At 41.8% G+C, this 288,358-nt stretch overlaps 2 protein-coding genes across 3 annotated transcripts; both read left to right on the forward strand.

Annotated features, from left to right (window-relative positions):
- The first annotated feature begins 7,077 nt into the window (after positions 1–7,077).
- On the forward strand, positions 7,078–164,542 carry LOC114570170 (RNA binding protein fox-1 homolog 3). 2 transcript variants are annotated; one of them, XM_028600426.1, is made up of 13 exons: positions 7,078–7,299; positions 48,622–48,731; positions 131,177–131,428; positions 140,136–140,279; positions 144,627–144,680; positions 147,550–147,642; positions 148,409–148,469; positions 148,854–148,907; positions 153,701–153,833; positions 155,015–155,054; positions 157,467–157,525; positions 160,566–160,644; positions 162,644–164,542. In XM_028600426.1, exons 1-13 carry the CDS (start codon positions 7,266–7,268, stop codon positions 162,686–162,688), a joined length of 1,158 nt encoding a protein of 385 aa, XP_028456227.1. In that variant the 5' UTR covers positions 7,078–7,265; the 3' UTR covers positions 162,689–164,542. The 2 variants fall into 2 exon arrangements, with proteins under 2 accessions (XP_028456227.1, XP_028456226.1); XM_028600425.1 differs by lacking the exon at positions 147,550–147,642 and having other exon boundaries at positions 7,081–7,299; positions 131,177–131,479.
- Positions 164,543–226,277: 61,735 nt separating this feature from the next.
- grin2ca (glutamate receptor, ionotropic, N-methyl D-aspartate 2Ca) lies at positions 226,278–278,169 on the forward strand. The gene is made up of 12 exons (XM_028600424.1): positions 226,278–226,706; positions 240,459–241,060; positions 245,063–245,177; positions 254,297–254,508; positions 263,821–263,989; positions 265,431–265,584; positions 266,127–266,252; positions 269,107–269,336; positions 273,381–273,541; positions 273,659–273,846; positions 274,958–275,190; positions 276,169–278,169. Exons 1-12 carry the CDS (start codon positions 226,278–226,280, stop codon positions 277,777–277,779), a joined length of 4,230 nt encoding a protein of 1,409 aa, XP_028456225.1. The 3' UTR covers positions 277,780–278,169.
- The last annotated feature ends 10,189 nt before the right edge of the window (positions 278,170–288,358 follow it).

Below are 288,358 nucleotides of genomic sequence, written 5' to 3' on the forward strand. Positions count from 1 at the left end.
TGATTGATATTAATCAAATTGTCTTTGACTGACACAGCGGCCAAGAGGCACGGGTTTTTTTTTTTTTTTTTTTTTTACCCCAAAGGCAATTTTCTAAAAGGGGCCTGGGTTGAAGTCTTGCAGCATTTTTGCCAACTGCTCCTGCCAGGGCAACTGACCCCTGGATAGCACATGTAATGGATGAGTACATATGCCTTGTGCTGTCTTCCTCTCTCTGAGCAGAGGAGACATGAACTAATTAATTACGGGGGATGTTGGCCAGGCTGGACGCTGACACGATCGTTGTGGCTGTGTGGTTATTGACTACTCCGCAGAGGAAAGTTGCTCATTTAGCACTGTGTTGCGAGCCTGGGAGGTCACTGATCATTGTGGAAGGAGCATATGCTCCGTGTTTGTCTGTCTCTGGGCTTGTGTTTGCTCCTGTCACATGCAATGTGTGCAGGGGAGCATGTGTGTTTGCCTTCTCAGATGTGTGCGTGGCATTAATTGCGGGATGTAACTAGTGAACATATTTGCACCTTTTTTTTTTATTTTATTAATTCGATACATGACATGTTGAAGTAAATTGACGCCAGTTAAATCAAGCAGCTTTTATTTCTTCAAGCTCGAGAGTGGTTGTGGACATTCCAAGTACATGGCAAGTAGAGTAGATTAGAGGGTTATGCCCTTGAACATCTCTGGTTCTCTGTATTATTCTGAAAATATAGATTACAGACTCGGGGTCAGGGAGAGCGCCACAGGAGACTATAGAAAACCACTGCAATCATCTCAGCCAGTCTCCAGCCCTGATTCACAGATGCTTTTGAAATTCTAATGCGCGCCAAGATGGATGTGGAAAAGTACTCTGCAGCTTAAAAACAGATAAATTATGATGGCCATCCTTTTACAAAACAGATTGCCTTAATGGCAGGGACTAACCGTGTAACCGCTTATGGTGTTTCAGCTTTAAATGGCGCACCTCAGGGACCTGTCTTGGTGTTGCAGATCAACCTTGTTCTTTAGGGGAGGAGATGCTTTTCTAATTGCTTTGACTTTTGCCTTTTGCCTTTTGGATCTTAGGTGTGCATACCAAGGGGCCAATGAGAGGCTGACGAGGGAGGGTCTTCTGGGAGATGAGTCTGGCAAGTGTTATTGTCAATGGGAGAGGTTAAGGTGGTGTCTGTGAGTGTGCTACTGTTTTATTTATGAGGGTTAACACAAGGCTGAGAGCATACAAGCTTTACTTTTTTCTGACAGGCAGGGTTGGGTATTGATGCCCAGCTCTGAATTGGAACTGGTTCCAATTTTAAACAAATTGGTAAGTAAGTTTTTTAATTCAACTTATTGATCCCTAAAAGAGATCGCTGGACCTTCTGCTCTTTCATCCACATCTTCACTATGCATGCACTTTGATGCATGCATAGTGTTTTCAATATATAGCAGACTGGGGCTGGAGCTCAAAAGAGTGGCTAAGCAAAGTTATCTATTGAAATCAAATCATGGCACGAAAATAATTTCATTTAGGAGAAGAAGTTGGTCTAACACGATCGTGTCTCTAGTCATTGTCGGAACGATCCAGCACATCTAGCTCAAGTCAAAACAAACGGAAGGCATCAAAGTTGTACAAATCTTTGTTTTCTTTTTCTTATAAAGGAATAAAAAACCTTTGACATCAGTTTTAGGGGCAGCTGTGGCTCAGTGGTAGAGCGGTTGCCTGCCAATCGGAAGGTTGGTGGTTCGATCCTTGGCCCTGCAGTCCCATGTCGAAGTGTCCTTGGCAAGACACTGAACCCGAAGTTGCGCATCGGAGTGTAAATGTGTGTGACTGATTATCTGATGAGCAGGTGGCACCTTGTACGGCAGCCTCGGCCACAGTGTATGAATGTGTGTGAATGGTGAATGGTTCCTGTACAATGTTAAAGTGCTTTGAGTAGTCGTTGAGACTAGAAAAGCGGTATATAAGAACAGTCCATTTTAACTTTTTTTTATGACAGCCTACATGTAAATCTCTCCGCATATTTAGTTAACTTTTACTCAAATGATATGCCAAGAATGAGAAAACAAGGATTCAAAGAGAACTAGATCAATAGAATCCAAATCCCGAGAAATCTACAAGCTACCAAAATAATTCATTATCATCATTTGCTGTCTTTCTTATTTTAAAGATCTTTAACGGTCATTTCTGTTATTTGAGACCCACACCACAATGGCTCTTTGCCTCTCAACAGAAATAAGAAAAACCTTAAGGAGGAAGCAGCTACAATACACGGCTCAATTAAAAAAAAAAAACTGTTAATAAATTAAACCTTTAGCATCTTTTCTCTCTCTGCTGTCATAAATCCAATAAAACTAAGGTCCTGTGGGTCTCCTCATAATAGATGAAGACAAAACTCCCCCCGGGACTAATTAGACTATCAGGAAATTACTATCTGTTGGATTGTGTACCATTAGAGAAAAGAAAGAAATCATATTGAGGATATTTCTTAACAAACACTTGTCAGGAAAACATGATCTAGGTGATTCATACGAGATTTTGTCCTCGTGGGTATGATCTTTATTTCTTTCCATTGCCCCAGGTCCAGTTACAGCAATTTGCCGGCTGCACAGGGTGTTTGCAGCGAACATCAGTGTCCATGCAATAACCCCGGCAGGATCAGAATCTAACAGCTGATGGTGAGGGAGTGACAGCGTCCTTTTTTCCCCATCTCCAGCTGATGGAGGTGACAGTGATGTTGCACAGATAATGTGACAGGAGTGAATTGGCAGGTGTACCTTGTTGCAGTTGTTTGGCGGTGGGGGTGACGGGGGCGAGCTGAAGTTGTGGGTGGTGTGATGATCCTCTGCCTGGCCACAGGGAGATGGTGAATCATACATTTTTAATGGCTTTCTGAGGGGTGCTTACGCGGCTCCTCGTTACTGCCCGTCCGACCTGTCATGGCACCGGGCCCACCAAGCCCGAGCAACAGGCCCTCCTTTTTAGGCACCTCAATAATTTAGTGCATGTGTTTACAGAACGTTGACAAAGTCAAGTGCACTAGCCCACTGTATACATCCCAGAATGAATAATACATGTGGCCCATTCGGGGAATGTGCCCGGCGTTATGGAAGTTCAGATCCACCACACATAAGCAGAGTAAAATGTCCTGACATTTCAAATATCCACACTGTGCTGAAATGTGCTGAATGCACAGAACTGCTCAGACTCCCCGTGAAGAGGGAGAGTTGGTTAGGAGCTGCTGGTGGTGGTGGTGGTGGTGGTGGTGGTTGGGGGTGCAGTTGGTGATGGTGGGAGGGGCGAGGATTGTACTCCAGAAATAGAGTTCCTCTCTCAGAACAATGGCCTGAATTAAACCCTGCATGGCCACAGGCTCTTTGACGTTACTTGCTTGATGCCTGCGAGCTTTTATCTGTTGTTTGAGATGCTTAGGAGAATTACAGACAGTGAGAACATGTGGGTGTTAACGTTAAGCCAGAATTATATTTTCTTCTCCTCTTTAAGACGGGGAGTCCAAACTATGATCTCAGGAGGATGGGGGGGTAGGATCTCTGGGGAACGAAGCATTGCTTGTTTTTACTCCACACTCCCATCAAATGAAGTGTTGAAATCTCATCAGGAGTGAAACGATGACTAATCAATTTTTTACAGTCCCCCCGGTGTAACAGCCTAGGACAAGGAAAAGCCTCTAATTTTTGATTGTACTTAACAAATGCATAAGTCTGTTGGAAATGGCACAAACAAAATCCCTGTTATGAATGACGCTTGTGAAAGTAATCCAGCGGCGGGAACCAGTAAACAGTGTCCTCAGTGTTGCTTTTTGTTTTTTTTTTAATCCTTTTGCTCCTAAAAATAACAATCAACACGGAGGAATTACAACTTTGCGAGCCAGCCACTGCACCATTTTACAGTGGACAGAGATGTAAAACACCTCCCTCCAGTCACTCCCAATCAGTGTGATTTTTATGCACGCCATGACACGTGTGCAATGCGGTGGATCATATTTCAAATAGAGTTATTTGCGAGCAAGATATTATGCAGTATTGTGTTAGACCTGTGTACACATACGCAAACACAAACAGACATTGCTTGCATTTTGTTTTCCCCAGGCGGCATCAGTGTTTCTGAAATGAAGCAGACAGCAAACATTTCCTGTTTGTTACATTCTAGGTATTACGCCCGTCTCGACTGGAGCAGACGCCTGAACCGCTGTTGGAGGCTTAAGAAATACACACTGCCACAAATGCTATCAGTACTCCAAGCCTAATGAATGACTCGCATAATTCTTTCAAGTAAAGTTTTGTAATCAGTGGGGGGGGTGCCCCAAAGCGTCACGCTTTTTCAATCGCATATGTGTATATCTGATTTGTATTTGAGTATCACCTTAGATGGAGCAGAGCAGGTAAGACAACTCTGTTATTTTCTGTCTTTCTTGCTTGCAAGGCTGCGATACCAGCCAATCAACTAGTGCCTGGGGCCCCAGACCCCGCCAAGGGCCTCAAAGGCCCCAAATTCATTGTTTATCAGTTGGTTTAAGGTAATTTGATCAATTGAAAACCTGTGCATGTCCACAAGAGAGCTATTGTATCAAAATTCAAGGCATATTGCTTTCCTAAAGTGGGAAAAGCCTACATTATTGAAATCTTTATTAACACAGCTACATTATTGAAAACAAGAATACCACTTGACTGCAAAGCGGTCTTCCTCGGAAACAAACAATTGCACAAAGGGCAGCTGGGTCCTACACAAGGGAAAATGTGAGAAATTGTATTATGTGGCCTGACCCCCGTCACACCTGATGCAACTCAATGACTAAGTAACATTATTGGTACCAGTGGTGGAAGAAGTATTCAGATCCTTTTACTTAAGTAAAAGTACTAATACCTGTTACTCTGTTAAGTAAAAGTCCTGCATTGAAAATGTTACTTAAAGCTACATTGTGTAAGAATTTCTCCCATATAGCGGTGAAATTGTATATGACAACCAACTGAATATTACTTTCTAGCCCCTCCCATTCCGAGCGCGTTGTAACTCCTACGGTGGCCGTATTATTCCAAGAAGTACAACTTTGTCTGTGAGTGTTCCTTCCAGTGTAATAACAGTTTTACGTTATTTTGGTACCATTTCATTGCTAACACATCAGGTTCCCAAACATATGCAAGCTAATGTTAGTAAAGTATCAGTGCTATCGTTATTCTGTATATTGTACAAGATTAATAGTGTAAGGCAATGTTTACAGCGTAGGAGAGAAGCAACGGAGGTTTGTGTTTTTAATATATTTTTCTGAGCAGTATGAACAATCATGTCAATGAAACCGAAATTAGCTCTTAGTATCTCCATCGTTTACACCATAGACTGCTAATAATAAACAGTCTATGGTTTACACGCAGCTGTTCTAGCTGTAGCCTAGTCTGTGTTACAACTCCTTTACGTGAGTTGTCTGCCAGGGAAATCACGACACGTACGATTACGTTTATGTTACAGGGTAGACAATCCTTTTTCATCATTGACGCAAGGAAAAGTTTCCTAGACGTCATTCTAGCGTTATGCACAACCATGCTTTAGTTAGCCAAGCAACTATAAAACTTTGAATTTACACAAAAAAGGAAGAATTACCGGTCGAGAAGAAAGCAGGCAACTTGGGCATCCCTTTTAAAATCCTTGCTCCTTATGAGCGCTTTCCATCTTGGAAAAGCCACTTCAATAGTAACTTTGGTCTTTCCCTGTCGCTTTGTCATTTACATTCTCTTTTTAACTTCCTTGGCGACTCTGTTACGAGAATAGGTGTGATCCTCCATCTTCAACAGGCTTTCAAATCTGCCGGCAGTGAGTCGTGAGTAATCTTCTTCCCCCTCCCTGGCATTCGTCACCGTGCCACTGAGTGTAAAAGTGCAAAAGGCAGAGGTATGTCCCTCTTTGGCTAATGTATTTTAAAGATCAAAAGTACTCAATGCAAGAAAATCCTCACATTTTAGAAACTGGAAACACGTTCTTTATGTCGATCAACTAAGTGTTTAATGGTTTAATCATTTCAGCTGGACGTGTAGGCATTTATATTCTTGGGCAGTTTCATTTATAAAAAACATTGTATTTTATAAACTACATGTGTTTTGGGTGCAAAAATCTTAATGTGTAAAGTAACAAGTAACTAAAGCTGTCAGATGAATGTAGTGGAGTAAAAGGTACAATATTTCTCTCTGAAATGTAGCGGAGTAGAAGTAGGAAGTGGCATGTAAAGACAAGACTGAAGTAAAGTACAAGTACTTCAAATTTGTAATTAAGTACAGTACAGTACAGTGAGTAAATGTACTTAGTTACATTCCACCACTGATTGGTGCATGCATACAAATACAATGTAAAAATAGGAGCAACATAGCAATGGAGAGGAGGTTGTCACCTGAAAACCTCTTTTCTGTCCCCTCCTTTGCTCTTTGTTTAGTTTGTCACCTTTTCTACCTGTCAAAAGCAGTCATGGACTTACCCACAAGGCAATCTGTGCATATAAAAATAAGATACACTCAAACTAACAAGTTAAAGGAAGAGGTTTTCAGCTATAATACAAATCCCTCCACACTTGTTTTTTTGCTTTTGTATTTGCATGTAAGAGGCGAGGAAAATAATGACATTATAATAAACCAAACAAATAAAAACACAGAGGCAGAAACCAGAGGTGGACGAAGTGCTCAGATCTCCTGCATTCAAAATCTTACTTAAATAAAAGTACAAAAGTATTACCTTCAAAACATACATAAAGTACCAAAAGTAAAAGTGCTCATTATGCAAAATGGCCCATTTCAGAAAACAAAATATATCACAGGATTATAATTATGCCTACTGATGCATTAATATTGCATTACTATTAGTATCACTAATGTTGCAGCTGGTAAAGATGGGGTTAATTCCAGGTAGCTTAATCCTTAATACTAGATCATGATTTAACAGTTGATTTATATTTTGTAGTAATAATCTGAATCTGCCAAGTAACTAGTAACTAATGTTGTCAAATGTCAAATAGCGGTGTCACGGTTCTCCAAATTTACGATTCGATTTGACTCTCAAGGTTACAATTCGAGTACTTTTTTTTTCTTTTTCTTCCAGCTCTGACGCTCACAATAACAAGGGACACCTGAATGCACCGTGAGGTCCAGTCCGAGCCCGCACGTTTTACCTTAGTTGTTAGTTCGCATAACTCACGGGGAATGCAAAATGTTGTCACACCGGTGACTTCAGGGAAGCAGGAGGATTTTCACGTTCTGCGGTTTCTCCTGTTAACTCCGACTCGGCAGTGGCCATGGTGTCTGGAAAAGTGCAGCTGAAGGCTACCGGTAAGCTAATGTTAGCCTGTTTCATTAGCTGCATGCTACCGCCGGTAGCTATGCTGTGAGTGTAGTTTCCTTCTTCTTCGGACACGCGCAAGTAGGCTAGGAGAATTGCCGATATTGCTTTTGATTGCGATAATTGACATTAAAAGCTCATTTCGTTCGATTTTTGATTTAAAATCGTAATTGTGACACACCTATTGTCAAAGATATGCAGTCGAGCGAAAAGTACATTGGCTTCTAGGGCTGCAACTAACGATTATTTTCATAGTTGATTATTTTCTTGATTATTCGGTTAGTTGTTTGGTCTATAAAATGTCAAAAAAAAAAAAAAAAAGATCAGTGTTTCCCAAAAGCCCAAGATGTCTTGTTTTGTCCACAACTCAAAGATATTCAGTGTACTGTCACAGAGGAGAGAAGAAACTAGAACATATTCACATTTAAGAAGCTGGAATCAAAGAATTTTTACTTTTGTCTTAAAAAAATACTCAAACCGACTAATCGATTATCTAAATAGTTGGCGATTCATTTAAGAGTTGACAGCTAATCGATTAATCTTTGCAGCTCTATTGTCTTATAGTCAAGTGGAAGTATAAAGTTGCATAAAACGTACAAGTACTTTGGTACAGTACTAGTAAATGTACTTAGTTACATTCCACCACATGGTAGAAACCAGGACATCAGCAGTTGGAAAAAAAACATCACGATTGCGGACAGGAATTCACCAAATTACTACAAACTTGGGGTTTAATTATAGGCTCGCTCATTTTTGCCCCAGGAACCCAAATTCTATAATAAGGTTCTGGGATTTCTCAAAACTTCAACAGCATCCACAAAAGTTTCTTCCGCGTTAATTAAGGGACTAACCTATGCAGCACTGGACAGAAGAGTAGGATTAAGTCCTGCATTTGGTATGGAGCCCCATCATCTTTTGGGACTTTGGGGGTTCCGTAATTTAGAAGGAGCGGCATGTAATGTCAATAAAATGTCAACATTCATATCCTTCAGCAAAACAGATCACAGTGGATTGACCTGCCGGGACACTGGCTGTAGGGTAATACAGGGCTGGTTGTTGGGAGTATTTGCAGAGGTGGAAATATACATACACACACACATGTAAGCTCTGCGTTCACCTGGGGGGACATGTTGACGGGAGCTGACTCCTGATTGAGGGGCTGTCCCTCTCTCCCTTTGCAGATTTATGACTGAGAGGATTTGTGTCCAGTCCAACTTATCTTGCTGATAGACAGCCTTGTAGATTTCCTCAGAGTGGATTTATGTTCCATAGGCGCCAGCGTTGTTGCTGCTCTGCACCTCGCATATCCCCGTTTTACACTTTATTTGAACTTTACATTTCCACACGGCTGTGTCGTCATTGCTCTGAGTGGCTCTCAACCTCCAGCCATTTACTGGAAATGTAATTATTTATGCTCCAGCGTGGAGAAAAGATTTTATAAGCAGCCTCACATTTTTATCTAATTTTCCCCCTCGTCTCTGTTGATGGCCGATAATGGTGTTGGATTTCTAGCGCTTGCCATATATGGAATATTATTTTACTACATTATTTTAAAGTCAGTGTGATTTATGGGGCCCAGACTCAAGACGTGATGATCGTAATTAATCTGAACCGTCGTGAGAGGAAAAGGCCAACCGCTGGTCTGTACACGGCATATGGCTGTGCGATCTTATTCTCCCTGCACCACGTCTCACTTCTTTCACCTGAATCAGCACGTTTGGCTTCTTTGTGCAAAGGGTGCTCCGCCAGAATCCAGTCATCGAGGCATCACTCATTAACCCACATGTCTGTTTGCCCATACGGTTCAAAAGGTGTTATCCCAAAAACATATAGGCTACTCCATTCGTTCTACCCACAGCAGGAAAATAATGCACTTTTTGGATTCAATTTAAAAAAAAAAAAAAAAAAAAAAAACACATCTTGTATCACTCCTTATTGTAGACATTGTTTGGCGGGAAACAGACAGGGTCCTATTTGTAGCTTGCATGCCCCAGATGGAGGGACTGGCTCATGTGTTGACCTCCTCATACCGAGCACATTTGCAGAAATAAAACTCATCTGAGCGTCAGACTGGCAGACAAAGGAGACCCTAGTAGCTGGAGAGCTGGAAAGACAGAGAAAATTCTGAGTAATATTGATCTTAGTTAATTAGATTCCTATCTAGTCTCTCGGGACTGGTGTTCCGGCAACACATTTTAGAGTGAAGAAAGTGGCTGAGAGATATACCAGTATATGAACTCAGTTAATTTAATTTCAAAGCCCCGAGTACAAAATGTGATTTGATTATTGGGAATATTTTTCATGTCTAATTACAATTTCTCTTTTCTCCCCTAAAGTTTATCTAAACTTTTTTTTTATGTCTCAGTGAATCCTAATGAATCTCAGTCCTTGTTTAGAACTAATGACCAAGTGTTTATCTCCCCACCCCAGCCCACCACCACCAAATTCCTCCCCATGCAGTTCAGTAATTTAATATGTAGTGCAGAAAAATGGATTGGAAATTGAACACCGATATTGTTAGTTTCTCCACTCATTGAAACTAAATTAATTTGCACATTGAATCCCTAATTAGAAAGTATTTTATTTCACTTTTACCTCGAGTTGACGCTTGTGCAATAAAATATGATAGTATAAAGGTAGGTCCAATTATCATTTGATTATCATTCGATGCATCTAGTAAAACCTTAGCAGCTTCCTTTGAAATGCAACATAAGAAGCATGATGTATGATTTTAACCGTCCTTGTCTTCAGTTTTGTCAGTAGATTGCAGTGTTGTGGTTTCGCTGTGTTTTCGCCCTGTGCTATTTCTTCTCTTGACACTGTGTGTGTGTGTGTGTGTGTGTGTGTGTGTGTGTGTGTGTGTGTGTGTGTGTGTGTGTGTGTGTGTGTGTGTGTGTGTGTGTGTGATGACAAGGGGGAGGCGTCATGTTGGGAAGCGGCGGCCTGACGTCCCCGGGCCACACACCAGGTCACCGGCTTTAATGGCTGATCTGTTTGTCATAATAGCTTTTAAAAGGTCACGTGTTGATTAAAATGACTGATGGTTAAAAGCACCCGTTTGGTCACACACACACACACACACACACACACACACACACACACACACACACACACGCATATCCGCAGGTCATGTCCAAAAGTCTATAGTACCATTTGTTATGGATGTACGCAAAGACGGCCGCAGATAGATGAATTAGTGGAGTAGGTCAGGCAAATATATGAAAAGCTCCACACTCTGTTGAATTATCGTCACATTCTGCTTGTGTCACTCGGTACAGCGAGCGTGCATGTGAGGGATTTCTTAGTAATATGGTCCAAACCCGAGATACAGTACAAGCAGAAGAAGAGAGACGTGTAGCATTAGCACTCGCTGAAAAGGATTATCCATGTATTCTCCTCACACTTGTCACCATTTATCTCTTACATGTTATTTTCGCGCTGCTCTGGCCCTCTCCTACCAGATTCTGGCTTTGCTGCAAGGCAATTGCTCCCTTGCATTGCTGGGGAATTCATTGCACTGCTCTGCTAGAGATCCAAATGTATTACTATGAGGCTGCTGTGAGTGGCTGGCTGTATGGGGACGTACCTGTGTCTCACTTAAACCCACCACCCCCAGCCCCTCTTTTCCTGAGCAGCTCCCCGCCCCCAGGCATCTCGTTGTATGGGGGCTATAATTGTTGCTGTAAATTCTGCCGCTCCCGTACGCCCCTGTCTTAACCGCCCATTACACATGGTTCACTACGGCCCTTGTTGATTGCGGCTGTCAAGAAGGGCAGATTTATGCACTCTGGCTTGGAGATGGAGGGATGGAAGGGAGGAGTGAGAGAAGGGTGATTAGAGGGAGGCGGGTTTATCAGGTGAGCCCGCGCTTGACCCCTCCTCCAGCCCCGGTTTATCCTCGCTGGCGTAGGTGGAGATGAGTGAGGCTGATCAGCCAAAGCAGTCCGGCATAGCAGGACTTGGTCCAAGCCTGCGAGATGGAGGGAGAAACAAGTGCTCTAAAGTGGGCTGGTGATGAGATCTAGGCCTGATCCGTTGAGCTTTTGTTGTGCTGTTCACACACACACACACACGCACACACACATGCACATGCACACACACACACACACACACACTCTCTCAGCCCTCGGCCAGCCTCTCAGACACTGTCCTTTCTCAGAAAACACCACTTGTGTAACAAAGGCTGCTAATCTGTTGAGTACAGCAGCGAGCCCAGTGTGGGGGGAAACTTCCTCAGCCCATCACAGTCCGCTGTGGTCACACTCTAATCCACTGAGCCATCACAGCACTAAAATAAACCATTATGGGCTGATAGGTCCTCGCTCAGCTCTGCTCTGTGCCACTATGTTGTTATAAATCAATAGAAAGCTAATCAAACACAACAACGGATTTATTGTAAAAGTATAAGTGAAAATTATCAAATAGTTGTTGGTTAAAATGAGCATAAAAAATGAAAATTACACACAGTTGATACTCTAGTAAACATTATTTCATGCTGTGTGTCATTGTTATGCAACAAAAGATGCTGATCATCTTTACTTGTGTTCTATTTTACCCTGTCCTGTTGTGTCTTGATGTATCTCCCCACTCTACTTTGTCCCACTAGTGTCTTTTAAACGGATCCGTCCACAGCTGCTGTTTGTTAGATAGTGATAGATAGTGCTTGTTGCCCAGTTGGCAGCATTACTGTAATGCAGCTAAACGTGCACAAGTCTCTAAGTGGTCCCTAAGTTGTCCTGCGGGATGATGGGATGCCATAGCAGCAGCAGTAATGGAATTACAGGAAAGACCCTGCCCTGGTCGCACTGGTGAAAGGTAACAAATGGAGGATGAGATGGAGTGAGGGGGAGAGGCAGAGCCAGAGCTAACAGACCAATCTACACTATGGCACTTATGGAATTACCCAGTTCACCTTCTTTAGACCAAGGAATCAATGGCACTCATTAATAATTCACAGTCTTAGGAGGGAACCATAACTGTCATAAATGGTAATTTTGTTTGATCATTACAATCCTTTTCATTGGGATAAACAGACAACATTATTCATCAGCAGCACATAAGTATAAATATTCATGACACACACACACATTATGTATACAGCATAGCAAGCGACCTGCAGACGAAGAAAAAAAAGAAATTGATGCGATTTCCCCTGCATGATGAAATAATTTACAGAATTGATTAAGATCAAGGCTAATATTTACGAGGCATATATGCACCCGAGCCCTGCTCTGTCATGTGCTAGATGGATGATAAGCGTCACGGCAACATCAGAGGAAGTCGCAGGGAATTCTGAGGCGCTGTCCGCGAACACCGTTCCCTTGCGTGCATCGCCACAATATGTCACCGTCATTTCATTAGCCTCCGAGAGGATCAAGTCTGAACCACTTTGAATTTTTATTTATAGGTCCATTGCTTCCTTCGTATCATCGAAAACACAATCACAGTTACTGCTGCAATCCATATCTCTCTGTTGTGTCTAAAATAAGGGCTATGATATTAGATTGCGACGACGGGCGGCTTTGCTTATGAGCCCGAATAAACAGATGGGCTATTACAGATACAGAGACTGAAGCAAATTGAGGTCATCGAGCAGGTCTTGTGAATAGTGCGTTCAAGACGTCGGGTGTCGGTGTAAAGCAGGGAGGAAAGAGTTTTGTTTAAGAGGTGTCTTTGGCGCAAATGTATTCAGCGCATATGGAAGAGGACGGGCCTCTGGGCACAGACAGCCGTCAATGGGCAGGGATAATTTGATGAATGCGTTCCCCACTCTCCCACCACTCCCCACCACCCCACCACCCCACCCCTCTATAACCAGATTTCTTGTTCTCTGGCTTCATTTTTGTCTCTCCGATGAAGTGAGAGTGGTGGAATTTGCTACATTTTGTATTCATGCTGGCTCGTCTCGTCTGTGTGACCGCAGGGCCGTGTGACTTCGTAAAAAAAAAAAAAAAAAAAAAAAACGCACAAAAACGGAATCTCTGTGATCAGCCTCCCTCCAGCGCTGTTTCTCCTCTTTGAGCTTGCGTTGCTCAACATGGGTGTTAAGGAAAGGAAGGAGGGGGAGTATGTGTAATGTATGTGCATGCGTGTGGCTGTGTCTAAAATGTAAATGATGAGCTGTCATTACAGTCCGTGCATCACGCAGACAAAGCAGGTTTTGTCTTTCAGCTGTTTCTATCTTCAGCCAAAGGATCTGATCTTAGCTTTGTTTTCCTTTTTTCCTCACAAGTGTGTCAGTGCGTGTACAGGATGTGTGGGAGCAGCCGCTGAATGCATGCTAGTCACCACCGGGGAGCGATTTAAGAGCCTTTTATAGAGATAGATCCGTCCGGTTTACTGGGCTGAAGCTGGCTACCAAGAATTGTGACAGACATGTGCCTGCTAGACCTCATACATAAACCACTGGGGTGTTTGTATGCGGTCGTGTATGTATGTGTGTGTTGTCGGAGATAGCAATAGCTGTTGTATCTCCGCTCACGTGCCTTGCCTTCAATTGCCCAATCAGTCAGTGGAACCCTTCAGACAGTCTCCTCTTAATAAGGAAGCTTCCAGCCCAATTCCCACAGATAGCCTAAGTAAATCAAACTGGTGAGGAGGAGAGGAGAGCCTCTTCAATCAGGCTCTAGAGAATGGAGCCTGGGCAACTCTGGCACTCCAGACAATAAGAGAGAGGGAGGGAGAGAGAGAGGAGGACATACAGTGATATTCCGGTATGGTGATGACTATGCTCAGAGTGAGGTATACTATTCATCTGGCCTCAGCCATCTTCTCAGAGCTGCATCTCTGCACCCTCAGGTCCTTTACACTCTGCATCCGTAAAATATTTCCCATTGTAATTCATGTTATGCCGCGACAGCCTGGATTTTTGGTACAGGCTCGCAAGTGCCCCACACACACACACACACACACACACACACACACACCCCCCATCCGCAACCTCCTCCTCCTTCATCCACCCCGCTTGCAGCGTTATGATACAGTCGTCATGGCGAGCTGAGCGAGCCATAATACCATGTTTTGTATTCAACCCCGATAGCAGCCATTTCAGCAAAGCCACAAACCAGGGGCCCCAGCTTGCACGTTGGTCAGGGTTCAGGTTGGACCATTCGGAGCAGTCCCACGTCGGCAATTTGGGGCAAGAGCGCTCCAGGCCACATGCGCCTTGTCCGTCCATCACAGGTCGAAAGGGAACGGGAGGAAAAGAGGGAGCCGGGCGAAGGGGAGGAGGGGGACAGGCTGAAGTTGAAAGGCGAGGCCCTGGCATCTGCATCAGGCCAGGCCAGCAGATGTGGCGATCCTGGTCTATTTGAGCTAAAGTGATGATTAAGGGATCATGGCCCTTAAATAGACAATCCTGTTTACCCAGTTTAGGGCTGCAATCAATCCGCCACTCGCCAGATTAATTGAGACGCTTCTGATTGATTTTCTTTTTTTTCCTTTTTTCTTCTTCACCCTCCTCATCCTCCTCCTCCTTTTACTCCTGTTCGGCCTTCCCATCAATGACTTCTCAAACTGCCAGGCCATAATTCATGAGAGGGGGCTGCAGGGAGTGGAGTGAGGACTGGGCTTAGTGCATAGGTAAGTGCATGTAAAAAAATGTATGACATCACGTCACTGCCTGCCTACGGTGCTGTACATGTGTGCCTTAACAGTGACGTTGACTTGAGTGATGTGATCTTTTGGTTGACACACTCGTGGAAATACATTGAGCTATTTCTTTGACCTCAGTGCCCATTTCACTGTAACCTTCCTATTTTTATTTCTTTATTCTGGCCCGTATGCACTTCCTTTTACCTCATTACTTAAATGTGTGATGGTATAGGAAATGTCATAAGATATGTTAGGGTGAGGACATCTCTCTACCGTCCCACCTGTAACGATCCTCATTAGTGACCGAGGAGGCATCAGTTAATTAGGCCAAAGGGATGAACTTTGCACACACAGATCCGTGGCACCAGCTGATAACCGCATCAAGATGTGAGAGCCTCTTTCCTCTGGAAAAGAGGTGAGAGGCGAAAGGCTTTCTTTCTCGGCACTCACTGTTTGTTTTTGTTTTTTTCCTATATGAGAAAAAAAAAACACTTGAATGGTCACGTGTGCTCTTATATGTTTGACGTATGCCTACGCACATTTAATTGACTGTGAATAAACTGTCTGTATATTTATTTATTTATTTGTGTTGATCGGAGAATGATGGGAAGCAAGGTGATCACGATTGAACTCTTCAGCAGCAGGTCTCCTTCATGTGAGACAGTGTGTGTCAGCCATCACTACCATCTGTCAGCACAGAGAATCTTTAAAGACTCTCCTCTGCACTTTGCCTTCAGGGCAAACTCATTTCTCATGTTGCTACCCTTCCACCATCACTCCACCACCCCACCCCACCCCACACACACACACACACACACACACACACCCCAACCCCAGCTTCCAATAAGCAAAAGAAAAACAAAAGCTGGAAAACAAGGCAATGAGGGTATCAGTTTTGGCAGTGCCTTCTGAGCGCTCACTCTCACAGAGGCAGATTTGTCAGGCTTTGCGAGGCTGCTCCTTGACAGCTTAAGCACAGCCGCTACCTCACTGTGAATTTTCTGTAACGTTGTGTGTAAAGTAGCCATAGATCATCTCCGAATCCCTTTTTCTCTGGGTCAGCGTGATGAAGCAACACGGATGATTGCATGAGCGTGTTATGTTAATCACGGCGGTAATGCAGTTTGCCTGTTGGTGATACTTTATTGAATGTGACAGCGAACATCAACAGGGACAAGATGACATGTAGTTAGCCATACGCATAGTGTTTTAAAAAACAAAATGAGCGTCCTTGGATCGATCCCTCTTTGCTTGTCACCAGGATAATAAAAAGAATTGGCCATGTACAACCACAGTTTGGTTTGTGGTACGTAAGCTAATAAAAGAAACCTATTTTTACAGTCACAGTTTGGACTTGCGTTGCGGTGAGTAAACCGCTCAAAGCATGTGCATGCGTGCCACATGATGGTGCACGCTACGTACATGTATAAAAAGCATTTTAAATATGGATCTCTCAGATGAGACCTGCAGGTGTGCAAGCAAGGTGCTTTGTGGAAGCACGGCACTTCCTCCTTCTGTCTTGTGCTCTAATTTGATTACAGACTGATTAAACCCTCCCTAATGCAGTCAGAGCTACGGCATGCTAATGTAATAAAATCACTTACAGCTAAAACAGGTTAGCTTAATTGGCAGGAGGCACGATGCTGGGATTTGCATTAAATTATTTATTTGCTTAGCAGACGCCCTTATGCAGGGCAACTCTCAATTCCATTATACACATTAGCCATTTGCGCAGCCAATTTAGCTTGAGCACCTCGTTCAAGGATAGAACAACAAGTGTCGAACCCCCCCGTCCCCCCTCCGCTGCCACTACTCCAACCATCCACAAACCACACCACCTACCACCCTCCATTTTGTGTGGTTGAAGATCATCAAGAGAACAGGAAGTGGTTCCTGGATTGGAGGCCACAATTGACACATTGTCAAAGTATTTTGTTGTTGTTGTTGTTGTCCTCCAGCAATCCAGCATGTTCACTCAGTGTCTGGAGTTAAACATAAACAGTACACGCCAACATTAGTGCACTGTCCCGGTCAGTCCACTGAAAGTCAAAACGTAATTGAGCTGCTCCATTAGCACTGGGATCAAACAGATGGTGCCCCCGTTCTTTTATTCGCCCATTTATGTGGGCATGTCATTCTTCCAAGTGTAAAAAAAAAAAAAAAAATAGATGGAATGAGGTGATGGAATGTTTGCATACGTGTGTGTGTGTGGTGGGGGATGGGGGTGCTCAGGGATAACTGTGGGTGCCTGCACACTCCCACCTGTTAACTAATCTTTCAGCTTGGTCTGGCAGCACGATCATCTCTTCCAACAGCCTAATGGCTAACCTAGTTATCAGACTAACTGTACACAACACAACAATTGGCATCTACACTTAAACGAATGAATTGGGTATGACACCTACCATAGATTAGGTTACACCAAATTTGAAACTTAAATTCTTTACGGAGCAGATTCATTTTGAGTTACTACACATTTTAAATTACCACCGTAACCACATAATATCTTCACCGTGTCCAAAAAAACTATCGTTTTTTTTTTTTTTTTTATATCTGTAAGTCATATGTGCTATTGAAAGTATAAACAAAACACATCTTTCTTCCTTTTTTTTTATCATATGACAAAAACCACCCAGTGACGTATCACACTTAGTAACTGTGTTGATGAGAATCCATTTCTGATGAAGCAACACTTGCCAAGGTTTATATTTGGCTTTGCGCATTCAATTTGCTTTACATTTAATACAGTGTCTTTCACCCAGTAACGGAACTGGCTGCCTGCCACAGAGGCTTTTGATTGGAATTGAATGCACAGTCATTTTCTCTAATATAAATCAATACTCCCCAAACCTGCCACCACACATTTTAGATGCTCACTATTGCTCAATTGCAGTTCGGAGCACTAGTGAAACGGTCAAATGCTTGACACATTTTTTTGCAGCGAGATTAGTCTGTTTTTGAAATCTTGGAAAACAAATCACTTAGGAACCACTCAGACTTAATCATATTACCTTTGCTAAGTAAGAAGTTTCAGATCCCTTCTTCCTCCCAAACTTCTGAAATGTCTCCCCCCCCCCCCCCCCCCCCCCCGGTTTGTGTCGACTATTGTTCAGTGTCATTACACGTTTCCTTTAATTCCCTGCGTTTACACTCCTGTTTGAAATGCGATGTGGGTCAACTGGCTGTATTGGTTTTTAAAAAAGGCGTGCATTACAAAGTGAAACAGTTGACCAAATGATTAGACACTAGATCCCCAGCTGCGCTGCATGCGTTTCTCTCCATTCTTTCCTTCTGTTTTCTTTGTTGTTTTTTTTTTCCCCCTACAACAGCAGTATTGTTTGCATTAAGGGCCTGGCTGGAGTAAATGGAGCTGTTTTCAATTAGTTTTCAAAGTGCTTATCCCATTAAAGGTAATGACTTATTGATTTAACGACAGTGGCGCTTTTGGTGTGAAACACGGTGCTATTATGACTCTCTCCTCTGTTGTTTGAAAGGGGCCAGCGATACCGAGCGTCGGGTGAACGCCTTCAGTCTCAGCCTTCCCGTGACCATGGCGCTTGTTGTTTTTGCAGCGGTCCCCGGGTCATTATTGAGTGGCATAAGTAACTCTGTGCTCGCGGGGCGGAGCAGGTGATTTTTATTATTTTTTTTCCTCCTCCTGGCCTTTTGCCAGCGGTGTCAGCTGGGATCCAAGAGCCATCACAGAGGTGGGAGAGCCTGATGTCATTGTCAATGTTCCTGTGCGTCCCGCAAACCGCAGTGCAGAGGAGGCGATGGTAAGGCCCCGTGCAAGCTAATGTGCCCGCTGCCTCCCCGTGGGTTCCACTTTGCCATGCAGCCATATGGCCGCGCTCCTCCCCTCAGTAATCCCTCACTGGTGTCAGCATCCAACCCAGGAGGGCCACACTTTTGTGTTCTCTCCTTCTCACTCTCCCACTCTGTCTTTCCCTTTCTCTTTTCCCTCAGATTATTTTGTTGTTGTTCCACACAGGTTTTTTTTTTATTTTTTGTTCTTCCTTCTTTGGCATTCTGTGTATCTCCCTCTTGAACTCCTTTTGTTTTACGTCTCATTCTGTCAGCATGCTAAAGGTTGAAAAGTTGTTTTTCAACCTTGACAGAAGTTTCATAGCCCAAACAGCTCATTGGTACAGTAATATGCATCCCGCTGGGATAATTGGCTTTCACTTATAACTCATCATTGCTAAACGCTAATGTACTGTGTGTCCTCGGTATCGTCAAAAAACCTGGCGTCAGTTAAAGGCTGACATTATATCTTGAATTGCTATTATGACTCCTTTAAATATTCTCTGCTATCCTTCTATACTTACACAGACTCGGTCATCCACATTCTGATTTCTTATCGCTAATTGAGCTCAACAGCAGTCGTATCGCTGCTGTGAGGGATAACCAGGAGCAATCTGAGTTAGCTTCCTTGTTCCACTGATTTCTTTTCTGCTGGAGTATGGATATGTACTGGACCAGGAGCAAGATGCGCAGTTGCTGACAGTCGCTGTTTCAAGTAATGAGACAAGTGATAAGTCAGCCTGCGACCTTGTCTTATTCCCTTTTGCTTTCTCTCTCCCATTTCAATCTGAGATATGCACACCTGCTGGGCCGAGCACAGTTATATCTTCATCCTCCACTGTAGTAAGTTCTGCTTTAACAACCGAAATAAACAATAACAGCTGGACTTGAGTGCTAAAACAATTACTGCAGATGATTCATTAGCACATTAATTAAAATCATTGCTATTTAATTAATGAATTAATCACAAATCATCCCAGGTTTACTACACTACATGGCCAAAAGAATGCGCTCACCCAAACACCCCAGCCATATGGTATATGCCATTGTTGAACATGTCATCCCCGAATCGTGGGCATTAATCTCTTGCTATTACAGCCACCACTCGTATGGTTTCAGGCTTTCCACCAGGTGTTTGAACCTGGCTGCAGGGATTTGCTCCCATTCAGCCACAAGAGCATTAGGCAAGGCAGCATTATATACAGTATGTAGCACATTTTAGCAACAAGGCAATTCAAAGTGCATCAGTGAGGTCCAACACTGATGTTTGGTGATAAGGTCTCGGAACCCATTGGCTATTATCTGACGAACATTTAGTCTTTTTTTTTATTATTATTTTTTTAATCTGCATTCATATGCATATGTCTGTTCATATAGATTAGCCAAAATGTTGTCTAGACCTGGATCTGGTTGCTAATTGTACTGTAAACAATGACCAGTGCACTGAAGACAAAGTCTTGGCCCAGATATCTGCTGGCTACACTGGAACACACGGAATATTATCCATTGCCATTGTCGTCTTCAGACCAATAGCCGATGGGTTCTGAGATTGTTCCATACGAAAGTGAGGAAAACCAGTTCTTGGACCTGGGTTTGTGCACAGGGGTATTATCATGTTAAAACGCGAAATGGTCCTTCCCAAACTGTTGCCACAAAGGTAAAGTAACGCCAGAATATGTATTGTGTTGTATGCTCTAGCATTAAGATTTCCATTGAAACCACTGCTTTAGACTACAAGTAGAAAATGGGATGTGTTCAAGGATGTCCTTGTACTTTTGGCCATATACTGTAGTGTATATATAAAACTATCATAAAACTAAAGCCTGTGCTGTAAAATGGGAAATAGTGCAGCAGGCCTTTGTTAGACCAATGCTGACATCTAACATTCGAAACAACTTTGAACAACCTTTAGACTTCGTTGAGACATTGGTCTGGTACATTGATGAATAACAAAAAAAAAGCTTGTTTTGTAGAATTATTTGGGCGAACATAGCAGCTGTAGGATACAGCTCCAACTTCCCACCCCTGTAAATAGAAGCAAAACCAACAGCACACCCAACATACATTTAAACTTCGTGAATAAAAGAAGTAAAAAGATGCCACAGCAAACGCCGAGTTTGATTGCGACTCTGTGTGCTCCTCAGTGTAAAGAACCACAGCAATGACTTCTTATTACCAAAGATGGGGACAAAATCAATAAAAGAATGAACCTGCAGAGTACCACATTAAACAAAGATACCCCTGATGAGGCAGTCTACATGTAATGGGAAGTTTTTCACCAAAAGAAAAGAACCTTGGCTTCTTCCTTTTATCTGATTGTCGTTTTTAACTGCCTCTTGTGGCTTTTTGAGTCGGCAGGACACGCTGTGAAAACCCTGCAGCTTGTCGAGCCCATACACCGTTATTGAACAGCTTGTCTCACTGCTCACTGTCAGCGAGCAACTTGATTTCTGTTTCCCTAAGGAATGAAAATGAAATAATTTTTGCGCTCAGTAGGATGTGTGATTGACACAGCCTACGGTATATACAGGCTTCCTGTTTTTTTAATGCTTTATAATGTCCATAAGACGTCTTTATTTTTCATTTACTGTTATTATTTTTATGTTATTACTATTTGTTTTTATCTCCTTTTGATTATTTTATTATTGTTAAAAATGAAAGTGTTATATTTAGCTTTACCTTTGCCCTCGCTCTGCGCTTTACATGAGTAACAGCATGGTGGTGATGGTATGTTATATTACAACCTATTTTTTTATATAGTTAGCATCTGTGATGATTAGGGCTGGGTATTGAATTCAATAATTTTATAGGCACCGACTGAATTGCCTAATAATAATAATATTGAGTTTCGAAAAAAAGCCTTGTCATTCAATACCCAATTTCAATACCTAAAAAGAAGTAAATCTCATCAGAGTCAGTGAGCTAATAAGCTTGCAGCATGCTTCTACCGAGATCTAATAATGCTATTTTGGTTTGGCTGTGGTTTGATTGGCTGTGGAACGTTACACGTCGTAGAGACACACAGGAAAAACTCTACATTATGCACAGAGATGGTGGTCACGTAGTAGCTGAAAAATAAATTAAAACATTTGTGCCGTAATGTGTACTGTTATTCCTTTTTGTTTTATAAAATTAGTCTCAAAAAAAGTACCAAAGTCACGATATTGGTAGCGGTACCGGTATGGACATTTTTTTTTAACGATACCCAGCCCTAGTGATGATACAAATAATTGTAGTGTGTCACGGCTAGATAACACATCCAGTTTTGTCTTATTGTTCAAGGTAGCTCTTTTACCTGCAGTCAGTGATAACGGGGGGGGGGATTGAAGAGATTCTGACAACAGCCCCAGCTGACAGCGCTCAGCCTGTGTGAGATTATATGAACAGCGTGCTTTCCACTGCAGAGTGTGCATACACAGTAGGCCCAAGCAGTTTTTGTGAAAGGAGACATCTCATTTGTTTCCAGCGCATCACGTTCTTTTGTAGAGAACCTGGTCGGAGCAAGAGTCAGTCGGGCCAGAGGCTAACAGACGAGCGAGAACACTCTTGCGCTGTATGAGCATGAAAGCTCGGCCCTGTGTTTGGCGCGCTGCATTCAGATCGCCCCAAGCAGTGAGAGGTTGGTGCAACATGTACACCACCTAGCTCTCGAAACAACAGAAAAAGTAGTGTGCAATATAGTAGAAGCCTATAAGGCTATCTGAGAGTAGAGGCAAGAGGTTATGGTCCTCCTCCGGATAATTCCAATAAATAGACCAGAGCTGGGTTTCAATCCGAGGTTTTTATGCAAATTTAAAAACCGAATCAGTCAGAAAAGCTCACTCAAAGTGGCACACTCACTTGATTCATTTTTTTTAAACAAAGTTTCGCAATATAACAATAGTTAGTTGTGAAAATACATTTATCTAACATATAATGGTGGTGTTATAGTAAGTGAGTAACTTATAGACAATGATGGAATACATGTGGCAAAGAGTCAAAGGCAAGAGTCCGTCAGAAAATAGAAAAATGTCATTTAAAAAGAAAAGTCAATTTTAATGTCCAAATTGCTGTATCCATATAAAAAACAAATGACTTGTTTCTTGGCCCATTGCTTAAACAAAATCATTAAAATCATTTTTTGTGATTATCTGCTAACTATGAACTGGTCCGCAAATATAACCCTAATTAAATCTATCTCACTCTAACTCTAACCCTGTGTCGGCTTTACAGTTCTCTTTGCCCATGCCTCTTCATCCAGAATCTCACCCAAACTCTGTGCTATTGTCCTCCATTTTTGGCCTTTTCTGCGACAACGTTGATCTTGTCAACAATTGGCGTTCTTGCAGGATTTGCGTGGCCATTTACTGCCAGTTGTTTAGTGTGTTGTTTGGTGCAATTACTCAGTCATAAGGTTTATGCTCCTTCCTGACTCTCAAAGACTAAAATATCTGTGCAAGTTGGTGGTAACGATATTTATGTGTGGTTTGCAGTATTTTTAGGTTTCAGGTAATCTTCAAGTCACTCAAGATTTCCACTGGATGCATAACGGCTGCGGACCGGCTCCGCTGCGTGTCTGCTGCGTGCTCCGCCGTCCGTCAATACCCACCAGGTCCGGATTTGTTGCGGCACGGCTGCGGCCGTGACTGACAGCTGTAGTCATGAGGACCCACAAGTTCGCGAATTCACGTAGAATAGAACCACAAAACCAACAACAGTTTGTGTCCATCCAGAGGAGTAGAGGGGAAAAAACTCTGTGCTGTGTTTTCAAGGTGTAGTGCAGGGAAATATGATTGGCCGTGAACACGGTGTATTTTATTTTGAAAATGAACCGGATGTTTTATTTTGCTTCTGTGCTCGACTTCCTGTCCCGCACTATCTGCCTTGTGCTGAATTGCTGCGGAGCTCTCCGGCGTCCGGCAAAAATAGAAGCTCTGCGTATCTGCTCCGGAGGGCTGCGGACCGCCGGAGCTGTGCCGGAGTCGGAACGCAGCCGTTAAGCATCCAGTGGAAATCCGCGGTCAGGCTTCTCCAGAAAAAAGCTCCAGAAAAAGCATAAACATGTAGTTTAATTTGGATTTTTAAAATGGGGCTTTGAGGTGTAAGTCCTACTGTTTTTTCCTCCTTTAGAATTGTCTTGCCTGCTGGAAAGAAAGGTATTGATGATGACTGATGATGCTTAGTCCGTGCTACCAGCTTCCTTATTGAGAAGATGTCACCCTCAGCTGCAGAACAACGGGGAAGTAACTAACTCAATCACCGAACTGATACACTACGCATGACCTTTATTTTTAATTCTATTAGAGGACAATCTTTAAAAAAAATGAATGGATAGATCAAGTTGCCTTCGAGAGTCCAAATTAGTCTTACCTTTGCTGAATTTAATGAAGGTGGTCAAATGCAAATGTGGGACTGTGTTAGAGTGAGGCTGTTGTCTGTCTGGAGTGGTGCGATGATGGATAGGGCTGCCAGCCGACTGGGGTTTCACTAATACTGGAGCCTCCGTAGAAAGAAGGAGGTGTGTGTGTGTGCGTGTGCGTCTGTGCACGCGCCTGCACCTGCATGTTCAAGTTGAATGTGTGTGTTTGAGCACAGGTATTTCAGTAGGACTGTGTAGTATAAACCTGGCTGTATTCACAAGTGCAAAACAGAGCACCATCTTCTCCAGCATCGTTGAGTGACTCTTCACTGTTTAATATCAGCCTAGTTGTATTTTTTTTTAAGAATATATTTTGGGCATTTTTAGGCCTTTTAATTGACAATTGACAGCTAAAGACTGAGTGAAAGAGAAGGGGGGAGAGAGGAGGGAATGACATGCAGCAAAGGGGAGCAAACCTTGGTGCTTATCAACAATATATTGGTCTGGGGTTGATATTCACAGGGTATAGTTGAGTATTTGTGTTCCTTGCTGATGGTGTTATCCTGGACTTAGGACACTTCAGCTTCTTTACCAATACTGGTATAAAGTAATGGAAAAAGGAGGGACACTTGGAAGTTTCCAGGTAAAAGGTAAGATCATTAAATTGGCACATTGTTTCAAAAGCCTCACTAGCAGCCCCTAGAAGCATGTTCTAGCAATACTATGTTTCAAAAGGCAGTCTTAATTGAAGTATATGTATGTTAAAATCATTTACAGCAGGACTACAGTGTTCAACCACACATCATGGGTAGGGCTGGGCGATATATCGATATTAAAAATATATCGATATATTTTTAAATGAGATATGGAATTAGACCATATCGCATATATCGATATAGTTCAAATGTGATCCTTGCTCCCATAGATATATACACAGATGTCGCCTTGAGGTTCTAAACATACGTCAAAACCGCCGCCATCTTGGAACAGGGGTGCGAAGCATTCAGATCAACGCTAAAGATGCCGGACTTTTGTACTGCTTAATTATGTTCGATAGAGGAAATGAAAAGAACAAACAGCAATGAATAACATTTAACAGGTGACAATGTGTTTTATGATTATGTATGCCGCCTTCGACCAGCAACCTGAGCTCCGGCGGCAGCGGGAGGCGGAGAGCTCCGTGGCCGGCCGCAGCGTCTCTTCCCCCGGGAAAAACACAGCTTTGCCTCGCTGCTGCGCCGGGTCCCCGCTGATCCAAATCGGACCAGCCAAAGACAGAGTGGTGATCGGTAGGATCTTACACGTAGTCCAGGACGACCTGTATGTCGATATCGGCGGAAAGTTCCACTAAGTTTGCCGGCGGCAGGCGGACGGAGAGAAGCTACAGCGGGGCAGCAGAGACCGTCTGCAGCTGCAGGATCTGGAGCTCAGTGCCCGTTAAAATTACATGTAACGCATAAATACATACAGAAATAAATAGTGGAGGAATGAGCCTGGACATTTCAGTCTGTTTTAAACTTCACCTTGAAGCAGAAACTCTTAGTTCAGAAGGGTGAAGTTTCCGTTTGAACTCAGATCTGTGAACCGATCATAATAAATATTCTTTGTATTAACACATTAATTAGTTTCTTTGTTTTGTAGTCGATAGTTCATCTTTTAGTTTACTTAAGTGGAAGCAGTATCAAGTGGAAGAATGGGACTATAAACCTAGGCTTACAGGCATGAGGCATTACATTTTGAACAAAGTAGATTATATTAATATCAAAAGCTTAATTGACCTTTGGAACAAATCACAAATATGGAGCTTTGATTTCAAAAAGGTACTCCTGTTATACAGTATTTAGGTTTACATTTTATTGTTATTTGAACAGCTGAGCATTTAATCATGAACCAGGTGAAGAAACCGGTTTATTATTTATTTGATTTTGCAACTGTCTCTATGAAACTACTTGTGACATGTCATATTTGATTTTGGCTTTGACTGAACATTTGCTCTCACTTTGCGGAAAAAAATATCGGGATATATATCGTATATCGATATTCAGCCAAAATATATCGGGATATGACTTTTGGTCCATATCGCCCAGCCCTAATCATGGGTCAAAACTGACAAAAACAGTTCAGTCTTTGTAGGAGCATGAATCTGTTCAATGATTTCCATGGGAGCATTTTTGCCTTGAAACTTAAAGTTTGACTTGAGGTTGATGCAAGAGGAATGCGTAGAACATCACCATAATGGAAAGCGCGCATCCTCTCGGGAGCATACGGTAACCGTCCCGCGACTACCAATATCTAAAGACAAAAGTGGCTCGGGACCAAAGTGTTGGCCGAATGAGTGACCTAGATCACTATCTTCAGGCCCCACAGATATCGGGTGGACCGTATTGCTTACCACCGCATCTAAAAGCAGCAGTACTGGCAGCCGCCTTATATTTCTCCGGTGATGTTGTCTCATGCACTCATAGTCGTAAAAGTTTCATTTTACTGGCTGAAAATTGCTTAACAGTGTAAGTATGCAGCGTCCCTGCTCGAGATGGCCAATCTGGGCAGCTGCTACATTGAGAGTCATTGTGTTATGACTCTGCAAACAGCTGTAAAGTGTGTGTGTGTGTGTGTGTGTGTGTGTGTGTGTGTGTGCGTGTGCGAGAGAGAGAGATTGAAAGCCACGCAGCACACCTGCTCTGCTTGGACCATCAGTGTCTCTGGACCTCATATGCCATTCAGGCGAGCTCCTGTGCAGAACAGGAGCATATGGTCTAAAAAATAAAAAAAAAATGAGCGTTCTTCCTTCCTTTGTGCCGCCGCTTTACAGAAGGCCCATATACCCCCAGCGCTCCCAGGAAAACTGTTCCTTCTTTTTCTCACCCACAGCACTTTGCCCCTGTCTGTCTCAGTCGCCTCACCAGTGATGGCATTGGCGGTGTTCATCATCATGTAGACACCCTGGGAGGCCAACTGAGCGGGATGAACCATCTTCACTCAGCTAAAATAACTGTATGACTTGGATCTATAATTTATTTCAAACGCGGCTTTTGGCATTGATATTTTTTTTCTGTAAGATAATTCTGAAAATGAAGAAGGAGCAAATATACTGTGGCTGATTTAGAAAACATCTTACTCGCATTCATATTCCAAGCATTTCTCTTCGTTTCAGTAGGAGTGCTGGATGTTTAAGACGAGGCAGTGGATGGATTATTTCTGCATATGAGATTTTGGGATTGTTGCACTTCTGTGTTGCTATGCACTATTGATGTGTTTTCTCATCGATGCAGAGATTTGGGTTGAGGGAGCGCCCCCACTTTGGAGGAACACCTGTTTCAGCCTGCCCTCCAGATGGTTAGCAAATCTAAATGCATTTTATATGATGTCACACTAATTTGAATATAGCATGGCATGCACATCAAAACCTATGCCTTAGGTGGTGACGGTGGCACCCATATGCCATCATGCATGGAAGATGTTTACAGTAGTGTTTTATTGTAATGATTTTCTTGCAGAGCCTATGTTACTGAGAGGGAAGAAAGTAACGTATACAAGAGGATTACATTTGTCACAATGTTCTTCATCACTTCAGACATGCTTGGATTTCTATCACGCTTTTTTTTATCTATTATTATTTAGTCCCCATAACTAGTTATATAGAACAGACAGCAATACCTCCCCCTGGATATGACCAGCACACACAGAAATGAACTGCTGACAGCACCACATTTGGGCTGACCGGAATGCTTCTAAGCTTTGATCATTGCCATGGTAATCAACGTCCAATTCCAGTATTTTATATTTTGTTTTTTATTATTATTATTATTATTATTATTATTATTATACATGCATTATCTCAAATCCAGAATAGCTCATGAATAAGGAATAGTAATCCCACATTTTTCTTTTATGGATCAACAATAATTAAAATTCGTTATTAGACGGAGCGCCGTGGGCGTCTACATGTTGCTATATGTCTCGCTTTGCCAGACCCTCCTCCACAGCGTGCTGAAGGAGGGTCTGGCTACTCCACATAGCATTTGGGGATTGGAGGAAAACATGCTCTGGTTTATTGACATTTCTTTTAACCAATCACAATTGTCTTGGGTGGTGCTAAGCACCGGATAAAAGCTGCAGCTCCGCTGCAAAATAGGCTCGGTAGGAACTTGTTTTGGTGGAACGTGTACGTTTACAGTAAAAGTTGTTTTAGTCATGCAACAGAAAACTCAGATTGAACAGATAGTCTAGCTAGCTGTCTGGATTTACCCTGCTGAGGAGCACATAGTCCTCATAAATCCACCAGAGTTTAAAATGCCAACACAAAGGAAGCCCAAGGCAACGGATATCCGGCCTAAATTAGTGAAATCCAGCGGATATTCCGGCTGTAACAGAGTAATCCCGGAAGTGGAACGTCAAGGATATAGACTAGTATGTGTAGGCCTAAGAGTGGCACTGTCCTGGGTGCTGAAATCAATAGACAGCCAAACGGATAAACATGTCATGGTCTTCGTCACTTCATCCTGGCGCCCAGCCTAAGCTATCATCCAACGTTACAAGCACCAAAAACTTAAAGTTTGACCAGGTGAAGGCAAGCAACTCGGCTGCAACTATGTGATGTCGAAAAAGTCAAGCGTCTGGAATAGTACTGTATAAACATTTTCAAAAGTTGAAAGGCAAAACTATGTAGACCCATTGGATGACCGCATCCTGTTTCTCTAGTCCCCCGCCGAAGCTTTGGTTTGATTACCAAGCCGAAAAAGGATATTCGGAAAAGCCCTGCACAATAATAATAATAATAATAATGTTATGATTCTCCTTGCTTTTATGCAACTACCATTTCGTAGGTTTTTCACAAATACAGATACAATTTTGTTGGAAATACTATAATACGGAAAGATGACTGGGTTCACCTTCTTTTACATAATTATGATCCACTTCAAACCCCATCCAGTGTCATACTCTGAAAAGGCTGGAACATGCTATCCAATCAGTCAGCCAGACAACATTAAAGGAAGCACATAAACATGCATACTTCCGTAAAGGCTGAAGCTTTGATCACTGCACCTCCTTCATCTACAGCCTTGCGTGACATCCCCATCCCCTGTGTGATATGTTACTGAGAACCCGCTGCCCTGGCTTCATAGGTTCACATGTATATTTAACGTCCTCTCTGGTGCATTAGAGAGTAGTACAACTGAGCTGCCAAGATCTTGTCAGTTCATGAATGTGCAAGAAAAACATTTGTGCATTAGCTTGGGAATAGTTACATGTATAAATATGTATGTTCACATGGTTATGTCCCCCCGCATTTTCTTATCAAAATTTTAAAATTTTAAGATGTGTAACATATTCGATAGAGCATATTTTTTTAGATCGGTCTCTTCCTTCTTCTGTGTGTGTTTAGTTGAATATATGTCTCTTCCTTTTTTGGCCTCTGCATATGTGTGTGTAGCCCCAGCCCCTGTGATCCATCCTCCTCTGCACCGGGGTTAAAGCCGCACACTCAGGGCACAGGGGCTGCAGGAGGGAAAGCGTGGGTGGGCGGCTCATTAGATAGCACTCCCCGCAGAGTGTGAAGGAGAAAAACACCCATTAGCAAAACAAACGACGTGCCCATCGCTCACACAAACACGCAGATTGTTTACCGAGAGCCAGGCGGCCCAGCCCGTCGGCAACCTGTGCCTGCTGGGGGCTTCCTGTCAAAGTGCTTCCGGGGTCACGCATGAGGGTAAGGGAGGAAAAGGGTTATCTGGGATATATACAGTACCTGTGGTGGCAGGAGGGAAAAGACAAATTAATACTTTTGTAGAGGTACAAATTCTAGTGTTTTAAAAAAAGGACAATATCAAATAGATGGAAGCAAAACAACAACTCTGTGATGCATTAGCGTAGCAATTAGCTATTAAAGCATTTATTAACTTACTTAAATGTGTCATATTCTGCTCATTTTCAGGTTCATACTTGTATTCACCCTCTGTGACTGTAGCGGCACTTTTTACCTATATCTAGTATAGTTGTGACACCGCAACCATATGTAAGTCCTGACGGCTCGTTTAAAGGCACAGTTTCTGGATACGGGCTGTGTGCATTTCTCTGTGGATTGAGCGTTTTGATACTTTCACAGTATTGCACCTCTGCTTTATAACAAAAAAGACATGGAAATCATGGAAAATAAGCTACTATCTTGTACAAGTTTCTCACATTGATCGCCATAGATGACAGTCTGAGGAAAGTTTTTAAATTCCGAGGCCCTCCGTAACATTTAGGTTGACGATGACAAAATAGGTAATTTGTCACTGCCTTCCAACATGACACATTTGAGCACTTTCTGATCCAACGCCTCTATCAGCATGACAACATCATTTATAAGTGCCATCCAAAATTGTTGCAAATGACTATTAAGAAAGGTGATTCATATCATCGTTTCCTCGTCTGCCACCTCAATGGTTAGGTTTAAGCAAATAAAACTACTTTTGTTAGGGTTAGGGAATTACTGTGGTCATGGTTGAAAGAAACTAACATTGTCAGCTAGGGTTAGGGTTAAAGTTTAGTTTAGTAGACGGAATCTGAGCAGTATTCTTTTTACATGACAATACGGAGAGTCAGGTTGAATCTCAAAAAAAAACTCCAGAATTACCACGTATTTTTGCATTCGTAATTTTACATCTTGTTGTATTAATGTCTCTTCATATGCATGCCTGGCTATATGACTGGCCAACAAATGTAATTTACAGTAAAATGTAATTCATGAAGGCATATAACATGTTAAACAAATATCCCGCTCACCTTTCCCTTTTCCAAGCGTGAGGCTAGATTCTAGAATGTAGTCACCCAATGAGACTGGTTATATCTCGTTACATATAAGGTGAGTCAAGCCCAAGTGTTGACTCCTGCCAGTGTTGACTTTCTGTTACTAAATTCTAGCATCTACCACGGTGGCTATCCGGTAACGTAAAAACCCAAAAACTCTCGAGAGCCGGTGTTAGGTTGAGACTGTCCTCACCCCGAGAAGCGCCCCCATAAGTCGTTTTGTTTGAGCATTAATTTTAATTAATCATTTTTTGTTTAGAGTGGTGCTGCCCTCTATTGGCCTTAGCAATTATGACAGGAGCAAATCAGTAAGTAAGGTGATGAAATATTAAAGCGCCAAATTCCACGTGAGGAGATAGATTGGGGGGGATAAGGGTCAAGCAAACACAGAACTTTCACCCTGGAGACTGGGGTTCGTGTTCATTTGAAAATAAAAGTAAACGGCAAACATGCAACATGGCGCGCTCCGTGGAAGAGGACCTGCTCCCTATGTAGACATGAAGGGCTCATTCTAAGCTAATGAAAGTAGTTTCCTTAGTTTAAGGTTTTTATACACTAATAAAACCCTAGTTATGAATAGTATATTCCATTTCTGCAAAGAAACCCCCCTAATCCTTTTAGTTTAAGGGCCTAATTATTTAATTCAGGAAATGTCCATCACAAAACCCAAGGTGACAACTTAAATGTCTTTTTTTTTTTTTTTTTTTTTTTTTTTTTCCTGACCAATAGTCCAAAACTCAATACCAAAGTCACAATAATATAAAACAAAAAAAAAGCAGAAAATGATTGACATTTTTATTCGATAAATTACTTAACCAATTGTTCCAGTGCTCAACATAAGTAGACACTCCATCACAGTTAGGACAGTAATATAAAATATTTAAGTTGTGTCCTGGTAAATGTGTGTGTCATTTGTGCAGTGAAGCACATCGCTGTGTGTGAGCAGCAGGCTGGGATGTAGACTCTTGGGTAATTAGCGTATCTAAGGCAGGTTCATCTCTCTGATCTCTGACCTAAGGAATTGTCTTCTAACAGTACACCTCCACCAAATTCCCCCCCACCCTTTCCCCCTCCTGCCCCGGCGTCAGTGCTGACATCTCCTCATGAATCTCTGCCAAAGGAAAAAAAATACAAAAAACAGCATTTGATCCACGGGTAGTAGCACCAGAGCTAATTTGCTATTATGCGTGATCTTCCACTCATTTGTTTGGCTGACTGACTACACAGTGTGTGTTACGGTCTGCTGGCTCTGTCTGCGGAGTCCTCCTGCCGTCAGGTGAATGATGAAAATAATTTTCATCAGATGAAAATCAGGCCGAGCATCACGCCTCACGTTTTCTTTTTCTTTTTTTTATTGTGAAGCCAGGAGTTTTCCTGGAGTCTGGCTGGGTTTCACATGCAGCTTCATTTCGCTCTGTTTCCCTCGAGGAACCTTCTTCAGATCTTAAGTGAAATCACCCAACCTGATCCCCACCCTCGCTGTGGTCTCTATCGCGGGTCCCGCAGATGACTAGTTTGCGAGAAGTGGTAGGAGGTTTCTCTCTCCCTCGCTTGTCCCCCTGTCTCGCTACAGCCGGATAATTAGCTGCCGACTGTCAGATAATTAGCCAGGCTGCATCTAATTTTGGTCACAACCTCGGACAATAATGGTCAAATGAAATCAACGGCGTACAGAAATGTGTGGGATTAGCTAAGCAGCATGTGCTCAATTGGCTCATTCCAAAAGTCTGTCTCGATTAATGAGTTAGTAGCTTTATTGTAAATGGCTATAGTCACGTCATCAGAGTGGTCACATTTATATCTAATTTATGAATATCTGAATCTGAGCTGTATTTTAGTGCGTTTTCCCCCTGTTTAAACAAGGCTACCTCCCAATCTAAAACAGCCTTGTTATTGTAACATGTTTCAAACTGTGTCACCTACTGATACCGGCTGAGGTGTTGAGTGAAAGAAATGGATAATAATGAGAGCCATTGTCTGTAGATTTCTTTTCTTTTCAACCAAACACACCAATGTACAGGTGTTCTGAAAATATTGCAGAATAGATTCCTGAGCTGAGCATTTTGTCAAGAAAATGATCTTCACCAAGACGTTTGCGGTGCCTGGGATTGCCATTAAGTTGAATAGCAAGCGTAATAGGCAGGTGTGACTGAGGAAATACCCCACCTTCAAACCACCACTGACACATCCCAGTGCCAGCCTGGGATTTGGGTTAATGCAGAGTTATAAAGACATTCAGTAGAAATGGAGGATTGGAGGCGTATATCATCATGATGCACCTCGGAGTGATGACAGCCGTACTGTATGTGATAGTAAATCCTTGATACTTATGCATCATTTCCTATTTCTTACTCACTGACGACTGAGGGGAAGTATCGGCAGTCATACTACAATTTCTGCTGGGGCATCAGTCTCTCTGAGAGCTAAAACACTAGCACTCTAGTGTTTAGTGGCGGATATGGCTGCCTGCAAAGCTACGGAAAGCCCATTGCCAGTACCACTCATTCATGCAAACAGGGTTATCCTGTGCAATGAGAGGAGATTACCGACATTTCAGGGGCACTCACTTCTGGTTTAACCTGCAGAAGATCATTTGGCTGCATTTTTGACTTGTTTAAAATCTGACTGTTTCAGTTTCTTGTCTCGAATAGCGAGAAATGTTTGCTGACCAAAACCATGGAATAAGATCCAAATTTTAATAAATCATAATCATCCTGCAAGGCCCATAAGGGAGTGATGTTTGCATGTCATGTACGATGTTTCCTTTGGATGTTTGTTTGGCTAACCTGGATGGTACTGGACCAGGCGTCTCATCCAAATTCCTGTCATCTTGCTGGCACCCCAAAGGGTGTCATTTGGCAGACATTTTTCCCTTTGGGCTTCCCCAGATTTCACCATTTCTTCTAGCTTGTGAGTTTGGGGAACTGGTGGATGTTGTGCACGTGTCTGTGCACATGCATGCGTGTGTGCAGTTACCGGAGTGTGTTGTGTATGTGTTTCCCTTCCAAAGTCCCCCTATGCACTTTGTTCCTTCAAATCTTTTCCCATGGAACTTTATGTGACATTAGTATTCCAACAACATCACAGGGGTCATGCGATCTACGCCCCGCTCCTTCCCAGCAGTGCATCTCATCGTCCCCTTTCTCCCCCTTGCTCTCCCCTTCCCTCCCCTTCCTCCATTTTGGAGGCTGCAGCATTGCATTAACTAGAAGCACAGGGAACAAATAAAAATAGATGGGCAAAGTTGTGAGATGTGAGCCCTGAGGGACACACTGTACGGATATACATTTTCTGTTCGCATTTGGAGCGGCCCCCCTCGTCAAAGAATATTATCCCCCCCACCCCCTCACCTCACCCCTCCCATCTTTGGATCATGGCAGTAATTCAATTGGGGATAGACAAGAGCAGGATTTCCGTGATGCTTTTTTTCCCCTTTCCCTATAAACGGGTTGTCTGCCTGTCAGCATTGATAATGCTAGCTGGTGCACACTGCGGCTAACTCTTCGCAACCCGTGCTGCCATTCTCCATACTGCTCCTATATTGAGGAGCTTCTCCATGATTTACTCTGTGTGTCTGCCCATCTGGCTTTATTCTCATTGGCTCCCCCCTCCAGAGTACGCGGCTGCCTGTCTCTCATTCTCTCCCGCTGATCTGTTTTTCAGTTTGACGATCTAAGCATTGTCCATCTGATACGTCTGTGTGTCCACGGCTATCTTTCCATCTGTGGAGATGGAAATGAAATGTGATCTGACAGGAGGGTTGGATTTACAGTATGCCACGTTTCAGTCACTCAGTCAACCCCTGATCTCAGCTCTTGGTTTGAGTATCTGAGCTGATCCATTCTCCGACATATGTGATCAGCAAGGCCGGCTTAAGTTGTGGTCAGAAATAAGCCGATCCACAGAAGCCGGTAGCCCGAAGCTGTTCACATCATCAGTGAGCTAACAAGGACCCACAGAGGTAACTGATGTACAGGCTGACAGGTGTGATCGACCAAAAACCTCAACGCAGAGTGTGGTCGGTTTCCTCTGAGAGCTTCATCTTTGAGTTTTTATTCTGACAGTTTCTTGACAGTGTTGACTTCAGAACTGTATCTACCACTCAGACGTGCTGTTATCTATTCACATAATGTTCAACATCATGTTAATGGGTGTCGGGAGAATGTGACAAGGTGTGGCAAACATCACAGCTGCACTTAAACAAGCTTAAACAAGCACAGCATTACAGTGACATAAAAGCTCAAAGTGATTTGAGCTTTCATGTCATTATAAGTATGAGCAGAGGTCATTGAAAATCCCAATCTCCATCTGAGAGGTGAAAGTTAACACAGGACAAGTCATCCCTATTAGCAGAGAGTTTAGCGACCACCAGTTGTTACATGAACCAACTAATACATATTTTCAATCACCTGGGAGAAATTTTGTATATATTCCCATTGAAATTAGAATGAAGCATATTGAGTCCTGTTTGAAATCCAGCTTTATGGATGTTAATAATGTTAAAGAAGCAGTTTGAATCTGTTGTTGGCTCTGCAAGATTTTCCCACCTTTCACTAAGGGTGTGAAATATTACTTTGGAAATTATGTTATCTGTATTTAGACAATAAGGACTTAAGAACTCTTAACTCTAACTCTTAAAATTCCTAAAAACAGAAGAAGTAGCAGCTGTGCTATACCCCCATAATAACAGGCCTCTTGTGTCTGCTCAGGCAATGTAATTAATCACTTTCATTTGTATTTCATTTATTTTCAATGATGCTTATTTTATAAAAATCAAGGACTGACATAACTGACATTGTCTACGGGTTCTAACACCCAGCACTTAATGGTTGTCTTTGCAGTTCTACATGAATGGCAACTACGTAGAACTACATAAAGGTGTTAGCGAAATGTTAGCTGGAAGGTTGGACACAATGCTTGTTCCATTTCCATTATTCAAACACATGTCCTAATCCAAACCTTGTGTTCCAATCAGTAGATATGTTTTCATCAGATAGTGATTGGCTAGTAATATCAGGGATGTGAGAAAATCTAAATCTAGTCTTAATCGTCAGAGATCTGGATGTTTTATCTGATAGAGTTACAGAGTGGGAGCAGGGATCCAAAACAAAACCGTTAAACGAAGAACAAGATGGAGAGAGCGAGAGTAATAGGCTGCATCAGAGTGGTGAGGAAGCTAATGCCTCTTGAGACTGTTTGTAAGTGAGGGAGGCCTTTGGATGGCGAGCTGACTTCAGAATGTGCATTACTCAGCCACATAAATCTGGGAGCCCCCGCCTCGTCTGCCTGCTTTGGTTTGGCTTTAATTACCTGAGCTATCCTGCACTCACCACCAGCACTTCTCTAATGGGGCTGCCTCGCTCGGGCATCACTCACACTCAGTCCGGCCAGCTGGCAGGATGGCCTGGGGGGGGGGAGCCTGGTCCTCCCATTATAACTGCAAGTCTGTGCCCTAACACACCTGTAGTCTGAGAAGATGTGTGTGCGCTTGTGTGTGTGTGTGGCTGTCCATCTTCTCAGCTGTCACACAAACTAACTTGTGCAAGAGAGAAACCGAACATTAAGATTCCTCATACAAACAGTATTATTATCAACTGGTGTTTCTATTTGTGCTCATGCTGACCAAAACTCGCCACTCATTTGGCCTTCCATTACACCATATAAGTATCGGGTTAGTTATGTGTCCTTGGGGGGTTTTGCTGTCAGTCCGTGACATGTCACGGCAGCTTCACCACTTGTCAAGTATGTGTGCTTTCATTCTCCCTGTGTACAGCTGCCTAACAATGTGCCAAGAGCTTTCAGCACCGACTTAAAATGCATCGGAGCTTTTTGTTCCCCCGTGTGAGAAGACAGAGAAGACACGGTATAAGCCGCTCTCGTCCCAGCCCGCCGTTGAATGACTCACAGTGACCTTGGAGATTATTGCTATACTAGACAGAAAAAATGCTATATGTTTGTCAAGAGCTGTCTGTCGTCAATGAGCTTTTGTGTTGGCTATCGATCGGCTCCTTGGCAGGACACAGGGGTTGATGGATGCACAACAAACAGACTCTGCATTGCCAGCAAGCCGCCCAGCCAGCGGCCCCCCCTCATGATGGGATGTCAAGTCTGGGAGGCTGCGGCTCGCCCCTTATGCTTGCGCTTCCTCCCTCGGGTGAGAATTTACCCCGGTTTTGGCCCCGCCCTCAGCCTCTGATGCAGAATTGAGCCGAGTCCCTAAATGGTGATTCATTAGTAAACATGAAGTGGATTATTGTAGTTTAGCCCTGCTACCCATGTGTCTATAACCGGCCCTGATTGCTTTGTAAATGTTGCGAGTAGCTAGCAAGAGCTGTGCCACTGTATCTGCTGCATGCACATATAAAGATAACAACACAATTCCCCTATCAGTTGACCTGGTTTCTCTTCAGTTAGCAAGCTCCAGCCTCCAGGGTGCAATTGAGAGTGCCTTGGTCCGATACTGGATACAGCACAAATGCCAGGCGCGATGCAACAATCATCATCCCCTGTGATTTGGGCGATTTTTCAGGAAGTGAGCTACCATTGCTACATTATTCAGCCTCTGTCTCTCAGACAAGAGAGAATGGCATTAAAGTTAATTTCAGCACGGCTCCAGCTGGTGCTGTTGGATGCACAAAGTAGCGGCATTATTATGTATTTTTTTTGTAAGAAGAGAAGCAGCAAAAGGCATTCTGTTGGAAAATCAGCCAAACGCTGTTGTGAAGTATTTGTTTTCCTCTCTTGACTGGGTTTAACCCTGCCTGGCTGTTAAGCGTGGATACGCTAGGAGGTCACACTGATCAATCTGCTTTGATATTTTATAGACCCCCAGCTTCCACCAGTATGAGCTGCTGCTGTTGCCCAGTGTTCTTTTTGACCTGTGGTCACCAGAGATCTAAAACAAATAAACGTCATCAACCGCTACACACACACACACACACACACACACACACACACACACACACACCTCCACCCGAACAAATCAGTGAACAGCAATTGACCTCCAGAGTTTAACACCTTACAAAACAGAGAACTTCACAGAATATAAGCTGTGAAATTTTTACCGCCTGTAACCATCTTTCTTTGTAGTTTTACTGTCACATTATCCCGAACATCTGGGCTATGAGTGTGTGGCACTAAAGCCTGCGTAATTCAACAACACCGGCAAAAAAAAAATAAAAATAAGTCAGCCATACTGTGCGTTTCACAGGTGCTGGACTGGATCCAGATTGCTAACAATTTTTCAGAGTTTGCAGACTCAATAACACTTAGGATACAGGAAAACAACTGCGCCGGACATGGAGGGGAGGTCTGGCAGATTACAGGAGATTTGTCGGCCCCTGGGAGTTCTCACTCTGATGTTGACAAAGCAGGGCTGGTGTAGGTTAGTGGAAAGCAGAGAGAAAGCTTTTGAAAGAGAAACCGTTCATGTATACAGGCTTGCGCATGATACATTTTGAACTTTATTTGTCCCTTTTCAACACCCTCTCCTCTGTTGCACCAAGGACAGAACATCAATGAATAATTAATCAGTCAAATCCAAAAATCTATGAAATAAAATCATTTGTTGCCCTATAGTGTGCTTGACAGAGAGATTGTTTATAAGGGTAGTAAAGCAGGACTCGAGTGTTGGTAACAATCAATAGTCTGATGGAATCCCGAGGCCCTCGCTTCTTGCCAACGCACATCCAGACTGAGACATCAAAACAGCTTTTGGTTTCTATCCTCTCGCTTGTTTCTCCAGAACACTTCCAGCCAGATGGGCAGTTCACACACATTTCATTGGTCGTTTGGTATTTGCATTATTTATCTCTGCATTAAAAAGGCCCTTCTCTCCACATCTTGAGGTTGTCATTAGCTGCAGTATGTTGCGGTGATGCCGAGAACAATTAGGATAATAATGCCGTGACCGATCGTAATGGTGATGATAATGAAGAGATAATGATAAGAAGGGATGGAAATGACTGTAGCAAATACGGTTGCTGTTTTTAGTATGATTCCACAACTGCAACAACACACTTTTCTTACACCAATAATGATACTGTAATAATTATTATTATAATAATGATGAGGAGTCCAGAATCACCCCTTCCCCTGTCATCCTCCTTCACCCCCGCTGCTTCTCATCACAAAGGTGACTGAAGGGGTCACAGCACTACTTCCAGACATTTTACCAGTTACCCCATCCCCTGACACCCCTACCAAGTCCCTGTAGCCTGGGTCAGTGAATGGTGAATAGTGCTTGCCATGACTTATTAATCTCTCCACTGTAAGTGAATGGGGCTGTGCACTAATGAGTAATTAAAGAGAGCGAGGAGTGTCTAATGAAGGGAAGCAAAGAAGAGAGACGGATACAGAACTGGGATAACTATTTATTTATGGACCAATCTTTGTGCATGAGGTATTGTTGAAGAAGGACAGTGACAAACAAACTCTTGACACAACGGCCTTATCCACATATACAAGGGTATTTTTGAAAACAGGGTTTTAAAAAATACTTAAATTCATTTTCAAAAAAATCCTGTCCACACAAACACTGTTTAAAAAAAATTCTCTGTCCAAATGAAAACACAAAAGCAAAATTGAAGCACTGTCAAGAACAGGACCAACAGGTTGCGATGCACCCCTAACCCTAAAGCCACGTTGGCCAATCAGAAACCTCTAAAACGAATTACCAATAGGGTAGTCTGTATGCGTACCGTTCCACTTCCGGGATTGCTCCGGTGCCGCCGGAAATTCTGCCAGATTCGGCTGGATGCCCATTACCTTCCGCTTTCTTTGTGTTGGAATTAAACTCTATGAGGACTAGGGTTGGGCACCGAGAACCGATTCCTAATCGGAATCGTTTCAAAAATTATGATTCCAATCGTTTCTTTATTGGAATCGTTTTGGAATCGTTTGGAGGATTTGGTTTCAAATCTCATCATCACTTCCCAATTTAACATGCGCAAGTTTTGGTTTCCGTAGCGGCCAGGTGCTTGTTGTGTTGCAGCCATGGAGCACAGTAAGCGGTGCTCTAGTCTGGCTTTATTTTACGTTGAAAAAACTGTAAAACTGCAAACCACCATTGAATCAAAATAAAACTTTCCTCTTATTTGTGAAATAAACACGTAACCCGTTTCAACTCCACCACTCAAAGAATCGGAATCGAGAATCGATAAGAACCGGAATCGAAAGGAAGAATCGGAATTGGAATCAGAATCATTAAAATCCAAACGATGCCCAAACCTAATGAGGACTATGGTTAAATGCTCCTCAGATCTCTGCAGGGTAAATCCAGACAGCTAGCTAGACTATCTAGCGCCGCCCATGATGATTGTGATTGGTTTAAAGAAATGCCAATAAACCAGAGCACGTTTTCTCCCATCCCGGAAGGCTGTGTGGACTAGCCAGACCCTCCCCTGCAGCGCTGTGGAGGAAGGTCTGGCAAAGCGAGACTACCAATAGGGCTACTTGGCTGCAATGGCACATCAATTGTGATGCTTCTGTTCCTCAATATAGTGGAAGATTAACTGTACATTTATGTATAAACATATAAAAAATCCCGTTAGTGGTTACCACCAGCACTATTTTGGCCGCCATTGTGGGAAATGTCGCCTCATTTCTGACGCCTCACAAAGATAACACTCTGAAGTTACAACTGCATACGAATGACTAGAGAAAGGTCTGAAAATGATCCTAACTCTGTGTAGCAGAAATGTGTAGTGTTAAACTCTCTCTTCCTTGGAACTAAGACACCTGTAGCAAACCATGAAAAACAGTCTTACACCTAAAGCGCATTAGGTGGACAGGGGTGTCCACATACTTTTGGCCATAGTGTACATTATGCAATAAAAGAACAACTGTTTGCCGCTGCAGAGATGCCGCTGTGTGTCTGTGGCTGTGCTGTGCGTTGATCTTTATTAGCTCCCTTCCCCCTCCGTTCCCCCCCCTCCATTTTGTTACAGCAGAGAAATGTACATTATTTTCACTTTATATTCAACAAATGATCTATTAAAGAAGGGTTGTGTTATGAGAACAGGAAGACAACTGAAAATCCCCCAAGGGAAGTATTGCTTTTTACTGTATGTAGGTGTGTGCACACATTCTGTAGATAGAAATGGGCCCTAATCGGCCCTGCGGCTCTGCAAAAAGAAAAAGAAAAAATAGAAACGTGGCTAATTTACATAGCTTTGAGGAAAATGGGGTCTGTGTTTAGTCAGCTCAGATGGCAGAAGCAGAAATAACTGAAACTGTGTCCAAGAATATATATATTTGTATAATATATTTGTATATTTGTATATCCGGATGAGTTAGTCATAGGTAGTCCCATCCAGACTTTAATGCCACGTTCATGTCATGACGGAGTTATCGTGATTACGAGTTTCTGACCTGTAAAGAGTGTTAACGTCAGTACCTGAAATGGGCCAGTACTCACCAGTACAGAGTGCTGGCACTTCTGATTTATGTCCACACAAGCACCCATTGTTCTAATTGTTATTAACAGTATTATTAATAGGCTGATATTAACACCAAAATAGGCTGTATATCAGGATTTATTGGAAAAAGCCAAAGTGCTTCAATGTAAAGTTGGACATTCAGCACCACCGTATAGCCCAAATGGAATGATCCTTTGTTTTATAACCACATTTTCACACACAGCAACTATTCGACTGTGAGATTGGTAGTCGAATCAGGCTCCTTAGATTGAATCGTTGAATAGTGGACTATTCGTGGTCACCCCTATAGGAAATACTTATGAATATAAATATCCAAAAGACATGCAATGATCACGTCATGCAACTGCTGAATTAGGGTACTGGCACCATCATCCAACTTGGGAATAGATCCAACTTGGCAATTAATAATGTGCATGCGCCTAAAACCAATAAACATGACGCCTCACGGACAACTGATTGCAGTTTTTCTGCCAGATATTACGGTCACGATTCGATTTGCGTTTTAAAAAAACAACAAAAAACTTTAGCTTAAGTTCAATATTCAATGTGTAACAGAAGAAGAAAAAAAACGTGTCATGGAACATGTAATCTGAGACACCATCAAAACTGCTCTATATTCTTATGCGTGGATGAGAACATATAATTTGCCAGCATAAGTGTTTTTCTTTTAAAGCTTTAGTGCGTAACCTTTTGATATTATTGAACGTCCGTTACATAAAGAAGAAAAAGAGAGGAAAATCCACGGAAAGTAGGACATTTCTGTAAACACTGTGATATGTAACATTATTCCAGTATTTATCTTATGAAAAAACAGTAAATATAATAACCAAAAGAGGAATGGAAAATGTTAAACCAAATGTTAGACCAAACATTCAGCTAAATATTGCACATTCGATTAGTCACGGTCTTCGCGATTAGCTAATCGCATTCTTTGAAATTGCGTTTTTGATTTGAAAACGATTAATCGTTCAGCCCTAATGCATATGGATTAAACAAACGAGATATGTTGATTGGTGAGCCTCAGAGGTGCTGGCATGCAGGTGTTATTACCTAGGTACAGAGCAAGGCTAGCTGTTTCCCCTTACTACCAGTCAACATGTTAAGCTAAACGTCAGGCTTCATACAGTTATTAGACATGACAGTTGCATCAAGCTTCTCATCTAACTCTGCCCAAATGCAAATGAGATGATTTCCCAAAAATGTTGAATTTTTCCATTTGTCTGGAATCAACATGTTGCATCAATTAGTGTCACATTCTGCATTGAATATGGGATCAGACTGTTTTATATCCATCATTTCAGAGGTGAATAACACTGACTCGACCACACTGATTTCTCATAAAAGGCCAATATATGAGTCAGTCATAACACATGTGACATCCTCGGTCTTCCTCATCTCTCCTGACCTGCTGTCTTCTGTCTCTGTGTTTCTTACAGCTCAGTGGACTTTGATTTAAGATCTCTGCAGCAGTTTATGATGTATATATCCTAAATGGACATTTTAATAGGCTTTTACTTTTTTTCCATTGTATTGTGCAACGTAAGCAGTAATCATAAATTATAATAATTATAATTTGTTGCTGCCGGCTAAAAAAACCTTGCGCGGTATCTCTGAAATGTCAAGTTTTCACAGAGAAAAAAAAGCCTTGTTTGAAGGTTGACCACTACTGCATGTGCGAGGATTTGAAAGGATATTTATTATTAATAAATTAAATGGTGGTTTGTAGCTTTTCCTCAGCCGATACAGACGCATGCATACCTTAAAGCAGGGGTCTTCAACGTTTTTTAAGCCAAGGACCCCTAGCTGATGAGAGACAAAGCAGGGACCCCCTACTACATATATTGCATAAAGTTGAGTTGCATATTAAACTGGGCCTACAATAACGTGTAGGGCAGCCTAAAGCCTTTACACATACCTTTTTTATGGTGCATACAATACCTTAAAATAAAAATTGTTGCCATGTTCATATATTTATACATTATGTTTTAACATAAAAATGTGGCACATTGAATCCTTAAGCTTAATTGTATGCCTTATGGCTACCTTACCTACAGGTCAGTAAGCCCATCATCAATGTTGTGTACATTTAAAAAAAAAAAAAGATGTATCTTTACTAATAATATGTTAGATTCACGTAAATGTTTATTTTCAGACATTTTTTTTTTTTTTTAAACCATTGATCAGCAATTTGGTGGCCGCCCTGCAGCATTTCTGAGGACCCCCTAGGGGTCCCGGACCCCCTGTTGAAGATCTCTGCCTTAAAGTAACGACATCAAGTTTGGCAAATAACGGCAGGTTTATCCACTAGATATTTCTTTCCTCTTGTTGGCAAGGTCCCAAAGATTCCAAAGATACCAAATATGTCAGGCTGCATTTCAAGGAAACCTGTATAATGATGCACAACACATCTGGAACATTTCCATTTGATGGAATGACGCAGACATAAAGAACATGGTGTCTTGGGCTTGAATATTTCACTCAGTGTAAACATCATGACGCTCCAATTACGAGCTGAAAGTGGATGATACAGAATACTGTATATACAGTATGTTGCTGTCAGACAGTCACAGTGTGGATTAAGATCATTCCTCCCGCCTTAAAGCTGCTTTTTGGAGAGAGGAAAATATTGGATGTTAGGGAGTTAATATCATCTGCTGGTGGTTTGAAAAATAACTGGTCAGATTGACCCAATGTGTGCGTTGATATACTGTTTATTTCCTACTCACAAAATATAATAAGCCCATCTGCATGTGAGCTTGTTCCCATTTGTCTTCTGCCTGTGTATTTTTTATTTTTTTTATCCTTCACTCTCTTTGCTCTGGAAACTGCCATCAGGCTCAGAGGCAATTTACGGTACCTTTGAACACGTCCTTAACAGTACCATCATGCGTCCATCAGTGCCACAGCGTACACGATTTTATTACTCAATTTGATTCCATACAAGGTTCATTCCCCACATTTTTTTATGCATCGTGGGCTTAGCTCAGGCAGAAAATAATCTGGACAGCGTGGGGCTCTGTATTACGGTTCAAACAGGATAAAGCACTGACAAATTTTGGACCGGAGGGCTAGTGAGCGGGGAGGACAGGAAGAAAGAGAGATTAAGAGCTACACCATTGTTTACCTCCTCCTCTAAGGTGCAGGATACTCTGTCGTTTATAAATGTTGGTAGCTGTTATTGGTTACCTCGCAGGCTTTGGGGGAAAGAGGAAAGGAAAATGAAGAAAAAAAAAAAACTTTGGGAAAGACCCAGGAGGGGGGTTCGATACAACTTTAATAATGCGTAGCAGGAGCTAAATGAGCCATTCTGCGGTACTTTAAGACGTCTTCCCTCCACCCATCTCCCCTCACGGTCTCAGGGCCTGAATTATTAAAAGTGTTGTTTTCCCTTATTGCATTGCAGCAATGTGCCTCGTTGCTAGAAATGAGCTGCGCATTCTGGAGTTTGAATGCTTAAAGCGACCCACCTCCAGCGGCAGAGCCAAGGGAGGAGGCCTTAGACCAGGCAGCTGGACGGACGGACACACACACACACACACACACACACACACACACACACACACAAATAAATATGTATCTAAATCACCTATATTGGCAACCCTATTCTCAAGTGGTTTTCTTCCATTTCTTTTCTCAGATATCATGCAGGTTGTGATCAGGATCTATAGTCTGGCTGCAACAAACGATTATTTCCATCATCAATTAACTGTTAAGTCTATAAGTTTGTAAGTATGTGTATATAATATAAGTGCCAATCATGTCATATTAACAGTCTAACCGCGGCCCCCAAAACAAAAACAAACCCTTTCACTATCATATAAGAGAAAAAAAATGCTGCATATCATCAAAATTAGCTGGATCTAGACAATTTAGCATGTATTTATGAAAAGTTACTTTAATGATTAATCAATTAATTGAATAATAATTGTATTACTGCATATTTTGATTTTGAATCAATATCTTTTCACTTAATTGCGTCTCCGACATGTGGGTCATAGTTTGTTCTGACAAACAAGTCCAAGATGCAAAAAAAAGGATCAGCATAGGAATAAAAAGTAAAAGTTGTAAATGCAAAGCAGGCTGCAGGCTGCATTCCTCTAGCGCTGCTTGCAAACCACACACACACACACACACACACACACACACACACACACACACACACACACACACACACACACACACACACACACACACACACACACTTTAATCACACAATTAATAATTAATCAGAGGCTGGGCTCAATGCTGTCGAGTCTGCAGATGAGAGAACACCCAACTGGTGAGAAGGGCCCTAAAAACGCAGGATTAACAACCCCCCAAAAAAACATTATTAACAGTTCATCGTGAACCAATAAGCAACATGCCATCAGTTTAGGTTAGATTTTATGAAATGGAAGAAAACTACAGATGCTCCACTGGGCAAACATGCAGAGTTGAATTAAAAAAAATGTTTATAGACAAAAATATTAATAAATAAATAAAAAGCCGCTGGCTTTACAGCTCTGCCGAGTTTATGAGGGGGGAAATTAAGATGTCTCTTCTATGTGACATTTTCTACATGCATATGTGGAGAATTTGATTATATGCTCTGTTCGCTGCATGTAAACACCATCAATAATACCATAACAAACTGGTTGTAGAGGAATAGGTCAGGGATGTGTGTGTGTACCACGTTTTCTCACAGTAAAAACAGCTGCTGCATTGATTTCTATGTTACACTGCTCTGGAAGGGATCACAACAAACCCCAATGATCATTTTGTTCAATTTATTTATTCCCACCGATGTATTAAACATGCTCAATACTGTTAGCGGAGAGATCAGAAGGCATCGGTTTATGTCCTTTTTTTTTTTTTTTTTATTAGTCCTGCATGCTCTGTGCGTTCCCAGTGTTGCAGCAGAGTGTTTACCCAGCTGTAATTACAACATGCACAATGACCTCATTCTGCTGTGTCAGGAGCGGTAATGGATAGCCCTTGATCTTAAACTGCAAAGAAAAATGGTATGCACTTATTTTCAATATGCTGACTCCATTCCCGGCATTTTTTAGACAAGGCCGTGACGGCGGATCAGAATTTGATATAAGCACTGGTGCTCCTATTCGTCTGACAAGGTCTCTCTGCCTTAATATGCATTCAATAATGTGAAATGATATTAGCTGTAGGAGCTCATTGACTGTGCACTCGGGGTCTCGCTGTGTCTCTCTGTCTCTGTCTGTATCATGCTCTTCATCTGTTCCTCTTACACACACACACACACACACACACACACACACACACACACAGAGACACAGACACAGACACACACAGATACAGACAGAAGAAATGGAGAAAAAGGGGGAGGCTTGAACCTCGGATAGCAGCAGAGCAATCACACCGAAGAAATGCCCCCCACGCCTGGCCCATTAATAACAGTAATACGCACACCGCGCCCAAGCCAGCGCTGCCGAAAGCACCACTGACACTTTAATGGGCATTTTTTACTTTTGTGTTTAAATAATGCATGTGCTGCTTGTCAGCACTGCTTCACTCCACCTCTGGTGTGCCTTTGCGGCGTTCCTTTGTGCAGAAATTACAACAGGGACCTGTGTTTTCTGTGCTGCCTGCTCCATAAGCTGCATTCATCACATACATGGGGACATCAGTGTGCAGTACATCACACTCTTGGGGACGTGTGTGTGTGTGTGTGTGTGTGTGTGTGTGTGCGTGTGTGTGTGTGCATGTGTGTTTCTGTTTGTGAAGGCCCCTCATTGCAACTGAGCTAATTAAAAGTGTCTTTGAGAGGGTGAACCATGTGCCGAGGCTCAGTGGCCGTGGACACGACTCATTATAGAAAGGCTGCAGCTATACATTTTACTGCAGGCTTGTATGCCAGGGTTATTGTGTGTCTGTCGAGCATATACTGTTAGATTATTGTTTTAACATTTTGATTTTAACTAGGAAAGCCTCACAGAGAGCCAAAGTTAATCTGGAACTTCCGAATTCTGTTTCCGTAAAAAATTTAAATTACTATGAATCTGGCCTTGGAATATAAACTGTAAATGTCTATTATGTCACTATCTATCAATCAAATGAGCTAACATATTGGTGACTGAGCCGATGGCCCACTGATAGAAGTCCTTGCATTTGCAGTATTATGAACTGGGTTTTTGTAGCGACGTTCTCGGGGAAAAATCACAAGCAGTGCATAGTTAGTGACGCGTTTTCCATCACCCAGCAGTGGTTGGTCCGGCAGAGAGGGTAGGCGGAGCTAATGTAACCGACTCACTCTCCAACTGCAGACTGACGTCACACCAGCGACACTGTTTGAATCTAAGATCGAAAAAAAACACACCTGCAATGAATGCAGAAAAAAATCATTTGAATTTCCGATAGTATCTTGTTTTATTTTGTCTGTTTTTCACCGCAGATCGATCAAACGGGTGTTTGTGTAGGATATTAATTGTAAGAATGGCTTTGTGAATTCTTCATATCATCAATGAGAGGCAATCTGAGACATGAGGCAGGTACACAAATCATTTTTACACTTTCGCTAATAGTGCAAGATAGGGCTTTTTGCTGCATGTGGTATAAATCAATCTAATAATGTATGCGGGTGGGACCCAAAACACACACTGAGGTACCGGGCGGGGGCAGAACACATGCGCTGCGGGAGCGGGCGGTAATGGTCAGAAATCCACCGTGAGCGGGCAGGAGCGGGATTAAGAAATCAGTCCCGCGCAGGGCTCTAGTCTATGGCTCTCAAGAGTGCCCCCTTCTAGTTTTGGGCATGTCATTTAGGGGCTTGTGCAAAATCAAAAGTTCTTTTTTAAGAGGTAATTCAAAAGAGTAATTTGATTCAATTCAAATAACTTTATTTGTCCTAGAGGGGAAATTAAGAGCCACGAACACCAGCACACAAAGGACAGTTCACAGACAAGATACAAATACAAACAGATGAAATATGAATAAATAAATGATGTTTTTAATGTGACAATAAACATTATTCTTTTTACAGGTTTTATAGATTTTGCTCTCCAACGCCATCCTCATGTTGTACCTCATTTAAATATTGTCCTACCGTGTTGGTAAATCAGCTGGCTAAGTTGTGTGCAACTTTATTGATTGTAGGCAAGTTACATATCAGTATTTGACATTACATGTAAGGTCAATAAACCTCTGAAATCAATATTTATAACAATCAATGATACCTGCTCTATTACTTCTCTTCCTGTGCAAACATTTCCATTGATTGAATTTGGCTTCCCCCTCAGACCTAAGTATCTTGCTGCTGGAGCGCATGCAGTTGCCCCTGGCTGCTTCCTGTCCATTCCAATGACGCCTGCCTGTGTTTCTTTGTGTCTCCGTAGGAAACACGTTGTGTAAGTCAGGAAGCATTGCTGTCTTCGGGAACGTGGTATACAGCGGACTGCTGAACGATCACCTCTGGCATTTGGGAGTGCCCCTCTTTACAAGACTGGTAAGAGCAGCAGCCCCCCTGTGTGCACACTTACCTCTGTTTTTTTCACAAGAGTTTCATCCGCTTAAACCCAAACAGGCTTCAGGTGCAGAATTCCCCAACGTCTCTAATGGGCTGCTTTTTATGCCCGCTCTGTTGACATGTGTTGGTGGAAGTTATATTCAGCGTACAGGATGTGACAGTGCTCTGCTGGGCATGTAAGGCTAGGGAACCACATCTTAGCATTTTATTTCATATCAGACCTTTTCTGGCTTGAGCTTCAGGAAGGAAAGTCCCATGTGTGGCCCTACAAACAAAGGTGAAGCCATGTATGGATTAATTTCTTCCCACTTGACGCAACTTGACAACTAAATAATTCATGACATTTAGCTTTATGGCGACGACTTTAAAAGATGAGAAGGTTGTAATTAAGAGCTGGAGCAGTTGAAGCTTGTGTAAAGGATTAATGATGAATGTCTATCCCTAATTGTCAAAGGGAAATTGAATGTTTGTTTTACTGGGGCTGGAATGTGAGCTGCGACATAGAAGAGATTCTCGTGAACAGCATAAACCCTGAGGATCACAGAGCGATTTTCCCAGAGCAAAAAAATGAATTCAGCACAGCACTTTTTTTTCTTCTTGTTAATTACCCTCTTTCTAAGCGGGTTGCAAGTTTTCATCAATGTTTATTATTGATTAAATCTGTCGTTGTAGCTGTCATTTATGAGTCGGGAATTACTGTTGATTGGTGCACAAGGGTTGCATATAATTGGGTTACATTAAATAGATAATTCAGCTGATCTCATAAATGTCTAATGTCAAGGCTTGTTTGATTATCAATTAATGTCAAACGGAGAGGCAAGAGGCTGTTAGGATTCCAGTTGGGTTTACTTGTGTTGCAAGTGGCAAAGCTAGTGAATCTTATTCTTTTCTTCACAACACACAGCCAGTGTGTACAGTGAGATATATTTATATATATACACTATTCATCCAAAGTAAAACTCAAGCATGCATGCAATGAAAGTAAACAAGTCTTTGAAAGATGCAACAAATGATAAAGGGATCAAACACGACACCTGACAGAGACTTGGCGTTTAATTAAACAGAAAGTGTTGCTTTCTGTGTTATTAGTCATAAATAGTATGTGGGAGGAAAATAATTAAACGGATATTTTCATAGTTCAGTCTCGTCAAAGCACCTTTCTTAAAGCATAGAATTGAATATAATAGGATGTCTACCATATAAATAGTTCCTCCAACAAACTCTCCTTAAAGAAGCAGTGCACTGATTTTACACACCAGTGTTAGTTTACTTGCCATGTGTAGTACTGCTCGGTAGATGAAAAACGTTGTAAATGTGCTATGTGGCATCTATAAACGCTTTGTCAATCCCTAATGATGTCATAGTGATGTCATCAGGGTTATTGTGGCATGGGATTGGAAACAGAAAGCCTGTGTTAGAAGTGGGAGGTGCAGAGTTTAAAATGTGCTGGCATTTACTACGCAGGAAAGACACTCCTACTGTAGGTTGCATTATGGGAAATGTAGGATGCAGTGTTTTTCGAGGCTTGACCATGCTAGGGACTAAGAGTTGAGATATTTTGGCCTCTGCTGCTTTGATTTCAACTAGATTATTTTTCTCTGTCTCATGCAAGTTCAGTACTAAATTACTGATTTGCGCCTTTAATCCTTTTTTTTTGTTTTTGTTTTTTTTACATGGATGGTGCAATTTGCATCAAAATCGCATCCTTTTGTCATACATTTTTCAAAACCGGAACACAAAGAAGTCATACTCTAACTGCTGGAATCAGTTCAACTTTTTCCATATATGAGTATATCACCAACATTCACCACAAAAAGACATAAATTAATATAAAGAAAAAAATCATCCCCCAGGTGATTGTCTCTAAATCCATGGTTTAGATTGCAACAGGGACAATTTGATTTGACAGAAAAAGGAATTAAATGAATGAATCAAACATATACATGGACATGCAAAGACTGAAATAAATATAAGAAAGTACAATGAAACAAAAAATAATTACCATGTGACACAAACAAGATGTTATGCATAAAATGTAAGCAGGATTAAAACACTGAATGTTAATATGCCCTATCTTCTTTTCAAACTAGACATAATGTTCCCATTGATGCCAACATGTAAACAAATGTAAGGGGTTAATAATGAATGTGTGCATGAACACGCCGACCACACACGTGGCTCACGTTGTGAAGAGCGCCAGCGACCGCTGTCACCGCATTAACATCCTCTGTGTCCCTTCTTGGACCGCGGAGTAACAGCCGCGCTCACAGGCTGCAGGAGCGCTTGTTGAAGGGAAAAGGTGCGACTTCCTGCTGGGACAGAAAGGTGTGGCCTCGTGTAGCACTCGGCGTGCCTGCTGCCAACACACCAAGCCCGCCCGGCGGTGGTATCAGCATGACACGCAGCAAGCCTTCACATCCCCAACACACAGCCCCTAATTACTGCACAGCCCTGCCAGTTTGCAGCCCAGGGCCAGTACTGCCTGCTCAGTGCCAAGGTGTAAACACTGCATTATTAACACTACATACAGTCTGTGCACACGACTATGTTTAATATACTCGACGTATGTCTACACGGAGGCGTTACTTTAGCAGGATTCTTTACGTGGAGTCATACAATAGATTTATTGTTTCCCAGACAGTGCGCTCTAGAATCACCAGATGGGCAATTTGCTGCGTGTAGTGTAATGTATGCTTACAAATGATGTTTAATGATGTCTTCCAGGGCTGAATATGCAGGCTCAGTGTTGGAATGTTGGGGTTAAAGAAATTCCTCAAACCATGTATTCTTCTTTTTATATTATCTATGATTTATCGGCTGTCAGGATGTCTTGATGACATAAGACAATTTATCCTTTGTCATTGATGCCCACACATGAGCTAAATTCTCATTTTATTTTACAAAATGAAAAAAATAAAGTGCAGTTGGGGGCTGGAGCATATCCCAGCATGCATTGGGTTAGAAGCCGGGTACTCCCCAGACAAGTTGCCAATCTGACAAAGGGCCGACAAACTGTTTTTATTCCCACAGAGCCAGCAAGATAAAATATTATGTTGCATTGGTAAATATCAGGTCAATCTGGCAACTTTCTAGCCAGAAGAGTGCATAGACAAAAAATCTTTAGCATGCATTTTGCAGCATGAGAGTACCCGAAAAATAGAGAATTTAAGTATTACAAACAATACACATAACAGTATTAACACTAACACACAAATGAAGAAGTTTAACAATCAACCAAACTGCAGCTGTGAGTCGCACCAAAGTCCACAGGAAGCCAGGATCAGTATCAGTATCCTCAGGCTAACAAGCACTGAGTGCACTGCCTGAAACTGGTACATGGACCAGTGTGTACTGGCTTTGATATCGCCAGCGGTCGAGTATACAGATTGGCAGTAATCTGAGCAGCAAGCAAATAGGAAGCTTTACAGCTATGACGAGCCCCAAAGGGAAAAATTGTAAGCCACACTGCTTTTTTTTTTTTTTTTTTTCTCTCACCAAAATTAGGGCATAATGTATATACAGTTTTATTTAAACAGGAAGCCGCTAAAAATAGTAGATGGACTCCTTTACTCCCCCTCTTTTTCTCGGTGCAGACTAATTTGAAACGATGTTTGGGCGCCACTTGTACGTGGACGGATGGAATTTTTAACACCTCCTAGCATCACGCCAGAAGAGGGGCGAAAGGTAGCATGTCCACCTGTGTGGCATGAATGCCGATTGCAATATTCCCCATTAAAGACAAAGGCCAGATGTTAGTGGGTGTTAGTGTTTGTTTTCTCCAGTGGGAAAGGGGCTATATAAAAGCTGAGTAGGCAGGAGAAGGGGAGAGTTTTAGCATGGTGATAGCCTCTTTGTTATCCTGTAGCCGTAAACTGTTCATAAAAATAAAAGTGCCTTGCCAAAACCGTTCTACGCTTTCTATATATATATATATATATATATATATATATATATATATATATATTTCTTTTTTTAATGAAGTTGACACACACTAATTCAGTCTGTGTGAGACTTTTTCACAGTGTTTGTTAAACTGCAGGTGTCAATTCAGTCAAACTGAGAAAAAATTTTAAATGTGAAAAACATTTGTGTGCAATCCAGAATCCAGTGTGAGCAAGGGTGCACATATTTAGAAGCTGCAAATAGTATTACTTCCTGTCACTGCAAATAGAAATGTGAAATGTAAAACTTCATCACCACAAAAACGGAAAGAAAAAGCTTACAGAGCCTTAAATCCTCCTGTTGTTTGAGTGCAGTACTGCATAACAGTCTGACTGTGCACAGCCCTACTTATACATATAGAAATGTCAATACCCACCTGTGGAGCTGATGAAGGCAGATAAAACGAGCATAGCTGAGGATCCTCGTCAGCGAGTAGTAAAACGGGTCACTCCATAAAGTGAAGTGTGTGATTAGAGAAAAGTGAGACTCAGGATGGAGTGCCATCTTTTCCTGTCTGCAGACAACCAACCGGGCCTCACACCAGCTGAGACCAGACAGCGTTGGGCCCAGTATTTGATGAATGAGGACGATAGGTCGAGATAGCCATAACTTTAGCCCACAACTCCGCTGAGATTTTGTGGGGTTGAGAGTGAGAACTCGTTGGAAGTGGGGCTCATTGTCTCCTCAGGAGTATTCCTGATGACAAGGCTCTGTGTGTAGTCTGACAGAAGATGCTCTGTAAGTAGCAGCACACTACAGAAGAGAGGTGAGATCATCATAAAATATTAAGAACAGATCTCGAGCCGGTGAGGGTCGGAAACAGACAGACATTTTAGGCAGAACGAGCTCTGTGTGGGGCCTTCACTTCCTCCTCTCTTTGAAAGCTCTGTCTTTTATAATGGATGGCAGAGTCTCCGGGGAGTGTCTAGACTATAGTGGGAAATCTAAATGGTCAGGAAAGCCACTCGCATCCTTGGTAAGCAGCTTGGAGCATGGGAGAAATGCAGCTCGGGAAGGAGGGAGACCGGAAACAGGGAAGACCAGGTCTTAACACGAATTCCATTTTTCATCTGTAATTGAAGGAGATTTCTAGAAAGGAGAAGTGGGGATTAGATGATGCTAAAATGCCCTCAGATTCTTATTTTCTACCTTATTCCATAATCCCTCCAACCCCAAGTGCCCTTAGCTTGAGACCATTATTCTTTCTGTCTAGATCCACTCCACCCCTGCCTGTCTGCCCCTTCCCCTCCGGTCTCTCACTCTCTTTCTTTTTTTTTTTTGGTGTTGCCTCCACCCTTCTTCTTTTCCTCCCTCTCTCCCCTCAGTTATTTATGAGCAGGACTTGAAATAGACTTCAGTATTTGATAAAAGCGTGATCCTTAATCCGGGTTGCCTGAGAAGTGCATTTCATTTTTATTTCCCATCAGAAATTGATGCAGGAGTGGGGCGGTTACCCACTCTGTGATTGCTAATGTAAATCCATTGGGTTCTGGTGGACATGTATAAAGATATGGAGGACTTGTATGTGCATGGTTATGCCACAAATAAGAGTGTGTGAGTGTGTGTGTGTGTGTGTGTGTATACACACGTACTCGCGAGTGCAAAGTAATGGAAAGGCTGGATTGTGATGTGACAAAGAGGGAAGGAAAGAGGAATTATGTGTAGCATGTCTTGATTTATCAAAAGCGAAGCTCACTTTTAGAATAAACCATTCTTCTAAAAACATCACAATATTTGCATGCATATGATTCTTTGACTGCCGTTTCATATTTCAGCATCCACTTGTGCTTTCCTGAAGGAGGTGGGAAAAATAAAATGGGTGATAAATTCAAGATGACAGTTAGGCCATATGAATGAGGCCCCTTGTGTATCAACTCGCTCAAAGCCAGCTGCAAATTTAACTCAGCCTCCTTATGTGGCAATTACTGATGGGTAACATAACCTGAAAATATCTGCTCCCTTCATTACGGCAATGTTCTCTATAGCTGGCAAATGTTCTTTAGGATCCTACAGCAAATTAGCTCATCCCCCAGGACGTCTTTTATTGGATGATCCAGCACTGGAGGATTCCGCAAAACCACTCGAGCTCTCCGCAGCCTGCCCCGGTTGCCACAGGGTTAATATTTAAAAGCGTGAGCTCCCAGTCGTGTATTGATGATATGTTTTGAAAATTGCTGAGGCAGGCTCATTGTTACAGTCAAGAAGATAGCCATGCCCCCCAACCCCACCCCCTCCCTCCTGTTTTCCCCTCCCCCTTTACAGCCGCCAGATGGAAAACACAGTAAAGCATGTAATGTAATATAGCTTGGCACACAAAGGTGGTTCACGCCAACTTCATCACACCAACTTCATCTGGCCTCTGATCTGCCACAAAACATATTTTGACCAAACACACTCCTGGTCACCAACCCATAAGTTTGGTTGCTTGCACTGGTTAAAAAATAAAAAAAATAGAAATAAAGAAAAGAAAATGCACCGACGCACACATAAAGACAGGGAAGCTCAGCAGCTGAAAGCAGAAAACAAGTCGAAAATAGGCTGTGCCTCCCGATTGCCTGTGGCATACTTTAAGGTTTTCTCTGAGATCCCCCAGTTTTCTTTCCTTCAGTATTGTCTTCTTTTCCTTCTTCTTCTCTTCAATGAACTAAAACTGCCACAACTTCAGTGCAACATCTCAGTCACAGACAGTGAAAAGAAGAAAGAGGAGCAATATGTTACTCCTCCTCTATCACCAGCATCATCATCACCCCCCCCCCCCCACCCGCATAGCTCTCCACTGTGACTCCCGGCTTCCTGGCTCCCCCCTTTCTTCCTCCTCCCGCCACCACCCCACCGCCCCCCTCCCCGGGACGCTGAATTTTACAGTACCGTCTGCATGATCCGGTTTGTTCGGCGCACTCCTCTATGCAGAGCAACACGGCTCCGGTGGAGGAACGCTGGAGGCAGCTGTCAAGTGCAGGCTGCTGCTGCTCTAGTTGAGCCTCGGCGCCGTACCGACTGATTTCACATTCACCAATAAGAGACGGCACAGGGGGGAGAGAGAGAGAGTGTGTGAGAGAGAGTGAGAGAGAGAGAGCAGAGAGACAGAGGAAGAGTCTCGAAGTGAGTGGTGTGGAGAGGCAAGTGGAGTGGAAGAGTGTCAAAAGAAAAAAGAGGTTACAACACCTCCCCAGCTCTCTTTCCTTTTCTCTCGTCTGCTTTCCCCCCCTCTTTCTTGTGCTGGAAGGAAGAAGAAGAGAAAGAAGGGGGCTTTTAAGAAATAAGTGAAGAACAAGCTGCTTGTAGAGAAAGAAGAGGAAGAAGAAGAAGGGAAGGGAAAAACCTCAAGTCAATCCCTACTGAACAGTTGGGAGGAAGGGCTGCCTCAGTGGAACAGGGACCAGTGTTAATAAAAAAAAAAAAAAAAAAAAAGCTCTGTCCAAACGCTCGGACTCCTCTTGACTCCCACAGTGGTTGGACTGGTCCCGGTGCTCGGCCCGCTCTATCCTCCGCCCGCCTGCCCACACCTGTCCCGCTTCTACCATGATGATGTACTTTTGGGTGAGTACCGGACCACAAAAGTGAGGATGTTGTTTGCGCTCACAGTGCTCCGGCATCGGAAAGAGAGTTGGTGTGTAGGATGTGTGTGGCATAAGTGTTTCAGCCCCTACAGTATATACTGTGTGTGTGGGGGGGGGGGGGGGGGGGTTATGCGTCCCACATGCATGAACAGAGCTGATGGTTTTTCACTTCCATGTGTTTTATTGATGCTGGATGCTGCAGCCAGATGCAATATAGGCCTGTGTGTACGCATCAGATTTATTCAGCCTTTAAATGAGAGAGGATGTTGGGGTGTGATTATTACCCACACTTAGTTGCTATTCAACTCTCGCTGACAGTCAAACTACCCAGCATGTAGCATGTCTGCCATTTGAAACTATATCTCGCTCATTTAACACTAGCGTCTTGGAACGAACTGCTCAGGGTCTTCTGGGGACACGTTGCGATATCGTCGTCTGTGCTGTGTTTCAACCGCGTTTTGTGTTGTTGTTGTTGTCGTCTTCGTCGCCAATACATTTAAGTCAGCCAGAATTGCTCCCATTTTTGCCTTTTTATAAATGAAGCAGCATTAAGCTCAGAATGAGGATGATTACAGATAGTTAACCAGAGCTGATGATTAATTCTGTTTGAGATCATGTGTGATTAGTCAGATTGGTTTTGTCTCCTCAGTGGTTTGTATTCTCGCCACAACAATACCCGCCCAGTGCTCGCTGCTTCAGCATTCACACTGCACACTACATTTATTTATTTACTAATGCACGTTACAGATCATTTTAATCCTCCACTTTTTTGCTAACTTTTATTTTCTACCTTCACAGAAATTCAAAATAAATAGAATTATGTTCCAATGCACCACATCTTTCCAGCTTTGCCACTGTAAACAGTTTCGGCTGCATCTTTGCAGACTGTGTGTAGCTATTGATCGTGAGTTCAGATTTCTGGAGAGAGAGCATCTTTTTTTTTTTGGGGGGTGCAGAAAAGTTATTTTACATGCAAGACTTAATTTTTATAAAATGACTTAATACTAGAACCACTTTTTTATACTTGTAAATGAGAGCACAACTTGAATAACAAAAGCATGTTCAGCATGCTATGAATGAAGCAGCACAGTGTTATTGATTCAGAGCTCAGATTTCTAGAGAGAGAGAGAGAGAGAGAGAGAGGAGGATGTTTTGGGGCCAAAGTTACTCTAAGTGGATAAACGAGCTCACATTTGAACCACGAGAAAAAGTGTTTTTTGTTTCCGAGTGGACATGACAGGAAGGTGAATGATTTCCAAATGATATCACAACTAAAAGAAAATAATACAGCGTGCAGTGTTGTTTTAGAGGGCCTCACTCCAACGCAGGCCTCCCTGATGCTCTTGTGATGCCTCCTGGGTATTGATGGTTATTGAGAGAGTCTTCATGGCCTGTTTGAAGCGGTGCTAAGAGGAAGCAGCCCACCCTTTTTTTTCTTTACTAATTCTCCCTGCACTCTGTCGGCAGCGATGACCACACACTGATAGATTTAGGCTGAATAGAGTGAAGCAGTGTTGCTGACTGTTTACAGCCCTGCAGGCTCATCGGTGTCACAGTGGGCCTCATACTCGTGTTGTATTGGGCTGTTTCTATCATCAGATCAGTGAAGGAGCTAATGCATCTACTGCACGCTTTCGTGTGTGTGTGTGTGTGTGTGTGTGTGTGTGTGTGTGTGTGTGTGTGTGTGTTCGTGTGTGTGTGTGTGTTCGTGTGTGTGTGTGTGTGTGTTTGTGAGTCGTTTCCATTAATGTTGGGCTAAATACAAGTCGGACATTTGTATCAGGATACATTTCTGAATGACCATTGAAGCCAAATGTCCAGTGTTGATGGGAATGTTTTGCTCTAAAAAGAAAAGGTAGTAAATACAGTATATATTTTTTTAACCAGGTTAGCTACAGATAGGATGTAAAAAAAAAAGACAAATGCATGGGAGTTATTGTTATTATTATTATTGTTATTATCCAGTTTTTAACCTCAATCTGAAAAGAAAAAATACATAGTGCTGATTTGATATGACGATCAATGGAATGTCAACAGACATTAATTTAGGTAAGGGATTAATTACCTGTCTAAATCATTTATAAAGCAAGAGTTTTTAACGTTTACTGTCCCCGGCTTCTGAAATGTGAGGAGTTGCAGATTGTTTTCTCAGTTTTATATCATTGAACATTTTATGTCTTTGTTTTTTAGACATAACAACCAATTTGAAGATTTTGCCTTGGGCTGGGAAATTGTGATGGGCCTTTTTCACAATACTCAGACATTCTGTTGCCTAAAAGATTGAAGAAATAATCAGGAAGTTAATGGTCACATTAACAGACCATGAAAAAGATTGTAAAATGCTGCCCTAAAATGTGACATCACACAGGTCAGGTTTGAATTCCGAGGATGAGATTTAGTTTTGGCAAACTTTGATATGAAATATAATGTATAGATAAATCCTCATTTATCAAGACAAAATGCCAAAAAATGTGCTGCCAAAGATTCGCTGCTTTTGTCTATTTTATATCACTGTAGATGTAACGTGTTTAGGTTTTGAACTGTCGGTGTGACCAGAGCTGTTTGTCCAAATCAGTTGTGTTGTCAAATGTTAACGCTGTCTGACAAAGCCAAAGCCAATTTTCCACAATGTGGACAATAAAGTTATTAACAAACTAAGAAAAAAAGCAATTTGAAAGCAACTCAGTGGGTTCTAGGAAATTGTGTTGGACCCTTTTCCCAATTTTTTGACATTTAGACAAAAACAATGTATTGATTAAACTAAAAATGAATCCGACAACAGATTAATAGACAGTGGAAATGAATGTCTGTTTGTGACATGTGTAATAACAGAAGTGTTGACATACGTTTTTGTCTGCTAAGCAAAGAAATAGCAAGTGAGAATGGGCAGGAGTAAGACAATTTAAAAAAATATTATAGTTCCAGTTTCACTGCAGGAAGTAGAGTAATAGAATAATGGCCGTCTTCTCACCTCCCTCTCAGACCAACATCTATTCAGGAGCAGAACTTTTGCTGGATGACATGAAAAGTGAAGCTGCTTGAGTATAGCATTGCAGGGCTCCACACTAACTTTTTGCCTTGGTTGCACTGGTGCGCCTAACTTTTTTATTTAGGTGCACCAGCACAAAATTTAGGTGCACCCAAATTTTTCCTCGCATCGCCATAACGCTGAATGGCAATACACAATATATAGCTCTGTATTTTTTTACAAAGTGGGCTAAATGTTCAGTTTTAAGTCAAAGCCACTTTTCACAAGCTCTTTTAATAAAACAGATTGTGATTAAAATAAAATGCAAAGACAGGGTTTCCTTTACCAGTTTGAAAATATACAGCTGCAACACATGTAAATGAAAGTTATCTAAAATAAATAGCCTAGGATAGCCTATATATAAAAAAGAAAAAAAAAAATATATATATATCTCTGAGAAAGCTCCTTCATAAGCTTTCAACAACAATAACAGAGAAAGAGGACGCCCGGATAGCTCAGTTGGTAAATATAGAGGTTTGACTCCGACCTGCGGCCCTTTCCTACATGTCATCCCCCCCCCCTTTCATGGCTTCAGCTTTCCTATCAAAATAAAGGCCGAAATCTTTAGAAAAAAAAAAAAAAGACCGAGGGAGTGCGATGGACTGAAACATATGCTACGCTACTCAGAGAGTGACGGCTGACTCATTAGCGGCGTTACACCAGTCTTGTGTGAAATGTCTGTATCGTCACTGCGCTGCATTTTTATGAACTATGATCCAGCAGGCTCCGTCTCAAACGCTATTACTCAACGAACTGAAGTTAGTTGCATTTAATAACTTCTAATGTGTTTTTCGCCGTGGCGGCCGCAGTAACAGAGAGTTACCAGCGGAAACACTGGTACCAATACAGGTTTCCCTCTCATACTTAACAATATACAGCTGTGTTAATAACAATTAAAACTGTAGACAAATGTCGGGAGTTTGGACCAGCGGCGCTGTGTCTCTCCATGTTGCAGGTGAGCCGGCCGGTGTGTGAGTGAATGGGGGCGGGGCTGCGCGGAGGAGAGATCCAAACACAGGCACGGCTTTCCAGAAGGAACGGGTCATGGAACGCAACATTAAACCATATCGATATAAACGACATCGCTTCGTTAGTGGAGAGGCAGCGGATGCGAGGACGTTAGGTGCACCGGTGCGACCTAGGAAAAATCTTAGTCGCACCCTTACAAATTTTGGTCGCATTTGGGACCAAATTGGTCGCACTCTCGTGGTCACCGATTCAACATGGCAGCTCGTTTCAAAACTTTCAATTCCAATTCACGAAAATAGTTATCGGAAATGTGTTTCTGAAAACATTTTAGACAAATAAATAAGCAAATATGCAATTGCTGAATCTGTCTTCATTTTAGACCGACAGTCAGTTAAGGAGTTTCGAGAGGTGTGCTGGACATCAACTCTATGCAAATGAGGAGTGGGCAATTCAACGCACCATCTCTCGAAACTCGTGTGACTAAACCAGAATGCATCGTGCGGGCGCTCACATAGACAATGAATGGGTAGCATGGCAGTGACGCTCACTGTGGACACGTACCGTTAGTCGGCCAGCGTTTAGCTGCGAGAGGAAGCTGCAGGTGGTGAGCATTACCTGCGGTCCCTCCGGAGGCCTGTCAGCCGTGCATCAGTCTGGGGAACTTGCGAGCTCACCTCATTAGAATATTTATTCACCAAGCAGATGTTCTTATCCAGGGCAATTACCTTTGGCTTACATTTCCCTGTTGCCCACTGATATAGATGAATGTGTATACAAAGACGTCCCAGGTTATGCATGGGGCCCCTGGGTGCCACCCACCCTTTTCTCCCATACAGTATGCATGGCAGGTAAGCCAGCAACCGTCTGCAGCACGCAACCCAAAACCCAACCCCAACCCCATGGTAATTGGAGGAAGTGGAGGCGACGTCTCCCGCGATGGCCACACAGTGAAGGAGAGAGGGCCTGTATATCATTCTCTCTACCCCGGCTGTTCCTTTGCATTAGAGGCAGAGAGAAAAAGGGAAGAGGCATGGAGTGGAGAAACCATGCATGCTTCTGTCCTCCCCTCAGTGTGATGAATAATTTAGCAGTGCAGGGCCCTTGCTGTCGAGTAGAGATGGTGGTAATGGGGAGACTGGATATATATGGCATGGCGAGGAGCAATGGTTTACGTTAGACTTCCCCAACCAACGCAGCGAAGTGTGCCGCAGGCTGCTCCCATGGTGTGTTTGGCCTGCATTAATGCTTTGTTTTTATCTGTAAAGGAGAAAAAAAATCAGACGTCCGCAAGCAGCAGTTTATAAATGTGGAAGGAGCCGTTTGAGGCTTTCGAGCTGTGGTCATTAGTAAAAGTGAATTCCCTTTTGGCAGACGTTCAATGAAAGCTGTTGCGATTTGGTCATATATGGTGCATTATATTGCAGATTGTATCAGTAGGTTAGATTTTCTTAGAAGATGAAGAATAGCCTGAAGCATCTTCCCATATTGCACACAGTGCATACATATAGAGCATGTGTTGTGGTTACAATGCACGCATATGGTCTCGTCACAAACCCACACAGAGGAGTTTGCAGCTTAACCGACAGAGGCTGTTGAAATTCATGGTGGACTGTGTATGGAGGCAGAGCTGATCAGCCATTCTGGGCGGGAGGGCAGCAAGTCCAGGCCGCCGGTTTCATATTGCAAGATGAAGTGCTTGCAATCGTTTGTTAATGTATTAATTGATCTGTGTCCTCAGACGGGCGAATCAGGAGTAGTGTCACGTAGACTCTTTAGTACTCCCCGAGACGCCTTCATTAGCTGCTGCTGGCCGGCTCTCCACCCCCATTACAGGGCCGCGTTGCCACACACTTTACCTGACTGCTGTAATAACTTTAGACATTTCTATCTCCCGGCAAGTCCTTCGACAGCCAGAACAGTTTGGGGGCTTAACATCAAATGTGAGGCGCTTCTTTAAAAGGCTTATACTGCAGGTGATTCACTGTTGGGTAGTCACGTGCCGTTGTTATGTTTATGCGAGTTGTTGCTCTCCTTTTCAGTAAGTTTCAGTAACGGCTGTTGCAATCAGTCATTAATTTCCAGCTTAATGTTTTATATTCTGGAAGGCACACATTCCTTTGTAGCAGAGCTGTTACATCAGCTCTGCTACAAAGCCAGGCTCAGGAAGCACTGGAGTCAGTACATCCAGGAAACGTGTTATCTGTTTAACCACTAATACCATTGAGATTCAAGCAAATTATAAATCGTAAATTCTGAACAGAGTAATTCTGACAACCTAGACAAATCAATCCCCAAAGAAAAATTAGGGTAGTAGAATTGTGTTTTCCCCCCTTTTTTTTTTTTTTTTTTTTTTAAACCCCTGCCCCACCCTTTCGTGCTCTGTGGGATCATTAGCAATCAGCAGCTTTAACAATAATTCTGTCAGCTTTTGGTCTCTTCCCCTTGGGGCTAATGGGTCTAGAGCCCAGCTAATTGTGATTAGACTCTGACAGCAGGTTTTACTTGCAGGATTTTCACACCGCAGTCCTCTTTGATATTAGCCGCACAGCTGATGAAGAGATTAGATACAGGAAGAGAGAGAGAGAATGGAGAGGGAGGAAAGGGGTGGTGGGGGGTGGTGTTCTTAAACTACAGAAAGACCCCTACACCGGGGAAATCACTGGCGAGTTTAGCAGAGGAAAATAGATCCGGACGCAGTAAAAGCCTTGCGCTCGCTTATTGCACCTGCTATCATTAGCGCTTTTGTACACATGGTCAGCCTCCCAGGGAAAAGTCATTATCCAGCTGTGCCGTTATTTTTCTGCTGTTTTCTCCTAGTGGAGTGTGACTTCAGGGCTATAGCCAGCGCACCATTTAATGCCTCCAACACAATAAAGGACTCTAGCCTTAATGATGTGGGATTGGATGGCCATGCCTCAGGTTGTCCAGGGGCTTGTGAGCTGCTACTACGAGCGGCCATTTTGCCTCGCTCCGTGTCAATTCAACTCCAGCCATTCCAGAGGAGGCAAAAATAAAAAATCTGATTTAATGATTAACGGCGGCGGCATTGTTAAAAGGGCTCTCTCTCTCTCTCTCTCTCTCTCTCTCTGAGGGAGTAAAGGAGTGCAGCTTGAACAGCAAAACAATGAGGAGCTGGTGGAGTAGTAGGATGGAAGGTTGCCAACACACGCCAACTTGCCAAAACACCAGAAGATATTGTCTGCTTTTCACTTGTGACTGAGTGAACAAACCCGGATGAGTGGAATCACACGTATTGTAGAGGGATGTGCGATTACGCAGAGTAATGTTTTGGACTTAAGCGAAGCAGACATTTTACATCTTGTGACTTCTGACTTGGAGAATTAAATATTGAAATGATGGCTTCTCCAACAACTGATGATCCAAAAACAAACCGGAGCAAAGGTTGAAAGATTTTGCCCAAAATTTCATGACATCTCAAACCTAAAAAATAGACAGACTTCATTTGAGCCTTGACACAAGGACAACAAGTAAGGATCACAGCATGTGTCATTTAAGCTCTGGAGGAGCAGGATTTAGACGCAGTGGCCTAAAAATGTCCCGTTTCCTCTCCTCTTTTGGTTCAAAACGTACTTCAAGAGAAATATCTGTTTAAGTGAGCTCTTCCACTGCCAAATGCCAATATGCAGTAATTATATTTTTTGCAGTCTGATTCATTTATTTCTTTAACTTTTTGCAGTCGGCCTGTTGCGCTGCCAGTAACTCCAGAAGTCTCTCATGGCAGTCCTTCATCCTCGTCAGCAGTGTTTCAGCAGAAGGCGTGTGCATCACTAACACGCCTGTGCCATTAGATATGCCCTGAAGTGTCAGCTCTCACATACGGAAAAGATTGGAGGAGAAACCCCTGTGAGAACAGCAGCAACATATCCACTGGCAACCTGCCACGCATGATAAGAAAACCACTTCTGCCCTCTCTCGCTTTCTCTCTCACAGCAACAAATGTAATTTGTGTGCTCTTCCACTATTTTATACTCAGTTATTCAAATAGAATCCTCAAGTCGCACTCTTTAAAATTCCGAAACAAAAATTGCCCGGCAGTAGGTGTTGTGCTTGTTATGAAATGTCTCTGACAAACTGTTTTTGAGATGTTACGCTTTATGGAGTAAGTTAAAATCATATAAAGGTAGAGGAAGAAAACCAAAAGAGAGCCTCGGTGCGTGTAACCAATGTCTACGTCTTGTAGTGCAAGTACAAATGAGTTTACACACCCTGGAATGTGCTTTTATGCTTTATAAATATGCTTTTCAGTTTTTTTTTAGCTTCAGTCTTTTTAACCTTTCACCAATGAGGGTGAATCCTTGCCAACAGGTGTATCAACTGGCTACCTCTGGTAAGAGAAGTGTCCTCAGAGTTCACTGACAATCTCGTTGGATCACTCCCTTCAATTTTATATACAAATTCTGTAACCGTATGTCCCTGTGCAGCTCATATCCCCATACAAACATCCACATTTACACATATTAGCATATATTAGTGAGCTGTATGCAGGGAAGTTAGTCTCAATATTAGTGACACACATGTTTCATGATACACAAATAAAACAAAACAGGGTTTATATATATATATATATATATATATATATATATATATATATATATATATATATATATATATATATATAGGTTGTAGCTCATTGAGAACACAGATGCCATGTCATCTGCTTTTATTTATTGTTTCGGTAATTTGCGGGGAGGGCATACATTCTGCAGTACAATTCAAAAAGTTACACACGGTGTGGGTTTGATTTGCTGATTCCAGTATTTTAAAAGTTGAACTCTTCATTTAAATGAGCCGTAGAGTTTAATGTGAGAATCCTCCAGGTGTAGTTAGGTGTGCAGCAACAGTCATCCAACCACGTACAGTCCCAGTCACATCCACCCTCCCACCTGCGGTTTTACATAAATGTGTTTATCTTTACGGTTGCAAAGGGTTCATTCAAAGCTTGTTATATACTCTTCTCAATCAATCCGTGGGAGTGTAAACCCTCCTCTCTCCGCCCCCCTCCCGTCACATAAAAAGGGGTTAAGAAACAGTGTGGCACACAGCCTGTAAAATTAATGGCAGGAGAGTGACATTAGTGTTATAGGTTATTGACCGATTTCATGGAATTTATGACCCTAATCGAGAGGCAGTGTCAAAGGGAATGAAGCAAATAAGAGTGGCGCTGACAGCAGGGCCGCACTGTGGCCACTGGACACCACAATTTGAGCCTACCCAGTAAATTGTGGCTGGGACTTTATAAGTCTCGGCGGAGGCTCTTTTTCACTACGGTAGCCCAGGTCCTGAGGCCATGCCCCGGGCCTACCTCTATCCTCCAGGTCAGACACAGCCAGGCAGCGGATGATGAGAAACGCTACTTCATCTCACCTTGTGTCAGGCATGGCCTCTCTCTCGGTGTCATTGTGTGTGTGTGTGTGTGTGTGTGTGTGTGTGTGTGTGTGTGTGTGTGTGTGTGTGTGTGTGTGTGTGTGTGTGTGTGTGTGTGTGTGTGTGTGTGTGTGTGTGTGTGTGTGTGTGTGTGTGTGTGTGTGTGTGTGTGTGTGTGTGTGTGTGTGTGTGTGTGTGTGTTTCATTTACGCATGCGTGCACGCTCCTGTCAGTGTGATGTTGAGGGTGTTTGTTGGGTGCGGTGGTGTGTTTTTTTTCTCATATAGTTTTCATGACCATTATATAACCTGCAGTATGCAGTTTGTAGCTACTGGTGTCTGTTTCCATGCCCGGTGTGAGCTGGACAAAGCTCCTGTTTAAGCTTCAACTAGAAACAGAAATATTCAGTTAAACATGTAGAAGACCGCTCACTTTGCCAAATGTCAGCACTTCTAAATAGCCCAACTTACCCTGATAATAATATTTGACATGCCTGGCTAAGCTATGCGGTGACTGTGCCATAAGCCTGTAAATAAAGGGAGTGAAAACCAAGCAAACGTGTTAATAGTGTTCAACAAATCTCAATGGATCTTGATCGGAAACCGTTCTCTTTCTTCTTTGGTTCAGGTGCATGGAGATAGTGCTAAATAGAGACATGGAATGAATATTTAAAACTCAGTTCACCCACAGACGCTTTCATTCATCTAAAAATAGAGGCCAACATTATCTTGTTGTCAACCACCTGGCTTGGACCTCCCAACAAGCGGCGACTCTGCGCTGTTTGTTTACCCGGGGTCCTTCAGGCTGCGCGAGGACGGTCAGCTGTGCCGGCAGTGCCTCCGCCGTTCTGCCCCAGCGCTCTGTGGCTTTGTGCGGCTGGCTTTTGTGCTGCGCTCTAACCTGCTTTAAAATCCCTTTAGTGTGGCTCTGACATGCTGTGCTATCACATCGTGGCCTCTGCAGAACGTATAGAGCCATTCAGACACTGCAGAGTGAAATGAGTTTTATCCAGCGGTTGACGATTGAATGTAATGGCACTCTCTCCGGGGAGCAGCGTTTTCTATCCACTGATGTTCACACTGATACGATGCAGCGCTTGCTCTGCACCGCCGAGGAACAGCGCGGTCTCAGCTCCTTTAAATTATGCATTTTCATGACTAGAATATGGGGAGAGAGTGTGCCACTTTTGGACGTTAACTTTAAACAAAAAGGATGCAATGTCTTGCGTGTTACATAATCCATGGGCATATGGATGCATTAGTGTTGCCTCTGTTGTTGCATCATTTTCTGAGGGAAAATATAAATAAAAGCATGGCAGCTGTTTTGCTTTGGTGTAAGCATTAAATAGAAAATGATGTTGCACGAGCATAAAAAATTATATGCTGATAGTTTTAGAGCTCACGCATGACATGTAAAGAGAATTAATATCTATATGAATGTCATCGTTTGTGGTTTGAGAGCTTCCGTGACAGCTTAATCCCGGGACACAGCAGAGACAAACAGAAAATAAACGTCTCTGTTGCGCTGATTGATGACGTGCCGACACTCCCGCCTGCGGTTTTTCTTTTTTACATAGCGATGAACATATATAAACAAGGACAACACTTTGTCCGCTTCTCATCATCAGCGACGGCATGGCATTTGACAGAGAGCGCAGTCGTATGGTTTTTAATTAAAAAGAAAAATTCAATAACCTTATCAAGACTTGCCATTTTAGTTTGAGACGTATCGATCGGCCCGTTCAGTTATGCAGATCCATCGCTTTCATCTTCTGGGCAATTTTGTGCGGCGGCCTCTGGTTACTGAAAAGATCTCATTTCAGAAAATCTATTTCATATATTATTCAGGTTTATGTTTAGTTTGGCTTACAATACAATATTCAAATATGTTGTCATGGCATGTACGTCTTAATATCAAAGGGGCGCCAGGTTAGAGGTTAAAACGGTGTCAGATCTGAGGCGGAGTGGAGCAGTATATACAAGAAGTGCGTGTTTCAAAGAAATATCCGAGTAGAAAACATTTGTGTGAAGGTGAGTGCTGTCACCAGAGATCCAGGACAAGATGGACAAACTCCCGCTGGTGAGAGAAGGGAAACTGTGCCACTGATGATCTGACGCAGCAGTAGGCTAATTGCCCACACACCTCTGTGTATCTCTTTTCTTTTTCTCTTTTTTTTTTTCTTCTTTCTTTCAATATGTCTGCTAATGGAATTAAAAACATGTAGCCAGGGGTCTTTGCAATTTAGAAAATAAGTCCATTAAGTTCATTAATTTAATAATGGCTAATATAAATGAATAAAAAGTATTGCTCAATTAGAGGGGAGCGTACGGTTGGCTGTTTCACATTCATTCGAAAATCACCTCAGTGTGCAATAGCTTAATGAGATTATAATGGAATTGATATCGCATAGGTAGTGAATTAAACCGCTACCAGAGAACCCATTAGGAATGAAATTCTAATCCTGAAACACTTGTCACAGCTAAAACAGGCTTCTACCTTTTGTTATTAGTCGTCAGTGGTGAGGAATCGGTCTCGGCAAGAATACAGTCTGATGATGATGATGATGATGAAATAAAGCGATTTGCCTGGATGTGTGCTAATACAGTAGGCTGTGAATGTCAGGCAGTCCCTCCGTATTTGTTTGCTATTGTATCATTGCTGTATTGGTGGCATCAGCCCACTGATCCCCATCAGCGGCCGCCTCCTCAGGTTTCATAGCCAGTGTTTCCAGACCAGCAAAGCTGCTGAGGCCTTCAGTTAAAATTACACAGACAGCACATTCATAGTAATCTAAAAAGGTCAGGATAAATTACACTGCTTATTTCAGTGAAAAAGGCAGGTAATGTGATCCGCTGTGAGTAGTTTTTCATGCTGGCCCCGGTACATTCTCTCTCTGGCTTATGGTGCAGATTTGACTCTTTGACTTTTACACGCTTGACACTTGATGTCAATTTACTGTCTCTTTTTAAAGACCGGGAGGGACTGGACAAGATGAACTTTTCCTTTTCATCAAGATATTACAATAATTTGCGGTGCTTTATATTCATAATGGCTTTTTTTTTACAGGAACACTTAAAATAATGTGTCGTTGGAGGATGTTGTTAAAATCAGAAATAGATTGGTTCATAATTTAACTTTTCATTTAATGTGGGGCGCAGTGATACACCTTGTAAATCCACGTTATCAGCAGTTTGTGCAGCTTCAGCACGGCAAGCATGTCAAAATGTATTATTAGTGTCAGTCTTAATGTACTATATATAATGTATAATGTGCTATATATAACTGATTCAATCACAGAATGAGATCTCTGCTGTTTGAAAAATGTGGAAACAAGAAATTAATCAGAAGAAAAAAGAAACTAGAAAAATTTACAGCACTTTTTAAAGGAGCTGGCATGCCCTTGGCTGACAAAATGAGCAATTTTTTTTTTCAGCCCGAGTCCTTTTTTTTATGTTAGAGATAAAGTACAATAAAAATGATTCAGATTGTTATTTCTTCCCAAAATGGAAATATTGGGTTTTCAGATGAAAAGAAAATACAAATCTTGTGGCTACACTTTAGATTATCCACATAACACGCTTTCATGAATTCACAATGAGCTGTATTCTGAATGGAAAATTTTTTAACAAGCAGAAAATACAACCGGAACAAGCCACAAAGTAAATCACACGCTGCCCAGAACATACAGGTGTTTTCTTACTCTGAGTTTGGCTGCGTAAGCCTGTGAAATCTCCTCACACAGAGCACTGTACTGCAACCTGAGTTTAGTTCCTCATCCTGTGCCATTTTGGCAAAAAAAAAAAGTCAAATGAGGATTTTTGAGTCGTGTGAAAGAAGAGAAGTAGGGAGATGACAGCGCTGAGCATCCTAAAAAAAGAATGAAAGGAATTAATCAGTAAGATATGCTTGTCTGCGATATGAATATGGGCTCTTGTGTGTGACGCTTTCTGGATGCGTGTTTGTGACTGAGAGAAACAAAGGCACTGCTTGACAAAATGAGACAAAAACTGAGAAAAGTCCCGGATATACATACTGTACTAAGTTCTGAGCTAAAGCTAGTACTCTATATACTCTGCCGCATGTGTGTGCATATGGGCGGATATGCGTGTGTGTGCTTAATTAATATTTAAGCCACCTTCAGCATACCCTGGAAAGGAAGTAAAGGGGATTGTGTTTTCATGGATCCTTTAATCCTCTGAATTAGCAGTTTAATAACAAGAAGCCATTTGTAGATTAGTAAGATCAAGCTTCCAAGACGTGCTTGTGTACAATCTACTTAAATGCTTTGATTTTTGATGTTGGGAAATTATACAGTGAGAGTGCTGCTGTGCATGTGTGTGCGTGTTTGTGGCTGTTATAGGTACTATTTTATTATTTCTTTTACCATATTTTGGATTACTGCTGAAACAAGCAATCGACGCACGGGATATTAATCAACAGAAATTCTGATAATTGCATAATTGTTTGTCATTTATTAAAGGTCCCATATCATTTCAGTTTCATACATGTTTGTATGCTTTAATGTTCAAAAAACACTTTTTTTTTCTCATACTGTCTGTCTGAAATGCTCCGTTTTAGCACCTGTCTCTTTAAGCTCCCTGAAAAAGCCCAGTCTGTTCTGATTGGCCAGCGTTTCCAGGTCTTCTGCATATGTACTCTTGGAGTCTCTACTCCGCCATTGCAGCCGGGGAATGACTGTAGCTGCAATTTAGCATCACTTTCTACCTATATTTATATTATAGTTGTGACATCACAGCCATCCAGAAGTCCTGACGGCTCTTTTAACACTAGAAGTGCCGGAATTCCATAACTACTAGAACTGCCGTGAGCGGTCATTTTGACCGCCAGATTCCAAACTCTATTCTCTCTCATGATAAATACCTAATTGCGATATTTTATTATGTATTGTGTTAGGATATCTTTAGAAAAACGTAATAACACCGAAATGTACATTTTAGCGAGTTTAATTATACATTTGAGTATTAATGTGTTTCAATAATTCATATCATGGCATAGTAAACCATAATTATTTCATACATTCATGGAAATTCATTAAACTTAACTCATAACTTAACTCATAACAGCCAAATAACAATTAAAAGTATCTTATTTGAACATTTAGCAATAACCTAACCTGGCACTGCCTCTGTTTTGGCGTCTGCTGCCAGTTGCTGCATGAACTTCCTCCGGACAATTTTACTGCTGGTGCACTTCTTGGAGAGGATGTGTGCAATGATTCCAGCCAGTTCGAAGATGTATAAAGTTATATTAACATGTAAACAGCCACCGGCCATCTACGTGTACCGCACCTTTCACAGAGCGAGCACCCTGTGTTTGCCTTCTGATTCAGAACTGAGTCCATCCACGCCGTAGTAGCCTATGTTACAGACTCTGGCTTTGCCTTCGGCCCATCGGTGATGCCCACGCTTGTTACTTGAGACCACTAGTTACGTTTCTCTGACAGAGACTATGGTAGTTACTAAGCAACCAAGATACATCTTCAACCGCGCAAAAGATTAAAAACAATACTGCGAAAATCCGAGCGGTCAATATGACCGTGTATGGCCGAAATAGGTAAAAGTGATTGTATTTTCTTTGCCTTTTGTGTAATGTATATAAAATTTTTATTCAGCAAAGTTATTACACATATAAATTTCAAAACGGTCAAAATGACTGTCATAGCCGTTCTAGTGTTAAAGGCACTGTTTCTGTTTGTGGGCTGTGCTGGAAATCGTTACAATTTGGGACTTTTAAGCAAAAACACCAACTAATCTCTGGTTCCAGCTTCATTAATGTGAGGATTTGCAGATTTTTCTCATATACACTAAAAACATGTATATTTTTTAAAATCTTTATAGTCTAAAACATTTTATTATGGAGTTTGACCAAAGTTTTCTTTACACCAAACAATCTTCTATTGTTCCATACCATTTGAGTTTGTAAAGTTTATATTGTTTCGTGCTGGGGTAGGTGTGTAGAGAAACCTCCCAGCATGCACCAGGACACCAGACACATGGACATTAGTCTTGTTTTTATTCTTTCTCTGCATTGTTACTGGGTTACAATGCAATACTGGGTTATTGTGTTTTTCCTTTTGTTCTGTATGTTGTCCCTTCTTCCACTATTGTACAATCTGTTGTTACAGGTGAATGCAGTGAGAATGTGAGTAATATTGTGTGCACAAATGGTGCTATTTTCTTTTTTTTTTTTGGGGGGCATTTTTATTTATGACAGGACGAACCCCGGGCCCGCTACGTCGAGGAGTAAACCTCTATATATGGGCGCCCACTCTACCAACTGAGCTATCTGGGCGCCCTCAAATGGTGATACTCTTAGAAACTAGTACAGAGTAGAATGGCTCATTTATGTAAATAGGTAGCCTGTTAAACAAAAGGGTTCCAGATTTTGATCCTGGCTCTTGTAATGGATTGTTGGAGTGATTTTTTTTCACTAACACCCCCGGATCAACAGCCGTCAATCAATTTCACGTCTTTGGACTTTTCACTTAACCGTAAATTAAAGGTTTTTTAACTTTGATTCATGTATATCAAGTATATTTTTATAGTTTTTTTGCCTGAAGATGAAAAGTATCCACCAAAATCTCAGTTTATACAAAAGCTTGAATACTCTAGTTTATTACTCCACTGCTACAGTATAGGTTGATATGTGCACATATACAGTATGTCTGTGTTTTTCATTGACTGGTGTGTGTGTGTGCGTGTGCGTGTGGCAAAGCATTGCGGTGTGGTGTTTTGCATCAACACAGCCCCTCTGATCCACACACACGCACCTAGATCCCATCTCCTCTATCGGCGTTCGGCGTCATCATTTGCCAGCGATGACAGCTGTTTAACCGCCGCAGATCAGCGTGTCACAGCAGCCGCCGTGTTTCTAATCATCCTCACGCAGAAAATCTCAGTTTTTGTTGGCGTTCACTGATAGCATCTGTGTTATCCCCGACTCTCCCACCCGGCCAATATCAGAGATTGATTGCTTTTGTCTCGTTATCGGGGTCGTTCAGGTGAGATTGACATGTGCTTGCAGGATAAGGAGGCTCTGAGGGGCGCTGAGACTGTGAGGGGGGGGGGAAGGGGTCTTTGGTACAGTACAGCGGCGTGCCGTTAAACATGCATGATGACCTGCATGAAATGTTGATGATGCATAATCAGTTGCATCACGGGGGCTGTAAATAGGTCAAAGTCTTTCAAATGTTGCCTAAAATCTACTCCTCTGTCTGTAAGCTGCAAGCTAAACCTCAGTCTCTACAGTAACTCCACTAAAGTGATGGCGAGGAGAAGAAATAAAGAGCTCAGGCGGGCGAATGTCTGTTGCAAACGGAATTCTCTGGGCCACTCTGCCTGGCGGTTGCCGGGCGGGGTGGCTTCATGCTCTGCACACTAGCCACACATCCTAAATAATTCACACTCTACTTGAGAATTCTCCAACAGACTCACTGCCGCCATTAGACAGTCTCTGGCTGGCAGTGTTTCTTTTTCTTTTCTTTTTCGGGGGAGGGGGGGAGGGGTTGTTTTTCAGATTCTGACTTTAGCATTACAACCTCAACCACCAAAAACTGGTGGAGGAGAAGAAGACGGCGTGTGGGGGAGAGAAATGAAAAACGAGTAATATCTTGGGTCGATGAGAGTTCATGGACAATCCAATATATAAAAGCGAGTTTACATGCATAACACTTCAACATTAAGATTTTTCACAGAGTTCAGCATATTTTCTAGAACTCTCCCTCTACCAGTTTTTTTTTTTTTTTTTCTTTAATCTGAGAGGCCTCTTTGACAATGTCTTCCTCATGCAAAATGCATGAGCGCTTGTGGATCGATACAGGCCCTTTAATCTCTCTACATAGACAGCTCCCGCGCTCAGGCGTTGAACCTACACCCATGGCTGCCACCGCTGCAGCCCAGATCAGAGGCCAGAGAGAGGGAGCCACGAGAGTCATCCACACGTGGTGCGTGAAAAAAAACAAAAAAAACAACTCTCAAATATCCTCTAAACAACGCTGTTATGTAGACTGCGTCTACATTAAAAACTGTGCTTGCAAAACCGGTGCCCACTAGAGTCGAGAGAAAAAGAATTCCCGAAGACCAAAAAAGGAAGTCATCTCTGGAAGTCTGTTTAGTCATAGAGGCCATTATCATTACTCATTCTTTCTTTTCTCCCCCAAAATAAAAATTCCAAACACGCGGCTGTTACTGCTACCATAAACACACACAGTGGTGGGGTTATATTCACCTCTTCCACCTAAGCAAAAGTAGAATTACCTCAGTGTAGAAGTACTCCATTGCGAGGAGAAGTTCTGCATTTAAGATTGTACTCAAGCAAAAGTACAGATTTGTTGCTGTGCGTAGATAAGGCCGGTGAAATTGTAGTATCTTTCTTCTTGTCAACAAATCCCATGAAATGCGCACTGTCCCCTTTAAATACATGAATGGACATATGGATAGATTGGGTGGTGTGAAAGGTAGAATATTTCTCTCAGAAATGAGTGTCGTAAAAGCATGACTACAACAAAATTGTACATGCAGTATGGACAGTACATGAGTAAATGTAGTTACTGTTTACGGCTAGTAAAACACATACTGCACAATAGAGAATACTGTATAAAACATGGAGCTGTATTTAGGTTAATCACAATGGACATTTGAGATTATGCTGATGAGCTTATTTAAAACCAGTTGTGTGCGATGTTGTGTTGTGTCAGAAGCTAACTTTTTTTAAATTTTTTTTTTTTAAAATTTCATATCATTTTGCTTACAAAAGAAGATTCCCTTGGCTTCCTTTTATCAACACTTTTGTTTACATAGGATGTGCCAAACACAGGATTTAGTGTCACATTTGTCTGAGTGTCTGGCATTTTCACTGAGCTCATACATCAGCGGCTCTTATTATCAGCCATTTTGGAGCTGTTACTCATTTTGCCAGTCATTTAGTTATTTTTGAAACGCTGTCTGCATGGAGCTTTGATCATATTTTGTACAAGCAGATTTAGGAAACAAAGAAGAAGCACTAAAGGTTTCTTTAGAACCTTGGTGTTTGTAAATATTAAATGAGGGTGGAAACATTATTACATTTAACAAAAGTTCTGTAGACGTTCTCCAAGGGAAACAAGGCCAAACAGAATAAGTCATTATCACCGTTTCTGAGCTGTTTTGAAATTGCGCTCGCGTAAACTGTTCACAAACTCTTTTGATTAAGCCGCAGTTTATCAGCCTGTTGCCTTCTGAAGCTTGCACACCTCAGACGGAGGAAGACATTTTGAAAGGAAAAAGTTAACTAATGAACAAGATTTTAAAGAAGAGCCCTTTGAGTCGAGACAGAGAGCGATCAGTTAAGTGGAGTATATTGGGGCCCACCTCTGGATAATGTGTTGCGTTTTGGAAATTATCCAATATGGCTGATGCATCAGCTCTGCCTCACCATTGTCTTCCACCCTCAACGACTCCCACCCTTTCCTCCTCCACCCCCCATAATGCAATGCAGCTTTTGTTCACTCATTCTCTTAACCGTTTCTTTGGCTGCGAGTTGTCACGGCGGGACAAATTAAGGAAGCGGTAATAGGGTTATGTCAAGTAGACGGAGGTGCTGGCTCTGTGTGGATGCCTCCCTCCCTCTGTCTCCATGAAAGGTTACTGCGCTTGCCGGGTTTTGTCTCCCCCGCTGTAATGAGAAAGGCAACAGACGAGCCTCTATCAGTCCTGCAACACCTACTGACGGATAGCATTTAGAGAGTGGAGAAAAAGAAGCATTAGGGAAAGAGCGAGTGAGTATCACAGGAAGTAATACAGCAACATGAGCATGACTGATCACAACGGACACGCATGACAACAAAAAACAGTCGCTCTCGCCAAGGGTGCTGTGCTTGAACATTTACCTATGTGACACCTTCACGTGTGTGTGTGTGTGTGTATGTACGTATGTATGTTTGTAATTTTCTTTCTCACAGATATGCAGCTGGCAGAGTTTGACACTTTTTGACATTTTCCACCGCAGCCATTGATATAATGCTCTGAACAGGGCAGCATTAAAGCCAGACATCTTTTGAAATATTGAGCAGGGATCGCAGCATTTGGGTTCAGTATAATATCACATTCATGACTCCCACTCAGAGATATTACGCTCACATTTCTTCCACCTCCTTTGGGCAGAATTTCTTAAACCCCTTTTTCCTGCCACCATCGTTTCGAGGCAGATGTCCGCGGATGTGTGAGAGAGAGAGAGAGAGAGTGTCCCCGTAGCTACGTTTTGATGGCGGTGGGATGGAAAGAATGCAGGAGGTGGCGGGGTTGTTGTGTGCTGCTTGGGATGTGGTCAGAGGGCAGGGTTGGATCTTAGGTAACAACAGCAGACGCTCCGGGCACTTCATGCTGCACAGGAAGATTTTATAGCCTGGCAGGTGGCTACACACACGCACAAAAAAAATGCATCTATAGCCAGAGACACAGCAAACACTCAAGGAAACACATTGGGACAGAGGTACACACCCACACAGACTTTATATTTAGAGCCTCTATTTAAGTAGCACTTCTCGAAACACAAGCGCTTACCAAACGGTAACAAAAAAAGACACTGGTGGGGAAAAACTATGCTTCATAAAACATTCAGCTTTATGAAAAGGCGCTTCAAAAGAGAGGCTCTGGTTTAGCCGCTGTGAGGACCACAGCCTCCAGGATCCAATGGAAAAGTTGGGCCACTGTTCGTCTTTAGCCTGGTCTTAAACTCAAAGGGGGTTAAAATGTTTGAGATGGAGCTGAGGGCAGGACCTTGATGAGCTCTTAAACTATCTATAAAGCAAACAACTGTCACTTCCTTTCAGGTAATTTGGAGACTTAACTTATTCTCACCAGCAAGTAGGTGGAAATGTGGCAAATGGTATCCTTCTGGTGACCGGAAGTAGTGTGATTTATGGGGAATGCGGTCTTAAGTTGGAGAAAGATGAACACCAACAGCTTGAATTTGAGGCTACCAATCGTCAACAATGATACCATTCATTTGTTTAAATTTTTACATTCAGGTATGACTGTATATACACCAAGAATTGTAGTATTCAAGGTGTTTTGGATGCTAAAAGCCGTACGGTCACAGACAAACACATATTCACACATTTCCTGACACCTTCGGGCCTGGCTGGGGTTTTTGAATCTGACGCACCATTCCGATATGACATATCATATGTGTGTGCTGGAGGGCCCGCTGTGGCCCTGTGCGTCTGGCAGTATTGATGTACCATTTCTCACTCGCAGCTACTAAATATGAGAGCATGGTACTGTAGCTGCAGTGTGAACCCCTGACCCCTCTGGGATGCACAGCAGCATTCACAGTTGTGGGAAATAGGTCTCTGCTTCCCCAACTGCCTGTTTAGAGTAATGGTCAAAGGTATGCCTGCTGGAAAGGAACATTACGGGGCATGACCAATCTACTCCCAAATGGAATACACTTTATGTCACCGCACCAATCAATGTAATTGACTTCACTTTGGGCTGCAGCCAAAATGGTTAAGGTTGCTTTTTTTATTTATTTAAGGGAATATCAATGAAATGTGAAATTCACAAGGAAGGTAGATTTTGAGAATGATTGCTTTGGATTGAATTGGATTGGGGGACATTTTGGCTAAGAAGAACACCTGATAAGTGTAATGTGCTCATCAAGCACATCCTGTCAGGTATCTTTACACTCAGTCCTCATGAGTCCAGAGCAATGCTGCTTTTCACCGCTACCATGTAGTATTTACTCTAGCTGTTGAATCAGAGACTGATTTAGGTCCTGGACAACAGGTGAATGCAATCAACAAAGGGGCAGAAGAGAAAAGCGGCAATACTCTGGACCCTGCCGGTTGGATTTGAGAACATTGGCGTGACTTATTTTAATCAGTAACTTAGCATGCTAACAGTAGTGCTTGGTCGTGTGCGTTTGCATTCTTGCACTTCTGGGTTATAAAATAAACAAAATGCTCCAAGTGAAGTTATGTGGCATGATTCAGAGTTTATGTTTGAATTTGAGTGTAGATTAAAAGGTTTGGATTTCAATTAAATCAGAGTAGCCTAACACAGTGGTTCTCAAAGTGGGGTCCGGGGACCCCCGGTTTTTCTTGAGGGGGCTTCAGGGCGTCCACAGCTGAAATGTAAATAATTTATTTTCAATATAACACACTGACAGAATGTGTGACTTTTTTGGCTAAGGGTTTCATACACTTTCTGTAATAACACATCTGAAAGTAAAAATCCTATCAGGTGTGGGACCCTGCGACAAAATCTTATCAAATGGGGGTCTGTGGTCTAATTTGTGTAAGTTTAGAGGTCCTTGGTGTAAAAAAGGTTTGAGAACACCTTGACTAACAGACACTAGTTGCAGCACCCCATGGTCAGCCCCGACACATCTGAAGAAATGTCCATCCAATACTTGGAAACTTGGGGAACATCAATAAAATCCTCTATGGTATATTTTATAGATTGAATTACCAGATAGCACTGTATGTTCTTTGGCTATTTCAGTCAATTTTATACCAGAGATATTGAAGAGAGAGCTAGCTCGGTATAAATGCCAAAGAAAAATATCTCACAATTGACAAATTTCCCTAATCTAAAGGTATGCTGTACATGGTTATATATAATTGAGTGGCCTAACTCTACTGCAATCAACTCAGGGCAGGGCACAAAGGATCAAGTCTTCAGAAAAGTCATGAGAACATGTCAGAGCTAAAGCCTTTCAAAGTCTTCAGTTGCGTACTCTGTGAGCGGCCAAGTATTCGTCTGTTTCTTAACAATGTCCCATTACCTACTCTTCCTGTGGAAACCCAGAAAAAAATATCCTATTAGTGCAGCGTTATATATTTTCATGTCATATTTGTGTACCTGTATTTAGTGCTGGTTATTGGTACTCAATAGCTTTAAGGTCTCGACCGAAGTTACCCAGTACGGAGTAGTATTGAAACTTCTCCAGTCGAACGATACCTGCATTCGATCCTTTTTGTACCCAGACCTAGAAAAAAAAAAAATATTTGCATGGTTTTGCTCGCAGCTCATCACCATTATTGTTGTGGTGAGGTCGAGCCAGGTGTATTTGACAGAGTTGGTAGTTCAGCATTCAGATGAAGTACTCTATTGGCATTACTTACTTACTTACTTACTGGTACTGTAATTTTTTTAAATGATAATCAGCCCTAACTGTATTGGTAGACTGCTGTTAGTGGTGTTAGTTTGAAGCACAGAAGCAAGAGTTCACTTGCATTATTTTTCCTGATAAAGGCTTTTTTGTGTTAACTAAGGATTTGGGAATATAGGATGACATAAGACAGATTGTAAAGCCCTAGAGATACATTTGTAATTTGAATTACCAACAGAGCTATATACATATATAAGTATAACTCTACAAACATGCCTTTGTGTCTCTCTCATATTCATTTTCCTGCCTGTTATTAAGCTCATTTGTAAGCAACCACTCCAACCCTGGTAGACAAAATGGGCGACTGCATATTAGCTGGCTGACATATTAGCCTCCCCATGTACTGTACATTCAGTAGTCGCACGCTTACATGCACCATGTGACATCGTCCCCCAAGAGCAACTCTTGCCGCCACTAAATTTTTCATCATTGATCTGATGTGATTTCCATGCTTGGCTGTCCCTCTGCCCTGTCAGCTCTCTCTCTATCACAGCCTCTCTTGGCCTAGAGGGCTAACAGGGCGTGAGCCGTCGCCCTCGTTGGTTGTCTCCCACCATGCCTAAACAAAACCCTTCCCTGTTTTCCACCCACCACCTAGGACTATCACGCACACACACCCTGGCCTCTGCACTTTGTAGCCACGAGCAAACCAGACCTTTGGATAAGAGGGTGGTAAAAACGCTCAATGTATTGACGTTGACTGTCCGCAGCCATAAAGCTCCATCACTCCCCTCCTTTCCTTTCTTCGTCAAAGCAGCAGGAGGACCTGTGTGTGTGTGTGTGTGTGTGTGTGTGTGTGTGTGTGTGTGTGTGTGTGTGTGTGTGTGTGTGTGTGTGTGTGTGTGTGTGTGTATGTGTGTTTTGCGTGTAGACACTGTGGCGTGGAGGGTTGATGTATGACGGTGTGGGAGGCAGAGTCAGTACTTCTTGGTTTCTGCTCTGCCTCCTCCGGTGGAAGCTTTCGAAATCTGGCCGGAGCTCCGTGAGCGATGGCCAGAGCCAACCTGCTGATCTTAGCACCCGGTGCATTAGTTTGCCATAAAGAAGCAGTGATTGTGAGACGCGGCAGGCGAAAACATATGAGGATGAATGACACCATATAAAAGCCAAGCTCTGTTTCAAAATCCATTAGAGAAGCAAGTGCCTCAGCACCAGACACAGCGAAATCCAGGGCCCTCACATCCTATCCCAGCGTCCACTGGAGGCATGGCTCACAGATCAGTCTTGCAGTACCTCCTTTAACTGTCCATTTCGTCAACATTTTTTAATCAATGCATTAGTACATGACAGCTTTGAGGGAAGAAAAAGCATACTTCACTCGGAGCCAGATATTGGCATCCAAAGATAGGTGGGAAATGAATGTGGCTCATTTGGTGCTGAGATGGAACAAGTGCTTTTCTTGTGTGTGTGCGTGCGTGCGTAGAGGCACACTTTCTTCTGTTTTTATGAGTGCAGGCATGTGTGATTGTGTGTGCTTCCATGAAAGCTCCACCTCTCCCTGTGGCACTGCCTCCTAATTACTCAGATCTACGCTCAAAGTGAAGAAATAATGAACGAGACTTTAATTATGCCTCCAGACAAAGGATCCCTGATGCCTCCACACACACACACACACACACACACACACACACACACACACACACACACACACACACACACACACACACACAACGTTGACACGCTGAGATGGGTGAGGGCAGGTTAAACAGTAACCCTTTCCTCTAGGTGCTGAGAGCTGTTCAGCCTTGAATACAGACCGAGCACGCAACCTGACATGATGCCGGAGAGCGCAGATAGCGGCTGGGAGGAGGGAAGTCTGTAAAATGGACTCCCTGATTAAAAAAAAAAAAAAAAAAAAAAAAAAAAAGATGGAACTACATAGGTTTGTTATCTCTAACAGATATGACACAACCTTTAATTAGTAAGGATCTCTGAAGCTCTGGGCCTGAGATATAATCAGCGGACCTTTAGCGAGAGCACAACCCTCCCCTCTCTGAGTACCCCCGGGGCCGGCTGATCGTGGCGTCCTCGTGCCCCCTCTTCTACAGCAGGGTTGGCTGGCACTCTGGAGATGCCAGATAATGAGGAAGGCCTGTCAGAGGGACACTTCAAAGGTGCCCCTCCAAAGGCCTCGCGCTTTTTCAACTAGATCCACCAGCACCAACACCACCGCTGTTTTCTTGTGCGTCTCCAGAGGTCTTGGCTGTGTGTCCAGTGGGGTAGGCTGTAGCTTCCCCACAGACTCTAAAATTTTTTCTACAACTCGACTGATAACATCAGTGGCTGACAGGACTAATTATACTCCACACTTTAACTAATATATATCGGGGAGTTCCATATTTACTTTCATACAAAGTTTGGGTCTGCGCATAATATTGCATGATCATCTCAAGGTACTTGGCTTTACTTGAGTATTTTCAATTTCTGCTACTTTCTACTTCTATTCCACTACATTTCGGAAGGAAATACTGTACTTTATCCACAGCATTTATCCGACAGCTCTGACAGTTACTAATTAATTGAAACCAGGGCGGTACTACAGGTGAGGACACCAAGGTTATGTTCTCAGAATCTTCTAGGGAATTTGGAGAGTTAAGTGACCCTGGGGTACTTTACATTATTATAATAATAAAAAGCGAACACACATTTCTATACTTTTGGGAAATAAATGAATTCAACAGAAAATGGTAGAGTCCACATTTTCCCACCAGAACCCTATTGCTGGCAACGTGAAGAAGGCTTTTGAAACAGGCTTTGGAAAGTAAAATGCACAGGATTTGTTTTAATTAAACCTTTTACAGATTACATTTAAAATAAATAAAAGGCCTGATAAATATGACAAAGTTCCACAATAAATGATCATAGAAAAACGGTAACATTCAGCTGATGATAAAGTGTTAATGATTGAGGCAAACTTTGAGAAACGTAAGTGACGTGAATCCAAGAGTACCCCAAAGGTCGGTCACTCTGCAGTTTCAGATTTTACAAAACAAAATATGATCATTTTATAAAATGTGGTATTTATATGGTATTAGTATTTTTAAAATGTGCTCCACCTCGGTCAGCTACAGCATTACAATCCTGATTATACTCTGCTCTACAGTACATCATTTGTATTTCACTTTTGACACAAAAACATGTTTTGAATGCCACGCGTTTTGCTTTAATGGGTTATTTTACACTGTGTCGTTGCTACTCTTACTAAAGTAAAAGATCTGGGTACTTCTTCCTCCACTGTCACAGTGATGGGAGTTAAGGGAAATAAACAGTCATCTTTTATGAAGATTAGTGCGAGTGGGCCGTATTGATCAGTGGTCATACGATAAACTGTGGTGAACAGGAATGCGCCGCCAATCGTTTGGGCCCCATTAGTCTCCGCTTGTATTGCGTTTGATAATTGCTGACTGAGCTCCCAGTGCGTGTGATGGCTTTTTACTGCTAGAACTAGTGCTTTCAACCTAGTTTTTTTCCTCTTTTTTTTTTTTTTTTTTTTTTTTTTTTTTTTAAGGAGCACATTAAAATAACACTGGCTCCAAAGACAAACCACTCTATATCTTCTGTCACGCCGATGCTGTGTCTCACATCCAAAGACGGATGTTGGGTGGATGCTTTTGAGGGGAGATTAAAACCGGATTTAAAATCTTGTAATACTTCAAATCAGCTGAAACTCAGAGTTGGGACTCAATACAAACGTGTACACACCTGCACAAATCCACACAAACATGCAGACTCGCTAAATCCTGGGAGGGTAAATCCTGTTCTATAACAGGCCAGCAGCGCAGGCTCAGAAGACAGACATGGCAGAGTTGACAGTGCCAGTGATGATGATGGTGATTGTGGTAATAATGATTGTGCTGATTATTGCGGGGCTGCCACAGCGATGTGGTGATTGCGCCGCGAGGAAGACAAAGGGCGGCAGTGACTAAAATGATGAGGATGATAATGATTAAGATCACTTCTTTTTTTTTCCTTTCCTTTTGGTGATCAACTCTGAGCCGTTCGCAGCCATTGTTGATCTTCCTTTAATTGGCAGAACAACCGCGTGGGGAGTTAACTGAGGATATCTCTACCGCGTTTGAGGGCTTTGATTTCACATGACAAAAAGAAAAGGCACCGTTGAGAACATTCCAGCAACTGCCTTTGAAGGGAGTGATATGGCAGTGCTCATTTGAATTATTAACTGGGTGAGACAGACAGACAGACAGACAGACAGACCGAAAAAAACAGAGCAAAAAGAGCGAGACAGAAAAATACATAAGAGAAGAGACAGGAGATGGATTCCCATCTTTAGCTGGCAATGCCAAACAGTTCAGCATAAACCACGTCACATATCCACGACGACTGATCTTTGCATCAAACAATCAGACCAATTATCCAGGAATGAGACTGTGTACTGGCAATAAGAGATACTGATCTTTTGGTAGTCAGTTTCTTTCAGTTAAGTTCGTGAAATACAAGTATGAATGTGTAATTACGGGTCAGTCGTCCCCCTGCCGCCTGCTTGGAATTCTGTTTAATCTGCAGAGGGAGCATCCCAGAGCGAGTTAATTCTCATCTTGGGTCGTGTTGTGTCTCCCACAGCAGGACCCTGTTATTACTCTCTCTCAGTGTGGCCAAATCACCAAACGTACAAGGTCACTTCAGGTAATGTACTTGCAAAAAGACAGGAAAATGTTTCAGTAACCCCTACAGTATGCGTATACGTCCCATCTACGTCATTTTCAGTGGAGGTAGGAGCTGTGGTAGCGCTTGGTAAGAGCAGTTTCTATTTTATTATTACATCGCTGGCAGATAGAAGATGGTTTGAGAGTAGTTACTTCTGTAAAACACTGGCAATACGGGTATCGTTTAAAACATTTCAGTACCAGTACCAATACCCTTAAACCCTTAACCCAATACCAGTAGAGTACTTCTTTTGATACTTTTTTTTTTTTTTTTTTTTATTCGATACCCCATGATGTGAATGGAAGCATTCAGTTGCGTAAAATGCCGCCACCACTCATCCCCAGCCAAAAGATTTTTACAGGAATACATTTTTAAAGTGTTCAACTTCACCACACAGCTGCTCACATGTCGAATTAATTCGAAGAACGCTTGCTGGGATTGGCTGTGAGCAAAACCATACAAATAGTATTTTAATTCTAGATCTGGGTACAAAAAGGATAGAATGCAGGTATTCTTTGACTGGAGAAGTTCCGATTTTTATATTTTTTAGAGAAGGGTGTTGGGTCGCAGAAGAGAAGACCTCAACGACACGTAGTGCAGACCTAAGCTTCTCACAAGCTGATTGGTTAAAAAAGCATGTAAACTTTATGCTCAGATACATAGTATGAAAAAAAGAAATCGTCCCCATTTGCTTACATCCAGCCTGCAGAAGCACATTCAAGCCTTAAGTTGATTTCCAACAACCTGTACAGCTGCGTTAATCTCATCCATGCTTGTCGCCTTTTTTCAGGCAATTTTTCTGTTGCCATTATCCTGGCTCTGGCTCAGGAAGATAACATCCCCCTTCTTAATCCCGCCTAAAGAGCTCTGATTGTCTTAGTTGTTTTTCCCAACCGGGGGAAACGGCCATCAACCAGCACAACACTAGACCTTTTTGAATCGCTGAAAAAACATAGGCCGCCCAAAAGATAGAAATCATCTTGTAAGGACCCAGTTGGATCTTTTGACTGCCACGTTCTCGATCACTCTCCATCCATGCCTACAATTCCTCCGGGCACTCCTTGGTGACATGTGATAGCGTCATGCTCGAGGATCTAAGAACTAAGGGCATTGTAGAGATTGCAAAGCACTTGGAGGCAAATGCGTGACTTTGGGCTTTATAAATATAAATTGTCTTGACTTGACCTGATTGTATTAAGAAAAATTGTAAGATCGAGTTAGCACACCTTGTCGTACCCTGGCGATGGCTCATGTTCCACCAATCTCTGCTGAGACATCAAGGTTTTGAAGCAAGGGTTGTGTTGGATAAGACTGAAGACAGATTTCTTGCATTTTTTTCTACATCTTTAAGGTAATGGAGTCTCCATACCCCAACTGGCGCCTATGATGTAACGAATCCATCTTGTGCATTCTCTTTGTCCGCTTCTTTTAAAGCGGTATCAAACAGAATGAATCAAAAAGATACATTAAAAGGAAGCCCTGAGTTGTTTTGCCCGCACTGTTTAGCCCGCGCTACGGTACATGCTCGGCTGGATGCATATTACCAGCTCAGTAGACGCATGGGCAGATGAAGAAGGATGTCACTATTGGTCCTAATAACAAGATCTTTTGTTTTAATGCCTTTTCCCCCGGATTAACAGATATGGCTGCTATACATGCTGTAAAGTATGTGTCCTTGAGAGGCGGGGGAGAAGAGAGAGGTGGTGCTGGCCACCAAGGGGGTGTGTGTGTGTTTATATATGTGTTTGCGGTGTGGGGGGGCCGCAATTAAAAGGCAGCATGCGGTGTCCCGTGAGGCGCTAATGCCCAGGATCAGCTGTTCTAATGTCATTCACATCCCCTCTGTTATTCTGCCAGCACCGTTTGATGTATGAATCCATTGGGGACTTCATCAGTAACCCCCCCCCATTGCTACCAACACCACCACTTTTATAACCCCACCCTAACCTACCCAACCCCCCCCCCCCCCCCCCCGTCGGCTCTACAATCCCTCCTCCTTGGCTTGCACAGAACCTCCCCTTCTCTGTCTGAATGCTTCTGTTGGCTTTTATCACGCTCAAAGTAAACAGAGTCGCGCCAGGGATAGTGAGAGAGAGAGGGGGGGAGAGAGACCCACAGACAGACAGAGAGAGAGAGAGAGAGAGAGAGAGAGAGAGAGTGCAATAGTGATAAAGGTTGAACATGCACATTGTCTGCGCACCGCTCGCCTCCCTGCTACATCTTCAATAGAGACACAAAAGCCAGCGAAAAGGGGAAATTTAAAAGGCAAGAGGAGGCAGGAGAAAGGAAGTGATCCGAAAAAGCAGAGTGAGTGTGAGCGAGCCAGAGCGAGAGAGAGCGAGCGAGAGAGAGAGAGAGAGAGAGGAAGAAAGAGTAGAGCGAAGAGGATCTCCCTGCTAAATGCGCAAAGCGTCCCGTCACCCCACGCTGAGCTCCATGGCCAACTCCGGCTGCCTGCTGCTCTCCGGCTCCGGGATGCTACCACACTCGCTCCAGTGTCCCCCTGCCTTCCTCTACCTGCACGAGGTAAGACTGACTGAACGAAAGCTCTTTTTGTCGCCCTCGCACTCTCCCCCTGTCTCTCTCTCTCTCTCTCTCTCTCTCCTCTCTCCCTCGCTCTCCATCCGTGCCTTTCATTCCACCGTGTGCTCCTCCGCGGCACGTGATAGCATCGCGCTCGCTTTGTGTTGTTGCCCTGAGTACTTTCACCCCGCTAACCCTTGACCCTCACCCTGCCTTTGTGGGGAAAAAAGGGAGACAGGAGGTGAAGGGGGGGGGGTCGGTCACCTCTTTAATTTTATCCTCTCGACCATCCTGTTCTTCATTTCCTCTTGTCTTCCTCTTCTCTCTCCCTCCCTCCCCTTTTTGAGTGAAATAAAGCAGTGAATTAGCGGTTAGTGTGACGCGGGGCCACGCAGTGTTTGTGTACATCAGTCGCTTCATGACTCAATGTTTTGTTGTGTTTGTTGTGCTCATTCTTCCCATCACTTCTCTGCTACGGAGATAAGGCTATTTAGCAGTTTTTAAAGTATAAGAAATTGCTTCTACTTCTTGACTTTTTCAATGCATAAAGATTTCAACTTTTTCTCTAGCTGTCTGCAGAATAACACAGAAACCACCTAATTGATCTACATTGTGTATCTGTGCGGCGCCTACATTTTTAATGTGTCACCTTATCTAAACCCTAGCTCTGATCAAAATAGCAGAAAACTGATTTCAGCTGATTTAAACATAAATAACCTGTTTCAGTTTCAACCCCTAAAATCTGGAAGCTAGAGCTGTGAGGCCTCCGGCATTTATTTAAATATAAAGAAAAATGCATTTTAGTTTTATGATGTGAAAACGTTATTTTTATTTTTCCTGTTTGTGTCATCTCTACTTATCACAGCTTTTGGCTTATCATTGTCAAAACATCCCTTTGGTTTAAAGGTTGTTTTACATGGTAAAATCACGCTGTTACAGATCAAAGACCATCCATAGATTTGCTTAAAATGCACACTACATGCTGACTTGTAAAATCACAATAAAACTTTTTTTTTTTTCTTTTTCAAAATTTCTCAATTTATGAAAAAGGCCACTTAGAGCACTTCAATCTCTCCCACACCCCTTCATTTTTCTAAAGGTGATCACCACCAAGTGACAACACTTTGAATAATTATACATCTCTGCAAATTAACATCTTCTTCTTTTTTGTCCTCCTCCTTTGGAAATTGATTCCATCACTGATTTGTAAAACCTGAAGACTGCAATTTTCTGAAGGGAGGTGAAAAAATCAACAACAAGGTGACTCTTAAGAGCCCGTGTGCCTGTCTATCTGCTGAATTATGCACACGTTTTAATTCAGCGAGTTGGGGACGGGAGTGCTGATAGTGATGGGATGGGGGGGAGGGGGGCGAGCGTCCAATTTACTTTTTACTACCGGCTGCATGTGTTGCAATAAACAGTGTGTGTTACTGCAGTGAAGGGGAAATAACGGTGAGGCTGCTCGCGATGGAAACATTCTCATTTTGAACCTTCCTCTTCCCCTTTCTCCCCCACCATCATGGTAATGGCCCTCACCCCCTCCCACCCATCTGTCCAAAGCGGGCACACCCTGCCAGCCAGCCGGGGATGAGGGGGTGAGCTATGTGGACAACCAGGTGCAACCAAAACACACACTAAAAAACTGTAATTCTCATACTAAAATAATTCTTAGTACATTATACTTTTTGGCTTGTTGTGGGTGAGAGTGATTTAAAAAGGAGGATAATCTGTCACCTCAGGTTGAAACAAACATGACAATTTTCAAATTAATAATTTAAATAGATTATTTTTAAGTACCTTCAACTTCATATTCATAATATTTTTAGAGACAACTATATTCCATATCTTAAATGTCAAGCTGTGAAAAGCTTCCTGGGCTCTTTTTCACAAGTAAAAATGTTAGCGAACTGAGTTTAGGTGTGTGTGTGTGTGTGTGTGATTGTGTGTGTGTGTGTGTGTGTGTGTGTGTGTGTGTGTGTGTGTGTGTGTGGCCTTAGTAGGTTCCTTTTAAAGTCCAAGACAGAGCTGAAATTGAAACTTCCTGTGTGCTATTTTCACAAAACATCCCTTTTTGTTTCAAATCCCTTTAATGTATCAGCAGCTTTTGTTCTTTTCTTCTTTTTTTTCCCTTTGCGGTAAATCCTCGCCCTGCAGCGCTGTGAGGGGAAACAACCCTCTGAATCACACTGTGGCCAGCGTCTCCCCCCCCCACCATCACTTTCCTCACACATCACGCATCCTTCCTCCTCCCCACCCCCACCGCCGCCACCCCCACCACTCTCCTGCTTCTTCCTCCCCTCGCCACAGTGCAGGGCTACAGCGCCGGCTTGCGTGAGATGACAGCCAGAGAACAGAAGGGGGAATAGATTGAGGTGATAGCCTCTGCCTCACAGTTTGTTTGCATTTCAAATAAGACACTGTATTAAGTTGGGTTGCGAACAGCTTTGCTTATTATGTGTGAACATGGCGCCGCATGATATCACAGGAAGACAGGAGTTTATTACATAAAAGATTAGTGGAACATACCTTGCCTTTATTTGTGTGCAGCAGTGTTTGGGTGTGTGTTCCCAGGCAGTTTGCTTTGATGCTCTTTGTAGTCTGCTGCGGCGCATATAAATCCCAGCTAAATGTTTGTTTTCATTAACACAAGGAGAGACTCCCTGCGGTGTGGTGGGAGAACTGTGGGCTTCTGATTACAAAAAAAAAAAAAAAAAAAAAAGTGGCGGTATCACACCACCGCTGAAGGGCCGTCCCTCTTCTCGACACGGGGAGAGTTTCTCTACCACATGGGGTGCCGGCTTCATCCTTCCGCAGGATGATGTCACTTTTCTCCTAGCGTCAATTTGTATTGTAGTGGCTCATTTCATGAGTTATGGCGCTGAATATTGAGGGAGTTATGAATTACAGTGTGGGGAGGCTTTTACGGGATGCAATGCTCACCGCTGTAGGCCCGTATTTAAGTATAAATATATTTATGGCACAAGCCGAAGCTGAAGGGGTAGCTCAGGTTTGCTCATGGTAGTTAGTAGCTGTCTTCAGAGCCATAAAAACATGGCATCTCATGGATTTTCTATTTACCAGGCACTGGGTGGGCATATGGCAATGCTCGTAAATGTAACTCTATTATCTAAGACGGTGCTGTTGGGTGGGAAGCAGGGTGTTACTTATGTCTAAAGAGGAAAACGCAGCAGTTGTTATCGTCTTCATGTCACATCTCTCTCTCTGTCTTTGCCTCTGACTTATCTCGAGATCTCCCTTTTTTCTAAAATTGCCTTCCTTTGATTTGTAATTGGATTTTCTATCATGGCATTCCGCTGCGCTGATGTCTATTGTTATTGTTGCATCTATTGATTTCTTTTTTGTGGCTTCTTTGGTCGGCCTGTTTTGAATTTCCCCCTTAACTGTACACGGCTTCGGTATCGTTCTAAATGGTTAGGTCACCGAGGAGATGCGATCCTTTCTGTGTCGGTGGATCCTGAAAGGAATTGCCCGGGCTCTCTGGTTTCAGCGGCCTCCTCCTCCTCCTCCTTCTTCTCCCCTTCCTACTCATGCTGATCTCTTTTCTACAACTATACTGGAAGCATTTCCCTCCCTCCCTCCTTATATATACACACACACACACATACATCTGGTTAAAGCTGAGGGATGCAGAGAGGAGAGGACTGGGAATACTCGTGACACACTTCCCCCTCGGTTCAGGCCTTGATCCTGCCTCCCAAAGCGCCGCTATTCACGGGGACTTTAGATATCGAAGGATTCAGGTTGGCGGTCTCGGGGGGACGGACTAATGCGAACCGCACAGAGACTGCTGCTTCCTGGGGGATAATTATTGTAGGCCAAGCTGTACTATTGACAGCTGTAAATGGAGATGGTGTCTGTGACTGGGGAGGTTTAATAGGTTTTTGTCCCTACATGGGCTCTCGTCAGGCCAGTGGCGGTGCATTGGAAATGAGTTTGAGAAATGAGCCGCAGCCTCGTTGGGCTTCAAATTGGACCGAGAGAGACCGCCACCCCCGCCATAACATCTTCCTCCTAACCTCTCAGGAAAAGGGTTAACAGACAATAGTTGGTTCTGTTTCATTATATATTAGACCCATACGCTGCCACCATCTATAAAGAATACAGCTGGTGATGTTCTATATTTTTCTTATTGCCATCCTATCCCATTGTCATCAAAAACTGAGAAGACCAAAACCAACAGTGAATGTATCTACTTACAAGTGTTGTGCCTGCATCACAGCCTTATCCATCTTCTTCCTCTGTGCCATAGAGCTCCATTGTTGTTAAAAAGACATCGATAAGCCAAACTTCATTACCATGAACACGCACACTGTAGTTTATTTTGACTCAATCCCACATACTCTGTCCTTCTTCCATAAATACTCACTAGAGCACCAAATGTGGATTTATCCGCAGCAGAAAATAGTCCCCAACAAATGCACTATTTCCTCCTGTTTTGAGTAACAGCAAATGTCATCAGCTGTTTTCTGGAAAATTAAAAAAAGTATTTGTGAGAAGATTTACATCTTCATAGGGAACCAATGGGCTTGGGGCTGAGTGCCACAGACACGTCAGACAGTATTGTTTTTTGGATAATTGTAAGAAGAAAACTATAGAAAACCACCGGCCTCGTACTTCATCTACTTTGATTCCAACCCAGATCTTAAGATTTAGGCATTTGTTACATCCGCTTTCACAAGCTATCTGATTTCCCTCTGTTGTGCTGTTATAGGTAAATGCCGTATTTGAAATATTTCTATTATATCACAGAGCAATGCCAGCTTGTTGTTTTTCAGTCAATTTAAGCAAGCACAATTCACTCAGATTCAACCAGGCACAAATCAACAAAAAAAAACAACAACGTAAAACCCAATTTCATGGCCTCTGGAATATACCTCTCAATATGTTCTATGTTTTGGTGTGAAATCATTCAGAGTCTTTCTCTCACTGCCGTTCAGCTGTTTTGTCCCTTAAACAGCTGATTCATAGCGGCATAACAAAGGCGGAGGGGCTGATTGAAATGTTTTCTCACTTCTTTCTGCCCCGGAGGAGAATTGTAAATCACAGCTCAGTCGTTTATTTTGAAATTTCATTTGGTGTGTGAGCGAGTGCTGCCTTGTTCTTTAGAGAGACTTCACATTCAGGCTGACTTGTGTGTTTTTTTTTTTTTTTTTCTTAAGGCTACCCACCGTCTTAGTCCACTAGACCTTTGTAAATGGAACAAAATTAAATTTGTTCCCTGTATAGAAGAATGGCACAAACAGTGCAATAGATTACTAACCAACAAAGGTTTTTCACCGGGGGTCTGGCTGTATTTTTAATGCGAGCGTACATATTTGAGCTTACATATGTATATTTATTTGTCTGCCTGTGAGGAATTCTTGTCATCTGTATGTGGATGCTTGAAAGGCTTTTGCACACATGGTGCCGTGCAGTGCATCGATAAAAGTCTATTTACATTTTGCCAATAATGCTAAATATCCTGCAGCCATTAATGTTGAGCGTTAGCAAGGAGTGCTCCTGTCTATATTTTGGACCTATAGTGTCAGTGAATTAGCATTCACGGTGGTGCTGCTGCTAATGCTAATACACTCCACTTGTGGAAAACAAAGCTGCAGTTGCAGATGTCCTCACCTCACAATAATTACCAACCTTTTTTTTTTGTAAGTAGCACATTTCTAATGAAGCTTTTAATTAACATCAGGGTCATCAAACATTTACTGCTGCTCATCACACAGAAAGGAAACCATATAACACCACAGGAGATTACCTGCTAATCTGTAGGGCTGGGAATCATCAGGACATTTTTGGTTAGTATGGGTGTTTTGATGCCTGCATTTCACTACTACTGCTACTTGTGTTTTTTTTTTCTAGTAAAGCCTCCTTTGGATTTAACAAAAGAATCCAACATTCTCAAACTATACATTTCTAAACTAAAAACATATAAGAACTTTTATGATTCAACTCCTGAACTTGCCAATTAAAGACTAAATAAACAAGATTACAAAACTTTGACACATTGTTGGTCAGTGCCACAAAGGTAGTAGGGCTGGATATCCAAAGCTGCAAAGGTTCAGATAAAGGCCGCTGGTTGCTGAGGGCGGTTGACACTCGCTGATGTCAAATCTGCATTGCAGTGGCCTCACTTCCCACACAGGCCGTTTAATACAGCAGGAATGTCCGCTTGGTTTTGAAATCTCTGCTACTCGGTTCGCTTGAGCGCTCCTTTAGGCCAAACAGAGACAGTGAGCGAGTAGAGGGACTGGCGAGAGGGGAAAAGACAAGACACACGACACAACACCTCCCTGTCTTTACAGTGCCGGAGCTCTCACTACATCACACACGCTTATACACACACACACACACACACACACACACACACACACACACACACACACACACACACACACACAGACACGCATACAGTTACAGGAGGATGAAGAAAGGGGGATAACCTCCCAGTAGAAACCGTTTGTAGCCTTTTTTTTCCCTTATAATCTGTCCTGAGGTTTTTCTATTTCTGCAAATGGCATGCTAAAATGCTTAAGCAGCCAGACCAGCTTGAGTCCAATTATTTCTTTACTGCAGTATCTTAGCCAGCTGTGATTAGTATGTTTATAATGTAGTGTCACTCTCATACTGTCCTTCAAGCATTCTCCTCTCGGCGGGATCCTCTCAAATGAGACGTATTACCCTGTGTGCTGAGTTAACAGAGTGGCCGTACAAGTGAAACCAAAAAAAAAAGAAGAAAAAAAAATAGGAGCTATCACAAGCCATTAAAAGCACTGCACCTTTTTATCACCAGCGGCTTAATGGCAGTGGTGAACAGCAAAGCATTATTACTGCTTCTCCTTGTGCTCCTGCAAGCCTGCCTCCACTGCCAGAAGTCACGCTGCTGCTGCTGCTGCTGCTGCTGCTGCTGCTGCTGCTGACAAATAGATCTCCAGGCAAACACTGAAATTTTGTTTTTCAAAAGGTCATTATCTGTCTTCATCGGAGCAGCAGGCCTGTTGCATGGAAACCAAGTTTGAGGGAATTATTTATCCTACCAAACAGCCCTGAGAAGTTCCTTTTGCCTCGATCTCATTTAATTTTTTTAAAGGATGCAACCGTACAGCGTGTTTGACTACTAAGAGGCACCCCGGGTCACCCGCTGAAGAAGATCAATATTTGAACTATTCTGTTGTGGGTCAGCGTGGGTCAGCATGTACAGGCGTATAAAATTAAATGGGGCTTGAAATTGATTTCAAGTTCTCCTTGAAAAAAGTCTACAGGTATTCTGAAATGAAACCAAGAGAAGTGCCGCAGAGAGGGGATGACCTCCACCCAGGCAGATTCATAATTGTTTTTGATTCTCCAAATTAAATGAGCCTTTTTATTATTATTATTATTTCTATATTGCAGAGCTGGGGGTCCGAAATTGCCAGTTATGCCACGTTCGTTTTTAGAGACCTAAAGCAATATAAAGTAATGGCCACGATTCCCAGCACATCTCCGCTGGCTACTCTCTTTAACACTATGAAACAAATGATTACGGGATGGACTTGAAAACAGAAAAATGGGGCCTTCCTTTTTAGTTAATCTCAGCTCTGTCTTGCATGGACAACAAGAGAGGGAAAAAAATTAGCAAAAGCTCAGACTTTGTTTCCTCGCGGGCAACCAAACAGGTATCGTACTGATTACTCTGCTTCTCTTTGGGTAATCTGTAAGAAAGGAGAGAAGCTCATGTAATTTGGCCCAAAATCAGAGCCCTCCTCCTCCTCCCCCTCCTCACTTATCCACTCCTCATATGGAGAGTCTAAATAGCGTTGCTTTTTTCTCGCAGCACTTTGTTAGTGCAGCACGCCTCTGTGTTTTTCCAAAATCATCTATCAAGGTGAGATCTGTGGGAAAGAGCAGCGCCTCGGGCTTCCTCTCCGTGTGCTTATGAGGTTTTATTAGGTCCCACAGGACCACTGCTTTGGTGTGTGTTAAAAACAAATGGAACTTACAAATTACAGATTACAGCCTCCGACGGCTCGCGCGTTGGCCTCTTGAGTGTCTGTTGCTGTGGTGTGTTTGTGCAGAGACAGATGCAAGTGTGGCCAGTTGGTGAAGGAATGGCTCTGTGTGCGTTTGAGAGAGGTGGAGTGTCACATGGATGTGTTTATGTCCGCCACTGCTGCAGCTGTTGGCTAAGTGGATGGGGGGGGGGCATCATTTCCCAGGTTCATGATATTCAGTCTTAAAGGGATACGCCACCGTTTGTTGAAATAGGGCTTATCACGATCTCCCCTAGCTGTAGATAGGTGGGGCAACGCATTTTTTGTGCATGCATTGTTTTGGTCCGGTGCGTAGTGAATGGAATCCTATGTTGCCGGTTAGCATGTTGTGAGTAAAAGTGAGCCAACAAAAGACAAAAAAAACAACCTAATTACTTGCACTGAGACAAAAAATGCATTGGCCCACTTATCTACAGCCAGGGTAGACCGTGATAAGCCCTATTTCAACAAACGGTGGCGTATCCCTTTAAATGTCCATTAACCCAAATTTGGCAAAATTAACGAATAAATAAATTCACTTAACCTGTAGTGTTATCTTGCCATCAACACTGTCTCCTAAAAAGTGTGTTTATATGCTATGTAATTGCAAGAGCAAATATCTTTTTGAAATAGATGTTTCCTGAATATGAGTTTTTTTTACCAACATTGTGAGGAAACATGTTTAATTAACATGAGGGATGGCTACCGAATTCAATACTTTTGAGGCACCGACCAAATTGCCTCCTTAGTAGCGAGTATGCCTCGTCATTCAATACCTAAGGAGTAAGTCTAATCAGCGTCAGTGAGCCAATAAGCATGCTTCTACCAAGATCTAATATTGCTTGTGATTGGCTGTCTAACGTTACACGTCGTAGAGGCAGGCAGGAAAACCATGACACACAGAGACAGGGGTTCATGTAGGAGGATTTGGGCCATAATATTGTAATTTCTTTTTCTTAAAATGGATTTTATAAAATTGGTATTGAGAAATGTATCACGCAGAAACTACATTTTTTTGAATGATACCCAGCCCTATTTAACATTGACAAAATGTGCATACGTCTGCATAACGTTCACTTGCAACACATTTAATGTGTATGAATATGAAACACATTGTTCCCGAAAAAGACATATTGCTACAGTAGGCGTTACTTTTTTTTTCAATAAGTTGAGCACCACAAATTCAATTCCATTCCCCGTCATTGTGGTGGAGGCAGAAAACTCTGCAAATCAAACCAGAACTAACTGCATGGTTAGATACTACTAGAAGACAATGAGTCCCTTTAAACGGTAACACACTGTCAAGGCTCAGCAGGGATGAGAATTTCCCATTGCCCACTCCTATTCATCCCCTTCCTTCTAATTTAATGACTCAGAATTGTAACTCCAACATTGTTATCATTCAGCAATAGGGAGTAATGAATAGCAATTAACGCTTTCAAAGGAGGGAGTAAAGCTTGAGAGAGACGTTGCTTTTCACCCAGAATTGTTGAAACAGCGCAGTAGTGGGAGATACTGTCATGCAGAAAAAGGGGCTAATTTATACGTCCAGCTGTTTGGGGTAAATAACTTGTTTTCTTCTTCCTGTCACACAGACTGCTATCAGCACAAACACAAGTAACCATTCTAATATCCAACACTTTCTGGCTTCCTCAATGAACTGTAATAAACTGTAATAAATTACTCTGCACATTTTGTCCAATGATTGCTCTTTGTGGTGCCGGGAGAGGAAGTGCTAATTAACTGGATATGAATGAAATTCTAGGACAGCGTGGTATCAACAGCAGGGAGACAAATGCGATTTAGTTCTGTCGCGAGTGAGTGGAAAATGTCTGTGTAAATAGGAGGTTGTTGCGGCGGAGCGTTTTTTTTTCTCTGTGTGCTTACATTTCATGGGTGAGAATCCAATCTCACAGGGCAGCATGTGCGGACTGCCCTCTCTGATACATTCCACCGTCCTCCACCTACTCTATGATAGCGCTCTAAAAGCTCCCCCAAATCTCTTCACACACACTCACATACACTCCCACTGACACAGGGAAACACAAACACATGTTTCAAAAGGTAAAAAGTCATTGTGGAGCTGAGGAGCTGCGCCAGCTGAGGTAAAAATGTAAGCAGCGTATTGCCTGGCAATTTGACTCATCTTCCATTTCACCAATTTCCCCCGATACTCGATTTCACGCAACATAAACAGAGCAAATTCTAATTGTCACACTTGTCCTCTCCTCTACTCTACTTTTGCATATTCTCTGGCCGCTTTTAACCGGATGTAGTGGGTACTTTAGTCAGGAAAAAGACCACAGCCTCCTCATCCAGACTCACTTATTTCACTTACTGTCCCTTTTTGCCTCTTCTCGCTTTTTCATCTGTGGCTGCAGTGGCCGGCTTTTATCTATGGGTTTGGGCAGTTTTGGAGAGAATTACGGTGACAGAGCCATGGAAATGATAGGTCGGCAGTGAAATGTCTCTACCTCATAAATTCTACATGGCTCAAGATAATTTACGAGGGAGGTTTGTGTGCGTAAGACAGACAGTGCTCCATGGTATCCATCCACTCCACAGCCTCCATTCACTTCAGACCCTGCAAGTGCGGTCGATTTATCGAAACTGAATTTATTTTCACATTGGTTCCTTTCATTACCAAAGCATCACTTTGAATGATTATGATACTTTTTTTTTTTTTTTTTTTTCACCCTTTATTTTTTGCTCAGAATATGCCTGGATATTATTTGTTCTGTCAGGATTATTACAGACAAAAGAGCAAACTAATAGATCTTGCGCGGCGTGTCTACTACTTTACGAGAGGCCTTCACGATGAGGTATTTCACCATCAGCAAAGGTCATCAGCTCCCCTGATTGTGCTGTATGAGCATGAGGCCAGGCCAAAAGGCAAGACGGCTCTGACATTGGTAATCATTCTTCATGCATATTTCTGTTTGAGGGAGAATAGCGCTCTGTATATTAAACTACTGTAGGAAACTTTTATCCCACCAAGAAATAAAGATAGCCTCTTTGGATCAGTTGCTGACGTCAGTTTTTTTTTTTTCCAGCATTACTACACTTTTTGAAAGTTTCAAAAGCATTGATATTGCTCCTCAGAGGAGAATTGGATTATCTTGACTTATTTTTCTTACTTATTTAGTTTGCATTGTTCGTGTTCTCTCTGTGTATACACTGTCTCTCTGTGCTTTTATTTTTTATTTTTTTTCTTGACTTGAAGGTCTGAATTTACTCCTCTACGTTACAGGCTGATTCGATGAGAAGAGGCAGCCCTAGGGCAATAGAAGTTTACAACTCAGTTAGCACTGGGCTCTGTGTCTCTATCCAGTTAGGTTTCAGGCCTTTATTTTTGGTTGCAGCAGTGCCTCTAGTCTCTACTCCCTGCAAGGCCTTTTTCAATAACACTTTGCACCTCCACCATGTCGATTTACAAAATGGATGTCTTTGCAGGGAAAAACACCCCTTAAGGGACCGAGCATGGAGTCCGGTGGGTGCAGTGCAGTACAGTTTGTACCCAGGTGGCTTTAAATAATCACTCACTTGATCTTCATGTAAGACGTTTGCTCGGGGGGGGGGGGGGGGGGGTGTTTGTGTTTGAAGAATACTCTATAGGTTTTTCCAATCAGTGGCAGTATTCCCAACACAACTCTGATGTCAGCACACCTGCTTATTGCCGTGGCATACCTGTGTCGTTTTAACTAGACAAGATGCACAATGGAAGCAGACAAGGCTCTTTCACAGGGGAGTTAATCTAATCTACTCCCGCTCAACTTGGACATTGGCTGTCACTGACACGCCGGCGTCGTCTCCAATAAAGCAGGTGAAGGCAGAGCACGTCGACTGCGGCTCCGCAGGTAACTGGGGCTGGCACTCTGCTGGGCTTTCATGTTAACCCTCTCCGGGCCCCGTCCAATCATTATACATGAGCGCTCATTCTCAATTTGGGCTCCTCTTCCGATGAGTTATCTTTGCTGTCGTCTCATGTCAGAGTACCGACCGTGATGCCACTGACAGGATAGCTTTCCAAAAATATGTATAAACTCATTGTTGCATTGTAGTTTTGTCAGGGGCTTTGGGATTTAAAAAAATCCACCACAAGGCAGATGTTAACATACCTTCTCTTTCTTCTCTCCATGCTCTGTGTGTGTGTGATTCTGTGTGTGTGCGTGTGTGTGTGTGCGCACACAGGTGACGAGTCAGTAATTCAAGTGCTCAGCAGCAGGTTATTTCCTCTGAACTAGGGCCCTTATTTAATGGTAATTGTAGCAATTAGCATGTGAATGAGGTAAGAATTGGATAATAGAACTAAGATAAATATTGACGTTAATTCACATTTGAGAAGGTGTGTGTGTGTGTTGGGGGGGCTGTACAAGTTGCTGTAAATGTGTCCTGAACTCTCATTTGCATGCATTAGCGCAGGGGCAATTGCAACCTCAAAAACATCAATGCTGCTGACGTTAAAAATAAATCAATTGCTCTTCGAAGGCCACTATATCACATGAGGAGAAAATGGACCCGGACCTGTAGAGGTGTTTTCAACTCTCCTCCCCCCTGCCTTTATTTACTTTGGTGTCTAAACCAGTAACCAGCTGCCGAGAAGGTTAAATGACATCCATCAACTGTCAGACAGCTGACCTGGGGATGAGGCTTTTCATTTTGACTTTGTAATAACTGCAGCTTCGCTCACAAAATGAGACGGATGACCTTGCGTGGTCCCCAAAGCTCTCTCATTGCAGGTATATAACAGGTGATGGGACTGTCATTTTCTCCGCAGAGATGTGGTGGTAGTTCTCTTGTTGGAGGGGTAAGGAAGGAAGGCGATGGGGTGCTTAGAGAGAGAGAGAGAGATGAGGACCGGTGGCTCAAAAAGCAGAATTGACCCTGCGTAGCTGATGCTAGGAGCTAGCCGGGGTCTCGGTGGGCTGCTGTGACTGAGCAGTTGTTGGTGTGGAAGTAAAAAAAAAAAAAAAAAAACGCTCTCCCGGAAGGCGCCTGCCATCTGGACATCGGCCCATGTCTGCAAATCAGCAATGTGCAGCCGATGGTCCATCTCTACTCTACTGCTCGTACCAAACATTACGATCGTACGCCCACTCGAAAATATACGCCAACATTCACATCAGCCACCCCCGTTCTCTCACACCCCTCCTTCTTCCCCCGTCTGCTGTTTTTGAAAGAAAAATGTGAGAGAGAAGAAAAAAAGCGAGGGAAAGAGTGCAATGCCAGGGGCGGGCGGTGGAGAAAACCTCATTTCTTCCGGCGTGCTGCAGCGAGTGGGTTATTGAGGTGGCTGTAATTTGATAAGGAGAGGAAACTCAATGGACTGTGAGCAAGTCAGCAGTTTGAGGCCAGTCACATTTCTGATGTGGAGGTGGCGGTGGTGATAGTGGAAGGAAGGATGGAGGGGGGAGTTGGAGAGGAAGTGAGGGAGATGGCCAGGGCAAAACAAAAAGAGAAAAAGAAAAATGGATTGAGATAGAGAAGAGAGCGGGCTTTCCTGACATTGGCGGCCTTTCCTCTCCACCATGGGAACAGAGAGGAAAGGAGGAGCACTTATCCCACTCAGCTCTTGGACAGAGCCAGAGGCACATTCCCAGGCAGATGGCCCATATACAGCGGCCTGATCACTTCTAATCTGGAGCTCTCCCCGCAGAGCCCCACCAACCCCCCCCCCACCCTCCCCTTCTAATTCAAACGCACACACCTTTATCCATACCTTTCTCTCCATGCTCTGAATTTCCACTCTCCTCGCAAAGTCACTTTTTGTTGTTGTGGCTGTTTCTCGCTCGCTAGATAAGAGACACGAGTGTGATCAGCGGAACCTTTGAAGTTCCCATAAATAATCGGGCAGCGTGGCCCACTCTGGAGCCCTCAGCTTCCAGTTCAGATCAAAGATTAGCCTCACGTCGGCCCCAGCCCTGGAATAAAGCACTTTATTGAATTCCAAAAGCTGGGCAAGCAGGCCCCTTTCTCTCTCACCGCAGGTCCCTCGTCAGACACAAGGCCCGAAGACTTTCACACGCAGCCTATCGAGCTGTTTGTACTCCCAGGATCCACAAGAAAGAGAAAACAAGAAAGCCTGAACAATGCTGACTTTTTAATCAACACCACGTTCAGAGGCAATCAGCAAGCAAGGCCTGATGTCTGAGAAACCTCTTTGTGGAAGAAAAAATAGGACGGGGGGATTTTTGAAGTTACTGTTAAACAGGCTGTAAAATGCTCCCTCAGACCTGCAGGGCATTTGGATCTGGCAAGTCCATGCAGGCAGTCAGGGCTGTTCACACATGAGCAGGCTCTCTCATCTGGCTGAGGGCGAAGTCAATCTGGGGCCCGGTGTTTGAGAATGGCAGCCCGGCATTCAAAAGGTCGGCACTGGGCTTCTCTGGCTCGTGGTCACACATCTATCTGGGCACGTTGTTGGACTACACTCCAGGTTAGGAAAACTGGCCTGTGCTGATTCTCCAATGCCCGACTAAAATGAACGCCGCCAGCATTTAGATGTCTGAAGAACTAAAGGGTAGGCTGGTCTGTTGTTAGCTGGTTAAAGACAGGGCTCACTGAGCCTTTTGTGAGGGATGAAAAACGATGTCCCTCTGCATGCTAGACTGCTCTGAGGAAGAAATGGCTGATGAGGGTGGGGGGGTTGGGTTGCAGCTCCCTCCAAAACCCTCAGGACTTATCTTCCTTTATGTACCTCCCACTCACCACCTTTTCAATAAGTCTCCTGTACCACTCAACACCAAGAGTTACTGTCAAGACTTTACAGGGCTACAGAAGCATCAACAACACTGTGTAAAACATTAACAGGCCTGTTTAATATCCCCATCCTCCATCGCTACAGCTCTCCTAACATTGCACATTTTTTGACAATAGGTAATACTCAAATCTCTCTTCCAGAGCCTAAATCCCCATAAAAACACATCTCATCATGGCAGCTGTATTCTCTGGGGATTTGATGTTTATGTCATGAAAAGCCATACTGTGCAAGCACATTGAAGCACCCACGCACAGATTAGGCCGGTCATACTAGCTCTCTCTCCATTTTTTACATTTTTGTCTTTATTTTTTATTTTTTTCCCCCTTTAGAATTATACTTGATAAACAGCTGAGGATTGTACCGAGGGGAGCGATTTTACTAGCGGGAAAAAGAAATAATAACAATAAAAAAAACAAAAAAACATCATCACTGCAAGATGAAAATTGTTTCAGTCTGAGAAAGCCTTTTAAAGGGGCACACTATAGAGGGAGGCTGACCGAGCCAAAGACGAGATGAAATATAATTCTGTCAGCAGACACTTTCTCCCTACATCACCCCATTGCACTCCTAATTGACAAATGATGTCCATTCATTTCATCAAGGTCAGCGTACAATTAAAACATTCATGATTTATCAACCAATGAACAGAAACCAAAATCAGCAGGGATTGCAGGCAACACACCTTGATGTTTGATGAACACACACACGCGCGCGCACACACACACACACACACACACACACACACACACACACACACACACACACACTGTGGAGGAGTGTGACCTGAGCGGCTCACTGGGGGTATCAAATAACTCTCAGTCCAGAGTGACTCTCTCCCAAGTGTGTGGACTCTAGAGGTGATGAGTTATCAGAAACACAGGATACATCTCTATGTCACATCTCTGACAGCCAGTCTATATTTCAATATATGCTAATGTTTGTGTTTGCAGCAAGATGAGAAGAGCTATTAGTTTCTTGAAATATTGACATATTTGTTCTCTTTAGCAAATGTATATATGTATGTATATATATATATATATACATACATATATACATTTTATTTTTTTACAAATTATCTCTGCACTAAATTCCATTAGCGTTGCAGACATTTTTATTTTGCTTTACTTTCCCATGTTGGTCACGCATTCTCTCCCACACGTCTTCCCCCATGTTTTTTTCTTCTTCACACAAGTGAGATAACTACCACATTTTTAATCTCAGAAATTAAAAGAAGCATATGTGCTCCATGATATGAGATAAAGCAGTTCCATATCCAGTATAACACTAAATTAAACATACAGGCAGCTATTAAAATGAAGACCCATGCCAGGCCAGTAAGTCATGCTACAGCCTCTTGTAATTGTGCGTGCGCTTTTGGGTGGATTTCCATCTTCTGAATCTGCATTACCTTTGCATATGAATTAAAAAGGTCATTACAAAGTCTCCTTTTTGATGTCTGAGTGATAAATAATATATATATAAGCTTTTTCAAGATATGCTCTTTCAAGTCCTATCAGCGGATCTTCTCTTAATATATGCGCTACATTACTGTGCATGCACACCCTTTGGTGCACATCCCCCCATGCATACTCTAGATGTATGTTAATGACTTTAATGGGCTGTTCTGTTTCCATTTAATCAGAATCTAAGTTCTGGGATACAGCTGTGTGCTCAGTGGTGTTGAGGCTTCGTGTTCAGGCCCAGCTGAACGTCGCTGCTGTCCGCCTGCTTCAAACCTGCGCTTCCAGAGACTGGCCAAGACGCTTTCTTGATGCACTCTGTGTGTGTGTGTGTGTGTGTGTGTGTGTGTGTGTGTGTGTGTGTGTGTGTGTGTGTGTGTGTGTGTGTGTGTGTGTGTGTGTGTGTGTGTGTGTGTGTGTGTGTGTGTGTGTGTGTGTGTGTGTGTGTGTGTGTGTGTGTGTGTGTGTGTGTGTGTGTGTGTGTGTGCGTGCGTGCGTGTGTAGAGAAGGAGGTGTCAGGTGTAGTTTAATGTTCTTAAAAGAGAAATCTCAGTGTGAGAGAATGAAATATGAGAACCGTGCTTGATGTGTGGCGACTGCAGTCTTACAGCTTTCACCTCAGATGCTTTTGCCTCTTCGCTGCTTCAGTGAAGACTTGATAATGGGGCTTGCAGAGCCTTTCCAACTTCCGTCCTTCAATAAATGCTATGGTTTTTATGGGCAGAAAAAAAGAACAAAAGGGATAAACAGGAATGCATTTGGCTGATTTCCTTATCAACTGTAATGACTTGCCTCGCATTTCAGCGTTTACTTCTGTTCTTCTCTCTTTCCATTCCCCTGCCTCCCCTCTATCCTCCCTGTGGTGTCTCTTTGGCATTCCCTCCCCACTCCAGAGCAGCCCATCTAACTGAACCTGATACTGAGATTTGTGCGGCTAATTCCCTGCACTCACACGGCTCAGTGTGGTGTCATAATTGGCACACCATTGATTTATGTCTCTTCTTACAGCGCCCTGAATGGCTGATGAGTCGAGCTTCCTGTCATAATAGGCCTTGTCCAGGCCTCTCACTGCTTGGCTGCTCACCACACTCCTTCCTGTCCTCCGCTATTTGTTGTGGCTGAAACTATGTTAATTTCCTTTTTACACGGGGACAACATGGGACAAGTGCTCACATTTTACCTTGTAGCTAATAACATTCGGTCCCTGTTCGGATCATTATGGGCTTTGAAACCACATTGTTCAAACTCTGCTGGCCAGTGCAATTTTCTTGTAATGCGATGCAAGACTATACTAGAGGTTAATGGCTTGAGCGTGTTGTTTTGTTCATTTGAATAATCTTTATCAGGCTGACCCATGTAAGGGCCAGAGAGGGATTTTGTAGTGCGCTTTCTTTCTCATAGAGGCAAGCAGCGGGGGACTATGGCGCCCGCCTGGAGCTGGGCTCTCCCGAGGGACTGCTGTAATCTCGTTGTCTCACAGTATGGAATGGAGAGAGGAGGTGGAGAAGAGGGCTGCAGCCCTGGGGAGTCCCTGGCTCCAGCAAGAGCACTTGCTCCATCTTCCCACCTTACGCTGCGCTGCCAAAATGCTAAAAGTAAGCAGTAAAGATGCTCTAGTCATCACAAGCGCTCCCTTGCAAGCTCTGTCCTCATTGATTTGTTTGTTGGATCTGATGAGGAAGGAAGTGTGCTTGATGAAAAGAAGAAGTTGTCCATGCTTTCTGCAAGGTGTCGATACATTTTTTAACATATTTGTGACATGCCTTTACGGTCTGTTCGGCATTTCCCAACATGACCTCCTTATAACGGACTCTGCGCACACTTGCAACAAACAGTAGAACCCACATTAAGTCTATGTGAATTTACAGATTTATGAAAATGCCTTGAAAGCTGTAAGCTATGTGCATTGTCAGAATAGCACAATAGTATATTCTGCCTTTTATTTAATTTTTTTTCAATGCTTGCATTTCATTAAAGTTTCAGTCGGCGGGCTTTGAGAGATCAGATACCGTCACGAAGGCAGTAGATGCATTGAGACAGGCCACGGTGAGCGATGAAGCTGAGTGGAGGGTCGGCCGGGTTAGCAGTGGCAAGCTGCAGAGCGAGCAAAGCTAAGATCAGTGGAGGGCTTCAGCCCCGGGCGTGGCCCTGCCTCTTCAAACTCCCTGCGTGCACGGAGCTCCCGATTGGACAGGCGGGGCTCAGCCCAGATGAGCTGTCAGGCAGGAGTCAGGGCATCCATGGGAGGCTGTGTGAGAACAGCAGCACGTGGCTAGGAAGGGAGGAAAACAGAGTGGAAGGAGAGGGGGGGTAGGAAGGGGAGGCAGAAAAACCCCAGACCTTGTGTTTCTAAAGCCCAGCTCATACATTGCTAATGCCTGGAGTAATATGGGTTCATTCATAATGGATAACCCCTTGGCCTCTGCTTTCAAAGTATATCATGCACACTGTAAAGAGGTTAAAGATTGGGTTGTGTTTGTCAGGAATGTGGCGACCACTTCTGGCCCATGCATTGGCGTATGCTACTGTTGTGAATGTGGGATGCAGGGAGGGGCCCCTGCATAACAGGCCCAGAGGCCTGGGGGTCCTGGTATACAGAAGATTGAGTCAGTTCTAGCCTGTCATGTTCTGTTTCTGGCTTGAGTTTTAGTTTTCATGTTACGTATGGCTGCCATAATATTAGTGTGAATGAGCCAGAAGGGATTAAAAGGGTGGGTAGGCCTTTTATATCCTAATACCCTGATGACAGTATCACTGGGTTTGCATTGTGTTGTGCAGCAGACAGGGAGGCTGTGTGGCTGTCAGCAGCACATGCCACCCATCAGTCAGAGCTGCTGGGTGGTACTCTGCAGGCCAACATCTGCTGGTACTGTAGTTTTTAACTTTAACTTTAACAGTTGAGAACAAACACAATTGAAACATACAGTAGATACTATTTAGGAAAAGGTTTAACCTGGGCATCACGAGCATCACGAGCACGAGGGGGGGGGGAGACTGCTTTTGAAGATGGAAGGTGAAACACTACTTTTCCCCCTTTTTCTTTCCCCCTGCTTCTTTTTTACCTAGGTGACTGTGCACATAAATCAGCACTCCAGTTTGGCCCCATTACCGAGCACTTCCTCCACCACCATCCGGCCTCCTTCTCCTCTGCTCCGCTGCCTAAACAATGCATGAACCTCTCAAAGGGCAAAATGCTGTACCACTTAGCAAATGCATATTTTATAGTGTGTAAAAGTATGTGCAGCCTGCCTTTTGACTTGCCCCCTTTTTGCTCCTCCGCCCCCTCCTCATGCTGCTGGAGGCCCTTGGATGCGTTGTTGGCTCTCCTACAGGGTCAAGGATCATCAAATGTCTTCCGCCACATAACATCTGGCGCTTCTTTAACTAGCATTCCAATCGTTTTTTTTGTGGTTTTGACAAGGCGTAGTGCTTTGACGCAATGAATGGGTTGTAATTTAATTTTTTTTTATATAATTGCATCAGGCCCTCGATGCCCCTAGTCAGATTACATACAGTGCAGTGGAGTCCAAATGGGGGGCAATATTGTAAAGAGTCCAATAAAAGCTGAGAGAACTTATGAGAATAATGTATCACAGAATTGTGGTTGTGGCTTCATTTACGCCCACAAGCCAGCCTGCTCATGTTCTGTGGTCCCATAATTCTGAAGCAATCATCCAGAAGGCTTCTTAATGCTCTGAGTTTCAGTCAGGGATCACTGAGCATTCTCCTTAGGTCAGTGGTCTTTGGGGTAATGATCTCATTACAGCGTCACGGTTTGCAAGGGATTGAGACAACAACATGATATCTCATCCTTTTCACACCTCTGTTTGGTTGCTTTTCTTCTGCAGTACAGTACCCGCCCGCCTTGTAACCACTCTTTCACTCAAGTCACATGGTTGTGTGTGTGCGCAGAATTCACTAAGAAACTTTCTGCCTTTCTGCAACTTAGCCACATAGCTCACCTTTTTGGCCTCCATTTCCGCCTTTCCTCCCTCACCCCATCCCATCTCTCCAATTCCCCCCTTTCTCTGTTTTTTTTTTTCTACCCATCTCCTTCTTTCAATTTCTCTCTCTCACTCTCCCTCCCTCCTCTCTCTCTGCTGATCGATATTTGGGGCTGAATTGGCTGAAAGGGGAAAAGAGGCCTGTAAAATTGAGGAGACAGGCTGTTGGAGGCTAGCCAGCCTATCTCCCTGGCTTGTTTATGCTTCAGGAATGATTCCCAATACCAGATAACCTGCAGAAAAGTCAGCATGTGTCTGTCTTGAGGGATGGCCATGGATCGGCCAATTTCTAATTATCGGCCAGCCGACCACTTATCTGAAGAGTATTTATTGTTATTAAAAATGTTGATTGCATTCCAAATGAGGCTGCTTTTCCTATCCGTTTCATGTAATACTAATGAGGAAGAGACTTTTTATATGAGGTTGCACACTAAAAGTAAGATAGAGGAGGCTGTTTGGGTTGCTGGAATGTTCTTTGCACTGTGGCGCTTTATGTCTGTGTGTGCGTGCATGTGTGTGTGTGTGCACAAAGGGGCCCCTTGGGGAGTTTGTCTTTCTCTATTTGTGTTTGTCAGGGGATTTTTTTTGAGGCAAACACACACTTCATCACTTTGACATTGATTAAAAATACATGGCCCTATTCTCGGGGACAGTCAGTGCACAAATCAGCACAGTGTTTAGTTCAGCACTCGCCGTCCAAAGCTCTCCGGCCCCTGCTCCTCTAGTCTTAGCATTCATGCCTTTACTGGTTTAATTGCAGTGCTGCTCTGGGCAGTGTAACGGCAGCTTATAGGGCTGCGGGCGCACATCCATCCGTGACCGCGCTCCGCCACGGTCGACCCCTCGCGCACGCACACACACTCACTCCATGCAATCAAGTTTAAGGCAGTGCTCAGCGTGATCATTGTTTTAAGAGCAGTCTACGCTGATCATCCTTTCCTTTGCATCTTCTCATAGTGCAGTATCACCTAAAGCCCGACACAGGCAGCCATGTGTTGCAGCGCCACTTTGTTGTTTTGCCTCGTTGTTGCTCTGGCTTGTCTCTCTCTCTGTCGCTACCTCTACTTTGTCCCCTCCTCTATCCTAATTCCTTTTTTTGTTCAGTCCCTGAGTGCCTCTCTTGTTTCCTTTGGCTCATCTGTTAAGTGGGAGATAAACCTCAGTTAGCTAGTGTGGAAGTCTCTTTTGTGGGGACAATGTTATTTGAGATGCAGCAGTACTCTGAGAAGCACAGAAAGGTATATGCTTCGGTGTGTGTGTGTGTGTGTGTGTGTGTGTGTGTGTGTGTGTGTGCAAATGCTTGGTTGATACTTGCGTGCATACAAGCAGGCATACACTCTCAGGTGTGTGGTGCCATCGTGGTTTGTTCACTGTTGTGGTTATGGGGCCAAGTGTACCCACTTCCTCCCGTAGCTAATGCAGCCCTTCCCACTCATCCCACCGCCCTCCACTCTTGGAGCGTCTGGTGTGGTCATCTGTGCCTAATGGGCTTACGTCGGGGCCCGTTTCCAGGCTTTGCCAGCAGAATTGTTGCTCCATCAGTTGGTGCGGGGGGCAATTTTGCTGTGAAAGCTGGGTGGTGGTAACCCAGACAGGGCAATTAGAGGGTATACGGAGGGGTAACACATCCACTTCTCCCCCTGCTCCTCATCACGGCGCTGGGGTGGTAGTGCTGCCGATCGATGGCTGGACCTGGAGGGGGAGTGGGGTTGCTGATTAGGGAGGGGATCGGTTAGAGAGCCCCGGAGAAGCCACAGCCACTTCTCTCTGTTCGTTTTCCTCTGTCGTTCTCACTTCACTATCTCCACCTCAAAAGTTCTTGCCCCCATTTGAAAGCTGTGTGTGTGTGTGTGTGTGTGTGTGTGTGTGTGTGTGTGTGTGAGCGCGCCTTTACCCTGACATCAGTGTGACATGGCACTTAATGGACTCTGCCATGTGAAACAAGCACCCTCGGTTAATTACCTTGCCAAGGCCCTGGCCTTTCTGGAGCAGTTCATTCCCACTTGGGCAGGGACTGCGTGTGCGTGTGCGTGTGTGTGTGTGTGTGTGTGTGTGAGAGAGAGAGAGAGAGAGAGAGACAGAGACACAGACACAGTGTCTGTGTGTGCGTGAATGCACGTTGAGTGCACGAGCTCCCTATTGTTACTCTAATCCTCTGAAGTTGAATCAGATTCGGGCTCTTCCCTCGAAAAACAAGTGTTTTGTTGTCGCTTTTGCACAAATGCAGCAGGCTGAGGCTAGAGGCGAGGTGCTAACAAAGAGCCAAAGATACAGTGAAGCTGGAGGCTATTCTGGGAGTGGAGGGCTGCAGTGGTGCACTTCCTGAATAAGCTCGCCTCCCTGGCTTCATTCACATGTCGATTAGCATTAAGTCCTCTCTGTAAAATCTCCCATTTGAATGGAACTGACAAGCACTTTCTCAACAGTTGCACAAATGTCCCCTTTCCAATCTATCCACTGTATGTAGTTGAAGTGTACTGTATACGTTTTTGTTGAAGAGCTCCTTGAAATGTTGAATCCTATGCGGATGCATTTTTGTTTTAATATGCTCAGTATTTCACACAAAGTTCTTTTTCTTTAATCTATATGCATATGTTGTGGCGCTTTTGGGCTTTTTGTTAATATCTCAGCTATTCATAGTCGGCCCTGCTGCAGACAATGCAAACAAGAGTCTGTGAGATGTTGGGTAACACTCTCAGGTTGGTATGCCCAATCGCTCTGCTCTAAAACAGGTGGTGTGGAATAAAATATTTAATAGCATTCTCTGAATCTACCCAACTCCAGTCCATATGTCGCAGAAGTAAACAAATTCCACAATTTCATGTAGCTGTACACCTACTGCACACCACTTCTTCATGTATAATAATATGTGAATTCATGAAAAAAAAACAAGTTAACAGTGGCCGACTCTTTTTTTTTTTATGTGTTTGGGATCAACTACTTGGCGGCTGTGGTGGTTCGATCCCTGACCCTGCCGTCCCATGTCGAAGGGCAAGACACTGAACCCCGAGTTGCCATCGGAGTGTAAATGTGCGCGAGTATTTATCTGATGAGCAGGTGGCACCTTGTACAGCAGCCTTGGCCACAGTGTGTGAATGTGTGTGAATGGTGAATGGTTCCTGTACTATGTTAAAACGCTTTGAGTAGTCGTTAAGACTAGAAAAGCGCTATATAAGTACAGTCCATTTACAGTCCATTTATAATACTAATTATCTGCAACGTGGAAAAGATTGGTGCATCCGCAGGTATGCAATAAGCTTATTCTTCAAGACCCCAAATGGAAATGGAATTATCTGCAGTTAGAATTAACTCTTGCCTCTCATTAGCCTCCCCTATTTGTTGGCTGTCTCAATTAGCTTTACTCTATATGTTATGTTGTTAAAGTTAAAAGGAAAATTAGTCATGAAGGCAAGGGCTGACATTGAAACGCAGTCTCTGAGTCAGCCCAAACTTTTCAAAGAGTTGTGGACCATCACTCCACAGAATCTTTAGATATCAGAATTGACAATATACTATACTTGGATAAATAATGATCAATAGCCAATGATAATAAACTGTATTACTATATAGGACTTTTGACAGAAGAAATACAATTAAAAATACATTAAGAGAAAAGTATTTAAATAAAAGAGAGCCCAATTTACATTTACAATGTTTTAGTACATCTATAAAAAAGATTATAATAATAATAATAATAAGAAGAAGAAGAAGAAGAAGAAATAATTATAATAATAATATTTCTTAAAAAAAGGCTCCGAAACTACTGAAACACTCCTCCACCAATGTGACATCAGATTGTAATCTATACAAAGACAATCTATTGATATTTCTGCATGCCTCCATTTGCATGTGCTCGTTTGAACAGTCATTATTATTACTGTTGTTACTTTCAGAATTCTTTGGCCTTCTGAATTTAGTCAGTGTTGACAAATTGGAATGTACTGTCAGAACTTGTAGTCCCACTTTTTGTCACCAGGATGCTTTATATTGGGCCTCAGAGGGATAGGCCCTGGTCCCTGGTTTGAGATGCTTTAGGGTGGCTGCCCTGTGTTTATCTCTGAATTACAGGTTGGGCCTCTAAATACAGTTTATGTATTGTTGTCATCTGCTTGCTGAGATTTCTGAGAAGTGGAAATCTTCAGCTGAAACCAAAAAGTAGTATTGATTGCACGGACGGAAAGTTCAACTCCCAGAATGAAGTATGGCTGTGATTTGAAGGCTTGGAACTGAACTAAGGCACTTTGATCAGGAAATCTGAGGAGGCAACAATTGTGACATGGTTGTCTTCACTGTAGATGAAAGGAGAGTAGAGGTAGTTTTTTTTCTCCTCTCTGTCTGTCTCCATTGTGCATTTTACAGTAAACACTCTCTGACAGAGCCTCCGTCTCATTGAGATGCAAGTTATCCAGGATTCAATCAAACTTGAATTTTGAAGGAAAAAAAAACAAAACATTTTAATTAGTTCATTGTTCTTCACCGTTCAGTCAAGATAAAATTTCATAGAGACAGACAGCGGCTTTCATGTTCAGAAGTTTCATGTGATGGTGTGTCTTAGAATATTCCTTTTTTATTACTCATAAAGTTCACTATGGAGTCCAACATGTGCCAGCCCAAAGTTAGCAGGCCTCTCCATCTCCCGGGTTCTTCTGTTCATCGTGGCTGATTATACAGCTTGGACCGCCAAAGCAGAGTGTGGCCTGGCTTTACCTCAGCCGTTACCATAGTAAAAATATACGCCATACATCAGCTCTCTTTCAAACGTCCAGGCTGGTGGCAGGCAGAAGACTTTGGCTGCTGGGCGCTGCTATATTCATTAATGATGCAGGAGACACTACCTCTTCTCTTGCCAAGACAGACAGAGGGAGAGGAGAAGGGCCCCTGAACTGAAGAGCCCCAAGGGTTAGCCTCTAACAATGCACCCCCCCCCCCCACCCTTGCATGCCCAGCACTCCCTGCCTGCCTGCCTGCCTGCCTGCAGACTCAGTCCAACTCCCCGTCTACCTCATCCTGTCCGTCTCCGACCGCAGCCAGGTTGAAACTGAGCTGGTCCCAGAGCAGCAAAGGGGGAGGCAGGTGAGAGGGAAAGGGAAGGAGGTAGAGTGACAGATAGCGGTTAAGGATGCTGACCGGAGCCTCAACCACACTTTACCGACCCAAGAGATAAGCGGCATCCTGCTGGATTGGCGATCGAGAGGGAAGTTGGTTTTTTGGCTCTTCCTTTCTGCACCGCCATTATTTTTTCACGCATCATAGCTCTACTTCTGCAGGATCAACTTGTGCATGTGTAGTTATTTTCACCTAATGCAGTTTGTCCACCTGCTTGTCTCAAGGTGCAGACCAAGATTTGCAAGCGCTTAATCCAGGAAAAAGGTGCCATTTTTGATTAGAGCAAAAAAAAGTTTTCTTGTATTTTGTGACTGCCCCCTGGCCTTATTTTATCACACCATGTACCAATTTGTGGCTCTGCCTTGATTAGATAGCGAAATATTATCGTGAGGTTGTCATATTTTTATATCGTATGCAACCATATGTAACACAGCCCCCCACATTAAATACCTGTAAGGCTTTCTGGCTGCTGCAACTACCTGAACTCGCAGCATCCATGTTCCTCCGAAAACGAATAATGCAGCCATTTTTTTCAGCTTTCAGGAAACTGATCTGCAGTCCCGACTGAACTCGCAAGTCTTTTTAAATTGCTCTAATATTGCTCAATTAAAGGACTGCGGTTTGTGAAAATGTAAGCAGAGACCAATTTAAAATTCCAGCCGCCGTGAGGCTGCTTTGTGGTGGATGTAAGGGAAGAGGTACGGTGCATCCCACCCACATCGCCGTAATTATTTGGCTGAAAACGATAACCCACTTCAGTCGAGTTTTGTTGCACTCAGCGCAAACTCTGCAGTGGTTTGTAAGACACATACAGACGTGATTGAAAGGTGTTCTAACCGTAGGAGATGGTGTCTTGCCATGCAAACTATCCCTCTTTCTCTTCATCTCTTCCCCACCCACTCCAAGCAAATTGGCATTTCCATTTTAAGATTGCCTCCCAAGCCCCTTTGTGAATAGAATCGAATTACGCTGAAAAGCACCAATTGATTCTTTCTGAGCACAATAGTTTTCATCATTTAAGCCAATCCCAGCAGGTTTCCCTTTTCTTGAAGTACCTATTGAATCCGGTCCAAGAAGTCATTGTGACCATTTCATTGTTTCAGAATGGGTGAATGGGTTCTGGGATCAAGAAACACATCTCCGAGGAACCGTGTCGGAGGGGCCTGATGTGAGATGTAGATGAGATGGGGGGGTGAAGAGTTCAGTCGGTACATGCTTGAGGTCTAGGGTATGCATTTCACCGCTTTAACGCACTGATGGTCTTGTCACAGAGTCTACCTAGGACCCAAGGGCCCTTTTTAATGGAGGCATTGAGGACTGAATTCCAGCTCATTATGAGTGCTAATTTGCCACGAGGACGGCGCACCAGAACAGGTTCAGGCTCAAAGCAAAGCTGGTTGAGAGGCAGCCGGGACTTTTTCATGCTGGGCACCTTTTTGAGGGAGGAGAAAGAAAAGAGAAGGGAGGTTATCCTGGAGGTGTTTGATAAATGAGCACCCACCATCCAGCACTTTGAAGCCACCCACACCTAGGCCAACGTATCCCCACCCACCCCGGGCTTCTGATTGCCCTTTGAGGGCACTGTAAATGTAGCGTTCATGGTCATAATCTCGATGCATACACAGCATAGCAAAGCAGGGCAGGAGGCCCCACCCCATGCTCCCCCGCCCCAACAGTGATGAAAAGCAAGGAGCAGGTGAGGAGTTCACATCTGTGCCCAGGCTTTAATCAACTTTCCTGCACACATGCAGTAATGTAAAACGGAGAATGATAGGCCAATCCCGTCTCTGACACTATGACAACCCCCCTCCCCCCCCCCCCTTTCAGCTGCCTTATCACCGACAAAGTAAGGATGGGGAGCACATGGGGGAACGTTGCTTTCCCAACCCCTCTCAGCAGCCAAGTTTACAGGAGCTGGGACGGAAGGGGGGGGGGTGGGGCTTTGTCACTGCGCTTTGACGAGCTACTGGTGTTGACGGACAAAGAGAACAGGAGCACCCTGGGTAGTCCACAAAGGGTTTGAGTTGGATGTGTCCGCAGGAGCTATTGCAAGTGATGTTCAGCCAGCAATACATGGATGAGATCCATGTGCGCTGTCACACCGGCACTGGCGTTGTATATCAGCGAGACACTTCTGGAGAGATGCCAGTCTGATGAGCTGGAAGCAAGGATTTTTTATTTTACTTTTTTTTTTTTTTCCCCCCTCGTCAGCATTGCACTTAGAGAGGGAAGAAAGAATCCTACATGCTCTTTAAGGCTTTGCTTTTAAACCAGATATGAGACAGAGACTGAGGAGGTTTCTTTTGTTGCATTAAAATGTGTGAAATGCGGATCATTGCAAAATGTCACTGACAGTCACGGTCACGTCCCCCACTTGCTTGTGAGCACAGACCTGAATTTTATCCCTTTTTTAAAAGCAACTTCCTCTGGCTGCAACTGAGGAAATTAGACCATTACTGTAAGAAAAAAAGAACTGTGTGTGTGTGTGTGTGTGTGTGTGTGTGTGTGCGGAGGGCCTGTGAGCAGCTCTGGTATGTGGGATGTTTTATTAAAGGTGTCTGTCTATTGTGTTTTTAAAATGGAGCTTGCTTGACCTGCACCGCACAACCAAGCACTGTTGAAATATTTACCATCCGCAAAAATTGTCACTTTGCCCGCCGTCCCCCCCGATCAGTCATCTGGCCCGTGTGACCCTCGATTACTTCCACCCCCTGCCTCCCTGTCAGGCCTACATGATCAGGCCCTGGTGGCTGCTTTTGTCCTTTTCCCCCTGTAATGTAGTATTTCATGCTTTCTTGCCTAATCTGCTCGATCAGCAGTATTCCCTCTGTCCCTCTGCACTTCCCCCTAGTTCACCCTGTCCATTTCCTCCCTCCATTGGTTTGACATACACTGCGTGGAGCGGAGAACTTGCTTTTCACCGAGGTAGGTTCTGTGGAAATTTTAGATCACGGTGCGCTTATTGACTTTCTTTCGCCTCCCGTCTTTGAAGCTTGTCTTAGAATAATGGTGAATAAAGAGAAATGTCAGAATGACCGGAAAACCCTATTATACCCCGTTCTTCCGCTCTCATCTAATCAAATCCATTCCTGATATCATTTCGGTGCTGGTTGGGCTACAGATTGAACATAACTCCCTCAATGTTGACGGATACTTAACTGTCACAAAGTAATTATAAAACAGTGTGATTCCCCACAAAAATGATGAATTAAAGTTTTCCTAAAACAGTCAAGGGTAGAAGTTAATATGTAACACAAGGTTCCTGAATGAGATCAGATATAATCCTTTTGCTCTTTGCCTCCATCGTTGGATAAACAGAGACAATCTCCGAGCTCTCTTTATTTATATCCTTAAGACCAAACCCAAACTTTGACTGTATATTTTCTTTTGAAGATCCCTTCCACGGATTAAGTTGCTCCTAATTGACTCAATTATACCGTCCAGTCCAAGTTTGAAAAGTAAAGTGTGGGTTGCGAGGATTTTTCCAGCATTAAGTCGTCATGGAAGGGGCACGCTGGCCCAGTGTATTTACTGCCAGAGCCCGCGTTTATCCGACCTGATGCCTCTAATGCAGGTATTAATCTCCACAATGCGTTCTCCCTCCAATATGGGTCGTGTCATCTCTGGTTAGTGGAGTCTTCTGATGAAATTGTCCAAAACTCCACCGATCAATCAGGCTTGCCGAGGGATTGATTTTCTTTCATCTTTCTCGTCTTCTCTTTCTCTTCCTGCCCCTCTCGATTCCGAGGCCTCTGATGTTTTCTCAATGTAAGACGAATGTCGCGCAGAGGGTAAAAGAATGGCTTGCTTTGACCCACACCTACAAAAACATTTTTTTTTTTTTTTTTTTTTAACGCAGCTTTCATTCTCTCCCACTTCAAATCCTCTCTCTTCTCTTCAGACGTTTGTTAAGAAGCACCTCTGTCATCTACATTAGCTCTCACTCTATCTACATTAGCTCTCACTGCGGTCTGCTGAAAAACATTTCTCCAAACGGTAACGTAGGCCTTTCATTTCTTCTCTTTCTTTGGCTAAAGTATGCATTGTAGGAGCAGTAAAAAAAAAGGCTACAAGGCAGGCAGGTCTGCCCCCAGTTTCCCCCTCCGGCTTGGGACGGCACAGCACGGCAGATCAACACCCCCCCCCGCGCACATTTATATGGGCCTCACGACTTTCCCCATAATGAAATATTCACAGGTCACTGGTTCCCTGAGAAATGATGGGGGTCAGTCAATTGCTTTTCAGCGAGTAATTTTCTTCCCCTTCAGACGGCCCTGCTTGTCGTGTTGACAGTCATTAGCGCAAGAGGAAGGCTGGATCGAAGCGCAAGTGTGACACTTGTCAGACAGTAGCAGTCTTTAGCTCCTCTGTCTCTCTTTTATTTCCTGACACCTTTTCTTCTTCCATTTTATTTAGCTTTTACGCTCCTTTTTTGTGCACCCTGCTGCTTTTCAGCTTGATAAATTGATAAATCATGCAACTTCCAGCCTCTATTTTTCCTCTCTTTTTTTTGTGATGCTGGTTCATTCCATACAGGGATTTCACTTCATGTTACTAAGTAAAAAAAAAAATGGCTACCGGACTTCTAAATGTCCCTTTTTTTTATGATTCACTTTGAATCAATTCCGTCAAAAGCCAATCAAAAGAGACACTTCAGATTTGGTGATTAGACCTCACGAAATCCCAGGGAAAGTTTAGCCAAGGCTCTTTTTTTCTTTATGACTCGGCCTGACCTTTAAAGATATTACCATTTGACATGATGAATGGGGCACAGAGGAGACAGAGACTTTTCCTATTAAGCAGCTGCGGTGGAGTGAGATCACTTTCTTTCCTTAATCCCCCCCACCTCTCTGTCCTTAAAGGGGGAAACAGAGAAAGAGTCATGTCAAGCGGTGACATAGTGTTAAAAATGATGTGGGGGTTGAGTGGGGGTCCTCACTGGTAAAGGCACCACAGATGGCTAGCCTGACCCAGAGGAAAACTCCAATTAGCTAACTGTAATGGCCGGGCCCCGTGCCTTGTGTCTGCAGGCAGCCACAGCGCTGACCCTTAGGCCTGCACGTTCCCTCTATCTGCTGCGATGTGATGGAAAGCTGCAGAGAAACCATGGCAATCTGTTTCCATTGTGTCAGCTGCCACATGGTAGCACTGTATTTAGAGCCTCAGCACACACACATGCACGTCTGTGTACTCGGGTTACGTCAATATATGCGGCTGATTTTGGCACTTGATGTCACCAGGCAGGCTCATATGATGCAAGCTCATTGCATTTGGAACAATACTTGTGTTCAATTAAATAGATAAGGGCCCAAGTTGTGAACTTTGGTGGCTATTCTGGTTGTTAGCCAGCAGGATAAAGTGTCCCAAAAACCAGTGAAATTTGCTGTAAGTTGGGACATGGGCTAGAAACTAAAGTAATTAGTTTAAAGCGTGGATCCAAGATTTTTAAATGATTACTTAACATTTTCACAATGTTCTCATGAGCCACTGCACTTTTTTGGGATTAAAAGCAACCGTGTGTACTTGTATTTTGATCCAGATGCAGATTGAACCTTGTCTCCTATCAGATTTAGAGGATTATGTGCAGCCTTAGCGAAGTATAGGTACCCTACATATTTTCTTTTTTGTTTCTCCATTTGACTGTGGGAATATCTATCATATTTTGTTTAAAATTTTCTTGCACTCTCCACCAGTTTAACTGTTCATTTTGGGTCTGTTTATTGTAAAACAAAGCATTTAGATTAAATTAGTGGGTTTGGTCACTTTGCTGTTAGAAGCTTTAAGCCTACCTGAACAGTTTCTGTTTTTCTTCACTGGTTTCATCTTTTTTACTGACTGAGTGGTCTCAGAAAATATTTGATAATCCTGTCATTCCACCTGGGCTTTTCACACCAGTTGTTACAGACTGACACGTGCACATAAATGCAAACACACAGACCAACTCGTGCATTACTCGCCCATCATCAGGACAAGACCGGGACAGTCGGACTGTGCCATGAGAGCTGCAGGCTCCCAGCATAAAGAAAACATCTTTCATCATTTCCTTCTCCTCAGTTGCATGTCATTTATTTTCATTGCCATACTGTCTTTCATGCTGCTACGGAATTCACACAAGCTCTTCTCTTTTAACCACATTATTTCCTTTTGCAACGTGCTCATTTTCAGATTTGCAGCATCTTAAAAGTCTAAAATCCTTCATTAGGTGCCTGAATAAAAAAAACAATGCAGCAGCCTATTTTTCCCCATAATGTAAATCATTGTTTATAATCCCCGTAGTTTTTCAAACAAATTCCTCACATTCGGTCCTCAGCTGTAGTGATTTCCCTCTGAATAAAAACATGAAAACTTTGTTTATACATTAGTTTGGTTGCTTGTTTATTCATTTGTTACTTTTCCCTTTTAATTCAACGAGTGTTTGCTGAGTAGGCAACCTCTTTTTCAGGCCTAACCCTGCAGTGCTCTCTCACAGCATGTTAACTCTCAGTCTCACTTTTCTGCTGATGGCTACCGAGCAGCTTAGTTAGGGGATAAGTGCTTTGCTGAAGGGCACATAGGTTGGAGATGGTAACTTAGAGGGAAGTTAATTTACCCACCAACACTTTACGCTTGCAGCAAGCGTGCAGAATTATATTCGGCAGAAGAAATTCTAGGTTTCTGCTTCTTCTGATAACAAATGTATCCCTCTTACTGAATACTAGATTTTAGGTATTTTACAGTTAATGAAATGCATTACAATGAATGAGGTGTAATGTGAAGCATATAGCAATTCAAATTGGGTTTCCATCATAATAATCAGTTTTTTCTTGGTCTAAATTAAAGGATTATGCTGGTGTTATTCTATATTTCCTCATGTTGTCTACAAATTCCATGAAAAGACCAAAGCCAGCGATGTGTTAGCTCATCTTGTACTTCCATACCCTGTCTGTGGCACTATGCCCCAAGCCAAGAAGACGTAAATCTTCCAAAATGGCTCAGTTTAATTCTTGTAAAAGGTTCAGTAATTTCTAAAAAAGCCAGCCACTGTAGTGTTAAGCAAATGTTACTCAAACAGGAGCAAATGGTGCATTTGTTGGGGACTATTTTCAGCAGTGGATTAATTCACATTTGGTGCTCTAGTGAGTATTTGGGGCAGCAGGACGGTGTATGCGGGAATGGGTCAAAACTGTGTATGTGTGTCCGTGTCCATGTCCGTTCACGGTAATGAAGGAACATGTTGCCCAGTGCGGTGTGACAATACTTGTTAGTACGATCAATTCATTGTTGGTTTGGTCTTTTCATGGAATTTGCTGACTGTGAGAGAACTAAAAATATCACCACCAGCCTTATCTTCTAACAGAAACATTGCTACTTGTTATTGCAGCCTCATCCCTACTCTGCGTTTTGTCCTGAGCATATTGAATACAGAGAGAAGCCGCTCCACGGTTCACATCAAAATGTCACTCTCCTTATAATGTGCCGTGCAGTTTGGCCTCTGCATCTGTTCAGGGGGCGGGAAGAGCCGCTGGAAGCTCCGTTATTACAAACTTTTTACTTTAAAAAAACGAGTGGTGATTAATAAGGAAAGAGAAATCTCTGCTTCCGCCTCTCTAGTTCTGTATCCCTCCTTTTTTTCTCTCCGTCGAGGGGGCAAATGTTTATAAAGAGTAGATATTGCAGTGCAGCAAAGCCTCGATCAGAGCTGTTTCAAAGATGGTTTGATCTTGTTTAGATTTTGATAAACAGGACCTGTGTGTGTGTGTGTGTGTGTGTGTGTGTGTGTGTGTGTGTGTGTGTGCGCGCGCTGATTATTTTACATGTAAAACATGGGACCTGCTGTGTATCACTATTACAGCTTGTGTCAACATGCAAACATTGCACAGCATCAATCTTGCACTCAGCACAAATGGAATGAGCCATTATGTTAAAAGCCCATTTGCCCGACATATTCTTACCAAAGATGGCCGCTCGCAGTGGGAGGAGTCTCATCCAGCTAGTATTGATAGGCTCATTGATTGATCAATGGTCCCAGGTGATTTATCGATTCATCTCGGTTCCAAATGAGCTACGAGTGCTTTTTCTGCCTAGAGGAAAACAAGCACACTCTCTCTCTCTCACACACACACACACACACACACACACACACACACACACACACACACAAGCCCTGTAATGAGAATTCACTTTACCTTCGAATCTGATCTTTTTTTTGGGGAGGAGAGATGCGCTATTTGAAATTGAAAATGAAAATTGTTGCATGGTGTTGTGCTGTGAGATTTGGAGAAAGATTTACTCAGGCAAAGCACTTTACCCCATCACTGTACAAAGTCAATCTCCTCCTCCCGAGGTTTTAAGCAGAGTTTCGGGGCGTCCTTAGGTAGTTAAAAGTGCATCGACTGTGGATGGGCTAGTGGGATGTGTAGATTAATGCAGTGGAAAGCCATCCCTCAAAGTGCTTAGAATAATTAGAGTCAGGCTTCCAACAGAATGGGCATGTCACTGGAGGAAATTGTATTTTTATTTACTGTGTCGGGTCTCCCTTGGCCTCCCTCTCGCTCTGTCTCTGCCTCTCTCCATTTGTATGGCGGCGGAGCTCGGTATTCAGGAGCCGGGTGTTTCTCAAAGTGTCTTAAAGGTGCTGTCAGCGCACCGTGATGCATCTCTTGGATTTGTATCTCTGCGTGTTTCCACGTGTGGGCGCACACCATTTGTATTCTGCGCGCGCATTTGTATTCAGGAGTGGATCCAGGTTCTCTAGGTGTACACATTCACCTATGTATTAGAGCTTGCAACTATGTATGTAAATCTGCAGCATTAGCATGTGTCTGAACCTTTAAATGTTCATATATGTGAGTGTGTGTATTTTTCTTCAGAGTGTAGAGGTGGAAAGTAAATTAGAACATTGGCACAAGTACTGGGCTTAACTACACTTTTAAGGTACTTGTACTATATTTTTTGTATTTCCATTTTATGCCACTTTATACTTCTAATACATTACATTTACGAGGGAACTGTTGGCTTTTCGCTTCTGTACATGTATTTAACAGCTGCCGATTAGGGCTGTGTACAGAAATAATTCATTAATTTAGTATTTACTGCAAATTATACAGGGCTTCTATGTACAGGAATATACAGTGCCTATATTAAGTATTTTCAATTAGATCTGTAATTAATTTAATTCTCTTTTCAGCTTGATTCAAAGTTGTAGGGTTGAAAAACAATGGGAATTAATGAATATGTTTTACAGGCATACATTTCTGGCACACTGTATAGTGTGCCAGAAGATGAATATAATCACTTACTTCTTACTTAATGACCATAGATTGTGCACTACTTTCAACAATACATTGTTGCATTCATTTGAGCACGTAAAAAAATACCAATGTTAATTTTCAAGAAACATTGGGAAAACTGTAGGAATGTTGACCTCACAATACTGTAAAGTGATTTCAGACACAACCCAAAAACATCATCAGCATACAACATGATCCATTGTTATAGATTTAACTGCCCAGTAATGCCTCAGTAATAGAAATTGAAAATTTAATGGGGCCACTTTTCCACAAAATACTTATTTTTGTAGAATCTAGTATTATCTAGATGATAATATAATTTTTTAAATGTAGTATGGCCTTCATAGAGGATCTGCCTGTTTCCTCCACCACAGCTTTTGTGTTTGTGTGGCTGCATGTTGGCTTGCACACCAAAGTGTTGAGGCATTTCCCATTTCAGTGCAGTGGACGCTGGTGGACAGCGAGGCGGCCATTGATAAATTGATCACAGTGACATTGTGGAGTAGTGAGACATGCTCTAAATCCCTCCCCCATCGCTACACATCCCACGCACGCACACACACACACACACGGCTCTGGCATCAATTATTGTGGATTGCGTGGTTGACAGAGTGTAAACCAGGTGCTGGCCCTCAATCCAATTAAAGAGATTTAATTGGAGAAAATAAATGGAGTGTGTCCACAAAGTGCTGGCCTACCCACATTTAGTAGATTTTTTTTTTTCTTACCCTTTTTGAAAAGTAAGGTTTTGTTTATGAAAGAACGATTGAATCTAATAAAGCCTCAAGGCTGTTGCTTTTCCCAGACTGCCTTGCTCCACAGGTCAGTAATGCAAACAATCCAATTTCTCCCGTCTGGGAGCTGTCCTGGCATGTAGAAATGGGATTATTATCTAGAATGGGCCCAGCAGGTGTTTCTGTGATACAGTGTAATTTTAGGAGGGTGATAGTGTTTCGCGTGGTCCAGGCTTAAATTCCCAGAGATGCTTTTAAAAAGAAACCTCTAACAAATAAGTTGAAAAATGTGCCACATTCCGACCCATTAGCATTATCACCAAGCATCAGGCTTCATAACGAGGCTGTTTCCCAAACTGACTTCCGTGCGTCAGCGAGTGGAGCATCTGCAGTTGTCAGCCATCAGAGTTTGAGGAGTTTGTGGAGCTAAAGAGAGGTTGTCTGAAGCGGTCAGGTAGCGCTCACGGTGGTCCCGATTATTTCCCACCTAGCTCTTTTCTATCCAAATTTGTCCCCGGGGATAAGAAAGTGTGGCTCATCCCTGTCTGTCGCCATTCCACCCCCCCCCCCCCCCCCACACACAAGGGACAGACATGCATAATTCAGGATTGTTATCCGTCTGCTGCTAACCACCTCCTTCCACCATACACACACACACGCACGCATGCACACACACACACAGATCTGCAATGAAACAGTCTGACTGCACATCAATGATTCACCAGACAGCACCACCCCCTCCCATCTTCCCCACCCCACCCTCCTCTCCGTTGAGGGAATCATATGGAGCCGACAGGGACTCCACGAGCATGCAACTTTCTATAATTGGAATGAAAAAAGGGATAGTGGTGGAAATGCTGTATCAGGGATCTGGCGAGAGCAGCATAGGTGTTCATTCAGCAGTGTCAACCAGCAGATGGGTGACCGGGTGCGTACCTTGGCCCACTCGTTAGCCACCGGGACAGGAATCAGGAGAGGAAGTGAGAGGCGACGCAGCGCCAAGCGTTTCAAGAGCTAGAAAACACTTCAGAGTTTGGATTCATCTCTGTGAAGAAGACCGATTTTAACTGTCTGAAATGCAGCAGCACTGGGACTGAAGACAGTTGCCTGAGCCTCCCTTAAAAAAAAAAAAGAAAAAGAAAAATGCCCTCCCAGCTTCCTGCTGCGAGCATCTCTGTTTCCCCAGGTTTCCCCTGCCTCTTGATCCTCTAAGTTCTCTTTCTCACCGCACTCACCTTCTTCTTTCTTAAACATCACAGGAAAAAAATCAGCAGACAAGCGATTGTACAAGTTTTCTCAAGCTTTCAAGAATTACCACCATTTCATCATGGATAATCACAGTTAATAACCCTTCTCATTAAGGAGACGAGAATCACGGGTCATTAATATTGTTAATATCTTCTCCCTTTCCTTCTCTTCTATCTCTCTTATTGCCCCTCTGTGCGTGCCAGAGGGAGTGGAAACAAAAGGATGACTAAAAAAGAGCTTAGCGCGACAGTGATTAACCGATAGGGGTAGATGGACTGTGATGAATCAAAGTTATCTCTCAAATCTTAATAACTGGAATTAGCCCCTGATTAGATGAGCTTTGGCTACAGTGGGGAGTAGTCTGCATTTTCACTTCAAAGAATCCCGCACATGTAAACCTGTTCTTTCTTCCACTGCAAAGCAAATACAGAAAGAAAAAAATAGGCCAATGGAATACATCACAAAAGGGGGTCATAAGAGAGCAGAGAGCATGAAGAAAGGTAGAGATAACATAAACAACAATGTTACACCTGTTCCCCTCGCAGAATTCGGTCATTTTTGTGGCTTCTTTTCCGTTTTATCTGTCTTTTTCAGTTTTCCTCTTTTTCTAACATGCTCGGGGTCCAGTGGGAGGTGTCAGAGTCTCTGTGACAGGGTTATAATGAGAGTGGCACTCTCCTTCATTTGCATATGTTTGCCATTGTCACAGCGGTCAAGGAATGTCATGTCGAGATTCCTGCATGCTTAAGTAATGGCATTTTGTCCCCACGAGGACCTCTGGCCCCTATATCATAATCCCAGCATGCGAATAGGAAAAAAAGAGTGAATTAACATGACAATCAGCTGATTCTAAAACAAATGTTAGCATTTTTATCCCCCGCAGAATATCAAAAGACTCATCTGTATTCAGAAGAACAGTCCACTGGCATGACGGCGCTGTGGAATTGATTTACGGGTTTATATGACCAGAATGCCAGAACATCCCACAGTTCAGTTATCGGTTTTCATTTCATCCAGGTCTTTATCTTAGTGATCAATAGCAATCTCATAGAAGTCGTTCAGTTTGGAGGATTTCTAATAGAATATATGTCAATATCTCTTTGTTCAGACAACTTTAGAAGAACAAACAAAAAGAAAAGTAGATTAAAAAGTTATTTGGTGTGTTTTTGATGGTGTCATAGCATCATGGTGTCTGTGCTGGCTATTAAATGAGTCTAAACACCAAAGTGGATGCATCCCACAAGTTAATCCAAATTTTGACACCCAGTCTGGAGTAATTAGTCCCAGATGTAAATATCTGTTATGCAACAAAAGAGGCAACGGCACTGAAACAGACAATTATCTCCTCTTATGGCGTTGGCAAAATGCTATGAGTCTAACCATGTGTAACTGATGGCTTTTTCACAGGGCTTCTAGGCTTATTTGGATGTGTTGTTGCTTATTTATTTATCTGCGTTTTTACCATGCAGAGCCTGAGCCCAGGCGGAGCTGTGGCTGAGACAGACAGGTTCATTACATGTCACCGGAGTTCAAAGTGATCCTCTGTCTACTCTGTTTATTAAGTGGCGCTCCAGCGTCTCGGAGGTATTTTAACACTCGCAGTCGCACCGCTAAGAGCAGTCCCATCTCGGCGCGAGGCTCCGTGTGCAGCGCCTCGCCTGCAACGTAATGAAGAAATCAGCAAGGGATTGGGGAAAATGAACTCTCCTTCTAATACCTCCATCCAAAGGCCGTGGAGCAAATAAGTGCTCCCAATAATGAGGGAAACATATGTGACATGTGAAAGCGATTAAGCCTCTCGGAAAAGAGCGGCAGAAGCATGCTCAAAATCTAAATTGACCCGGACGTGGAGCGAAGACACAGAGTGTTCATTTCCATGAATTGATTTTTCCACAAATGAGGTGGAAAAATGGAAAGACGGGAGTTTGCAAGGGAGGAAATGTGAGACAAAACAATAACCCTCTCCCCAGCCTATTTGAAATCATAAACCTGCTGTAGTGGTGAGGAAGACGTGTTTTTTTTTTTTGGTTGAGGTGGGGGTGTGTTGTGAATCTGCATCAAATTGGGCTGCTTCTCCACATCTCCCCGCTCTCTCTCTCTCTCTCTCTCTCTCTCTCTCTCTCTCTCTCTCTCTCTCTGCCGACATGGTGCTGGTAATTGGTTGACTGGGGGGGAGGGGAATAGCTGCTGCACCAAATATGTGCCTCATCATGAGAAACTCAGCTGAAGGTGTTTTGTTTTGAGTTTCTCTTTTCTGGCTCACCTTGGATTCACTGGTTGGCATGTGGTTGTAATTAACACACGCTGCAGCCTCTGGTGAGTGTTAACAGAGAGACTTGGAGTAAGATTATGTGGCTTGCCTAATTAAAACGGACCCGGCTAGACAGCCTTTATTTATACGCCTTCAAGACAAAATGAATGCCAGTTGCCAGTGGAAATCATCTCAGGCCGTCTTTTTCGCCCGCCTGCCTGACTTGTCTGCGTGCGGGGTACAATTAACGGAGCATCAGCCGCAGAACCGGAGACAACAAGAGGCTTTCATGCAGCTGGCTGGAAAGCATTCAGTGTTTCGCTTGTGTTGCGTCAACTGTTCGCTGCACGTTAGCCTCTGCTCATCTGTGTTACACTTTTCACCACAAACTCTGCTCGGCTCTTTCTGTGACGGCCTGGCGGGATTTGTCACAAGTTTGCCACTGTCACTGTCAGGAGGTCATTAAAACCGAATGAGCGTTGTTTCAGAGAGGAACGCTCAGTGCACAATGCGGCAGATGAGATGAGGACAATTTTAGTGCACTAAAAAGCTTAAGATCCACTTAGAAAATGTAGTGTCATCTGTAATCTGACAAAGCAAGTAGCTTGTGTACATTTTCCGTGAAAGAACGAGACAGGCGATGCTTTATGTTAAGTCAACGTTGAACTATTCATGCGGTTTGGATTATGCAAGAACACTGCAGAGCTGTTCATAAATCTGTTTGAATTGCTTAGTGTATAGAATCAGGAGGAACGCTCCTTGCCTGAGACTTTGTCTCACACAGTAGGAAAGGTGTAAAGTAGAAAGGCCTTCGCTGAAAAATGATCCGAGCTCCGTGTGACTGAGCCGAAGCCATAAAGCTGCCCACTCCATCACGGCAGAGATCGCTGAGATTGATCAGCCCGCTCCCATTTGAGTGATTTCCCTCCAGATTTAATGCTGTGCAATTAGTCGCCTGCTGTATTTTGCCTTTCCGTTGCTCTTTGACCCTCCATTGCACGTATGAGTCAGTGCAGCACTCTGCCGATATGAGTTCCTCCTAACAGCTCTTGTATTTGCACAGCCCATCTCCTTTTGGCCTCTCAACACCGTCCCTCTCAGCACTGCTAAAGAGGATCACCGAATCGCTGGCAAGCAGCCAACACGTACCTGCTGAGATGGAATATAGCTTTGGCCATGTGCACGGGGGCTAGCACCAGTAAAAGCCTCTGTCTGAATACTGTATGCTGGGGGTTTCTCTCAGACTGCCAGCCTCAGCAGTGGGCATCGCCACGAGGCCTTTCTTGACCTCTTTGGCTCCTGACGCCGACTGTAAAAACAAAAACTATGCTCTAAAAGTGATCTCCTTAAGTAAGGGTGTCCAATCCAATTTTACACAAGGAGAGTGCTTAAGATTAGAGATAGTGTTTTTTATTGTGCTCTTCAGTAATAGGAGTAGAAAGGGTGAAAGGAGAGATGGAGGGAAGGAGGGAAAGAGGAATGAAAAGGATGGGAGATCGATAAAAGCTGCTCTCTCTGGTTGCCTTTATTCTTCGTCGCTTGTGCCCGGGGAGACGAGGTTTAGGCGGCTCATGGCAGCAGGCCATGTAAGGGGGGCATTAAAGTGCCCCAAAGGGACCTGCTCTTTTCCCATAAACAGGCCTGCAGGTAGAGAAACACTCGCCCAGGATCCCAATATAACAATGACTCGTATGGCTCGTTCGCGGCCATAATGAACAGCAATCTCTTACAGTGGAATGAGATGTGCTGTGTACCTGACTGCATTGCCATGAAGGGCTTTTTATTAGGCAGCGTGGATTATCTTGACAACGGCGAGTCAGCCCCAGCAAAGAGGGCGCGTGGTCGCACTGGGACGAGCACAACTCCACTGATTTTCACAGGCCCTTTTTTCTTCTCCCAGTTCATTTCCAGTTGAATAACTCGTTTGTCACAAACATCAGAGGAAGGCGAAGATCATACGAGAGCCAGTGTTACTTTGTGTTTCACTAATGAGGCCTGTACTCTCCGCCTCCTTGCTTTTGCCTTGCTGCTTTTTGAAACGGCAACGACATGATGCTACAACGCTTAAGTAGTTTTTCGTTTCTCCAATGCTGCGCTCCAGGCTGTTATCCTGTTTGTGTGTCACTCGGCTCCGTCTCAGTCCTTTGCACTTGTTTAACGCTCAAGTCGCAACAGACCTTACACAGATGCACTGGCCTGTGTGCCTTGTGAGTGTAACTTTTCAGATGTCTGACCCGAGCGCAGAGGGAACACTCAAAGGCAGATGATGATTTAACAAGTTTAGTAGAACATGTCATGACAAATGCAGAACTCAGGCATGGAGAAGTAACAGTGTCCAGCACTGCTAGTGAGAAAAGTAAACTAAATCACAGATTCCCCAAAACCAAGGAACTGTCATATAAATAGCTCAAGCAAACAAGAATTGAAAGCAAAAGCTCTCTTACAACTTGCTCATCAGAAATAGCAGACAGAATAAAGCACCCAAGAGAAATTGAGTTTGGTTAGATTTTTATTTCATCACACCATGGCTATATACAGTACAAACTGAGAATATAGTCACCACCTGCTGATCAATGCCACAGTCCAAGTCTACATTCTCACAGTGTGATGGTTTACATGCACATTAGTGTCCTGAGTTTAAGTCTTATCCTGGTACATGGGATATGACATTAACATGAAAAACAAAGGAACCTGGTTTGTTTAGTTCTGTGCATACATGATTCCACAATTTTTTGACCGTCTGCATTGGTGGTCACTGACACCTACACATCTCAGCCACTCTCGTTTTTTTTTCCAACTCAGTCACCTCAACAGTTATCTCAACGTACAGATATCTGCATAGGAATGTTGAATCTGTCGGGACAAGATTTTGTTATCAGAAGCATTCTGATTTCCGTTTGTACTCGAGGTAGTATTGACCCATCACGTTTTAACAGGCTTAGGTTGCATGCAGGTAAGCGGTGAACACACATCGTGTGTAGAGCAAAGAGGCGGGACTCATTGGCTGAAATGCAATCTCGAAACCCATTGGTGGACAATTCACCTTTTTGTTTGCTTTTTTTATTTATCTGCATTCATATGCAGATCTCTGTTTATAGAGATTAGTTATCGCTCAACTCCAACTCCATTCTCACGTCTCCGTTTGCTAATTGGACCCGGTGCACGGAAGTCTTGGCCTGGCTATCCGCTGGCTACACCGGAACCCCTGAAATAGTGGCCGTTGTCCCCAGAGGCTAAATCGATAGCCGATGGGTTCTGAGATTGCCTCAACAGTTGAGAGCAAATTTGGTCTCTGGCTACCGTGACACTGTTGCTTTACCACTTTGCTGAATTCTGCTTCAATATCTAATCACTGGTTATACAAGATGCAACAATGCAATACAACTTCATCTTCAGCCTTTCACCCTTATTTTAGCATGTTGATCATAACATTCTGATTTATTAATCAACCAAAATTGTAGGTTGAATTGAGAACACAGCTGTGCACATGGCAGAGAGTAAGCAGAAAACCACTGTTTTGGTGGGGACATGTTGCTTCAGGTACCAGTGAGGAGACAAAATATGGTCCAGGAAGTCCAACGTGAGTGATACATCCATGAGTAGCAAGGGGTATCAGCGGGAAAAACACTGCATAGCTGTTTATAATACTACAAAACAGAATTTTACAACTTACTGCGACAATCACTTTATCCCCAGTCTCCACAGTTGTGAGGTATATATTAGAAAAAGCAGTGGCATCACAAAGCGATCTACCAGCAATATATACTTGCATGTATTTACCTGGCCAAAGCAGTGTGGTGCAGGGTGACTGTGCAATTTGCTGCGGCAAAAGTTGAGACAGGTTAAAGCTCTTTGCAGCATGACCCTGTGTTGTGTTCCCGGAGGCCTCTGCATCGAGACCTCTACTCCTAATGAGGAGTCTGTGTTGTGACAGCCTCAGGTGCCACAGTTTCCAAATTAAATCTGAATAACCCAGCTAACATAATGAGGTTTCTCATAACTGGGATAAAGGTTTATCCCTAATTGTGAAAGCAGGATTTAATGTTATATGATGATGTTTTTTTTTCTGATCATAACCTGGTATTAGTGTAAACACACTCAGTAACTCCACAGCAAATCCTTTAAAAAAAAAAAAGATATCAGGACCAAGGGCGGCGATCCTGACAGTGACTAACTGTAAAGACATAACCGAAGCTTTGATCTCCTTAATGACACGAGCAGTGTTTGATGTACAGTCGAGCACAGCACCTTTGTGTTTCCAGGCTGCTGAGCTTTCCGTCTCTGCTGGACTGCTGAGCGCCGGTGTGTTGATGGGTTTGCTCAGGCTGGTTAAAAGGAGGACACGGGGTCTGCTCGTACTTTCAGTTGTCATACCGGGAGGTGCATGTTTTTTTTTTTTTTTTTTTTTTTAGGTAACCAACCCCATTCTCCTTTTAAAAATGGGCGCTTAGAAGTTGAAAATTGCGAACATCAAGAGCTTGCTTGAATTAGGATGCCCCGCAATGCAAGTGTGTTATATAATGCCATGACTGGAGGGAGAGGAAAAGTAGAGCACAGGGGTAGAGATTAAAAAAGTTTCTGCATAAAAAGAGAGGGGGGGGATGGGCATGAAAGGGAAAAGGAGGGAGGATGGATTGAGGGAGAGACAGAGGAGATAGAAATACAGTGTAATAAAAAAAGAGAAGGGGGATTTGGTCAGGTCCACTCCTGCAGCCCCGAGGCCCAGCAGGCTGCAGGAAGCTGGTCAATCCCTCTCCTCTCTCAAGGCTTCTCTCTTTTTTCATTTAGATAATGGAGCATTTCCTTAATTGGCAGAGCACAGTCTCGACCGAGGTTTGTTTGCCAACACGTCAGAGTAGAATTATTTCCACTACATTTACAGCATAGCGTATGCTCGGCTCTGTCATTAAAACCACAGCCTCCTCCTGCCCAGATAGAGCTTTCTGTGAAAGTGTGCAGAAAGAGGCCAAACACCAGAGCAGCAGCAAAAAAAAGAAAGGAAAAAAAAGAGAAGAGTATAACACATTTATATCCTATCTCACCATCCTCAGCCAGCTTGTAAAGAAAGAGACAGAAACTTCTCTATCTGTTTACTGTTATTGTTTTTCTCCAATCATAAACCTTTACTTCTGGGTGCCTTTTCCTCCTTTCTCTCTTATCGAAAGAGTTATGCATTGCGCTCGCATGATCTGTATCTTTAAATTTGATTGAGGTTATTTGCAGGGGGTGTTATTGGATTTCTGTGTTATTGTCTCACCTTTTCCCTCTGAGTTTTTAATGTTGGGATGGATATCCGCTCCAGCAGCACTGATCTCACTGCTCATTAGTCTGGATTCGCAGAGCCTGGTGCTTCGCAACAATAAGACATGCACTTCTGTAGTCCAGCTATTACTGAGTTTAACAATGGGCACCAGCAAGAAAAGTCCATTATTACTGCAGCTCATCATCTCAAGCATCCGCACGAGACAAAGGGTCTGTGAAAGTGCTTCATTGCAAAGGGCCATCTATCACTTAAGTCAGGAGAAAATCCTAAAAAAACATATGTGGTGCAGATACCACATACTGTGTGTTCTGGGAGCATATGGAAGAAGGAGAGTTGTACGAGAGTTGACTAGCGCTTGGTTTTTAAAAAAACTTTTGTAGAGTACCAACTGCAGTGTGTCTCCAATTAATATTGAAAACTGTCAAGTACCAAAAGGCACTTGACATCTGGAATGAATCTTGGTCACATTCTTAGCATACAAAGAATAGGTAAACAATACTTTTGCTAGTTTTAAACATCATTTTATGTTGCCAAGGTTCTTGTACAGCTACTTCAAAAATAAACCTTGGTGCATTTGAGATTTCAAAGAGGTATCAAAAAAATAAATAAAAAAAAGTCAGACGATTATCCTCATTTTTTACAAAAACTCCCCAGTGAGCGGTATCATAAAGTGAGACACAGGTTAATGTTTAAAGTAGGAGAGCTTGGAACTGCTTTTAACCCTGCCACTGTTGCCTTCAAAATTTTATCAATTAATTGATCTTTCCTCTTGTGCTTTGCCACAAGTGCACTTGAGATTCCCCCTGACTCTTGCCCCTCCAACAGCGAGCCATGCTCTACAACATAAACTGTGTTCATTAGCAATGATCAAGGCATTCTCTAATCCGAGCTGAGATGTGATATGATGGCTGTTTCCCCTGACTTTCATCTTCCCCAGCTGTTCTCTGAACCGGGGGGGTGGGGAACTTGCACGTCTTTCATGCTGCTTGTACGAGTCAAACAATGTACTTTACTTTCATCTCAGCTGTTCTAACACTTGCCTCCTGTTATGCGTTTCGCGCAGGGTAACCAAGAGGCCACCAACCCCCCAGAAGCGATGGCCCAGCCGTACACCCCAGCCCAGTACCCACCTCCCCCACAGAATGGCATCCCCGCAGAGTTTGCGGCACCGCACCCTCTTCCAACCCAGGACTACAGCGGGCAGAGCCGGGTTCCCGAGCACGCCATGACCCTCTACACGCCCACACAGACGCACAGCGAGCCGGCCGGCACTGACAACAGCACACCCGCCATCACCGCCACCACGACCGCACCGGTCAGTGTCCTTCATCATCTGCAAACACTGTTCTCAACACGCTGTCAGCAAGTAAAAATACATTATTATCACTATTTTCTTATTTTCTTTTTTTTACATAATGTTGATGATGTCTAGAGAAAAAGTATACTGTGTATAGATATATATGTGTATAATTTTCAAAATCTATTTAAAATGGCTTAATTGTGATTCTTAATGTTTTTACCATTATCAAAAGAGACAAAAGTTAACATGATTGGTGGCTTTTATCTCACACTAGTTTGACTGAAAAGCTAAATCTTATTGGGATCTTATTTTTATCTTATTTTTGCTACTTGTTTCCCCTCCCTGACTTTAGTTTCACAGAGGAATGTTGGCTATTTTTCGGCCACTCCTTCACTCTTTCCATCGTCTGCCATTGCCTCAAACCAGAAAGCTTCAGCACCATTTGTGCTAGAAGAAAATCTGCTGTCTTCCTGTTTTGTGCCATAAAGCAATATCTCTCTGTATTGTAAAGAAACACCGAAGATTTACAGATTTGCCACAAATCCAGCATTAAAAGCAGTTTAGAGGATAAGTATCTTGCCATCCGTTTAATATGGAAAGAATATAGCCTGAATATTTACACAAAATTTCAAAAAGTAAAATGGTGATGAATTAATAATAACTATACCTTTAATTATACATGGCATAAGTCATAATATTATACATGCTTTTAATCAAGGAATATCTGAAGAGACTTCAAGAGACATAATTTGTCTTAATTTGCAAATATGATCCTTCGTTGTTATATACATATAAATTAGTAATTTTAGCTCCATAAGGTTTATCCAGAGTTGCATTTGGAAACTTTGCACTTATACTGTTGGTGTTGTAATGGAGTACATCTATGCCCCCACCAGGGTGGGAAATTAACTTTTTTGCCCACCAGCCACAGTGGCTCGGGGGGAACTGAGCAGCAGAGAGCCGACAGGATTGAAACAGCAGCAGAAATTTCAGAGACTGAAAAATCGTTACAGCGTACATTGAAGTTTAATACAGGTTGGCAGGACGGTCTGAAATCTTTTGCACCGTCTTTCGCTGTTTGTTTTGTCAATGCGCCACATGTTCCAAAAGTACCTCCTCTTTTTCTTTACTTCACCCTCAACAGTTTGTACAGTCATACCTACTGCTGACTCCTTTTTTTGACCGATAATTTTCGTTTCATCTGTACCTCAGTTCAGCTACATGGTGTCACGGACTAGCGCTGAAAACTACTCGACAAAAGTCTGGAGTCAACGAAAATATGCGTGGTCAAAGCCCCGGCTGTGAACGGTTTCATTTCCTATAAGTTCTTCACAATAAAAGTCCTCCGTTATTTTGGTATTTAAATGTTTTTATTATGAAGCAGCAAAATCCGGAAATGTTGGGAATTCATTAGCAGTAACATAACGCGACGCCTATAAGCATTGTGACTTAGCAACAGCATTCTTCTGTCCAATCCGTTACAAGGAATGTTTTACAATCCACCCGCCACTGTGGCTGGTAAACGAGGCAAAGTCAGTACCCACCATTGGCTGGTGGCGGCTGCTAATTTCCCACCCTGGCCCCCACCCTAGATACACATACCACTTCATACCACAAGTGATTTCACTTTTCTTTTTTATTTCAGTTGACAATTTGGATGTTCTCTGCATCACCAACACCAAAATTTCCTTTCTTAATAAAAAAGTGAGGGTTGAGAGTAGAATTAACGCTGTGAGAGTGAGGTGATCATTAATAAGCAGCAGAAGACTGATGTCATGGCAATGCTTTGTGCGTGATGTGGGAGGTGTATTTGGCTAAAAATGTAATCCTAAAATGAAAGTGCATTTCTGAAGAGCCCTTAAAAAACATGTAAGTCTGTGCTGTTTTATTTATTTGCGTGAAGGAGATGTAACATGCTGTAGACATGAATGATTCACGATCTCTGAGAGGAGGACACGCCCTGTTCTCCTCATCTTTTCGGTCGGTTAAAGGACCAAAGGAGAGATGCGCTTTTCTCCGTCAGCCCAAACCAATTGCTGTTGAGTCAAATCGGCTAATTGTTTGTTACCGCATGAAAATGTTTGAGACATTCCTTTAAACATAGGACAGTAACTGTGCCAGGACCTCATTATACTTCTTTTTTTTACACAAATTTTCCCCTCACCATAAGATTGCATATGTTTAAAGAACTGGCACCCTGAGTGGAAAACAAACCCCTGGCAATGCTGCATGCTGAGATACGCGGCTTGGGACTGAGTGAATTTCTAAATTATATATTATACATTTCATTCTTGTGTACTGATACTCTGATATGAAATAGCTTGACCTGAGATTTACCTTCACAAGAGGCAGACGTAGATAAAAGGGAGGACAGCTTAGCTCCAAACTTTAGAGACGTGTCTAGAAAGACGGATAACGCTGGCAGAGATGGGGAAAAAAATAAGACCTCCAGACCTTCTTTTCTCCTTTAGCATGAAAACAGCTGCTGGGAGGGGTCACGGCAAGGCCACAGCCCTCTTGAGAGGGATATGGGTCACTCATAAAGAGCATTGTTAATAACTCAATTTTCTGAGCCTCACAATTACCGTACGGCTATGGACATTTGGCGGCAGAAAAGTGCTTATACGGCAGAAGCAGAGCCATAGCGCTGCATAGCGTATTACCGTCGGCCTGTAATGTAGCAATGTTTGATTTGAAGATTTGTGTGACGCTCTCCAACTGCTCCACGGTTATGCGCCACACTTACAGTAATGGCTGACACACAAGAGAGTTTAAAGTGAGGGGAGACTTGGCAGGAGGTTCAGCCGCCTCCTCCTCCTCCTTCCTCTTCCCCCTCCGACACCGTACACCACTCCTCCACTCGCTATCTCTCACTGTCTCCTCTCTCTCCATTTCGCATTTGATTTCATTTCATCTGCTCACCCGCTGTGAAGAAAGCCCAGAGATGGTGGCCATGGAGAGATGAGAGCTCGCCTTACTTTCCTTCGTGCCTCTCGCGCCATCCTCGCGTTCCCTCCATCTCCATTCTCTGCATCCACGCTCTACCCAAATCCACCCATCTTTTCTGAGCGAGGACAGAGGGATGAGATTAGTGGGGTGTAAACAGAGAGTCTAATCCTCAGGGGCCGCTGGTGTAGTGTCGCCCACCGCTGAGTTCCCCAGCTTTAATGACAGGCCCAGCCTGTTTGCTCTGGGTGCCACAGACGGGCCCGGGTGCCTTTGATTAGGGCACCCTGCAGAAACACAGATTGAGGGAGCAGATCAGCTACTAACTGCGACTCTCCCCCCTCACCCTCCTCCCTAGGCTCGACTCTGCTGCGCTCAGCTCCTCTACCCCACGAAGACGCTTTACTCTGCACATCTTCTCGACTTAAAGACTTAAAAAGAGTCAAGAGAGAGTGAAAATTCAGTGAAACGTATGGCTTCTGTGTGAATTCCCCGCAGTGAGCGGAGTGTGTGTATGTTTTAATGAGGCGCAGGGACTCTCTTTGCTTCGCCTCTCTGTTTCTGTCTGTGTCAACCAGTCCCCCGTCTATACTGGGAAGGTGGCGTTGTCCAGAGCCAGACCTCTGGGACCTCGCTCTGTGCCATGTTCAAACAAGCTGACTTGAAAGCAGGCGACTTGAGGAAGAGAGGCAGCCCCCAACTTTTCTCCAAATCCTTAGAGATGAGGGTAGCAGAGGGCTGCCAGGGAGCTCTGCTGGATGAAAAAAAAAAAAAAAACTGAGCTCGTTATCTGGCTCATTTCAAATAGTCTGAGGTTTGGTTGAATTTCATGAGTAATCATTCTCTTTTCAGATAACAAATTAAGGCAGTGGCGTTGGGGCAGCACTCAATTCCAGATTTTTCACAGCCCGTGTCAGCGGCATGAAGACTTTCCGAAGGGTATTCTGGGGGACTGTGATAACATAGACACACACACACCAACACACAAGGGCGTGTGGAAAACACGTGTGAGCACTTGCAAACATTCACACATACGCGCACGCACACTCATCTCTCGTGAGCTGCGTTTAAGGGATTGAGCCTCCACCAGGGTGTAGCTTTCAGAGGCGGTGCTGATGGCAGCATGTAGGCCACCATTAAAAAGGGGATGACTGTGTTATCTGGAAGTGGGAGGAACCGCTGATTTTCCACCACTGTAAATTCCCATTTTAAAGATATTATAAATATCTACAATCCTCTCCTGGATCATTTAAATCAATACTAAAGCACTTTTCCTCTTCAGTCCCTCTACAGGTTGGAAGCGGAATTGTCCATTACCGTAACCATTATGTCTCATTCGAACTACAGATCCGCTACCCAATCTGGCAAACTTGCATAGTGCCGTTCACCCTGTTATGAGTCGACGAACCACCGAAACGATTTTGGAAACATTATTTTAAGGTGCAAAAGAATCTTTGGTGTTGCTTTAAAGTGCCCATATTATGAAAAAAATTACCTTTTCTGGGATTTGGGGAGTTATTTTGTGTCTCTGGTGCTTCCACACGTATACAAACTTTGAAAAAAAAATCCATCCATGCTGTTTTGAGTGAGATACGGTTTCTGAATGTGTCCTGCCTTCAGTCTCCGAGTGAGCTGGTCAAAATCTGCACGGCTTGTGACGTCACAAGCCGAAACGAGCTGGATAACCACAGCCGTTCGCACGCTAGCGTATAGCGCTAGCATGCTAGCGGCTAACGCTAGCATGCTACCTCGTTCTCAATAGCAAAGCACTGCTACAACACACACAAGTTCACCATAATCTACAAAAGAACTACTTACATGTGCGCCCTCATTTAGAAAAAGTCTCCCAGCTAATCCTGGCTTGTAACTGACCGAAGTTGGAGAAACAACCTTTCTTTTACGGTCTTTTTACGGTCTGAACACAGCATACAAACCGTAAAATAAACAAGTAACATCATTAGACATTAATCAATTATGGTCTGTCAATGGAATCATCCAGGTCCGCATCGCGATGCAACGATTCATTTCAACACCCCTAATAAAAACTATGGATTATCACCAGTTTTATCGTTTCGAGTTTCAGTGAAATCATGTTTTTTCTGTCAGTTTACCATGGAGGATACATTACATACTACAATACCCATAAGCCTCAGCCACCGTCACTAAAAGAGCCAGTCGTTTGTTGTTGCAGTTGGGACCAAAACACTGCACCGTAGAATTCATCCAGAAGCTCAGTGATGCTTCTCACTGAAATGCAACTGTAGTTGACTTTTCTCCTTTAGTTTGTATATATCCTCGCTTTTAATCAAAGAACCAGATCTCTTCTAATGCAGTTGCTCATCTTTTGCATTGATTAATTCAAGTAGGAGAGTTTAATGTCTATCCAAGCCATCTGTCAATCACCTAAAGTTGTCTTGACAATGTTACAGCTCAGAAATAACTCCTCTGCCTTACGCTATTTTATAGAAATCGGGGGTGGGGTGGGAGCGGCACACTCCCTGCTCTCTCAGGTGATATATTTGCAGCTTCTTTAAATAAAGAAAACAAACAGTGGAAGACCAGGAGAGGAAAATAATGAAATAAAGCTCAGGCATTATAATTCTCTTCAGTATTCCCCCCCCCCCCCTATTTAATCGGATGTAATCTACCTGCTTGGCAGCATTCCAATCAGATAGTTTCAATTATGCTCTTGTAATGCCACTCTGTGAGGAGGGGGAAAGTGCTGAGCAGAGCACTTTGCAGGCGATTTGCAAATAACAGCAAGGGAGTCTTTTAGAGAAATGACTGAACAGGAAGCCGAAGAGTTGCTGGAGTTGACAGCTCTCTCACTCTCTGGTTTGCTGGGTTTGGCGGTGACGGCGTGTTTTGCATCCCACCTCCTCCTCCTCCTCCTCCTCCCTGTGACAGCAGCTGTCGGGACAGTAAAGTGCCACTGAAGGTGGCCTCCTATGGTAATACGGAGGTAATTATTTTCCACTGCAAAACCACCATCTCACAACCTAGGCAGGCAGGTTGGAGCCATGGGAGCAATGCGCTGAGGCTGGCATCCCGGATCTCAGTGACACTCCAAGTTATTGAGTTAGTAGTATGCAGTCTGGTGTGCTCGGGAGTCAGCAATTCAGCATTTGTGTTCTCCGTATGTGTATTTGCCCCCGATGTCAGCGTGCTGCCGGCCTGTCTGAGCGCCGAGTGAAAGTTAATCTGGATGTTTGCAAACACGCGACTGCGCTTGCAGTGATAAAAAGCCAGACAGACAGAGCTGGAGGACAGCGGTGCTCAGTAGTCTGGCAACATACGCTAAAGGTTGATAGTGTCATGTGTGACCGATGAAACAGATTGACCCGCGGGGCTCTGGTACCTTGTCACCCTCTACAGTCCCAGCATCTGTCTGCAATGTGTCACCCCCGGGGCCCAACATGGCTACTCAGGCTATTAACCTCCAGCACGCGAGGACACGGCAGAGTTAAGACCCCTCCGCCCGTCTCTCTGTGTCACAAATCCACTCCTTACCAGCCGGCCGGCCAGCTCGGTTCATTTTCCGGCCCGTGTCCTTCGCCACTTGTTACCCTCTGGTCCGGAAGCCGTCAAGCCCAGGCAGGACTTAGGAAGCTGCCACTAACCTGCCCTACCTGGATGGCTGCAGGGGAGACAAAGTGGGACCTTGAATCAAACAACTGTCACTGTTAACAATGTATGTCACCATCTCCGAATGGGCCATAAAAACCAAATAAATGACGGCCATTACAGTGGAGATTGTGATTATGATAATGAGAATAATAAAGGCGATCATCATTACGATCATGATGATAATGATAATACTGTGATGATGAATTATAATGAATAAATCCCTACTCCATTTCCTAAATGGTGGGAAATGTATCACTAAGAGTGGCCTGCAGCCGTGTGACAGCCTCAGAGCCGTGTGTGTGTGTGTGTGTGTGTGTGTGTGTGTGTGTGTGTGTGTGTGTGTGTGTGTGTGTGTGTGTGTGTGTGTGTGTCTGTGTGTCTGTGTGTGTCTGTGTGTGTGTGTGCGCGCGCGCCTGTCATTTGAACCGTTTGTTCTCCGGCAACAACCTACTCCCTTTTCACGTCTGTATCTCAGTACAAGATTGTGTCTGTGTATGTGACTTCCCAGCCAGTGTAGTGTGTTTGCCATGCTCAGAGAGCACTTCCCAGGAGACCTTGCAGTTTACATATCACATTCAAACAGCTTTTGTGCTCAATATCTGCCACTTCCACTCTCTCATTTCTCATCCTCCCCTCCTCTGTGTGTTTCTTTATTTAGTCCCTTTCCGAGTCACCGGCACTAAATAAAGCTTCGTTTTTGTTCATTTGAATCATGGCTGTTTGTTCAAAACATGCTAAAAAACAGGCGTAATGTTTCCCTAATGAGTGACCTCTTGTGGTTATGCAAGTAATTCCTGTCCTCCATCAGACGCAAAGGTGGAAGTAGTACGACGCTGGCATAGATTTGCTAATCAGGCGATGGTTTTTAAGTGACTTTGACGCCATTTTTTTTGCAGTTCACTTCCTGTCTCTTACCAACAGCCAACTTTGCTATCGTTTAACCATGACTGGCTCTCCACAAATTTCAAATATAAAGCTAAATAAGTAACTCTTATCTATGGTTGTTTGTTTTATCTGTACATGAGAAATAAAAAATGCCAATGTGTGGTTTTAAGGTGCTGATATTTTTCGACAAACAATGGTTTATCCATCTGCTCCGTGCTTCTGTGCAGTGTCTCCAGCTTTAGAGTGGGTTGCCAGATACGGTCAGTAATTACAGCCTTAAGTAAACAGTAGGTCTGAGGCTCGATGGTACCAAACCTGGCAACCCCACTGTGACGACAAGACTCCAGAAAGTCACTGCATCTGACTGTTTGGCAAAAACCTTTATGCTAAGCTATGCTAATTGTCTCCTGCCTCTAGCTCCACACTTAATATTCAGACGTGAGATTTAACTCTCTGAAAGAAAGCAAATAATCTTACCTTCCAAAATGTTGAACTACTCATTTAATTAAATAGTTTTAGTTGCTTAAACTTAACCAAAAAAAAAAAAAAACACTTATATTAACAGTAAAACAGATGTGTTTTGAAAGACACTGACCAATGACTTATTTTGCCAAATATGATGGTGCATAGAAGAGAGAATGGACTATGCTGTTGACCAATGAGGGTTTGTTCTTAGAAAATACATCGGAAAAAGAAACCACCTCAAAAACAAGGTCCATCTAAACAGACAAGCCGCCAGCCCCCTCAGGGAAATCCATCACCGGTGTCACAGGGAGAAACAAGTGGAATTTGTCATTGACATCAGACACGTCATTTATATAGAAATGTCAGCATAGCATTCGCATAATGATGGAAACAACAACGCTGAGGGCTTTGGGCCTCGCACTCTGATAGCTGTGTGCAAACGTCACCAATAATGTGTCTTTAGTCTAGACATGTCAGGGCTCCGTGGGATCTAAATCCACGCCTTTTTGTCAGCGCCTTCAATCTTCCCTGTTGCTCAAGAGCTAAGTGCAAGAGATTAATAAGTGGATTTGTAATGCACAACCTCAGGTTTGACACTATAAGTCATCGGCTGTTTATCGCTTTGGCTTTCTCCCTGGATTGAAAAATGGCAGATGCTGAGTAAGTTAGTTAGCCACCCTGCACCCCTCCTCCCTCCTGTTTTAGCCCCCCCCTTATCATATTTCAAGACCTGGAGGTACAGTATACTGTAGCGGCTAATGAGCAGCTTGTGTCTTTTCTGTTTGTTTCCCTCTGGCAGACAGATGATGTGACGCAAACAGAGGGCTCTCAGCAGCTCCAGCTCCAGCACTCAGACTCTTCAGAGAAGCAGCAGCCGAAAAGGTTACATGTCTCCAACATTCCCTTCCGCTTCCGGGACCCTGACCTAAGGCAAATGTTTGGGGTGAGTAACTTGGAAGAAAATTCCAATTTATTACAACTTATTTTGGTAGGTGCTACCTTTTTTCTATCGGTTAATGTAACACTGTACTTGCTAAGTCCTGTGATCTGGGAGCACGGTAGCAACAGAACAACAAAGTCAGTTTTATATTAGAGGCATCCAACCTCGCCTGAAACAAAGAGGGTCTCTGCTTATGTCAGAAGAATCTATTACACTGAAGGAATCAAATATTCAAGCTTCAGAGAAAAATAGCAGTGGGGCTAAATCACACAACAAAGGCCACGTGTTTAATGAGTGAAGCGATTGCTTAAACCAGCATCTAGTAACTACTAGTGGTAACTACATTTTCAGTAAGCAAGAGAACCTCTTGAGTTTTTACAAGTTGGGAAAAGTAAGGAAAAACAGCCCAATCAGTCACTCAGTCAAAAACTCTGTTACACCAGGCTGAAGTTAGTTGAGATGCGGAACCCAGTACGGTGATCATTTGACCGTCCATCTATTTCTACTCTGCCTTCTCTGCTTTGGCGAACTGGTTGATTTAAAACCCATTTGATCAACTTGATGTGCTCAAGTTGCTGGCCCTGTCAGACTTCTTTTTTAGCGATGTTGCTTTGTCCCCGGACGTCAGCATTTAACTTGGTGAAAATGATGGTGTTGTTAACAATTGTAATGATGGCCAAAACTATGGGGGGAAAAAAACCCAATTCACGTTAATTTCCTTTATTTCTGTCACTAGCCGTACACATATATTAGAGTTTTCCCCAAAAGCTTAAATAGCCTTTAGACCATTACAGGAAAGCTGATCAGGACTGAGAAAAAATTATTTCTCCTGATTACCCGATTAGAGGTTACACACACACACACACACACACACACACAGAGCTGTCAGCTGCAGACAAATGCAATCAGATTACATATCAGCATACCAAAAGCCCTCAATAGAATTTGTCTCTCCCTCTCTCTCTGTCTCTCGCCCAATTAATGAGGCAATGAATAGTTCAACAGCTCACCCTCGTGTCTCACAAAAGCCTCAATAAGAATTGAACCATACATCCCCAATTCAATAACCATTATGGATCTGAATGGAGATGATTGCCAAAAATGTACTTTAAATGTTATGCGCTAATTGGACCATTAGAACCCAGAGGCGTTAATTCTCATCGTTATGAAGACAACATCCAGCTGATGATATTAATTTCTTGAGAGCCCTGGCTGTGGCTTTATAAATTGCAGACAACATGGCTGCTCTCTCTCTCTCTCTCTCTCTCTCCCTCCCTTTCTCCCTCTGATTGTTGGCTTTATTGTTCCCAGCTCTGGTGCAGGTCGTGTGGAATCCAAATCGCCTCAGTAATTAGCTCGGAGGCTTTGTGTGCCTGGCCGACGCATGCAGATATACGATACAAAATTGATCGCAGCCCACCCAGTCCCCCTCAATCACCCGATTCACCCACGTGTTGCCCGTGCCTTCCTGTTACATACCCCCTCCCCCTTCCCTTCTTGGTTGGTTGGCATAGTAGAGGATTGTGGGATTGATTGTCTTGGGTAGAACTTGGCAAGGAGATAGCTGGTCCGCTCCACCCTCTGACATGGCCTCCACAATGGGCCTTTGTGTGATCAGCGTGTGCAAAGCCTCATCCCTCTAGCTCTAATGGCTTCTGGAGCGCCACCGGCTCAATACGCCATTACTGTTGTGCATGAGTGAAACCCACATACATGCAGGGGGGGAGTGGAGGTGCTGCACAGACCACTAAAGAAGGCCCTTAAAGCAGAGCAAAGCCCCGCCGGGAGCTCCGTCTGCTTACACACAGCAGCACCACCAGTAGAACTCTTTGGAGCCTGGCACCCTAAAAACAAGAAGGGAGGGTCTGAGATGCACCCTGCACGCCACAGGGTTAAGGGTGTGGAGAAAACTGTGAACCTTTAACGAGGCGCTGAATGAAGGACTCATTAGGACGACCACAGCGGACCTTAATCAGTAATTAGAAACTGTGATCTCTGAGAGCTAGCGAGTACGGGGGAAATGAAAACACTCCAAGCGCGAGCGAGCTCTGTGCGGCGCCCATGCTGCGCTGCTCGAGGGTGCCCTCGTTTGTGCGACTGGGTTCTTCAGCAGTGCTTCTCTCGGTGCATGTAAGGGCTCTCACAGCATTCCCCAGAGCAATCAGGACCTCTGCAAACCCCCCCCCCCCCGCTGTCACGCTGACTGCTGTGCCTGAGCATGCTCTACACTGGCACTCCACTGTATGAATACACAGGGCTTCTGTAACGTCGTAATTAAAGGTTTCTTAACAGCTTAAGAGATATTGCAACAAATCAAAGGTGGAGGCACAGTGGCCTCAATATTATTTGTTTGCTTCCACACTGGAAGGCTTACGTTTTAACACCATACTAACTGCAAATCATGTATCCTTTACATGTTTACTGACCATATTTTTTTTCTACTATTCCAGGTTTTTTGAGTAAATATCAATCCAATTTCTATTTCTCCGTAATGTATTTGAAGTAGAGAATGATTCTGCACAGCGTTACGTAATAACGATAATGTAATGGAAGCCATATCGAAAAAGAAATGAATGGATGCCTGGAATGGTAGAAAAAAACATTCCAATGTCTTAAATGTAGCAGCACGATTTGCAAAATGGTCAGCTGTAATATGAAAATAAAAATATGTGACAAAGGGGATAAAACATGCAAAAAGCTCTGTTATGGCCCTTTAAACTTGCAAAATGTGTCTGTTATGTCCCTCTTTTCATATTGATATTGAATTGTTTTTGTCGTCTTTTGACGGATGGATCTAGCTGCAGCCTCTTAGATGACGTCAGTCTCCCTTGTCCTCCCTCTGGAGACTCCTCCCATTGAAGCTATTGTTTATCGGTGCTGCTGATGCAGCTGTTTGTGTGTGTGTGTGTGTGTGTGTGTGTGTGTGTGTGTGTGTGTGTGTGTGTGTGTGTGTGTGTGTGTGTGTGTGTGTGTGTGTGAGTGATAGGGTGGGCGGGGATAGGAGTGCATGAGATCACGGGTGAGCAGCGAGCAGTCCCCAGCGCCATGTGGAAATCCACAAAGACGACTTCCTCTGAAACTAATTAATCGACGCCACAAGCCCATTACGCTCGGTTAAAACAATTAGCATCTGCACATTGCGTGGGGGAAGCATTGTCATCTCAGGCGAGAAAGGGACATCACGCTGGGATATAAATGCCTGTGTGCGTGATAGAGCCAACACTTCCCATTTGAATCAATGGAGCTGAGCGCCATATGAGGCAGATGTGCGGATGGGATCTATGGAATCCCTTCCAGATCGGATATATAGGTGAGGAGATACACCCTGCTGAAACAGAGGAGGTTTTAAATAGCCAAGCCTTTAACTCGATGTGGTTAGGTCACCGCATAACCCCTTTCAAGTGGGAGAGGACGTGTTTTCGCTAACCCATAAACCCTCACCTCCTCATGTCCACTCCACTCACTTCAGCCAGATAATAGCCAGCTCCTCCTAACCCCTGTTAGTGGCTCAGTCAAACGATCCATCCATTCCCATTGAGCGTCGACCACATGGAAGGCCCATTTCTTCCCTGTTGTGCCGAAATGAAGGCGACGCGGACCGCTTGACAGGGTAATTACTTTTAATGAAATAATACGGCCATTGTAGACAGCAATTAAAAGTCGCTCTCACTCCACTCATTAGAGGAACTTACAGTTTACTTTCATGCCTCTGTTTTCTAATGATCCGAAGGCAGGCCTTATAAATCGAAAGGCTGGAGCATGTTAACCCCTGGGGACTGGCCCTCAGGTCCTGTTGACTGTGAGAGCACACAAACAAAGAGAGGAGGAGAGAATAAAGAAGAGACAGAGAAAGGCATGTGGAAGTATAGAAAGCTATATTTACAACTGATGCACCAAACTCTCCCCAAGTCAAAGCTTAGTTATCTGCTCAGGAAACTTGGAAAAACTTTCCCCAGGTGATCATATCTCACAAAATCAAAATGTAATCTAATTCTTTTTCTTTTTTGTGTTAAAACAAGCGAGCAAGCAAACATCAGAAACGCTGATATGTAATCAAAGATCCAGTATTTTACAGATACTGTGATCTCATTTCATATAGTACTAATAGAAATACAAAAGTGCATTAAAGCAGCGGCTATGAGTTCTCTTTTTAAAGCGTGCCAGCCGGCTTCAAGAACTGTTTACTGAGCTACCAAATGCAAATTGACCAGCATTTCCGCACAAAAGTAACATTTCCATATTGCCTTAATGGTTTTTCTTTCTCCAGTCGTCCTCATGAATTCGCAGTCAGTGATGCTTTCTAACTCCATCTCTGGCCTGCTTTTCTCTCTTTCTTTTCTCTCTCTGCAGCAATTTGGAAAGATTTTAGATGTGGAGATTATCTTTAATGAGCGAGGATCCAAGGTAAGTGAACTAGAACACCAGCTGCTTCATTACCATGTACTTCTTCTGTTTCCTAATGATGGCATTAGTGTAGTGTGTACATTGGCTGAGAGTAGTGGTCCCTAAGCCTGGTCCTGGAGAGCTGCATCCACCATGCCTCTCTTTCTCTTTCTCCCTCCCTCCCTCCCTATTGTTTTTGTTGTTGCAGCTCTAACCCAAGTTGTGAATCATTAGCCCTGTCAATCAATTCATTATTGAGCTGTTTCACAATTCACTTAATCCAGCAGCAGGCTGCAGGTTTCTGAAGCTTATGGAATTGAAACTGCTTGTTTAAGAAGCGGGTGTTTAAATCCTGGGTGTTGGTCCTACATTATTCAGGTTTTCTCATTTTGTTTTTACACATACTATAATTCAGGATAAGACTAACGTTCTGTGGGACCTTTTGTAAATAAATGTAGTTTAGCTAAAAGACATTTGAAGGCTAATCCTGTTTACACCTCACATTTCAAGCTTTGGACAAACAGGACACCATGTGTATGCTGTATGGAAGTTTTTACCCACTGAGTCAATGCCCACATCCAAGCTAATTTGATGTGGGATTTTAAAGGAGCCAGTTAAAGAATGAATCCATGAAAAGACCAAAGCCAACAGCGTGTTAGTCCGTCTCTCAGCGCTTTCCGACTTCCCCTTGTTGCTCTCAGCCCAGACAGTGTTTAAAACTGGGTCACAGATATACAGATTTATATATTTTTTTATGCTAAGTACTTTCCTAAAACAGCTGGGAACTGTAGTTTTTAGTAAGTGTTATTTGAACAGGACTAAATAGTGCCGTTGTTGGGGACTCTTTTCAGTGGCGTTTTAATCCACATTTGGTGCTCCAGTGAGTATTTCCGGCAGCATGACTGTGAATATGGGACTTATAAATACACTACGATTTTGTGATGGTGCATTGATATTTTGTGGACAACAATGGAGCTCTATGGTAGTCAGGGATAACATCTAACAGGCATTGACTGCACAGAAAATACTTTATATATATATAGACTTTTAATGGGATTTGTTGATATTAAGAATATTAAATATATGGACATCCTTAAGGTCAATCATAACAAAACAATTTTACCTCTTAATATCCAATTTAAGAGTGTCTAACAGCGTTGATCATGTATGTATGCATTTCAAATATAATCTGAACTCCTAAAGCACGAATACCAACAAGCCCGCAGAAAAATAGCCACAGCGCTGCAGCGTTACCGCAGTATCAGTCTCCTAACCACCTACCATAGACAGGTGAAGCCTGCTCTGGTGTGAACAGCCGAGTGCTACTCATCCAGCTGTTCATTTAATAGAGTGTACTAAGCTCCACAGCTTTCCATTCATAAAGGAGACAGGATCCCTGGCTGGGTGTTGAGGCATGAATACTATTGATTCCCATTCATACCTGGGAGTAGTTTGGGCTCGTATACAGGCATACAGGGAGCTCTGGAACCAGGCAACGCTGCCGAACTCAGCCCCCTCTGCCAGACAAGATTGAGCACCGGATAAACCTGCCTCCTCCGCCGTAACAAGCATTTATTGTTTGTGCCCTACAAAGCCATTACCCATGATGCCTCTCTCTCTCTCTTCCCCGTGTGCTATATAATGAACCTACCAGGCCATTAATAAACAATCTATTTTCTATGAAGCTTTGGCAATTTGCATTCAATATGTTTGTCTCCTTTGAAAAATGGTGGCTCCACTCTCCCCTCTTGTAAGCTAATTATTTGTCCATGATAAAAAAAAGAAGAAAAAAAAAGATAGAGGGTGTAACCACAGTCGGGTGAATGTCCAAAGGATTAATTTTGCCCTCAATTCCGTTTTTTGAATTTATTTCTTTATCTCTCTTTCCCTAAGGACAGGTCCCGTGTTATTTATGCTAGGAATAGCAGCCGGAGATCCTGTGTATGCATACAAGATCACAACGCTCGCCATCTCTCACATGTATTACATCCTCAAGCAATTATCAGGCAGCACCGGCCATGTTTCCCTCTTCCCCTGCCCATACCTCTAGAAGTATATATAGAAACCAAAGGAATGGGACTTGTTTGGCCAGCATATCTTAATGCTGCCGCTATAGAGCTCAGTCCACATAACTCAAGGAAGTGACAAACCCCCCCCAGGGGAGTGAGGGAGTCAGAGAGTTGGGAGGGAGCGGATGAAAATGAGAGGTTGGGTATATTTTGGTCAGGGTGTAAAGTCAATATCCTTGCTCTTCTTTATTACAGAGGATGGTATTTGCGGCGACACCATTCACTTTTTTGCATCAATGAGTCGGTGTAAATTTGCCTCCATAAAAACGTCCCACTTATTAGAGCAGTGAATTAGAAACAGTCCGAGATCAAGTTAGCATCTCTCCTCTGGAAAATTCACACTAACTCCTTCTCCTGTTGCCCACTTCTTCAAAGGGAGACAGGGCCGTTTGAGCGGCCGCACTGCTGAAGTTGTGTAGATAATTATACGACTATTATGTCAGCTAACAGTGTTTTGCATCCGCTGCATCCTGACATTCACCCATGGCAGCGGTGCTGTGCTGTTTAATTGGGTAAAGCAGGCAGGTTTGTTGGTGTTGTTGTGTGAGGTCATGTCACCGTTATCCTCTCCTCCTCGGATCTCTCTGTTTGCTGTTTCCTGACGCCTCACTAACTGCCTCTAATTAATCTGGCTGCTTACAACTCGACTCTGCCGCCGCTGCTGCTCACCCACTCCTGTCTTCTCACCTCTCTTTCCCTTCTCTCCTCCCTTACCCTTTCTTTTTTCCTCTGTGTGTGTGTGCGTGGGTGTGTGTGTGTGTGTGTGTGTCCATCCTTTCTTTCTTCTTTTTCTCTACCGGTGGCTAACGTGGCGCTCTCAGGGCTTTGGGTTTGTAACTTTTGAAACAAGCACAGATGCTGATCGTGCACGGGAGAAACTAAACGGTACAATCGTAGAGGGACGCAAAATAGAGGTGCTTTCACTTTTTCCCTTTTCCCCATCATTTTCTACTTCCTGCCTGCTGCCTCCTAAACTTACCTATAAACCCATGCATTAGCATGTGGCTGCTGTGAGTGTATGTGTGGATATCTGCATCCCTGAATGTATATGTGCCTGAATGCATGCATGCATAATGGTGCATATAACTTGTCCACAGTAGAATGCGAGATCCATACATGTCAACCTGGACACGCCAGTTGTCCATCATTACCTGACAATGGAGAATGAATGCATGCCATCATCCTCTGGGCTCCTGTCAAAATCTGAGAAGACATGCATCCCCCCTGTCACCGTCGTTTAGTCTTGCCTGCTCTAATTCTGCTCTTGTTTACGACGAGCCGAGCCCCCACTCAGTCATTCTCATCAGGTCAATAGAAGAAAATCAAAGCACTGTCTGTGTTTTTCTTTTGGAATCCATTTGTGTATCCAACCAATTTCTGAATTTGGAGGATGTTATTCTTTATATTCATACCTGTGGGTAATTGGTGCATGCTTTCCCCCTATTTCCAGTAATTTGATAATCTGTAAGAAAATTGAAATGATGAATAAATTCATGAAAGGGTGAAACAAACTCAATCATACCAAAGTGCTACATTTACATAATCATTTATTTCTTTCATATTTTTATGAATTTGTCTTGATTCTTCTTGGTTTGCTGCATGCTTTTGGCCCATCCTGGATATCTGGATAGTGAGTGTGAAGGTTGGTGATAACAGGCTGTGTTTTGTTGCTTTGAACAGGTGAACAATGCAACAGCACGAGTGATGACAAACAAAAAAGTGGCCAACCCTTACACGAATGGTAAGTTACAGACTGTATCATGAAAGTTAACAATAATAACAGTTCTCATTAGGGATGGATAGATTTATTTTGCTACAGATAGCGACCCTCGTTAACAGATTATTAACTATTAACCGACAAGCACACAACAGTTTACCTGTCAAGGAGGCACGGACATAGGCTACGTTCCGCTACTTTGACATCGCACCAGCAAATCAACTAGCAGATAAGAAATAGATTGTATAGCCTATTTCCCTTTTACCACGCAACAAACCTTTTAAAATTACCAGTTGTTTTCAACTGGTCTTAATCGGTCAAAATTCTTAATGTTGGTTAATGGTTAAACCGTTAATTATTAACATCCCTAGTTCTCATTGTCAGTTGAGTTTTCTTTTTGTTCACCAGGCTGGAAGCTGAATCCAGTGGTGGGAGCTGTCTATGGTCCTGAACTGTATGCCGGTAAGAGACTTACATTACAGCTTCTGCAGTTCAAAATTTTCCATCTACCTTCCACCGCATGCAGTGCACCGTACCTGAGGCCACTATAAGCCGCAGCGAATCCCAATCTGACCCCTGAATTTTTACAATCGGGCTCATCCTGAACCTACTGAACATGAAATTCCCCTCAAATCAAAGTGAATCTGAGAGCGGCCCAGATAAGCAGTGGATGATCCAAGCCTCTCTGAGTGGCCGAGGGAGCCTGAGCCATTGTTTGCACGGTGTGCAACTGTAAAGCTGAAGAAAAAAAAAAATGATTTCAAGAGCAAGCGCCCCTGCAACTGTTATCAGATTGTGGAGGCTGCTGCTGTGGATGGATTTGCCAAGTGCGCCAGATTGACTTTTACAGAGCTAACCGAATAAGGGAGATTGAGTGAGCGATATTGTTGGCACCTACCCTGTCGAAGGCCGCTATTCCTTCTGGTCCCAGTAATGGAGGAATGAGATGAGCTCAGTGGGGTTTTCCCTATCTCTCTCTGCCTCGACGTGCCAGCTTTATTGCTGTATGTTATATGAACCCTTTGCATTTTAATGAGGGGGAAATGGTACTATTTCATTTGGAAGAAGTGCTGAGCACATCGCGCCACTTTAACGGCTTTCCTTTCTGCTCATTAGACTAAAATCTGTTCATTCCCCGGACAGCTTTACGGCGAACCTCTAAATAACTGTCCATGACAGAAAGCAGTCATCTATCATTTTTATTTCATCCCCAACCCCTCACCCCCTCCATGCCACCTCCCCTGCCTCCCACCCACCTCCTCCTCCTCCCCCCCCCAACACTCCCTTGGTTTCGACATCTTCCCCTGATAATTATACACACACATAAACATACACACATGCCTCTTTAGGTGCATGCACATGCTCAAACATATTATGCCATGGTCAGGTGGAATTTTCCCTAGCTTCAAAATGTGAACATTAAGTAAGTCTTAACTTACATAAACAATCATTATACTGACCTATATACACACACACACAACACTATCCCCTGTACTCAGACCGAAGCATTCCAGCATACAGAAATAGATAACCTATGTAGAACACAGACACTAATACATGTCTCCCCTTTCATACGCACTTTCTCCATTTTACACTCACACACACTCACGCACACACACACTTTTCCAAATCATCTCATAAATCAGAGGGAGTGTGGTCCACCACTCCAGGCAGGGGAAGCAGGAGGGGTTGGGTGATTTATTGGCTGCTAATTTTTCAAGTCGTCTTGACATGGCACTGGAGTTTGCCAAGCCTAAACGACAACATATGCTTGCCAGCTGGGAAGATGGGAAACATAAATAAGAGATACATTTTTGAAACAAAACTGCCCTAATGAGCAGCAAAAGGCCGTTTTAGCTCTGAAAAAAACAAACAAAAAAACACTGACCATGCCTTTGCCTATGATGTTCCTCCCCTCCCTAAGAAAACAAGAATCAGGTTGACCGGATTCATGACATATTCCAAAATCATCATAGCTACAGTTAATATACTTTTGGTGGGAGTAAAATGGGATATAAAGGCGATTAATCACTGTTTATCAGTCCTCATTTCTGTGCGGGAGATCAGTGAAATTGGGAGCCATAAATCCTGGCTCGGTGACAGCACACTTCGTCTCCATTCGTCCTGGCGCTACAGGTTTATTGTCCTCAAAACCCATTCAGGAGAATGACGGATGAGAGCCTCATGCCGGCTCCCCGCTCGTAACCTCTTCCAGGGTAGATTGGCCCCTCCTACTGATGGAGGAGGGGGGTAGGGAGTAGTTGGTAGGGTACAGGCAGGCAACGGAAACCCCAAGTCCATGTCCTCTGTTGCCGCCTAACATCCAAATCTCCCCCAGAAGCTTGCTACAGTAAAGAGTAGCAAGGTGATTAGGTGTCAGTACAAATGTGTGTATAGGGACAGTGTATATTTATATCTTCATATACAGTATATTATCAAGTGTTAATTTGTGTTTATATTCCATATATGGGTAAAGAATTTGGTTATCTATCTGCATATGTAGGTGTGCATGTATACATGCACAGATATGGATCTGTATAATCAGTTTAAATTAATTTTAATATTTATTATGTGAATAACAAAACGGTTGCAGATATTCTATCAAAACATGCAATCTTTTAATTAAAAATGTAAGTCAGAGGAAGATCTGGGTGCAATACATTTCGTACCGTTTAGCTTATTTTACGATAATTAGCAAACTTTTCTGGATTGTTCCTCGTGGTGGATGTTTTCAGCACCATGGACAGCTGCCACTTAGAAACCTCTTCATGTGGCCAGTCCCCTCGGGCAAACAGAGAGAGAGACTCTCCTCTGCAGCTAATTCCTAAGGAGACAGGAGATGAGTAGCTTTTCAGTCAGCGGCTCACATTTTCTGCTACTAAGGTGGAGTTTTCTTGAGGACTTGACTTGTGAAAATCTAGCAGCTGCGTAAATGACAGAAAAGAAAGGCTAATTGCCATCTTAATATATGTAGACAGGTCCTTTCATTGTTGGAGTGTACGTTAGGGGGATAATTAAGCTCCAGACTCTTGATTAGATTAAGCTGTTTTTGGTCCCCAGTGCGTGGATTAAGTGCTCATTGCCCGATGTATTTGAGCAGGAAGTATTAGAGAGATCAACCTTGTGGAAAATCAGATCTTTCTTTATGGGAGCCGGTTATGACCCCATCATTGGCACAGAGCTGGATTACCTCAGGTCCAACTGGCTCTGCAGGTATTGAGCTTCTCTCAAGTTGACACATATGACATATGAGGTGCAGCGTGACCCCGCCGCCCTCCACCACATAACTCATATTTTCTCCAGCCCCCCTCCCGGAAAAGGTGTTTGACTTTGGTGGCTAGACCAGGTTTGTGCTCTCATACACCGTAGCTGTTGTTGCTTTTCACAGGCTTACCAAGGTGTGACAGTGCCTTTGATTTATGGGTTATTATTGAAGCAGTGTAGCCTATCGCCAACTCATTATAAGTTTACATTCACATACATCACTGTATGCATATTGCATACAAATATCCAAAAGAGAAAGGAGGAGGCAATTGTACTTTTCTGGGGCCCAGAAATAGTAGCGATTTGTTAAGAAGAGGGGAAAAAACACACCTTGGAAACTATCAAAGAGGATTGTTTTTGCCCTTTAGCAACCGCACTCAGATGTCCACTGCTCCAAAAAAAGAGACTAATTCAAATGTCAAGGTCAGCATTATAAATCACTTGGGGGGAAAGGGGGCACCCTGCGAGACCAGGCAGTCTATTGGTACATGGGCAGCAAACAAAGTGCCATGCACCTTGAGGTGTGTGTGTGTGTGTGGAGGGGGGGCTGTGTGGGCATTACCTGGCCAAATCGGACACAGAATTTGAATATGTGTGCGTACCCACTAATGGACCGTGATGTTAATGGCAGAAGACATTAAACCTGGCTCTCTGTGTTTTTAAAAGCACCACTAATCTGTCTCCCTGTCAGCTTTATTGAGGCAGCGTGGCTGGGGTGTGCATCGTTCATTAGGGTGTTCACTGGCCTTGTCCACCTGCAGGGTTAACACTGCACTCGGCACAGTAACGCCAGGCCGTCACTCCCCAGGCAAAAACCTATACGCCACCGATTATATGCGAGCTACCATGGATCTTTATTGCAGTTCAGTTTATCTGCCATTGCGAGGGACTGCCTGCCGTCTCCATGGTGGCAACGGGTTCATCTTAAACACATCAAATACATGTTATCTCCCACCCACCAACACCAGACAGGAGCTCCACAGCTCCCTGATTTCTGATTGGAGAATCGGAAGCAGTCTGTGATGAATTCGCCCAAAACATGTCATGGAAATGAATAAAGAATAATAAGGTGAGGGGAGGGTGATGAAGGGGCGTGGCTGGGGATGAAGAATAATGGGGATGACTGTGTTGTGATGGACTAGCCATTGGGGGAGGGACAGAGGGTGAAGAACGGAGGGACGGGGGATGTGAGGGAATTTCGATTGCTGGAAGAAAGGAGGCCAACTTAATCATGTCTAGAGATCGGTGTGTTTGTATGCACCTCTGCAGCTTGTAATCAGAAAGCCGCTGGACTGATTGAAGGTTAAGTAGAAAGCTCAGGATCACATCGTCTGTCCTCTAATCTGTGACCACAACATTTTGCCGCGCCATCACACCAACCTTTGTTCCCACCCTGGAGCCTTTCACCACAACCCTCCCTTTCTTATTCACTGGTAGCCATCAGCAGAGGACATACTGTACTACAGTACTGGTTTGGGCCAGCCCATCTGCTCCGTTTACCCTTGGGGAAAGTTCTGAACATCTAGTCAGGTTGTTCACCAACGTTCACCTCCCATTTGACTGTAGCCAAAACCTAGAAACGCCCTCTACCTCTCCCTCGTCCACCCTCCCACTGTTCTCCTCACTGCTAGCCCATTGTGTCTAAACTATGCAAAAGCTGTGGTGCGAAACTAGTGGTATTGCATCCATTACCTGCCTATGCTTCAAGGCTGCCCCTCACCAGGCTTCAGGAAAGGATGCGTACAGCAAATGTGGATCCTTGCTGAGTACGGCACAAAGCAGCGAGCTGAGAAAGGGGAGAGTGCTCGATGAGGCGCACCTAGAAAAGATTAAATCTATTGTTTCCTTGTCTTCACCATAATGCATTCTGTCATAGGGAAAGCAGTACCACACGTCTCTCTCTAATGTATTCTGTCATAAGGTAAGCAATGCCAAGTCGAGGATGTTCTCTGAAAGTCATTTTCCCTTCTCTCCTGTTTCCCCTTCCATAGTAACAGGGTTTCCCTACCCTGCCACAGGCGCTACGGTGGCCTATAGGGGTGCCCACTTGCGAGGTCGGGGACGGGCTGTGTACAACACATTCCGCACAGCTCCACCGCCACCACCAATCCCAGCTTACGGAGCGTGAGTATTGAATCTTTAACCTGAATCTAGAACAACAATGAGTGCTTCAGACAGTGCCTGACTTCTAGTTGTGTTCATGCTGTAGTGTGGAGGGTGTTGTCTGCACGCAAGACTTTCACGCTCCAATTATGTGTTTGCATGCACATGCTGGAGTTGAACATACTGTATTTGTCTAACTTTAGGTGTGTCATAATGACACAATTTCAAATAGGAGAGACATTTATGTGATTATGTCTAAAGAACATGTACTTTATTCTCAACAGGGGACAGTGTTATAATATATTGTTTTGTCCTAGTTGTAGATAACATAAGACCATGCATTCTCAACAATTATTAAACACATTTGGGGTAACTACAAGTTGTTAAAATGAAAAAACCTGGTCATCAGGTGTTGCTGTCCATTTACTTTGTTATTCTCCCTAGAGGGGTCTTTGGGGAGTAAAATCATTGTTTGTATCTAGGTATGTACATGCCCTGACCCCTATATATTAGTACGTTGTCTATTGACAAAGGAGGAACTAACAAAGCCACAGGGAGAGCTGTAGAGAGCTGAGATAGCGTATTACTGGGCAGATCTCACTGGACTGTGACGAGGGTCTATGCTGATCTCCTGGCTTTGTGCAGCCCTGCCTCACACTCGTCTCTTATCAGCAGTGGTCCGTGTGGCCGTGGGAGAGGTCTGACGGAGGCAGGCCGAGGGCCCAGTATAGCTGTCTATCTGTGATTAGATCAGGATCCATCTTACTGCAGAGAGACTCGCTGCCGAAGCCGAGACTGGAAATCCCACGTCCCCTTTCCCCTCCCTCCCACTCCAGGGCCCTTTGCTACTGATGGCAGCTGTTTGATTTATATAGCGGAGTCATGTGATGGAGCTCCTTTGCTGCCTTCTTTTGTCCTCCCCTCCTCTCCCCACCACCACCTCCACCAGCCCTCCTGACAACACTGCAGCAACTGGAAAGACAAACAATTTTACCAGAGCAGAAAATTGGACGGGGATGTGAAATGGTTTCGCTTTAATGTGTCATTCATTATTTGTGGTACAGTACACTAAAGCTGCTCGGAGCTGACCCCACAGACCCTCAAATGGTCGAAATAAGAAAGAACGTCAAGGTCTGAGATTCAGTAGGGTAGCTCGTACACCGAATCACCTAACTCTTCTTTCCTGTTCTCTGATTTCTCAGGGTGGTGTACCAAGATGGCTTCTATGGTGCAGAGATCTATGTAAGTACAGTTGGCTTTTCCTCTTGCCTGCTTAGATGAAACAGAAGTAAAGCAGACAAAAAGCCCAGCCCTGGAGACAAAAACGTGATCTCCTCAGCCCCTAGCGCTCTCTGAGCCTCGCTGCCAAACCGGCGTCGATTAGGCCTCTGTCTGCTGTGCCAAGAAACCCAACAACAAAATTTAAAACCCCCTCAGCTCCTCCCTCCTCTCTCTCCTCTCTCTTCCTATGATCTCAGACTTTGGCAAAGAGGCAGACTCAGTGTCCCGTGTCAAGTTAGGTCATTTCTTACTTTGGATTTGTCTGGGTTTTTGAGGTGGCTTGTCTCCTGCAGCCCTCCCCCCTTTTCTCGCTACCCCTTTCCTCCTCTCTCCTGTTTTGTGTTTGTGTACACTCAGAGGATTTGGCCGGGATATCCCTGCCTGCCCCAGGGGGTCTGTGCAGGCCCAAGTGGAGCCGGTTCCCCCCCAGCCATCACCATGTGGGAGATAAGAGGAGCAGCAGCAGATAAAGGGATTAGCCTTCCCTCTGGAGCTGTCCGTGTGGGCAGGGTCATATCAGGGGTTGGCCCTGCTGCACGTCGCCCTTGACAGAGAAAAGCATGGACGCTGTGGAGATAATGCTGAAATTACCACCCTGCCCCACTTTGACATTAGTCCAAACGTGTGTGTGTGTGTGTGTGTGTGTGTGTGTGTGTGTGTGTGTGTGTGTGTGTAGGGGGTAATTTGTCCCTTTGATTCTGCTGCTTTTTTCCCCTGCCTCCGTCTGCCAAGATAGCGAGATGACAGTGGACGCAGCAATGACAGTTGCCTCTCACTTTCGCCCTGACGACCAGTGTCTGGGAGCGAAATGCTGAACCCCAGTGATATATGACTTACACAGCAGCCCACATGATAGGACTGTATTTCACTGGGTTTTTATTGTAGCGACATCCACCACCATAGACGAGACCCGGGCTGTGCTCTGAGAGATATTGTTTGTCTCTCACACTCGTTCCGCCACCTCCAGCTAAGTCCTGCACCCCGACGTCCCTTGACCAAAACTTGGCCAGGTTGGTCCATCACTCAACCCGTCACACCAGCCCCTGGTGCTTTACTGCCATTAGTTTTGGCACTGGCCACTGCACTGCTTTAGACTGGCTGAGTGTGCGTGAAGCTCTCGAATGACCAAGAGGAAGCCGTCCCTTAGCCCTTAGTGTCCTCCGTTGGTCATACGGTGGACACTGGCTTGCTGTCAAAACTAGCCGGCTGATGTGTCAAAGCTTCCTTTTGGAAATAGATGACCTGCTAATACATTAGCAGGTCAACACGTGAATATACTCTACATACATTGCACGTGCTAAAACATATGCATGCATGCATGCATTCATTCATGCACCTCTATGTAGAAGCGCACATACATGAATGCACAAACACACACTTCCCACGACAAAATAACAAATGTGCTGCACTGTTGTGTGCAGGATTTGACAATGTGGGAGAGTGATTTATTGGTCTGTGTTTGTTCAGGCTGTTGCTGTAATCAGCACAGTCCCAAGGCAGGGCTGTCCCACAGGAAGTCATCTGCCTCAAGTGCTGGGACTGCCTGCCTGCCTCCGTGGAAAACCTTAAAGGAGAATTGGGGGGGGGGAATTCAATAGCTGTGGCCCCTGACCTGATTTCATGTGCAGCCGCGACCATCCCACCATTGCCTGTCTGCACCACTCTCCATTGGACGTCTTCCCCCTTGAGTTTAAAAATGAATGAAAACATGCATTATTAAAAGCCACCTATCCACGGTATGGCCGCAGATGGGCACACACTCCACTGGCACTAATAGAAAAACAGTGGGAGAACAGCTTCATTTTTCAAATAGAGTAATAGCAGCACTCCACAATGAGGTCTTTAATTCCTTCCGCACTCTGGCAAATGAATACAGCGGTCCTAACTCCCCAACGGTCCGACCGTCTTCTGCCTTCTTCCTTCATTTGTGAGCTGGGGGGGTCGTGTAAAGGCAAAAAGGGTCTCTTAATAATGTAGCAGCACAGCCTCCTCAATCTAAAAATGGGCTGAGTTTGGGAAGTTGGCTCATGTGGCCTTTTGTTATGCTGTTGCTGCTACTCAGATGAGCCTCTAGTGTGACAATAACTCGCTCCCTCCCCCTGACCCCCCCAAATGTGCTGCCGCTCAGAACATCATTCATTCCCCTGTTGCCACCACTTGCCTAATACACCATATATCAAACAGCACCCTCTGGTGTCTGAAAGAGACCGTGCAGTTGGGGAATGTGGGCAAATGAACAAAACACAAATATTTAACTATTAAGCCAATTTAAAACTCTATGTCTGTATTGTTGTTTCCATTTGTCTCTGAGATCTAACCTTTCTCTGTGCAGGTTGAGCTTAATCATTGATTAACACTGTGGTATTCTTACAGGGTGGCTATGCAGCATACAGATTTGCCCAGCCCACCACCACCGCTGCTTACAGTGACAGGTGAGAACCCCTATCATCCAGTTTCTTTATGTACCATTATGTTTTACAAGCACTACTGAATAGCAGTCTGAACAGGTTTCTTTAATTTATCTTTTTGGAGTGTTTCTCAAGCTATTATTTTGCACGTGTTTAAGAAAACACAAGAGAGGGTAGAGCAGGCGGAGATTGCATTTGTTCCCCCATCAGCAATAGGCAGAAGAAACAGAATGTAATGCTAAATAAATAAAACAAATGTTGAGTTTAGAGGGAAATGAGAGACACGTCTGCACCGTGTTCGACAAGCTATCTTTGTTGATGTGAACTTCGATTTAAAGCAACAAGTTGATCCCGCAGGCTGTCGTATAGAGGAAATTACAGACTGAAGGAGAATTAGATGAGGAAGATTGAAGGAAGCGGAGTACACACTTCTTCACAAAATAAGTGTCGGAATGCAGTAAATATCACAGAACAATATCAAAAGTGGATTTTTGTTTTGAGCAATTACAGCATTTTCCTAACAAAAAGCAACACGCCTACGGGCCAATGGCGAAGGTATGAGAGGAATGAGGGGCTGCTTCAGCATTTTACAGTATTCTATGTAGGTTATTTAAGGTTTCTTGGGCTTTCTTCTTCCTCTCCAGTTATCTTATCTATTAGGGAAACCACCATATTCTTTTTAGCTTGGAGCTAAAGAACACACAAAAAAAACCTAACCTTGTTGGATTGGATGAGAAAAGCAGTGATATATGTCTTGACTGTCTGCTTGTGATGGGAGAGTGGGTATATCACTGCGGTATTTATGAATGGCCTCAGGTCTGTGGAAGAGAGGTAGGGAGACAGAGAGAGGGAGAGATGGACCGGCAGGAACTCCATCACTTTTGAGTGATGTCAATCTGGTTCAGGTGTGCTCAGTTTGAGGAGGCGTCACTGATTCATTTCGGCCCCTCAAAGCCGTTTTCAGCCAGGATGTGGGCTGGTTTGGGAATCTAATCTGGGAGGGATTGAGCATGTCACTTGTGATAACGTACACCCTGCCTGAGAGCCTGAAGATCATATCGATAATGTAAGATTTATCAGGCCTCGCCACGGCTCGAATTATGAGCAGCCGTGCTCGGCGAGAGCAGAAATTTTTCACAGATTTAATTCCTCTTTCTCTTGCCTATACTTTTCCCTGAGATTTAATGCAACTCGCCCCCAAGTTGTTTGTTTTGCTTTGTCTGTTTGTTTCCTTTTGAATAAGCGGTCATTGCCTTGGATCAATAGGGGTTTGTTGGTATTGTTTCAGCAATACCTTATCAGACTTAACCGTGGAAGAGGTCACCAGGATTGTGGAAGGCATGTGAAACCCCTGCAAAATATAAAACATTTATTATCTGAAAAGCCTACAGTGCTCACAGGCCACATTACCAAAGCCTGTTAAGTAACTAGACAGAGCTCATGACCAGTGAGTCTGATGAATCCAAGCGGCCTTGTGAGGAGACAGTCATATAGAGCAAGTGACCGGCCACTTTTTTAACGGCTCTGGTTCCCGAAGTGTTTCCCCGTTCAATATCTCCGTTGATGTTTCATTAAATGCTCTTATAGATAGTTTTAAGCCTGGGACCAAGCCAACCAGCTACGATCTGAATGGTGACCATAAAACACTTGGTTTGGCGCAAAATAACATGATTGAAAACGGCAAAAAAGGCAAAGGTACAATACTGCGTACAGATACAATCATAGACTTTAATGGTAGAAGCTTGCTCTAGCCGTTCGCGGGTGCGGGAGACATTTCCATGATGAGTTCCACCAATCAGAGACGTCGCTGTTAAACCTAGGATTGTGGGTAATGTAGTATTTCTCCATAAGATCACGAATAAAACGTGTTTTTCTCGAAACCAGGTTTCATACGGACTTCAAGCTTCTACAGGAGCAGAAACTTCGGTTTTGCATCCTCGTAGCATGTGGTCCGTCTACCTTGGATGGTTGACCCATCATGGCTGATGATCAAAATCCTTGAAAATGAAAGGGATTTTTTTTTTTTTCCGGAACCACACTGTTGAACTCTTGTAGAGACGCTGGTGGCTTCCAATCCGCTCTGTCGAGGCTCTGTGACATTGAACAGGGTGGTTTGACCTGCCGGCCGTCAGCAGTGCCACTCTGGTGAGAGTCATTTTGTAGATATATTAGCCTTAGAGGGCCTGTGGGGTTCAGTGCTCACTGAAGATAAGAGGACCATGGAGACTTCCCATGACCATCTCATGGCACTGGCCTCCTCCCCAAGGAGCCGAGACAGCCTTTCTGATTACACGTCCTGCTCACTGACCTTGGGTGCTGCCGGACTTAAACGGGCCGAGCCATATTTAGATCTTGTATAACTCTATGTAGCGTATGAAAAAAAAAAAAAAAGGCATGAACGCTGTATGTCTTGTTGTCTCCTCTAGGAGAATTTCTTCCCCTCTCTCCACTTTTTTTTTTTTATTCCTGGTTGATTTGGTGCCCTCAGTCCTTGGCTGGGTGTGCCTTATCTGCTCCATGCAGACCCTCATTTGCAAGCGAGCATTGAAGAAGAAGAGAGAGGAAAAAAAAGGGAAAGTAAATAGAGGAATATGTGAAGTTGAATAAATAAATAAATGAGGCAGACACATCTTGTCCTGTCTCAGAAGGAAATTGGAAGGATTAGTTCCAAACCAGCAACAATGAAAAGACAGGGGCGTGAGCCCAGTGTGCAGCCTGGGTAAACAAGAACAGGGTGAGAGACCAAGCCCTCCAGCACCAACTGCTTCTCTGCATCTTTCTTTCTCTCCGTCCCCCTCTCTCTGCTCATTACCCATTCCCTCCACCTAATCAAGATGACAATGAGAAGACAAGTATAATTCACCAACCTTTGAACTCCCCTTTTTGAACCACCTTGTATAATGTAGGAAGCCCAGGAGGCCGAGGAGAGAAATAATTGATTGTGGCAGAGACTTGAAAGAGTTGACTTGAGGGGGTTGAGCATTGAACAAGCATGCATAAATGTTCCGCTCTCCTCGTCAATGATAGATCAATGACCGCGTTCTCTGTGCCTCCTGTTGTGCAGCTATGGCAGAGTCTATGCAACGGCAGACCCCTACCACCACACGATTGGCCCTGCTGCCACATACAGTGTGGGGACTATGGTAAGTCTATGAGACCACCGCCTGTTTCTTTCTGCACACTGAAACATCACGACACAAGCTAGCACACACACAAGACTCAAACTCCAAAAATAAAGACCAGAGACGGCAGCGGTCACTGGTTTTTATTTATGTATTTATTCATCAATTGATTTAGTTTTTGTCATGCTATCTGGCACACCCTAGTGGAGCTGAGCAGAACTGTAGAACCCTGGCATGTGGAAATTGGCTCAGACATTTTTTTTAATCACACAAACTTTGCATCTCAAAATATGCAACAACTAAATTTCCAAGCGTTTTGTTCATTCTCCATCACTCAGCTCGCTACAGAGTGAGTTGGATCACCTTTGTTTTGTTTAGTTTTTCCCATTCAGCCAAACCAAACTTGAAGGGATGAAGTTGAATTGTTAATGTCTGTTTTTAGCTAGCTTTTGCAGCTACTGTAACATCAAAGATGAAAAGTGATGATAAATAAAAGAGCATCTTTATTTATTTTTTTTTAACAGAGAGAGTTTCTCTTTGTTTTTGTTTTATGATGATGAGGGGATGGGACTGGGCTCACAGACCAAAACCAGAGATTAAGGACCTTCAAACGCATGCAGCAGTGTGCCGTGGGACATAAAAGAGAGAGGAAGACGGAGGGAGGGAATTGTCTCGCCCTCCCCTCCTGCCCACAAGCTTGATCGGAGGCGTGCTCTCAGCTTGAGAAATGACTGAAATTTACCATTCCGGCATGCATGCGATTTTTCAACAACATAAAAAAAAAGCGTACTGTTCCCCGGTGCAGCTGCTAGCTAAAAGCTTTCATTAATTAAGGCATTTCTTTTTCCTCTTCATTTACGTAATTAAAAAATGTGCTTGAATGTTTTTTATTCTTTCTTCTTTTTCCTCCAAATTTCCTTCCATTTCTCTGACACTTTGATCGTCCTCTCAATGAAAGTACAAGACTGGATTCGGCCCCTAAAAATACCAGAGCTAATGTAGTGTGTGTTGGGAGCTAACGCAGACTTGTGTGTGTGTGTGTACGTGTACAAATGGCAGGGCTACTGGGAGATGGGCTGTGCCGAGGCCAACATCGAATAAACTCAAGGGCTAAAGAGAAAAGACCGGTTTGGTTCCTAATTCTTTAATCATGTTTGATTAATAGTTCTCCAGCAGAGAGGAGTCATTTTTGCATTTTAAAGATATACAATAATTAGTTCCTCTGAGGTTGAGATTGGAGATTCTCTTTACTCATTTCCAGCATACAGAAGCATCTTGTATGGATGAAAAGTTTCGTACAAGCAAGAGGGCTCCCCGAAATTAGGCAAAATTAGCCTTTGAAGACATTCAGTAGCCTTTGGAGTTTGTCCGACTTCCTAATTGCAGCAGAGACACCGAAAGATGAGAGGGACTGTGTGTGTGTGCGCGTGTGCATGTGCAGGTGTGCATGCATAGGCCCACTTGCATGCTTTGTGTGTGTCTGCCCTAGATATCTTGAGCATGGTGCTAAATCTAAGGGCTAATATCCTGTGGTGGTTTTCCCCCTTCAGAAAGGTGCCGACACCTCCACTAGACTTGAAAAGGAGCTGTGATTAAACGTCTCTGAACTTATTCTGCTTTGGTTGAATCTTTGATATTGTTACAGCCTGAAAAGGAATAGTTTTCCCCAAGTAAAATAGCACTATATTTTTTAAATTTCTTAATGTAATTAATTAAATAAAATACATAAGCTCAGGCCCAGTGCTTATTTCTTTTAAGAAAGTGCCATTTTCTATGTTACTATATTAAAATACTTTTTTTTTTAAATCAACTGCTTCAAGTCTAATCCATCTTAACTCCTGATGACCCTGTTCCTAACACACACTCCAAATATTGGCTTAAATATATCACGATCATTCCCGTATGAAAACCTTTATAAATAACTTGTATGGAAAACGGAAGGAAATTTGTGGAGAAAGAGAAACCGACTAAAGCTGTCAACTGAATACTGATTGGTACTTTTTCATCTTTGATGTTGCAGGCTAGCCTATACAGAGGAGGGTACAGTCGCTTCACTCCCTACTAAAAGAAAGAAAAAAAGCGAGAAAAGACAGAGACATTACCCCAACAAACAAACAAAAATCTCTTTAAAAAAAATTTAAAAAAGACAAACACATGACAAGCAAAAGCCCGGTCCTTGGTGGAGAGCTAAATCAAACTAAAAGCTTCCAGGTCCCCATGCTGAGCCCCTCCCCTGACACCCTCTCAAGCCGATATTTCTACAACAACCTCTTTGATGTCATCATTGGTCTGCTCTTGTTTTGTATTCATTTTGTGCTTTTGGGTTTCTTTTGGAAAGTTTTATGCACATGTGCATTCTCTTGATTGCTGTAGATGGGTGCTGTGTCACCATAACCAATGTGAGCCTACTGCAGCACGCATGATGCATGCTCAGAGGTGTGTGTGTGCAGCCGCTGTCATCTGACTAAGAATATACTGGGGCATTTTTATGATATAAAAATATAAACCGTACAAACAGGACATATACCAAGTCAGATCAGGTTGCCACTGATCACCGATCCATTCCAATTACTTTTCTAACCTTCCATTTAACATGCATAAATCAAGCAACCAGTCCACACGCTGACTGACATGCCTTGGTAATTCTGAGCTCAAAGACGGCACTGCTCTGATTGCTTTTGGTTTTCTTTAAACGTTGGAGTGTCCTACTGTGGAACCTTACAAGCTGTACTATGTGGTATGACAGCATGCGGAGTAAAGGGTCTTAAAGGCCAGATTTCTGTCTTGGACTCACAATGCTCACACTCCGGCCCAGTCTCCTGCAAATTACTGGACATTTATATGCAACTATTCTGCATTGGCGGTTATGTTTTAGGGGGAAATGTAACGCTGGCTGGGTTACGTTCACGGACAAAGTTGCGTGGCTTTTAAAATAAGAACAACCAAAGGTAAATATTGGGGGTGAGCATTTTCCTTTCCCTCCAGCAACCTGGGCTTGCATTGCTTCTCATGACAGTAGTTGGCAGTGATATTTTTTAAACTTCACAGGACCAATTGCAAATTTAAACAGACTAAATTCATCGTGTGTTCTTACAGTAGCTGCCGTAAATGACTTTACTCTAAGGGGTATTAGTTTTGCATTACACCCTGCTTGGTAAACCGCCACGTCTTTTTAACACAGGCAAATTTGTTTAAAAATAAATAAATCCCATAATTTGGTGAAGTGCCCTTTTTTAAGTGGCCTTTCTATTTATAAAAGTTAGCACTGAGTGTTTTGCAGTTTGCAGGATTATAGTTCTGTCTCATATGTTAAGCCTACTTCAAGAAAATGTGTTTTGTGTTAGTAGCTGTGTCAGGTACATTTTGCAGCCAAATTGTAATGTCTTATTGGAATGCATCATAATGGATGGCGTTTCAAATATTTTCTTCACAGAAATTACATTTTAAATATGGAGGAGCAGAATTGGTGGACACAAAATATAAAACATGACAGAACAGACTGTAGCTTCTAAATAGGATTAATTACAAGACTGGATTGGATGCAAATAGCCAATTAACTTAGTCGATTGTTAAAGAAAATGGACAAAAGTTATTGATTCTCTGTTTTAGATTATTGTTAAACTGAATTGAATTTTTGTTCACATTTCACAGACTAAATAGTTAATCACTTCATATTTGACTGCAGGGTTTCTTTCCTCAAAAATCTAACCGCTAAGCGTAAATATGAACTTAATTTGCAGGAGACATGGCTGAATATCCTCACTAACACACCACGGCAGATAAACTGTACTCAAGGTGCACTATAACTAGGGCTGGGTATCGTGTATCGTATACCATGACTTCGATACCAGTTCCTAAAAATACTTTTTTTGATACTAATTTTATACAATCCATTTTAACAAAAAGAAGTTTCAACATTACAAAACTCAAAAAATCTTTTTATTTATTTTTCAGCTGCTACCACGTGAGCCCCGTCTCTGTGGGTAACGTAGTTTTTCCTGCGAGACTCTACAACGTGTAACGTTAAACAGCCAATCAGCAGCATTGTTAGATATTGGTAGAAGCATGCTGCATGCTTATTGGCTCACTGATGAGATTTACTCCTTAGGTATTGAAATTTGGTATTGAATGACAAGGCATTTTTCAATACTCGATACTAAGAACTGCAATTTGGTCTGTGCCTATCTAAATAGGTACTCAGCCCTACCTATAACACCAAATCGTTTCCACATGGACTTACACTCACACACAGAAATGACACAGCACTGAGGCGGGTGAACCCTTTTTTTTTTTTAAGCATTGCACAAAATGTTTTACCTCAGGATAAGCTAACTGAAACTCACAAACTACAATACAGTGCTATTCACTTCTCAGCAGGCAGGATAATTTCATCATTTAAACACAACCAGCAGGTTTGTCCTCTTTGCAACACAGCTTTCTACAAGAGATGATTTTTGTTTAAGCAGAGACCCCGAGAGGATGATAAAATTAGACTGTACTGTTGTTCTTTCTTAAAGCTACTGTATTATATATGTAGACATATACTGTATAACAACTTTAACACTGCACACACATACACGTACAATAAAAGATATATAAAAGCACCCAGGAGTTAGGAAACATAATGTAAATGTGTGTAGAGTGCAGCAGTGCTCGCCTCTTAGCCGACATACAGTGGTTGCATTGGCTTTTATTACAACTTTGTGCTACGTGAGGTAAAAAGAAAATCTCTGTGTAGCAGTTGTCAGCATTTCAGTGCAGCTATGGAAATACAACTCAAAGCTATTGCCAATGGTATTTAATTTATATGTACTCACAAAAGTGTATTTTGGTCTAAAAAAAAATGTTTGTTGCACTTTGTTTTCAGCTTTTTAAAACTTTACGAGATATAACATATTTATAAAAAGTATCATATGCAGCTAGTTTATGTTTAGTCAAGATGTTAAAATGATAGAGTAATGTTGTATATATATATAACAATTTCACCCATAATTTCATGAGTCAAAGAGAATCTTTATGTGGGTAAACAAACATTGTTCTTCCTTTTATATGCTAGTACGTATGCACCATTTTGGGTTTTTTATATGAGTCGAAACAAACTTTAAATATTATTTTTACCATTTTTCAAACCCGAAGTTTGTCCATTTGGACTTGTATAAACTCTGCACCAGAGTACATGGGTGTGGGTGTTCAGTTAGTGATCACTATTAGAAAGCTACACTGGAATGAAATAGATTTTTTCTTTTCTGATCTGAATATGTGTGTGTGTGTGTGTGTGTGTGTGTGTTGGGGGGAGAAGAGCGAGAAAGTGAATGCAGTTTGCTAACATACTGTAGTTAGAGTACAGTTTTATATGACTTCACTCTGTAGTTAGAGTACAGTTTTATATGACTTCACTCTAAGTCCCTGTAAGAACATCACAATACCTCAACTCTGACCTCCAATATATCAGGGGCAAGATTATTAACTTTAACTTTACCCAGTTTGTAAAGATACTAAAAAATGATCCAATGATGAGGACAGTTGATGCAGTCCAATACAATATGACTACACACTGCAATGTTAAACATGACAATGTCTAACTAGATACAGTAGATAGAAGCGGTATTAACTAATCAGTCAATCAGCCGACAATTTACTGTATAGATTATCAGTTTAGTCATAAATATCATATCCTAATTTTCGCTCTTAAATTTGTCATTTTTGCTCACAAATTAACAGCATGTAATGTTAACTTAAGTATGTAGGCTACTTTTCAGAGATTTCAAAAGACATTGTTTAATAGACATCTGATGTATATCCAAAAATCTCCGCTCAAAAATAATTCTGATATAAATTCAAAATACAAATTTATGTTCAATTTTAAATTCATATTTAGATTACTAATAATTGATCCAAATGACTAGTGATTGATATTGTTCTTGGATCCTTTAAAGTCGTAATTTGCTTTGAGTAATTATTACACTGTATATTAGAGGATTAGCATGTGTAATGGAAATAATCAGACTCACAGTTCCGGCAGTATTTGTTGCCTCCTTAACCTCCTAAATCACAAGATTATTCCCAAAATGAACAGACAGCTGCAGTTGTATTGTGCTTTCTAATGTTAAAGGGCCTGATGGTCAACTGCTCAGACATTAATAAAAGAAAATGAAAATATGTGCATGCACATAATACGTTATCCCAACAAATACAGTATCTCAGCATGAGGGTCCATTACAGACTACGATACGACAGCCATGTTATTACAGGGACGAGTTTGAGTATTGTCATTTGGAATTGTGTGCACGGGTTTGTCTACAGTTTACAGAAAAAGTTAAAATTAGTATAGTTTAACTGTTTCAGTGTCAGCTTATCAAGGCTTAAATGTTAAAGACTAAACATGTAAATAACTCTCGTAGTCAGTATTGTAGAGGTATGAGCCATTTAGTTCTGCTTACAGTAAGTCAAAAGTAATTTAAATGTGAATTTATAAAACAAACACTTTATTTTTTGGTTTACTTTGTTTTAGTTGTATTTCATAACCAGCTTATGCAACCAGACCTTGATTTGATCCAAACATATGTTCGTACTTAATGATCGTACTATTGAAATACGTTTACATATCAGCAGTAAAAAAATACTCTTTATTCATCATTTATATTTAATATTCAGTAAACCCTGATAAGCTGGCAGGTGTATTTGGTAGTCCACATAAAAGATTTGTACAAACGACAACCAAGCAAAAAACATTACTGTACTTGTAAATACATTTAAATGTATATACACACACTATATCGCAATTCTGAGTAACTGTTTTATATGTATTCCTATATGAAGTGGGGTTATGTGTATTTTCAATTCAGCTGAACTTGTTCTTGAATTGTATGTAATTTCTATAATGAGAATATATTGTCTGAAAGGTGTAAAGTAATTTTCTTTTTGAGGTAAAAGTATACTATTATGACTCATTTCTTCATTCATGAGTTATTTTTGTTGTCGATATGTGACATAATTAATCTCTGATTGTTTTTGAGTGTCAGAATAAAGCAGTTATAAGAACATTATGTCTGCCTTCACACATGGATGTCGTTGATGCTGTTGTAAGGGTTTTTCATCATAATCTGAGTTTGTTTGTTTTTTTGGATGTGTGCACCTTATTTGTTTCTTAAAAAAAACATTTACTCACTTAGCCCTGGTGGTGTGTGGCCATACAGATGGTTGCAAATAAACTTTTATAAATACATTTTTATGGTGGCCCAGAGAGCTCAATGCAATATGACTTAAGGAAACATGAACAAAAGAAGAAAATATCTTTTCCAGTTTGAAAAGCACTGCAAGTTAAGAAATATTCACCAATTCGACAACGCATGCACAACAAACCATGCTACAAATACACAAAACAGTAGCCACAAAATATCCACAAAAATGACGATAAACGTGGACTAAATGAAACTGTGCATGTCGTTGTAAGTTCATTTAAAGAAATCACATTAGTCATGAATAAAGTTGAGGTAACCGCTCCGAGCAACCATTATCATAGCTTTTTGTCGTTTGAAAATGGCATTAATGGGATGGATATGTCACTCAAAACACAATGTACACACAACAAAACATTCACTGTTCGTACTTATACCTACGAAAGGTAATGCACTATTTAATTGGTATATAATCCACGTAATCGTGAGCCAGGACACGCAGGGCTGATGGAGGAAGTCAGGCGACATAGTTTAAAGAGCGACAAGGTCCGCGTAGGGAAGAGGTCAGGGTGGAAGGATGGGTCAAAGAAAAAGGTCTTTCACCCACTGTTCATGTCCCTTGTTACCACAAAAGTCAACAATTACTTATTGTGAAGTACTTTTGGTACACAACTTTCATACTTAACTAACGCCATGTACGCAAGTGACAAATATCTTATTCTAACCCAAACCACAATCTTTTCCTAAACCTATCCAAGTAGTTTTGTTGTCGAAACTGTTTCTGCATTGCAGGGGCTTGCGCAAGTGCACTGATCGCTGGTGTTGCTGGATGAGGTAACTTTTTGCAGGACATCGTACAAACTGTTGTATGAGGATACGTTGTTTGGTTAGATACTGGATTCCAAACAGAAATTGGCTAACATGAACACAACATAAATAACTAAGTGCAAACAAAATGGCAAACAAAATTATCTTATGATTAGGTTAAAGTGGTAGTGTGTTGAACTCTCTTAGCCATCACATTTTGACAAAAGACAAGGTGTTATTTCAAAATGTACACAGCAGTGAGCACCACAAACTAAATTCTATTCACCTCCAATCTTAAAAACTCTTATATCAAAACTATTTGCATGGCTTGATATTACTATTACGGTCTAAGTAGACAAATGCATCTTTCTGTAATCTGGGTGAAGAGACCCTTTAACGGGCTCCAGTTTTAATTCCTAAAGATAGACTTGTTTTAACAAACTTTGACCGAAAGGAGCACAGGCTCAAATACCTGAACTAACCCTCCCCAGATTCCTTCACGTCCGTGGGTGATTAATATATTTGTCTCGGCAGCCCTTCCAGTTCTAGGCTGCCTGTCAGTGAGGACTATATGTGGCTTCGATGCTATTGTGCTCCCTCCCTGCTGGGCTATAAGACTGCATGTGGATATTTTTGTATTGCGGTCCCTAGCGAGCGCTCAGTAAATCTGAGCTATAGGATAGATAGAGGAGGCGGTGAGGCCAGTTCCTCCATGAGATAGATGCAAGGGGAGATAGGGTGGAGGCTGATTGAGCATGCCACTTGTTTGTCTCTCTGGACTGGGGAGGGGGTCGTGGGGGGGTAACACACTACAAAGGCGTTTTCAAATTAAAGCCTCGTCTTCTTTCATTCCTTTATTTATTTCTTTGTCAAAAGCTCTACGGAGCTGCTTGAGATCACTCTGAATTAGCAAGCATCTGTCACGACGAGGGTCCTGGGACACTCGCCTTGACTGCCCCCCAACAAACCTACCAACCCCCTCCCAACCTTCCTTTGCTTCAATCCAGCCCCATTACATTGAGATTTTCACTTTGCACTGCCAAACTGCCGATCTCCACTTGTATGATTACAGAGCCCTCTGATCTTTATTCTGGGGAGAGCAGTAGCACTAGTTTTGGCAGGCATGAGGCCTCTGCTCCCGCTGCTTTTGTGCAACATTACAAGACCGGGATGAAAAGTGAATGAAGCTGTTGTTTCTCTGCTCTCAAACTTTTTGCAGTAGAGTTTTAGACGTTTCTTTTCGGCTGTTTTGACTCCGTCGCTGTGTCTTAACCCTTGCATTGTGAACGTTTACTCCTTTTAACAGTGTACATTACATAGATGGGAAAATATGTCTGGTCGGGAGGGCTTTACAGAAAATGTGTTTATTTCATACATTATCCCATGTTTACTTGTGTTTTCTTTTTTCAAAGAACTATTATCTAGCCTGTGCTTTCTGTGACAAGATCCTCAGTCTTAAAAACTTTCAGAAAGGAATAAACTTGCTGCTCCACAGTGACTTTTAATAAGACCTCTCATTATACTGTATATGCCATCATAACATTACAGTCTGCATATTTACCAGTCTCCCCACTTTTCTCTCCTGTTTCCAGTAAATACAAAAGGAAGAGCTGTACTCAGAATTGATGGACATCACAGATGAAAACAACGAAGAGAGGAGAACTAGCTTTAAGAAAATAACACAAGAAGAAGAAGACGAGAAGGAGTCCCTCTACTGAGGCTGGCGGGGGAAGACGGGAGGCGTACAAAGTGGCGCCGCAGCAGCGGTGTCAAACCAGCCACAAACTTGACAGACGAAGTGAGCCAGTTTCCACCAGGGACCACCTTTTTGCCGGATAGAAAAGACAGAGAGAATGAAAAGTGTCCCGTTATTATAAAACATTTTATTTTTCTATACTTTTGTGATTTACAATAGTAAAAAAAAAAAAGTGTGTATAAAGCAGTATATATGTACAAATCTGTTTTTATGTTTTTTGGTAAGGGAGATGAACAGTTGGCCCTTGATGCTGATTCTGTGGTATGCAGGAAGGAGGAGGGAGGAGCCCCCCCCTCCTCTCTCTATGGCAAACTGCTCTGTCGCCGAGGTCGTGTAAAACAAAAACATAAACAGAAAGGTGGCAGGGAGAGCTCGGCGTCCAGGCAGAAGCACTTTCTACGCTGTACTTCCTGTGGGTGGAGTCAAAGGTCAGCCCCCTGGTCTCACTGCTCCACCTTCTTCCTTTCAGTCTCCCTGACCTCCTTCCTTACTTCCTTCCTTTTTCGGGCTGGTGATGTCGCTCCTTCCTCTGCGGTGTCACTGGCCGGCAGAGCCTACTGTTAGCAGCGTCCCCCGTGGATACTGTCGTGATGTCACTTTCTCCTGGCAGCACCATTGGGCATCCCCGCCCTCCCCAATGGGCAGCGTCACTGGTTTACAGCGTTGGGGAGTGGGGGGGTGAGCCACGGTGAGAGGGTATAACGCCGAGCCTCCCCGGTCTGCCCCTCTCCACGCCCCAGCAGAGGTCAATGACTGAGGACTAGTTAAGAGAAAATGGCGCTGAAGTCGCCGACTTTACTCACCTGCCAGACTCCGAGCCCAAGCCTTTGTGTCACTCTGCACCGACGGACAAACTATCCGACCAACAATGATAAGGTGCGTACAACTACCAAGGATGCACGTTTCCACCTGACGAGAATAACTCATCAACGTCCATGTAACAAATTGAATTATAATCGAATAATCCCATTGTACTACATCAGCAGGTGCATAACAAAAACACAAGCCTGAGGCATATAGACTATGTCGCTAGATAAAAACATTATAGAAATACAGTAGTGCCCATCCAACGGTAACAAGGAACGAGGGCTGAAATGTCAATTTTTTTTTTGTCAATGTATTCTGAGAATATTTATTTGTGTGTTTTTGTTTTGTTTTTTGCAGCACTGAAAACTTTTAAAGTGGAAAAAAAAAAAGTTTAAATTTGGTGAAAGCGATACCTTAATTCTTTATATCAGAAGAGTCACTGTAAACGTGTTTAAACAAGAATGTTGGTTCAGTTCTTTGAATGTACATTAATGTCTAGGGTGTCCAATAAGTATGTATTCTTTTTCTGTATATAAATATATATACATATCTATTATATGGGCTGTGGTGATGTCAGGGAGTAGAGGGGGTGGGCAGGAAAGCCTCGGGCCCCCGAATATAGATATCAAACCCCCTCCAACTAAATATGTCCCTGATATTTACTGTAACATGTGATCATGTGTTATATGATTGAAAGTGTGATGGTGATAGTGTGAAATGATCTCCCCTGAAACCCCCCCCTCCCCTTACCACACAAACACACACCCTGTGCTGATGCTCATAGATTGGCAACACATGCAGATTTACAAACAATACTACATCTTTGCCCCATCGAATGCAAAACATCCCATCCTACTTTTACCCGACAGACACTTCAGGAAAACAACCTCATCTGCAGTAATTTCAGCCCTTTATTGGAGCTGGGAAGACTTGCTAATTAGCGCAAGGTGTTGTGGGTGTCAGATAAAAAAAAAAGTTTATGAATATTGATTTTGCTTTCCTTACTTGAACCAAAGTATGATTTCAACACACAGTCTCAGTGCTCTTTGATCAGAAGACAGTGAGACTCTGTGATGACAGCGGAGCCCGGATGTGTATTGACGTGACCCAGATTTCATTCGCTCATCACTACTGAGGAAGAGCTCGCTCTTCTGCTAATATAAAAGGAGCCCCGCTGATGAAGCCCAGCTCGCAGCTTCCTGCAGCAGCCTCGGTTTTATGAACTGCTGTTCTCATGCTGACCCTGGTGGGCAGGCGGCTTAATTGCGTATTGGAAATAACCTACTGGCTCTGAAAAGAAAGTTGTTGTTTTTATCAGAGGCGAGCAGGTTCGGGTGAAGCACAACTTTGTTTGAGAGTTCAGGGTACACTACTTAGTCAGTAGTGGGTTTGTGTGAATTGCTAGAAGGTTAAGCTCCTGACTTCCTGTACAAAACTACAGTGTGTACTGTTAATATCCTGTACAGTAACTCTCACCTCACACTTCTTGATTAACTTCATCTTATTTCAGGTTTAAAAAAAAAAAAAAAACTTGTTCTGAATCAGGGCTCCTACCCACGCGACCTCTGTTCATCTGTAGACAGCTTCTCATATATTACAAAGAGTATCTATATCATGGCAACTAACTGTTGTGAAGTCTTAATGGGGTAAAGTCGGTCATTTGTTCTCCCATGCAGCGATCACATGCAGGCTTAGCATTTTTATACATGTAGGTTTGTTTCTGAGAGTCTCATGATTCATCTGGCCTACTTACAGCGCTACAGACTTGTGGTGGGTCAGAAACAACTCCGGAGCAGGTTGGAGCTTTACTTTGACAGGAACTTCCTGGGAGGGAAAAATCGGCTTAAATCTGGAGTTAACTGGGAGAGATGGAAAATCACAGCTTTTTTTTTTTTTGGCTTGTTATCATTAAGGTTTGATCCACTGAATGATCTATGCACTCTGCAACAAAAACAAATATATGATGTCATGTGAAGACACCGCTGTTATCTACTTATTCTAGTTAGCAAGTAGTTCATAAAATCTTAGGGGTGTGGCTGGCGCTATTCTATATTTTTATTGCCAACAAATCCCCTGAAAACAACAAAACCAACAATGTGGCATAAATAGTAATGTCGCTGTTCACTTTTTATTGTATTTTCATTCCTTTTCATTTATTTTCTCTTTTTTATTAACCCTCTGTAATTATAATCTAAAAAGGAAAACGATAAAGTAAAAATAATTGGCTCACAAACATATAGTTTTATTTAAAAAAATATAACCAGTATTTCCTGAGATATGTGTGGAGAACTCTTACTAAGCAAGAGCCTTAGCTTGCTTACTTTAAAAGTGTTTTTGTTGTTTTGGTACAAACTGGGGGGAAAATGCAGTCCAGCATTAAAGCTGCAGTGGGAAGAATTTGTTTTGGGCACTTGGGGACAGAAGAAGTTAGAAACTATAAAACAAGAGAGTCAGCTCCCGTTCTCTTAGCTTTCATTGCATTACTGTATAAAACAAAGATTCCATTTTGTTAGCATTCCACAACCTCAGCTCCCATAAGGCTTTGATAGTGCTTCTCTGGCTAAGCCTCATGGGAGCTGTAGTTGAATACTGACAGAATAATCACTTAAAAACACACCTGAGATTTTATTGCCTTCACATTTTCTGTGGGTTCAAGAACCTGTTTCACATCATATTTTAAAACGTTGTCAATGTAAAAAAAAAATCTAATCGAACTATTTAGACTTGCTGGTCTTCCATGTTAGTAGCAGTACTTACATCAGTGGTCAGGTATGGGTTTGATTTTTAATTGCTTTTTTTATTTCTTCTTCATTTTTAACTGGCACTCTAAACTGTGGCTGTTGTCTCTGCTCGTTGACACACACGTTTTATTTAACTAGTGGGTTTATTTCTGAGCCCAGTGAAGTCCGTTCTTTACAAATATGTTAGTCTGTGTAAAGCTCCAGCCTGCACCTCAGCGGGGGGGGCGGGGGTCAAAGCGACCCTCCCTTCCTTCCTTCAGATGCCTTCAGTATAATGACCTGGTCCTGATCTTCCTGAGCACAACTGCTTGAGCTGTGACACTAGCAGGATGTCCCCTCTGAGAGTCCCCCCGCCTCCCCCACTGACCCCGACATACCCGCCCCCTGCAACACCCTCCCCCCACCATCCCTAGTCTTCTAGTATGTGAGTCGACTGGCCCCTTTTGTATTCCTGGTGTTCTGTACATAATAACCCTCACCCCTTCTTACCCCTCCCCTCCTCCCCCAGCTGTCCTTTCAGGGGAAAAAAGAAAAAGAAAAAAACTACATCCTCTGACTACCCGAAATCTTGTATTTTGTTCTAATAATGACAACATTTATTTATAAGGATTTTTTAAAATCTATCTCTTTCTCCTTTTTGTAAATGTTCCAGTTGAATAAAGTTTAAAAATGTTAAAAAATTAAATGGATATATTGAAAGGTTAAAAAAAATGTCTCTAGAAGTCCCTGCCCCCTCCTCTGGCTCTGTACTCTGAACTTTGTGTTTTAGTTTTTTCTCTTTCTGTATGCTTCTCTTTATGTGCTTCAGATGAAGAGTTCTATTTATTATGACATTAACGTTATTATAATTATGACTAATTATTAATATTATCATCATCCTCATCATCCTCATTATTATCATTAATAAACTTGTCTACTTCAGCCGCAATGTCTCAGGCTGTTTTGTGGTGAGTTATGAGTTACTGCGTGCTTGGGGCGGACCGGGACTTGCAGTAAGACTACAAATCCCATGACGCAACATCTCTGCATGTGAGATGGGCCAGGTGGAATGGGGCAGGGTGACGCTCCCAGACCCATTTGTCTCAAGCCAAACCCCCTCCAGGTTTACAAGATGGAGTGCACCTGTCTGTCGCCGAGGCTGCCATTTACCCAACCGGAGCAAAGACAAACTCAGACTGAAGCCTGCGAGAGGAAAAATATAGACGCACGCCTTCAGGGGGAAGGAGACGCAAAATCACACAAATGTAAATACTTCAAAAGATCAGTGCCTCTCCATCATTGTTGACTTTGTTTAATCCTTTGAGCCTCTACAAACAATGGGAGATGGGATTCTTTTTGTCACACCCCAAAAAAAAGATTGAAAAATTGAGAAAACTGTTGTTTTTTTCATGTCACTGCTATTCCACATCAAACTGTGCACAATGTGGTCTGTGCAATAGGTGAATGTGCTATGCATCATTTTCAAATGTTTTTTAGCCTGAGGCCTTTACTAAAAGCCAAGTAAATTTGACTTTTAGTTCTTTCTTTTATCATTTAGATTGAGTAATCATGGTTTAAAAAAGGTACTTATGTTCAGACTGTTGACTAAAAATAGAAATTTCTGCCAACTGAGAATGAACAAAGAACTTTGCATGGGTTCAACATCTTGTCCCAATTTCATACTACAAACTAATAGTAAACAGTACTGTAAACGAAGGCTCCCGTTTTACTTAATCAGGGCTTCTCAAAGTTTTGATTACTGAGTGCTTATTTAAGAGCCACACAATAAAAGGCTATACACAAAACCAAATATCCTTAGCTAATAGCTTGATTAACCGCACTGGCATTGATGACAGAATATACTGTAATTTAGACACTATTTGTCATGCTATGCTGTTTCTATGACTTTGCCATGCAACCAATAGCTTTCTAGCACATTGCGTTGAGCTATAATTTTCTTGGTTGCGGTTGAGCCGGCTAGCCAAATTTTCTTCTGCCCAGGTGTAACTTAGAGTCGTCATTAAGCAACAAAACAATCGGGTCAATAGGAATTCAACATCCTATCGCATCAGATATTATTGATGTTGTTTTATTCCAGAATTGATGCACCTGTTCACACTCCCAGACCATGTGCAGGAAGGTTCCAGTTTGTTCAGGTTGGCAGAACAAGCAGTAGGGAGTGGGAATGACTTTAGAGATTCTAAAGGGCCCGTAGCTGAAAGGTTCTGTGATACACTTATAGGTTGGGGAGATACTAAGATTTTTTTGATGAAATACTAGACTGACTGTTTTGTGACATGTTTATGATTTTTATTTTTACTATGACTTTTTTATGGCATACTTTTCTATGACATTTTATGAAATACTATACTATGGCTTTTTATGCCTTTTTTGTGACACTCTACTATGACTTGTTATGGTGTCATACATTTTGTAAAGAAATGCATGACATACTATTATATTACTTTTTATTACTTTTTGATGACATACTATATACTATGCTTTTTTATGATGCTTAAAATGCTTGTTGGAAGCCTGTTGTCAGGTAAAATGTCACTGTAAAAGAGCCAGAAGCGAAAAAGTGGAAAAAGGCGTGGAAAAAGTATTAAAAAAGTAGTATAGTATAGTATGTCGAAAAAAGTCATAGTTTAGTATGTCGGAAAAAGTACAAAAAAAAGTATAGGTATAGTATGTTGAAAAAAAGTCATGGTATAGGATGTCAAAAACAAGTAATAGTATAGAATGTCAAAAAAAGCCATAAAAAGTCATCGTGTAGTATGTCCAAAAAACTAATAGTATAGTATGTTGAAAACAAGTCATAGTATAGTATGTCGAAAAAAGCCATAAAAAAGTCATAGGATATTATGTCCAAAAAAAGCCATAAAAGTCATAGTATAATATGTCAAAAAAAGTCATAGTATAGTATGTCCAAAAAAGTCCTAGTATAGTATGTTGAAAACAAGTCATAGTATAGTATGTCCAAAAAAACCATAAAAAAGTCTAGTATAGTATGTCGAAAAAAAGTCTAGTATAGTATGTCCAAAAAAGTCAGAGTATACAATGTTGAAAAAAAGTCCTAGTTTAGTATGTCTAAAAAAAGTCATAGTATACTATGTCAAAAAAACTCTTACAGAAGTCATAGTATAGTATATCGAAAAAAGCCATAGAAAAAAGGCAGAGAATTCAGGGATCCAGACTGCAACCAAATGGTTGCATTTTGCGATCAAAATTTGAGTGTGCGACTGAATTTTACATCAGGTCGCATTTTACATCAGGCAACTTTATTTCTACAGCACCTTTCAGCAACAAGGCAATTCAAAGTGCTTTACATGAAACATTAAAGAGCAATTAAAAACGGTCATGATGAAAATAAAACAGGCTAAAAAATATATACAAATACAATAATAAACAAAATATATATTTTTTTACTGTCATGACAGCGATGGGGCTGTCAGTTTACCTTATATGTTGCATCTTCAAAAGTGATACTGAATTTGAAACAGCACATTGTAATTTCTGCATCTATTATCAAAGTATTTATTAAACTGTTAAACCCACCTACTTTAGACCAATGGATCCAAAGAGTCAAAGCTGTCAGTTGTGTGGAAAATACAACCGCAAAACTACAGTTCAGGGTGGACATTTATTTAGAGAGGTGGTCACCTGTTATACAGAGAACTGAATAGAGTAACATTTTAACTGGTCACTTTCAATAAGGAAAGTAACTCTTCCCCATTATCTTTTCTTAGTTGTATGTGTATGTGACAATAAAGTACCTTTACCTTTGTAAAGGTACTTTATTGTCACATACACATACCAAAATTCATTCTCTGCATTTAAAACATCCCTCAAGGGAGCAGTGGGCAGCCATTTACAGCGCCCGGGGACCAACTCTGATCTGAATCAGTGCCTATCAAGAGCCCTGACGGGAAAACCTAATCTACATGGGGAAACCGGAGCACCCAGAGGAAACCCACGCAGGCATGAGGGAGAACATGCAAACTCCACACAGAAAGGACGGGGATGACCGGGATTCGAATCCTGAACCTTTTTGCTTTGAGGCTACAGTGCTATCCACTGGGTCACGTGCTGCCAGATGTCTTTGTGTATGTAATTTCATGTCAATACTATCTGTATCTGTACCATGTTGTGTGAGCCACAAGTCACCTATTTTAACATCATAGTATGTTGAATAAACAAGGTATAGTATGTTGAAAAAAAGTCATAGTATAGTATGTTGAAAAAATGTAATAGTATAGTATGTCAAAAAAAGTTATGGAATGTCGAAAAAAGTCATAGTATAGTTATGTCGAAAAAAATTCTTAAAAACTCATAGTATAGTATGTCAAAAAAAGCCATTAAAAAAGTAATAGTATAGTATGTCGGAAAAAGTCATAGGATAGTATGTCGAAAAAAGTAATAGTATAGTATGTTGAAAAGTCTTAAAAAAGTCATAGTATAGTATGTCGAAAAAAGGTAATTGTATAGTATGTCCAAAAAAGTCGTAGTTTAGTATGTCCAAAAAAGTCATAGTATAGTATGTCGAAAAAAGCCATAAAAAAGCCATAAAGCCATAAAAAAGTATATTATGTCGGAAAAAGGCATAGTATAGTATGTCAAAAAAAGGTAATTGTATAGTACGTCCAAAAAAGTCATTGTATAGTATGTCGAAAAAAAGTATTAGTATACTATGTCGAAAAAAGTCATAGTATAGTATGTCGAAAAAAGTAATAGTATAGTATGTCGAAAAAAGTCATGGTATAGTATGTCGGAAAAAGTAATAGTATCTTATGTCGAAAAAAGTCATAGTATAGTATGTCGAAAAAAGTAATAGTATAGTATGTCGGAAAAAGTCATGGTATAGTATGTTGGAAAAAGTAATAGTATAGTATGTCGAAAAAAGTAATAGTATAGTATGTCGGAAAAAGTCATCGTACAGTTTGTCAAAAAAGGTCATAGTATAGTATGTCGAAAAAAAAGCCATAAAAAAGTCATAGTATAGTATGTCCAAAAAAGTCATAAAAAAGTCCTAGTATAGTATGTCGAAAAAGTCATAGTATAATATGTTGAAAAAAGCCATAAAAAAAAGTCCTAGTATAGTATGTCGAAAAAGTCATTGTATAGTATGTTGAAAAAAGCCATAAAAGTCATATAGTATGTCCGAAAAAGTCATTGTATAGTATGTCTAAAAAAGCCATAAAAAGTCATAGTATAGTATGTCCAAAAAAGTCATAGTATAGTATGTTGAAAAAAAGTCATAGTTTACTATTTAGAAAAAAAGTCATAGTAGTCAGCTGCAAATATGGCTTGACCCCAAAAAAATTCTAACAAAAGATTTTTCAGTGGTTTACAGTAGTATCAGATGTACTTAAAAACATACTAAAAGTTTACCAAAGTTTGACTTCAAGAAAGGCCCCATTTTCAAAATGGCGGCCGCCAGATCCTTAAAAAGACCATTACTCCTTTGTATTCCTATTACACCATGAATACTGGTACCTTATACATGTTTTAGCCATGTAATATTCTAATTAGCATATTTGTATGATAAATAACTGATTATAAGCACAATTATATATATTAAAGCAATTGGTTACAAGCATATTTATGCAAAAAATAAGGGCAAATACAATTACAATTTAATAATAAAATTTCCCTTAAGTAATTGCATATTTCTCATATCGTTTTGCCTAGGGTTGGTGGTTTCTGTCCATTAGCTCCCTTCTGATGAACATCTACCACATCAGAGCCATCTCTTAAGTTTTTACAGCAAATGGGGCAAGTTTCTTGGTTTACAACAATATGACTCATGGTCAAAATTGCATTTGGAGTGTACTTTTTCCTCAAGCTAATCCAACAATGTCATCCTGTCTTAATACACTCACATTGTTGACCTTTGTCATGTGTTAGAAATCTTTCTAATGTTCTTTTGATACCCCCATAAAATGACACTGAGCATGTGTCTGAGAATAAGACATTTGTGCTGTAATATACACTACCGGTCAAAGGTTTTAGAACACCCCAATCTTTTTAGTTTTTTATTGAAATTTTAGCAGTTCAAGTCCAATGAATAGCTTTAAATGGTACAAAGGTAAGTGGTGAACTGCCTGAGGTTAAAAAAAAGTAAGGTTACCCAAAACTGAAAAATAATGTACATTTCAGTATTTTACAAAAAGGCCTTTTTCAGGGAACAAGAAATGGGTAAACAACGTAAAGCTGTTCTGCAGCAATGGAGGTTGATCAAGCTTTGAAAGTTGGTGCTACCGATTCCCACAGGTGTTCCAACTGGTCTGGATTACTTACAACCCCCTCTGTTTGTATAAAAGTATTGTTGGAACACACTGTGGTACCGTACCCTCGTGAGCATTATTTGAACAGTATTGTACTGCAGAAAGTAGTGTGTTGCTATAAAAATGATGGGGAAAAGGCAATTAACAATGGAAGAGAGACAGACCATCATAACATTTAAGAATGTTGGTCTTTCCTACAGAGAAATTGCGAAGAAAGTCAAGGTGTCAGTGAGTACAGTATTCTTCACCATCAAAAGGCACTTTGAAACTGGGGGAAAACTGTGACAGGAAGAGGTCTGGTAGACCCAAAGCCACAACAAAATCAGACGACAAGTTTCTGAGAGTCAACAGCTTGCGTGATAGGCGGCTCACAGGACAACAGCTTCAAGCACAGCTTAATAGTGGTCGTAATAAGTAAGTCTCAGTTTCAACTGTAAAGAGAAGACTTGGAGCTGCAGGTTTGATAGGTCGAGTTGCAGCAAGAAAGCCATTGCTAAGACGTCAGAATAAGAAAAAGAGGCTTGCCTGGGCCAAGAAACATCGCCAATGGACTACTGAAGACTGGAAGAAGGTGTTATGGACTGATGAATCAAAATTTGAAATCTTCGGTTCATCACGCAGGATTTTTGTACGCCGTTGAGTAGGTGAAAGGATGGTTCCTCAGTGTGTGACATCAACTGTCTAACATGGAGGAGGAAGCATGATGGTCTGGGGCTGTTTTGCTGGATCCAGGGTCAGTGATTTGTACAGAGTGAAAGGCACCCTGAACCAAAATGGCTACCACAGCATTTTGCAGCGCCATGCAGTACCCTCTGGTATGCGCCTAGTTGGTCAGTGGTTCATCCTACAGCAAGATAATGACCCAAAACATAAGTCCAAGCTATGCCAGAACTACTTTAGCAAAAAAGAACAAGATGGTAAGCTTAAAACCATGGAGTGGCCAGCACTGTCACCCCATTGAGCTGGTTTGGGATGAACTGGACAGAAAAGTGAAAGCAAAACAACCTACAAGTGCCACACATTTATGGGAACTTCTGCAACAGAGTTGGGAAGAACTTTCTGAAGAATATTTGGTTTCCATTGTAGAAAGAATGCCACAAGTGTGTTCAGCTGTTATATCTGCCAAAGGGGGCTACTTTGATGAGTCAAATATTTAGAATACATTTTGGTTTATAAATTGATTCCATGATTTCTCTTTTAACTTAAATTGTTAATTTTTTCTATTCTTTCATTTCAGAGTACAATAAGACATTGAACTGCATGAATTTCAATAAAAACCTGGAAAAATTGGGGTGTTCTAAAACTTTTGACCAGTAGTGTATATTTTTTTCTTTTCTTTTTTTCTTCTTTTTTTTTGTTTTTACCCACCACACGTAATATAGGAGTTCTGAAGGTTCAGGTACCATGGAGACAGGGGGCTTCACCTGTTGCCAGACTGAGGGAAAATAAGTGTTCCCAGTGAGCAGGGGTGTGGTTTGGGCTGGGCAATATATCCATATTATATTGATATCATGATATAAGACTTGATACTGGAACACTTAGTTGGCATTAAAGGAATCGCACTAAGCTGGTTTAAGTCCTATTTCTCTGAACGATCCCAATTTGTTAATGTTAATGATAAACCCTCCAAGCATGCTAAAGTTAGCCATGGCGTTCCTCAAGGCTCAGTGCTTGGACCAATTCTATTTTCCTTATATATGCTTCCTCTAGGTAATATTATTAGGAAACACTCAATTAACTATCACTGTTACGCAGATGATACCCAATTATATCTGTCAATTAAGCCAGATGAAAGCGGTCAGTTAGCAAGACTTCAAACGTGTATTGAGGATATAAAATCCTGGATGACCCACAATTTCCTGATGTTAAACTCAGACAAAACTGAAGTTATTGTGATAGGACCAACCCACCGCCGAACTTCGTTTTCGAAAGATATAGTTACTCTGGATGGTATTACCCTGGCCTCCAGCACTGCTGTCAGAAATCTAGGAGTTATTTTTGATCAGGATATATCCTTCAACGCCCACTTAAAACAAACCTCAAGAATAGCCTTTTTCCATCTTCGTAACATTGCCAAAATTAGGAATATCCTGTCTCAAAACGATGCTGAAAAACTAGTCCATGCATTCGTTACTTCTAGACTAGATTACTGCAATTCCTTATTATCAGGTTGCCCAAATAAGTCCATTAAGACTCTCCAACTGATCCAGAATGCTGCAGCACGTGTTCTGACGAGAACTAAGAGAAGAGATCATATTTCTCCTGTATTAGCTTCTCTGCATTGGCTTCCAGTTAAATATAGGATCGAATTTAAAATCCTCCTCCTGACTTACAAAGCTCTAAATGGTCAAGCACCATCATACTTAGAAGAGCTCATAGTACCTTATTGTCCCACTAGAGCACTACGCTCCCAGAATGCGGGGCTACTTATGGTTCCTAGAGTCTCTGGAAGTAGACTGGGGGCCAGGGCCTTCAGCTATCAGGCTCCAGTATTGTGGAACCAGCTCCCAGTCGGGGTTCGAGGAGCAGACACCGTCACCATATTTAAGAGTAAACTGAAAACTCTTCTCTTTGATAAAGCTTATAGTTAAGGAGTGAGGAGTTGCAGCGTCCGCCTAACCCGGCCCACCTGCTTCTCCTCGTAGTCATCAGTTTGATATACTGTATAATTAATAATCTAGCGAGAGTAGAGGGAGGCAGGCCAGTACAGCCCGATCCGGTTGGGGAGAGTTCTAGCCCGACCAGGCACCTCTCTTTAACCTGCCTCTCTTAAGTTATGCTATTACAATTCTAGACTGCCGGGGAGGCTGTTCCTCCCTAAGACATACTGAGCTGCTCTCTCATCTCTACTTGTTACTTTTGTATGCATCCTGTCCCAGAAATGCTTGTTACTAATCTAGCTCTGGGGAGTTTACTCCCCGGAGTCCTTATGTTTCTTCTTCGCAGAGCATAGCTCTGCGATTCTCTGCATTTCCCGGCTGCATCCTGCTGCATCCTGCTGCATCCTGCTGCATCCGCAGCATCCACCCGTGCTCTGCAGCGCCACGTCACATCCCGCAACGCCCTGCTGTGATGTTCCTATGCACAGAGTAGTCAGGATCCGGTATAGGAGACTGCACTACTCAGTATGATACGATGTGCCCTGCTATGACATGAACTTCCACGATAACCTTCGAAGTCACTGTGACTTCTAATGTGACTGTTATCACCACTGTTCATCACGCCCCAAACCGGCCCGTCAGACACCGCCTACCAAGAGTCTGGGTCTGCCGAGGTTTCTTCCTAAAAGGGAGTTTTTTCTTGCCACTGTCGCAATAGCCACTGCTAATGCTTGCTCTTGAGGGAATTACTGTAATTGTTGGGGTTTTGGAATTTATAGAGTGTGGTCTAGACCTACTCTATCTGTAAAGTGTCTCGAGATAACTTTTGTTATGATTTGATACTATAAATAAAATTGAATTGAATTGAATATTGTCTTAGATTTTGGATATTGTAATATGGCATAAGTGTCTTCTCCTGGTTTTAAAGGCTGCCCGGTAAAGTGATGTCATTTTCTGAACTTACCAGACTGTTCTTGCTGTTCTATTATTTGCCTTTTCCCCACTTAGTCATTATGTCCACATAACTGAAGATTATTTATCTAAAATCTAAGTGTGAAGATATTTTGTTAAAGCACCAATTGTCGACCCTAGAATATCGCCTCAATATCGATATCGAGATATTTGGTCAAGAATATTGTGATATCTGATTTTCTCCATATCGCCCAGCCCTAGGTGTGGTTGTGGTAAATGTAATTTAAGTTACTTTTGGGTGGAATAACTTTTACATTGAATGTTAAGTCTGTGTTTTAGCAAAGAAAGGGTATGTGTCCGAAAACATGTACTGAATAGGAGTTACATGACATAGGCTAAATCGTTTACATCACTGGTTCACCCCCAAAAAAGATAAAACCTTACAGTAATCTCACTAAATGTATTCCATAAGTATGTCATCATGTCAGTGCAATTTAGACAAGTCCAATGGATTCATAGACCCAGAAAACATGTGGTTAGACACCAAGATTACTTGGCTAGGTCAAATAATGAAGGAGTTAGGATATTTTGAGGGCTTCCTGCCAATCTTGGACGCCATCTTGAAAATTACACTTTTATAGTGGTCAAACTTTGGTAAACTTTTAGTATGTTATGAAGGACACCTAATACTACAAAAAACAGCTGAGAAACCTTTTGTTAGAATTTTTTTAGGGTTAGGTTTTTTTTCATATATGCAGCCGCCTATAGTATAGGATGTCCAAAAAAGCCATAAAAAAGTCACAGTATAGGTATGTCCAAAAAAGTCATAAAAAAGTCATAGCACAGTATGTTGAAAAAGTCATAGTATAGTATGTTGAAAAAAGCCATAAAAAAGTCACAGTATAGTATGTCCAAAAGTCACAGTATAGTATGTCCAAAAAAGTCATAGTATAGTACGTCCAAAAAAGCCATAAAAGTCATAGTATAGTATGTCCAAAAAAGCCATAAAAAAGTCACAGTATAGTATGTCCAAAAGTCACAGTATAGTATGTCCAAAAAAGCCATAAAAAAGTCATAGTATAGTATGTCCAAAAAGTCATAGAATAGTATGTTGAAAAAAAGCCATAAAAAAGTCCTAGTATAGTATGTCCAAAAAAGCCATAAAAAAGTCATAGTACAGTATGTTGAAAAAGTCATAGTATAGTATGTTGAAAAAAGCCATAAAAAAGTCACAGTATAGTATGTCCAAAAGTCATAGTATAGTATGTCCAAAAAAGCCATAAAAAAGTCACAGTATAGTATGTCCAAAAGTCACAGTATAGTATGTCCAAAAAAGTCATAGTATAGTATGTCCAAAAAAGTCATTAAAAAGTCATAGTATAGTATGTCGAAAAAAGCCATAAAAAAGTCATAGTATAGTATGTCCAAAAGTCATAGTTTACCATTTAGAAAAAAAGTCATAGTATAGTATGTTGAAAAAGTCATAGTACAGTTTGTCCAAAAAGGTCATAGTATAGTATGTCAAAAAAGATATAAAAAGTTACAGTATAGTATGTCAAAAAATATAATAGTATAGTAAGCTGCAGCAGCTGTGAGGTTTTGTTTGACCAGTGAATGACTTTCATCACTGCAAACTCCAGGTTCTAACCATATTGTAGTCCTTGGTTCCTCCAGTAGAAACACAGTTAAGTTCCTGAGTTCTGAATAGTTCCTGGGGTCATAGGAAAGGTCCCCTGCTGAGTAATTGACATACTACTGGTATTGGATACTGTTGTTAGTATACAAGAAATCAACATATTAAATCCCATCAACAGGAAATGATGCAGCAGTGGACCAAAGGATGTCAATAAAGCTGTCCATATATATATAAAGTACTGTATATTTGGATATGTATGCAACAACCACTTGCTATACTGTATACCTTACAGTAGGTGCAATGTCATCTTAATCCCACTTGGTGGCAGTGGCACCATCTATCTGTCTCTTATGTTTCTACTGGAGGCCTCAGTAATCATATAATTCATTCAACAACACCAGTTTTGAGCTTTGACCATCTTCCCTCACTGCCTCACCCTTTCCTCTGCCATTGCAGCTCCTCTCAGACACCTGATCCACCTCAGGAGTGAAATATTATCTCCCTGTTTTATTTATACATGTAACGGTTGATTAAGGTCAAATGGGGATCTAAAATATGATAAAAGCATCTGTTGGACTCAAATAGAATCTGTCACCCCAACCACAGCAATTGACCATAATCACACAATTATGAAGCAATGAGACACTTTGGCTTTATGGGGGAGGGTGCTTTGCTAAAATGGCCCACGTAAAACCCCATCTGTACAAATGGGCCTTGGATTTGAGCCAAAGCAGGGGCTAAAACACCCAATATATCAAGCCATGGCACATCTAGCAGAGGGGAGCGCAAAAGCGGCTGACAAAACGGCAAGTCTGATGGTGTCAAAGAAAAACACGGCTCAAATATTTGTAGGCGCCAACAATTTTGTAGGTACAGAATTCCCTCATGTAATTTTGGTGGCAAATAAAATTAGCAAAGATGGTTCATGAGCCAAATGAATCCAAACCAGCTGAGAACACAGTTCGCTCTTCAGTTTATTCAAGTATTTATATGACAATGATTCATCTCAGCTGACAGTAGAGGATGTTTAATCCTTTTTTTTTTAATGGAGTTTCAGTCAGCACCATCAGACCAGAATCATTTTTAATCGGTTGACAAAGTCACCGATTAACACTTAATGTCGCTTATACGGATCCAGGTCACGATAAATTAATAAATTATATAATTTTAGAGTTATTGTAATATACTGCTGGGAAGTACAGAAATGGGATGTAATAATAAATAATTCCAGGCCATATAGACTTTTTTCAAAGCAGACATGTCGACATGTCCTAGTAGGAAAAGCACAGGTGTATTTGAAACCATTAATGCTGGCTGTATTCCACAAAGGAGAGGCCCTGGTATTAAACCATTAATGATGGCTGCATTCCACTTAGGAGAGGCCCTGGTATTAAACCATTAATGATGGCTGTATTCCACTAAGGAGAGGCCCTGGTATTAAACCATTACTGATGGCTGCATTCCACTTAGGAGAGGCCCTGGTATTAAACCATTAATGATGGCTGCATTCCACTTAGGAGAGGCCCTGGTATTAAACCATTACTGATGGCTGCATTCCACTTAGGAGAGGCCCTGGTATTAAACCATTAATGATGGCTGCATTCCACTAAGGAGAGGCCCTGGTATTAAACCATTAATGATGGCTGCATTCCACTTAGGAGAGGCCCTGGTATTAAACCATTAATGATGGCTGCATTCCACTAAGGAGAGGCCCTGGTATTAAACCATTAATGATGGCTGCATTCCACTTAGGAGAGGCCCTGGTATTAAACCATTACTGATGGCTGCATTCCACTTAGGAGAGGCCCTGGTATCAAACCATTAATGATGGCTGCATTCCACTAACGAGAGGCCCTGGTAGTAAACCATTAATGCTGGCTGTATTCCACTAAAGAGAGGCCCTGGTAGTAAACCATTAATGCTGGCTGTATTCCACTAAGGAGAGGCCCTGGTATTAAACCATTATTGATGGCTGTATTCCACTAAGGAGAGGCCCTGGTATTAAACCATTACTGATGGTTGTATTCCTCTTAGGAGAGGCCCTGGTATTGTGCATGCTGACTCACTGAAACAGCTTACTGGGACACTTGATGGAATTGAGCCATCATTAAGGTTATCGATGTCAGCTGTGCTTTTCCTACTATGACAAGTCAAAATGTCTGCTGTGAAAAAGGTCCATAGGGCTTGGTTTTCCATCATGCCTTCACACTTTGGCCAGTATGTCCGTTTTTTTTAAATGGCATTTTACATGATATTATAAAGGTCTTAAATTAAACTGCAGAAGCCCTAATTCCCCAACAGACTTTGTCCCATCACTTACTAGAACACGTATCAAATGAGAATAATAAAAAAAAAAAACACTACTTACTACTCTCATAAATCAACTAATGTTGTATTAATCAGTTGCATAATCTACATCATCGTACTGCAGTGCTTTTGTGTGTGTGATGTCTGGATGTTTGGGAGCTGCAGCAGCAGGTTTCTTGTCTGGAGCTTTAGACAGTGCATCCATCAGCTTGGCGCGACACCATCTGCTGCTCACACTGCAGCGCTCGGCCCAGCTAAGAGCCATCTGCAGCCAGCTTCATTTACATCGCTCTGAGAAGTTTTACTTTGGGCTCACAACAAGTGCTGAGCGGCTTTTAAAGACAAGAACAGGAGCTACTTCATGAAACAGTGTTGAAAGAGGAATATAAAAGGCAAAAAGCTGTATATCACATGCTCCTTCGGCTGCATCAATCATCCAACGTACTGACTGATACGTTTCCTAATGTTAAGGGCTCAATAATTATTCTGGCAACATTTAGCTTGAATATGCACAGTGTCCAACTGTTTGTGATCCAATTTAACAAGCTGTATTGACACTGTCGATCCACAAGAGGGAGACAAACGCCCAAAGACCACGCAGAGATCTGGACACCCAGAGAGAACAGTTCACACATCATATCAGGCAAACAATCATAATGAGCTCAATATCAGAATGAGAACACATCCCTGAACAAGTGTACCATCATTTTAATTCTGGAAGCATTGTAAAGCCCAAACTGCTGTGAAGGCAGAAATAATCTCTCAGGCTGTGTTGAGCCAGATGTTAGACTGTTAAAAAAAAAAAAAAAAAAAAAAAAAAAAAAAGAATGGGGCCACTGAGTGGAAAGTTAATAATAAAGAAGCTGCCACTCCTGCTGTTAGCTGAAAAAGTGCAGTGTAACTAAAATAAACCTATTAGCATAAGAACCCTCGAAGATCAAACAGATTAGTGAAAGAATAATAATTTGTACTGTACTTTTTTTAACCAGATTTTTACTTTTTGACATTTAAATTGTGATGTTTTAGGATCTGATGTTCGAAACAAAAGAATTTCTTCTTGATTTTTGAACAGATATACAAAAGCTTTACTAATTACTTTATATACCGTAAGTACAATGTTTTAAATCTTGTATTTTACTGTACTTTTGGTTATATTTTTACGTGCTGGCTGAAGTTGTGATTTCCTTAAGAGGATGACACATTGTATGTAAAATAATTAGTGTTTCAACAGTTTATATCAGTGTGGAGGTATTCAACCCTTAACATAGTTTTCCCAAAAGTATTGTTTGTAATTCCACAGTCTGACAGTATCATATTCCTTGTCATGTGTTCCACCTCTTTATTGAAGATTTATGATGTTCACACTCTGAAATAATCACACCCAGTATCTTTTTAAAGTAAGTAATACTTTATAGTGTTTGTTTTTCTCTGCTTTATCGACTGAGTTGGATGACGGCTTCTTTTTCTTTTTTTTACTTTGGATGTCTTGTGCACCATTTTAGTTAACGTTCTACAAAATTCAGCCTGATGTATTTGGCGTCTTTGAAAACTTTGGGATCTCCAAAAAGCTCTGAGGGTTTGTATAAAGTTTGGCTGAACAGCATGAGCTCGTAGTGAATTACCCATCATCATCAGCTGGCTGCTTGTGATGTGGTTAAAAAACCCAAAGTACATTTGGGATTGGGAAAAGTTTTAGTGTGTTTATATGGCTGTTTTTTACTGTACAAGTAAGTAAGTAAGTAAGTAAGTAACACTTCATATATATAGCACTTTTAAAAACATGCGCAATACAATGAAGAAATAAATAAAATTAAAACATCAGCCACAAAATACAAATTACATTTTAAATACAGCAGAAAAGGAGTGCAGCCCTTTACAGAATATGTAATAACGTATGAATCGTGGGTTTTTAAAATATGCTTAAAACAGTCCAGAGATTTAGCAGACCTAACAGACTGAGGGACAAGATTCCAAAGGGTTAGAGCTAAAATGGCACGATCACCTTTAGTCTGGAGCGAGGAATGGATAAAAGACCAAGGTTTGAGTATCTGAGTGGGTGTATAGTGGAGTAAAGAACAAGGAGCTCAGAAATGTAGTGGGGGGGAAAGGTCATGTAATACTTGGTAGGTAATCAACAGGCTCTTATACTATATTCTGAATTTTACCAGAAGCCAATGAAGGGATGGAAGGAGTGGTGCGATGTGAGACCAGCAACTTGTTGTAAAAGGCTGACATAAGAATGCACAAAAGGCCAACACAGTATAACCATGCTCACATTCCAACAATATAGAAGATGTCTTATATTTGACCGAGCGCATGCACACAAATGGATGTTTCTCAGCCTGCCATGCTGCATATATACCTTTAAAGAAGTTGTTCAGCCTCAGTCGCAGGGCGCTCCCACCCTCACACATGAAGCACAAAGGCAAGAAGAAATACTTGCCTGTGTGACACTCGCTCCATTCTGGGCGGCTTAATGTGATCGTGGTTTAATACTTGTTACAACAGTGTGGAGGTGCTGTCATCCGGAATTTAGATGGGCTGAAATTCACCTTCCCTCCTTCAACCTTTTAGGGAAAGCAATCACGAGAATCCTGAAAAACGCAGCGCTATAAATGGAAAAAAAAGTGCTGGGCTCGACAGAACACGAGCTCTGGCCACAATTTGTGGAATTAGGTGAGCATGCGGCCTAATGCAAGGTCAGACAGGAAATTGGGTGATGGGAGAACCGGGCATTTGAAAATTCACTATGTTGGCACGAGGCAGCAAATCAATGACAGCAGAGACAGATGGAGACATGAGGAAATGAGGCTGAGAAAAGAGGAAATGGAGAGAGAGAGAGAGAGAGAAGAGAGAAGTGTGAGGGGAAATAATCATGAGTTTGTTAATATAAACTAATGTACTGTTTAGTCTAAAAATAAAAAAAGTTGCCAAGATCTAGACATGCTGAAATTGTTTGTTTTGTCCAACCAACAGTCCAAAACTCAAAAATAATAAATAGACAGGAATATAAAAGAGCATTTAATCATCACATTTAAAAAGCTGGATCCAGAGATTTGGGATTTTTGTTGAATCAACTAATCACTACATGGGATACACTTTTAAATGGGCAATAAAGCACAAATAACTGAGTTCTGAGGAACTGAACAAATTAAAATAAATGAGAAACTCAGTTCTCTCTCTGGATCTCTCTCACTTCTCACAATCTGACTCAATCAGCCCCGCCCTCAACGGTGAGACCTATATGTCTGAAATACAGTCAATTACAAATAATTCTTAAAACCTTTTTTTTTTTAAACTACACAAAATTTCTTACTTCTTAAGGTGGAATTGACAGAAACGAAGCAAAGTCGTACAGAATAGAGGTACAACAAAGTGAAATACTAAAAACTGATGAGCACAGCCCAACCTATGTATAATAATAATAATAATAATAATAATAATAATAACTGTTATCAAAAGTCTTTGATAACAGCATTGTACACAAAAAGTCTCCACCTGTAAATTAACCTAAAGGGAAGATTCACCCAAATTACTAACAGTTAACTATAGTTGGGGAAAAAATTAGGGCAAACTGTGATGCATTACTACTTTTAATCTAAATATTAAATATGTTTACTAAAATAAATTGAAGCTACAGCCAGAAATTAGCAGAAATTCAGACGGATAGTTAATCCTGAAAAGCTAATTTAATCATATCACAGATTTTACAATTCAGACGCCTGGAGCTACAACTGCAGCACATTGGAATCATTTCAGCCAATAATATGCTGTAAATATAATTACAAATATAATTCTTGTATGTATGTTATTTCAAATGGAGCATTACTGGGGACCTTTTGCAGCAAAAACAGCTCTGATATCACAGGTAAAAGCCTAGATGTGGGTCATAGTAAAAATCACAATATCGACATGAAGAAGTATCGGTCTAGGCCTGCTCTCTCCTCTCTCTGATGCCGCCCAGTGCCAAGGCGCTCAGGATTTAGAACAACTACTGGTGTCCATCTGCACACCGGATTTAAAAACGTGGCTTCGCTGTGACCCGTCTGTTGTCCGAGGCCTCTGGAGACAGAGGGAGGAGAGGACGGCGTGCCAGGACACACTCGCTCACCCTGACAGCCTCCATCCTCCACAAACGTGCAGTTATGTTGCTTTAGTGGTGGAAAAAAAAATCATTATTGGGCGGTCTCAAGCATTCAGTTGTGAAGAGGCATTTCCAGAGGTTTCTCTCTTTGCTGTCAAACTGATCACTCAGTCTTTGCTGGGCATTATTATTAATGGGATTAAGATGCTTTAAATAGCTTAAATAGACTGGGAGGATAATGATAAAATATTGCTTTTTTTTGTCTTTGCATGTCAAATCTAATTTTAGATGAAAAAAGTTTTGGAATGAAAATGTGTGTTTACAGACCTGCAGGTTGGTGTTACTGCAGAGAATGTATGACCTGGGGAAAATGAGGATGTACATGAATGAGTGAATGTGTGTTGTGGGCGATCCTGCCTGTTGGTTTAAGGCGCCTTACCGGGCGTCTGTTCCAGCCAAATCCATTTTTATTCACCCTGTGGATTATAGGACTGGTTGGCAAGGCTGCTCTAGTAGAACCAAAGCCAAAAAAGGTGGGTGCCCTGCATGTAGAAACTTCGGATACCTCACAAATGCAATGTATTTTTTTTCTTTTACATTTCCCCTTTTTGAGCCAAAAGGGCCAAAGCTTTGGATGCTAAAACAGTGTTTGATTGGTGTCAGGCTATCTCTCTAAGCAGCCTTTAGAGGGCGCTGACACACTGGTGATAACAGCAGTTGTCTGTGCAGGTGCTGAGGACACACTTCTCAGCCGCAGCATGTGTGTGAAGTCTCGGGGATGGTGCTAACAAGTGACGCTCACCTGCAGAGAACGTCCTCAATCAGACCTCTGAGCCTGCCACAGCACACAGGAGGAAACAAAAAGATAAAATCTTATCATCCAAGTTCCCATCGTTACACTGGAGAGTAAAGAACAATCACGACTTGAAAAGATTTGTTTCATTAACACTTTGGGGTGTATAATAAACACACCAAACACTTTGGGGGTATTAATAAACACCAAGGGCGTTTTTGAAAAATTTATTTAAATTCAACATACTAAACAGAGGCACTTCATGTCTTCATGAATCTGAAAGAATGTGGATACCCAAAATAAGTACACTCTTCTGTTTTCATGTTTTCCACCAGATGTTAGAATCTGGCTGCAGGAAGACGCTCCCATTCAGCCGCAAGAGCTGGGTCTAGGGCTGGGCAATATAACAATATACATCGTCAAAACGTCTATCGTAGATATTTTTCATTATCATTTCTATCGCGTACATCAAACTGCGTTACCGCAATAACATCACTTGGACAACGCTTTATGTTCTGATCCTTGCACGTTATGTTCATTTTGCACTAAAGTTCTTAATAAAATAAGAAATACTATTTATTTGTCAGGTATTTAATTCTTACATTAGTATACAAAAATAGGCTTTACCATTTGGTTTTATATATATATATATATATATATATATATATATATATATATATATGTGTGTGTGTGTGTGTGTGTGTGTGTGTGTGTGTGTGTGTGTGTGTGTGTGTGTGTGTGTGTATTATATATATATTTTTTTTATTAAATTACCAGAAAAACAAGAGAAATGACACGACCTGTATTGGGATAGAAGATTTTGGTCATACTGCAAAGCCCTAGTGAGGTCCCACACTGACGTTGGGTGAAAATGTCTGGCTTAGAGTCGACGTTCAAGTTTCCAAAGCTGTTGGACGGGCTTGATGTCAGGACTCTGTGCATGCCACTCAAGTTCTTCTCCACCAAACTGGGAAAACCATTTCAATTTGGAGCTGGCTTTGTGCACAGGGGCATCGTCATGTTAAACAGAAAAAGGACAAACACTGTTGACACAAAGGTGGAAGAACACTATTGTCTAACGTATATATGTACAGTATGCTGTTGCATTTACATTTTCCTCCTCTGTAACAAAGGCCTAGCCCAAACTATTAAAAACACTATATTAAAAACAGACCAGACCAACAGTATACAGAAGTATGTGGACAAGTTTCAAGTATCAAAGTCTTCTAACAAAATCAAAAATTATTGGACACACTTGTGATTTGGGGTTCTATAACTACACTTGCCTATAAGCAGGTTGTGATGTCTTGTTGGAGCACAGTTAGCCGCAGGGCCTCTGCAGTACACTTATGCATCTTTAACTTTTCTATCCCATACATCAGCTGCAGTAACTGTGTGCCCAGAAACACAGACGCGTCCCATCACTCTGTGACAGATGAGCTAATAGCTTTGGATTGCAAACATCTCTCCCCTCTGGTGTGCAGTTCTGTGTGTTACAGGATAACACTGCCATGTGTCGGCAATCAGGATGTGTGTTTGACAAAGACGGACGTTTATCAGTAGCAGATTGACGGAGGTTTATCAGTGACAGATTGTAAGACATCGGTTCTGTGTACACTCGTTTGTGACTATAGAGCCAAGCTAAGCTCAGCTGCAGGTGGTAGACAGTGTGTGAGGAAACAAACAGGCTCCATAAAAATGAAGCAGAGCCTCATTTTCACTATATTTAGATCATTTTTTGGCAACATATGGCAGGAAACAGAGAAAGTGGACCAGAGGCCTGAGCGCTGTTGTTGAGTTGTTTACAGTGACTGCATCATCCATCAGGCAACAGGTCTCGGCTTGGCATGAGTTCCCAGAGTGCACAGATGCTTAATGGCAAGTTGTGTCCAGGCTCTCAGGCCCCGACCGAAACGCCACTGGCTGCTGGACGGAGACACCAGACGGCCTCAGGACACCCAGCGGACTCGCCAGCCGAGGCTGGTAAAAAAAAGAGGTGCGAAGAGCTGAACGACGCCACAGGACAGTTAACATGATGGAGAAAGGGAATACAACATTTGGTTTTAAAGGACGCTTAATTTCACAGATTGTTTACATTTGTTTACATCACCTTTGTTACTTAGCGAGGAAAGTAATTTCTCGAATGACCACAATAGAGCAGAGTTAGGAAATCGTAACATAGAATAGGTTGCTTAAACAAACCAAAAAATAAACCAAAACTGGTGTTGTGAATAGTCACCTTTGCTAAGTTGCAGGACATAAAACGTCCAGGTAACGTATATATAACCATTGTTTTAACATGATTTCAATGAATATATTTCAGTATAGTGCAGGTAGCACTTGTTTCACACTAGGGCTTTGACTCCGAATTTCGTTATTCGAATATAATTTGAATATTTAAAAGAATTATGATATTTGAACGAATATTAGACAGCCCTTAATATTCGAACCGGTTATGGGCATTATTTTTTGTAAATGTGTTTGCTTGTAAACGTTTTCAATTCAGATTCCGAGGCTTTTTCACGCATTTCAAAATGTAACTACACGTCGCGGCGACACACGTCGCTCGGCTGTGGCTTGCAGTTCATGAAATCAAGGAGGTTAACTTTTCCTGCTCCAGATGTCTCACCGTGGTCAGAAAGAACAGGGGAGACACTTTGTTCCTCTCGCTATGACTCTAGAGTCACTACTCACTCTGAAGCTACCGGTAATCACCGTCACTCTCTCACTCTAACACACACTCCCCACACAACACACACACGCCGGCTCGACACACACACCAGCGCATAAACATCAGACCACTTACTTAGGCTACGGTGAAAGCTCCGAACTTCCTGTCGAAAGCATACTGTTTGTGTTTAATCCAGGGTCCGACTTTTAATTTAAAAAATGTATATCGTGGAAGTGTGTTTTTCTTCTGAAAACATCATTTACATACACTGCCCTCTGGTGGACAGAATATCTAGGTCTTACTGAAGGCATTTAATGGTCAAAATATTATTAATAATTATTTGAATATATTTGAATATTAATATTAATAAACAAACAAACTTTGAATATGATTTTTGGGCAAAAGTCAAAGCCCTACTTCACACTGAAACACTTAAATCATTAGTCTATGTAACCTAAAAAAAACCTTGAAATTTAGAACAGTTTTATGGACTCTTTGTGACCTGAAAAGAGCCGGATCAATACTCACTTAATAGCTGCTATTATTAAACACCACCACCACCACAGACTGTAGGCCAAGCACATGTTGTTCATTCTTGAAAAGAGGGCAAATAAATCAAGACATTTGATAACGATTCATCAACAAACAACATGATGAGAACTAATATTTGTTTGTTGGGATTTATACTGTGTTGTAAGAAGCAGTAGCGTTGGAGTGAAGCAGACAGAGAGCACTGAGAGCCTCGCTGTGCAACAGAGGAACACAGGTTTCAGGGTGTAAGCCGAGATGCCACTGGTCAATACTTGGCGACGACAGGGATAAATCCGGCCTCCCTCTTGGGATCTACAACAGCCAAGTTTGGCCTTTTACTTCGCTGTTTTACCCCGCCTCAGTCAGAAGAACACTTCTGAAAATAGCTCCAAGCTAACCCAGAAAGAAAAGAGGAGTGCATGGAGTTTGAGCCACGGAGACGGCTGAGATGACGTTTGGTTTGCCGTCTGTGAGGATGGTGTGCTTCTCTGCCATATTGTCCGGTGAAGCGGGTAGGCCAGGCCACAAAGAGAGAGCATATGCCTGCCTTTTCCTCCGCCGCCGCCCCTGACATGTGTTACTTCCTCCCTCAGCCCACCTGCTCGGCCAAGCCTTATAGTCTAATATGAATGCCAGCCTACAGCAACAGCATGCAGAATGTGTCAGTCTGCAGAGATAAGTCTTTGAGGAGTTTGAATCGGGTTCAAATGAAGTGTATCTGAACTGCTCAAAAATAATTAGCAGTAATTCTTCTGTCAGTGAATCTTCTTACACATCACAATCTAATGTCCATTGTTGGTACTGAGTCAAGACAAATTTCTTCTTCTTTTTTTTATTACCATAGTGAGCAGAACCATTTAATTTATACCATAACACACCTTAAAACTACTACTACTCATCCATAGTCAGTGTATTGGCTATAGTACATGGTCAGCACTCCCCCACTTTGGAGAAGCAAACTGGAGTACTGGCACTGGGGGGCACATTTAAACGTATTTTAGACACCTAAAAAAAAGTATATCAGTTTAAGTCTACCCTATATTTAGAATATGTTCATCGCTTTAACTAGCTGTCAGACAGCACTTTCCGATGGGGAACTGAAGCCGCTATCTACGCTCTCTTCTAAGCCACCAGATATAGATAAAAACAGTAATTTTACCTCGCAGAACACAAGAGTTGCTGGTTTACCGCTGCCTTCTAATGTAGGTAATCCACTGAATATGGATAAATACCTCATTCAGCCCAACTTCAAAATACCCATCGTGCAAATGCAAACGTGCTAAATGAGCTAAAAACAGGTATATAAACAAACTTTATGTCAAGGTGGAATGCACATGGAAAAAGTAATGTTACAGGGGAAAATCTGATTAAGAAGTTATACAGCCTTGCTCTAACAGACCAAAGTAAAGCTCTTAAAAGTGCTTATGCACCTCATTCTTACAATGATAATCATGAGTCAAGACACAGTGGAAGACAGCAATGCAAGTCTACCCCCGCAGATCTGATCATTTTCTATGAACAAAAACTTAAAACAATTGCTATGATCACATGAAAACTCTACGCATTGCGGCCTTGTACTTTGGATTTAAGGAACTCTGAATTTACATAAAGTGACGTATCTCTGCTTGTAATGGCTAGGTTGATCAAAGGTCTGCAATTAAATACAATTTTGGAATCAACAAAGACACACATTCTACTTAATGAGTTATTCATAAACATTATCATTAGCTGTGACTTGTGAAAGTAATGGAAGGGCCAGCATTAACCATTGATCAGTATGTTGCATGTGTCCGTCCTTGGCTAAAACCAAGCGGGGCCGCAGGCAGAAGTTCCCATTATCTTCAATAACAAGCGCAAACCTGAAAACCTACCCAACACCAGCTGACATGTGATTATCTCTTGCTTTACAGTCCCATCTGTTTGCCTTATCGATCACCGATCGATCTAGGAAAAGCCAACTCTATAAGCTGTTGATCACAAGCTGAGGGTTCATGGACATTTATTATGGTACAGCGATCGATTGGGGTCATGCAGCCCAGCCTCTACCATCGGCCACAGAGAAACAAATATGGCCTTGACGACACATCTCTCAGAGTAGCACTGACGGCCTCATAAAATCCCACTGATGTCCTCCTGCTGTGGAGAAAGGATTCATTTCTCCAAGGATTCATCCATACGGCGAAAGAAATTAAGATTAATGGCTTCTTGTGCTCTGCTACAGTTTGCAATTGTCTTTGGGAGATTGTTTGCAGCTTGGCAATGTCATATATGCAAATGTGACCTGCAAGTGCATAAATGGGTGCTCACAAAATGATGATGTGCTTATCGAAAGTCTCGGGTGAGGTGTAAAAGCAGAGCACAGTCTGAAATACTAAAATGTTAAGGATTAGGCAAAGTGCATTAGGAAGCACAGATAAGAGTGTTTTTGAACAATAATTTCTCATGCAAATCAGCAGGTGTATTTCTCTGCTCTGAACTCTAGGGGGGGCTCACGCCCTGACCCTAACATGAAAGTGGAGCTAAAATAGCTTCAGGCAACATGTTGGTGGTGTGTTCCAGACAAGAAGGAGAGAGACATGGGTCACCTGCAGATAGCCCGTTAAAGTCAAGTCCGTCTCGCTGCTGTTTCATGTCCTGAAAAGCTGCGTGAACTTTCAAAAATCTTACTTTACACATCTTGCAGACAACACCCCAAAGGGACTGTGCTGAGAGGAGAACAGGTGAAAGAAGCAACGAGAGAACATCTGTTTGATGATGACAAAGGTCAGCCAAGGTGGGAGCTGAAGCTGGATTTTAGCACAGTCGCAGTGGAAAGAAGAAACTCTGCAATGATCATTGTACCATTCCCCGAATTCTTTTTTATTCTTTTCCCCAGAATCAATATCTATTATTTATTTATTTTTACCAATGATTCACCCAAATATTTCTGTTTAAACGGTACTGACGACGACGACAAAATCAAGCAGAAAATACATTACGTTACGTACTTCCTAACAAATTAAATAAATGTCAGACAGACTGACTGACATGTGATGTGCATTCTTTTAAATATATAGTGATAGAATGCAAAACCAATTTTACCTTGTCATAGTTGAATAACGACAGTTCGGTGGGTAAATTACTATGAAAATCTCATATTTTGAAACTGCCGCTGAAAACGGGCGAATCTCAACAAAGCTGACGTAAGCATCCCAAGACCTGTACCTTTGTCACGCCCATGGATGTATTAAGAGAACGGTCACGCCCCAACATTTACATAGGCTACACACTGACCTGAGATCAGGTAGTCTTCTGAATCTAGGTCACGCAGATCTCTGCTATTCCATTACAAAATTCACTTCTGAAACTTTTTTATGCGAGAGATCAACCATGTAAAGCTCAAATATGGGCCGTTTTACGAAAATTGATGGCTAATTGCAAATTTTGTCCGACTGTGTGTCGGAGTTCAGCAGCCGGTGCTGCCTGGGTTGCTACATCGCCGCCCTGCCTGTCCTCCGTCACAGACCCCGGCCTGCTGTTAGCTAGATTGAGCTCCGTCACAGTCGGCAGCCCGGTGCTCAATACCCGCACAAACTCACCTTTTCTGGGTGACTGGACAACCAAACGCCGCTGCCCTGACAGAGCTCCAGGGCCTGCAGCTCGCTGTTCTCCCTCCCCTCTTCCTGCTAAATGGCCGGCCGGTGAGTGACTGAGAGCACGGTCAGTGAGCTTGTTACGCCCGCAACCTCTTATCGCAGGTTCCAGTTAATCTTATAATGGATATGTGTGTTGAGTTATTTAAACAAACAATCGGGGAAATAAACGCCTCTTGTCCGCGAGTCTCATTGATAGAGCCGTAGTGAGCTGGAGTCCATCAATGAGAGCTAGCTAGCCTCCTCCTAACGAGACCTCTGACATTCACAAAAATGCATTCAATTGACCAATCTGAAATTGGACAAGTGTTAGCTAAGCTTTGTAAGACCTTGGGGAACCTGTAATATTCTCTTTCCGATATACAGCCTCCATCTCTTGGCTTCAAATAACACACCGTTGTCGGCTACGGCCGCTGAACAGGCTACACGTTGTAAACTGCCATGGCCGCTTGCCTGGTCCTCCGGTAACATTAGCTAGCAGTTAGCAAGGCAGCGTTAGCCACGGTTAGCAAGGAACAGTCAGGACCACTTTCCTGGCTGTGTCTCAATTGTTTTTGCGAGTAACCAACTCGGGTACTCTAGCTATATAATTCAATGTTAGTACACAAATGTTGAAATGACATGAAATGCCCGTCCCTTGGAGCCGTGATAAATTAGCCTGAAGCTAATGCTTAGCTACCTGTTCAGGAGGACATTAGCCAACTCGGCGTCCTTTTGGGTTCTAAGCTGTCTCCATCTTTCAAATACATCTCCAATATTTTCCCGGGGTTTGTAACGTCTCTGGTCACGCAACTGTTAGAAACACTGTTTTGTTTTGCACTGTTGTTTTTGCACAGTACCTTTTGAAAAGATGCCTGGAAGTCTGGAATGTGTCTGGGCACACTAGTTGTTGCACTATGACCATTCATTGCACTTTATCATGTTGTTCTATGCTCTATTGCACATGTCTTGCATGTCTTGTTATGAAATTTTGATATTTTTCAAATATTTTAATAAAGAAGTTCATGTTTCAAGTTAAAAGTACATGGGATTTTAGAAAATCATGATATTGAAATCGGCACTGAGAATCGTGTTATTTTACTGGTATTGGCACCGATTACTGAATTTTTGGTATCGTGACACCCCTACTTCTAATTTTTGTAAAAACCTCCCCTCTTTAAATACTGTACATCCAGGTTAGGTGTCGTAATTATGTTACTGTGAGGCAGCTGCAGTACAGCAAACGGTCTTCATGGATCATGCCACAATTTTTCTATCCAGGGTGTCAAATCCAAAATGCTTCTACACATTACCTCTCAGATGATTTGGTGCCTTGAATAAAATGTCACAGCCCTGATTCATTGCAATCCAGCTGTGCAGAATTCTCAAAGACATTTATTGAAGACAGGGCTTCAAAACTGAGGGCTCACTTTGATTCATCGACTCAAATGTAGTCAGTGAAGCTGCTACAATTAAGTCAGAAGTGGGTTTTCCATAAAACAGGGTGAGGTTAAATCACCTTCCAGTGAGTGATGTGTCAATATCTGAATATTTTACTGAATACTTAGTTTTCCTTCACCCACAGAAAAAGTTATCGTAGACACAATATCTCTTCATGGATCAGTTTTCTCCAACTTAAAGATCTTCGAATGAACAACAAACTGCAGCTGGAAATCAGCCAGTTTCAGGTATTTGGCTCAGGCCCAGCAGTTATGAAACCAAGCAGCTTATTAACTCTTAATTAGACCTGCTCCAGAAACAAGATGAGAAGCAGACAAATCTGTCGTTTTCATTTTTTCATAATTTTCTAGGCTAAAGTTGATCCCACATACAAACAGAAAATTAAATCATACTAATACTGTACATTTAAGCCTGAAGTTGATATATTTGAAAAAAAAATGAGAAGAGGGGATTTCCGTTTTCAACTTAACACTTTAAAGTTTCTTTAAGTATTTATCAGTATTTGTTTTTCAAACAACGCTTAACATCGGTATAAATACGTCACTTTTAAAGCTTGTTCTCTCCCGTAATAACTCCCGTTATTTTCTTACAAGCAATGTGGCATTTAAAAGGCCATTTTTTTTAAACTGTGTACGGTGCAGTGCTCACTCCACATAAAACGCTACACAACATCAATTCCAGCAAACTTCACGGAGAATAGTGAGGGAAGAACAGCATCATCGATCTGTTTTAACCGCGTATTGTCTGGACTAGCTCACCTCAAACTAATCTTTGGTATTTCTGTACTGAAATTTCTTGCAACATATGGGCCGACATGTGCCCGGATACTGTCGGTCAGTCAGGCTATAGTCTCGCATTGCCAGACCTTACTCCACAGCACTGTGAAGTAAGGTCTGGCCCCTCCACACACACACACACTCCTGGATAGAATAGAAAAACGGTCTGGGTTGTTTGCAATTCTTAAAACCATTCAATATCATCTTGGGCAGCGCTAAGCTCCAGTCGCAGCGATGGTGGATCTCCAAATAGTCTTGGGAAGGAACTTGTTTTTGGTGGAACATTTGCACCCCGCACCAAGCAGGCCTGCCTTGTTGCATTTCTTTAACCCTGGTGTTGACTTCGGGTCACATTGACCCGTTTTCAATTTTTGTTTTATATCAGAAAACATGGGACATAGAAATAAGCGCTGAAAATGTGTAGAAGAAAAATTTAACAATTTAAAACGTTGGAAAAAGCAAAAACAAGGTTGACGGGAAGACAACACAAGGGTTAAACTTGCTATTTTCAGCGTGTAGCTTACTAGCTCGAAGTCTGTTGTGAGTTCCCAAAACGCGTATAGTTTTGCAAGGCGAGGGACAGATTATCCAGTAAATTAACTGTTGTTGATCCAGATTAGTTAGGCTCTAATGCATGCTTGCATAATGTTATGTACTGTACACATAGTAGAGTATAAAAAATACTGTACATGCATACACAGATGCTGTACATTAACGCATACTGTATGTATACAGGCACATACAGCTCATACTTTGAGATAAAGTACAAAGATAGGAAGGAAAAGGTGAGCAGGGACTCTGCCTGTCCCAGAGAACGTTTCAAGGACAAACCTGTTGATGTGAGCTGCGGCAAGACAGACAAGACACAGAGCGGAACAGGAGATGCCAAAAATTACAAAAGAACGAGTTGACAAATGAATGGGTCCCGAGGAGGAGATATGATGCATTATATTGTGATGGTGGAAAAAGAGGCTGTCGTATGTTGAGAGTCGTAAGACGGCCGGCGCTCCAACAGCAGAGGGAGGGAAATAAACGGGAGGGGTGGAGGAAGGGAAACACAGAGAAGGGAGGGAGAATGAGAGGATAAATCCTTACTACATAATGATTACAGCTCACAAGCCCTTCCTGTGACACGGAGTGTAGGAGTCAGGATTACAGCCGGCCAGTGAAGCCAGAGTGACAGCTCTGCTGATGGAGGAAGCACAGGTAGGAAAAGACCAACGGGACAACAAGTGCAGTTAACTCTCAAGACCACACAAACAAGGTGTGTTTCATGGGGAGGCAGGGTGGCGGATCCAAGCAAAACAGACATTTAAGAAAGATATTTCCAAACTCCAGCGGCTGACTCACATCTGTCCCCCTGCCCCGGCCATCTGTCGCCGGCCACCGACAGCCTCTTCCCAGGCAGCTGGATCATTTCTTCGAGTCTTATTTTGATGGAGTGGCCACAAGAGCACCACTGGGGGGCGAAAAAGGCAGACTGGGAAATTGAGATAAGGGTCACCCTGCACTATCTGTGATAGATGGGACACACGGTGTGGACAGGTACCTCGGCCAGATATGGAGTACATCTGTGTCTGTGTGAACGGGGCAGTGGCGGACAAGACTGAGGAGCTGAATGTGGAGGCTTTGTTTTTGCACTGATATATAACATGGTGTAAGTTTCTGGCAGCTTCTGGAGCTTTTCTGAAGTCTTATTATCCTGCCAAGAGAGGAATTATCTTTTTCCCAGAGGTGGGCAGCTGCTGTAGACCTTAAAAAGGCAACTCCTTTAAACACAAATATCCACACTGACAAGTTTCTCCTCAAAGCATTCTGGGCATTCTGGGACTTACCTGCAAACCTGAGCTAGCTGTCTTAACTTCAATTCAAATCTGGAACATTTAGCCAAGAGCTCAAGTGCAACTGTGGACAGCACTGATTTGTTCATTTGTTTTGTTTCTCTTATTCCTCTTCCTCCTCCTCCGGCACCTGCTCACTTCGCTCTCCCTCCATCACTCCGTCCATCCTCCTCCCGCTCCTCCTCTTCTTCTTCCCTCCCCTCTTTTTTACCAGCGAGTGATAATGTGACCTTCTGCCAAAGTGCTGGAAACCATGCCACCGTCGCAGCGGGCTCCTCTGTTGCTGCCACTGAAATAGACTCAAACAAGTGCAGGGAGAGGAAGAGGAAGGGAGGAGGGAAACAGGACAGCTGAAGCCGCAGACACGGGATGAGTGGTGACGAGCCAGGGCTGGATGTGGATTGCCAACACAGGTAACTGATCACCTTCATCTACCACTTAGTGCTGCACTTAGATGTGTCATCCCTTCACTGATTACAACATGTATCTGTCTGCTTATGGTTAAAGGTGGAATCTGCCCTTAAAATGTTTTTTTTACACTTTAAAAACTGAGTGTAGCCAAGCATGGAGATTCTTTCTGCTTCTTTTTGTTGCTTTTATAGATGTGCTGTAGTTTTTAAGTAGCATTACCCCCCCTCCTCTTCCTCTCTTCTGTCAATAGAGGAATTGTCAGAGCGCAGAGGATCGGATCAAAAGCAGGACTCGACAGGATCCTTGTCAGGCAGCATGCTGTGTTTGGCTTTTGTGCCTGCTGTAGGTGCGTGTGATGGCTGTAACTGTTGCTTTAACTCAGCAAGCTGCCGGAGGGGAATTAAGCAGAGCGGATCGATGCGTCATTGTAAACAGTTAGAGCAGCTGAGAGGGGCTTTGATACCTGCCCGCCGGACCTGGGATGCTGATGCCGCGGCTGCTGCTGCATGGGAAATTGAACTGCCACTGAAGAGTGACTTTTCAGGATGCGAGAGAATGAGAGCTTCCTGTAATTATTGAAGAATCCGTTCTGGCACTTTGGCTCAATGAATACAGAACAGGTCTTTTTTCGATCCCTTTTTTTGAGGCATGGGAATGAGATTTGAATTGGCAAACCGACAGCTCAGTAGTGTTATTTCAGTAAGAGGAGTGCTGAAAGTGTCTGACGTAATCAACTGACGTGTAGAACAGATGAACAAAATGAAAGATTAATGAGGAAATAGTCAGATGGCGCTGTAAAGGTGTAGGACCTTTTACGTTAACCCAGAGAAACAATCAAGGCACAGCAATAAATAAAAAGACAGCAGAGCAGAACAAGGACAAAGACATATTTAATATAAACACCGCAACACGGTATTAGCTAAATCATAGGCTACAAAGTGTAATAACCTGTAGAAGCAGCTGCTTATCAGAAATGTGTTTCCTCAGGTGCTTTCTGCACTGGGAGCTAAACACGCAGGGAGGGATTCATCCATAACAACTGATATTATATATCCATAGCTGTCCCTTTATCTCAAAGTACCAGTTGCATTATTCTGTCATGGACTGCAAAAGCCTGACCAACTGAAACTTTCTGGACAGAGACATGAGTAGAATTATGGCGGTAATCAATAGTAGGAGGTCAGAGGAAGGTATAGGTTAGGTTTGTTGGTTTGATGGGTTCAAATCAGAGGGGACAGTGATGCAGTGAGACATGAATCTACTGGGACGTCCTGTAGATCAGATATGTCTCCTTCCCACCTCTTTGGCCAGCATCCAATATTTAATTTATAACAACAACAAACATATCTTGTCACTCGCCTCTGTAGTGGTATCTAGCCATGCAGCCCATGGAGGAAAGGCATATTGCATCTATGCAGCATAGAACCGTGGGACAGATGTGGGAGGGGAATATTCAATGAAACTGACGGCTGATGTCCGACTTAAGATAAAGATAGAATCCTTGTTGAGAGGTTTCGATGCTCCTGCGTCATTTTAAAAAAGGTCAGTTCACCCAAATTACAAAATAAAAAGTATTTCAATAGCCTGTGGAACAGTGGTTTCCAACAAGGGGTCGCAAGATAAATCTGAGGGGTCACAAGATGACTGACAAGACACAAAGAAAGAAAGTTTTCTGCATATAAGTATAATGCATTGTTTTGCTTATTGGTTGTGACGTACTGGATGCTTACAAATGCACACTCTTGGGCGCCCGGATAGCTCAGTTGGTAGAGCGGGCACCATATATAGAGGTTTACTCCTCGACGCAGTGGGCCCGGGTTCGACTCCAACCTGCGGCCCTTTGCTGCATGTCATTCACCCCTCTCACTCCCCTTTCATCTCTTCAGCTGTCCTGTCAATAAAGGCCTAAAAATGCCCCAAAAATAATCTTAAAAAAAAAAAAATGCTTGCTCTTGGGGGGAATTGATGGGTCTCTGTAAATTATAGAGTGTGGTCTAGACCTTCTCTATCTGTAAAGTGTCCTGAGATAACTTCTGTTATGATTTGACACTATATATAAAATTTAACTGGATAGTTTTATCTCTTCTGGCCTCTGGAATCTATTCAAATGAAACATCTTGAGAGGCATAAGTCGAATTACAACTAATGCAATCTGTGACAACCACTGCTCCACAACAGGTTCAAAGAAAGAGAAGTCTACTTGCTGCTCCTCCTCACAGGTTGCATACAGTATGAACATTTCAACAGTTGTGAAATGTTCACTTCTCAGATTGATTTATTTGAAAGACTTTTAGAAGGCTAAAGCCGTAAAACTATTTGGCGATTCATAAGAAGAAAAAAACAAAAAAAAAAACCTTAGACCAAAATCTGAAAAACAAGGAAAGAAAGAAATTGATAGATATCTTTGCTCATTTCTTTTCCTGTTAATTTAGCTCATCACTCAGATTGTATGTTGCAGAATATCTTCTTTGTTTTATTTGCCCAGTTTTGAGAGTTCTCCCTCCATCACAGTACAATGAATGTGGATGGAATTTCCCTAAGAGTAAATGAGAAAATATATTTCTTTTTTTTTGTAATTTGGGTGAACAGACGCTTTAAAGCGAGGCAGAGACTTTGTTCTCAGTAATATTTTACACATTTTTATTTCATTGGTCCGGGTGTAAAACAAGTCAGACACCAGCAGTTAGTTTCAGTAAACACTAGGGATGTAACGCTACGCTCAACTCACGATTAGATTCACAATTTTAAGTTCACAATTTGGTTTTCTCACGATTTTCTTGCATGAGCTGCAGGCAAATGACTGGAAAATATTCCTTTATTTATATAAATTGTGCAAAACAACAGATGTGTCCTCTTATCAAAAGGGCAACTGAAGTTGTATTTTAGCTTAAATACAAAATGTTTTAATTAGAAACAAATCCCACATCAAAATAACTAAATAAATAGAAAAGATCTCTTAAAATAGAGACTAAGAACACGTACATGTAGTGAAGTCTTAAGTCAAACAAGTGAATTTGAAAGTACATTACGCCCTAGGCCGATAATTTTTTTTTTATCTCAAGCGTTTGTAATCTTTACACATTGATTTCGATTTAACCGATTCACGATGCATCGTTACATCCCTAGTAAACATCCCTAATTGGTTATCATTTTGGCAAAATCATCCATCACACAGCTAGAGGTTTAACTCCGTCCAGAGGAAATTTCTCCACTAGCTTCACCGGAGAATGAATGGGAGTGTGGAATGTGACGGTGTGAACGGAGCGGCACCACTTAGGCGGATGAAAAATGGCTGTTCATTAAGTTATGCCAACCATATCCTAGTTTCAGTAATTGGATGTATATGAGTGCAATAGGTACATGACGTGTGTGTGTGTGTGTGTGTGTGTGTGTGTGTGTGTGTGTGTGTGTGTGTGTGTGTGTGTGTGTGTGTGTGTGCGCGCGCGCGCGTGTCTGCATCATGTTGTATGATGGGCTGAGAATCCCTGCATTGTATCCTTCTGTCACATATTGCGTAGCGCACACGCACGCGCGCACACACACACACACACACACACACACACACAATTTATGTATGAGTACCCTCATTTTGCTCAGTGAACAAGTGAGGACAGGACAAAATGTCCTAACATTCAAAAAATGTCCGCACTGTGAAGGTTGAACTTCAGATGGGTCCAAACAAAGGTTGATGCACCAGGGCACATACTATCGTTTTCTAGTCATAAGGTTTTCCAACACAGTAGTCTAAGTCCGCTATTCACGATTAATCCAATAAAACTGTCTTAAGCAGCAATTACAACTGACTTGTTTAACACATGTATCAGTCAGAGCTCATCATGTAGGATTATTATTACTGGGAATAGATACTGATCAAACCTTACAAACAGCACCGAGCAGCTGTGATCACATGTAGTCTTACATACACATTACTGGTTCATGGAGGAGGCATTACATGTAGAGACTTTACACACACACACACACACACACACACACACACACACACACACACACACACACACACACACACACACACACACACACACACACACACACACACACACACACACACACACACACACACACACAGGACTGATAGCCAAAGGGTGATGCAGAGTTTGCACTCACTTAACCGTGTAGTTAAAAGTCATTGTGTGACACAAACACTGACTGATTCTCTTTACTGTTTTAAGTAAGTAAGTTTAATTACTCTATTTCTGATGTTACTGTAGTGTAACACTTTTAACATAGGTAAATTTCAGCGGACAAAGACCTCTCCAGTGATATTTTCATATTTACATGAAGTTTATATGAAGTTTGTTATGCTTCTTTCTGTATGAATCATTTAAGACATGGCGGATTATACATTTATCGTTTTATTCATCCAGTGTCAGCTAACTTTTTTACTTTGTCTAGGAAGTGATGTGACTTATGTGTGTGGTTTATTTGGAATAAACACAAGAGGACCTGGGTTGTCGTGCAGAAACTTGTAGTCAATTGACAGAAAACCAATTAATGACTAATATTTTGATATAAGATTTAGTAACACTTTAGTTTTCTACATAAGAGTGACATGAAACTGTCATGAACACATGACACTGTCATGACACAGTCATGAAATATGAACCCTAACCCTAACTCTAACCATAACTCTAACTTGTCATGACAAAACCGAATGACACTTACTAAAAGAAGCGTTATGTCAAACGTTTATAATGTTTTATGACACGTTCATGTCATGTCACTTCAAGTAAAATTCAAGTAAAGTGTAACCTAAGATTTCAACAAGTAGGTGGTGGTTATGAAGACAACTGAAAAGATTACGCTGGGCTGAGATCTAACATTTAATAGACTACGTTTTTTTTTTTTTTTTTTTTTTTACGACTGGAAAAACTACAGGCAAGAGGACTCAATAGCACAACTCAGAGACAGGAACTTGATGAAAAAAAAGCTTTACCTGCCAAAAAAGGTTTGGTACACAGTTAAGAGGTTAAGAACGATAAAAAAAAAAATAAGGAAATTGTGGACCCTTAGAGAATCCAACTCCACTTACAGTACTCGGCGACGTGATTATGCAAAGGCGGATGTTATTGATGTGGGTTAGCCGTGTTGAAACTACAACGTACCGAAGATGTACCACTGAAAGCATTTTAGATACTTCATACTTGCGACAGGTGAAGCTAATCAGGGCGGGGCAGACAATCACACCGGCAGGAAACACACAAGGGCAGGAAGTGAAATGGAGAAAGGAGAGGGGAGTATATCAAAATAAAACTGGAATGAATGACACAATGAAAAACATAACCTAAGAAGCAGGGCGACAAAATTTGTCCAAAAAATATATAATTGAGTAAGTAGTAGTCTGTAATGAAAGTAATCAAGTTGTTAGCAGGAGCAGTGATGAGCCCTATTCGCACGGGATTATTATCTGGGGACCTCTAGTCATTTGTAATAATTACGGAGGTTGTCTGTGATCTTAATCCCGTGCGAATCGGCCATGTCCGTAATTTGTAAAGTAAATATTCCCCCGCAAATGACCTACTTTATTTTGACCGAAAACTGAGGTCCTGTGATAATATTAGTCCCGTGCGAATCAACATGCCTGTGATTTGGCTGGGTCTTATATAATTTTTTTCAAGGTTTTTGTTTCCTGTGCGCCCTTTTATCCCTCTTTCGTGAAGACAGATATGGGATCGCGGGGGGGCTGCAGACCCCACCTTTCATGACCATCCAAGTCTGTAGCACTGCCCAACCGGAGACCTCCGTCCCCGAGTCGACGCACTCCCCGCGACTTCCTCCTAGGGCTGACGGTAATCCTGTATGGGTGCCGCCGCGGCGAGGATAGGGGATGCGCCTCTGGTAACCTATACCGGGCCTGGCCCAAAACAATATGGACCCAAGTGTGGTTTGGCGGCCTCGCACTGGCCGTCCTCCTCTCGTCTCCGGGTACCCAACTCTCGGGGTACAGAGTAAAGTCAGTAAATTTGAGTAAAATCCCAGGCTTCGCTTATCCCGTGCGAATGTGCCACACAAAATTCAGATGTGGGGGTGGGGGGGTATTTCTAAATCACACAAGGTCCCCAGATGATACTAATTCCATGCGAATAGGGCTATAGTAAACAAGCCACCTGCAGACAAGTTGAAAACATCACCAAAAAAAGAGACTCTTTATGGGTGTCCATTTAAGGGGTTAAGCACCTAAAGCAACATCCTATAAAATGAATTATCTTTTGAAGGACTTCTTAGGAAAATGGCAACGTGCTGTGTTGTCGCATGTGAGGCTGTAGCATCTTTGCGTGTTTGCAGCCTGCAGGCAGACTAAAAACGACCTCTGGGTTTTCATCTCAGAGGTTAGTGGCTGCTTTGTCAGCTGTCCAGCTCTTCCGCTAACACTTAGAGCCGATCCGCTTAATCAATTGTTAAAAGAAATGCTTGTTACTAATCTAGCTCTGGGGAGTTTACTCCCCGGAGTCCTTATGTTTCTTCTTCGCAGAGCTATGCTCTGCGATTCTCTGCATTTCCCGGCTGCATCCTGCTGCGTCCTGCTGCATCCGCAGCCTCCCCCCGTGCTCTGCAGCGCCACGTCACATCCCGCAACGCCCTGCTGTGATGTTCATACGCACAGAGTAGTCAGGATCCGGTATAGGAGACTGCACTACTCAGTATGACACGATGTGCCCTGCTATGACATGAACTTCCACGATAACCTTCGAAGTCAATGTGACTTCTAATGTGACTGTTATCACCACTGTTCATCACGCCCCCAACCGGCCCGTCAGACACCGCCTACCAAGAGTCTGGGTCTGCCGAGGTTTCTTCCTAAAAGGGAGTTTTTTCTTGCCACTGTCGCAATAGCCACTACTAATGCTTGCTCTTGAGGGAATTACTGTAATTGTTGGGGTTTTGGAATTTATAGAGTGTGGTCTAGACCTACTCTATCTGTAAAGTGTCTCGAGATAACTTTTGTTATGATTTGATACTATAAATAAAATTGAATTGAATTGAATTGAAAAGACCAGACCTCACGCCATCTTCACTGTCTCTGCAGATGGAGAGGAGAGGAGAGGGGGAGGAGGCTGACAGGACACGGGAAAGACAAAAAGGAGGAAAACAAGGATTTTATTTTTGTTTATTTTTTTTGGGGGTGGGGGGACTGGCCAAAGAGTGGGCATGCTTACATGGACAACTGTTTCAAATGTATATTGCACTGATTGACAGCCAGTCAAAAGCATCCAGGGCAGTAAAACATTTACTGCAGGGGAGGGACGGAGGTTGTAGGATATCAGAGCAATTTATCCAAGGTCATGAGAGAGGAGTAGTACATTTCATTCAATCAGGCAACGCCGCATCACCACGTGATCCTTTTCCCGCCAATTTATAGAGACCTGACAGGCCACTTTCACATGTTCAAGCACAGATCCGTGTTGCGATACTGCAGGTGCACAAGTCCTCGGAGTGCTATCTTTGTATGCAAGGCTATCTGATGAGATCTTAAACTCGGGGCAGATCTTAAAGTCTGGCAGGCTGTGTTGCTCTCCCTCCTCAAGTTTATGGCTGCGCTCACGGGCACAACAGAGACTCCGGGCCCATTTATATTCATGGCGCAGTGCTGCTTGCACCTCGTCTAACGTCCTGTCCCTGTTGAGAAGGAAAACTGATACGCTGTGGGTTGGGGGGATGGCAGGGGGCGGGGGGGGGGGGCCCTCTCCCCTCTTTCCTTGTCATTCTTCTTCCTCTTGTGGATTATGACACCAACAGTGTTTGTGCATGTGTGGCGCAGGCGGGTGCATATGCAATTTGTAATACAGGAAATTGATTAGCGTAATTGCTTTCTATTCAAAGCTGCATGTGTGGCGCTTAATTTTTCTCAATTACCCCCGAGCAGTGACACAGTAGGGAGCGTCTCAATGAAGGATGATGACAACGATAACCTTAGAAATGAAGCCTGCAAAGAGAGGGGCATTCAGCATCCAAACAGAAAGAGCAGTTTGACTTTGCATGATGAATATAAAATCAGGCTGGATACTAACAAAAAGTGACACAGGGTGTCCTGTTGGCTCAGTTGGCAGAGAAAGCTTGTGATTGTGACGTCATTAAGGTTTATTCTGGCTTCCTTTGTCATGCGTATCCTCCCTCCCTTACCTGTCCCTCTTGTCAATCTCCGTTGACACCTAACAAATACTGCCAACATGCTAAACAGACCTAGAAAGAAGCTCAATTTTGGTTTTAGGAGTTGCATTAACAGCCATCCCAAAAGATAAGGAATTGTTTTTACTTTCCTGGAGACAGTTTATTTCAGCAAAATCAATACATCATCTCTAGAGAAAACTATAAAAGCCACAGTTGTTTATGACATGCTCTGACTGCTTGCAGTGGAGTACTTTTACATGTTTTAGCTGCAACATCAGCTACAACCGGTCAGTAACCCTTTTAGCTTTTCTGTTTCAGTTTTTGGTGTTTGGATCAGAAATTCAACATCTATCTGGTAAAAACTGTATAGCAGCTAAAAGGCAAGATACACATTATGTCTGTTATGATGCTCTTCTGCCCCAAGCGGCGACAAACTCATGCAGCTTTAAAGAGGCGAGGAAACTTTACTCTGTGTTGAAGGTTTTTAAAGATAAAATCTGTGATCTGCGATTGACATTAAGACTGGCACTTAGTTTTTCAAATGCATTTTTTTCAAAGATATTATTCATATAGTCATTTCAAGTCGAGTAAAGGTTACATCAAAATAAAAAATATTTGCATGACCAATAAAATTAAGCAGTAGAGATATAACGATACACTCAACTCACGATTCAATACAATTTTAAAGCTATAATGCATATTTTATGTCGCCCCTATGAGGAATTTTAAATAATGACACCACTTTTGTTGAATCCACATGACACAAGCCATCTGGAATTGCACACCACCCCCACACCTCCTCCACGCAGTTACTTGTAGCAAAGGAGGACACAGAGGTTTTATAGAACATGATGGACTTTTCAGAAGAGGTAATTATCTTCACTCGAGTTTCTGCGCGCAAAAGTCACCGGACGACACCATTTTCTAAACATAGCTATACTAAGAAATACAAAGAGAGTTTTGTGAAGCTAATAGTCTTAATTAACTTTGGATCAACTTATTTACGTACATTACAGATAATAAAACTGCTTATGTGTTTAGCCGGCATGTATAAAAATAAACCCAAGAATCAATTTAAAAGGGCCAGTCCCACCCAAACAACACTGCTTAATAGAAACAACTTAGAAGAACAACTTTTATTACCATTTGCTTAACGACAAAAACGCCATTTTTGTTAAACGAGAAAAAGAAGAAACACTAGATGGCAGAAGGATATTTTACAACACTATTAAACGCAACACAAGCTTACGGTGAGCCGTACTCAAACGCAACACCAGTCCCGTCTCTGTTGTTTACAGCGGCAGTGTCCATGCGGTCTCAAAACTAGTCACAAGCTAGTCTCCTCTGTCTTTAGCTGCAGACTGTTCTACAGTGACATACAGTCACACTTCACACCGTTTAGCTGTCAGCATTTTAACCGTATTTAAACCAGCTAACTATACTAGCTAACGGCAGGCTAACGTTACCTGCTGTGTAATGTTAGCTAGCGTCACATCCTAGGCAGTTTAAAAATTCCATCATCATTTTCATCCCAACCGGTTGTATTCTTTACACATTTAAATTGATTCTATTAAGCAGTGTTGTTTGGGTGGGACTGGCCCTTTAAATTGATTCTTGGGTTTATTTTTATACATGCCGGCTAAACACACAAGCAGGAGGGACAGAGGAAAAAACATTGTCAGTGGACCACAAGGCCACACACACAAACACAGTGTAGATTAAAAACAAAGTGGTATGCTCATATGTGGATTACAGCATGTGTGCATGTGTGTGTACATGTCAGAGATCAGCCGTATGTGTGTGCAGCCACTGAGGAGTCAACTGGGAGAGCAAGCTGATGACAGCTGGACCGGTGGCGGGGGCGGAGGGGGAGGGGGGGGGCGGTCTAGTTTTGCACCGGCAGCCGTGGTTTCAGCTTAACCAGAGTCTTACACTGATCCCTGCTCCACATAGGGATGCATATGAGGACGAGCTGGGGGCCGCCGAAGACTGACAGAGCACCCCTCCGCCACCCTGCAGGTCACCTGCCACTGTGGGTTTATTGCCAGGTCAGCCAGCAGGGGCAGGGGCTTTCCTGCATAGAGGAATTAATTCATTAAACGCATTCAGAGAGGATTTGAATTTCTATTTTTATTCTCAGTTCTTATCATTTTGGTACTGCAATTTTTCAGTGGCGCTAGCTTAAACCTCTTTAAGGGGTGCCAAAGAAAGATCACCAGTGCCAAAATGATAAGAATTGAGAATAAAAATAGCAATTCAAATCCCCTTTGAATGTGTTTAATAGCAATGTAGCAACCATTTATTCAGCAACTGTTGAACGAGCAGAACATAAACTTAAATATTAAGTCTGGCTGGTGCCAGATGAGCCAGCTAAGCTGTATGTTTTGGACTTGGCCTGAACGCACTGCTGTAATAGGAATAGAAAACTTATAGCCTTGGCGGCCTCCTCCTCTGTCATCTCCACGTACTGTAGCTAGTCGAACAAACAGTAGGTAGACTTCCTACCAGTTTTGTTAATTGGAATTTAATTTACTTAAGCATAATATAGTTTTTTTGTTTAGTAAATGGTAAGAAATAACAGGAAAATGCATAGATTTCAATCACAGACTCAATGCCTTTACTGTGCCCAGCTGGTCATGTTCCCTGTCATGCGTAGTCACTCCCTAAAGGCCCATTCTGAGCCAGGAGATAAACCTGGGGGTCAAAGTAGGAATATTAATATCAGCGTGCCATGTTGAGGCCCTTAAGCCTCAGGTAAAGATCCACCCATGTGGTATGGCAAAATGGATTACATTTGAAACGCCATTGTAATCTTCAGCCTTGCAACCCTTTAAACACTTGCACATACAATCTGTTCAATCTCGCTACACGGCGCGCTGACAAAGCCAACGGCGTCTGATGGAATGTCGCACTAAATGCAGTAAAGCAAAGAGGAGAGAGATATATCACACATCTGTCCAATGGACCCATGGACTTGTGTCCTTGGATGAATAAAATCCTGTTTGGCATTTTGATGTAAATGATGTTGTTTGAACTGTGTGGATTCATTTACTGCATGATCAAACCAAACTGACTTGTGTTGATTGTTTTAATGTAAAGAAACAGTGCGAAGACAGTGTGACGTGATCATAGTTATACTACTCACACTGGTGAGGGGGCTTTGCCTCAGCACTAGATGGGATATCAAAGACAGAACAGTAATAAAGCACAACGACGTAGCTTTCCATCTGCTGTGGCATTTAAAACCTGCTGATCACGACTCCTCTGATACTACATAGTCAGAAAATCCAACTGCTCACTTGTGCTCCACTTTTCTCCTGAATATTTAAATCCTTTAATGCACAGTGACACCAGCCAAAGCCTGAATACCCTTCAATTGATTCCCGTCGCAGTATGTGACAATTTACAAGACATTTTAAGACCCTCTTACTTATAACCAACCCCCTCCAACCCTTACTCAGAGAGCAGCAAGGATCAGATCAGATTTATTAGGATTCCATCCACACAGGTTTTCATCCCGTGGCAGATCAATCATGTGTCGTGTATAGTTAATGTAGCGGCGTGCATGTCTTAAATATGTCTGCAGTGCCATGGGCAGAAGTGAAGGCAGGGGGTCTGTGAGATAAAATAATATTACTGAGTGAATCTGTTTGATATGCCTGTGTATCATGGGTCAGCAGAAACAGATAAATCAACCTGTGAATTTGGACTGAAAAGCCTCCATTGTGGTTTCACTTTGGGCGCACTTTGGTAGGAAACGCTGCTGGACACTGGCTTGGTCTTATGCTTTTTTTTTACAGCGTGAGGTGACCATTTATTACATGGCTATGATACGGAGAACTATGCCATAAAGAATAGAGCCGTAAATCAACAGACAGGTTTAGAGATGGCCAAAAGGGGAACTCTCTCAGACTCACTGCAGGAATTAGTCATCATAATCAACCTGACCTTCAGAAAATTAAGCAACCAAAGATATTTTGTCCAAATGAGTTCAAACATAAAGACACAAGTGTCTGATATGAGTAATAGGTGGTGTCTCAGTGACCCTGTTTACACTTGGTTTTCAAATGCGTGACAGCCAAAAACACAGCTCACACCTGTCAGTCATGCGTCTCAAGCTGACCACTTTTGATTTTGTTCCTGCCTACATCACTTCCGCTGGAACGTCAAAGGGCCATGCGCACAGTTGTTACGTCAACACACTCACCAATCACTCTCAATTTTCCACTTTAACTCTTTATCAGGCACTTTTTGAAATCCACATGAACCACTCTTCACATCGGCATTAATTAGATCCACCACACAGCACTTATTTAAAAAAGAAAATATGTAACTTTATAAGCTGGTTCACCTGTTACTCCTGTTATTTCCATACAAGTAACGTAGCATTTAAAAGGCTGTTGGGGACGCATTAGCGTTTATACTAAAAAAGATACAGCAGCGCCACACTAAATGTTGGCATTCAACATACATTTGCACAGAAAAATATATTCAATATGAACGTTAACTCCCACTGGCTGTTTCTTAATTAGGCAGATGTTTACCCTGCATTACAAGTATGATGTTTTCCTAAAACAATTAATTAAATGTTAAAATGCTGATTGGAGAATATAAAATTCTTTAAAATCCTAAAACCCCAGTTTCAGCCAATTTATGCTAGCACAAAAATGAGTAAAGCTTTTGTTATATCAATAATGACACAGGTGTAATATTATTGGCTGGTTTCATTTTACTGCACAAAGGTTTAAAATTAGATTTAAATGTTCTAAAGCATTTTCTGTAAAATATCGGTCCACCATGACCTTTAGATTAACATTGTACCAGCTGTTACAGCTGTTATTTTGGTCTTTGTGTTTAATCAGAGTCCCTGTAGTGTGGAACAGCCTGCCTTAGTAAATATGTCAATTCACACTTCTAAATACTGCTCTTAACTGTTCTTGGTCTTTGACAGTTATCCCCTTTATTGTTTTCTCTGTTTATCTATATTATTTATATATTCCTTTTACTGTTCAAGGACAAGTGGCTAACTTACTCCTTGTTTCAGTCTGGCTGAAGCAAATTAAGGAAATGAAGAGAGACATCACAGAACTGGAATAATTTGATTGGTAGGTAAACTACAGTATGTGAAGGGCAGTACCAAACATTAAAAGCAAAAGAGGTTTTCCCAACCACTTTCAGATTTTGACTGAAATGAATTGTGAGGTTCTGGGATTGTGAGCACATACAGAGGAGTGCATTTGTATGTGCATTAACATTTGCAAACTTAATGGCACGAATGCATGAGTTGTTGTAGAAGAAGTTCTGAAAGAGTAGCTAACATGCAACTTCATTTGACGATAGGACAAAAGGTTCAAGCACGCGTATTGTTTACTGCTACGCTCAGAGTGCTACTTGTAGGGATACTAAAATTATAAAGCATTCAGAGAAACCATATTTTTATATCCATTCTGTCTTTCCCACCCTTTCCTATTCACAGCGAGTCTACTAATCTACTATAGGTGTGAAAGCACCTTAGGATAAGTGGAAATGATAAAATGTCAAGGTATCGCCAGAGTCATTCAATTTCATTGGATCCAACAAAGATTATCTGTTTTTTTTCATTCTGATATTTCAAGCACTGAACTGAAAGAATTGACCTCGTGCTGACGTTGAACCGACCAACCCACACTGCCAACCCTAAAGCCACAAATGTCACACATGGCAAAACAGTCCACAGTATTGTAATTACTTTTGGTAAAACTTAGTTTGGCCCTTTTTTGGGACTTGTAGAACAGTACAGTCTAATGTTTGTTTTCTGGAGTACAGGGATTGAGAGACTGGTCTTGCCCTGTTAATTAAATCCATTTCCATTACTCAACGCCAGGCCATGTAGCTGAGCCAGGCTCATACTCATGAATATAAAGACCAGTTGTTGTCTTAATGTGTTTGAATAGAACTCTAACAGGATGTTTGTTGTGGTGCTGTGACTCTGCAGTGGCCTATAACTAATGTTATAAGCTGCTCAAATTCTTTAGAGGAGCAGCAAAGAGCAGCCAACCAATTCACAGATAAATTATACACTGAGGACTCAATTTGGCATTGTTTCAATTTGTTTGTTTTTTGCATTCTAAACAAATGTCTAAAGATCAGATAGGGATAGCAGGGACAGCACGAGATGTGGCTTTATTTATGATCTGGCTTTAGATCTGATTCAACATCCCCTTAATGACCCGCAGTGAAGGGTCAAAGATAGATGCTGGGTCGCATAGCTATCTATGATTTGAGGCTCCAGATATTGTTTTATTTTTTATCTGAGATGGGTCACAAAATACTTAAATTGAATCACATTTAAACCAGTGGAGTGACGCTTTGGAAGGAAACCGAATACATAAAATACTTTTGATGTGACATTTACTCAAACCTGTGGACACGTGTCAAACTGTGTATATTTTTGGACAAGATTTATTTTTGCTCGTCACCTCTTTCTGCTCTCACTGTACTTACGATGCAGATGAATCTACAGATTAGTTAAATGGTTGTGGATTTAAGAAGATTAGCATGGCTATATTCTTTTAAAATCAGAGATTAGTTAAGAATATTCATACAGGTGGAAGCAAAAAGAAATATGACTGTCGTAATTATGTGATAAATGAGTCCTCACTCTTTGTAATAGCGGAGGTCAAAAATCCATTAAGCTAAGAAAGCATTGAATCTTATTTGCAAATGTATTAGGTACACTGATAAATTTAAAATAATGTAATAGTCCCCCACATATATATATATATATATATATATATATATATATATATATATATATATATATATATATATATATATATATATATATATATATATATATATATATATATATACATACATATATATATATATATATATATATATATATATACACCCACCCAATGTCAAATCAGTTCTGAAGATGACATAAGTCCTCCAAACACACTGCCTTCTTTCCAAACCACTCCTGTATGCATTTTCTGATGCAACATGTTTTTCAGCAGGTTGATCATTACAAATCACCATTAAAAAAATGGTTAATAGATAGACTTCTCTTAAAAAAAATACTGATGTGCCCATGTGTATGTTGAAACAATTTTGGTTCATTGTGATGGTTTCTCCTGTCCATACTGGCCCCGAAGAGATCCTCCTTAAAACAATCTCAATGTTAGTGATGAGTCAAAATCCACAGTCCTCATTCTGTGTATCCCAAAGTTTCAAAAACAACCCAGCTGGTTACACTTTTCTTGAAGGTGTCATAAACATTATAAACAAGTCATAAACGTTTATGTCATGTATTCATGACAGTGTCATTTCACTATTATGTAGATACCTTCAAGTAAAGTGTTACCAAACAGCTAATATGAGACAGTCTAAATAGGTCAAATCAACTGGGTATCACCCAATGTTGCGGTATTTTTAGTACAAAATTCCCTATGTGTTGTCCCTCTTCTATGGCCAAGCCAGTCAGCACTGTCCCTTGAAGCTCAAAGAGGAAACTTTGTACTAAAAAGAATTGATTTTAATTCAACAAAAGGTAGCATATAGAAGAAAAAGGGACAGAAGAAAGGAAAAATTAAATGAGGGGAGAAAATAAAGTATATAAAAAGAGAGAATAGGATGGGTTAGAAAAGACTTTTTATGGTTAAAAGAAAGCTATGTTGACTGTTGATTAACCTCGGAACCCAACAATCTCGAAGCTATCGGTACAAAGACAATTTAGGCGCTGGGGGAAACAGACAAAATTACGTGAGTTTTGGTGTAGCTAGCAAATATCCACGTGCTGATTCCAATTAGCAACTTGAGAGCAAGAATGGAGTTAAAAGATGACATCTCTATAAACACATATCTAATATCTAATCTTTTGCTCTCCACAGAGACTGTTTACCGGCATGCAACCTAAGCCTGTTAAAATGTGATTGGTCAATACTATTTGGAATACAAACAGAAACCTGAATGCTTCCGACGCCAAAATATAGTCCCATTGCCTACAGATTTTTTATTAATATGCAGATATCTGTTTATAGAGATTAACTGTTGATAGGAGACAGGAAATAAATAGCAGCCGACCTATCTATCCACAATGCCTCCCTGTGAAGTTTTGTGGTGGTATGACTTGACAAGAGTCATAATACACGAGGCCTCTGGAGAGCTTTGTCAGTTATACATAAACATGTTGTATTTAGGCACTTAGGTAGTTTTCTTAGGAAGTAGAAGGACCGTGTTAGGAGAGTCACAACACGTGTCAGTTCCCAAGCCCAGCATTAAAGCATATATTGATAAAGCATTATTATAGAATCATTTTGTACAGTGATGCAGCAGATCCTGACCGGAGGTCCCTGCTGGTTCTTTGCTCTAATTAGCTACTTCACTCATTTATAAAGTGAAGAAGAACTCACTAGTTCTCTAGTGCATTAGCTTTGATCAATTACAGAGCAGTGGTGCTTAAAGAGGCCCTATTATACTCCTTTTCAGCATCATATTTGTACTCTTGGGATCTACTAGAATAGGTTTACATGCTTTGATGTTCAAAAAACATATGTTTCTCATACTGCCCATTGCCGCAGCTCCTCTGCCTGAAACACTCTGTCTGAGCTCATGGCCCCCCTTCCCGAAAAGGCCAGTCTGCTCTGATTGGTCAGCTGCCCCACTCTGTTGGTCAACCTAATTCAAACATGCCACTGTGCGGGCTGTGCTTGCTCAGGCAGCACCTATGGGCAGCACATATGATTCATTTTTAATTGAGGAATTTCAAACAGGAATGTGGACGAGGCGTTTCGAGAAAAAGTGCTGTCTGTGGAAGAGAAAGCTCCAATTGGAGTGAAATGTGTTTTTTTGTACTTTATACATCTATTACACACTCACTAACTACACTAAAGGATGGGTAAATAAAAAAAGCATAACAGGGGCTCTTTAAGTGGCTGGTTGATATAAGGCAAGGTTCTTCTGTTGGTTTATGGAAAAGTCCTTTTCCTATAGTTTACCAATAGAGGTCAATAAAGGTCATAGATTACTATTGGAGCATGGTGTAATATCAGAAAGTGTTCCCCAAAGAGACGCTGTGGACTGTTAAGATGGTCAGCAGTTTTCCTGATAATGACACAGAGGAGGATGACTTTATCAGCATGTGAGCCACAGACACAGCAGGCTGCAGATGCATGGCTGAGTGTATTGTTCACGGAGCAGAAGACGGGACAGGTGCACATTGTTAAACTGCTGCAGCAGAGGCGTCATGCCCAGAATATAAAAGCAGTCATTAAACACTGTGCAGATGAGACCTTACTTCTCAGCCAGATGTATTTACCGCTGCAGCCTCACGTTAATGAGCTGGGTTTAGGAATCAGTTGGAGGACTCGACAGCTCAGTGGAAACTAGTCAATATATGGCAGCTTTTTATCGGACTTCACAGTTCATATGGTCAATATCAGAAAATTAAGAGCTTTGGAACTTTAGGTTACAGGATATAATAAGATGAAAGGAAACGGCTTTGTGGCCCAGCTGCTGCAGCAGCTATTGTTGGCACAGCAAACGGTATTGAAATAAAAATTTGGAAAATTGGTAAAATAAATGAACTACCTGTTGACAAAAGAATGTGCAGAGTTAGGATTTTTTTAAAAGGAACAAAGCCATGCAGTATGAAATAAGAAAATAAGAGGTAAAATATACTATGTGAGATTACAACACTACTGTACCAGGTGTGTATAAAAATGTGCAGAGTCTGCGAAGGCCATACATACTGAGCACAAAGTGTCAACGTGTGCAGAAAATTATATTTACCTTATCAACAATATTTACCACACAGAAGCAGATAACATATGTATAGGCTGCGTAGACACATATACTATTTGCATTATTACCCGCTCAGTTTATCAAAATGACCAGATGTCAGTAGAGTGAAGGTACCACAGGATAATCCACGAGGAAAGAAAATTATGTGATAGTATGATATAGCCCCCACAGTTATTTTGCAGCTAATTCTGTAAAGAAACTGCTTCCACCATATGTCACCCACTAGAGGGGGATAAGCACATCTTAAATGTTTGCTAGTCAAACAACCCTGATTACAGAATACAAAGATCAGTCTACCATAGGTTTTACTTTGAAAATGTAGTTTCCCATTGTTTCTCTCAGTTTTCACATCATCTATGAGTACTGAGTTTGGCGAGAGCCCAGGAAGAACAACTTCAGTTATTTAAATAATCTGCCACTGGGAGATAGGACAGTGCAGTGCATGTGTACCTGTATAAATCATGTTGCGGTGATATCTGTTCAATCACATTATGGGGACTCACCTCCCAAACCTCCCAAAACAGGGTAGACTGAGAAACTACCTGCCATCTCATCACCTTCTTTCCTCAGGCCAGAATTCCTAAATAACTATTATAACTAGTATATGTATTTGGTGAAAGTTTGTCGTTCAATTTAAGAGAGAAAAAGCTGGTCCCCACAAAATTAAAGGTTTAAGACATGTTTTTTTGTGCGTTTAGGCTGAAGGTTAGGTTAATGTTAGTGTTAGTCTAGGCATGTAGTGGTTATGGTTAAGTCTCCAGGGGATGTGAGTCAATGCAATGTGCATTGTATGTGTGTGGAGTCAATACTGCTGCAGATGTAAATGTGTCTGTTAGTTTGTGAGGAAAAAAAAATATGTATGAAAACGCAATGTATATTTTACCCCCTATATTGAGAATTGTAAGTCATGTACGGTATGTTGTTGTTTTTTTACTGCTGTTTACCTTATTTGTCTTCTCAGTTTTAAAAGTCACATAAGAGTTTCCTAGTACTAACACTATATTTACCAATGTGGCTATTCAATATGAAAGATGCAGTAAGTGCAAAATTACAGATGGATTTTTATCGTATTGCTCATCACCAGAGCAGGGGGTTCGAGAAACAGTTTAGTTCAGACATGATGCGTATTCCACAGCTGTCACATAGCCGGCTCATAATTTGGTCATAAATAACCAAGTCTCTTGCCGTTCTTTAAATTTGTTGTTCATTTCGGCATCTGACCTTAACAACAGAAGTTCCTGAATAGTAGTACTGTATTAGTAATATAATATTATCCTCTCTCCAGTTAGACATTGATGTCTTCATGTAATTTACCCTTCTTCTTCACCCTCGGATGTTTGTATTCTTCCACTTTTTGCACCAGCCGCATGACTAAAACGTCATAAACACGCCCACTCCCTCGCTGTGAATTCTCCGGAAAATTATCTCTATTCACACATGGGCTCAATCGGACATTACACAGACTTTGTACTAGGTAGCTAGCAGGATAAAAAATGTTAAATGTCCAGTCAAACTGATTCAGACATTTGCGTTCAAACATACAGCTCATCTGGGTAATGTCTGGAGAACTTCAGGATTGCAGTGCATTTGTAAAAGGGGCTTCTGTAAATCTGTAATATCGCTTATTATTATATCATGAACTATATCTTAAATTGGTATTATGTAACCTAATTATTAATTTATTACATATTGGCAAAATAGCTTTGTGACAACATGTTAGGAAGTATAATAAAATTCAATTGAGTGTTATTACATAAATGGAGTAAGACGCTTTCATCAAATGGGTCATTCCATGATGTCTATAGATAACACAAAGATAACAATTGGTAGTAAATGGTCTCACTCCCTCTGTCACCAGGTACAGTATGACTCATTCTGAATCCACTTTGTAGCAGTGCCATGACGCAAACAGCAACCTGTCACTTTCTCCCGATTATGACTACATTATGTACCTTGTATCTGTTACAACCAGGCTTCAGAGCCAAATAGACTGTGTGTGTCATGATAATTCACGATGGATGTACCCCGTCATGCATCCTCCTCAGTGACTTTTGATCCCCAACATCAGAGTGAATCCTTCAGCCCTTGTATACACAGGAATTATTTTTTTGGAGGATTTAGCCCAGGTGAAAAGCCTGTTTATATATTGGTGCAGTTTACAGGTTCATGTGAATTTTAGTTACAGGGGTCAGAGCCGGGCAAATCAGTGCCAATCTGCAATTCATCTGTGTCACAAAGCTTAAGCTGATTGCACTGTTCAGAATCTAAATATTAAATAAGTTATATTGGAAGCTCCCGTTTGCCAAACTCGGTCTCCATTGTTATTTTCTTGCATTGGTATTAGAAGGCATGTTGACAATACAAAGCCTTGTCACAAAGTTATTGATGACTCATTCCCTGTTTGCTTTAATTCTATATCCACCACCCCGGAATTCGACCTTCATATATCTGCCTTAGCCGTTTCCCTGCCTTGATTAAACACATTGGAGGTTGAAGCTTTTAAGCATTTTGACCACGTATGTTGCTCCCCATCAAAGACATAAACCCTAAACTATTCCACTGCTGTCGCAGCTGAAACATGGCTAATGTCATTGAAAGGAATGTGGTAGATGCCCTCTCACCGTGTGGACTAATCAATTTATAAAATGATTCATGATCCAGCGTCTACCTGGAGAATTGCATGTAGGACATAGCATGTACGGCTTCCAACGCATGTGTGATGTCTTTTATGGGGATTTCAGCAAGTGACATGACTGTAAAAACAATCCCATGATAACTATTCTAGAGACGTACTAACCAAGCGCCCCTGCTTCTCTGCAGCCCGCCTGTTTGCAATGATTTCTAAGGGGAGTTCACGGCCCACACAGGAAGTAGAACATGGAGGGAACTGCACCACACAGCTACACTGAGCCTTGTGCTGTAGCCAAATCTCTTGATAAGTTTATACACTACAATCAAGCCGTAGGCCATGACGCCTGGCAGGGATTACCAAGGGATTACAATATATTCACCCCACTGGGATTCCATCACATGGTGGATCAGATCTCTGTGACAGGGGACCAGTGTGCACCACTCCCTCAGGGCCACAAACACTACTGTGACAGATTTGACAAAGAGCCTAAGTCTGTCTGACAGCTCAACACAAACCGCCGCCTGGCTACAATGTGAATGTTAAACCAATGCTACAGGGTTTGACATCACAGAGCTCTGCCATGGTGTTTCTCCTCCATTACCTTCCAGAGGACAGGAAGCAAAGCAATTCGGGGTTTGGAAGAAATTAAGACAGTTTGGCTAAGAGTTGCTGGTTTCAATCCAGACCGTAAGTGATGCAATGTTGCACAAAGAGCTTGGCTTTTTTCAAAGGCCAATTTGGGGATTTCAATCTCTTTGTAAATATAGACTTTGCTGTTTGAAAAATTCAAATGTCAGCTTCATAACTAGAAAAGAAAAACTTTCCCAAACAGCTTACAAATCATTATAACGAAACTACTGAAGTCAATTAATTAGCATAGCCAAATGCATGCATGCAGACCTTTGGTAGATTAAAGGGATGGTTCGGAGTAATTTCACCCTAGGGTCCTTTGCACCATGACCTCAAGCCAAAGGGTTAGGGTTAGAGAACAGAAGAAGAGATCAGTGAAATGACGGAGTTTAAGGTTAGCATCGAACGCGATGATGAGTGGCTCAATTTCGAAGGTTGCCCGTACATATTCGAGCCTGAAAACACGGATGGGAGCTACAACTAATGGAGGAGAATCAGAGAGCTAGCTAGCTAGCAGCGGTAGCAGCAGAGAGGAGAAGCCATCAGGCAAGTGCTATGTAAAAAAACTACTGGTGTACTTACAAACTTTTCAAGGCCTTGTTTTATGAGTACAGAACGTATTTGTACTACTGTAGAAGTTTTGTACCATTGGGCATTATTGGTGGTGTAATTTACGAGATACGCCCTTGGCTGATAGCGCAAACTCACCCAATGTTCGACCAAAGCTCGAGGTCATGGTGCAAAGGACCCTAGGGTCAAATTACTCTGAACCATCCCTTTAAGCTTGAATGCTTTGGACCACTGAAAAAATTAAGCAACAGCTTCAAAAGTGATGTCATGAAAAAAAAAATAAAGATAAATCCTCTTGTTCTCCATTTGTTGCATTAAACACTGGACACCATCTGTTGGGTTGGACCACAAAATACAACTGCAGCAGGGTGACAGCTGCCACCCTAAGACACAACAGCCTGGCCACAGCCTCATGTCGCACGCTGACACACTCTAAAAATACTATTCTGTAGTATTCTATTCCGTTAATGGGCTCTTACACTGTCTTAGTTATGTCAGGCAGACCAGCATACTGAGCAGAGATGAAGCTAAAAAGGTCATTAATCAAAATAAGCCAACTCTAAACAAAAGGCAGTTTGGTTGCCCGGCCAGCAGGGATTACTGCGTATTATCACAACATTTCAGAAAAAGACAGCAACTGTTCCTGTGTATCTAACATGTCAATCCCTTTGCTGACCCCTCCCTCACTATGACCCCTCCTCCAGGCAGTAGGTGACTGAGATGGGCGTTCGTCTAGGCTGCTTGAGCGACTCCCCGTGGTGGCCGCCGCCGCTGCTGCTGCTGCTGTTCTGCACTGTCCCCTTCTGCTCAGGCCGGCCCTTTGGGATTCCCACGCCCTCTGTGAACGTGGCGGTGGTGTTCAGCGGATCGGCATACCAGACAGAGATTAAGGGGCGGTTAAGTCGGGAAAACTTCATGGACCTGCCTCTGGAGGTGAACCCCATCACTGTGCTGGTCAACAACACCAACCCACGGGCACTGCTCACCCGCATCTGTGACACCCTGTCCACCAACCGCGTCCATGGAGTGGTGTTTGAGGACAATGTTGGCTCGGAGGCCGTGGCACAAATCTTGGACTTCATTTCCACTCAGACGGCAGTGCCCATCGTGGGAATTAGTGGAGGCTCTGCTGTCGTCCTGCCATACAAGGTCAGAGCGGGGGCTGGGTCAGGTTCAGAAAAAAGCTGGTTGGGGCCCCTACCTGTGGGATCCTCATCGTAGCGTATAACTGGAAACTGATCAACATAAAGCAATTGAATTCACATTTTAAGCCCTTGCATTTGTATGAAATATGCCCAGAAACTACAGATCAAGCATTCAGTCTGAAAGTGGGTCAGAGAGAGAGAGAGTTCAGAGAGATGCACTTTGGGTAAACAAAACCACTTGGACTAAATGTTCAGGTAATTTCTTATTTATATCATTCAGTCAGCAACTCACAACAACATGAGAAATGACAACCTCTAAGTCACACATTAGTTTCCCAATGTTATAGGCTAAATGATAGACTCTTAACTTCATATACTAAATGGGGGTGATCCAATGGCTTTTCATAATTTCTCGCCATCATCCTGGTTTGTAACTGCTATAAATTCCAAGCTTTAGGAAACGAAGGCAGGGGTGGAGCGTCCAAACCCTACTGTTTAGTTTTGCAGTGGTGCAAGACGTATTCAGATCTTTCACTTAAAGCCCATGTTGCAGGTTAACCACCACTGTTGATTAATAGGTACATATAGCACTCAATATATGTATATCATTGTTAAAAATGTCTCCAAATAGTGTTAAAGGCCAGTTTTTGTCAGGTTTTTGTCGTTTTTGGTATTAGTGTTTCCCCCCCCCCCTCCCTTCAAGTGTGATTGTATATTTTGTTTTAGATACCATATAATCTTCAAAACTTTTCCAGAATACAGTACACAATGAGCAACCATAAAAAAGATGGGTTAACGACTCTTGTTCTGTTTTACAAAAACTACAATAGTTATCAACAGGCATGAATTTCGAGACAAATAGGTTTGTAGGATATATATTATGTAATATTTTCAAATGTAATTCCCTAACCTTGTTCGTGATACAATATCTAAAGGGAACAAGCCACGCCTTATGCCAGTTAACATCAGTAAAATGAGGATTCCAGAAACATTTCCCACAAGGTGATATTTTCTTTAAATTTAGAAAGCAGTTTCTAATGTGCTTATTAGTACAGTTACTGCTCATAATATCCATACTGTTAATATAAAGAGTAAAATTAAAATCAGTAACTTCATTTTGTTTTTTATAACTTTTCATTAATTCTAAAATGCCAGTAGGTATAGATTTGAAAACTGAATTATATTCTTTGAACGTTATTGGGAATACTTTCTCTCTGAGAAAAGATTCATAATTAAGTAAATGACCATTACAATCAAAAAGATCTTTCACGAAGATAATATCTCTATTGAACCAATTTTGCAAATAGAGTGACTTGTTCCCCCTAGTGATGCATTCATTATTCCATAAGATAGACTTGTGTGGAGAAAAGTTGTGAGAATCACATAACTTCCAGGCCAAAAGAGCTTGTTGATAAAATTGGGATAGTTTTAGTGGCAATCTTGTAATATTGTAGTTACATTTCAATACAAATTTAAGACCTCCTACACTATTAAAAAGGTTATTGGGGATAAAGTAACACAAAGACTCAGGTGCTCTCAAACATTCCTTCTACCATTTCACCTTAAAGGTGTAATTCAAGTCCAAAAAGTCTAGAAGTTCAAATCCACCTTCATCCTTACAACCAGAGAGCACCGCTTTTTTTAAATGATGGTGTCTGTTTTTCCATACAAAATTATTATATAAATATGGAATTTATGTCTTTACATGTTGAATCATGAACATTGAGAGAGAGGGCAGGGTAAACAAATCTTGAAATCCCTTCTGCTTTTGTTAAAAGAATCCTACCTAGAATAGAAATGTCTCTTTGAAGCCATAAATTCAGTATTGTTTTAGTCTTCTTCAATTTAGACGAAAAATTAAGTTGTTGACGTTCCTTGTGGTCCTTGCAGATATGAATACCTAAATATTTGACACATTTCTTAACAGGTATATTAAACATTTTTTCCTCTTCAGTCTGATACAAACATAAAATTTGACATTTAGATTTGTTAAGTGTTAAACCCGAAGCAGGTGAAAATTGGTCAATTAGGGATATAGCATATTCAATCTGATGTTTGTCGAACCGAGACGGGGCTTTCGCCTGTCGTCTCCCCAACGTGACGTCATGCAATGCATTGTGGGGGAAAGGAGAAACCACTGTAAAAAAGTACTACTTTTTCGTATTTTATTCCGTTTTGTGATATCCATTGTATTTGATGTTGTTGGGTAACAGTTTAAATGTTTATTACCAACAAGCAAATTGCAAAAAATCGTTAGAAAATAAACCCTGCAACATGGGCTTTAAGTATTTTATAAACTAATACACTGGATATCAAATATTTTACTTGCATCTAAGTGGTAACTAGACCTGTCCAAAAGACGGTTCCTTGGTTAAGTATAGTAATTGAGTAGCATGCACGCATTTGCTAATGTGAGAACCACCAGATCAGATTTCTTCCTCATGTCTAAACTAAAGCAACACTGTATACCATAGCACAATTAAGATTTGTAAGATTTTAGCTGATAATGTACTATAAATCATCTGACTATGAAATAAGTTGCCAGGCTCATCACAACAGCAAATTGATGTAATTAGACTTCCATTTTCAGAACTCGTTTGTTGTCAAATGTCAAGCGCTCCATACTTTCACGGAAATTAGATGGATTGGTCGATTGGTTTTAGTTATTCAATCAATCATTTGCTATAGAGCCTCTATGGTAATTACAACACCTCAAAGCAAAAAATTAAATAACTTTAATCACAATTCCAGTCAAGGTACATATTTATTTTCTTGGTAGCAGTCAAATAATCACACAGAAGCCCTCATTTGAGTGCTAATTACATCAACCATAATAGCATTAGATAAATGGACAAGGACAATTTGTCATTTTAAATTACTTAGTGATTAATAAATATCAGAAATATCTATTTAAGATTGCATTAGGTTGAAGAAGGAAGAAATGAATTAGGGAAGTTTGTCAAGGTCAAACATAAAACATAGATGGATCACAGGTTCATTCTCACTGATACAGTGAGATCAGGGTTTAGTAGGTCACTATATTTAATTTATGTTCTCCAAAGACTGAATTATTATCAGTACTGTATTAGTACTTTATGCAGCCCTGACTCTCAAGTGAGGTAAACAGCTTGAGAGACACTTACAAGCCATTAAACTGCTTTTAGAGTTGAAGCTGGTAGGTTTAGCAGCAATGATCCATCTATAGGAGCACGATCACCCACCACAAAAGGCTCAGCCACAGAGACAAACTATAAACCTTCATTTAGAATGTTTTTTTTTCTGTTGACATTCTACTGACTGCTCAAAAAACATCACATTATAACACAAAAAGGGGGAACATCTGGAAATGATATCTTATTCAGAAAGTGCAGGAGAAATACGTGTGAAAAACTCTTCTTGTATAAGAAACAAGCTAGTATCATCAGTAAGAAAGGAAGAGCGACATGGATGAAGATACAGCAGATAAGGAACAAAAAGGGTCCAAGAATAGACCCCTGTGGGACACAATACATCACATCCGTCCACTGAGGCCATTAAAAATGAATAAGACCTTATGTTAAAACTAGACCACAAGCATTCAATATTGTTCAAATCAGTCTGAACTGGATTGACCACAGCCACAAACTTAGAATTATTTTTTAAATCAATACACATATATTGCATATATTGCTATTACTATAGTGCGTAATTTCTGTCACTCCATGAGGAATTCTAAGTAATGACAACAAAACTGATGATGATACAAGCCTTCTGTGATCCCGCACTGCCCACACCCCTCCTCCACGCAGCTGCTAGTAGCCAAGGAGGACACGGAGGATTAAAAAAACATGATTGACTCTTCAGAAGAGGTAATTATCTTCACTTGAGTTTCTGTGTGCGAAAGACGCCGGACGACACAATCTTCTGAACATAGCGATACTGCGACCATCGTCTTCAACCTTAACCATTGCCTAATCCTAGTTTCTAAGTTAATTCGCATCATTTGTATACAGCTCCCTGTCAGCTGCATCCATTTCAGAAAACACGGGTGATCTTTCTATCGGCTCTATCTCCAGGGTAATAAAACATGTCAATCAGTTGTTATTGCCTCCAGCAGCTCATTTGCCGTCTAACTATTCTAACTTGAGGACAGTAACGGCAACTAAGTCATAATATATTCCAAAATAAAAACATGTGACAAGAAATAAACGTAATGACAAACGCTGGCAAATGTTAACACAAATGACTTCTTTTCATCAGTAATAAGCCAACGACGGGAGTTGAGACCATTAATATATACTGTGTAGTGAATGCATTAAAAGTGCCTTACATAACAGTGAGTTCATGAATTATTAATATGGACAGTCCCAGTTGGATACCACGTAATCTTCTGCTACCCACTGAGGTACCAGGCCACTGATTGACATGTACACCTCCCTGCCTCACCTGATAATTTGACACTTTGTAGGCAAATAACAATTTATCATGGTCTTGGCACCCCATGCAGTCAATGTTCTGTGTTCAATGTGGTTTTGCATATTTTGTATTGATTTAGAATGCTGATGACCATTTTCCTATCTTCCAGGACCGCCACTGGTTCTTGTTCCAGTGATGTGCTATTAAAATAAAACTGCATAAGTTAGAAGTTTGTTTGAGAGAGGTGTTTTATGGTAGATTAAACTTATTTTACTGTTGCTTGATAATATGGAAGATCTGTTTTTAGTACTTATGACTTTTTCTCCAAATGGTGCAGCCCTATTGGAAGATCAACAAGCAAACATGGATAATGTGGGAAAGGATAATCTGAATTTGGCAGTTCTGGACTGAAGCCACATTTTCTCAAAGCAAATTTCCTGCAAGTACTTGGACAAACCATTTTCTAAGACCTTACCATGGGGCTATAACGTCACAATGAAGTACATACAATCAAAGGTGATTGTGGCTTAGTTGGTGGAAACGTTCAATCTTCAGCCTCTACTGAAAAAATGGCAAAATGTCATTGAGCAAAATATTGAACCCCAATTTGCCCTGTGAAAAAGCTCTGGGATATCCAGTATTGTAGTGCAGCATACCACAGAATCCAGATGTCTGAAGTCCAGGTTTTTGCAAGTGGAAAACAAGGAACAAGCAAGTACTTAAACTAAGAATAATTACAGTCACTGTTTCAAAATGAGATGTATACTGAAGGTTTGAAATATCAGTAACATTTATTATACTGGTCATTCTATTATTCAAAATGTGAGCGGCAGCAAAATTATTTGTGTCTCCAGTAAATATTTATGTCACAACGGATTTAGATAACAGTTGTCACCTATTTATGCTGTAATTGGTCATTTATTAATTAATTTATATTGAAGTGCTGTAACCTGACAGTGTACCAGGTACACATAGATGAGTTTGTTCCAACCCTCTTTGAGCCTTCTTCTGAGCAATCAGTGACGCCGCCCCATGGATTGATTTATGGGGCACTGTCAAAGGTAGTCAACAAGGCAATGGAGCCCATTCATTTTTCATACATATCGCTGAGAGCCGAGGGTTTGATCTTTCTGAAAGTGACGGCACAAAATTAGGTGATAAACGGATTCCTGTCCTTAGGACATTTTAGTTTGTTGATCGACAGCATTGGAGCACATGTACCGTCATCCTCTTCATTTTCTATTCCAATGAGGACAACAAATTAAATAATAACAAGCAAAACTATGGTATCTTTTGCGCAGTGCATATGCTCAACCAAAACAAGTTGCTTCCCCGAGACTTTTTTTGCAGAGGTACTGCTGCTGCATCGGGAACTTAGCACCACCCAAAACGATGGTGATTGGTTTAAAGAAATGCAAACAACCCAGAGTGTTTTTTCCTCCTATCCCAGAATATATCTGTAGTGTAGCCAGACCTTACTTCACAGCGCTATGGAAAAAGGTCTGGCAATGCAAGACTACGGTCTTTAGATGACAGAAGCTGAAGATACAGGAACTGCTATTTCTACAGTATGGGACTTTAAACTAAGTTCAATAAGTGGTCCAGAATGGACCATTAGCATGATTACACAGCATCTCAGTTAGACAAAGAGGTGTAGTTTTAACTTAAAATCTTTCCGAGCGTTGCTTTCACTTCAGTAGATTTATGACGACTCTGAAGAAATGGGGACATACAGTGATGTCTTTCCAAAGTACAGTAATTACCCATACAGTAGTTGTACCTTCTTAATTCCTGAACAAACATAGCATAAAATCAACTTTTTGTCTCATTATGCATTTAGTTCAATATCCTGACCTAAAATTCAAAGCATCCTTTGAAGCATTCATCTTGTGATCTGATAGATCCCATCCTCCGAGCCACAGTGCTATAAGTGGACAAAATGTAAGCCAGACACGAGCACAACCCTGATTGTCTTTGCAGGAACATGAGCCCAAGGCTTTTCTCAAAACTAGAGCAGTTCCTTTTTATCTCTCTGTCTGCCTTCGCTATGTCCTGAACTCACTTGTCTCTTGCTCCACCTCCTGCTACATTTTAAAACCACTGGCACATTTACAGTGTTACCTGTCTAGACCGAGGCAGAGCAAGTGCAGAATAGTCGTAGAAGCAGCCAGAGGGGAGCAGTGAGGGAGTACGTATGAATATGCAGTGTAACTTAAACTTTATACAACTCAGATGTCAGGCTGGGTGATAGACAAATATTGTAACAAGAAACATGTTATATCAAGTACACTATTAAAGGGGCAAACACAGATTTTGTGTGGATTTGAATAAAGAATGTGGAGGAAGTCCTTACATTCACTGAGTGCTGTGAGTGCCTATAACATGACTATACCAAAGTTTAATGCTTTAGTTGCTATGAGTGGAGATTTACAAACAAATTACATGAATGTATATATCAGATATGTGAATGTGTGTTATGACAAATAATATATAATAATGTTATGAAAAAACACACATATTCAATGTCAAATCAAGATTTACATACTGAGCAAACAGTAAAAGTAATAGTCTGGTTTTCATATTAACCAGCAAGTTTCCTTTTTTCCTACAACTACAGGGTTTTCCCTTGTATTATACAGCTTAGGCGCAGCGCCCAAGCGTTGGTGTCGCACCTAAGCCGTCTGAACCCAAGTACAATTTGGAGCACATCGTTTTGTCATGCTTGTATTTTTGTCCTCCAGACCATATTAACTTGGCTTTGAGTGATTAAAATAAGAATATGAAACTCCCATAAAAGTAAGATAAAACCAAAGTTCAGGATTTGACTTTGTGTGATATTCTTAGCTGGACAAAAAAATGACTCAATACTCAGTTAATCAATAATGTATCTTAATTATTTTGTGTTAAATGCAGACAGAACTCCCATGCTCATTTGCATATTATTTCAGTCTTGCTCCACGCCATCGATAGTGTCATAATGTTGGTTTTTAAGTGGCAAATGGCCAGGGTGTGTGTCTGTTCCTGGTTGCCGTGCAGGATCTATGTGACGTCAGCAGCACAGGAAGGCGACGCCAGGGCATTTCCTGCTGCGCGGCGGAGGCAGACATATGTCGCAGAAAAGAGCCGTGGCCAGAAGTCACTCTTTATAGAAGTATAGAAAGGGAAAGGGGGAGATGGCTACAGTACAGTGTCCAGGGGAACCATACACCACTCTTTGCTCCATATCTTCAGTTCTAATTTCACTCACTGCCACACAGTTACCGCAACACATAATTTCATTGTGGCTTCAGCCCCTTTGAGCCAAATTACTTAAATCTCTTGTTTCCTTTAGCGGTTTGGATGCACATCAAGTCTATCAATAGGCATCCCTCACCTGAGTCATTCAAATAACCTTCAGCAATCCAGCAAGTCTTAAAGCAGGTAAACACTGCTGTTTCTGTTAGGGCTGCTCGATTATGAACAACAACAAAAAAATCACAATTATTTTTGTCAAATTTGATATCACAATTATTTAACATGACTACTCATTGACTTTGGGAGAGATGTTGCATGTATAAACTTAAAAATCAGTTAAACAGTTAAAGAAATTAAATCCCTCATCAATTACCCTACTTTTCCCGTTGAACTTTTTGAATTCCCCTTCAGAAAACAAGGCAAAATAATCGCTATTCTCGATTTTGTGATCCAAATCAAGATAAAAATTCAATCAATTGCACCGCCTGAGTTTGTGTGTAAATTCTGGTTTCTGTGACATATAAACAGCTGTGGTTTAGAGATAATCACTGCTTAACACTCATCTAACTGCAACTCAGACCAGTTTCAAAGCATTTAAAAACTAATCTTCTGGCTGCAAAGCATTCACTCAATTGGACTTTGCAAGATTTGAGCACAACACGCTTGACAAAATGTTAAAGGGTTAAAAAGTTAAAGTTAACTGTGAGTTTCTGCATCCGTGTTGGTAAACAGATACGAGTTCTTTTGTATATTTTCCCCTTGTGGATGTAATCTCAGCCTTGAGAAGCTAAGCTTTCCACTCAATGGCTGTAATCTTCTTTGGGACTGTGGACTATTACTGTGAGCTTCTGTGGACAACACTGTGGAAGTACAGCTTATTGACTGAACAGAGTCAAGGTTGATATCCATTTACATTCACCCAGGTCATAATCTAGCACACATTATCCATAGTGTTGGGCAATATGATCATACATATCGTGAGATGATGATAAGGATTTGTCAACCAGCAGAGATTTCACTTTCTTTTTGTATTAGATAAGTCATTTTTAGAGAATTTCTGTATTATTGTGGTGAAGTACCTTGAGTTTTTAGTATCCATTGTAATATAAAATTACATATACTATAATAGAACATTTAAAATGTCCAGCCACCCTTAGACATACATATAACCTTTCAGGGTTTAAAGTAGAGGGGCCCTGTCTAGCCTTAAATAAGGAGCACCTTCACTAATGTCGGAATTATGGGTTAATTAGGGTTAAGGTTGTATAGGGTGCTGTATTGTTTTGTTCTACTTGTTTTGTTTTGTTTTGTTCTACTTGTTTTGTTATGTTTTTAATCTACCCTGCCCTGTAAAGCGACTTTGAGTCCATGAAAAGCGCTATATAAATTCAATTTATTATTATTATATAGGTGCTTATTAAGGTTAAGGGAAAACTGAGTGGTGCTACATCACACATCAAAAACCCAAACTCATTTAATAAGTGAGGCAAATTTAAACCATCATATAGTAACTCCAGCTTCGGACGCATCACAGACCAAAGATGTGTCTATTGGATGACGCGTCTTCAACAATCTAAAGCAAGTAAGATTGCCTTTGACTTCACACTTCTAAATATAATGTGCTTCATTGTTTTGTATTGGCTAGCCGTGAGGAGCCGGTTGGGTATGAGACCGAAACAGAAAACGCATTCTTTAATTTTTCAGTCAAACAAGTTACAAGTGAATCTTTAAAAGAATCACAAAAGTGTAATTTCTAACCCTAACCAGTTGAAAGTTTCAAGTCTTAAGCCGCCTATACATGATGCGTGGTAAAACCGCTCTGCGCTGGCTGTGCCATTGTTTTCCTATGGGGAGAGCAGGGAAGACAACTCGGAGGAAACGCTTCCCTTAGCTTCGCGCTAAGAAAAAGCGCAAAGCTACTGTAAGTGCCACCACAGTGCATTGAGACAACAAAAACAGAATTCTTGGAGTGATATCAAGGAAGAAGTGGGATACAGCCAAGAGGAGGCCATGATGGCAGGATTTTTTTCCCCCACTTTTGAAAGTATACCCATTTGGAATGGGTCCAAAAATGTTAGCCTTTGTGGTTAAATGTGTGGTCGGATAACACATCATACAACTTTGTTTGTTCTAAGCCTACTGGACTCTTTAGTCTGTATTTGGCTCCAAGAAAGGAACTAGAGGGGAATTCATATTACATTTTGCGTAACCGACTGTGACTGTTTCATTTCATTCCCTACAACCATATGCCTTGGACAGTACTGTACACGCTCTGCACACTGACAGGGCGGTCGTGACTTCAGGCTTTGAGCTGAAGCGTTGCCCGTGGTAATGCCCCAGGCTCATTTGGACTGCACTATCAGTCTGCTCTCTGCTAATTGAGCTGTTGAGATTGTAGTTTGCAAGGGGCTTTACTCTGACTGAACCTTGGACTAGTAAGTATGTACAAGGCATACAGAAACACAATATTAACATAACATACATACTCTTACACCTTAGCACCTGTCAGGGCACAAACTGATTGTGAAGCGTTGCAGATGCAGGAACAGGCAGCAGCACATGGAGGCATAAGGCAATAACACCGACAGATTTGCTGTATGACAGTCAGGGGAAGGAGAAAATTAGTAGATTTATACGATCTTCTCAAGCTCCTCCGTGACTAACCTGCATAAGATCCCTGCACCCAGTGTGGATGTATGCAGCCAGCCGGCCTCCACTGCAGTCTAATCCATCTTAGTCCACAGCCGTTACCTTACACTGAGCTGAAACCAATTCCTAGTAAAGACACTGATAACCAAATTTCATTTGTATGAATATTACAGTAATCAGTAACATATGAGGCATCTTAAAGAGAAGATATGAACTTTGGGTTTTAATTAAATGTATTTAAAAAAAATAGTTGGTTTAGGTACAATTCACATATTGTCTCCTTCCGCCGGAGCTCCGACTGGTGTCTGTCCGCACAGCGGGCTGCACTGCCATTTATCGGTATTAAATTGAGATAGTTTTCGTAACCTGTGAAAATGTCTCGTAGTTGCTTTAAATAGTAGTCCAATTCCGTTTTTTTGGTAGAGAGTAGCCTACGAATGAAAAACACTGTTCTGAGTGCTGTATCGGCATTGCCCCGACGCCCTGAACAACCTGTCTCCGTCTCCGTCTCTCTGCTGAGCTGAGCTGCTCTGATGAGCATAAAGGTGAAACTTGCAATTAATCCGCGGTTCACATGCGTGCCGAACCATAGGGGCGGTCCGTTACGTTACTGTATATTCAACATCACTGACAATTTACTGATCAATAGAATCTATTTCAAAATAGAAAACATTACACTTCATACAGTTTTGTATTCATATCACTATTGTATTATTGTACAACATTTTACAAAACTTCTGTTATATAAAGCTACCTGACTGTTTGGAGATAGAAGAACAGAAGTGTGAGAAAACAAGGGCAGTGGGAAGTGAAACGAGGCAACAGAAAAAGCGAATATTTTGAGCACAGTACAGTCAGAGGCACAAAGTCAGTGGATTTTGCCGTGACGTCTGAAATCATAAGATGCTCATACATCACAAGACCGCTGAACTTTTTTCCAAGGACAGCAATGAGACAGGCTAAATAAGATCACAGGTCTGTGTGCAGTCTCAGGATACCTGACCCCTCCAATTCTCAGCTCTGAAGCCCCCGTGCTCAGAGTGAAGTGGTTTTTCCTCAGAGAGGGAGAGGGTCAGGAGGGGGCCACCTACATATCAGCCTGATGGAGGAAGAGAAAGAGCTTTTACAACAAGCTCACACTAGTCAAAAAAATATATCTCTACTTAGGAAAGATTATAGGCAAGAAAGTTTCAACAGTAAAAGAATAATAAACCCCATTTACACATCTTCTATACCTACTCACACTAATGTCATGCTACTACAAATGATCCACAATACAATGTTTGTTTTGCAGAGCAATGTGGCACAGTGAAGATGAGGCACAGTAATTGGAATCTGCTGAAGAATCAATAATCTGCGTTGAACTAATAGCTCTACATGTAGAGTTGCATCAATCCGTCACATTAAAAGTGATACCTTGGTATAATTACTGTGAAACGGTTGAGACGACTGCTGGCCTGGTTTATATTAACACTTCTATACTCTACGTTTGCGTCTGGGTTCCTCATTGCTTCCTAGCGTGAGATTCGCAAAAGTTATTAAGTCTCCTGCAATTATAAGCAATAGGTTTTTTACATCATGTCCACAGTTGATAAATGAATAAACACACTGTTAATAAGTTGTTGATTTTGGTATGGGTGTTCTGCAGCTCTTTTACAGAGAAGAATAACACCAACCAAAGGAATTTTAGATTAATGGCTTATAACTGATATTAATAAGTGCTCTACTGGCCTTTAGTTACAAATTATAAACCTTTTATGTTGGTTTTCTTAGCATCTGTTAGTATTTCTAATAGGATATAATTTAGTAAGTGCTTATAATTTGTAACTTATGACTTATGACATTATGCTTTATAGAACAGTCATAAGACATAAAACCTTTGGGTTGCCTAGTTATGAAAAACCCCTTTGTGTTATCCTCATCATCATCCAGCAACTTGTTAACATTTGATTTGATGCATAATAAAACCATGGAGAAAAAAACGATTTAGTTGCAGATAAACTACAAACTTTTGCTGATGGCTTTTTTAAAAGTTAGAGTTAATATCCATAACTAGGGATGGGCATCATTCATTTGTATTGATATTGATACCATTTTTGAAACTGCTTAACGATCCGAGTCTTTATCGATACAATTATCGATACTTTTCTATTATTTAGTGGAAAGACGAGACAACAAGTTATTAATCTTAACAGAACTATTATTGCATTTATTGCCGTCTTTGGCTGTTTGATATCTTCTGTCTCTGTCGCTGTTTGTGTTTTAAAAACCTTCTGAGACCTAAGGTATTTTTGACAACTTAATGTATGGTCATATCTAACTATTCTGCCCTCAGGTGATTCCTCTTCACTATATACGATCGTTGTTTCATCATTCATTTTTTTTGCCGGGTCCTAATAGAACCGGATCTAGAGACCCAGCCCTATACATATCCTCATAAATATAAAGGAATTATTTAAAAAAATTATTAATCCTGCATTTCCTATTAACACCTTTACTTTTTTTAACTTTACTTTTTTACTAACTTGACATTAAAGAGCGCACCTTTGAATAAGCCAACACATCGTAACCTTATTCATTAGACAAATATCGATAACAATACGTAGAGGTGTGAATCTTCACTGATCTCCCAATTCGATGCGATTACGATTATCATGTCAGCGATTCAATTTGATTCGATATCTCGATGCATCACGATGCATCACGATGCGTCAAATACATTTTTCTATTAAAGCCATGTAGGATATTTAATTCATAGCTTTTCAAGCTTAAAAAACAAAACATTCTGCAGTGCTCTAATACTAAATAAATTGGATACATAAAACTACAGCACTGAGGACATGGCACTTCCTGAATGTGCAAAACATAACAGAATATGTAAACAGAAATGTTGTTAGGCCTACATTAAATTGTAAACATATCCATATCATATGCCGAATATCCATGTCTATGATTCGATGCATCGATTATTTGATTGATAATATTTAATAATTTAATAAATACAGTTAAAAAGAAAGCCATCCTCATTCCTCTCTCAAGGTCATTGCATTTGCAGAAAAGACAGATGAAACACAGAGCCGGCGCTGGCCACAGTGATAGTGCCATCCCTCTGAATTTGCAAGTACGGATGACGGCCAGTGTTTGCGCGGCAAAAGTAAGACATGTGAGTTTAAGTGATGAATGGGTCTGCAGCTCCTGGAAGAGCAAAATAAAGCAGAACCACTTAACTCCTGTCAAAGCTGTACTACAGACCCTGCTGGTTGGGCAACTCACTTCTCCATGTGTGATTTGTCGAAGTACAAACATTCTGTGTGTACCCTCACAGGGATAAGGAGGGTCTTCCAGAGATCTTACTGCACATTATACACATTTAATTAAGACGGGTTAGTCCAGAGAATATTGCGTGCAGTTGGTTAACTAACCATAAAGGTCTTCATAAATTTTCCATCTCCTTAACAATGTTTTCCTCTTCCTCCAGGGTGAGGGCTCCAACTTCCTTCAGCTGGGCTCCTCCATTGAGCAGCAGATAAACGGCATGTTCAAGGTGATGGAGGAGTACAACTGGGACAGCTTCGTGGTCATAACGAGCCTCTACCCGGGCTACGAAGCCTACGTGGATTACATTAAGTCCTTCACCGACACCAGCTACTTTATATGGGATCTGCAGGACGTGCTGACTTTCGACATGTCCGCCGACGGCATGAACGACATCCGGGCACGAAGGCTGCTGCAGCAGATTGACGCACAGGTGCTGTTGGTCTACTGCTCCCATGAAGAGGCTCAGTACCTGTTCACCATGGCAGCTGAGTCCCGACTGGTGGGGCCAGGCTACATCTGGATTGTCCCTAGCCTTGCAGTGGGGAACCCAGATATTCTCCCGCCTGAAAGCTTCCCTGTGGGGCTCATCAGCATCATCACAGACCGGTGGAGGATGAGCCTGAGAAAGAGGGTGAGGGATGGGGTGGCCATCGTGGTGAAAGGTGTGCAGAGCTTTAAGAAAGAGAGAGGCTTTGTTCCCGAGGGCCAGAGTGACTGTCACAACCCCCTCAAGCCAACTGCTACTAATGACACTCTGTTCAGGTGAGCTAAGATGTTGGTCAGACAACAATTTAACATAAGCTTAAGAGAACCTGGCCTTTCTTTGTAACATTCTTTCTAATATCCACATTGTAAATGCTTGTCTTTATAAAGGATTGCCCATGTTTGGTGGCAGGGTCGTACATTCACCGGAAGACAGCGCTCATTGAATTGAGTTACAGAGTTATGGAAACAACTTTGCAGTGGCTTGCAGTTAATGGTGCTAATGGTGAACATTAGATATGAACCCCTGTAGCTTTAGACTATCTTATGTGTACTTTATGGTGTCTCCTTTGTTGTGTTTAAACATAAACTTGACACTAAGGATAACATTTTCATTTCAAATTGAAGCAGAGTACAATGAAAATGCCCTTGGTGTGACAAACTGTTACTTTAATTGTGCAATATGAACTAAATCCAAGAAAAATCTTCAGGACTAACACTTCAATTGTTTTCACACATTACTTTACATTAATTGCACAGCAGAGGTCAATCATAAATAGTTTGAGTCTCTTTAATTGTCTTAATTTAGATCTGTAGTGTATTATTTGAATAACCTAGTTAAGGACAAGCATAAAAATGTTGTCTGACGGTTAGGGATCACACAGGGAATAATTATTCTATTTAATTCCTGAAATATAAAGATGTAGAGATGAAGAGAACAGAAATGGCTCAGACCTACACCTGTGGGACGTGGCAAAAATAGGTCAAAAGTTATTTATTCATGTCTTCCCATCTGTTTAGTGTTGTGAACACATTTTATGGCGACTGTTGCTTCCCACCAACTGTGTCCTGTGCCCCTCTGCCATCTATCTCCTCATGTCCTCAGGACTGAGCGCTCCCCTATATCTCTTAGAGATTGCAAGGTTATTTTGTTGTGGGTGGGTGGATGAGGGCGTGGCTTTTCCTTATTTAAACCATGCCCAAAGAGCAATCTAATGCCTTCTGTGCCACAGAACACGGAGCAATCCCATTTTGTTAGAAAAATGATGAATGATGAATCAAAATGAGCAAAGGAAAGAGCAAGAAAAAACTGCTCCAGCATCAGCTTTTGGCTTGTCACGAACCTATGAACCAAGGTCTTTCGGGGATATATGGCTGTTGCTGTAGATGGTGACTAACGGGACACTAGGATCATCGGACACTTTTCTTGCATTATAAAACATCACTCTCTCCCTCTGATGTCAGAAGCATTTTTTCTTTTGGAGTCTTCAGAGCCGTGGGGGAGACAACTTTTCGTTTTGTAAACCCAAACCGTCCATGAAAAAGTGAAAACGGTGAACATTATCTCAGGCTTTGATACTGTACACACCCTCCTTTTAGACTTGCTAAACCCAGCAGGCACGATTTGAGTAGCAGCAGCTCTCGCCAGTAACGTGAAGGTCGGCAAGATAGAACAAAGCACTTTTCATTAACTTTATAGTCAATCATTTCTTCTCTTTCCACCCAGATCAAACATTAACATCCCTCGTGGTTCTCGGATTTGTCCTCACTTGATTGGGGATTTTTTCTTTTTTTTCTTCAAACGAGCTTTTGATAATGAGTCAGCTCACCTGTTAATGGGATTTTTGCAGATTACCAGATTAAAGAGGCTTTTCACACCGACAAGAGCTGAAGGCTATTCTCCTCCCAGTAGGCTTTCATCACCTCTGCTGGAGTGGCGGGGGAGGTGAGAGAGCAACGCCACAGGCCTAAATATCACAGGATGTGAGTGATGACACAATGGAATCAAAGGAGAGAGCTGTTTTCTTCACAGTGCAGAAGCTGTCAGGACGCCTTGTGTCTCTGTTGTGTCAATGCAGCTGTTTTTATGTTCAATGACGAGGCATTTGTGACATGATCCAATCAGTGTAAAATGGTTTCATGATCCCAAGACCAACGTGTGTACTAAAAACAAACAGCTAAAACATTTAAAACTAGGACACTCAGAGAACAGAACAAAAACCCATAAAAATGATGATGAATTCAGATTCATTTCAATTCAGAAAGCTGCTAAAATCAAGAAGACCCCAGAGTAACTGTAGAATGTGCTTTTCCTGTGTCAAAGTGGTTTGTGAAGAGAATGTCCCAATCACCAGACTACTTTTCCTTTCTGTCCGTTAGTGAGTTAACGAGAAACACGGTCAGAGCGGGACTGTGCAGCCAGCTAGTCAATTCATGACCTGCTTTAATCTTCTTTTCAATTTCATTTGTTGTCTCCAGCCTTCAGGTTGACGCTGGCTAAATCCCATGACCCAAACTTTATTTTTTGACTGTCGCTGCCACCGTTCTCTTTATATATCCATGGCTGAGTCCCACTTGTAGCAAAGCTCAAACCGCCAGCTCCTGCGAGATTTGTGTTGTCTCGCAGGATCCCAATGCGGTCTATCTCGCAATGTTAATTAGGAGGCGAAACATTATTTGTGTATCCGCTCCGTTATTCGGATCCACTCCAAAATTTGATGGGTTCTACTTTGGCCCATGCTACACCCTTCCACCAACTTTCATGAAAATCAGGCCATTTTGGACAAACAAAATTGGTTGGACAAACCAACAAACAAACAAACAGGCAGCATGCTAACATTTGCTAAGTTGCACTGAACAAAAATGAGCAGCTGAGGCTATTAGTTCTGCAGGTATTTGATCATAAACCTGATGATTGGTGTTAAATAGATAGAGCATACTTTATTTATTTCCAGTGGGACATTTTTCTGTCATAGAAGTTAATTAAGACAAAAAGGAAAAACAGAGTAATATACAATGTACAAAAACAATAATTGAAATAAAAAGTGGGGGATTTTTTAATACTGTATGTATTTAAATGGGAGGTAAACATACTGCAAGTAGGGCAAAATTGCATGCAAATCGTACTGTAAGGTTATAGTGCAGTTATGGATTAGATAATTTAATTTTAAAGAGGATGAAAGATGTATAAGTGGTAAAAGTCCTGTGTTTTACCCATCCGCCACCCCAACATACCTCCTTACTCAATCCCCCGTTCCTTTATACTACTCGCTACGGCGGAAATTAACTCGCAATGTAGGTCATTTGCGTCGATATACACGCAAAAATGCGATTATGCGTCTTGATAACATGCAAAAACAGAATACAAATTGGCGTGACATAGATACGCCAATTCATGAGATCAGTCTGCTTTATTCCCTTAGGAGTAAGTGTGAGGCTTCACCTCTTGACCCCCCTGTTTTGACACAGAGGGGACTGGTTGTACAGGGAGATGACAGCTCCTGTAGTGGTTCTTGTCACAGCAGAGCTGGATCAGTCCGTTACTGAAAGTGCTCAGTTTGTGCAGCATTCTCTTCCCCACCACCACCAATCCTAACGGCTCCAAGGTGGTTTCCAGAACAGAGCTGGCCTTTCTGATCACTTTATTGAGTCTGTTTTGTGCCGGCTCTGATGCCACTGCCCCAACACATTGCAGCGAAGTTGTACTTGCAACAACAGACTGGTAAGAGCTCTGCAACACTGTGTTGCACACATTAAAAGGACTTGAGTTTCCTCAGGAAGTAGAGTCTTCTCTGTCCTTTCCTGTATACAGATTAAACGTTTTTGCAATGCATCCTGAGGGAACATTAATGTGTGTACCAAATGTCCACAGGAACCAAGCCAACAGTTGTCAAGATATTTTAATGAAGAACTAAAAAGTTAATCTTGTGGTGTCGATAGAGGCAAAGTCACGGGTTCACTAAAGTCAGTAGGACACATCTACTAGGGAACATGAATGTCTGTACAAGATTTCATAGCAAATGTAATAGTTGTAATAGTTCAGAAATCAGTCTGGACCAAAGCGATGGATCAACAGGCTGACATTACCATTTCCTAGAGCCATGACATGTTTGGCTTTGCGCCTGTTTGTAACACTGCTTCACTTGAAAAGCTCCAGCTTCTCAATTGTGAAGATTTTCTGATTTTCTTTGTCTTTGCGATAGGAAGTTAAAAACATTTTTGCACAAATTTTAAGTTGAACTCACTGATCATCTTTCTCTTTGGGTTTTTGTTTCTCTGCAGGCACATGTTGAATGTCACCTGGGAACACAATGACTTCTCCTTCAACAGTAACGGTTACCTGGTGAATCCAGCCATGATAATTATCACTTTGGACAGAGAGCGACAGTGGGACAAGGTGAGCTTTTCACAACATGGTGACACATATTTCACTTCACAGATTGAATTTTTGTGTACACACTAAATGTGTTAAGTAAAACAGTAGAACTGTTCTGCAGTCCCACGGGGTCTTTCCCCTGACGTCTTTCTCTGCATGCTACAGGCAGAGTGATTTCATACATCACTGCTCTCTTTGTAAAGACCAGTTAGAAGAGTCAGAGCTCCACTACACCAATGAACTACTTAATGAAGGATCGTCTTCTAATCGCACACACAGTACATTACACACACACACACCTCTGTCACTTACTCCTACCCTCCATCTCTTCAAAGAGATATTAAAAGAATGCCCACACACATTTATCTAATAACTTTGCTGCAGCGTGCCGCCTCAATGACTTTTTTGGAGATTGAAACATTAATTTAACCACAGGGGGCGGATGTGATGTGGACCTCAGACTAGAGGGAGTTGACTTCCTCCACTGGTTGAATAGAATGGGTTTTAGTTAAACATCACACTCATAGTAAACACCCACAGGCAATTCAAAGCTAATTATGTTATATTTATGTTTTCAGGTGCTACTTCCTATTCATTTCTGGTATGTTATTGAGACTTTGAGCTTCAGTAAGGGGAAGATATTTGATTATGGAAGCAGACAGAAGCCGTTTTGTGTATGAATTAATACAGCAGCTAGTCGCATGACATAAATATTGGTTTAATAGTTACTGGGCATTATTGTTATGTGGGTCTGTCAAATTATTGTAAATTATTAATTTATGTTGAATCACACAGATTTGAAAAACTATACATGACAACAGAGTGTGATGTGATACATTGTGGTACATTTACAGGTTTTTTTAATAAAGAAAAGAAGAACTGGGTATTTAGAAGGATCCAGCTAGGGCTGGGTACAGCCAATAATTTCTAGAATCGATTCGACTCCGATTCACAAGATCCTGATTTCATTACATTTTCAATTTGATATCAATTAGGGTTAGGGAAATTTCAATTCAGTACCAATTTTGTTTGGATATAAAAGAGATTCTCAGAGAACGTATGCTATGAATTGTACAGCAAGAAACAACCATTTACAATGCACCAGGTTAATGTTTCCATTAAGAATTGACCACCAAAACGTTTGTTTTAAGTACTTTTTACGGTTTTATAATGGTGAAGAGGCATTTATTAAAAGATATCAGAAACACATTTTATTACTGACAGAGAGACTTGTTGCCATGACTTGGAACTTGAACCCAGAGTTGAAGGTAAATGTGTCCTCTCATTCACCCCGACTCACTTCTGAACATAGACTTGCTATTTTGAGTACATAGTGCGTTCACATTGACAAAATATGGCCAAATGCAGTGCACTACGAGTACCTGAATGCTGCACTCAAAGCGGTCAAAAAGTTGAGTGTGGACATTTGACTGTAAATGTCCTCAACGGCCGCCATTTTCGCTCCGGAGTGGAAGTTACGGGGGACCACCAACATATTTTCAAACTTGTGAAGGAAGCTGCGGCGGTTGCGATTAAAACGGTGAAAACTGAACTCCACAAATTTTATACATGTGCTTTTTTTTTTTTTTGATAAGTAGCACTATACTACAGTCAGATAAAACAAGCCAGTATATATTTTGATGAGCGACAATAGGTGGCGGTGATGCTCTGCCCAGCTGGAATTTACCATTAAAAAGAAGAAGCACAGTCATTTCCGGTCAGTGCATAACAGCTGTGAGCGATTTGAAACACTACTACCCTGTTGAAATGGATGCACTACACAATTGAGTACATAGTGTACACAGTGTACTACATGTAAGTGTATTGACGGAAGTATCCGTATTGAGACACAAAGCAGCACTCATTTCCACCATGCTGACCTTTACATAAACTAGAGATGCACCGATAGACCGGCCGGTGACCGGAATTGGCCGGTTTTCACGTGCTCGGCCATGACCGGTGACCGGCAGGTCAGTCTGACATATGCCGATTTCATGCTGGTCAACGCTACAATTAACTGACAACATGAGTTATACGAGTTACAGTTCTCAAGGACGCACACACACACGGACGCGACAGCAGTCTCTTTTTCCTTTCTCTCAACTTTTCCGCCGTGTCGCGCGTACCCGCTCGCGGTGTGGAGTGTGCGTCTGCGCTATTCTCGCACATGTAAGGAACCTCGTGAATTAACCTGCAACACGTCAGCTGTTTGGAAATTCTTCAGCGTGTGTGCAGAAGACATTGACATATATATAAGATAACAAGTTTGCAATATGCAACACCTGCTACACGACACCAAAAACCAAAATCAAATTTTTTTTAGTTGGATATTGGATGTGAAAAGAAGGAAATAGTTCTAACATTGCACTTTAGATATGTGTGAATTTCCCACACCAGGAGTAATTTATATAGTTCTATTTTATAGTGATCCATTATCTGTTAAAAAAAAAATGTCTGTTCTGTGCAAAGTGTTCTATTAAAGAAAAGAAAATATTTGCGTGTGCTGTAAAGTGGTTAGAACATTTTTTATCATCAGCTAAAATCGGTATCGGCTGGCCTAACTCAATGAAAATCGGAATCAGCCTAGAAAGTTGTAATCGGTGCATCTCTAACATTAAACTTTTGTGGGAGGAAAACCTATTTTACTTCCTCCTTTTGAGAAACATTCCATGTGAGGCGCTCCCTTTTCTGTGCTTAACTTACTGTTGCCTCTGGCATCTGAGAGCTGAAAATCAATTCCATCTTTTGATTGACTTTTTGCCAGCCTTGTAATTGTACACATTTGCAGGGCAAGCCTCTCTGTTAGGTTCATACACCACCTATGTATAACCTGCCTCAACCTGACACTGTATAGACCTATCGTCGCATTACACTCCTCACCTTTTGTATTTATTAAACTTAAATTACTCCAATGCTCTTATATAGTGGGTTGCTATAATCTGCTACTTCCCAAGAGTCATTATTCTGCTGGTTCTTCGATTTACTCCCAAACCTAAAAGTCAAGGTAACTCGGGAAGCTGGAGGGAAGGCATGACAAAAGAGAGTAACGACAGAGAGAAGAAGCCCTAGAGGACAACAGGAAGTGTTCCTGTCATTGCTGTTATCTGGCAGGGTGATATATGGGACTGAAAAGCTGCCGTTTTCTGGCTGTAAATCTGTGACACGCACAAACCCTGAAGTTACAGTCTTGCCGGCTGGTTTCTAAACCAAAAAAATATATATAATTGAAGTATTTTCCCAATGGACCTTTTGTAATATACCAACTATGCTATACTGGAGTGACAGCCCTTGAATATTTCATTTTGTTATTTGAATAAACTCGACAATAACTTATTCCCGTCATTACATCACTTTTTAATACGCTGAAATGAATATCTTCACAGTCTGAGCAGCCACAGGGACATAATGGTTTTCATCTCAGTATGTATTCCCAGAATTTGAAATTCTGATTGACTTGACTAAAAGCCCATGAGTGGAGCGATAGATAAACAGCAGGGCTGATCAATATGGATGGCAGGAGAGAGGAATAACTGAAAAGTCCAAAGAGAATTGGGATATTTGCACTCAAAGCCCACTTTCAGTTTTTTCATTTCATTGTGACATGCTGTACTGACTGATCAGACAGGATTGTCCCCCTTCCTGCAAAAACAAGCAGAGATTAAAAACATTTTGTCCTGACTGACAATTTTCTTTTTAGCCTTCCATGAAGTGAATGACATTTCCAGCAGCAGTGGAGTGTTTGTGTAAAAAACAGTGAGACTACTGTTTAACTGCAAATCAGTTCACTTTTGCACCAACTACTTCAATATCAGAAGTAGGCCTATATTCTAACTGATCCATTCAAAGACAATAAGATAAAGAGGAGAAAACTGCTCTTCTCATCTTTTATTCTTTCCCTGTAACTGCGACACATCCATTCCCACATGGTAAACTGTGCAGATTAAGTTTCCTGCCAAGACTATAGATTATTTTTTGGGAGTGACTGAGCTGATAGCTGATACAGGGCTATTGATTTATGGAAAAAGGAAAAGAATAGAGATTCTACAGATGATATTTAAACAGATTTAATGTATCCCGAGTAACAGGAAAGATGCTACAGTAGGACTTTTAAACTATAGATTACAAAGTCACTTTTGTATACAATACAGTCTTCAGATCTACTTCGGTTCAGGTTTTTGCCTGACTGTTAAATGAGTAGACAGATAAGATAAGTATGTACAGTATGTGGTTACCCCTGCCCACATGTTCATGCACTTTTGGTCTGGAGCCTTTTTCGTGATTTGGTCGAGGCCTCATCCAATGAAAGGGATAGTTCGGGTCTTTTAAAGGGGGATTGTATGAGCTACTTATCCATAGTCAGTGTATTAGTTAAAGCAGATGGAGGTTGAACGCCCCCAGTTTGGAGAAGCAGGCAGGAGTACCGACACGGAAGCTAAGCAATGTACTGCTGTCAACAGGGGCAGCAGCTAAATGTATTTGTGAACCTAAAAAAAGGCCCACCTAAAGAAATCTATATCAGTTTAAGTGTACGCTATCTTTAGAATATTTTCACTGCTTTATCTTGCCGTCAGACAGCCATTTCCGACTGGGAACTGAAGCCGTTATCTATGCCCTCTTCAAAGCCACCAGGCTCCTTTGGCAAAAACAGTAATTTGCACTGAAGTTGCTGGTCTACCGCTATATGCTATTTGCATCAACAGTTTGTGGAAGACTCTTTCCTGTTTCAACATGACAATGTCCTAATGCACAAAGCCAGGTCCATAAAAACATTTTCCCAATTTGATGTGGAAGACCTTAGTCTATATCCTTGACGTTCCACTTCCGGGATTGCTCCGTTGCCGCCGAATATCTGCCAGATTTCACTAATTTAGAATTTTAATTTTAAACTCTTTTATGAGGACTATGGTTAACCTTTTCTCAGATCTCTTCAGGGTAAATGCAGACAGCTAGTCTGTCCAATCGGAATTTTCTGTTGCATAACTAAAACAACTTTTAAACGTACACATTTTCCACCAAAACAAGTTCCTTCCGAGCCTATTTTGCCGCAGCTCCACGGCTTTTCTCTGGTGCTTAGCACCACCCAAGACCATTGTGATAAGTTTAAAGAAATGCCAATAAACCAGAGCATGTTTTCCTCCCATCCCTGAATGCTATATTGCAGTGGTTTTCAACCTTTTTTGAGCCACGGCACAGTTTTTACATTAAAAAAATCCCGCGGCACACCATCAACCAAAAATGATACATTGTAGCCTAATAATCAGAATCTGCATTTTTCCTTTTTTAAAATGTATCCATCGCTTTTGCAGGCTTACATCGATGATCTCGGCCCTACTGCTTACATCCTGTCACGGGATGCGCGCGAAAGGTGGCAGCAGGGCTCCAGACTAACTTTTTTCATTAGGAGCATAGTGGCCCCCAACTGAAAATTTTAGGGGCACAACCAAAAGGTGCTGTAGAAATAAAGTTGCCTTGCCTTACAACCTATGCCTATCAGTCAGTCACCAGGGCACACAAACCACTGCTGTGCTGTAACGTCAACAGCACCATGACCGCTTTGGGCTCGCCATTAATATCATATCACAGCAAACGCTGTCTGCTTGAAGTTATGAAAAACTGTGACCACACTTGAAACCACTTTATCGGCATTTCCGTGACTCACTGACTTCCACAAAACTGAAGAGCCGACGTAGTTTGCATCGTCTGCAGCTCTGCGTGTCTGCGAGTGTGTTTGTGTCGGAGCACCGCTCTCTGTCAATTTTCAGAGAGGACAGATAAGCTTGCGCTTACGCGCTCTCAGGTACCGAAATGTCAACGTTTAACGTGTAAAAAAAGGGGGCAAATTTACTGGTCGCACATGTGCGACTGGATGTAAAATTCAGTCGCACACTCTCAAATTTTGGTCGCAAAATTACCGCCCTGCTGGCAGTAATTCTATTGTCTCAACAAGGTCATTATTGCATTATACTGCCACCTACTGACACAGAATAGTATTTAATTTCTCTGCCAGTCATCATATTGAGGCACAGATGCGCAACAATGGAAAATTATTTGCAGTATCTCAATAAAAAAATTTGTTGGACCAATTAAGTAAAATCTGATAATTTCCCACGGCACACAGGACGATCTCTCACGGCACACTAGTGTGCCGCGGCACAGTGGTTGAAAATCACTGCTATATGGAGTAGCCAGACCCTCCTCCAGCATGCTTTGGAGGAGGGTCTGGCAAAGCGAGACTAGGAAGTCCTTGACTCTGACCTGAACCCCATCCTCGCTCATGCTCTCTTGGCTGAATGGGAGCAAATCTCTGTAGACAGGGTCCAAAATCTTGTAAAAAGCCTTCCATGAAGAGTGGAGGCTGTTATAGCAGCAACATTAACATGTAACATGTAAGTAACATGTTCAACAAGCAAACCAAGACAGGTGTTGTATCATTGTCACTGTTTTACATCTGAAATAGTCCAAGTGTTCAATTTCCTTGAGATTCAAAACATGACTTTCATTAATCTTATGCTAGTCTTACATGATGTGCAATACAGCATGAAAAGTTAAGCTGAAAACTGAAAAAAAAAAAAGTAGATGTATAAAAACCAATCAAAACACCAAAAGCATTTAATCAAACTATTGAGCACAGAAAAAAAAATTAAAACTATGGAGTTTGAGTTAAGAACTAATGCTGGTGTGCCTCTGGGACTGGAAACCGTAACAAATATGTACAAACACACATCACCTCCACATATACCTTTTGTTTTGTTTTATTGCCACAGTAAAATGAATAATTAATCAAAATGTGTTATTCATAGCTGTGGATTTAATTATTTCTTGTTAATTACTGCCTTGTAAATGAAAATCCCTGAATCCTTTTTTATAGATAATTAATCTTGGTAAAATCATTTCAGCCTTTACTAGTTACAGTGTATAGCCTTTTCAAAGCATGTGATTAAATGTTTTGAATAAAATGCATTAAAGTGATACTAAATGTGTGTTTTGTTGATAAATCACATCTGTCTGATCATCCTGTGTAACACGGAAACATGTTAAAAAGCCACTGCAGCTGCTTGTCATTACTGTGTCTGGTCAAATGCTTACAAATGTAACATTCTATTTGTTACTCATTTGCTGAATTATGGAAGCCAAAGCAGCATTTAACAGCACCAACTGCTGCGTAAAGTTAACAATCGTTATAAGTTGGTGTTTTGGTTAATTGGGGTTAGGGGTGCACGATATTGAAAAAAATGTGATATTGCGATATCGATAATGAATATTTCGATATCGATATTAATTTCAATATTTTTAAACATATGTAAAATTACCAAAGTTATGGGAAAACACATCGAAAATAGATTTCATATTTCCCAGTGCTAAAACAATACATTTAAAATGTTGCCTGAATTGAAAGAATGATATGTATATATATATATATATATATATATATATATATATATATATATATATATATATATATAAATGTAATGATTTATTAAAAATTTAATAATAACTTATAACAATATCTTATTTCACCAGTAAATTCCTGTTAACGACAAAAAAAAAAAACACTGGCTGGGAAAAGGGTATTTTACAATTACTATGAATGCAGCACGAGGCTGGCGAGGCCAAAGGGCCAAACCTTATATATATGTCAATGGGCCAAACACTGTATGGGAAAGCGTATTTTACAATTTCTGTGCTGTTTTTCAGACAACGGCAGCTACAGTCTGGTGTTACAGTTATCTCAAGTGAAATATTACGACACACTCTTCACCGTTTAGTTGTCAGCATTTTTACCTCATTTTTTATTCTGTTAAAATGCTCGGTTAGCTGCTAGCTAACGGTAGGCTAACGTTACCTGCTGTCAGGTGTAGCGCTAACTAGCTAACGCTAATGCCAAGTGTTTGTTAACTAGCCTCCCGTGCGGCGATGTTTCAGTTGAGTTCCCTCTAACGTCTGTTTTCGGATCATCAGAGAGAAGTGCAGGCATTTAAGTGGCACGTAAATAAGGCGCTCCACGCAGCTGATGTTTGTTTATACTTCTCCGCTGGTGTGTGCGTCGAGCCAGCTGGTGTGTGTGTGGTAGAGCGAGGAAGAAGTGAGAGAGTGACAGCGTTTTTCTTCGGAGTGAGTAGCGACTCTAACGTTATAGTGAGAGAACCAAAGTGTCTCCCCTGTTCTTTCTGAACACGGTGGGAAATCTGGAGCAGGAGAAGTTAACCCTCTCCTTGACTTCATGTTGTTTATGGAGAAGGAGAACCAGGAAATGAGTCGGGGAATTGCAACACTACCAAGTGATGTGTATTTTCCAGAGGTGCATCAAAGAGTGTAGACGTAACAAAAGGCTAAACTCAATAGAACGTTGTGCTGCAGCTTGCAAAGGAACAGTTGTGCAGCTCCGCCATCTTGGACTGAATGCAACACAATGTTCTATTGAGTTTCTCCTCTTGTTGCTTCTATACTCTTTGGTTACATGTCGAGCGGGATGCAACGTAAACAAAATAACGCGTAATTATCACGAGACTTCCGGTATAATATCGCGCAACGTGATATTGCGATAACGATATTGAGTCAATATATTGTGCACCCCTAATTGGGGTCCAATTCTTTCTTTTCATTTCCCAACTTGATTCAAACAGTGAGAGTCAGAGGAGCAAATTGCAGAAGTGGTCTGAAACAGGTCACTGCTTTTTCAAGTAAATGTTTAATTAAAAAAAAAAAACTTGATTACGTATTCAGCATGCTTAAACGCTGATTTTCCCACAACATCCAATTAAAATTAGCTAATCGGTAATATAGCAGAGGGTAAAATTGCTTTTGTTGCATTCAATGTGTAATTGCACTCTCTACATCCCCAGTGACCCAAAAATCAATTTCCTCTAAACTGTCTACGAAGTAAAATCATTCTCGCTGCACCAGATCCAGATGCACAAATCACAACTACGTGCGTGATAACAATGTATACAGTAAGAGAATTGGGGACAACCGTATTAAGATTGGAGGTTGAGATAGACAGTGTTATGCAGCCGTGTCCTCACTAGTTTCATCAGAGATATATGGGAAGCAATATGGCAGTATGGTAAGCACCTGGAGTTTGGTACAGATATTTCTCACTAGCTCGCATTGATTCAGCACTACTCTCTTGACTCCTTCAGGTGGGGACCTTCGAGATGGGGATCCTGCAAATGAGATACCCCGTGTGGCCGCGGTACGGCTCCTACATGGAGCCGGTGTCGGATTACAGGCATCTGACGGTGGCCACACTGGAGGAGAGGCCCTTTGTCATTGTGGAGGCAGTAGACCCTGTAACTGGTACATGTGTCAGCAACACTGTACCCTGCCGACGACAGTCCAACAGGACGGAGGCGTAAGTGACTCAACAACACTGAATAGTCCCATTCAAACATAACAGCCAAGAAGAGCACATACAAACTCAGAACTTAAAGGTTCATCTCACCTAAACTTAGGGGTTGGTTGATAGCTTTTTATTAAATCAGCTGAATCCACTTGAATTATTTTGTATTTCCATCAAATGTGATTAGGTTATGGTGTATATTAAAATAAACAGCTGTAGCCTTGTTACTTTCCTTATTTTGTGCGAGACACTTGCTTTGAATAATGGGGGTCCTGATTCAAAATGATCAGGTTAATAGGCTTATATTACAGAAGTGACATGTATGTATGATTCCAACAATGTGACGCAGCTAGAGAAGGCTTGTCACAGTAGTAGTGTGATGTTAAGAGTGGTGCTTTGACCCCACAAAAGATCCTTGGCCGAGTGCTGACATGTTTGCTAATTTTATATTTCCCTGGTGAAAGCAATATTTGGCACTGCCAAAAATGAGAAGCTGCAACCTGAGGGTTTTTTACACCGCTAATAAAAGGTTTTAATGAAACATCTCTTATCCTCTTTTTTTGTCCCTAGAGGGAAAGTAAATCCAGGAATTTTATCAACCTAGAACCACATTTAGGTTTAAAAGCAAACCCTCCGCTTGATTGGCAAAAATTTTGTGCAGATCGACAGAACTTCGAAATTCTACATAAGATCCCAGTCAATCGAAATTGGAGGATATGTATATAAAAGACAAGTTAGCTAGAACATTTCCTTTTGATGTCATGTAGCAAAGATAAAAACATATCTTGTGTTAAAAGGATATAGAACATTATGAGATTATGTCCACTTTTTCTGCATCGGTATTATCAAAACATTTGCTGTTACCAAACTGTTTCTTAAATTAAAAAAAACATCTTATGCAAGCCCACTTTATTTCACTGTACAGTCCCACATGCACTCTAACATGTTAACATGCCCATATTAATTGATTTTGTATCCAACTTAAGAGCGCCATTAGGTATGAGATTAAGAGGCTCTTCCCCTGCCATTAGCCCAGGCATGACTTCTTATCACTCAATGAGGTGAGAATACTCATTAGGCTGCTTGGCCAGAGTGTAATATCCCAGGGATCACCCTGTGACCCAATCAGGGAAATGTATGTGCTGCATGGTGGGGTATCAATTAGATGGGACGATTAGGCCATGTCATCAATCCTGAACACCTAGAGACTGATATTGGTGTTCATTAGTGGGGGAGCGAAGTGCTGGCCATTATCCATTACTGGCAATTGCGTTAACGAGATGAGCGGAACGCAAGATGAGTATCACGTCCCTTCAGTGTTATGGAAGACTGTAGTGCTTTATCGCTCATGCTTACCAATCATCCTGCCAGTATTAGAAGCATAACCCCCCATTGTCGGACAACGGCATATTTTACAGAAACTGCAAAAAAATCCAAGGCAGAAACAGATAAAGTCAATAAGAAGTTAAATGAAGCAATGGGCACTTAGGTCAGCTAAAGGAGAAACACTGACCGATGAACGTTGCAATGAAGGGTGAAGAGGTAGCAGCTTCTCTACGCCTTCCACAGTCAAACTGAAGATAGATCTCTGTGCATAGTAAGACTAGGACTGCAAGTGCAGATTATGTTCCTTAATTGTCAATCCGTGGATTTTTTTATGATTAAGGTATTTAATTAGTCTGTAAAGTGACAGGAAATAGTGAGAATGCCCATTAAAATCTGCCCGACTTCAAAGTGACATCTTCAAATTTCTAATTTTGTCCACCCAACAGCCCAAAGATATGCATTTTACAATGATTAAAACAAATCCACACATTTGAGAAGTTTGATTTGAACACGTTTGTCATTTTTCCTGGATAAGTGACCTAAACAACGAATAGATTAGTATAATTATTGTTGATACATGTTTGATAAGGATCTCTTAAATTTGGTTATTAAATATTTTTTAAAAGTAAGTGGGACAATTTACAGTTTAAAAATAAACTTGTCAGTGCTCTCTGGTAGGCAAATTATGAAATGGCAACACTGTTTCCACATTACATCAAACATATCTTCGGTATTTCTGAACTGCAATTTCTTGTTTAAGCAATATTACACTAGTGATGCATTCACAACAGTGATGCTTACGAACCTCGGCACAAGCACCTTGGTCCTAGCCACCTCACTGTCGTGCCAATAATATGACGTTAAATCAAACCCTCGAGTGTAATATAGCGATTATACAACAACGGTTAACAACTAAATAAAAGTTATATTGTGGGGCAATTTGCACTCAATATAAAGAAAACATCAACAGAGATGATTTCTAGTGCCTCCCTGTAAAACGTTAGTCAGCCAGCCTACTCAAGCTAACGTTAGCTTTGTAACGGTAGAGATCGTGGAATTTTCCAAATGTAATAACTACCACACATATAAACACCAAACTGCTTTCTTAACTTAATCTGGTTAAAACTAAGAATTTTTTCCATGGATAGATTTAGCTACTATATGCCACAAACTTCATTATTGCCATGTCAGTGGCGCAGGTAATCAGGTAAATCCAAACAATTCCAGTAACAGTTAACTCCAGAGTGTTGTAAAAATGTTGTTTCATCCTATGATTCACTTCTCATCCTCTTCCAGCTATTCATTAAAAACTAAGTCCGCCATATAAATCAAAATCAACAACAAAACGATCCTAGTATAGGCTAACGTTACTGTTTTTTTTTTATTCAGCCCTGGAAGTTACAATGTTGCCATTGAAATGTTGGAGTAATATTTATGTGACGCGCCAGGTGTGCTCAAATGGCTCTGGGTGTGCCGTCATGCTGATTTGAGCACGTTCTATATCTCTAGTTGACCAATCCGATTGTCTGGTCAGATCTACTTGTTGTATAATACTCATCGATCGACACGTGTGCCGGTAATCAGCCTATTTATCAGTCTGCCTCAATTTAGAACCCGGGTTGAAAATTGTGTTCCCTAATCCTCGCTGCAGGGTCACCTTTCTTCTCAGAGAGGCCTGACAAACAGCCAACAGGGCCCGGCTAAGACTTGGCTAAAGCAGCCCGAAGCGGTTATCACAAGCTCTTCACTTTGACTCATAAACGTTCTCCAGCGGGATCAGAAAAATCTCAAGCTCTCTTCCTCGCTGCTTTAGTGCTGCAGGCAGACTCTTCTCCCGCAGAGCACAGTGGCAGAGATTCATTCATTCACATCATACACTCAGCGTTCAGAAAGCTGCAAAAAGAATTTTCACACATCAGCGTTAATGTTTGAAAACTGTAGTAGCTTTAAATTGTATCACGCGAGGTCAGTATACTGCATATAGAGGGTGTAGTACTGTCATGTTTACCAGCCCAGTTAGTCACACTTTGGACCGAGAACATTACTCACTATTGTACTGTAAGTACAGCTGTTCCCAAAGCTTTTAGCTGGCTACTTCATCATGAATTGATTACACAACAGACCTACCAAGCACAGGCCTCGGGACCCAAGGGGTCTGGGGTTCCTTGGTCAGACCCTATGTGTGAAGTTTAGGGCTGGATCCGAATATTTTAATACTCAAATATCAGTTTGATGGGTAGGTATTCGATTTTCAAATTTGGGGTTTGAATATATTTGTTTTGTTTTTTTAAAACATGCATGCAGGTTGAAATTTACTGTGGTGTTTTGTCGGTATTAAGCCGCTAGCTGCTGGCTAATTTATGCAGCGCTATTTCGTCCATCTCAGCAAGGAACGGAGAATAGTTGAGTTGCAAGCAAGCAGTCTGACGTTTGTAGACGTATGTCCATATGGTTATACTGTAGCAGCTTGGTGTCGTTTTCAGGCGATTTGATAAAGGTAAACATAGTATAACCGTTCATAACGCTTATGCTCTAGTGAGGCACTGGCTGGCTGAGCATTCATTCACAAACACTGCGACTGTAGTCACTCGTCACACAGTCCGGCAAAAACGCAGGTCTTCCATTTGTTTTGGATGCCTGCAGCAAAAACTTGAGTCTGATTCAACTTTTGGAGAAAAGCAACCCAACGTCACCCTGCAGTGTACAAAAATGTAACCGCGACATGCAACAAAAACGTTTTCTATTCTTTTACTTTTCTTCAACACAATTAAGTACAAAGTCTGAATAAACAAAATATTGTTTAATTTCTTTTAATTATCTAGCAGCCCCTCAAACTCATTTTGGGACCCCTTCTGTAACAATTTTCCTTTCAGTTTTATTCAAATTTGGCAAATCTGCAGCATCACAGCTGCTTGAATATAGTGAGACTTTTACTTTGCAGCCTCTAATTTGATTTAGGCTAATTTTTAGGCTTTTTTTTTTAGATCTAATATCACCTGGTGCAGCGTTACAATTTAAGATGTGAGCGTTTCACCTACTGATGTCTGTTGCCAACAATAAAGCAGCTTCTACAACTTTCCACTTTGAATAAATAACCTCACGTACACATTTATAGCAATTCCCAAAGACCCATTTTAATGCAACTGGCAGCCAACTTAAAGCTCAGCCATGGACCCTGGCAGCTGGTGAGACAGGGGATGTTGGGACCTCTGTGTTTACTTGAGGTCTGCTGTGGCAGCCTTGTTTTCCTCTAAAGTGTTCATTTGTTTCGGTTTGTTTGTTGTGGCTCGGGCTCTGCCTGCTCGTCGCCTCGCCTGTTCGTCTCATTGCCTCCTGGTCCTGATGTGTGGGTGCAAAGTCAATTAGACTGAACGTCTGGGGGAGGTTAGGGGTGACGTGTCATTAGTGCTCTCTGCATTGTGCCCATGGCTCACTAGTTCGCTGCCGCATGACCTCACACTGCCCACCTAATGCGCTATAGAGGTGTGTCTGTTTTGGTTTCCCTGAAAGCACATAAAGGTTTAAAGGTGGACATTAACCTCTCTGTGGTTTGTCTAAACTCATCATGCCAGGCTCAAGGAGAGACAGCCACTCTGACACTTTTAGTTTTAGAAATACATTCCCCACACAAAGTATTGCCTTCATTCATGGAAAAGCTCAGTTTTACTACACAATGGGCTCTTCTAAGTGCAGTGGCCTGTTTTCGTTTTTTAACTACGAATAATGATTGATTTTACTACGAACGCAGATTATGTTTCTGAATCACTAATTGCTCACAAAGTAGAAACAAATTATAATTTATAATTATTAGAAAACTGCAGATTTCAAATTGAAAACTGAATTTAATACCAAAAATGTCCATAATTTGTTAAAATCAGCCATCAACTCTGATTGCGGGATCAAGAAATATCATTTAGTCTGGTCTCAGCCTTATTAATTAACATGACAGAAGATCTGAGCATTATTTGGGCTTCACATTGGTCCACCTCGGAAAAGGCCCTGTTCATCATACAGTAGAACTGACGCTGCCATGGGAGGATGCAGTTGGTGAAGCGTACAAACGCAAAAAGCTGAAGTGCTCTGTCCGAGCAACTGAAGCAGGACAAAACGGCTGGAGAACACGGTTGCTCCCAGTGGAGGTCGGCTGCAGAGGTTTTGCGGCCATGTCAACCACGAGGCTGCTGAAAGGGATGGGAGTCCAAGGACAGGCCCCTACGACAGGCCATCAAGTCACTGACAGAGGCTGCCAAGCAAAGCAGCAACTAGCTCTGGCTGACAAGAAAGAATAAGTTGACCATCGGGCAGCAGGAGTAGTAAAAGCAGAGGGCAGTTCACCTGAGACACCAGGTGTCACCCTGGGTGAGGTGTCGTGGGCCTTTCAACAGAACACCAAGGAAGGAGGGTGCCCACCTAATGACCCCAGTGAAGCAATCACCCCCCTAACCCCACTCAAGGAACGATTGTCAATTACAATATGGGATCGTAAAACCAAGTCCTAGGAGTTCAAATGTTAGGGATTCAATGCAGATATTTGCCCCTTAAAGTCACTTATTTACGCCCATTACATTTTAATGTTAACTAGTAAAAGTGACAGGAATAAGTGGTTCTGTTCATTATAGCGAAGGCTCTAAATCTGTCCATTACTATTAGTCTATAGATAGTGAGGAAAATACTTTTTAAAAAATGGTATAAGTTTAAAATCCTCATATAACTACAAAACCAGTGAATGTTTTTGTTTGATAAAACTTTTTCTCTTAATCAGAGCACCGTACAGTATTTCTTACAAAGCACTAGACTAGACTTTCCGCCCTCTTCCTGACTCACATCACTGGCGTCATCCTGTTAATGTGAAACAGAAGGACATTTTCATCCCCACGTTCCTGGTAATCCTGCTGATAAGTAAGGGGAATTGATTTTAACCCTTACGTCAGCCTCTTTTACTTGGTATGCTGAGTCTGAAACTGTCTGTTTAGCTTCTGCTGCGTGCTCTGTCTGAAGATCAGTACTGTATGGAAGCAGGCCCATTGTTTTTCTTTTCTTTTCAGGGTCACTTAGGCAGCTTGGCATGTGGTAGTTACTATGCAGGCACATGTCCTCAAAAAATTTTTTAGTATACTGTAGTCCATATAGGGCTGGGCGATAAAACGATAACGATATGTCTCGCGATAGACACGTAATCAATATCAATAGAAAATGCGGTCGATAAAACGTTCGATAACTTGTTTTTCTTCATCAGAAGAAACCAGAGGTTGTGAAGCAAGTTTGGTTGCATGAACGGGACTCACTCTCTGGTAACCTAGCAACGTAGGGAGTGACACTCTAGCAGCCAATCATGTAACAGTATCAACTTTGGTTGCGCCACATCGCTGTCTCGTGTTCTTCAATAACAGAGCCGGCGTGGAGTGATAAGTGGAAAGTGAGTGCCGCAGCGAGGAAATTGTTGATAAAACAAAGTCAGTATGGCAGTTTTGGGGGATTTTATAAGTCAGACAGTAGACAGACCAATGTCGTCAGACCGTCGTCCCCACCAACACTGGTAATACCACAAACTTGTTTTACCACCTTAGCCGCGCTCACACTTTCGAGCACAGCCGTATTCGCCAGCAACGTCCAACAACATCTGCAGCTGCTACACCGCACAAACAGCAGACCACCATGGAGAGGTACTCTGCATCAGCGCCTTACTAAACGCTACAAAGAAATAACGGAGGCAGACATGCTGAGCACTGTCCAGAAGCCAGGTTACCAACCTAGCACTAAACCTGCAGAAAATAGTTCTTTTCAGGTTTCTTATATTTAACATTTTGCACCATTTTATTACACTTTATTAAGCGTTTCTTACTTATTCTTTAATTTTGCACCTTAATTTTAAGAGATAATTGTTAAGTGTTCATTGTGATTTTAGACCTATGTTTACATTTTAATTAGTGTTAATTAATGAGTGTTTTCCATGGTTGTGTTCATTTCTGCTTTTATAACTGAGGGGATTATAATCAGAGGAATGTTAAGTTTAAAATAAAAATGTTGAAATTTAATATATTTTTCTCCTGGTCCTTATTTTAAATAGGTCATAAAAAATATCAATAATTATCGATATCGACCGATATGAAACACTTATATCGTGATACAGTTTTCAGCCATATCGCCCAGCCCTAAGTCCATACCACATTAAAGTCGTTGGTGTTAGGAATAGAAGGACATGTGAGGAAAAACAGGGGAGTCTAAAATGAAATACTTAAAGGTGCAATGTGTAGCATTTTGAAAGCAATAGAGTAATAAGAGACTTGCAGCAGTACTGTAGATAAATAAATAAAAGATGAGACGATTGCTGAGAAAACTGGCAGCCTGACGACCTCTACACTACATTGTATATGCTGCACCACTTTGCAATTGAAAATGTGGTGGATTGCTGCATGGCACAATACAACAAGAGGCTACTGTTACTAAAGCTGTTATTGCCTGAAGTGAGTATGCTGAAGGGTTCAGGGGTTTTATGAGGTTTAATGTGGTCTTAATCTTAAGAATCAGTAGAAGAAAAAACTAAAACAACTAACCAGCATTACTAACTAGGATAAAAAGAGACCAACAATCAAATGTGTCTTTAGCTACAAAAATTACACCCCTGCAACCCTCCAGACACATACATTCTGAAAATGATGGCAAATTTACATTGACCCTGATGAATATTGTCAAGCGGCCCAACCCTAGTTTACATTAAACAAGGTCTACTGAATAAAATGTTACTCAAAGTAATAACTGAATAAATGAACTATATGTTTGCACTGAGCCTTTCATTTGGCAGACTGAAGTTGTAACTTCCTTCAGGTAACATTTTGAGACTGGTAGCTATGGCCACATAGCCATTATCCATTCCAAACTATCCAGCAATGAGTTTCACTTCTGTCTGCCATTGTTTGTTTGTGATTAATTTATGTCGGATTTGTTTTGATCCACCCAGCTGTCGGTCCATCTGTTGGGGCCGCGACATAATGCGCAAGCCTGTGGAGTAGCCCCAACTGTCCCTCCTGCAACCCCCCAACCCCATCAATTTCCCAACGTCAGAGCTGGTCTTCTCACCTCCGTCAGCAACATCACATCAGCTTTATGTTTATTTCTCAGTCCCTCATTCCTTCTCAGTCATACATTGTTGTTGAAATCAGTTGTGATGACCAGCTGTATGTGTACCGTTACCAGAAGAATACAAACCGCTGCAACACCTTTGTGTTTCAATATCATTTAACATTTAAGATCTGCCATTTCTGTGGCTGGTATTAGAGTTTTGTAGAAAAACTTTCATATTTCTCAGTATTGAAAAGAGTATTGTTCTGTATATGCCGAAAACTGGGGTATTGTATCAGCACTACTATTAAAAATGATTCCAAATAAAGTGGTTTAGATTATCTGGATAAACTGTTAGTTTACCACATCATCAGATTAGTGAGTACAATGTTATCTTAACTAACAGAATTATTAGTTATGAATATAGAACATAATGATGGTCAAAACCATAAAAAAGATGCATGTTAAACCAGAATTATCCTTTATGTAAGATATTACTTACTGCAGGGCTGCTGTATTGCATTAGATTATATCATACAGGGGTTTCTGATTATTACAGTTATGCTATAAACTTGTAGTGCCCTTTTTTTATATATATATATATATATATATAAATTTGTTTATTATGATCCATTTCAAATATGAGCATTGATTATAATGGAATTTCCAATAATATAATCCAAATAATGTATTGGATATAATAATTTCTCATTTCCCTTCAATTGATAACATATGAGAGTTTAATAGCATCATCTGGAACAATGAAAACCGAGCAGTCTAGATCAACAGAAACCTAAAATGTAAAGAAACCAGTTCGCACCAAGACACAGCAGGAAAGACACTGACCTCCACATGAAACCTTGAAGAACAAACTTCTCCCAAATGTTGCCATTTGTGATCATTGCAACCATTACACTCTTTTTGTCCCTCTTTCTTTAGTATTGTGGGTCACACTGAGCCATACACTAAATTGTGCTGTAAAGGCTTCTGCATAGACATCCTGAAGAAGTTGTCCCGCACCATAAAGTTTTCCTACGATCTCTACCTGGTCACCAACGGCAAGCACGGCAAGCTGGTCCGAGGCATTTGGAATGGGATGATCGGCGAGGTAAGAAGTACCAACAGCTAACTGTACAATGACCACAGTGACATCACCAACATTATGAATGATGTCATTTCTCTTTTGTTGCAGGAGTGAAACATTTCTGAGCTGTTTCTGATTTAACAAAAAGGATTTTACTCTTTTACAAAAAGGTCTATCTCTGTAGTGATTCTTTCCATAATGTTGTCAGACAATTATGACAACAATTTGAGCATGGCAGTGGTAAAAGAGCATGCACATTTGCCCTACAGGATTACATTGCAGCCCTGTTCACGGCTGCCGGTTATAGCGTTACAGCTTAGTACTCGACAAATTTTAAAGATGTTTGCTCACATTTGTCACTTAAATGCATGGGGAAACAGGAAGGAAAAAAAACGAAATCACTCTTTAACTTAACATTGATTGATTTGTTGTTTATTACTTTTGTATGTGATCAGAGTAAAACCCACTGATTGACCCATTGTGGTATTAAATTTAAAAACAATCAAGTAAGTAAAAGGGCTATTTTTTTTTATCATCAGGAGCTAAACCTGTGTGCCAACGACAGATAACAGTGAAATCAGAGGGATAGCTTCAGACGAGACACTTTTTTTGTTTCGGTAAACAGGAAAAGCAATTTGAAGTCAAGATTAATGAGTGCATTAATAGGTACCAAGGTCACTCTGGTGGGTGAGGGAGGGGCTGTTGTACAAAGAGGAGGAGTAGGTGTCCTTGTGAATAATCTCCCCAGCCAGAGTCCTCTGGCCAGCCCTCCTCTTAAGGAGTTCGGAGGATACAACATTAGTTGGCCTGTTTTTTCCCCTTTTTCAAAAACAGGAAGGCTATTGTGCTCAATGAGGCATCGACCTCCATAGCAGAGCTAATGGCTTGCATGAGGCGGAGTGTCTGGACTGTAAATCTACCAGCTCTCCATCAGTATGATAAACAGTGTGGTATGGCAGAGAAGGCTAGGAAAGCAGTCACAGGGGCTTTTGAACTGTAGAGAGGTTCAAACATTAGTAAAAATAGCATCACTTACTTTTAAGCCAGAGCCACACTGACCTTTAGCCTGCAGTGATTAATACCACTTCCTGCTTGTAATAATTTGTCAGCAGACGCCTTATGTAATAGGCATTATGCTATATGCTGCAATACCTTATAATGCAATAAAGATGGATTGGATAGTTGATCATGCGTTACATAATGCATTGGTGAAAAAAAGGCTTAGGAGTTGTGTCCATCTGGCTGCTAGAAGAACCAGACAGTATATCACCCTCAGGGACAAAGGCTGAGTATGTTGACTTCACTGATAGATTAAAATTAACTCAAAGGTCAGCAGCGGGTGTCCAGTGTGATGTCAGACGCTGCTACACGGGGTCCGATTTATGATAAGGCCCTGACAAACATCCACTCTGCATTCGCACTTTCATCTTAAAAAATATCTCTATTGACTTCCCTCCCGCCACAGGTGTTCTACAAGCGGGCAGACATGGCCATCGGCTCGCTGACCATAAACGAAGAGCGATCTGAGATTATTGACTTCTCGGTGCCATTTGTGGAGACGGGGATCAGTGTGATGGTGGCCAGAAGTAACGGGACTGTCTCACCATCTGCCTTTTTAGGTCAGTAATTCCTCTATGCATACCTGGAGTAATGAAGACGTATGGATGAGGATGTTATTGCCTTTGCTTGCAAAAAATGTCCTCAATTTAGCCATCAAGGGGGCATTGTTGTAGCATAGTGGTTAAATTACAAAATATTTACTGTGATTGTTTACCCTGTACGGTTTATGATTTGAATTAATATATTTTTGAAATGTTTCATTTGAACTTATGTTTTGATTTGTTTTTCAATTGTATTATTTTTTATATAATATTATATTTTCTCAAATGTTTTGGGTTATGTGTATGTTAATTTATAGCTAGGGTCAACAGATGAGCATTCTTGGCCCTTTACAGTGGTTTCATTGACCATTCAATAAATCAGTTATAGGCTTTTTATTTGTGGGATGGAATTCAGCTATGTAATCTCCGTAATGCTGTAGCATTATAGTAGTAGAATACTTTGTATGTAGTTTTCTTCATCGCTACCGACAGATGAAGTTTGAATCTCAGTGAGCTCTTCCTTTCGCCTGACTGTGTTCCTGTGTCCTCTGTCACCGCAGAACCATACAGTCCGGCGGTCTGGGTGATGATGTTTGTCATGTGTCTGACGGTCGTGGCCATCACAGTCTTCGTCTTTGAATACTGCAGTCCAGTTGGGTACAACCGCAGCCTGGTCAGTGCCAAAGGTGAGTGTCGCCTCCCTCTCTCATTCATCTGCTGATCCTCTCTTCACAACCACAACAAGGTAGAAGATGAGCATACGGCTGCTTGATGAACAGTAGTGGTTTCTTGTTGTTTTTTGTTAAAAGTGCAACTTAAAACATGACATACATAGAAAATGATGCGTTCCTATTAGGGATGAACCAATACCAATGCCAGTATTGGGTATCGGTCCAATGCTGTGTGAATGTACTTGTAATCATAAAATTACTCCAATACTACCACACCCAATACCACTTCATAGCCAGTCTCTCAACAGCTTAACATGCATAAACATGAAGAAAAGCGACATTTTAATCTGATCCTTCTACATGCACGGCGCTACTCTGCAAATGGCTAATTTATTTTTTTTTTTTTACAGACGAGTTTATATACTTATACAGCCACGAGTCTTCAAATTTGGACAAAATCTTGTGAACTTAGCTGCTGGGTAAACAAACCATCCTCTCTGCTGGTCCGGTGAATCCACATGGCTGCTTTAATATGCACGAGAATGACGTCATCGGACTTTGCGTTCTTCATTCTTTCTAAACGTCACTCAGTATTTTGATATAAGGAATTATGATTTTTTTTTTTTTTTACACTAGCTCAGGGAAATGTTCAGCCCATGAGCACTGAGCTTTGAATAGAAAAAAGGCATGGCCCTTTGAAAATACTGTTTTATTCTAATTGACAACAATATCAGAGTAGGCCAAAATCATCTGTGCGTCTGAAAACACCCTCGGACCCCAGATGGATTACTCGTATCGGTACTCGGTATCAACGAGTACACTGCTCTAGGTCAACAACCCTAACCTTCCACATTTTCAAAAACTGCCTAAATTGTTAACTGGAAAAGATGAAAGATAACATACTGTAGGTACTACGTAACCCATTGCCAAAAACAATGTATGTGATAAATTAATTTATTTTAATATTGGCATCCCTGAACTTCCACATACAGAGGTGATGGACACTGAGGGGATTTAGAGAACATGTGAAATCCAAGCCTATTTACAGTGGCCACATATTGGATCGATGCCTGGAAAATTGAGACACTGCTGTTTCATTTTGAAACCATGTGGTCTATAAAACATCTTATGATAGAGAATGACGAGGCTTCTCATCTTTGGATTTATTTTTTTAGGGTGTTTTGCCTAAAAAAAAGATGCCAAAATATATAAATAAATTAAATATTTAGCAATGTCAAAAATGACATCAAATTGGTTGTATAGATTTTAGTTTATACATGTAACCGAGTTTTACCTGAACAGAGTCATCTTTCAGACTACCAAACATTACAGCTGTTCCACTGTTGTTGTGTGGTTGTATAGCAGTCTGCTGACATCTGGATGCAAGCTCTCTTCATTGTAATGGCAACACTGGCATATTCCAATTTGCATAGAAATAGTACAGCAATAACACCTGCATACCCAGTGGTGCTGACAAAAAACTCAATCCAGCTTTTGTCAAAATTTCAGCAGCTTGACTTGTGGACACAGCACCTCAGTTCAGCCAAACTCGGTTATATCTAAACTGAAATGTGTACAATATACCTACAAAACTGGCAGAGCATTATAGTTACACAAACAGATTTGATTTTTATGTTTTTTAACAGTACTTTTAGGGCTTTACCGAATGTCTTTTTTTTTTTACATTCAAAGCTTCTATTTAGGTTTTCCAATGAAGCTTCGTATGTCATATTTTATGACGTCATCGACCAACAAAATCCTCACTTCAAATAGCTTTATTGGCATGAACAAAAAGCATGCTGTTGCCAAAACAATCTAAATGTATTACACTAAATTAATGACAACATAAATTATAAAATTACTTGTAAACATAAATCCTCATCTTACTGTTAACAGTAAAATAACTATTAACTAAAGTTTAATAACTATCAATTTATATGTATTAATGATGGTTATTACAAAGTGTTACCATTTGGTCTTTTTTATTAACTCAACTTTCTTTAATAAATATAAGTCCTCAGTTTTGTCCACATTAATACATGTAGCCAGCAGACTAATCCAATAAGGCCATAAAATAATGACGTAATAAAAATTGTGTCCTTAGGCTTATAGCAACATTATGCTTCGAGAGAAATAACGTTGTGGAGTTATTAGAAATGTTTGGATCATTAGAGAAAGCAGCAGTCACTGGAACCTAATTCTACAAATAGTATAATACTAATAAAATTAGTGTAGCTTAATCTTTATCTGCAACTGTGCAGAAATACCGGATTTAAACAGAATGAATAAACAAAACAAAAAGCTGCACAGCATTTGAATGTTGATTTAGAATTTAAATGTTAACATTATGAAAGAAGCTTTGAAGTATTCGGTTTAGCCCTAATTAATTTAATTACATAAGAAAACACCTGATATAAACTAAAAGGAGGATAAAGCAGATTCAAGAGACTATCCTTGCCAAAAAATCAGAAGCTTTGGTGATTTGTTCAAAACCTACATTTATGTTTCCTCACTCATATGAATAGTGACACTAGCGTGAGTTTACACTGCCAAAAAGCCTGGATGGTTAAGCATACAAAGTGTGACACAGTTAGCATCCTTTTTTGCCACAAACGGTAATGGGTGTTTTATTTAAACCTTGAAGATAATTTTTCCCCAACATTAACCAAGAAGTTGTCTAATGTTTTCCATAGAGGCAGCAGATCAAAAGAATAGTACATGCGTAATTTTGAAAGGCGATGACGAACTACTTGTTTTGTCATTTAGGTAGCATCGCCATTGTACAGTGATGAGTGCATTTCCTCCAACATTGTCCACAACGTATAGACCAATACCTAGTCCTGTCCACTCTTGGCTTTATCCTCCCTAGATCCCGGAGGTCCGACCTTCACTATTGGGAAGTCTGTGTGGCTGCTGTGGGGAATTGTCTTCAACAACTCGGTCCCCATTGAGAATCCAAAGGGCACCACCAGTAAGATCATGGTCCTGGTCTGGGCTTTCTTTGCTGTCATCTTCCTGGCTTCCTATACAGCCAACCTGGCAGCCTTCATGATCCAGGAGCAATACATCGACACGGTCTCTGGACTGAGTGACAAAAAGGTACAGAACTCTGTCATTGTCAGTGACTGTCCTGTGTGTGTGGTTGTGTTTGATGTACAGCTTAGGAAAAACACAGTGGTCTATTTTGGGTGTGTAAACAGTGTGAGGTAGAGCTATGAAAGGCAAATATCCAGAAGTGTCAATGTCATTGCTGTGACTTTTCCCCTTCCCCCGAAAAACATAAAAAGGGGTTCATAGAGTAAGTGGTGAAATTGAATTACATCCCTGGATTCTTTAAATTGGGATGTCTGTGAAAAGCCCATGAATTGTAATGCACAAGTGGATTTTCTGGGCAGACGATTATAGTTGTTTGGTATTATCTTATGCATATTTGTCTCGCCTGAGGGTGTGTTTTTTATAGGAGTATTGACGATAAAATCCATGTTAAACCGACAGCACAAGAACTGGTTTCCAGAATCTTTGCTCGCAGGCAACTTAAGGGATTAAAAAGGCATTTGAGGAAAAGAGCAAGCTGTCCACTGCTCATTACAATTCTAGCAAAGTCATTTACAACTCTCTTCTTATTATACATTAATTTCACTACGCAGAGAAAGAAACAGAGCCATTTTGACAGTGAGTCCATAGATTATTGAACAGCATTCTGCATGGCAGCATGGAGAGAATGCAAGGTGGAAGTGCTTTTTGTCCCGCTGTGCAGAACCCTTCAGGTGAAGTAAATGTAAATGAGGTACAAGATGAAGCCACAGAGAGTGACCTTTTATCAGAGGAGGGAGTGATGAAGAAGGCCACTGCGAGATGATTACCTCATCCCCACAGAATAGACACTTAACTTATAAGTCCTTGTGATGGGGTAACCCATCATGTTAACTCTGACCTTGCCCAACCTTTCTTAAATCGACCATTCAATCCGTGTAGTACACTAAGGTGGATGCAAAAAATGTTTCAGCAACATGCTGTCAAGATAGAGCGAGGTACCTTCATCTAAGTAGGCTAGATATATGGTATTAAATTTGTATTCATTAATATTTGTATTCTTATTTTTAATCACTATTTTGCTCTTTGTTTTTTAATGTTTGATGTTTTGTGTAAAGCACTTTGAGTTGCCTTGTGCTGAAATGTGCTATATAAATAAAATTGCCTTGCCTTGCCTTACATGGAGGGGTAACAGACAATGTTTATGTTGTTTTAAAAACATCTTGCCAATCATCAGTTTCCTCTCAGACTTCAAGTACCACAATGTTGTTGTAGCACTGCAGAACCTTTAAGAGGGGAAGTTGTAGCATATTTGGTTGTATAAAGAGACTTTGACACCACAGACGATGATTTGCATCCTGTTTCCTTCCAACAATCAACATTGGTTTATTTCAAGTATGAACACAATCTCTCCCTAACACTAAACGAGTAGGTTTAGTTGCATGACCCCAACCTTAACCACAGAGGTGGTTAACAACACTTTGGATCAACAAGGTCCCAGGGGATCTCTTTGTGTTGAAAATCCATCCATCGCAATTTTAACAATAGGTAAACATGTCCCGTAGCACTAAACAGAAAAAACATCTCTAATGATGAGGACTCTATTGGAGACCATGAGCGATATGATGGAACAGCGTAAGTTATTCAATGTGGAAATGCTTAACAGACAAGAGGCAAACTTCATGTCCTTCATTGAGATGATCCTGGAATATACAAATACCGCAATTGACAAAATCCTGAAAGAGGTTCAGGAGGTCAAATCCAGCCTTCAATTCTCTCAAGCCCAAATTGATGACTTGAGAGAGATGGAGAAGAAAGTTAGTTCATTTGAATCAAGAATGCAGTCTCAGTTTATCAACTCTGAAAGCAAAGACATCATATCCAAAATGCATTAGTTAGAATATCAGAATCAACTTATGATACAAGAAAATGTCCATGAGTCTGGGGTCAGATACTGAACAGAAGGTTAGAGAGTTTTTAAAAAGCCAACTGAAAATTGATCCATTGAAATTGAAAAAGCTTGCTGCACTGGAAATGTGAAACAGAACTCTGGAAAAGCAAGAGAAAATTGTGATGAAATTCTTAAGACACAAGACAAAGATCTCATTCTTGCAAAGGCAAGAGCTCATCTCAAGAATACTACAATTTACGTAAATGAGGAGTTCTCTGAATTTCTAAGGAATAAGAGACCAGACCTCATTCCAGCAACAAAACAGGCCAGGGAACGAATAACTTATGCTGTTATCAACTACGACAGGCTGGCAGTTAAACCACAAAAACTTCAGCAGATGTCAAAATTTAAAAAAGTAATTATCTTCACTTAAAGCAATCTGATGCAGATTGCTAGATATTTGCAAGGGAGTAAGCCTCTCTCCACAACGCGTACCTCCTATGGCGTCATTTTGACAAGCACTCACCCGCCATTAGCATTCCATTGACTGCCATTCATTTTGATGACAATGTATACGACAATGTATAAAAGGCTCCATTACCTTGTACCTCACGTTATGGCTCCGTAGCAGACGTTTCTGTAAAAATAGGCTAACGATTGTGTCATAACCACGCGACTTTCTGTCGCATAGTAGAGGAATTACCGTATATAGTACAGGAGAAGCTCGCAGTTTTGACTTACATTAGCTGTTTAAGTTTAATTACTAGTGTTAACTAGCATTTTAGTTAGCAATAATTAGCCTGTGCCTATGTTATCTCCTTACATATACCTACACTCTCCGTCTCTGCAAGATTCAGAATAATTGAGATTTCTCTTGGCACAGCTACCAGAAGACTTACAACTTTCAGACAGGTTGCTCGCGTCACATCTACGTCTTCAAGCTCAGTTGGAGGCTGTGCAGTAACGCTCAGCCATCACCGGAAAAGTGCTTCTAATATCCTTCACTGGTCTCCATCCAGAGCAATGGGATCTATTGATCTATGTATTTTACTGTCTATGGATATTTGTCTTCACAGCAGTTTAAAAGTGCCTTAAAATTACTTCTTTTAACCAACCAATAGTTTCCATATAAACTGCCTATGTAACTAACCAATATTTCCTTTGTTATACAGGTCTAAAGGCCTATTATGATGAATGCTTGTTTTTCCTTTTTCTATGTATGTTTATTTTCTCTTTTGTCATGTTGTCTTGTGAAGACTCTAGGCCATGTCACATGAATGTATACCCTTACTATGTTAATCATGGGGTTTGTTTATACTTGCATGTATTATGAATCAGTGTTCTTGATTTGTGTGCATAATTATTGATACATACATACAAATTGTGTATATTACATTGTTGTGAATAATGGCTGCCTGGAGAATGCCACTTTTGAAGTCCCTGGAGTGTTTTTGGCCATTCTCCTTCACATTCCCTTGCAAATAATATATTCTATCTTTTTACATTGTATATAATGTGCAATGTGTAAATAAAAAAAACAAGAGGTTGAAGATCAGGAAACACTCATATACTGTTCATTTATACAAATATAAACTTGACCTCAAGAGATTGCACAAGGTGCAATATCAAAATTCAGATGAGGTCCAGTTCATTTAAGATGTCCAGATGATATTGCCGCTTTTCTTATACACAAACTTCAGCTCAAAGTGTCCCTCTGCTAATGTACTGAGAAGATATTTGCATAAGGTTAATGAAAAAGTCCAGTTTTGTCAATTGCATTTCCGCCCCGTCTCACTTCCTGTCCTCACAGCTAATTAAATGCATATAGAACTGCCAAAAGCAAAAGGATAAAATGTTCATTTCCTACTGAAGACAAGGACATTTGGATTTCTTTGGACACAGTGTCTGACTGTTTGGTCTTTGAGTTGTAGAGTTAGATGTGTAAAGGTGTGTAGGATAACTAGCACAAATGCACTTTGCAGAAATCACAAGGTGGTGAATGTGATTGTATTAATATCTTATGTCAGAGCTTTTTATCGGGGCCATCCAGCTTGTATGGTGCTTCTCAATGATGGAAAAGTGCACTCTAATGAAGTCACGAGACAACTATCTGGGTGATGGGACAAACTGAAATTTGGTGATATATCCAATTACATGTGCAATCAATCAATATCACAGATCATTTTTGTCATTATCAATCCTTCTACCTTTCTCTACAGTTTCAAAAGCCACAGGAACAGTACCCTCCATTCCGCTTTGGTACAGTCCCAAATGGCAGCACAGAGCGCAACATAAGGAGTAACTACCCTGAGATGCACTCCCACATGGTCAAATACAACCAGAAGGGAGTAGAGGATGCCCTTAACAGCCTCAAAACAGGGTAAGTGTCAGCCAAGGCTCATAAAAAATATATTTACAGAGGAACTCAGAGCTAAAGCAGAGCCAAACTGTTACATAATGGCCATTTAAGTAAAACAAATTTTCGTTACCTTGCTAGGAAACTGGATGCCTTTATCTATGATGCTGCTGTGCTGAATTACATGGCTGGCAAAGATGAGGGCTGCAAGCTGGTGACCATTGGCAGTGGGAAAGTGTTTGCCACCACTGGTTATGGCATCGCCCTGCAAAAGGATTCACGTTGGAAACGACCCATCGACCTGGCACTGCTCCAGTTCCTGGCTGATGGTAAATTCTTCATATAGTATATATTTAACATATGCTGATTATCACAGAATATTGCCAGTAATGCTAAAATAAATGGAATTACATACTCTCCATGAACTTGAATAAATGGATAAGAAGAATGATAAAAAGTCTATAATGTACAATAATGATACAATACAGCTTCCATAGATAAAAGAACAAGAAAGCAGCAAGGGGGAAATGGGTATAAATGTAGGATAAAGAATATTATTATAGGAAAACTCATGCTCATGCATGTCAATAAAACCAAGTTTCAAGAGGGGATTTGAAATGTGACATTTTGCTAACCTAAGCTCCTCTGTAGAGTTGTTTTGAAGCCTCAGGCAAAAGTCTGGTCACCTTTGGCAGAAATTTGCTTCATAAAGTTGTTTTTGTTTCCGACTTGCCTCTAATCTTAATTTATTTGCTTGTGAACTACTAAATCATTTACCTCTTCAGTGTTTCAGTCTTCAAACCAGTATGCATATAACTGGTGGTAAGGATTCAAAAATAGACATACTAGAATAGAAAGCCTTTATTGTCAATGAAATTAGGAGCCTTACTCCTGAATAGTGCAATAAAAGACAGGAAGAACATCACAAAGATCAAACTTAAACATCCACAGCCGACAACACAAGTGATTTGAATAAGAGCTTGTATAGCCCCATTACATGTAAGCACTACACAGTCTGGATATTACTCATAGAATAAGATTAAACATAGAAGTATAAATAAAACATGTAAATATAAACATGTATAATACAAACAATACAGAAGTTTTGTTTTAGGGGTCACAAGTTGAAAAGATGGGAATCATTGCTTTATACTAGTTTATGTGCAAATTTTGGCAGCAATTATAACCTCTCTTCAAGAACTGCTGTCTACTTTAATACGTCAGGATTTATTTTGGATTCACTAAATCACAAACAGAAGCTCTGCATAACCTTATTCAGTTGTACCTGGGGTGATTGTTATTTTAGAGAATTTCATTATCCCATGCAAATGCATTTCATGCTAGGCTGGAGGGTGTTTCATTACTCACTCAAAGTCCCCAAATAATACTAGTGTGACGCAAATAATGCTCAAGTATGTATTCTTTGCTCCTCACTTACAGGTGACACACAAAAACTGCAAACTGTCTGGCTCACAGGCATCTGCCGTAATGAGAAGAAAGAGGTGATGAGCAGTAAGCTGGACATTGACAACATGGCTGGGGTCTTCTACATGTTGCTTGTGGCCATGGGCCTGAGCCTGCTGGTTTTTGCTTGGGAACATCTGCTCTACTGGAAATTACGACATTCAGTCCGCAAATCAGAGCATCTGGACTTTCTCCTAGCTATCAGTAGAGTAAGTCATTCCTATATGAAATACTGCAGACATGTTGCTACAATTTAGGCCTATTTTATTATCGTCATACAATATTTAAATATGTGGTCTATGACATTTAAAAAGGTAACATCTACATCTTGTGTCACGCCATTAACGCTTGACGTATTTTCCATGGGAAACAGCTGAAGTAGTTTTGCAATTATCGTTACAGGGAAAGGATTAAGTCTCATTTTATAGTATCCACTCAGTTGTTTTAAAGTTAATTAAATTCTACCCAACTAACAAAACACTTTTTGAAGACAGAAGTTGCAGAGGATGTTATAGTTACGGATAGGGACGGCCTTGCTACATAAATAAAAAACGCAGTTGTAAAGTCTGCTATCTCTTTGTGAGGTATCCTTCAAGACAGGTTTAAAAATCCAGTAGGTCAAATCAGCACACAACTATAATAGGTCAAGGCCAGCAACAATAAAAACAGAACCTAAAATCAAATTAGTTTAAAGCAATAAAAGGACTTCATGGATGTTGTAATGGCCGTGATTCCTGAGTAATTGAATTTAAATTGCTCCATTAAAAAACCTTAATCTATGTGTCGACAGTAGTCAGACGTAGGATTAGATATTCCAAACAGACAGACAATTTAAAATAATGCTGGTGAAATAAAAACGGAGAAACTAATATGGTAAGTGCATGATCTGCAACTCATTTATAGGTCTGTCTGTTTTAAAAGATCAAGCTGTGTGCACAACAACATTTCAACACAAGAGCATACACCTACCAGAAACAACAATGAATCTCTTTCTGCACTGACAGTTTTCCATATATTTGTTTTCACCTCATTTGCTCAGTAATAGAGATTTCATAGAAATTCACCAAAAGTAATCGCTGTGACTGTAGCGAAACATGATTGAAAACAGGAGTTCAATAGATTCTTGGTTCATTCTGGTATCTGATGAGGTTTTAAGATCATGATGTCACCCTTATGTCTTTCTACAGGGCATCTACAGCTGCTTTAATGGAGTAGAGCAAACTGACCACAATGGCAGCATGCAGACTCCGGACGTCACTACCAACTATACACAAGCCAATATGCTAAAGATGCTGCAGACAGCCAAGGACATGGTGTCCTCTGCCAGAGTGGAGAACTCTCTAGACAATGCCACCAAAACAATAGAGAGCTGGAGCAGGCGAGGGGGCGACAATGTGCGGCTTGGCCTGCCACCCAGAGTGACGACCACAGAAATCACTCATGGCCGTCTGCCCTATATCTCCAGCATCACAGACAACCACTCGCCATACCCCCAGAGAGCACTCACACCCACCTTTCCAATTCATTATGGGGACAGCTCTACCCAGCCACTCCTTGATAAGCCTCGAGTGGTGACCCGACCCAACCCGCTCCGCTACACGCTGCCCACCCGCAACAGTCAGCATGTCTTAGAGAGGACTCTGCCCATCTCCAGCCTCAGCAGTCCTCACATCGCTATTCGGGACCCTGTTCCCTCCGGTTCTAACCCCCACCACAGCAGCAGGCTGTATGTGGAGAACCAGGCCCGACACCCCACATCCCCTTTTGTTCCTTACAGGGAGTTACAGGTGCCCGATATCTACGTGGAGCACAAAGGGCCGTTGAGGAGGAAGTTTAGCTACCCCCCTGACTGTGTGACCCGGAGGAGGCGTTCCCATAGCTACGTGTTTGATGCTGCAAACCCCAGAATGAGAGCCGACTATGATGAACCTCGATCCTGCCTTGCTGAGTTGAGGGCCAATCACCTACTGATCAACCACGCCCCTGTTGCTGCTGCCATGGCCTGCAATGCAGGACACTATCCAGGCGGAAGCGCAAGTTGCAACTCCTGTATGAAGTCCTATATGGAGCCTGAAATGGAAGATGTACCACTCTTGGGGAAGGATAAACTCAACCGTCGCGCCTCATTCCTCAAAGCCACGTGGGGCAACGACAGAATCCATCAGGTAGATGAAACAAAGCCCTCCACGTCCTCCACCCGCGTAGACATGCCTGACCTGTTCCCTCGGGTGGTAGTGGCCAACCCAAAGCCCCACAAGCTATACGGCAGTCTGGGCCACAACCTTTCTTGCTACCCCTTGGCTGCTGAGCCTGCCTACTTGGACCCAGCCCACATGGGCTCCTACCCCTACAAGCAAAAGCTCAAGTACTCAGAGTCCACCCGGCTGCCCTCTTACAGGGAAGCCATCCTGCAGAATGCCGCTGCCCTGCGTCGCTCCTCCTCAACAGTGGTGCACAGACACTACTCCACTTATCTGAACTCGTACACAGACTTACCAGTGTATGTGGGGCCAATGGCCCACAGACCGTCCCACTTCTATGACAGTTCTAAGGACATGTGCCATTTGTTTCCCTGTACAAGCAACTGCCCAGATAACGCAGCAATGCTGCCTCATATGAGTGACAGGCAGGTGGTTTACCACAACAATATGTTTGGGTCCTACGATGGCACAGGAAACAGGGAAGACCCAGGCCCTGGGAACAGAGAGCGGAGGCAGGTGTTGGTGGCGCGCAGAGTCAACAGTCCCTATGTGCCAAAGCCCTGGGGCAGGGTATCCAGCCTGGAGTCTGAGGTCTGAGCCCCCCCATCCTTACTGGACCTCCACTAGGCTCTCAAACTGAGCTCCTGTAATGAGGGGCATGCCTGGGGGTACTCCCCTCAGCCTCTGGTTAAGCAAAAATTAAACTCTACACCAATAGTGTATTTGAGAGTGTTGACTCTCAATTATCAGTGCAATAATATATTGGGTAGCGACATGTAAAGGAGAAGACACTGAAAAGAAAATTATTGCTGGGACTTTGTAAGCCAAAATTAAAAACAGTAATAAAAGAAAAAGGCAGTGTTGAAAAGTATTTATTACATAAGAATTTAGCCTGTTGATTGTTATTTAAACGATTTTTAAATGCTGTGTTGCTATGTGAAAGAATTATGGGAGACAATATACTGTAGCCTCTCAATCTGATTATGACTTGAGACATTTTTCTGATTGTTTTCAAAATCATTCAAATAACCACCATTTCAATTGAGAGATTAATTATTAGGATCATTTTGTGATCAAAACCACCAACATGTCGTGCGTGAATTTTCTAAGTCCACGAACTTGGTTACGCAGGTGCTCTAAGGCATTCTGCTCCATTGGTTATTCATGTAACTTGACTGGGATTTTAATAAGGGAAACCCATAAAAAGTATTACATGTATTTCCATTGTTACACTTCCCTTTAATAAAGAACAAGGTCATCTCAAGGGCCTTTTGGAATCATCTGTCATTTCAATCTGTATGTTAAACATGCTCTCACATCGTACAGTGATATAATGATTGTGACTCTATTGTACACACAATCTATTCTATTAATCTGCCAGCTCTCACAGAACTGGGGTCTCCTTTATAAACGTGGCGTACGCACAAAACGGGGCTGAAATGTGCGTACGCCACTTCCCACGCAAAGTTTGTGATTTATAAAAAACAAACTTGACGGGAGAACGTGCGGTCCTCCACGCAAACTCTGACCAATGCGTACGCACATTTTGAAGGGAATTGGCGAAGCAGATGGTGAGGTGGTGAACTGAAGTCAGTAAATGTGTGAAGAATGATTACTCATAATATTTATATGTATTGATGCCTCACAGACATTTTTTCACTCCATATCATACGTTAGATGCACATTAATGAAGATTAAATCCAGAAGTGTTATTTGGGCTTGTACTAAGTGATAATTGTTCCATAAACAACTTGTAAAATCCAACTCAAATCTTGAATCAAAATTTGTTCTAAATATTTAATCAGTGCTGTCACCATCCTATTGTCCACTAGGGGAGCGCAGGAGGAGGAGATGGCCCGACTGCATGGAATACAGGATACCATCAAATACCCTACCATAAGAGAACTGCAGAACACAGTGTAAATAACTAAATATCTTCCTTAAAAGCTATAGTGCATAGTTTCTGTCTCCACATGATACAAACCTTCCGTGATCGCTTATTAGCTTAATTAGCTTTGTAGTAACTAATTTGGCAATGGCTTGAATGTAATGGATATTCATTAATATCAAAAAGTTACGCACTAAAGCTTTAAATACTGTGCATCATCAAATGTCAAAGTCTGGAAATACAGCCATTAAGCTCTCACAAAATCGAAACCCCCATGTTTTCGTAACTGTCACAACTAAGTGACTAACTGTCACTAACCCCCACCCACTCTCCCAACCATCTTGTCGGTGATTGGCTGGAGTGGTTTGTTGTATTTTGGTGCCTATCCTGTGTCTCTAGTGTTTATTTGACGTTAGGACCCCTGTGTTGTCTCCCGAGACCGGGCTTTTACACAGTGTATTCAGGGGGCAGGCAGCTAGCAGATCAAGGAGAGATGCCTACGATTTGAGACAAAAATGAAATTGCGCTGAAACCATGCAGGAAATCATAGTGCACCTTTAACAATCACAAATTGTTGCAAACATATAAATACTGCGGTGACCCCCGTGCGTAATGCTGCATGATGGGACTGCAGGAGGACTATGGCAATGGAAGAATCAGGAGCGAAAGAGACTTCAGGGACCATGACGATGACTGGCAAATATGCCAGTTTAGATCCCCTAAGGCTGTGCTCTTAGATCTATGTACTGAATTGGGTCCAGTACTAGAGAGGGCAACATGCCGGAATCATGCCATCCCGATCTAAATACAGGTCCTCACCACTCTGGGGTTCCTGGCAACCGGCTGTTTGCAGAAGGAAATGGCAGACAGCTAAGTGTTTTGTGTAAATATGATATATAATCTCCAACTTCATCACTAGGGCTTGTCTGGATAGAATATAATTCTGTTAAATCTAATCTTATCCTATAGGTCTGGTAGGCTGAAAGTTATTATTAATATAGGTAGTCTATAGATCAGGTTTCCCTACACTGTGCAAGAACAGGCCAAAATGACCCTTCTTTGTTTTCCCCCCACCACGTCATTACAATTGAGAATGAAAGAAAAAATAAAAAAATAAAATAAAACAAATAAAAAATCACACACCAGGGTCATTAACATACTGATCAGCATTCATGAGGTGCTTTGCATTGACTATTTATGGTTAAAAATTGGCGTGTACAGGGCGCGATAAGAGGCTGATTCACGTACGCACATTTCTGGGAAATCTGTGATTTATAAAGGGAACATTGCTTACAAGCTTACAATTTTTTTTGCCGTACGCCATTTTTGGTTTTTGAGCGTGTGTACACTTTTAATAAAGGATCGTAAGCACAGTTTTCTAAATGAGACACCAGATGATTGTGTGAATATGGTATATGTTCAACGTTGATCTTGAGACCTTGGGCACTATGTCCTCCAACAAAGTGCCTCTAATCATTAAAAAGGAACAGCTTACAGTGAACTTAGATGAATCAAACTGAACCCACCAATCCACTTGACATGCAGCGGAAAGCTTGAACTGATAAGTTATGCATATTAAAATCACAAAAACACATTGGAGGCAGACAAGCCGTTCTTATGAATATTTGTGGTGTTGATAAGGAGCAGATGATCATCATCAGTACATGGCTATGAGCTTCAGATTGGCAGTGGAGCAGCAGTGTAAAAGCATAAAGCGGAAGCTCTGCAGTTTAGTTGCAATTATGATACAACAGTAAATTAAGCTGTCACATTCACACTGATTGGAGTTCCAACATTTCTCTAATGCTTCCGGTTAAGGCGAGTAGATGTGAAGGTGACTACCTAAGCTGTATGAGTTTCCTGTGAAGCCAATGTTACAGAAAACTATTCTGTAAATTAGTCTTTGTCCAAGGCAAAGGTCAAAAGCAAGTGTACAAAATAACCTCAACGAAAAGACTGGTTACAGTGAGTAGTGAGAAGAAACAGGAAAAAAATTAAATCAATTCAGCGCATAACACTCAACATCAGTATTCGTCTTTCTATTACTGCACAAACGAAAGCGTCATAGTACACAGGCTAAAAAAGATTAATATAGGTCTATCACCACTAGAAAATTAATTCAATTAATACCAAATATCACAAATACTGCACATACATAACAGCAGCATAAGAGCTCAAATTGACAGCCACCAAATCAACTAGAAGCAGATCTGTCGAGAGCAACAAAATAAACCAGCAGCATGAGCAGCAAACAGTGACTCAACAGAGCCAAGACATACACTCACAATTTGTATGTTAACACAAGAAATAACACATAGTTGAAGTGAATCAGTGATTGACGAGCGTCAGCTGAGAGACTTTTGGAAGAACCCCACAGACACAAAAACCTTCAAAAATCCTCAGATATGACGGGGGAATTATTATGAAGAACTGGAAGTATTGTCCAAATATTACAAAAAAATGTGGCAAGAAATACACTAACGTTTACATCCTCAAAGCCAACATTGAGTAGCCCTTAGCCCCTTAGTCTTAGGGCTGGTTACAAAACAGAAACAACATCCTTAATTATAACTGATCATAGCAAAGATCAACAGCTTGAAAGCATCATACTGCACTTGACACAACCCACAGCCAGAGAAAAATGAGCTCCCTCACAACAACAAATACAAAATTGATCCCATGGCAAATCTGTACATTCAAAACAGCAGCAACACAAGAGCAGCAGAAACAGCCATATTTACAAGCACATCGACATTGACTAATCTGAGCCAAGATTGTGTCCCAATTCCATGCTACATATTAAATGGATACAGTAGATCCTTACCTTGTTGAAGTGAATCAGCAATTGTCGGGGTATCAGCTGAGAGATAATTCCGGAAAGTACCACTTTGGCTCCAAGCTGCATGGACAGGAAATAATAAAAATAGTAACCCATATTATAGAAAGTAATTATGTCAACTCAACTGGCTGTTTTTACATTGTAAGCTGAGAGGAAACAAATCAACAACCACCTGGAGTGCAATGTAAAACCAATCAGGCACTTATAACTTTATCAGCTTTTATTTTATTTTTCATCATTGCACAAATTAACAGCATGAAAGCATCGTAATGCACATGCCTAAAAACAACCCAAAAAATTGCTCAATTAAGCTCAGCCACAAGTCATGCAACCACGATTCATACCACTACAAATGTTGCACATAGAGATATATATATATATATATATATATATATATATATATATATATATATATATATACAGTGGGGGAAATAAGTATTTGACCCCTTGCTGATTTTGCAGGTTTGCCCACTTACAAAGAATGCAAAAATCTACAATTTTAATCATATGTACATTCTAACAGTGAAAGACAGAATCCCAAAGAAAATTACAGAAAATCACATCATATGAATTTATTAAAATTGATAACCATCTGATGAGGAAAAACAAGTATTTGACCCCCTGGACAAACAGCATGTTAATATTTTGTAGAAAATCCATTATTGGCCAGCACAGATGTCAAACGGTTTTTATAGTTGGTGACAAGGTTTGTGCACATTTCGGCAGGGATGTTGGCCCACCTCCCCTGCAGACAGCTTCCAAATCATTCAGGTTCCGAGGTTGTCGCCTGGCCACTTGAATTTTAAGCTCCCTCCAAAGATTTTCAATCGGATTCAGGTCTGGAGACTGGCTAGGCCACTCCAGAACCTTGATGTGCTGCTTCTTCAGCCACTCTTTTGTTGCTTTGGCAGTGTGCTTAGGGTCGTTGTCGTGCTGAAACACCCATCCTCGACCCATCTTCAGCTCTCTCACTGAGGGAAGATGTCGGTCCAGAATTCCACGATACATGGCCCCGTCCATCCTCCCCTCAATACGATGGAGTTGTCCCGTCCCCTTGGCTGAAAAGCACCCCCAAAGCATGATGTTGCCACCACCATGCTTGACGGTGGGGATGGTGTTCTTTGGGTTCTACTCTGTGTTCTTTGCCCTCCAAACACGACGAGTTGAGTTGAGGCCAAAAAGTTCTATTTTGGTCTCATCTGACCACATCACCTTCTTCCAGGCCTCTTCTGAGTCGTCCAGGTGGTGAATGGCGAACTTCATGCGGGCCTGTACATGTTTCTTCTTGAGCAGGGGGACCTTGCGTGCGCTGCAGGATTTCAATCCATGACGGCGTAGTGTGTTACCAACCGTTTCTTTTGTAACTGTGGTCCCAGCTGCCTTCAGTTGATTCATCAGTTCCCCCCTTGTGGTTTTGGGATGATTCCTCACCGTTCGCATGATCAGGGACACCCCACGAGGCAAGATCTTGTGTGGAGGCCCAGACCGAGGGATGTTGGCGGTGGTGTGGTGCTTCTTCCATTTCCTGATAACTGCACCGACAGTTGATCTTTTCTCTCAAGTTGCTTTCCGATTCTCTTGTAGCCCATCCCAGCCTTGTGCAGATCAACAATCTTGTCCCTGATGTCCGTAGAAAGCTCTTTGGTCTTGCCCATGGTGGTGATGTTGGATGCTGGTTGTTTGGGTGTTGACAGGTGTCTTTTATACAGGTAACGAGGTGAGGCAGGTGTATTTGATGTAGATAATTGGTTCGGATTGGGGCTGTGTCTTAAAGAAAGACTAACTGGCTTGTAGGAGCCAGAATACTTGCTGTTTGTCCAGGGGGTCAAATACTTGTTTTTCCTCATCAGATGGTTATCAATTTTAATAAATTCATATGATGTGATTTTCTGTAATTTTCTTTGGGATTCTGTCTTTCACTGTTAGAATGTACATATGATTAAAATTGTAGATTTTTGCATTCTTTGTAAGTGGGCAAACCTGCAAAATCAGCAAGGGGTCAAATACTTATTTCCCCCACTGTATATACATACCAGCAGTGTGGGCAGCCATATTTCTAAGCACATAAACAGTTTGCAGAAACTCAACAGTGCCAAGACTTATAAACTCACAATATGAATGTTAGCAGCACTCACTTATCTTGCTGAAGGAAAACAATCCCTGGCAGTTAACTTTAAGACGAAACAATTTGGTTCCAAACTGCATGGACAGGAAACTCCAGCTTAATGTAGATACAGACAGTGTGCATCCCACAAAACCTGTATCACTCCTCCAAAAAGCTGTAATGAAGCAAAATAATGGGACTGTTAATATGCATACTTCTTTAACAAACAGGACAAGAAACATTTTAACATGGCTAATCAGTGGGTGGAGCATGGACAGTTTAAAAGGGCCACCTTGTTGTAAAAGGGTGCACTTGATGTACATGTATAACAGAATAACATATTGTGTGAGTGGATGAGCCATTCCAGTATATCCGATGTCTGGACTAAATTATTCAAGTCAATTTTAATTTATCATTAGACCATTGATTCAGACAAAAGGAAAAACTCCCCCAAAAAAACCTTGAATGAAAAAAAAGGGAAGAATCCTTGGGAAGAGGGAGCCCTCTTCCAGGACTGACAATATTGGGCTGCAATTTACTATTATTATTTTCATCATCAAATAATCTGCAGATCATTTTCTAGATTAATCGATGAATTGTTTGGTCCAATAAATGTCAGAAAATAGAGGGAAATGTCCATCCCTTTTCTCAAAGTCCAAGGTGATGTCTTTAAATGTCTTGTTTTGTCCAAAACTAACCCAAGCGACTTTGAGTCCATGAAAAGCGCTATACAAATTCAATTTATTATTATTATTATTAAAACCCAAAGATATTCCGTTTAATATAATCTAAAACTGAGAAAAAGGAGGAAATGTCCATATTTGAGAGGCAAAACAGCATTATCTGCCTTTTTTTTTATTACTTGGATGATTATTCGATTAACAACATAGATTACAACATCTTCTGTTGATAAGTCGACTTAATCGTTGCAGCGCTGGTCAATTTTATTCAAATCACAAATTTATCTCAAAGGGCTTTACATGCAATAGCCTAGATGTTGTGTGTACCATAGATTAACGTGAAATTACAGTAAGGACAAGGGTGACAAAATTATAACTAGATTGTGAATGAAGATATATGTAGCTAGGCTTCTTCAATTTTATTTTTTTAACTTTTATTTTAGTTAAAATAAAATAATTTTGTAACAATAACAAAATAGGCCTGATATAAAACATAACAGCTATTGCTCTCAAGCCCCACATGTCTCTTAACACAAAATCAATCCCGTCTAGCAGCTGTGTAACTCTCTTACATTGTGTCACGAAGCTCGAACAACAAGCCATTAACTCCAATAACAGCTGAATTAAATGATGTCTAACACAGCCAACTTAGTGGTAACTTGCTCCAGATAATATTTTTTTTAAAGTTGGTATGTTAACGTCAGCTTACTGCTGGTTAGCGAACTACACCACGGAAACTTTTTAAGGAGCTGACGCGAGGTGACCTCTGTGACTCATTAAAACAATCAAGCTAGCAAAGTCACCGCTATCAGGAGCTCAAATTACTCAGCAACAAATCACACACGGCCAAGGAAATAGTCACAGAAACACATACTGTGCTTTTGAAAATACACGTTTACCAACAAAAACAAACTTTTATGAAGATAATTAACAGGTTGACCTACCGAGGAGACAGGTGACAGCAGACTGGTAAGGGTTAGGGTTAGGGTTAGGTTGCATTTCGGGGTACACCCACTCAAGTTTGCAGGGGCCTGCAGGGGGCGCTCATGTGACAGACCAGTCCCAGAGGGGAAATAAATACTAAATTAACAAAAAATAAAATAGTAAATAATGGAATGATACAACATATCATTGACTAATAAATTAGCGTAGTAGTGATAGTGGTAAGTAGAATCATAAGCTCTGCTATACATGCCATAATAATAAAGACATGGGTATGTGTTAAAAAATAAATAAATAAATAAAAGACAAAATGAATGAATAATATCTATTCCTCTTTAGCACGACCTCTAAGTCCAGTTCCCCCCTTATATTTACCCTTAAACAGCTTCAGTTTGAAAATTCATCTTATTTCACACAATCTGACAGTATTACATGCTGTATATACTCTATAAGCTATCAGCTCTCAAATTAATCTATTACAGTATTTAAACCCAAGGTTCCCGTGTTTTTTATGGCGGCATCATTCCGCCAAATATAAAATAACAGTTATGTAGGTTTAAACTATGTCTGGCTGCACAGCAAGTTTGTAATGCCTGGCCCACCGGTAAGTCATGGAAGGCTGAAGTAAAAATGCAGGTAATTAAAATCTAGAAAAGGTGACAAAAACTCCAGTTCTTTTATGAAGTTTGACTTGCTGGCAAACACACTTTAAAACTCTGACAGTAAATAAGAGTTTTGTTTTCACTCTGACATTGTTTCCATCAGACAAATGTTAACGCCAATTGCTGAGCGGGGCTGAGAGCCCTTCTCAAGCCTTAAAAAGCACACAGTTGTGAGGAACACAATTACATTCAGTTATGAATCCAAACATAGAAGCCTTAAACTCTCCTCTCAGCAATGATTAATTTTGTGATGTTTGTAATAATGCAGCTCACGGTGCTTGATTCAACATGACTGCCATTTGAACTCACATTTTAAATGGACAGAGTTCACCAGCACAAAACACCTGACAACAACGATTCACCTCACATGAATACGAAAAGTCATCTAGAACCAAAACTGCAATAATGTAATCAGTGATCCATGCAGCTATGAAAACCATGTCTCTGCTTCTCATGCCTTGGGCTCTTGTGTGTTTCCAGGTAGAACCAGAGACAAATAGGTATATAAGAGTCCAGCGATGAGAGGCATTTATGTATTCTGCACTCCTGTCTGAGACTTGCAGAATTGATGGGAGGGCTGGCTGATTGCAGAGAAGATGATAAATGATTCTACACATGCCGATAAAATATCACAAACCATTTGTGGTGTCCAAAATATCCACAGCCAGTGCTATTGTGGTACTGGACTGTGTGTTGCTGGGGATATTAAGGCCATTTTGAAAATATACAGCTGTATTTGGAGCTGTCTGGGACTCTTGGAAAATAAAACTTTTAATCTTGATTACTTTTTCCACATTTGCAGCCAAGTTAAAGCTCAAATCAGGGACAATGTGAAATGCTGCTGTGAAATCCATATATAACTATCACCATTTTGTTACCATACAGTAAAATAATTTAAGGGAATAGTTTGGATGTTTTAAAGTGGGGTTGTATGAGGTAGCCTACTTAATCCATACGCACAACGTCATAGAATATCTTTAAACAGATTCACGCCCACTTTTATGGGAAAACATAAAAACCTTACACGACAACAGCGTAACGACAGAGTAAACGTAAATCGCTCCAAACTTTTACTTTAAACAAACTAATAACTTAATAACTTTACCGAAAGGTTGCTGAGTAGTTTGTTGCACCAACAATACATCCAAAAACCCCGGTCTTCGATTTGTTCTCTTCCCATGTCCTAAAATAGATCCTGATAGATGGGCTTTGGCTCCAGGGTATAGATCAGACCAGCATCATCGGCTTTATAATATTGTATATATTATTATAATATAATATATATTTTTTTTTATATTGTCAGTCAGTGTGGTAAATTATGCTGGTGACAGTTACTACTGATGGATAGCTAACGTTAGCTTTAGTGGGAAGCTGCTAACAGTTCAGCAGCATCAGACTGTCGTCTCCAACGAAATCTCAGCTTATAGATCGAACAGTTGGTTATTAATAACAGGTTGATTAATTACAGCTGACACTCAGCCTAACAATTAGTGATTAAATCTGATATGTATTTCTACATTTAGCAGTATGTGGTCACCGTGTTAGGTCATTGATCTACTGATACAGGGGAAGACAGGGGACATGACGGCAATCAACCTTAGTTTATTAAGGTATCGTGAACGCTCAGGTTCAGGCAAGGTTATACAATAAACATTAGACATGTGTATAAAACAAACCATTTGTTTAACAAGACAAAAATCCACACACATTTGAGTGTGGATTTTTAGCGAAGTACCCGTATGTGCCGGTTGTGCGTATAGTCAGTGTATTAGCTACAGTAGATGGCAGACGGCATAACCCCAGTTTGGAGAAGCAGGCTGGACTACCTAGACAGATGTTAAGCAATTTACTGCTGTGGACGGGGAAGCAGCTAAACAAATTTTAGACTGTGGTATCTTTAGTAGCGATGCTGTGATGATGTATGGAAGAGGAAATCCGCTGACACTGTTCTTAATTATAAAAGTTTATTACATCAAAGAATTCAGCATCAATTTACAAACCCTGCAGAAGATCTGGAGAAACAACCGACCCCAATCTCAAAATGGTCGCTCTAAAGTTCTG

The sequence above is a fragment of the Perca flavescens genome, chromosome 15, assembly GCF_004354835.1.
Source record: "Perca flavescens isolate YP-PL-M2 chromosome 15, PFLA_1.0, whole genome shotgun sequence".
NCBI lineage: Eukaryota > Metazoa > Chordata > Actinopteri > Perciformes > Percidae > Perca > Perca flavescens.

Bases quoted from the DNA above. Each gene is read 5' to 3' on its own strand.
- LOC114570170 (XM_028600426.1), top strand. From the start codon at position 7,266: ATGGTGTCTGGAAAAGTGCAGCTGAAGGCTACCG. The intron at 144,681-147,549 runs GTAAGTGAACTA...TGGCGCTCTCAG, and splicing joins TTAATGAGCGAGGATCCAAG to GGCTTTGGGTTTGTAACTTT. The intron at 148,908-153,700 runs GTAAGAGACTTA...CCCCTTCCATAG, and splicing joins TGGTCCTGAACTGTATGCCG to TAACAGGGTTTCCCTACCCT.
- grin2ca (XM_028600424.1), top strand. From the start codon at position 226,278: ATGGGCGTTCGTCTAGGCTGCTTGAGCGACTCCCCGTGGTGGCCGCCG. The intron at 241,061-245,062 runs GTGAGCTAAGAT...GTTTCTCTGCAG, and splicing joins ACTAATGACACTCTGTTCAG to GCACATGTTGAATGTCACCT. The intron at 265,585-266,126 runs GTCAGTAATTCC...CTGTCACCGCAG, and splicing joins CTCACCATCTGCCTTTTTAG to AACCATACAGTCCGGCGGTC.